The 279507-nt window shown below is 32.5% G+C and overlaps 2 protein-coding genes across 2 annotated transcripts; both read left to right on the top strand.

The window, feature by feature from the left end:
• The first annotated feature begins 154795 nt into the window (after positions 1–154795).
• LOC136974190 (TNF receptor-associated factor 4-like) lies at positions 154796–223476 on the top strand. The gene is made up of 7 exons (XM_067268993.1): positions 154796–155042; positions 217808–217859; positions 220099–220203; positions 221072–221233; positions 221677–221838; positions 221907–222062; positions 222141–223476. Exons 1-7 carry the CDS (start codon positions 154900–154902, stop codon positions 222753–222755), a joined length of 1395 nt encoding a protein of 464 aa, XP_067125094.1. The 5' UTR covers positions 154796–154899; the 3' UTR covers positions 222756–223476.
• Positions 223477–226117: 2641 nt separating this feature from the next.
• On the top strand, positions 226118–270870 carry LOC136974189 (peroxisomal acyl-coenzyme A oxidase 3-like). Its single transcript, XM_067268992.1, has 16 exons — positions 226118–226124; positions 232264–232405; positions 237085–237309; positions 237385–237459; positions 238214–238303; positions 238373–238605; positions 240411–240507; positions 252725–252901; positions 261915–262037; positions 262110–262230; positions 265623–265745; positions 269723–269833; positions 269904–270058; positions 270119–270251; positions 270402–270553; positions 270630–270870. Exons 2-16 carry the CDS (start codon positions 232289–232291, stop codon positions 270723–270725), a joined length of 2028 nt encoding a protein of 675 aa, XP_067125093.1. The 5' UTR covers positions 226118–226124; positions 232264–232288; the 3' UTR covers positions 270726–270870.
• Positions 270871–279507: the final 8637 nt, after the last annotated feature.

Genomic DNA, 279507 nt, shown 5'->3' with positions numbered 1-279507 from the left:
GTTTGCATCTCGTCGTCCTATTTATTAACAACTGAAGGCGTATTTGAATTTCTGTTACGTGAATTTAAAAATTTCAAAATTGAAATTAGTTCCAAGTTGTTACACGCCGTAGAGGTACGAATTCGAGAGAGAAGACAATCGGGATTGGTAACAATTCTCCTTTATTTTCAAAATCCGCAGAACGTTTGGACAAAGCCGTCTAGCGTATTTCTTCCACTAGCTGCAAAATCTGCTATTATTAAGTTTTCCGGACAAATATTATCGAGATTATATCCAAATTATTCCATAGAAGATGACTGCGATGGCCGAGACGAAAATTAACCCGAAGCTTTAAAAAATGCTATGGAAAAAGAACCCGAAGTGACTCGGTCTAGCCCTAAGACACTAAAACAGAAGTTTTTAGTATTAGAGGGTACAAACGGAAGAACGAAGAGTTTTGATTTATTATTTAATGCTTTAAAGACGATTAAACCCGGCTCGGCAGCGAGTGAAAGAGTTTCTTCTATTTCTGGCAATTTTGTGTGTAAAAAAAGGACACGGTTGAGCGATAGATTTATAGACGTTCTTTGCTTTCTAAAATCATATTTTCTTAGGAAAAATTAGAAATAAAATAATATTTCCCAGGCACTCGTTGTTATTCGTTTATCTTTATGGTTTTCTATGGAGTCAATTTTATAGTTTAGGTAGGCCCGGCGTTGCTCAGGCAAAAGTAACGATAGTGAAGATTAAAATTATTACGTTATAGTCACAAAAGAAAAAGAGTAATTTCATCAACGAACTAAGTATTTCTAAAGAAAGGTCGAATTTGAAAATCGAATGTTCTAATATTGTTCGATTTTTACGACGTCTTCTGGTTATATCCTTCGATTTTCATCGAATGTTTTAAGAAGAAAGGTCGAGAAAAACCGAACTAATCTGTTTAAATTTGAAAATCGAATATGTTCCAACATATTACTCTTTTTCTTTTTTCTTTTTTTCCCAGCGCCCGTAAATCTTGCACGTCGCTTTCTCCTGTTCTCCATTGTTACTTAACACTTCCATTGTTACTTAACACATTGGTACTTAAATCTGGTACCCTAACTGTGTACCAAATTTCAACTTTCAACTCCTAACCATTTGTGCTCTTAACATTTCCATTGTTGACTCTTCCATTCTTAACGCTTCCATTGTTGACTTAACACTTCCATTGTTACTTAACACTTACATTGTTACTTAACATTTTTATTGTTGATGGAAGTGTTAAGACTTAATCCCGTTCTTCCCCCCGTGGGGAGGAATTTCGAAAAATCCCTTCTTAGTGTTAGTTCTCGTGACGTACCCTAACTGTGTATCAAATTTCAACTTCCAACTCCTAACCGTTTGGGCTCTGCGCTGATTATTATTATGTTTGGGTTAAGTGAGATATACTCGGTTAACACCGGTGGCTGTGTACTATGCCGGACCAAAGTCAAGGCATAGTAACCAAAACAGAAATTAAAGAAGTGTATCAGTGTGTGTGTCTGTATTCAGGAATTTTCTCACAATATGACATGTATTCAATATAGTGGCCTTCTGTAGTGTGACGTATGTGTTTCTATTCAATTCTAATGTGCCCAGGCTTTTGTGTAGTGTGTGTGGTATGACACCTGTAGAGGAGAGAACGACAGGTACAATAAGCACCCTATCCATCTTCCACAGATGCCTTATTTCCTGGGCGAGTTCTGTGTACTTGCTAATTTTTTCAGTGCATGCGTTTTGTATATTGTGAGTGTTTGGAATGGATATGTCTATAACGTATGTGATTTTATTGTGTTTGTCAATGAGTGTGATGTCTGGTCTGTTGTGGTAAATTGTTTTATCTGTGATTATGGCTCTGTCGTAGTACATTTTGTGCGTGTTGTTTTCCAATACTGTCTGTGGAATGTATTTGTAGTATGGTTCGTGGATGTCTACTAATTTGTGTTTCTTTGCAAGCTCTTGGTGTATTATATTTGCTACTTGATTATGTCTGTGTAAATAATCTGTCTGTGCCAGAGAGCTTGCAACCAGAGGTGATGTGTTGTATAGTTTCTGGCATGATGTGACATTTTCTGCATGTGTCATTTGTGAGTGTTGCATCTTTGAGTATGTGTTTTCTGTAGTTTTTAGTATTTATGACCTGATCCTGTATGGCAATCATGAATCCTTCCGTCTCCCCAAAGAGGCATCCCCGAGCTAACCAGCTGTTTGACGCAGTTTTGTCAACAAAATCCTGGGCCAGATCGTAAGGATGCCTGCCATGGAGTGCCTTTCGAGCCCACGATTGCTTAATGGTGTCTATGCTTTTTATGTGTTGTGTTGTGTCCATATGATGTGAGTGTAAGTTTAATGGTGTGTTATTCGAGTCTGCTAGAGTTACTGCTTTATGTAATTGTGATGTTTCTTGTTTTTTGTAGAAAAAACTCTCGCAGTGACTGTATTTGTTTGTAGTGAAGGTTAACTATGTCAATCAGGCCACGTCCGCCATCTTTACGTGGAAGGGTTAATCTTTCTGTGGCGGATTTAGGATGATGTTGTTTATGCTTAGTAAGTGTGTTCTTGTTTTCCTTTGGAGTTGCTCAAGATCTGTGTGAGTCCAATGTATAACTCCAAAAGAATATGTGAGTACTGGGATGACATATGTGTTTATTGCTTTAACTGTGTGTTTTGCATTTAATTGTGTTCTGAGAATAGCATTTAACCTACTTTGGTATTCTTTAATTAATCTTTGCTTTATTTGTGTATGTTCTGTTAGTTTGGCCTGTTGGAATCCTAAATACTTGTAGAACTCGCCCTCTTCCATGGATTCAATAACGTCTCCATTTCCAAGTGCAAAATCTTCTTTCTTCAGGATTCCTTTTTCTATGTGAACTGTTTTGCATTTATCTAGGCCAAATTCCATTTGTATGTCCTTGGTGTATGAATGTGTGATTTGTAGGAGTTGATGAAGTTGTTTTTGTGTGGATGCATAAAGTTTTATGTCATCCATGTACATGAGATGTGACAGTGTAAACTGTGTTGTTTTTTCGTGTCTGATATTGTAACCATATTGCGTGTTGTTTAACATGTTGGATAATGGGTTCAGGGCTAAGCAGAACCAGAGAGGACTCAAGGAATCTCCTTGAAAAATTCCTCGCCTAATAAAAATTTGGTTTGTTTGTATGGAAGTGTTACTAACCCTGAGATGTAGTGTTGTTCTCCAGTGCTGCATAGTGTTTTGAAAGAATGCAATGAGTGATGGATGTATTTTGTACATGTGTAGAATATGTAGCAGCCAACTGTGTGGAACACTGTCGAATGCTTTTCTGTAGTCTATATATGCCATGTGTATGTTTCTGTGTTGTTTGTGTGCTTGCCGTAGAATGACTGAATCTATGAGTAACTGTTCTTTGCATCCCCTGTGGTTTCTACGACAACCTTTTTGTTGTTCTGTTAGAATGTCGTGTTCTTCAATATGTTTGTATATTTTGTTTGCAATACAGGATGTCAATAATTTGTAGAGTGTTGGAAGACATGTAATTGGTCTGTATTGTGTGGGGTCTGTGGTATTGTTGTTTTTAGGTTTCATGTAGGTGATGCCCTGAGTAAGAAAATTTGGCATGTCTTGTGGATTGATGATGATGTGTGTTAGGTGTTTAGCTAGTTCCTGGTGCAGTGATGTAAACTTTTTGTACCAGAAATTGTGAATGTTGTCTACACCAGGTGTCTTCCAGTTGTGTGTTCTGTTAACAGTGTATTGGAAATCATGTATGTTTATTTCAACACAGGGCATAGTTGGTATGTTGTGCAAGTTTCTGTTCTCCTCCTCGATCCAGCCTGCATCAGCATTGTGCGTGACAGCACTGGACCAAAGAGAAGACCAATATGTTGTGAGTTCTTCTTCTGTTGGTGTGCCACTGTGCTGTGTATCAGTGTTTGCTTTGTTATTAATTTGTCTGTAAAAGAGTTTTTCATTGTTTGTAAATAATTTATTTTGTTGTTTTCGTAGTGTACATGTTTTGTAACGTTTGAGTCTACGTGCTTTGGCAGCAAGTTTTTGTTTTAGTGTATCAATGTATTCTGTAATGTGTGTGTTGTGATGTTCATGTTTTGTATGTGTTTTTATTTTCTTGAAAATGTTGTTGAGCTGTTTCCTTAATTTGGGTGTTATGTTGCTTTTAGTGTATTGTGTCAGCCTGCCTAATTGCTGTCTAATGTCATTTATTTGTATTTCTATTCTTCTCTGCCAGGCAGGCTTGTGATAGAATTGTGTTTTCTGTGTATTTGTCTGTGATTGTACTTTCAGTCCATGGTGTGTCACTACTGTGACTGCCCCAGCATAAACTAATGTATGAATGTCTGCGAGTGTAGAAATTGAATGAATGTAGTGTGGTATTAAGTGAGTGTTTACATAATTTAGTGTTTTTCCTACTTCCTTTGACGTGTTGATTTTTGGTATTCGTGGTCGTTGTGTGGGATCTGTGCCTGTATATTTAGTGAGTGTTTCCTGAAATATAAGTGAGAGCGTATTAACTAAATCCATGTCTATGTTATCAGTGATGGACGAGGAAGTGTCTGTAGTATCATTAGTGGTAATTGTTGTATGTGTGTTATTATCAATGCTTGTTGCTGGATTATCCTGACAGGTTACGTGATCTTCATTAATGTTAGATGTTTCTGTCTGTTGATGTATTTGATCAGCAACCTGTTGTTTGATAAGTTCAAGTGTTGTTTGTGGAATAAGGTTGTTGTGTATAATTGTTCTTTTTTGATCAATAACCCTTTGTTCGGTAACAGTGAGGTGAGGATATTGTTGTGTGAATTTATGGTGTAGTTGTTGTCTGTATGCTGTCATGTTTGTTTCGAGTTTTGTGATCGTGTAATAAGTACGGATGATAAACTCGTTCATTTCTACTGTCCATTTCATCCGTTGGCGTGGTTTTCCAGCCTTTGTGGTCTGTGGATGCATTGCCACAGAAACACCAAGGCTGGGTTGGTTCCTCACATCTGTTGAGGGCATTTTATTATTATTATTATTATTATTATTATTATTATCATCAAACTCGTCTCGATTATATATATAGATGCGATAAACTAGCTTTTCCTTTTTTCTTTTTTGTTTTGTGTAGACGTTGGTCGATTTTTTCGGTTATATTTTTGAAATTTTATAAATATTAAATAAATGAAAAAGTTTTAAAATAAGCTGTAAACATTCCTTATTTTCGTTTGTTGGGTGAAAATTCGAAAGTCAGTTTTCGTATAAACCCTACTTTAAATCCTTTATGGAACATCTTTGGAAAGATTACATCCTTTTCAATTCTAAGGTATCACTTACAACTTTTATATAATTTGTCCAAGTTGATTCTGTAGGACTTTTAGCACGATTCTTACAGTTCTCTAGGGATTTTACTAGGACTCGTTACAGTTTTCCACGATTCCTACTAATACTCGTTAGTTTTCCAGAACTCCTGCTAGGACTTTCGTTAGAATTTACTGGCACGTGTTCTAGGCTTCGTGTTACAGTTCTCTGAGGCTCTTACTAGGAGCTTACTGTTACATTTCTCTAAAACTCGTTTTATGACTAATTACAGTTCTTTTGGGCTTATTCTAGGCCATTTGTACAGTTTTCTAGGAATGTTTCTAGGACTCGTTATAATTTTTCTTGTTATAGTTCACTAAGACCTGCTCTAAAACTCGTATTACATTCTCTAGGACTTTACAAATTTCTAGGATTAATACTAGGATTTTTTACATGCGAGGCCAGAACTTCACACCCCCCGTCGGGAAGCTGGCTGTCGAGTTACAGCCATTAAATCGGTGACTTATTCCGTAAACAGGACCGGTGTGGCCGAGGAACGGGTTGCGAGACGATTTAATTGTCGCATTCCCGACTTAATTGATAGATCCCAGATCGTACATCGTGAGAACGACTAAGGGATCGTCCGCCGGGGTAACTTTGGACGGTCACCTTACAGAGAGTTCAAAGTGGGACCTGATGACACTTCTGTGGAGGGGCGGCAACCTGGATAGCTGCATCTTCTCCGGGACAGGAAAATACACATTAAGGTAAAATTTACCGGACCGCCATCCGGGGAAGGGCTTGACCCGATTCCGGAGGGAAACGGCCCGACGGAAGAGTTCGGGGATGTTTGGCAACCCCGCGGCCCGAATCGCGTCCCTGGCAACAGGCCAGAGACCAATAGAATTACCGGGGACCATCTTTCGGACCAACCAAAACCTGGGGATTTCGGGTAAAAAGGATATAAAAGCCCGCGATCCCAGGACACGGGGAGGTGGTGATCGAGAGCGTCGACCCTTGCGCACGGACTGCGGATACTCGGACGACAGACAAAGGAGAAACCTAAAGGACTCCGACCAAGGACAGAGGAGAGATTCGAAAGACTCCGGGCGCAGGGACCATAAGAGACTCAACTTCCCGACGACGTTTTCTTCACCCCGGACCTCCCACACCCGATTCTGCGGAGAACATCTCCGGAAGGACAGACGGATACTTGCCAGTTGGTGCACACATCCAGGTTCGTCCGAGGTTACAGTACGGCTACAACACATCCTTTTGGCCTTATCCGTATGCACGATGTCTCTGTATGAATAAACGCGGTAAAATTTGTAAATACGGTCTGCGTGTGAGTCATCTTTGCGTCCAGCAAACCACTACCCCCATACGGTAAAAAGGCTTTCTCGTGTCATCCTGACAGATAGCGGGCAAAGCGAGGGTCGTCATCTTTTCATTTAAGGTCGACCCCTAAGCGAGTAGGGTCGGACGATATTACGCATCCTCTCATACGGTTCTCTATGATTTTGTCAGTAGGTTTTCATAGGAATCTTACAAGGATTTTTCTTACGGTTATAAGGAAAAAATCGTTTTCAAACTAGAGAAAATTATTTTCTTACATAATTTAGATCTGGAAAATATAGTAAACATGCATTAAAACAACACTATTATGCGAGGAAAAAATAATTTTCTTAAGTTGTAAAGGAAGTCAGACAAGACTTTAAGCATTTCTAAGTCGTTTAATTTAAAAAGAATTCTACTTAGAGCGATCCATCTTCATTGATCAAAGGATGCTGCAGATCTTTATCCTTTCATTAATCTGCATCCACGTGGAGCATAAGAAAGATAATTTGATAAGTTTCGAAGAAAAGAAATTTTTCTTAGATAAATCGAGTTATTGTTTGCAAAGTTTTAACATTCCACTTCTTTACTTTCCCTGGATGATGAATGTATCTTCTTACCAAAGATTTTAAATTCATTTATGATAATTTATGAAAAAGGATACATTTATACGTTTGTATTAATAACATATAAATACATTTGTAAAAGCAATTAGAACAGAGATAATTCTATATAACTTTACAATTTTTCAGCTTGATAATTTTATAAACTTGCTCGTTAGATGCTGGAGAGGAATCGTTATAGTTTTGTCCGAAGTTTCCTCTATTCTAGACGAGTTAAAGGCGATAGTAGCAGCAGAAGGATGCTGTAATTTCTTAATTAAGAGTGATTACGCAATTGGAGATTTGGCAGTGAAGAAATCAATTTTTAAATTGCGTGATAAATTAGTAACACAACTAAAGAACCTTTCAGCTTAATTTTCTGTTTTATTTTTTTCCTAATTTCTCTCCACTCTTGTTTTTTCGCGATTCTCTCTATTTAAATAAAATAATAATGAGTGTGTAGATCAGAAGTGAAGTTGGATACGCTTCCTAAAGATGAGAATTTCTTCTCCCTCTAAAATTTTGTCTCTAGAGATGCACATCATTTATCTTAGCACAAAATTACTTTTCTGCTCTTACTATAGACACATTCTATCTGGGATTTTTTCCAGCGTTTTTAGAATGTCGAACGTCGTCGATAGATCTAGACGGGCTTTCTCTCAATCTATATCTTCAAAATAAGTGAGATTTTTTACTTCACTGACATGGCATTTCCTCACTTGACAAATTCCTCTGCAGAGCACAATCTTTAGGTAATATATAGAATTGTTGAGAGGGAATCAATTGGTTTACACTGAATACACAGTTTATAATAATTTGGGTTAGAAAGAAGACGGATGTAAGATCACGTTTCACATCCTTCGTCAACTGTAAAATCCTACATTTAACTAACTTTTCCTAGTGTTTAGTTAAATAAAAACAGGAGTAAACTATTCAGAATCTATCGAAACAGAGAATAATCTACGTTATCGGATGATGTTTTTGAAGATATTTTTCTTATCGTGTGGATAAAATGGAAGGGGATGGCGTTGCTAAGTACAATGTGAGATGAATTTCGTTGAATTTTCGAAAGGATACACAAATATTCTAAACTTTTTATGTGCTGACGAAACTATTGTAGGATATTGAACACATTTTCGTAACTTTAACCTCTAAATAAACAGAATTGGAAATTTGATACTTTTTTACAAAAACAAATAATTTATTGAGTTTTCTGATGCTTTATATAGTGAAACTAATGTTTACGAATGCATTAAATAATGATACCTAACACTAGTAATTCTCTATCTAAAACACGATGCTTACTTCACTTCCAGTTTCCTTTTACACATTATTGTAAAAAAATATAAATTATCTGCACATACAGCTGACCCTTGATAATCCGACAAGTATGGGACCAAAGGGGTGTCGGATTACCAAAAGTGTCCGGACTACCGAAAGTGATTACATATTTGGCATTGTTTTGCTAGCAGTAGCCTACAATATTCCTACATTTTATGAGTATGTTACGGCTAACGGGAATCTTAGCCAAGTACAAGTTCAGAGTCGACGATACTCGAGAGTTCGTACCCCGAGGTTCGAATCTATTCTGGGGTATATGTTCGTTCTTGCTCCGCACTCATCAACGTCCTAACAACAAGGGACCGAGTCACAAAGTGTCTGAGCCTACGGTTCCTCTCGTACCGCGCAGGATTACTATCGCAACGACTTCCGTTGCCGCGGCTAGGGGTCTTCTGCCTTAGGGGTGTTTAGTCATAATCCCACGAACATTAGCTTCGCGCCACTAGCCACTCGAACGAGCGCATGTACCAAGTGTTCGTTACAGTACTCTCCCCTTTAGGACGAGACGTCTCGGCTCGTAACAATTTCTCTTAAGGATATAATAGTTATGATTTCGAGGACGAAGATAATATTTCTTCTCAGTTCCTGAGAGATCGTCGGTGCTATAATCTGCATCTCGGGGGTCATCTGGTTCTGGTTCTTCGTCGGAGTCACTGCTATTTTGTGTTGATTTTTTGTCCTCTGTTTGATCTAGGGATTTCATGATAAACTTCGGTGTGTAGAACGGTTTCGGGCGCTCTACATAGACCACATCGTGCCAAGGGCTACTACGAGGTTTAGAATCATAAGCCTCTATTTCATAGTTGTTATCGTTCAGCTTGCTTACAATTCTGAAGGCACCTCTTCTTTTTAAATGGAGCAGTCCATCCTTCCTGACAGTTCGTCAGGAGGTTGGTACTCCAACTTTATTAACGACCTCGCTTCGCATCTTGCTTTGCAAGGGTTTAAATACATACGTGCGGACGTACCCGCTATATTATCATCCCGACATTGTTATCTAATTTATAATTTATAATTTATTTGTATCCGGATAATGTTGATGAGTTCGAAAGTTCACTCGTGTTAGAATGTTCGTTAGGTTTTTTGAGTAGTGACAGTTTGTCTTTTCCTTGTCTAAGCTCCTACGAACTCCCCTAACACTTTGTGCACAATACTCACTTCGGTATTAAGAGGGTTCTTATGTCTTATTGTGTTGTTCTATGGTATTAATGTGTATTTCTTCTTCCTCCCCGTTGTGTTTTATCGCTGTTTTTCTGTCCTCCGTTTCGTTGTATTCTATCCTTTCTCATCGTACTATTCTGTCGTTCCCATTGACATATTCTGTCGCACGTTCCCGATACTTACTTTGGTGAGGAAAGGGATTTCCCGTCTTTATCGTTGTGCGCTATCATAGTATTCTGTGATTATTCCTCCTAGTTGTTGCGTAATATCTTTCTGCTGACATTGTATTCTATCATGGAGTTTTATTGGTATTTACCCTTCGTTGTTAATCTTGTAAATGTGTTTGCAGTTAGTGTTTCGTACGAAACCATTTCTTGTTTCGGCGCGTTTTCTCAGAACGCACTGGTTGAGTTCTTACATGTATTCCATTATATATTAGTTATCGGATATTATGGTTATAGAAACAATAATAATATTAATTGCTTTATAATACAGTGGAGGGTGTATCACTATAATCTATGGTCGGCTACGAAAGTTTATTTCACAAACTATTCCAATAGTTGATAGGAATACGTTAGATAAGGCACCTACGTGGTGCGGGTGGTTTTGATGATTTAATTTACTTAAGCGAGCAGTGCAGATTATATCACTATAGTCTAAAGTCTGCTACGAAACATATTAGCACCGTCTCATACTATTGATGTTGAAGAGGTGAACAATTTGGCATTTATGTCGTTCAAATGATTTAGTTATGTACATTTGCGGAAAGTATCCTAGGCAATTTGAATTAGTGTAGAAATCACCTACGTGTTACGGTAGAGAGGCGAAAGTCCCATTGCAGATATTATGTATTTCACCGAACTTTTGGATTTATTTTCTATAGAGAGTTCGGCAATCCCGAGGAAAGCACCGAGAATTAACTTATAAAGAGGATGGAAGTGAAATGGAATGTCCTAAACTCGGCATCGAATGCGAACACTAAAGACCCGTTACCAATTTGTATACCCTAACTGCTACAACAGAAACATTCACAGACTGTACTCATCCCTTAGGAAGAACTAGTTTTTATCGAGATAATTTCGATTATAGAGGTTTCCCAGCATAAATTAGCTAACTGTTATTTACTTACGTGAATATTTTTTTTCTATATTCTTTTCTATATTCTATTTTTATAGCTTATTTTAATAAATTTATTAAAATGATGGTAGATACGCTCATTATCGATCGAGATTCGTTTTCGTACTGGCCATCGATATCCTTCTTTATTGCGTATCGGCATTAGATTATGTCTTGGTAATTCGTATCTGATACAGTCCATTAGTGTGTGTGTTGGTTCCGCAGTTTTCGCACAGACCGTCACTCCCACGATTAAATCTTCTGTGGTAGTCTGCAAAATCTCCGTGTCCTGTCAGGAATCTTGTATTTTTATGGTGTATAATAAAGTAACTATTCGTAACTCTTTGGTTTATATCCGGTAGATATTCAAATAGTTCTCTGCCCGTTCTCGACTCTTCCCATCTTCTTTGCCGAATGATTAAATATTTATTTTTTATTTCTCTTTTTATATATTGCTCTGACAGCTTACTGTATATTCCTTTAGTGTTAAATCACTGGCCTCCTTTGCCAAGTTATCCGCCTTCTCGTTGCCAATGTTTCCCATATGGGCTTTAACCCAACTAAGTTGTATCTTATTTATTCCAATTATGATGTTTTGTCTAATACTGTTTATAAGTTCGTGCGTATTGTTTGGGTCATTAAGTGCCTTTAGTATCGATTCGCTATCCGTACATACTAGTATTTGTAGATGCTTTTTGTTTGTATCGATTCACTTTATTGCCTGGTGGATTGCAACCGACTCTGTTTGGTAATTATTACGTCTGTTATCTAGTTTAAATTTTTTGTGATATTGCTCACGTGTTCTTGTAAAATAGACGAAGGCGGCACCCACTCCCGTCGAACTTCTCGAACCGTCCGTATATACTCTGCGAGGGTGTGATTCGTTGTATTGCGTGATTTTGATACGTTTCCATTCGAATCTTTTCAGATGTTGATGCACTTTTAGTTTCTGTTCTATTATGTCTCCGTTTTTGAGGATATCGCGGAAATTTGTATTCTGTTTAATTATATTTCTGGTGTCTCTTCTTTTATTCACTTCCAGATCCAACGGTAGCAGTCCGGCCATTACACATAAAGCGTCGTTAGATGTAGCGCTATATGCACCCGTAATTCTTAGTAAAATTTTTCTTTGGAGACTAATTATTTTTCTTTTTGTGTGTATTAGATTTACTCTTTTCCCCCGTACTTGCGCACCATACGTGACAATTGGTACGATGACACCTTTATAAATTTGTATTAAGGCTTCCCCACTCCTGCCCCATTCTCTTTTCGCTACCTCGGCAATCTCTTGGAATAAGTTACCTACTTTATTCTTTATTTGTTCTATCTGTGGTGTCCAGAGGAGTTTATTATCTACCGTTATTCCAAGATACTTTATTTGAGTTGTGCATCCGATTACCTTTCCGTTCATTTTTATGGTTGGTTGTCTACGTTCAATTTGACATTTTGTAAAGGCAATGGCGTTTGTTTTGTCCGGGTTGAATTTTAATTTGTTCCTTTTCCCCCAATTAACTATTTTTTCTAAGGTCCTATTGCATTCCTCCTCTACTCATAATCCGCTACCTGCTGAACAAACTACCATTATATCGTCTGCGAAGGCTGTAATTTTGTTATCTTTCAGAGAATTATCATTTGAAGGCACCTTTATATTTTATAGGTTTGCCCTTCTGTAGTTGTTTGGGGATAGCCAGTAATACCAGCTGTCCTTTAAAGTATTCGCGAAATTGTCGGCCTTCATTGTATTTGTTCATACAAAGGTCTTTTGCGTTAGCAATATAACCTAACGCAATTTCACGAGCGGTCTCCGCGCGCCTAACCCAGACAGGAATATTTGTATCGGCCAATTCGTTGTTATCGACAAAATTGATTCTATTTAAATGTAGATCCGTGGGTAATAGAGGTTCTCTACCATATACCAAATAAAACGGAGTGAAGCCTCTAGGCTCACTGTACGTGGTATTATATGCGAAGGCTGCGTAATTTAACAATTCTGACCAATTCTTACGGTTTGCCTTATAAAAATGATTTAAAATATTTTAAATTGTTCTTATCGTTCTTTCTGCAAGACCGTTTCTTCGAGGACGACAAGCAGAAGTATGCTTCGAGCCTATGCTCCTAATTTTCAAAAATGTTTGTGTTATTTTAGAGATAAATTGCGAGCTTCGATCGGTTCTTACTTCTCTAGGACAACCGTGCCTTAAAACGATGAAGTTTTCTATAAAGTCAATTACCTCCTCGGAGCATTCGCTCCGGAGCGCACCTACTTCCACATTACCTGTGAAATCACAGACTGTAACTATTGCATGAGTACGTCCTAACTTATCTTTAGGCCATGGGCTAGCTAGATCTAGGGAAACTCTTTCGAAAGGCGCGTTGACTGGTACTGGCGTCAGCATTCCTGCTTTAGGACCATCAGGACCTAGCCTTAATTGACAGGATGGACACGCTTTTACGTAATCACGAATCATACGAAACATTTTCGGCCAAAAGTATCTTGAATGTATTTTTTCGTGTCCGCCAAATTTGCTAGAGTGAGCAGCTTGAAGAACCTCTAACTGCAGACTTTTAGGTAAAACTAGCACTTGTTTTATACCAGTTGGAAGATAAAGATGTTTATAAAGAATACCTTCATGTAGAAAGTAACGCTTAATAGTATGAACACGTTTCGAATTGTTAGCGATATTACTGCTCCCGGTGATAATACTTTTTATTTCCTGGCAAAATGCACCTTCTGTTTGTCTACGTTCTCCACAGAAATAGTGAATAGGGAAAAGTCGTCCTCTTTGCTTTCTAGGTCTATGTTATTTTCATTTGGAATTCGGCTGAGACAACCGGGACGTTTACGAGATGCACCTTGTTTGTACACTACATCAAAGTTGTAACACTGAAGGCTTAACGACCATCTACACAGACGACTATTCGCATCCTTTAAGCGCATTAGCCAACACAAACTGTGGTGATCAGTTACAACTATAAACTTTTGCCATAGATGTACGGACGTAGTTTCTCGATAGCCCATTTAATGGCTAAACATTCCTACTGTGTTGTCGGATAATTATACTCACTTTTACTAAGCGTTCGGCTGATGTAGCATACGGGATGCTCTCTTCCGTCGTCATCCTTTTGAAACAGAGTAGCTCCTAATCCTATATCGCATGCATCTGTGTGTATATAACACATTATTTCCGGGTCAAAATGACTTAAAACTGGTGAGTTACATAGACTTTCCTTTAATCGTTCTTGTTCGATATATCACTGTAAGAGCCGCCGCAAACTACAGGAAGCGAGAGCTAGCGTACGCTCGGTCGCGCTCCCAAGCCCCGCCTTTTTTCCCACGATGCTATGGGCCTTTTTTGCTAGGTAAGCTACTCGGGCACGAAGCAGCCTCAAACTACACAACGTTTGCTCGCGTAACTAGTCCACATGACGTGGAATCCACAGATGTGGATTGGCTATAGAAGAAAAATTTTATTATAGCCTATACTTGTCAGTTTTCGTTCCGAACTTTGAAACAGCATGGGAAAAATATGCCTACTACATAAGCCTAACTAGGCTTAAGCCTATTTATAAATAACTATTTACTATTTTAATACACAACGTTTACACCATTTTATTTTCAATACCGAATGTATTAATCATGTAATTTACGTACATCGATAAAATTCTATTATTTCCTTTTCGACGTGTGGCATGTTTATGTAATCATCCATTTTCCGCTGCTCTCTCTTGCTAGCGTAATGCTCTCGTTGTTGAATTCTGTGAACAGCGAGAGTACTCTCGTATCGCTGCTCTAGCAAAGAAAAAACCACGTGAGCAAGAAGAGAGGGGCGGAACCTTTGACGTCATCGGTTGTGCTAGGGCACGTTTGCTAGCATTTTGCTCTCGCAAAGTGCTAGTTTGCGGCGGCTCTAACGGACACTTGGTACATGCGCTCGTTCGAGTGGCTAGTGGCGCGAAGCTAATGTTCGTGGGATTATGACTAAACACCCCTAAGGCAGAAGACCTCTAGCCGCGGCAACGGAAGTCGTTGAGATAGTAATCCTGCGCGGTACGAGAGGAACCGTAGGCTCAGACACTTTGTGACTCTGTCCCTTGTTGTTAGGACGTTGATGAGTGCGGAGCAAGAACGAACATATAACCCAGAATAGATTCGAACCTCGGGGTACGGACTCTCGAGTATCGTCAACTCTGAACTTGTACTTGGCTAAGATTCCCGTTAGCCGTAACAGAGTAAAATGCTGCCTAGGTTAATATGGAAATGAAACACCTATTTCGGTTAACTAAAACATGTTTATTAAGAGAAATATGGAAGCCAATAAATGTACTGTACATACAGTATGTATAGGCATAAATAATACAGTACGTACAGAACTGCTCACGGAAAACGCAAGAAATGTGTGGGGAGATTCGTGTCGCGACATCCTTCTGTGCGAGCGGACACTTAACGGGACACGTAACGGGACGGGGACTACGGTGACCTTGACGGGAGGTGCGTCGGACTACTGAGCATGTCGGATTACAAAAGCGTCAGATTATTAAGGGTCAGCTGTATTTTATGATAATATATTATTTAAAATGCAATTAGTATGCCTTATTTTTTTCTTAAAATAATATTAAATTTATTGAGTAGATAGTACCGTACATCAGTAGCATCCCTCTCTTTCTCATCATTTCATTTGACAGAGATTATTAATCATTAATCTTTCTAATGAGAGGAAATTGGCTCTCAGTTAAAATAAATGAGCTTTATTTAATAAAAATTTATATCCTATTAAATTTTAAATTAATTAATTGATTTAATTAGAATTTGCATAAATCTGTGTAAATGGCAATTGAAAGTAAGGAGAGAAATGCTCGAAATTCGACACAAGAATTGCTCGTTTAGCTAATTACGTATCCATTTTTTAATGAAATAAAATTAAAATAGAAAAATAAAATTCTAGAAGATTTTAGAGTACTTCGCCCAAATATTTATCGATATAATTAAGATTTTAATGATTATTTTTTGCTCTCGTCCGCGAATTAGCCGATGCGCACTCCATCGTCGTCTCATCCCGAGATGAGAACGGAGCGATACACATTCCGATATTCGCTACTCTGTTTTTAATACGCTACTTAATTAATTTTAAATGTGTTTCGGCAAATAAAAAAATGGAATTAAAATTTGTAAATATAAAATAATAGAGGAAAAGGTGGTATTACGGAACCCCTCCGTTTCAGACTGATAATAGATGCTATAGCAAATCGTGGCCGAACTGCATTAGGCAAACATCCACACCAGGGGAGGACGCCCGCCGCTTCAGTTACGTGGTTTGCGCTCAGTGAAACAGTTCCAACTTTCGAATGGCCAGCGAATTTAATTACTTCTAAAATACGAATCACGTAGTTGTAGCTTCCCTGGTGCACGCGTGCCGTTCTTCGGGCCTAAGAGCGCGTGTAGGCTGTCTGATGTTCACATTTTTACAGTTTGGTGTCGACAAAATTAAGTTAACCCAAGATGGCGATGCGTGAAATACGGACCCCTTGGCGCTTAATAAGGAACCCGACTTCTCTGAGATTCCGTGTTACCCACAAACCCAAAGCATGAAATAATTTTTGTAAAAGTATGCGGTGGACGAATGAAAAAATTTGAAATAGATAGCCGAAACTGTAAATAAATAGATCTAGTTAAATTTTTTTTTCTTCATAAACTGTTCTGGATAGATAAGTGTTCTTTTAAACTGATTTTTTCGAATTGATTTTTTTTAAATTTTCAGATGCATAGAACCCACCTGAACGAGCCAAAAAAACCCGAAGAGACAAACATGGAGCCGGGAGAAAATGGCAGAGGCAGCGAGTATGGTAAGGGACAAGAAAATGGGGCCGAAGAAGCTGCAAAATTTTATGAGATGCCAAAACTATTTTTCCATCTCTCCTTTTGCAAGCAGACATTCGTCCGGAGCAATTTGTGGAAAACACACTAGTTAGAAAGCTAATTCTTTCCGAGAATATCGAAAAAGAGCTGGAGGAATATATACTGTTCGTGGGAGGTCATATTTTTTTCTATTATTAAAGCATTTTTTCGATTTTCGATAAAATACGTTGGAGTATATGATTTTATAATTAATTGACTTTTTTCTACTTTTCTATTTGTTTTTAAATACATTAAAGCGTTATTTGAAAACGTACAATGGGGTTCCGTATTAGCACCCGGCTTCCCAACAACTACTTTTTGACTTTTTTACAAAAGCATTCAAAAACAACACTTATATTTACGAGAGCGAAAAAACAATTAGAAACATTTAGTTTAACAGTTGCCAGTACTTTTGGCACAAAAAATGTGGGCGTAGTTACGATACCTTGTTTACAATTCACTATAATGAAAACGGGTTCCATAATATCACCTTCTCCTATATTACTTTTAATAGTATAATTTTACACGTAAATTGAATTCAAAACATAATGCAAAGAGTAACAATTAAAAGTCTCGTTCTTTGTGAATATAATGCAATTTGAGAAGACTTTTCTGTATTACATCTTGTAAAAATGAAGCCGAAATTACAAGAGTCGATAATAAATTATAAGATGTTGCTCTTCTGCCTCTTACCTGATCTGTATTGGTGTAAGTACCATATATACTGTTGAAGTATAAAATTAGTTGTAAACTGTAACATTTATGTAAATTTGAAAAAATACATACGTAATTTTATTACATAAATCTAAGTAAAGGGTTTATTAAGCAGAACTATCGATATTCGTATATGGAAGAGAAGTAAAATCACTTTTCTGAGCAAATCTCGGAACTTTCGAGTCAAATTTACAGGTTAATTTGCTTTTAACTATGTTCAATTCCCTCGTAACACTATATCTTGTAAATATAATGCATTGTAACGAGATTTTTCTCGCTACTCCTTCCATTAATTATTAATTATTCATTATTCATTGATGGAGAAGTAAGTTTCAGTCGCAAGTTTTTCGGTTATGACAGATTTTTGAAGCCAAACATGTAAATTAATTTGCTTAAAACTTATTTAAATTTAATTCTATATTATCAAACTTTAAAATGTAGTTTATTTACATGGGATATTTTAATATTATCTCTTTAAAATAAGTAAGAAATTACTAGAATTGGTTAAGAATCGTAAGCAGATGTCGATCTCCGTGTCTTACCTAACTGACAGGCTATAAATAGCTATAAAATAGAAAATTTTCAATCTACGACTACAAAATCGTTAAAACTTGATTAAAAATTTATTAGTTTAGTTAACTTTATCTTTGTTTTATCTCTCTTTTTTACATTCTCATTACTCTTCAATTGATATATAAGTTACGTTATAATTTACGTGCTAAATCTAGCTATAAATTGAATATATCCTAGGTAAAATGTGGAGTTACTGTTATGAAATTCAAGGTAATTTATCATTCTTTAAGACGATGATGACGAAGATTGATACTTTCTTTAAATTAGTCGTAGATAATGATGATGACTGATATACTTCAGATCAGTGGTTTTCAATCTAGGAAGGAAACGAGGCCTTACTGCTAGACAAAGGCCTCCCCGAGTGTTTCCACTTTTTATAGTTTTCTGTCTAGCTACTCCAAGTATTGTTATGGTAAAAGCGTCAAACGTGCTAATGCAACCGAGTACAGAACAATTTGAAGTTGAAGACAGCTTAACAGGAGATACGCAATTGACTACACGAAATTCTAGTAGAGAAAATTCAAAATTGAAATAACCAAATTTAGAAAATTATTGTCTAGTATCAATAACTAAAGTTCGGAGGAAATGATTTCTTGCTTATTGAAATATCCATTTGAGAATCATCTTTCTGTCATATCCACGATTTGAAATCTAGTAACTTGTAATGTGTCCAAGAAATCTGTAGGAAGTCTGCTGTTTCTCCAATTCTACGGATGCAATTTGAAGAATGCGGAAAGAAGGAATCGCATCGTATTGCGGCCCTACTTTCTCCACGCTTTTCATCGTAGGTCTTCCTCCAAGCTTCTACTTCATTATTTGAGATCAAATGAATGCACCAGTTTGCATTGCAAAACACGCCGTCAGCACCGAACTACGTGACGTAAATTTCAAACTCTCAGATTGGAACTCGTGTACGAACCTCGATAATCTTATGTCTTTTCGTTTAATGCCAAGGCAAGGTTTCCAAATTGCCTTGGCATAAAACTTTCTCTAAGTAGCAATTCTTTAAATTATTCCTGTGATGAGGATAACTGGAGCATTCTTTGGATTTTCTTACATATAAGTAATACAGTAATTGCTACATCTTTTAATTCATTTCCAGATAATTTAGCCTTTACGATGATTGAAATATTTTTGACTATTTGCAGATGATCAAAAAATATATTACAACTTTTAGATCATTCCTAATCGATGAGGACAACTGATACATCGTATAAAATCGAGTTTCGAAGAAGGATCCCCCTAAAATATGACATTTATTAGCAGATATCATCCAAAAATTGCATACTTTTGATGATATTAACTGCAATTTAATTACAAATAAAACAGCAAAATTATTAAAGCTCTGACAAAAGAGTAGATTTATAAACAACCAGCTATAAATATTTTAAAATTTTACCGTAAAATAACACCATAAAATTCAATTCAAATCGCTAGATATCACGAGTACCATTCTCGTGATATATAGCGTGTTACGTGTTACCAAAAATCACTTCTCTTTTATGGCCAAAAATAGCTGATTCTTTAAAGAAATCGATCTGTAGATATATCTAAATGGTGCAATTCCCGCAAATAGCGTAACAATGCTAACGAAACTCCATTAAACTCGTACAAAATACTACAATAATGTTTGGTTTTAACGCCGCATCATCTGGTTTTCTGTATATAAATCGGGATCTTTTTAAAAATCACGTTAAAAAATTACATTTTTATCGATTTAGCAAAAGAAATACCTTAAAGATTGAAAAAATCCAAGAAGAAAACAATAATATTTAAATGAGAAACAAAGATGGAAAGAGAAAATACATTATTAACATCAAAGAATATTCTATTTTTCCTCTTCAGTAGGATAAAAAATGTATTATTTAATGATTTAAAATAGAAGAAAACATCTGTTTTCTTTATACTTTCTTTTTAAAAAAGAATTTCTTGTTTTTTCTTCTACAAAAACAATTTTTTCTAACAAGAACTAATGAGATGTAAAGGGTTTTCTAAGAGACTTTAACGTTCGATTCTATTGTAAAAAACAAGAATATATTAATGTTTATTGTTGTATTTTTATAAAAGAATTGTAAGAAGTTGGAATCTAAATAGATTCCAACTTTTCTTTTGAGAATCTATTTAGATTTTTCCAACAAAAGAAGCAACTTTCCTAATCTTCTCAATGGTCTTACATCTACCGAGAAGTCATTGAAAGGAAATGAAAGAATCCATCCTCTTTTGTCTCCACGTCATCGGATTATATGATACATCTACGCTTCCTCATCAATATGATATCCTTACCGAGGCAATCTAAGATCGCCTTTTATCGTAAAGAATTTTACGAATACGAACTTGGAATTGGTGCTTCCGGAATATAGTTACTAATGTAAACTGCAATTAAAAAGTGCTCCTAAAATATAATTACTAATGTGCGATGCAATTCTGGTGCTCCTAAAATACAGTTACTTACTTGGACTGCATTTTCAGATGCTCCTAAGATAAAGTTATCAATGTGGAATGCAATGTCTTTTCTTCTTAAATTATTTTTGAGTAAATCCCAGAGTATTCCGAATTTCTAGAATAATTTGAAACTATTGCCGAATAAATTCTTAGAATAATCTAGGAATTCGGTGGTAAAATTCAATGTTAAAAACGTGTTTTTAATGAAAATAAATACTTGTACGAACACATAATAGATGATGCTGTAATTTTATATGAAATTTATACTTGGAAAACATGGATATTCTGAAGACGACGATGACGATGGTTACATGTTAAACCAGAAACTCATTAAACTGGCTGCTAAATTAGTCTCAAAATTACAACAAAATAGGTTTATACAGGTTAACCATTAATTTCTCATATAAAATATCTATGAAAATCAGAAATACTGTAAGGAAATTTCTGAAAATTCCTTGTTTTTTCGTAGATAACTCTTCGGCATCTCTCATCTCTCCATCATCTCTTCCAACTTCTTTCCAGCATCTCTCCATCAAGTTTTCATTACAACGTGTGATAAGGGAGATGAAAATATATTGTACAATGACCACGACTCTACTACAGATCACATCCTTTCTTTTCTCTAATTGAATTTTTCTATTGAATTTGTTGAAGTAAAACGAGATAAAATAAATTTCACTTCAATAATTTAATTATAAGATCAGTAGGAAATGGATAACTTTTCTTATTTGATAATTGCTGCTGTAGAAATTAGATTAAATGAAAGAAACGACGTAAAAAGAATTCATTTGTTTATTATTTAATTTTATTATTAAGAAAATAAATTATAAAAATATAAAATAATGAAAAGCGATGAAACTTCTCACATCTTAAAGTAGAGTTTTATGACGAGTGCAGCCGTCTAGCGCATTTTCCTAGCATAAAATTGAAATATTTTGTAACAAAATAATCGTGAATTTACGTAAATTCAATATTTTATGCATTTATATAGCATAATTTCGCATACTTTTTTAAAATAATATTATTTAATTAAGGATAAAACGATCTTTAATGTTAAGATGATGCGTTTTTTTTGTTCTGGATTACTTTAATTATGGAAATTACCGGTAATTCTTCTAAATTTTATAGTTTAAATTTAAATTAAATGTTGAATAATTGCATTTATTGTATTTTAAAACATAAAAGAATTAATGTTTAAGTTAATTTTTTACTTTAAACGCCATTAATCGAGTGTAAAAAATATCTCAACATTTAAAGATGATTTCAGGTTCGAGTTCCAGTTTTGCCACGGAATTGTGGGTATTTCAAATAGATTGCAGCTGGCTCGATAACCCTGATATTCTGTTTTCGGTTTTTATTTGCCGACACCAACAGCGGGTGGCAGAGTGGAAGCGTGTCCAACCTTCCGGTAGAAGGGTCCGGATTCGAGTTTCGTAGTAAAATTCTATTTTTCTATCTCTCGAAGAGACTTTTTATCATAAAGTCATCCGCGCCAGTGTAAAAAATCCTATATAAATAAGAAATTTAATTATTAATACAAAAATATCCATAATTTTATATAATTTGACACTCGTTGGCCCCAAGGATCAACTCGAATCATTCGCGAACCACTGCAAAATCCGCATTCAACGAACCGATTTTTTTAAAATAAATGAAAATATTTAATTTTAATTTATTATTTTAAGGAAGTTTAAATGTTTAACGACCGGAAAACGTTGGCTAACATCACTTAAGGAAAATCTCGGCCCGGCAAATGGATTGGCAGCGACGTAGATGCTACTTTAACGTTTTATTTTTATAATTTTAAGCGTATAAATTTTTAAATAAATTAAAATTTGAGCCGTGGAAACGAACTTAACTCGACGATTTTAGCGATATTTATTGTCATTCCCGCCGAGGTTTAAGCGTAAAGACGAGAGCGGCACACGAGCATGGAGGAAATTAATGACGAAGATGGGCCCGATTAATTTAAAAACGAATAAATCTACCAAGGCCATCGAAGATAACGACGATATTTTTATAATCTACGAGGTGTAAACACGCGGACGTCATCACCGTTAAGTGTAATAATGTGAGAAAAACTTGACGAGACGAGAGAAGAAAGGAGAGCATTTTCTTTTATTAAATCGCTGCCGTATTGTGTGAGAGGAGGGATTTCTTTCCGAATAATTGCGTCGTAATTCAAAATGAAAGTAAAATCTTGGCAGGTTTATTTTCGTTAAATGTAAAATATTATTTTTCGAATCATTTTTCTTAAAATTGCATTTAAGGAAAAAGCCAATTCTTCGCTAGGAACCGAGGAAATTATTGGAAAGAAACGTTTAAACGAGTAGCATGGCAATACGCCAATCCTTAATTAACTCTATTAACAAGTCGAAGTTCCTAAATCCTTAACTGAGACTTTAATACAAACCCTAAATTTTTAATTCAGACGATTATAATCCTTAAATACTTTAAAGAAATATTTCATTTTGAGCTTTTTATTAAAGAATTTAAGGATTTCTTTCTTCATAATTGTTTTAACCCTGGCAATGATAAAGAGAATGTAAAAAAGCTTTTAAGTTTACGTTGCCTGGTTCTAACGACACGTCGTACCACGACAATTTATACATATTTGCGGGGCCTAATTTGGCACGAGGCGGGCCAGGCACTCGCCCGGGGCCCGTAATTAATAGTTAAAAATGGCGTTGCCTCCCGACCCGACATCTAGCATCGTCACCGAGAATTAGATAAAGTTCGTACCGGTAAATGCGCGTCGGACGTGTTGGGCCAAGTTCGGAAGAAAGCGGCGTCGGCAGAGGAAAATATAATGTTTATCGCCGCGTAATCTTAATGCGGCTGCAAAAATTCAAATATAAAAATAGAAATAGGCGTTACAACTAAACGAGCATTTGCGTACAACCAATTATATCGTTACGTAGTTTTTCGTAATTGGGCCACGCCGTCGGTTTTTGTGTCCGGGTGGGTCGGATGTATTACAACCGACTTTTGCAGTTATAGTTTTTCTTTCTTCCCAGCACACGCTTCGCACCTTTCTATTTAACATATAAGTAAATAATTTGAATATTATCTTTACAGGCGCGTGTCCCGTGAAAACTGGTATAACTCGACTTATATCGCCTCGGCGTTTATCGTTGCACTTGGGTCGGTTTTCAAACGGTACGTTTCTGCGTTTACGTCGCCACGCCCGGTCGTTCTCGCGCCGGCGGTTACGTATTAAAGGCGGCGACGCCAGAGACGGCGCGGTTAAAGAAGCGCACCCGACTCCGATTAAACAATAACAACCATCCGTTTATTTAATTAATTATACAGACAGATGAATATTTTGTAGTAAAGGTTACGTCTACGTTCTAGGTCGAGACAGAGAGTTTACGTCTAGATAAGTCGTATCGATACCTTAAATGGCCGGCTCGACGCAATTCCCCTTTCACCTTTTTTTTCTCTTCCGCCAGTTGCTTTTGAGGATTTCTTTTTCGAAGGCGTCGCTTTAAACCAGTCCGCTTTTACCAGTAGTTTACTTTTTTGTACACGTTCACTCTAGACGGAGGGGCTTACCGAGGTATCCGAGCCAGGAGCGAGGCCGGGACGAACTTCTCGTAACCACCACCCTCCCTTTTATTGGGGGGTCTTTTTCGTGTTTCCTATTGTCCTTTTTTGGAAATGTTATAGATCGCGGCCAATTGACGAATTTCGGTCAAAGTTCCGGGTGACACGTGGGGAAGATGCGTCGCTTTCGGAAGCGATCGCGTCCTTCGTCTTTTATTAATCGTTGGGAAAAACGTTTTTATAATTTTCTTGGCGTTTGATATAACTTTTAAACGTTAAACGTTCTTCGTTTTTGTATTTATATAAGAGGTTATAATCGACAATAAAATCTGGGCTCCGGCAACTAATAGTTTCCGACATACGATACGGGTCGAGCGGGAAAAATGAGTAATTACGAGCGCGCGAACGAGGGGTCGTCGGAAAAGATTAAAAAAGAAAGTAAAAGACGAAGAAAACGAAAGGCGATATAACGCCTTAACGCCGTTTTCATTTAAAAAACAAAATCGAGGAACGGAAAAACCTCCGTCGAAGAACACGAAAACCCGAGACGATAACCGCGGCGGCCAACGACCGTCGCGCGAAACTTACCGGCGAATGGCCACGAGTTCCAACGCCGGAGACGAGAAATATTTATTTACGCACGGGGCAAAAAAGAATTTCGAGTACCGGGCAAGGACCCGGCGTAAAACGGCATTTACGAAAGGAAAGAGTAACGGAGAAATCGTTAATGGAGAATGGCTTATTTACGGCGCGAGAGATACGTCCGTATAGCGCTACGTACGCGAAAATACACAATTTTCACAAAAGCGGGGTTTCGACACGATAGAAAATCGCCAAGAATCGTATGATTTTTCCTACATTTTTATGCGGAAATCGTCGTTTTTGTATTATTATATCGATTATTTTGTGTTTGTAATTGTTTTGAAATAAATATTTGTAGTAATACAAAATTTGTCAAGGGGTCCGTAGATATTATTTTGTCCAGGGCCCGCCAGGGTCTAAATTAGACCCCGCATATTTGTTAACTCGTGGCACTCGTGAATCGTCTAGATCCACCCGTCGTGACCCTTTAAATTGGCAATTAACGTAATCCGTAAGAGCGAGTGCATATCGCCTCCGATAAAGGGTTCGGATTCGAATTTCGTGGGGTAAACTGTGTTTTCGTCTGGAATTACCTCTGTAATGTAGTAAGGGGAATTGCGGCAAACGCCACAAATAAGGTAAAAAAGTAAACAATTTATCACTAGATTACAAAGAAGGGATATAGAAAGAAAGAATGTACAATGAGGAGTTGCGCTACTTTGTGTACAACGAAGAGATGTGTTACTTGATGTACTAGGAAATGAGGTACAAGAAAGAATTGCGCTAGGAACAGATGTACCAGGAAAATATGTACAGTACAAGGAGGAGTTATACCATTTGACGTACTGTACTAGGAAGGGATGCGCAACGAGCAATTATTTATTGTGACATCGTCACAATGCCGAGCTGCAATTTTTAATCATATATTTAATGTATTTAACTTATAATATATGTTCTCCGCCTGATTAGTAGTGGCTTGCCCCTGTAAGTCATACTTTTCGGTCATCTAACTCCTTTCGGGGAAACATTTTGGATTAAACTAACGTGACTTCCGGTCTGCATCGGTAATTCGTATATAGTTAATCTTCTCGCTATGGTTTCCACATCCTTCATCTGTTTAACTCTGTTCTCGACACCGAGAAGAGACAGACGGACAGACGACAGAGAGAATTTATAAGTCTACAATTTTTTCAAAATTCGATTCAAATGAAGGGCTAAACGAGGAACAAGTGTGTTACTGGACGCACAAGGAAGGGATGTGTGAAGTGCTAATGCCACAATTTTAAATATAATAACAAAATATTTTGGAGACTTGGCCTCTCGAACTATTTCTCAAAGGAAAAAACCGAGGAGGATAATTTTTTATGTAAATTGAGTTGGTTTCTAACTGAAAGTCGTTTAAATTCTCGATTAAAAGACCTTCCTCTATGTAATATGAAGAAGTAGTCAATGCCCATGAATAATTTAACGCGCGAATCGATATATCAGATTTGCAATCTCGATAACAATGCAAGCAATCCGAGACACACCTTTCGCCAATGCAAAGAGAGGAAGAAGAGAAGAAAGAGTGGACGGAAAGGTTGACTTAATAAAAAAAATTCGTTCGAGATGCTGTCGCAGAGCAGCAAAGTTTACTCTTTCTTCTAGTAATTTTAAGGCTACAACGTTCAAATTTTAATCAATTCTCATGGGGGGAAGAAAATATGGCTTTATACTTTAACACTTTCCTGTTAATGGATGCTCCTTGGGTCCATTGGAACAGAAAGCAGAACCACATGTTGGAAGTTGATTTTGAGAGCCAATATGGGTTAATAGGGGCTCAAATATGAGATATTATTATGAGAAGTGCATTTATGAGGCTAATTCCTAGTTCTGACGTGTAAGAGAATGGTGCGAATTTGTAACAAGGTCGATTCTCTCACCCCTTGAACGACACGAAATAGGATCGTCGTTTGATCGTTATCGACCCCTTAAAAATTACCGTTTAATTTATTATTAAAGCCCCGAATTAAATCCTATGTATTCTATAATATATATTGACGTAATTAGGGCTCGAGAGGCGTGAGAAGAGACCTACAGGGAAAGCAAATGCAGGACCTCATCTCTCCTCTATAATCATAAAAACATATAAATGAAATTAATAAAACAAATAGAAAAATAGATTATACCTTCAGTTAAAATAAATTTTAATTTAGATTAGTTTTATGGTATGTTTATGTTAAATTTTGGGCCCCTCTGTGTTCAGGGCCCTTCATTCTGTCTCAAATATAATTATACAACGATAAATTCATATACTTATATCCGTAATGTAGATAGTATGCTTATGCCTAGGACCAGGTAGAAGGGGCCTGGGACCCTCAATCTAAGCCTGAACAAAATAATAATTATTCAGAAAATTTCTAGGAGCATTTTACTAAATTTCTTCAAAAATATAAACAATTTGATAACAGAAAAGTAAATTCTAGAGGGATTTTATATACATTTATGGAAATTATTTAGATTATAAGAAGTTTTACTCGTTCATATTGAATATTACGGGTTATATAGTTACTTATACAAACGCGTGTACAAGTGTTGTATATTTGTACAGTACGTATATACGCAGATATACATTAGAAATATTTACAAAAAGTTCTCGAGAAGAAAGTTAAGTACCTGTTTATAGAGAAAATTACGGTTTGTAGACTTGTAAAAATGCATAATTTGAGAAATATTGTAAAATTGTATACGTATATTTATGGTAAAAGTGTCAAGAAGGGTGTAAATTAATTATTTCTACTTATTTATAAAGAGAACATAAGCACATTTATATACGAATGTAGCACAGGATCTTCGTAAAATCTTTATAAATTAGATCAAGTACGTCCTGTATGTCGAGCTCATTTAAGAGAGAAGCATTCAAGAGAATAAATCTGAATTATTTCCTATTACATCTCTCAGTTCTCGGTTATCTCCCATCTTCAGGTATTTAAAATAGATTCTTTTAGAGAAGATAACCTTAATCTCTTACAACCGATGAAAAATATTGACTAGGAATTAAGTCCTTTGTCTAACTAATCACCATTCGGTGAGTAGAAACAATTTTTCAAGCTTTAAATCACCATTTCCATCTTTGAAATTCTGATGAAAAATCGACACCATTCTTACATTTGTAAGCATTTGTGGTGGGGTGAAAAAAATGTTATAATTGGGAAAGACACGACTCATTACTTAAGACTTTTTTTTTATTTTTTATTGAATATATTCGTAGATAATTAACGGGATAAAGTACAGTGCGGTGTATAATTTAGAGAGGGGGTGAAAACAAGGCTTGCCAGGGAGGGAGTGATGAGGAAATGACACTAATTATGCGTAAGTGATCCTTGAATATTCCTCTTTCCATAAGATTAACCCACCATGTCTAAAAGGAAGACGTTCTCATTTTGGAGGATACGTCCTCCTTTTAGGTATGGAGAACACTTTTTCATGTTTAGAAAATGCCCTCATTTCGTCTTTAAATAATGTCCTTCCTCTATTTAAATACACTCGCAACGTTCTCCTTTATAATGATAATTCCTCCTCCATTCGTAATTTTTCATGCGATAATCCGCTTTAAACAAAAAATTAAATTACTTAGATTTTCCAAAGCGTGATTCGAGTACAAATGCTATAATATTCAATCAGAAATAAATGACTATATACAGCGAGATTAACAATGTCAGTCAACAATGTAAAGTAAGATTTTATTGTAGTTTCTATTAATCAATTTAAGATCAGTTTTGCGTTATAAGAAACTTCCAGTTACACTTTTGGCTGCCGTGTTCTTGGTTAACTTATGAGCCACCCCGAATGCATTTGCATGTCTACGTTTTACTATTATATATATTATTTACATTTATTGTATAAAGTATGTATAGTATAATAGTGGAATATAGATAAATTGCTCTACGTTAATCACGTTTTGCATCATTTTCTGCCTTAGATAAAAGCATTTTAGTCACTATAAATATGATTAAAATTTAATATAATATTCTAAAACTTACATAGGGCCTGAGTAAATAAGAAGGGGCCCGACTAGCAAAGAATAGTAAAAAATATCGTGTTTATATTTTAAAAATTAAATTTCGGGAGTTCCTTCGCGTTCGAGGCCCTTTACAATTGTCCCTGATCACTCTCTAACATAAATATCAATAAAGTTCAAGACAGATAAATTAAAGAATTCTCATAAATACTTGTAATCTCTTCTCTTTCAGGTAAACTCGATTCAATCAATAAGAAGACACCCGAAAAGACAGAATTTTTTGTAATACTATTCAAATTTGATCTTTTATATTGTTTTAAACTGTAGATATTGCGACGCTAGCAATCAGTATCATTAATTTATGAAGAGCGAGCAAACATCAAACAGCATGCATGCTCCAGCATCACTTTCAAATGCTTTCTATTCTAGTCTCTAGTCTCGATGGATATGACTTAATAGATCAATGACAAAATCTTATAATATTTTGAGAAAATTTAGCAAAGACAAGATGAGAGAGATAAAGAAGAGATGGATGGAGTAGGTGAGAGAAGATGGATAGAAGATGAATATTAAATAATTAATCTAGAAATAAGCAAAAATAATGGCTTCAGAAGCAGTCTTCGTATCAATTTACGAAAAACGTGGCAACGTTGTTGACGGACATTTCCAGCATTTTATTTGTTTTCCGGATTGGTTCGAAAGATATTAAAGAGGGGGATCCATATCTCCCGAACCCACGGTCCGATTTTCCTGAAAATTTCTGAAATCAATTCGTCTTAATATATAAACCTCCGTGCAAAATTTCACAAAATTTTGACAAAAGACACGAGAGTTATTAAGTTTTAAGGTGAGTGAAAACAGTCGTGCTCTTCGTACACTAACATCCATACATATAAAAAAATCGAAATATTTTTGCATTTATCAATGTTTTAAGGTCTCCCGCCTCCAGAAATTTTCAGGGCCAATTTCTGGGGTCCGGAAAAAAGCAACAGACAGCAAATCTTGAAACTTATTTCCTGTTTTTTTTTGCTCAACATGAAACAATTTACGAGTATTTGGGTTTTGGGTTTTCTAGTTTTTGTAGTCTTAAAGTCTCGAAGACTTTAAGACTACGAAAACTAGAAAATAGTTCATACGAGATGAGGGATAAAGAAATAGTCTCAAAAGATAACTTTAAGTACATCAGAAGGAGTGCGAGAACTTGTACGTTAGTCGTTGGGTTATAAATGATGCAGTAAGAAGCGAAGTCTTGATAGATAACCCCCTCCCAAAATAGAAAATGTCTTCATGAAAACGTGTGTTGATGGTAAGGATTTTATCTAAATCCTTCTTTAAATATTCTTTTTTTTCTCTCTTGGGATTAATTTCCCACCAACCACCCTAAATGCCAATTAATGTTTTCTATTTTAGAACTAGACTGATAAATTAATGCCCACCGAAAGTATTTGAGAAAGCTTAAATATTTTCAATTTTCTTACAGTTTTTACTCCTAAATTAATAATTACTAAAAATTTAAGCTTTGTAAGAAAGAAAAAATTGCATTTCTGTGAAGAAAATTTTAAAAAAAATTAATTTTATTGAAGCTTACAAAGAATTCCTCTTCATGTATCGCGTAGCATTTGATAAATTTTAAGTGTCTTTGAAGATTACGAAGAGGAAATTTTTAAGAAAAGATGAGAAAATTCATCGTCTTCAATGGGAGAGCGTGAAACTTCTCTCGAAGATTCATAATCTTTCGAAAGAATTTTGCTCTTCATAATTCTGTTTTAAAGAAAAACAAAACGTAATCATCGGGATGATAAAGAGAAGATGATTAGGAGGAGAAAAGAAATAAGAGCAGGATTATGAAGGAATTCTCTCGATAAACCTGTTTTAAAAGAAAGAAAGGAAAATGATGAAGATAATGAAGAGGATTAAGAACAGAAAAGAGGAAAGAAGAGGAGGCTTATGGAGAATGTCTTTTTATAATCCCTTTTCTTTTGTCAATCCTCTTCTTTATCATCTTTTTTTCTCTTCGAACATATTTTTTAAAACAAAAATATATTTCCAAAGGTTTTACACAAAAAGTTCTCTTGTAAAATATTGTAAAAGATAAATTAATAAAATAAACGAGATTTGATGCAATGTTTTTAAAATTAAGGCTATATAAGCTATTGCAGTACATGGAAACTGCTGAAAAATAAAAATTACCGTAACGTCTTGATTTTTTCAGCTACAAAATTGAAGTTACAATTTATTAATTTTCTAAATTTGCAAGTAAAGTATCAGAAGTTTAGTCACAAAATAATAAACTTAAAACAAATATATATATTTTAAGTTTCAAATATCACAAAACGTTAGCTATATAATCACATAATTGAATTTTTAAATTCTTGTATAGTTTAATTGATCTCCATCCTTTTAGAGAGGTTAAAGAGAGAGCATCTTAGCTCCCTTTTCTCCTCATCCCTGCGCTACTCAACAATATAGAGAGTTAGATAGTGAATAACTTAAAATTTAAAATTAACTATTATGAAAGTGTATTGCTTATACTAAGTAAATACTGTTCTTTAACTTCTTGTATTCGCGCTGTGTATTCGTATACAGAAGATGAGGGGGAAGAAACTGAAGTTGGTTAAGGATTAGGACCTAGACCAGAGAGAGTAGTCGAACAAAGGTAAAGACTCCAGAAAACAAGAACAGAGGAGATTGAAGAAGGCGAACAGGAAGGTCATATTTATTTTACAAAAATCGCACCGTCCGACTGCGTAGCGTCATTTCTATTTTCAAAAATCCCACTGGTTCTTTAAAGAAATCTCGGTTTTCTCATCCACACGTAATTACTTTATCTACAAATATTTTGGGATGTCGACTGACCGGGAAAAATCCGTCATCGACATTTCTTTGTTAGGAAGCATCTGTTTCGCCTTCTGTAAATACGATAATAAAGTAATAACTGCCATCGTCAATATTGCGTATTGGTAAAAATCTGCGCTTTGTCTGGACCCAAGAAACCTTATCGCACGCGGTGTAACCTGTAAAAACGGCCACCTTTAAACGGCGGACGTGTTTTGGGAAAACTTCTCTTTGAAACCTCCAAAAATTCGCGCAACTTCCATCGAAGGACACGGACATTTTTGTTTTCCCGTCAGTGGTCGTCGTTCGAAGGTTTGGCTGTATTTGAAAGAACAGATAAGGATAAAATTTTTACGTTTTAATAATTTATATAAATGTAAGTGCAAACAATGTTTTTGAATATTTTAAAGAACGTCTGAATGTCTGTCTGTAAGATATATTTGCGTTATAAATCAGTTAATAATAATATAAATTATACATTAAACTTTAAAATATACATTTTTATACGCTTCCTTCTTACATTTCCATATATTTTTACTTTGATTTGCACTTTTTTAGCTAATTTTTTAAATAAAAATCAATTTTAACGAATTCTTTTATGAGAAATTAAATTTTTATTTATATATTTATTTGGAAAATACGGGTCGAACCTGTAAATAACGGGCATTGACCGGACGACAAAAATAGCCAGATTTTTTCGGAGGTGGCCGTTGTTTACAGGTTACTTTGTTCGAATTTTTGTTTAAAAAGTTCTTGAAAAAAATGGCCGCTGTTTGCAGGTGGCCATTATTAGAGGTTCGACTGTAATTTTTTGATATTTGTGGCAATTCACTTTATCTGGTTACTTTTTAATATATTTATCATAAATATTGGCAAAAATGTTGAGGAATATTCTTAAGAACGTCTGTTTGTCTGATCTACATTTGTTTAAATCACCGAAAAATCGTCAAAATTTAAATAATTTATGTAAAATTATAAATCTAGGGGTTAAAACTTGTAAAAAACGTAATTTTAAAACTTTTATTCCGAAATGTTATTATTTGTAAAACGATTTATGAAAAAGAAAAAACAAAAATTATCGATAAAGTGCAAAAAATTCTGTTTTAAAGCTTTAATCTAAAAAATTTCACTACTTTTAAATTAATTTACACAAATAGACACAAGGCCTTAACTAAAGCTGTTAACAACGTTTGTGTGTCTGTCTGTATATTTCATTTCTATAAATCATTTTTTAAAAAAACAGTAAATTTTTTAAATAAAACTTGGAAAAATATATTTTATACGCTTTTTCGATGTTTTTAAATTAATTTTTTTTATATAAATTTTCTTTTTAAAAAAATAAAGTCAGAAATTCTTATTCTCTGATTTATAAATTTCAAATTTAAATTCGTATTTATTTATCCTTCCGTGTCTATATATTTTCTACCAGAGACGAGAAAATGAGAAAATCAATAATATTTGTAACAAGTAAGAAGCGTTGTTTGGTTGTCGCACGATTTCTGGCGATAAATAAACAATCCGAACATTTTCCAAGTCGATTTCACCTGGAAAATTCACTAAAATATGCAAATTCTTTGAGCGGAGATCCTGTCCATAAATTACGTGAGGCGTATCCTGGATGGACCCCTTAATTTTTACTAAGGAATACGTTAAACACTTCCACCTCGGAACGCGTCGTAACGAGTATGTTCTGAATACCCACCCGCTCTTATCCGCGTTACGCGATTCGTAGAGTCCCTAAGTTGAATGTCTATACCAGATCATTTTGGATAGACTTCTCTATAAATTGCTGATTCTAGATGCAATTTTTCGTCCATTTGACTGTTCCGAGATCAAAATTTCATTTTATATAAGTTCGAGACATTTTTCTATACGTTCCAGACAATTCTAGATTTAATTTTTTGTATATTTCGGGCAATTTTTAAATTTAGTTTTTTGTCAATTCAAGAGTTAATTTTAGAGTTTTCTATAAAATTCGAAAGAATTCCAGATACAATTTTCTCTATACCTGACTCAATTCTCGGTTTAATTTTCTGTAAATTCCAGAAAATTCTGCAATTATCTGTGATAATATAGATAATTACGATTGAAATCTTGTACGGAACTCCATTATCAAGAATGCATTTGTAATTAACTTCAGTTTAATATTTATTTTCTATTCAAGATTCTTGAGTAATTGTGGTGCCGGAAATCAAAGAATACAATTAACACCGTGTGTTTATGATAGGCGTGTTGCGTGCACGTGCTCGTTTGTGTAGTGTATTCTGTATGCGTGAGCTCCCCCGAGTTAGAGAACCGGTCTTGGTATGGCGGGGGCCTAGCAATACAGGTGGGCGGGTTAGAGGATCCGAAGATCTTGCCTTGGCCTCGGCCGTTGATGGAGTATTAAGACTCGGGACTAAGATTCCAGAGGTATCAGAGTATCGTGGGTCTTGGTTCTGTGTTGTCCTCGCGTCGCGTCTCTATCCGTGGCCTCCGTCAGGGTTTCTAACATCTCCCTAAACTGAAACCTATCCCTGTTCGCACGGACGGCAGTGGCAGTTTAGTATAGTTGCGTGTGAACTCAGAGTATGTTTATTTTATGTTAAAATAAACGGTTTTCATCAGATACTTGTCGTCTTTGTCTTTTCCGCCACCACGCACGTACGAATGAACCCTACTAGACCATCACCGATGCGCAATTAACCGATTGCCCCTGGAAGTCGGCTTTTTACAGAAACACAGCTTTCCTACCATCAAATGTCCCGGCACGCCACTGATGCAGACTCACAACAAAAGGGAGAGGGGTAGGGTCGAAGCACGGCGACCGTTTTTGACCTCGCTGACGTGGAGGGCGGCCGAGGAATCGGTTTCTGTAACTGCTACGAACAGGATTCTTAGGGAGGTCTTCGAAGTCTGGATAAGTAGAGTGCAGTTGTTTGGGCTTGTCTGACGCAAGTTGGTAGCCCTACCGATAAGGAGTAAAAGCACCAGCGAATGCCTCTTGTGAGGTCTAACTTAATAGGGGTGCCGTTGAAATACGGTAGGGATCCCTGTCGCTCTGCGTCCCGGCCCGAATCCCCTGTCCTCGTTGGCAGCAAGATGACCCCCGCTTGACGTACTCGCGGGTGAAGTTCCCAGTGTCCTCTGTGGGCCTGGGGATGCTGGTACGCTGGATCTCCTAGATTCAAACATCGTCAAGGATCTGACAATCCTTATTCCTTGAAATGCAAGACACACTTTTATAAACTCCCCCATTCTCCTCGGTGGCGCGAGGTCGATGGATGGGCTGTCGAATGTAGTCGAACTTGCCCATGGCAGCCCGACCCACGCAAAACTCCTTCCACGTGATAAAGGAGAAGCAGTTTCCTAGGAGGAAAACCGGACTTTGCACACCCGGCGCTGGCTTGCATACCAATGACTGTAGGGCGAGGAGTCGTACTTCCGTTGCTGGTGGCCAGGGAATAGCACCTGTAATGGTTTACAGGATCCTGCTGACTGCTGTCTACTGTGACGTGTGGTTGGCAGAGCTTCTTTGTGGCATAAGGCCAACTTCCTTATGGTGCTTAATGGTCCATTATGCACTGGATGGACCGTAACCACCCCGGAGAACCAGAAATGGAAAGAGAGCATTCTAGTAGAAACGATGGAGCAACCCTTGCCAAGCAACCAGCCGGGCTGGGGTAACCTTGGGTAGGCGACCATTTAAAAAGGTAGCTGTCCCAGCAGCGGGCCTAACCAGACGTGAGGAGAGCCTTAAACGCATACCCCAACTTTCGAAAGAATGTGGGGGCGCACGTGGAAGGTTGGGAGATGCCTTGAACCCTTCTTTCTAATTTTACTTTATGATGGCTGAACAAAGAGAATTAGTGCACGCGATTCTATGATCTCAGAAGTGCAAAGTTGAGAATCCCGAACAGGTCGGGTAAAGAAGATGGCAAGTATAACAGAGTGAAAAAGTGGTGTATCCGGTTAAAGAAGCGCCGTCCGAGAGTTATAGTTTACGATATCCAAGAGGATATCAATAAAGACAAGCTGACAGAGGCAATGTCTACCAAAAACGACTTAGGTATGAAAACTGACAACCCGATGCTCACGTTTTCCTCAAAGGGACAGGGGCATCCTCAATTGGGTCTAACGGATGCGGTTATCTCTGAGGTCTTGGAGACCGTTCGTGGAATGCAGCAGGTTGTGCCGGCTTGAGGGCCAGTGGTGTCCAGGACACCCGGGCTTTATAATGACGCTGTTAAGCGTCCTGCTCTACCCTTGGATTCGGCTTCAATGCCTTCCAAGTCTTGTCACACTGTACTGGTGTATAGTAACCCTCAGTCTAACGACTCTGAGCTTACCAGAAAGGTCCTAACTTCTGGAATCAATCCGCATAGCTTAAAAATAGGTGTTCAGAGAATACGCCGTATTCAAAAAGGAGGGATTGCTGTTGATTTGGGGTGTAGAGCAGATGTGGGAATTTTATGTAATGCTGTTTCTGAGGTCTCTGGTTTACGTTCCGTTATCCCGAAAAAGAAGCGCCCACTGATCAAGATTATCTCGGTACCTAAATCTATTGAGAGGGACCAGCTCTTAGATGTCATTTATGAGCAGAACAGCCAGGTTGTCGTGTTATATTCTAAAGAAGCATTTCTGGAGAATATTAAGGTGCGTTTCCCAATTGGACAGCATGGTACCACTCTCATTTCTTGGGTTGCAGAGGTCTCACCGGACCTCAGGTGTTTCCTCATAAAAGAGGACAAGGTGAATTTGAAGTGGACTAGGTGTAGTGTCGTAGACTTTCTCCCATCAAATCAGTGTTTCAAATGCCTAAAATTTGGGCATTTCGCCAAGAATTGTGATGCAGAAGAACGTACATGCAGTCAGTGTGAAGGCAATCATGCCTTCAAAGATTGCAACAGGAAAACAAAAACTCCAAAATGCATGAACTGCATTAGAGAGAATAAGAAGAAAATAGACCATAATGCGCTCGATAAAGTCTGTCCTGCCTTTATTCGATCAAGAACACAGCTCCTTGCCAGAATAGACTATGGCGTCTAACAGAGATACGGATTTTTGCCATAGAAACTCTCAACTACGCATTGTACAGAGTAATCTGGAACGAGCGATCTCTGCAGGCTCTCAGAAACGCAAGCAATATCTAAGACAGACTATGGACTGTGATAGTCCTTGTGATGCTAGTTACCGTACCTCAAAACTAAAATTCGTGCAGATAAACTTAAAGAGAATGAATTCTGCCAATTCGCAGTTCTGCTATGAACTTAAAAGCTTTGATATAGTCCTAATGCAGGAGGCCTATTGTGTTAAAAATAGAGTGGCCTGCTTCCAAACTAGGGACAATATCATACAACATAATGAGGGGCAGCCTTGGGCAGCAAACATTGTGGCAAATCAGTATCTTGCCTTTATACCACATCCAAGATACTCTTCCAACAACTTGATTTGCATGGAGATTGCCCTGCCACAGCTTCAAGTTATTATCTTTAACGTGTACTCTTCAAGCGATACCAGTATCATCGATGTCCTTCCTCCTCTCTCAGAGGCAATGGGACGCTTCAGAAATGCACAATTCTTAATAGCTGGGGACTTCAATGTGCACTTCCCTACATGGGGCGGTGAGCGTAGTGACAGAAGAGGAGAGGCTCTGGAAGACTTTGTGGCAGTGCATGATTTACTAATCCTTAATGATCCTAGCTCGCAGCCCACCTTTACAAGTGATAATGGAGTTTCCTGGATTGACATTACTACCTGCTCAGGAGGACTTCATCCCTTCATAAAGGACTGGAAGGTTGGCACCATAGATAGTCTCTCGGATCACGAATATGTAACATTTGATCTCTTTTATACTGACCCTCGCTCAGAGCAGGAGCTGACCACTTCCCGCCCATTTAACACAAGGTCTGCGGATTGGAGTCTGTTCAGAGATATTTTCGAGGGATGTCATCTCTCTTCCAATCATGACTACACAAAGGAACGGGCAGAGTGGTACATCGAAGCCATTATTGAAAACATTGCTTACACATGCAATATAGCCATTCCCAGAAAGAAAACCAGGGCAAGAGCCAATCCCTGGTGGAATGTAAAACTGGCCACGATGCGCAGGACCAACAACCAACTGAGAAAGCAATACCAGCGTTGTCGTGGCATACAAAGGGAGGAACTCCGCAGGCGATGTCTTCAATTCCAGCAGGAATACAAGGAAGAGATTAAAAAAGCAAAAATAGAGTCCTGGCGTACCTTCTGTTCTGGGGCATGTGGCAACCCTTAGAGCTTTGCATACAAGCTCAGTGTCAACAAACTTAAGACATTGAATCCAATTAGCAGTGAAGACTCTGGGTCTGCTGCTGATGATCTCCAGGCCACTGTTGGCAGGCTCTTTGAAGCCTTTTGCCCCAGCGATCCCTGTGAAGAAGACACTCCAGAACAATCCAACATTAGGGATTACAACCATACCAAGAATCTCTCAGGTGATGATCCACCTTTTTCATTTCTAGAAGTGGATGACATCATTGCCAAGATGCCAAAGAAGAAGGCTGTTGGTATAGATCACTTAAGCGCTGATATTGTTCAAGAGATCTGGAAAGTACGACCAGATCTACTGTTGGAGATCTTCAATATCTGCTTGCAAAAGGGCATCTTTCCTCGTCCGTGGAAGTGCGCACGGGTTATCATCATTCCCAAAAAACGCGGGGAACCATTGACACTGAATAACATGCGCAACATTTCTTTGTTGTCCTCTTTGGGCAAAGTTCTTGATAAGCTCTTGTCTAACAGAATTTACTGGTTCTGGGAGTCAAGAAGGCTCTTTCACTATGCCCAGTACGGGTTCAGACGGCAGAGAGGAATCAACGATGCCATCATGGATTTAAAGAACCACATTAAACAACTACTTGCAGAGAATACTTATGTGTTTGAGATAAGTTTAGATCTGAAGAATGCTTTTAATTCAGCATGGTGGCCACAGATCTTACGCAGACTCAGCGATAATGGCTGTCCCAGAAATCTGTTTTACATAGTGAAAGATTACCTCAAAGACAGGCAGGCCACGATCACAATGGGTCAATACCTCTTTTCCAAAGATCTGCAACGAGGGTGCCCTCAGGGTTCTGTCTGTGGCCCCCTATTTTGGATAATTCTTTTTGACACTTTTCTCCGTTTGGACTTTGGGCATCAGTGTCGAGTTTTTGCTTATGCCGACGATGCTTTTCTCATTTTTCCGGCCAGATCCAGGCGCATAATTGAGACTATCGCCAATGACATTCTTATAAAAGTAAATGAGTGGGGAGTTAACAACAAACTAATCTTTAACACTGCCAAAACGAAGGGTATTGTTTTTTCAGCCCCTAGATCAACGAGTTTATACCGGCGGGTTCCCTGTGTTCACTTTGGAAACACCTCGATTAAGATAGTGGATCATCTTGCTTTTCTTGAAGTGGTCTTCGATAACAAGCTCACATGGAAACAGCACATTGCGTATATTACTAAGCGGACAAATCTTATCTTTAACAATCTTCGTGTCGCCAGAAATAGTTGAGGACTGGGATACGAGGCTGTCAATGCAATTTATGACTGTGTATTCGTTCCTACCATCTGCTATGCTTCGGCTGTCTAGGGCGAGGCGGCCTTTCATGCACACAACCACCGCCGACTCAGATCAGCTCAGCGCCTTGCGCTCTTTCGCTTGACACGGTGTTACTGTACAGTCTCCAATGTCGCCTTACCTATTCTTGCCGGAAAGCCACCTATCCTTCAACAAATCCAATACTGCACGGGAAGGTTTCTTCTCTCCCGTGGTAAGTGCATCAACATTTTAGATACCACATTGGATGCGTCCTGCTATGAGACAAACAGTTCTTTTGCGGACTTGTCCCATCCTGCTCTCAGAAGAGGCCTTCGATCCCGGGACTGTTCGACTACAATTGAAGGCTATACTGACGGGTCTAAGACCAATCAGAGTACCGCTTGTGCATTTGTGGTTTATGTATGTAACAATGAAATTCACCATGGCACCTTCCTCTTACACCCAGAGTGCTCAGTGTTCAAAGCCAAAATGTTTGCTGTTTACAAAGCCATCGAATTCTGTAACACAAAGTTTAATAATTGTAATATCTCTATTCTTTCGGATAGCAATGCTACTGTCCAAGTTCTAACCAATAAGGATACCACTCATCCCATTGCAAGAGAGACTTTGTCTTCTGTCAACCAGTCTAGTAACAAATTTTACATCAAATAAATTAAAGGTCACTGTGGCACTCCTGACAACAAACGTGTAGACATGCTTGCTCGTACAACAACCATGTCCACGGACATCATTCCGGCATACAATCAATTCCCGGTTTCAAGACTAAAAGAACTCCTGTGGCATCAGACTGTTGCCAGATGGCAAGAGGAATGGGAGCAAACTCCGGAATCGCATATCACTCGACAATTCTTCCCAGACGTCGAAAGACGGCTCAAGTGGAAGTGGCTTCACCCTGAACACCGCAGTTCGCAACTGCTTACAGAGCACGGAAAATTTAACGCCTACCTGTATAGGTTTCGGCATAGTGACGCTGACTGTTGCCCTATCTGTGGGATGCGTGGCGGGGTTAAACATTATCTGTTATCGTGCCCGATATTGAAAGATATAAGACGCTAACTCAAGATCTACATAAAAGAAGACAACCTGCCATGTAAGCCAGAACACCTTGTGTCAAGCAAAAAGTACTTTTTTCTTTTTCAAAGAATGGCTAAACTATATTTTATCAGAACATTAATACACTAATTATTGTTTTACTGTTTTAGCTTTATTGTATCGCCAAAGACCTTTCATAATCTTCTACTAGCCTACTATGTTCTTTTGTGTTGGTTGCTGCACAAATCTGCGCTGTGCCCTCATCCTGGCCTACGTTCTATGGGCGATTTCATCTGTTTTATCTGAGCTCTCTTGAGGAGCTCCTATGTACTTACTGTGTGTAAGTTGTTGCATGTGTTTGTAATGTATTGATCTGTTCAGTGTTTGTAACCTGGTCCTCTGTTTATACGCGGATTCTGTTTGAGCTGTTTTACGATCATTATAATTGTCAAAGACATTGACTCATTTTACTGACATGTTTTATAGTTAATGTATATTTTCGCTTTTTTTTTGAATTGTTTTTATTTTTTATTTTTATTTCATTATCATATACATTGTCGGTTCTATTGCTCAGAATGTAACACCACTGTACTCCATGTCTTTCTACCCCGACTGTGCCTAGCGGTGTCGGGAGAAATAAAGTTTATTTTGCCTGTCTGTCTGTCAATTGGGTCTGTGATGTCTTTCCTATTCAAGAGCTCCTTGAAAAGGGAAAAGTCCGTGTTGGGAGGACAAGGAACCGGGTGCGAGAACGTCTTGTTCCTCGGTGCTATAGGTGCTACGAGTTCGACAACGTCGCCCGCGATTGCAGGGCGGAGGCCCAGACTTGTAGCTGCTGTTCGAAGAGATTTTAAGCTGAGTTTTAGTAGATTTTTCTCATAAAATCTCGAAAAATTCTCGCTTCTTGGTAACAACTTGTATCTGTCTACTTGTGTTTTCTTGCTTCATCGAGTCGGATTTCATGCGATTTTTTTTATCTGTCTTTTTATCGATTAAATGTTAGAAAACTCATTAATTTTGATTGACTTATCATGAAAAATGTTCTTCTCTTGTCATTTCTCTTCCTTATCCACAAGAAGAAAGAAAAACTCTTGTTGCTCTCCTTTGTTTCCCGACATCACACTTGTGGCACTGTAACTCTTGACGTCATTTCTTACTTGAAAAAAAAAATACTTATGTAATTGTTCTTATTTCTTGTTCTGTTTCTGTTCTACTTAAAATGTTGGGAGCTCGACGCGTCGCTTCGCTTCCAGACTATGCGACGTCACGTCGATTCGCATGTAAAATTAATTGTAACAACTATAATTTTAATTAAAATATAATTAAAAGTGTTAATATAATAATATTATCGCCGAATTTTAACACTTGACAATAGAAATTTGGAAATTTTCTTAATATAATTTTATTAACTTTCAAAGTTAGCAATGCGAGGCGTCGTGTGCGCGCCGCATCCCCAGCTTAAATTTCTAAAACTTAAATTTAAATTGTATGTTAGTTGTAGCATATTTTTACTTTATAAATTCTTTATTTAGAAGTTTTTATTTGTTTTTATAAAGGAAAAATAAGTAAACTTAAGAAAATTTAGCTAACGCGTTTACGCGATGACATCTGTACTTTTACTCTAATCAAATTACATTCTTTTACAAATATAACTTCAGTTTTTATAATTTTGTAACAAATTTTCTTGTAAAATGTCTAAAAATCCGTCTAATTAAATAAATTCCGCCACAATTACACGAATAGAAGGATGGCCCAAAGTCAGTTAATCGATACGCATGTTTTAAGGACTACTAACCAGTCCAGAACAGCTCACCAATAATAAAATCTGCTTAACTTACTTTCACGCCACCCCACTTTACTTTTGCATAAAGAGTTACTTATTTCAAGATGGTAGTTCGTTTGTATGTTTATCTGTTTATGTAATTTTTAGTCTATAAATTCTTATGCTTTATAATAGGCAATAGACGGCCGGATGGCCGAGCGGTAAAGGTGGCAGCCTACCGCTCTGGGGGACCCGGGATCGAATCCGAACGGGTCGAATAATCCCCAGGAATTTTTCGGGGGGTGGTCCGTTCGGATATGTCGGGCCCCGTCCCTCACCACCCGGTCGCCCCATTGTGGGCCTGGCCGAACCTATAATGGGCCTACTAAAAAAGGCCCTCTTAGTGCCCACAGGGCGGAAAGAGTTAAAAAAAAAAAAAAAAAAAAAAAAAAAAATAGGCAAGCCAGTTGGGGAACGTTCCCCATGCTGAGTCGGGCCTATTCTTAATGGGCACAGCTGTAGCTTGATACATGCTTATGCCTCACGTTCATCGATTTAAAATCTGGTGTGAAGTTATCAAGTTTTAATATACAATAAAAACCCATCGAGTTGAAACCCTTCTAAATCGGACACGTTTTTCAGGCCTCAATAATGTTCCATTTAGGGAGGTTTATTTCATTTTAAACATTTTAAAATAAGAAAAGGTCTTTTGGTGCTTAATTTAAATGAAGAATAATCCTGGTTTGATAGTAAACAGGAGTGGAAAATTTCTAAAAAATATTCTTAGTCGGAAGACACACAAATAAATTGAAATCCTTGCAATTCGTCCTTTTTATAGGGTCATGCATATATCTAAGATGATTAAGCTTCAGTTTAAGGCCTCGTGTAACGAAGGGCCCTCGCTCTAGCTCGCTACCAATTATAATTTGATGGAGGAAAAAGAGCTTCTTGTGTGCTAGGATCACACAAAAACACGTCTTTTCATGCTCTTAAACGTATATATTTGTTTAAAGATCTCTCTGGTATCATTTCTTAAAATTAAATTCACGCGTTTAAGTAGATGTGGACTTAAAAAACGAAGCTCGTTCTTGCCTCTTGTACTGTACATTATAGCTTAGGACTGTCTGCAAGAACGAGCTTCGTTTTAAGACCCACATCTACTTAAACCTGTGAATTTAATTTTGTGTGGAGAATACAGGATATATTAATATTTGGAGGATGAAACGAGGATCCTAGTAGCACGAAGCTTAAAAATGTAGCTAGTCTTCATATGTGCAAATTTATTCCTATGAATTCCTCAAATTAAAATGAATTTTAACAATATTCTTTACTTTTAAATACAAAATTTCAATTTAAAAATCGTGTTTCTTGTAAAGAATTTAAAATCAATATTAAATTTACTCTCTGCGATCGATGCCGTTTGTCTTGACGGGAAGAAAAATCAAAACTAGTTAAACATAAATTAAAATTTATTACAAACTTATCTATTTCTAGAGTTTACTCCAATAAATTTATGATTTTAATTAAATAAATTCTCTTTAAAAAGAACAAATTTTCGTCTGGAATCCAATATTCTACAGTCGATTCTCATTTAAAATATCATTTATTCACTTGTAATCAGAAAGATCGTTAAAATTATAATAAATCATAAATCAAGAATAAGAACAAAATTTAATTGCATTTAAATTAGGCGTACTGCTCTCTTTATTGATTCAAGAGGGGTATCGTATTAAGTTACATACAGACATCAGAGTTTTAAATCACATCCCAAGTGTCCCATAAGTCATGTACTCTAAGCAAACTGTAATTTCGCTTACCTATTTGAAGGCCTTAAGGTATGCTATGCCGTGACCTCCGACCTCCTGGGAGGGTATAGGATAATTGAATCGTTAGTATGAATCTTTATGTGCAACGGGGTGGCAATCACATCGAACACATCTGCATATATTTTGTCTACGGTGCGTGACTTGTGGCACACCCTGTAAATTAAGTTTGGTTTTTATAATATGGATAAAATCCCCAAGAACAATATTTATATAAGAGCCTTTGAATAACAAAGTACCGAGAATACCACCCAAAGTACCAATCGTAATCAATTTTTGCAGGTGTTGCAGAATTTTTCACCATTTTACAATTGATCAAACCTGCTGTGTTATATTCTTTAAGGAAGCTTTTAAACACGGTAAAGGTTATTTATTAAACACAGAAAAAATCTGGTACGTCATCCGTTTCGAATCGTTCCTCTAGTTCTAGAAGACCCGAAGACGTAAAATATTTTTTTTAAAATCTTATATCCGATGGCGGTCTGCCTAATTCTATTTTCAATAAAGAACCAGCTACAGGGATCTAGACCCTAGTTTGTTTAAATACAATAATTGTATTTTTCAGACTTAAAAAATCTACTGCCTACAGCGGGATGAGATACGCCAAGTTAATTTTCAATAAAGAATCAAAACGTTTGAATGTATTAAAAGTATGCGACTTCATTTTTGCCCGCATCCAAATTATTTGGTTTGGTTTAATTGGATACGAAAACGCAAGACGTTGACAATCTGCCAAGAGGCAGTGTCTCTATGAGTAACTGGCCCTTATTTAGGTGTTAGATAGGTGAAGAAAATCCGGAAAATTCCAGGTGGCTAGGTGGTCAGACGCAAACCCTCGACCAGTTTCCAAAATCCTGTAGTTCAGACTTACGTAATGATTCAGGCGAATCGTTAATCGGTTATTTACAAACTTTCAATAATTTAGTTTACCTCTCGAGATTTCTGAGTATTGACTTCGTTTCTCTGGTTTCCAAATTCAATTTTTATTGAATTTTTGCTCCGTTCTTGTTTATTTTTCGCAGCAACAATCTCAGGGTCATTGCCAGTGGAAGCGACCATAGAAATCCCGCAGAATTTTACAAATTCGAACTTAATACTGACGGATCTACAACAGTTTCTCAATTTAGAAACAAATGAGAAATAGGAGTATGCAAATCTTGTAAGTTTGTTTTGGTATATTTTAAAGGTCAATTTTTTATCTTCCAGCCATGTTAGAGTCACTGCTTTTTCTAACATCTGTAAAAAGAATCGTCGACACCGGCAATCGTAGCGCCCCTCAAAATGGTAATTAATTATACTACTCCAGCATATTACAAATTCGACGTAAATATTAAATTCTATGAAACTTCATATGATATTTAGCAATTATAAACGAATACGAGAGATTAAAAAAGACCCGGCTCCATTGATGGAGAATTGAAGACGAGTGAAGAATGTTGAGTTAGTAAATCCCAGTTGCATCGAGGAACCGAATCGCCACACCTAAAGTGATATTTTATTCAACATAAAATAGTATATATAACATCTAACTTATGAATAAAACAAGACCCAAAGAAACTGATTGCAAATGAAACTTTTTTGAATAGTTTTCTCTAAGTGTTTCACTCAGAAAAAAAACCCATAAAACGAATATATAAAATTTCCCTAAGAAGTCTCTCGTGTAGATCTAATGCTTGCTTATGCCGCTCAGAAGAAAGTTTGGCGTTGCATTCACTACTTCCTTCCTCCTGATTAAGTTAAAGGAATATGTTTACCCGAATATTTTTAGAATTATTTCTTCGTAAGAATCAATATCTCTTCTACTTTATATTCCCTTCCATTTTGTTTTAAGCCCCTTCCCGTATGAACATTAAGAGAGACACCAGAGAGACTGAAGGGAATAAATCCGTAAACAAGGACCCTCGTGCTGGAAGCGCTCCTTCATTCCGTGTTGCCACTCTACGTAATTCATTTTAAACTATAATATAATTTAAAATAACTTATTTAAGCTGTTATAATTTATCTAATAAGATTTTTTTCTTAATGGTTTAAACTAGCATTTTCAATTATAAACAAGAAAAATGTGTTAATCTCTTGCGTCAAATTTTAAAGTATTTTACAAAATACTTCTGAAATTTATAAAATATATTGAATTATGAATAATAATTTTTAAATTACGCATTACGATACTAAAAATTTGCGTTTTAGAAACTGAATTTTATTTCTTCTTTCTCTGTGTCCGGTATCGCCATTTTAAACCTTCAAAAATATTCTTCATTTTTTAAGCTGAAATTTAAAAATTAAAGTTATGAAAATAGCATGTGTATAAAATTAGGCATGTAAATCATTATTACAATTGATTATTTACTTGATAAATGTTGGAAATAAATACATAAAATACTTAAAACGCAAGTAAAATGCATCTTATACCCGCCGCCATATTAAACTCTAACAATTTTCTTACCTAACTACTGTATACAATGTGTAATGATAAGTAAATTAGATTAATAATAATGAATTTCTTTTACTGAAATAAAATTTTAAAATTGTATAATCGTGAATAATCTCATAAATAATTAATAATTTAATAAATATTAAATTATTTCTATTAATTGTTTATACGTTGTTGCAACAATATGTATAATAATAATAATAAAATTCTCTTTAATTAGCGTGAAATTAGCTTTCTGTTATAGAATTTTCAAACATTTGTTTATTTTTTCTATTGTTTGCTTTAGACCACCTTCGAATGACGTATAAAAATTCAAAAATTAAATTAACATATTTCGATATGTGACGTCAATAAAATTATCACCATCTTCTCCCGCTTCACGATAACGATTCTCTACCAGAAAACAATATGTCTATTGATGAAAGAATATAAAAGTAAATAAGAGAAAGTTATTCGCACGTGCTCTTGGAAAAGTCACCCAATCGAAAGTTAATCTTCTCGTTAATCATACTTAAACTCGATACCTCCCTACTCGAGTAGCTATCGTTATGCCAGAGAAGATATTTACATTGTTAAGTGAACAAAGAGTAACTGATGATAAAGATGATGCTGTACATCGAGACGAAGGGATTATCTACAGATTAAGAACTTCTGTGAAGAGTTGTAGAAGAGCACCAAGAGAAAAAGGCAATTCTAATGCAATAAATGCTGTTAAACACTCCATTCTTCTTTCATCTTGTTTTGTTTTCGAAATTTACGTAATGCCTTAGAACCGAAGCCCCAATGGCGTAGCAATGCTGGAAGATATCTTCTGCACCTGGATAAGCGTGCCTTATATTTAAAATTGTCTTATAATTTTATAGACTTGTTAATCAGCATATTAAAAATAATTTTAGGTCTCAATTTACTAAAAATAATAAAAAATTCTTCCATTTTCAGAAGAATTGTTTTTAAAACAAGCAGTTAAAGTGTAAGAGAATTACTTTAAAATATGCAATTATACAACGTAATTCGGTCAGTAAATCGAGGAATTACACCTTCACTCATTTAAGATAAGTCACAATTTAAATATATCTTTAAATAACATCCAGATAAAGATGTTTATACGATTTAAATCTATGAAAACAATTTTAGCAAGAAGTTGCTTAACTTTTCCGGCAAAAAAATTTAAAATTGCTTGTGGCGCCATCTGTTACGAGATTGTTTTTTTGAAACTTTTTATACTATTATTATAAAATGGGAAAATTCTTAATTTTGAGGGCAGAGACGAGTATTATAAAATATTGCAAGTGCTACTAACGAGTAAAATTTTCATTAAGTTCAATTTCACTCGAGATACGGCATGTACGATACGACTCACTGTATCTTCGCACCTCCTCCACCTTTAACCATAAATATTTAATAACAAGAATCTCCCTAATAAACAAACATCCTCGCAAAATTTCAGAAATTTTCGAGGAAGGGCACAGGAGTTACTAAGATTCAAATTGGATGAATAAAATCGTGCCCTTCACACACTCACACATTCGTGCACATACTAATATCCATACATACAGAAAAATTACCCAATTTTTGGCATTTCTGGGAATTTCTGGGCGTTTCAAGGTCCCGAGTCTAAAATGTAAAAATTTTGGGGGTCATTTTTTGACAAATTGCTACACTTTCCCTCTCTTATACGCATACGCAACAGCCGGAAAAGTAAATAGGATTTGCGTTTATTTTGCTCAATTAATTTCAATTATCTAATTTAACTTTTATGTCATTTAATTTCAAAAGAGTTTAGTAAACTTTATATGAATAAATAATTTAACTGCTTTAATTATTTGCGAATTTTTTACTCAATTGATAAAATTAATTAATTTTATCAATTGAGGATGAGAGAGATGAGCATTGATCTCATCTCTCTCGTCCTGATCAACTTACTCAAAGTTTAAATGAGAAAAGAAGGAAACGAACTTATCGACATCTTCAAACTGTAAATTAACATCATTAAAAGATTCGTTTCTTTAACAATATTAATCAAATTCGATAACGAATGCCAAGAAGTTCTAGTGGAGAGAAGGAAGAAAAAAGATCCTTTTTTACTCGTTTTAATTAATGCTGGAGATATTTGGTTCTTTCGTGGATGCAAAATTTGCAAATGAAATTGCTAATTGGAATGATAATATAAAGATTTTAATTTCATATATTATACTTTCACTGTTTACAATTTCCCTTTTAATCAGTTCATATCTTTTATCGTAAACAGCATCCGAGTGAATGTATTTACACAATTAAAATGCATGAAAAATTAAGAATTGCTTCGTAAATAATGCAATTCATCTTTATATTATTAAAATTTTTAATATTTACCATTTATTTTGTATATTAAATTATATATAACCTATATAAATATTCCCCCTATGTGATACTTATGGAAGTTTATCTCTTCGTGATGCTTATACAGTTTCTCTTTATCGTGATATTTACGAAAGAATAATTATAAATGTCCAGTTTAATTTAGAATTTTCGTCTTAATATACACTTTATCTCATATAAATTCTCTGCTTTATACGTTTATAACTTCATACATCGAATCATTCTCACTCAGTACATCCTTCGTCACTTTGTTTACTAAAGAGCTTTAATTAAATAAATATTTTATATAAAATTAATTTTGAATAGACAAATTACACTAATTTGAATGGCAAACTTTATTATTTTATTTTTAAAAATTTCAGCATTCTTTTATTTATCTTCTTATTTATATTCTTTATTTATTCACTTACAGAAGTTGGTTTAATTATATTTACAAATAAAATCTCCGAAGTGTTTACTTGTATGTTTATATTCTTGATTAATGTTGATTATATCTTTCTGCTTCTCTGCATCAGTACTAAACAGATTCGATTGAGAGAAAGATTTTTTATTTCAGAAGATGCACACAACATCAGCTAGCAATCGATAGAAGAGGAAAGGAGAGATTCTGTAGCTCGTTTTGCACCTTTGCACCTTTACATCTGTAATAAAATATCCTTAAATGTATTTTTAACTACTAATCTTTTATTTTCAATAAGAAATTAAGGTAATTCGTCTTTATTTTTAAATATTTTTTGTGTAAATTCTTTACTTAAACGTGATAAAATAGTTTTATATTGGCAGCATCAGTTTCATTAATCACTCAGTTTTCGAAGAATCTGTGGGCAAACCCTCGACATACGTACGTACAAAGCGAATAAAAAAGTTGTCTTTTAATAAGAAAAATTCTTCTCGAACAAAATTAAATAATTTATTTTAAAAAATATAAATCTATTAAATATTTTTCGAGTTTATAAAGTTTGAAGTGCGCTTGTCTATTGATACAATTAAATTATTCTTTGCCTCGAAATGAAGTTAATTAGATAAAACTAATTATATAATACATCCGCTATATAATTTAAAGTTTATAATTTAATAATTTGTAAATATAAATTAGATATTTGTGATCAATAAATGATTTTTGTACATTTTTATTTTGAAACAGTGTACAGAATTAGAAAAATGGTTGAAAGATGTCTAAATATGCAATTATAGAGTTATCGGGAATAAATACGAAAATTTAAAGTAAAAAATATACTTTCTTTATTTAATATTTTTATTAAATAATTTGATTAAAACAAGAATAAATATTATCATGTATATATTTAAATTTTCTTAATTAATTGATACGTAGATAGCATTTAAAATAGAAAAAATGAAAATTATTTTTGAAAATTATTAAAACAAGAATAATAAATTTTAATTTTGCAAAATTTTTTCATTATAATTATAGAATTATTAGAAATTTAAATAATTTAATGTTGCGCAAATTATTGGATTTTCTCTTCCTTTTTCTCTCTTTTGCATCATTTTATAAATAATTTTAAATTAATTTTTCATAAAAATACAGAAGAACGATTACATTAATTTGAACGTATTATTTATATTATTCTATATACAAATCCCAGATTTTATGTAAAACTATAATTAGAAAATAATTTGAAAAGTCGTATCACGAGCATCAATACCAAAGCATCTTACTGCATCAATGATCAAAAGGGCATCACTTAACATTATAATTTTATCTCTCTATAAAAATGTCATAGCACATAAGAATATTTATTATTCTAATTTAATGCATTTTAATAGATTCATGCATATAACACAACCTGTACAGAATTTGAGTTGCGGTCATTTGACAGGAAGAGCAACGTTCAAGAAACTATGCAAAATTTCGTTCGATTCAAAAAAATCTGCGATTGATTTAAAGTTAAACGTGTGTGACGTTCGATAAAGCTATAACTTTATTTATTAAACTAACATCGTTAACTGTATCATAATTAATCATCTCGGTGATTATTCATTAACATTGTTGAAATTTTCAGTTATAAAACAGAATTTTGCAAGGATTTTAGTGTAATTTATCTTACGCGATTGATTAAACTAGTACTATATAAATAATCTGTTTGAAAATTCCTAATTAATAATTCGTAAGAAATGCATTCAAAGATCCACATCGAAGACAGTTTACGAAAGAGTCCACTAGAGCCTGTTAGTGTGGCACGAACCCGTGACCAACGAACAACTGATCACAGGTTCGCGCCACACTAACAGGCTGGTTACGTAAAGTTTTTCGGGTTTTTTCACGTGTCTACCACCTAAATAAGGGTCGTCTCCTGTAAATCACCCTCTAGGCTAATCAACCACGCGTTAAGTTGTCAAATTCCATTAAACCCTAATCCCAGTATGTAAAGGAGGTATAAGAGTAAACTATTGGTTTAGACTGCTCCTTTCTTATTCAAAATACTTTAAAAAATGCTGTTACCCCTTCCCTCTTTCTTGCTGCTAAAGTTAAATTCATTAATATAAGATCAATTTTTAGTAGAATATAAGCAGTTAAAAATGTTTCAAAAACTGGTAAAAACGTTCTCGTTCGGGTGTTGGAATACTGCCCATGCTTACGAAACAAACTTGTATCACTCGAGTAAAACATAAATCAAAAAGTAATTGGTTGTAATCATGAAAATAATTAGAAAAACGCTTTGTTAATCTGCCAATTTAAGAACCTCGAGGCAGCCAACCCTTCACCAATCATCAGTTAAAAACTTTTCTGTAACCAATTGTCATTAAGATATCATCATTTAATCAAAGAAATTACCAAGTAAGCATGGTGAAACAAGAAAACTGAAAACCAATCATCGTTGAGATAAGCAAACCGCTATCCAATCATTGTTAGTCAATTAGCATTCAGACAAACAAACTACAAACCAATTATCGTTGAGATAAACAAACTTTAAACCAATCATCGTTCAGAAACACATCTAAATAATTATTTGAAATTGTTTTATTCATTTAAAACACTCGTCATTTTCAAAAGGTTTTAAGATTAATATGCCATTAAATTTAAATTTAATTAATTGATTTAAATATTAATGATCAATTTATATAAAAATATAATCACAAAGATATATTTAGAACAAAGAAATTAAAGAAAACTTTAGAAGTTGAATCACGTGCAGAATGATTCATCAATGTCAAATATAAAGTTCAGTCCTCATATGAAAGATTCAAGAAAGATAAGAAAATTTTCCACATTTGAGATAAATTTTAACGAATAATTGATTGAATTAATCAGTTTTTGAAAGTTTTCTAAAAGTAATGAGGACGACTTCATATAAAAATCACCACTTTATTAAGTTCCTTGACAAAAAATGAACAAAGTGATGATTTTCTTTCTCTAGAGGCACATCGGCAAGTCAGCATTGCCAAACTTTGAAATTTTTTTACAAATTTTAAACGTTTTTTCATAATAAATTTGTCTCTAATAACGTTATTAAAATATTGTGCATTAATTAGTTTGGCATTTTCAATATTCACGAATTTACTAATAATTAAAACCTTTTTTAAAAATACTTTATATGAAGATTTTTGTATCTTGCCAGTTCAATATGAATTTTCTGTAAATTTCTAAGAGCACGGAACGTCACCAATGTAACAAAAATGATCTTTACTGAGGATATTTAACACAGTAAATTAAAATGATTTACAGCGCTCTAAATATAAAAAGCTGAATCATGTATAAGAAATAATTCAGAGTAGCGAAGACATCACTCAAAAGAAGTCTCCTTTAAAGTCTTTTAGTTGGTTTAGTACACTCTATCTTCGAGACATCTTCGTGAAAAGTAGGGTCAAGGATTCAGAATTGGACAATAGGCAGAACATCCAATTCCATATCATAGTGATTTCTGTAATGCAAAAGTCGTTGAACTTAGAGGACAAAATAAATACAGTGTACTTTAAATGGCTTCAAATGCGGATTTGAATGATATTTGAATAAGATTTGTATACATCGTCATTCAATTCTAAAACAGCGTTATTGTTTTGTACCATTGTATACATAGGGTGGAAGTGGGTGTGATATTTCTCTATATAGTGCACTATTTTTCAATTTTTCAATTCTTAGAAGTCGTAAATTAAATTTTAGATGCTATAAACTGAACTTAGTTTATTATTTAAACTATGTTTTATGAAAGGTTAGCGTGGTTTTAAACGAATTACTAAAGAAAACACAGTAATTTGGTTATAAAGAGCGTAAAATTATATTAACACCATTCCTTCGAAAGTCATTTTCACGAAATGCAGTTGTGAACTTTAAATCAGAGTACAGTAATACCTGTCTATGGCAACCACCCACGGTTACTTCAAAAAGCGGCCTTTTAGACGGATGGTCGTCAAATACAGGTGGTGCTCTAATACCGTATTTCCTCGAGTATTCTGCGCACTTTTTAGCCATTTCTACTAAGCAAAACTCGAGGTGAGCAAAATTAAGCGAATTTTTTCAACAATAGAGCTATATTGATATTGTATTTTATTCTTATGGGATAACTCGATTTACAAGAGTCGTGGTGATTTTATAAGACAGATTTAATACCAACATTTTACAGATTAATACAATACTCGCATTTTCTCGATTATAATGCACACTTTCTTTTTTCCGACTTAATTAATTCAACTTTATTTATCTAAAAATAAGGTCGGTTGATACGGTAACTATTTATCACACATGCACTGTATATGAACGTAAAAAATAAATAAATGAGTAAAATAAATTTTATCAAACGACGAGGTCAGCCGATTAATTGTATCGCGTACACTATTTTATAACCCCAAGGAAAATACTGTAGGCTCGTTTTCCCACGGTTAAACTTCGATGCTAATGGCCGTTGCGATAAACCATTTTAACTTTCTCCGATCACTCGAACGCGATCTTTTAACCACAGCGCTTCGCATTTCTTTCGTTTTCGGACAATTTCGAACAATCTGAAACGAATTTCCTTTGTCGCTAGATTAATTCATTAACGACTGCACCTAATTTCGAGGGTGGGAGAAGTGCCCGAGGTGGCTTCGAACAAGAGTTTAGACTAATTCATTTTATAAGGAAGAGGAAACGTTGTTGAGACGAGTCGAACAATAGTTTAGACCAGATATATTCGCCGAAGTGGTCGTTGTTTCGGACCAAAAATCGATGTCCGCGGTCGCGTTACACGGGTGGTCATTTAATACGGGTAACTTACGCCAGGACTCTATGTATAAACCATTCCGTGCCAGAAATTTTTGCCCGTGAAATGCAGGTGGTCGCCTAAGCGGTTTTCACTGTATTTGTTTTTCTTTAAGTGTTTTACACTTGATGAAGATTTAATAAACTTTAAAGAAATCACAGATTTTAAACTGATTTTTTTCTATAATCATGCTTGATATAGATTATTAATCAGTAGAAATTCTAAGTCAATTATTAATAAAAAGTTTCAAATGCTCAAGTATGAACGGAAATATTCGATAGAAAATTTTATAAGTTGAATATTTTTTTTAAGTTAAGATATTTTATGTAGCATTTTCGCAGTTTATAAATGTGGATATTGGATGCCGAATACTTCGTGTTGACGCTGGATGCCGGATCCTGGATTCTGGATATTGATACAGTTTACTTCGAAAACGAGCCGAAATACCAAAATCTATATACAAATTTTATTTTTTTTAAATAATACTTATATACTGTATATAATATTCGTACTAACCGGCAAAAATTTAATACAAAATCACTTACGTCCACATCTAAAACTGATATTTTTAACTTAAATTAATTAAAATAATCGAAATAAAAATTCGTAATCAAATTAAAAAAAATTGAAATTAGAAAAAAATACGTAACCAATTATATATATAATTTAAAGTTTACAAATTTTTATCATTGAAATGCCCGTTAGAAACATGGAAATGATACTCGATTAGAAGCATCGTTTCTCTTCTCGTCAGAAGAATGGGACGTAAGGAGAAAACCGAAGATTCTCTCGTGTTTTCTTCTGTTTTTTTCTCTTTTCTCTTCAGTGATTTACACTTACAATTTTATATTAAAATTACTGTAGAGTTTTCCTCTAAATAAAGAATTCGGCAAAAATTTAGATATACTGTATTAAGCATTCTACTAATAAATTCCAGTGCTAAAAATATCTTTTTTAACTTTTAAATTAAAAAATAATTGATTTTGTTATGCAAATTAACAGAAAAAAACTTACTTACATTTAATTTATATAACAATTTATTTTTCAGATAATTATAATATTAAATAATTGAAAATTTTTTATTTAAATACCGTTAATTAGGCAGATATTTATTAATATTTTTTGAATATTAAGTTTCTTAATTATAAATGAGTTTTAAGCCTCCTCTAATGGATAAATTAAATTTAAAATAGTAAAAAATAAATTACAAAATTTTATAGTTAGATTTTTGTAATTTTTAAAGCTTTTAATTTATTAAAAACATTAAATATTTAAATGATATGATAAATTAATAAATATTTTGAGTTTTATTTTCCTTCCATTACGTTATAATTTCTCCTACGTCTACAAAAAAGTATTTTTAAATTTAAACAATAAATATATATATATATATATATAGAAAGTCAATTATCTGTGTTTTAAGCTTACTTTATGATCGACACTCTTACGAACTCGGAACACGCGAGAGCGCGGTTAACTGACAATGACTTTCGGCATACTTTGCATAAATTAATAATGCCTTAAACCTAAACTAATTAATTAAACCTAATTATTACATTTTACACTTCCAGTTTAGTACATTCTTTTAAACCTAAGTCAAAACACTCCAAATAAAATCTTAAAACATTTTTGTTAAAAATTTATAATAATAATAATAATAATAATAATCAAATTTTTATTTATTAATGTTTCTTAATGTCAATTAACGAATATTTATTTAAATAAATAAGTTAATTAATTTTTTTTAATTTTTAATTATATATAAATATTTTATATCGGAGAAGACTAATTATAATATATTATATTATAGTATAACATAATATATTATGCATTTTTATTTATATATTTATAATTTATTATTTATATTATATTTTGCATTATAATTACCTAAATTATTCACGCTATTTGCATATACAAAGATCTAGTTTAAATAATATAAAGCATAAAATATTTTTTAGCCTGTTTCTATAATGGTAATTTTTATTGTTTACAGTAAAAATATTATAAAAGTTTATTATCTTTTTAATAGTATAAGATCTAATAATATCGTAATCCATTTAAGCTAAAGCCTTACGTAACTCGAGCCGTAGCTTTAATTGAAACATATAAACTCGAGCGAAAAGTATCTAAAAGATAAACACGTTTTAAAGATAATAATGCCAAGTAATTTAATTATCTTCGAAACAATTTCAATTTGATAAACGTTTTATGAATAATATTATCCTTAAATACTCAAAATTTTCATTCTGCAAAAAGTAAAAGGGAAAAAATCACTTTTCTAAATGAATTCCGCGGAATTCGGATGATAATGAATATCATTTTGATGAGAAATGCCATTTGAATCCTTCTGATTTAAGCTATAATGCCTTTAGAGAATTTTTTAAAAGTAATTTTTATCGATAATTAACTTATTTGTATGCAATTTTCTTATATTTAATTCCTGTTTATTCGTTTAGAAAATTTTTATTAAAAAATATAAAAGTTAAAATTTCTGCTAATATTTTAATACAGCTTTACGAAGAAAATTCTTAAATCTTTAATATTACAAATGCATAGGTAAAATTTGTATTGTCTGCTTTTAATTTCGCTATAATAATTCTAAATTTATGACTAATTAAGTCGTAAAATGTATCTTAAAATTATTATTTATGATCTAATAAAAAGAATAGACTGAAAGGAATTATCTAGAGTTAATTCATCAATAAAATAGACTTTTTCTCGTTAAAATTATTTCTACACACTAAAAATGATTATAAAAATTTATATCTGGTTTATGTTCTTATTATATTTAATTAAGATTTTAATAAAAATTTAAAATATTTCGAAGCAATAAAATCAAGAAAATATTGGCTAAGGCGTTTATCCCGCGAATCGAGTGTGCTACGCAGAGAAAACAACTTTACACCCTTTTAAAATTGTTTATTAAAAGTAAAAGTAATTGTTTTTAAATATAAAATTCCGTTTATGCTAAGAATTTTTGTAAATAAAGTATTTACTGTAACATTTTTTTTACTTTTTTCGCATTTTCTCACAAAACAAAGAGTTTTAAAGGTTCAACTGGCGGAAAAACGCAATCAATAGTACTAAATGTCGAAAATCGAAAATGGTACATTCCAGCGAGTCTCGTATATATAAAAGAAACACCTTCGGGTGATTGAATATCGTTTTATCTACAGATAACGTCCGAAAATACTCGACTGAAAAGAAATCATTTCCTTTGGTATCTGTAGCATTGATTATGTGTACCAAACGTTATTTCACTTTTTGTTCGAAAATTGTGATTCATTTTTTAATTTAATTTCAATAAAATCTTCTCTTAATACAACCCGAAAGACGTGTCGAATGAATTGCCAACAATAAAGCGAAATAAGTCATCTGTACATTTGATTTTTATATCCGCCGATAGATGGCGCTGACTACAATTTCACAAAATATCCTTCCCTATCATTTTATCATAAGTTAAAAAGATGCTACGCTTCTTAAGAATGAATTTTTTCAGCTTTACACAATTTCTTTTTTGTAAAATTAATTTATATTATTTTTTGTAAATTAATGGATATAATTTTATTATTTTTTCCCTACGAAATACATTTAACACTAGGCGGCACTATCGTCGATAAATGAGGAATCCTAATACAATACGAGACCTTTTTTCATAGTTTGTTACATTAAGGTTTAATTTAGATATTTTATTTCGTTTATTTAATTGTAATAAAACAAAACTTTTTAAAAAATAATAATTAAAATAGAAGCAAATAATTTTGAAAATTTATGGAAGAAGACTGTAAATATAGGCCCTACAGTATGGCTTAAAATTCAGTTAAGCCATACTGCGCTTTTGCAAGTAATTCACAACTATTTTCAGACACGCTGAAGCATTACAATTTTGATTTTAAACAATTTTTGTAAAGTTTGTAAATAGCAAAATACTCGAATAAGACAAAAAGGTAATATTTACGATACTTAACTGACTTTTAGGACCCTGTACATTTTGAATATAACCACAGTTTTGCTAAAAGTACTCGACGTAGAAAATAACATCGATTTGAACTGTTAGAATATTAAATGAAAAAATTTTTAATCAGTATTTATATCGAAAGAAAAGAAAGTTAAATATAGAATCGTAATGACAATATCCTGTTTTCAATTCTTCGGCATTATCTAAATCAATAAAAAGATATGTCCCTTCATCACACGCACTTGTTTTCTTATCTTAAATTTGTGATAACCTAATCGAGCAGTTAAAAGGTTATCGGGGATAAATTTTCTGGCTTAGAGAAGACAATGAGTTCAGACGAGCCATCAACACGAAACATAAGAACAAAATCCCTAATAACTCACATAAATCCTTTCTTCGTTTTCCCATCACTTATCTGGTAATGCTTGAATATGGGGTCAGTACCTGCTTGCTCGGGAAACAGTCAGTCGAGGAAGTTATTTTATGACCAAATGTCTTTCCTAACGTCAATCTTCTCTCGCTTATATGGATTTAGGAAAGACCAAAAAACTACAGACAAAGTACAACGTCCACTTCTCTCCATTGCGTATCTCCTTCTACAATACTAACCACGCCTACACTATACTCCTTAACTATTTTTAATCGGTATATTTAGTCTCGGCTAGTTATACCCAACATACGCAACTCTTTTAAAGAAAAATAAAGGAAATTTACCAAAATTCACATTAATTGTTAAATTTGTCTGTATTCTGTTTCGTGTAAATAATTAAGTGGACCGAAACACCTCCTAAAATTATAAAAAGAATTAAAGTAAAATAAAAATAAATATTCAAATTAAATTGATTAACTACCATAAATTTTCTCGAAAATATTTAACAATATCCATTCCAATATAAATCACAATAGAAATCAGATTATTAATAATTAATTAATCATTTAAAAGTGGTAAACGATGTTAGATGTAATATTACTATAAATATTGTCAATATAAATGGGTTGCAATTTGAAAAATTCTACGAGTAGTTCTACAAATTCTCACTGTCTGTCTGTCTGTCTGTCTTTCCTTACTTTCGAGGACGGAGTTAGATAGATGAAAGCCAAGACAAGAAATGGAAAGTTATACCCTATTAACTTTATATGAACCTCCGGTCTACATAGAAATTAACATTATTTCAATTCAAAAATTTTCCCCCGAAATGCGTTAGATAGACGACCGACACGACTCTATTGTTAATAGGAAAGTATGATGCACAGAGGCAAGGCACTACTAATTTGAGGTGGAGAACATATTTTAATGAAGCTAAATACATTAAATATATAATTAAAAATTGCAGCCAGGCATTGCGACCGTGTGACGACAAATAATTGCTGGTTGATATTTCATTATCATTATATATAACTTTAAATTACAGAAAATGTAGATTCTCTTAAGTGTTTACACGATATGTGACGTATGACAATATTAATAAAAATATTAAAATTTCGTTTAATTAAGTAAAGTTTTAATATTTTAAATAATTTTTCTGTAATTTATTGTGCAAATGTTAAATTTTATATAGAATAAATTGATTTAGCGGAATTTTTACCGACTCGCTGTGTTAATTAGTGAAAGTTATATATAGGAAAACAGAAAATCGATCGATCTTCAGTGAAAGTTAGTTTTTATTCCTTTCGGAGAGTCATAAATTTTGTAATTACAAAGTAGAAAAGCGAGAATGAGGCACGAAAAGTATGAACTAAAAATAAAAATTTTATGCCTGCGATTTTTATTTTACAACTTCATTCGAATATTTATTAATTCAGTTATTTTTTAATTGTGTTTAGAAATACTATTTACACAAAAACAAAGATACACTAGAAAAAGCTTTATTCTTAGCTCTGTACGAAATTATATTCTTTTATAAACACGTCTGCCTCTCCGACATTATTCTCGTTAAAATGTTATCCTATTGTTTCATAGCTTCGAGTGGTTCAATAACCCCTTCAGTATTTATAAAAATATAATGAAAATGGTTAAAAAATTTTAAAAAGATTTTTATTTCGCTCCTTTAAGAGAAAATTAGATTTCCCTACAGATAAGATGGATTACATAAGTGATAATTGAATATACGAGGTATACTCTTTCACTACTAGGAAATAGTTTATTCTATTTAATTATGAAATTGGAAAATGATTTTTTAAATTATTATAATCTTTACTAATTGGCTAGAATTTATAAAATACCTCCTCAAATTCCATTTGTTTTGTATACTAATTTATTTTTCTGTATATAGATTAAAGAATATTTAAAGAATAGTTTTATTCCTGAAACATAAACGATAAAATTCCTTTAATAAAAAGGTTTTGTTTTAAAATATCGAATAAGTAAAAACGTTTGCAATTATTTATCACAATAGTATATTTATATGTGAATACATTTCTCTACCACAGAAAAGTGTTGTTTTGTCTAAGCGTGCAAACTAGTTTATAAAGTTCTAAAATGTAATAAAATATGAATTAATCTGTTTCGAGGTTTCTCATAAAGAATATCCAACTTTTTATTACTTTGTTCAATTGTTCAAACCGTATCCAGCGCCATTATCGAGTAATTAAGTAAAATCCCCTATTATTTTCACGGTTATTATAGATACAAGAGAAAAAGTATGGCGGGCGATCAAAAATAAACACCCAAACGTTGAAATATCCAGAAATGCAAAAAAGTTGGGGATATTTTTACCGTATCTGTGTGTTTGGAATAAGATTTTGTTTACCCACTTTGAAGCTTTATAATCCCCGTGCCTCGGCCACAGGTCCTGACTCAATCGACTTAATAGCGCTTAGCTTTAATTACGTGTACGAAAATAATAAATATCCAGATTCGTGGCGTTCGGCACACTTTAGAATGATATATAAAAAAGAAGACGGCTCAGACCCAAGCAACTACAGACCCATTGCAATACTATCATCTTTAAGGAAGGTTTTTACAGCTATTCTCGCAAAAGATTTAATCAATGGCTAGAAGAAAAACAGTTGACGTCCGATACCCAATTTGCCTTCTCTAAAAACGGTGGTGCAGAAATAGCCATTTTTATATTGATTTCAATTATTCAAATACAGTTATCTAAGAAAAGGCATAAAGTTTACGCTGCTTTTTTAGATCTAGAGAAGGCTTTTGACTCAGTTTCAATAGAATTAATAAGTGAAAAACTAAGAAAAAATGGAGCAGATATCTTATTCATAAATGCCATAAAATTTTTATTTGGTCATTATCATGTTACTATAAAATCTGGCAAAACTGTCTTCTCCCCCATTGATATTTTTGGGGGTCTTTTACAAGGTGACCCATTATCGCCATTTTTGTTTAACTTTTTTATATTTGACATAAATAAACAATTTGATAAAGCAGAGGACGGAATAAGAATTGGAAATTGTGTAATTCACTCAATACAATATGCAGATGATATTGTTTTACTTTCAAATACAAAAATTGGTCTCCAGAGAAAAATTAATTTAATGCAGAAGTACTTTACACAACTTGGACTGAAAATTAACCCAAACAAAACCTATATTTAAATTTTCAGGAGAGGAGGAAGACTGGCGAAACACGACCATAATTTTACCTTTTAAATGAGAAATTGAAGCAAACAGAGGAGACCTCTTACTTGGAGCTTAACATAACTTCAACACTATCCTTCGAAGCCCACTTTAAAAATATGAGAAATAAAGCTAATAAACTAATCAACAACCCTATATATCTATTGGTCAAAATAAAAACTAATTCAATTCAAAAACAAATGCAAGTTTTTTCGGCAATAGTGATGAACTCGATATGTTATGCTTTCCCAATATGGGGAATTGAATGGATTACTCGTTTTGAAATAATACAATTACAATATATAAGGAAAATATATGGGTTAGACAGAGCGGTCCCTGGATACGCCATACGTCACGACACAAACCGACTACAACTGGAGCCCTATTTGGTATTAAGAATACAAAAATTTTATAAAAGACCGATTACCAGTGAAAACCCTCGGATTAAGACCATATTAAATAATCTGAAAAGTCTAACAGAAACAAAGAAAAATTATGTCAACAATTAGTTCACTAAATTTAGTCGACTGTTGGCTAAATACGGAATTTCTCTTATTTTATTTGGAAACACAGAAGACTGGCAATTTGGTAACTGTACATTAATAGAAAATTTGTTTAACAACTCTATCCATCAAGAAATAGTTAAATTACAGAGTTCAAAATTTCATCCCTGTTATATGGAGAACTTAAACTTTCCTCCTTCAAACGAATACATCAATTCTCACCTACCGTTTATGGTTAAAAAATTTTATATGCAGCTCCGACTAAACAGTTTTTATATATTAGTGGATCAGAATTATATAAAGATCAGGAGAGAAACACGCAAATTATGGCAGGCGCAAATTTCGATCTTCCATATAATATGTTCGTGTAGAGGCTGTACAGAGATTAGGCAAAAATACGGTATTTCCGCTTTATCCGAGAGTAAAGCAACTAATGAATTCTATAAAAAGTTGTTTCAAATGAGCCCGACTATAAAAACAAGATTGTACAATTTTTTCATTAAATACGTTAAATTGTCCGGGAAGGCCAGCAACAAATCTGGTAACGAGACTTAATCAAAATTATTTTTTGTAATTCAAGATAAATACTGTTATTAATGTAAATTATCAAATGTTTTAATTTATGCTCCCCCTTGTAACGGGACCATCCCGTATTACGAAAATAAATATTATTATTATTATATTATATTATATATTATAATCCCCGTGCCTTTTTCGAAAATTTCTGAAATTTAGGTGTGAAAAGCATCGATACTGTTAAATTTTGGTGGTTAAAGGTCGAAAGATGGGGAGATAAAGTCGTGTGTAATATCTCGAGAGGATCGGACTTAATGAAGATTTACTCGTTATTATGACTCGCATTTTTTTTCTTTTTGTAAAATTCGTCTTTACCCTGAAAATTAAGCGTTTTGCCATATTTTAATAATTAATAACAGATGGCGCCACAAACAATTTTTGATTTTTTTGCCGGGAAAGTTAGGCAACTCGTTGCTGGATTGTTTTCTGGTTAGATATTAAGGACAATTTTATATAAATATAACTGTAATAATGGATTTTAAAATATATACAATTGTAAATTTCATATTTAATAGTTTTATGAAATTATTTAATTACACCCAAGTAGAAATTTAATGGGATTACTTGGTTATATCTGTAGATAGATAAGTTAAGACGTATCGAAGACAGCTTATCGTAATTGGTTTAAATCACTCGAAATTTATGCTAACTTCTACTAATATACTTTATATTTGGGAATTAACTTTTCGTTTTATAATTAGATTAAGAGTTTTGTATAAATTGATCGTTTGAAGTCAATTATATTGTCTCATTTACTTAATTGATTTACAAGCAATGTAATTATGTATTAATCATAGACATTGTTTAGTTACTTAAGAAATAATTCTTTATATAACGAGAAAGATATTATTATATTTAGTGTCTGACAGAAGATTTACAAATCAAATAATTCAAAATTATAGTGTCGAAACACACGTGTGTAAGTTGTATCTTTCTAAGTGCTCATACTTTTAAGTTTTAAAGGAATATTTTAATTGAATAAAATTAATAAATGAACGACATCAGAAGCTTTAATAATATCGTTAAAAAGATCCTCTGATCTATCTGAGAATGTTATTATGAAACCACGAAAAGTAGAATTACATTTGCAAAATATTAAATTGAATTCGTCTCCTTGTTTATTTTCTTCGACCCTGTCGTGTTCCACTTGTCATCTTTCGGGTCAATTTTTAAGAAAATTAGTAGAACTTTAACGTTATTTTATAACTTATATTCTTCTCATGGTTTATCGTATGTCTTGAGGCAATATTTTGCCTGTAGAGAGGAAGAGTAGGGAATGCCAAGCGACTATTATACAGACTTTCATCTATTAGAATCATATCCGTCACTTATAAAACTTTAAAAAGAATTTTAAAATTAAATAAATACGTAATTTCCATCTGTAATAGTGTTGAAAGATCCCCTGTAAAGTTATCTTTCCCTTACGACTTTTGTCTCGAAAGGAAAGTAACCGCGCACAGTTTGAGCTCGTTATTTTCGATAAAATTGCGCTAATTTTTTAACTTTTATTTATTAATTACATGAAATTCATGTGTTATTATATTTTAATATTATATGTGTTTTAAAGATAATAATGCTCCCAAATGTTTATCTATATATATAAAAACGAATGTATGTCTGTGTGTGTGTGTGCGTGTGTGTGTTGTCCTTCATGCATTACCACACCATTTATCCGATTGCCATGAAACTTTGGGAAGTTGTTTAATACATTCCCGCAAAGGTTTGTGGCATATGTGAAGATCACCATTTCCCCCATTTCAAAAATATATTTATATATGGATTAAGGCTTTTATGTCCAACAGATGGCGCTAACTTCCGACGACCTAAGTTTGCTTTTCTGTAAGGCATTATGCTTTTCAGTGAGAATGGACCTAAGCAGATCATTTTCTACCTATCTATATAAATAAAATACAACGTTTGTTTGTTCCTACCGATTCCTTTGAAATTTTGACACAACGTTGCATTCGAATATGCACGTATTTTTATATAATATACATGTCGAAATTCCCCTACGGGGGGAGATAGACGGGATTAAAGCTTACCGTGAAGAACTCGGCTTCTATTTGTACTATTTTACATGCGGTTTTTTGCGTTTTTAATTGCGTTTTAATAGGTGAACGTCAACAGAATATACACTAAAAAGGGATTTTTCGATATTCCCCAGCGGGGAGAGAGACAGGATTAAGGCTTACCGTGAAGAAATCGGCTTCTATTTATACTATTTTACATGCGGTTTTTTGCGTTTTTAATTGCGTTTTAATAGGTGACGTCAACAGAATATACACAAAAAGGGATTTTTCGATATTCCCCAGCGGGGAGAGGGACAGGATTAAGGCTTACCGTGAAGAACTCGGCTTCTATTTGTACTATTTTACATGCGGTTTTTTGCGTTTTTAATTGCGTTTTAATAGGTGACGTCAACAGAATATACACTAAAAAGGAATTTTTCGATATTCCCCAGCGGGGAGAGGGACAGGATTAAGGCTTACCGTGAAGAACTCGGCTTCTATTTATACTATTTTACATGCGGTTTTTTGCGTTTTTAATTGCGTTTTAATAGGTGAAGTCAACAGAATATACACTAAAAAGGGATTTTTCGATATTCCCCAGCGGGGAGAGAGGACAGGATTAAGGCTTACCGTGAAGAACTCGGCTTCTATTTATACTATTTTACATGCGGTTTTTTGCGTTTTTAATTGCGTTTTAATAGGTGACGTCAACAGAATATACACTAAAAAGGGATTTTTCGATATTCCCCAGCGGGGAGAGGGACAGGATTAAGGCTTACCGTGAAGAACTCGGCTTCTATTTGTACTATTTTACATGCGGTTTTTTGCGTTTTTAATTGCGTTTTAATAGGTGACGTCAACAGAATATACACTAAAAAGGGATTTTTCGATATTCCCCAGCGGGAGAGAGACAGGATTAAGGCTTACCGTGAAGAACTCGGCTTCTATTTATACTATTTTACATGCGGTTTTTTGCGTTTTTAATTGCGTTTTAATAGGTGACGTCAACAGAATATACACTAAAAAGGGATTTTTCGATATTCCCCAGCGGGGAGAGGGACAGGATTAAGGCTTACCGTGAAGAACTCGGCTTCTATTTGTACTATTTTACATGCGGTTTTTTGCGTTTTTAATTGCGTTTTAATAGGTGACGTCAACAGAATATACACTAAAAAGGGATTTTTCGATATTCCCCAGCGGGGAGAGGGACAGGATTAAGGCTTACCGTGAAGAACTCGGCTTCTATTTATACTATTTTACATGCGGTTTTTTGCGTTTTTAATTGCGTTTTAATAGGTGAAGTCAACAGGATATACACTAAAAAGGGATTTTTCGATATTTCCCAGCGGGGAGAGGGACAGGATTAAGGCTTACCGTGAAGAACTCGGCTTCTATTTATACTATTTTACATGCGGTTTTTTGCGTTTTTAATTGCGTTTTAATAGGTGACGTCAACAGAATATACACTAAAAAGGGATTTTTCGATATTCCCCAGCGGGGAGAGGACAGGATTAAGGCTTACCGTGAAGAACTCGGCTTCTATTTATACTATTTTACATGCGGTTTTTTGCGTTTTTAATTGCGTTTTAATAGGTGACGTCAACAGAATATACACTAAAAAGGGATTTTTCGATATTCCCCAGCGGGAGAGGGACAGGATTAAGGCTTACCGTGAAGAACTCGGCTTCTATTTATACTATTTTACATGCGGTTTTTTGCGTTTTTAATTGCGTTTTAATAGGTGACGTCAACAGAATATACACTAAAAAGGGATTTTTCGATATTCCCCAGCGGGAGAGAGGGACAGGATTAAGGCTTACCGTGAAGAACTCGGCTTCTATTTATACTATTTTACATGCGGTTTTTTGCGTTTTTAATTGCGTTTTAATAGGTGACGTCAACAGAATATACACAAAAAGGGATTTTTCGATATTCCCCAGCGGGGAGAGGGACAGGATTAAGGCTTACCGTGAAGAACTCGGCTTCTATTTGTACTATTTTACATGCGGTTTTTTGCGTTTTTAATTGCGTTTTAATAGGTGACGTCAACAGAATATACACTAAAAAGGGATTTTTCGATATTCCCCAGCGGGGAGAGGGACAGGATTAAGGCTTACCGTGAAGAACTCGGCTTCTATTTATACTATTTTACATGCGGTTTTTTGCGTTTTTAATTGCGTTTTAATAGGTGACGTCAACAGAATATACACTAAAAAGGGATTTTTCGATATTCCCCAGCGGGGAAGAGGGACAGGATTAAGGCTTACCGTGAAGAACTCGGCTTCTATTTGTACTATTTTACATGCGGTTTTTTGCGTTTTTAATTGCGTTTTAATAGGTGACGTCAACAGAATATACACTAAAAAGGGATTTTTCGATATTCCCCAGCGGGGAGAGGGACAGGATTAAGGCTTACCGTGAAGAAATCGGCTTCTATTTATACTATTTTACATGCGGTTTTTTGCGTTTTTAATTGCGTTTTAATAGGTGACGTCAACAGAATATACACTAAAAAGGGATTTTTCGATATTCCCCAGCGGGGAGAGGGACAGGATTAAGGCTTACCGTGAAGAAATCGGCTTCTATTTATACTATTTTACATGCGGTTTTTTGCGTTTTTAATTGCGTTTTAATAGGTGACGTCAACAGAATATACACTAAAAAGGGATTTTTCGATATTCCCCAGCGGGGAGAGGGAAAGGATTAAGGCTTACCGTGAAGAACTCGGCTTCTATTTGTACTATTTTACATGCGGTTTTTTGCGTTTTTAATTGCGTTTTAATAGGTGACGTCAACAGAATATACACTAAAAAAAGATATTTCGATATTCCCCAGCGGGGAGAGGGACAGGATTAAGGCTTACAGTAAAGAACTCGGCTTCTTTTTATACTATTTTACATGCGGTTTTTTGCGTTTTTAATTGCGTTTTAATAGGTGACGTCAACAGAATATACACTAAAAAGGGATTTTTCGATATTCCCCAGCGGGGAGAGGGACAGGATTAAGGCTTACCGTGAAGAACTCGGCTTCTATTTATACTATTTTACATGCGGTTTTTTGCGTTTTTAATTGCGTTTTAATAGGTGACGTCAACAGAATAAACACTAAAAAGGGATTTTGTGAAATTTCCCCCATGGGGGAAGTGTTACACATTTATAATAGATACATTTTGAGCCACAACAACGCGTGGCCGGGTCAGCTAGTAAAATAATAAAAACCTTATAATAAATATTTTATTCGCAAATTATACAAGAGTAACACAAATTTATAAATGAATTCATATTTATAAAGATAAAAAATAGACTTTTTATAATTATTCATATGTTAATTTATACTACTGTGTTAATATGATAAAATAAAAATTGAATTTTTTTCTAACTTTAAACGATCGTTAAAATTTCAAAGATGTCCAAGAGCATTTGTGACATTTTTCTAAGATTTATATTCTGAAAGTTGAATAATTAGAGAAATTACGTAAACAGAATATATTTATATATTAATTTAGCAAAATTAAACGTCTTCATAAAGAGTAAAACAAAGTACAAATTGCTACAATTGAGTATAAACGTTCTCCTTTCTATCGCAGTTGTAGTTAGATAGAAAAAGCTACAACACGAAAGTTTTAACAGCTTTAATTAAGAATAATTATGTAATTAGAGCTACGATAAATTCTTCAATTATATTTGTAAATTAAAGAGTTTCTAAGAAAATGTTGAACGTCCTTTCATCTATAATCTCATCTTATCTTCATTTATGTATAATGTATAAAGGAATTTATAATTAGTACCAATTCTGGCCGTTATCTATATACTTTTTAAAGTTAATGCGCTTATTTTTCTGCTGTATTTTTCGATTTTCAGAATAAATGGAAGAATTTTTCTGTTTTAACAGTAGGCAAGTACAGAAGAACAACGAGATAATTTAATGAGAAATTTGTTTCATTGAATGAAACATTATTACTTAAATTCTGTATAAACTTCTAGTAAATGGAAAAATCTCAAAAATTTGGAATGGAAAATAACGTCAGATATCATATATCAGAAATTTATCACTTCTCTTACCATTTATTTTCACGCTTATCTGATTTCTTTTTCTTTTTTTTCCGCATTTCTTACATTTTTTCTGTACATTTTGTTCTACGAAAGGTAAAGAAGATTGAAATAAAATGCTCTAAAATACTTTAAACACAGAATTTTTCTGCAAAAATAATAATCTGGCAAAACTCCAGTCGGACGAAATGATAACATTGTATACAGCTTAAATGATAATGGATATATTTTGAGATAATGCGATTTTCCTTTCTTGCTTAGAAACTTTGAACCGTATAAATGTACTATTTATTTCGAGAAAACATTTATATTGATGTAAATAGATTAAATTTTAAATTTCACAATATCAAAATTCGACAACAGCTCTTTATGCAGTTCTTATTTCTTCCAAGTTTTCTGAAATTGGCTGAGATTTTCTTGCACTTCGACAAGATAAACTGCCGTTTGACAAATTTCTCTATCGAAGAAATGGTTAAAGTATTAATAAATGTGTTCCAGTGGATTTATAAGTACTATCTTGATTGGTTGTACGAGTTATAAATTTATAATTCCAGTATAAAAGCTTCACGTTAGTTTAATTGAAAAATTTTATTCTTTTCATCTTTATAAACTGAAAAACTCAAAAAATAACTATGATATGTTTTAGACATAATATTTCCTCTAGTATTTATAAACAACCATAGAGGGGGCCAAAAGTGAGTTAACTGCGTTAAGCTCTACCGGAAGCTACTGAGCTTCACTTTGTATTTTTTTCCTTCGTCCTCTCCTGCACTTGGCTTAACGTTAAATTTACTGAAAAATAACATTTTTTACAGCTTTCGGTTGATCCAAGACGGTTTCGGGTTCCATTTAAAAGCAACATTTAATCATTAAAGAAGAGGAAAGTTGAGTATTCAATGATTAACTGATGATTGGTATTGATAAAAACACAAAAAGTTTTTCCCCTCGTTCGTTATAAAATGGAAATACGAACTCTTTCTACATTCTTTTTCATTCAGTTCGATCAGAAAGACGAGAGGAATGAAGTTAGATCATTTTTCAGGCTCCGTTTCAAATGCAAAAGTCTGACAATTTACGTTACCTCGTGCCATCGTTTGCTTAATAAAAAACGACGAACTAGTCACATTCTATCCAAACCGAAAGGTATCGATGTTTGGATCGATGGCATTGCTAAAAGGCATCTGCTCGAGTCACGTGTCTAGAACGAAGGGAAAGGACGAGAGCTTCGTTGCTAAGCAACACTAAGTGGAGATCGAGTCGCTGAATGATATAAAAATACTTTGCTATCAATGTTAATTTGTTAGAAGACAAATAAAATTTTATCAATCTTTCTCTTCTGTTTTGTTGTGATAAAGTTGTGCAAAATTGGGTGATTAAAACATATTTATAAATTTCCTAGTTAAATTAATATAGAAATTTTAAAAAAATTAATAAATTAAACGTTTTATAATATTTACAATTTTTGTGAAATTAAATTGTGATAAATTTCAAAGGTCTTTAATTTTGTTCCATTGCTCGACACTCTTTTCAGCATTCCACAGCACAGTTCAGCACTGCCAACAAGTTTTTTCAACATTTCTCGGCACTGTTCGGCACTAGTTAACACGCTTTTCGGCAATCTTCGGTACTTTTCCTCTGTACAGTAGACTGTTCGACGATAGCTTAAAATTTATATGATTTACAAGTATCACGTACACAGTATCGCGTGTAGTACACCATATAAAAGGTGATAATTTATTTGTGGATAATGAAAACCGTATACGTTAGCTCTGAAATTAATTATGCCGGTGCTAAAGTATTAATGCTCAAAGAATAGTTTTAATCTAATTAACACAAGAAACTTTTCTATAATTAGGCACGCTAGTTAAACTCCAGTTGTCGAAGATAATTTTGAAGATACGTCTGCTTAAAGCATAATCATCAAATAACAATAATAACAGGGATTCCTCTAGAGATTTTCATTATCTTCCACGACAAATTACCATGAAAGAGATAGGAAGATCCTTAGAGGATGTAAAATCTGTAGAAGAATCAGTAAAGTTGCTATCGTCTTTTTTAAAAATTTAAAATCGCTGATTTCAAAAAAATCGATAAAGATGTAAATACTTTAAGTTATATTCATTAATCTTTAAAGCTCGATCTACATTGTAGGATGGCCCAAAAAATGAATTTTTGACTGTTCTCGAAAAGGGGTTTGTCACGGTTATCTGAATTTCGGGCCACCCCTGTATATATACATTGACGTGTGAAAAGGGAATTTCACTTCACTCGAGCGCATTTACAGAAAAAACACATTTAAGATGGAGAGTAGAAAATCAATTTTAAAATATTTTGACAGCAAAAATATATTTTTGGGTAGACTTTTTAATCAAAAGTTATTTTACCCATTAAAATTTCTTTCTATATAAACCTTTACAGCATCATAAAATAACTTGTTAACAAGAGAAAGTGATAAAATAAACACCTCCTTTTGAAGTTACATTTCCATTTCTAGGCTTTTCAATGATTCTTCTTTCGAAATTAATTAAAATTTTATACTAAAAAATAAAAAATGAAAGATTTTCTGAATAATTCTACCCTATAAAATAGTTAAATATACATAAAACATTATTTTAACATTATAATTCACAGCACAGATTTATAACCCAGCACAGATTTTGACCCACATATCATTTATATAAAATTTTATAATAATAATTCATTCTTTTCTTATATACAATTTCAAAAATAATGATTTTCGTAGTAAAAATAGCGCAATTGATGCTATATAGAGATTCGGCAACACTTAAAGCTTCGTCTCTAGGCTAGCGACAATAAAACTTTAGTTTCAAAAGTTGGCAACATGTACGTTGCCAATTAATTGAAACTTTTCTTCGATACTAGAGATGCATTCGTTTTGACAAAACAGCGTAAGAATTTCGTTAATTTGACGTCATTTCTACGGTTTGGTATTAAGAAATTGTAATAATAACGGGTATTGAGCATTACCGACACATTAATTATAACTGATAATTAACTGATAACTTAATTACGCAGATTAGTCCTTTTAATTGCACGCTATATAACGTTTGAAAACATTTAAGCTTGCCTTTAAAAGTTGGCAGCACTGCAAATATTGCAGCGACTTGTTTCGCTTTTTCGTTTTATCAGTCTACACTTTTACATCAGTTCGACGTCATTCCTATGTTTTTGTAACGAAAAAGTTTACGAACGATGTCAGTTTGACGCAAGAATGTACCGTACAGTACATTGCTCCAACGAAACGAACTCGTCTTAAATCCGAGAATCGTGCATAAATTAAATCGTTACAAAATATTTATTAAAATTTAATATATTCATCAATATTTTCGCACTGTAAAGATAATAAACTCTTGATATAGTGACCATCCGAGGGTATATTAAACCTCGGATACAGTGTTAATCTCGCTATTCTTGAATTGTAACTAAAATACAGTAAACGTTTGAGATAGTAAATTTCCTTCGAGAACCACTGTATTCAAATTAGCATGGGCTCTCGATACGGGTTCCACCCAATTTAGTGAATTTTTATGCTATAATTTTAATCCGTGCGAGGTAACCGTGAAACTGCCAGGATTGCGAGCGTTGGCTCTCGATGGGTCGTTTCACCTTCCTCCTTTTGTCTTGCGCCAGCGCGGTCTTTGATTTGCTGACAAGTAGAGTTACGTGATCACTCACCGTTTGTGTTATAATGTGTCTTCGAATCAGCTAAAACACCGCGCTCGCGCAAAACAAAGCGAGAGTGGAGGGGGCAAAACGACCAATCGGAAGCATCGACACTCACAATTTTCGGCAGTCGCACGGTCGGCGCATGCGGATTAAAGTTACGAGTTCGATTGCTACTATTAAGAACTAGTCGCTATCTTAACATTTTTCTGTTATTTATTACAGAACATTTTTAATTCCTGTAAATAAAATTTTATAACGTTATGTTTTATTTTATAAAATACTAAAGTTTAATATAAAAACAGTTCTTAGTATAAAAATTTTAAATCCAGATGAATTCATTTTTACACATTAGAGGGCTTGGAAAATTGACCGTAAGCCTTTTGGTAGGTAAAACTATTGTTTTTTTTTTATTTTAACCAAATTTATCTTTGTCTTTAGGTTTTAATACTTATTTTAAATTTTATTGACAGAATTAAATTAAAAAATCAGAATATGTACTTTTTAATTTTAAAAAATGTTTGAATGAGTAAACATAAAAACATTTCTGTCATGTTGGCCTATAATTATAAGGCTTCGGCCTAGTATTCTAGGAAACTCTGGATCGAATCCGGGCAATTTTATTGGCGATTTGTCGAGCCCTCGTATCTCATCGCCCTGCAAGAGTCATGAGAGACGGGCGAGGTAAAACTTAGTGACCCTCACAGATCCAGCGATGAGTATGATGTAAAAAGGCCTTTTTAGAGCCCACAGACCAGAAAAAGACCAAAAACACCAACTTATTCAAAATCTGGATCTTCTTTTTCCTTAATAACTCATGTACAATCTTCATTCTGACATGTTTTCCAAAAATTTTTACTGAATTCCCATATTTACTAAAAAAATATTCGTTTTTTCTGTTTTTTAACTTGATGTTTGTAAAAGATTTTGTTTCTTACACACATTTACGCACACCAAGAGAAAATTAAGAGTTTAGAGTCATAAAGAACGTATTGATCATCTTCCTCTTCTTCACACGCTACAAGTAATCAAGACGAGAAGCTATAAAATGTCTTTATCTTGAACATACGTCTGTCGGTTTGTAAACTGGCCGTCACTGAGGAGCTTAGCGCAGTCTTTGCTCTTCTTTTCACTTACAGCGCCTCTCATATTGAGAATTCAAGCTCCATATTTGCCCTTCTAGATGATAAAACTAAATATTAACTGATAAAATATGTTAAATACGCGTATATTTTATACTTTCAAAGCAAACGTAAGCAATAAAACCAGTTACGTGATTATACCTCAGCGATAAGTCTTGTTATCATTTCCGTGGCTGATTATGGAGCCAAAAGGAGCATCGAGATATTGGAAAAGTAGTTAAATGTAAAAAAGTGTTGTGAAGAAGTACTTTAATGGCCCATAACCCGCAAACAGAACACGATTCGACAAAGAAACACCATAAAATCATGTAGAATGTCCAGCGATAAGCTACTATCGACTAGACTGCGAGAGTCACCCCTGGAGATTGATTTTTTTATATATCTGTGTATTTTCTTAAATATCTTTCTTCGAGAAAGTCGACTATCGAAACTTCTGACTCTTTTAGAAAGAAGAAACACCAATATTTCTTAAAAATAATCGAAAAGTTACGTAAGAAAAAGGAATAAATTGCATTTTAAAGATTTATATAATTCATCCGTGCTTCTTACAAAAAACTAGTACAAATAGATTCGAAAAAACAACTCATTTTAGTGTTTTATCTACAAAATAAACACTAAAAATGCCTTTTACGAGTACTAAAGAAGGATAAAGTATAATTTCTGTAAAGGATATTTATTCGATTCTGCTAGAGAAAAGGAAGAAAATGTTTTAATACACCCTCCTACATTATTTATTCTGTATTTACTTAGAAGAATGAGAAAATGAAATAAATCTGTCTTGTGACAGAAAAAGAATCAAGTTCCTAATCTTGTCAGTGGTCTTTACTTAATCAGTCGGTCATTGAAAGCAAAAGAAAGATTACATCTTTTGCCTTTTACACGTGATCGGATTATAGGTACAGTACATTTGCTCCGTCTTATCAAAACGACCTTTATGCTTACGATAGGAGAAAACAGTTAAGTTTGATATTTAGAAAATGTAAACTATCGTTTTTTAATTAATATAAATTCATAAGGATATTCAAGTAGTATTTTATTGAGTTAGAACAATGTTGTATTCTCCATCTTTTTAACTGTGGCTAGAAGGACGTAGGAGCAAACGACAGGATCTTCACAGATTTATATTATAGTTATCTTTCTATATATTTCTCGAAGACTATCCTATTAAATATAGCTGCAGATTTGAAAATTAATTTTGACGTTTTAACAAAAAATCGATGCAGTTCCATTCGAAATTCCATTCTATCGAGGAGAAACCTTCCGATATTATTTGAAAAGAAAAAAGTTTTCTCAATTTACACCTCATTTTCTTCTTCGCTGGTTTATAATTACTCAACTGAAATTGAAGATTTTGATTTTCTCTTCATCTTTACATTCTTTTCTACTACGGAATCACGTGAAGAAGGATTTTTCTCATTTTCTCTTCATCACGACTTCTCTTTTCAATTAACAATATTTATAATTAATGCAATGAAAGGTAAACACTAATTTACTGTTAACTGTATTCTACCACGAATATTTTTATTTCATTAATCTTAATATATATGTATAGGCAACAAAAACTGTCGTTTGAGCTGGATCCTAATAAGATGAGTAGGATGGAAATGTCTTTCTTGGTGCGAAATATCGAAATGCTTTAATTTTCTTTAACGGAAAGGATGGAAAAAGCCGTTCAAAACACCAACAGGCAGAGAAATGATGCTAAATTTAACGATATTTTATATTAAATTAATACTTTTTTGCTTCGATGGATCGAGGAAACATACCAGTTTAAAAAGATCCTAGTATGATGCTGATTTCGTGGATTTTCACGAGAATTTTTCACCATAATTTTCATACTTTTTCCTGATTTATTTTCATTTTCCACCCACATTTTAACATCTCTTCCTACGGTATATGCCTATGGTGAAAACCTATACAAGAACTTGTACAGTAGGCTCTCATCATATGCCTATTGAGATCACGGACTTTCACAGATGCAGGAAGCCATGCTTATCACTCTAATTATCGTTGATTCATTTGGGTAGATCGTGTTTATATACCCACTCACTGCCACGTATTTCAATAATTCATCACACCACAGCTTCAAACTATAGTTTAAAGATCAAGAAAACTTTTTTAATCATCTCGAAACATATATTTTATCCTGATAAATTGTAATTCCAATTACAAACATTAGTACTTATGATCTGTAACTTTTTATGGTCCATCGTCAATCACCACTGTATATTATCGACTATAGATTAATCTGCTAATGGTCGATCTAATCAAACTTGTAGTGGGCCAGCATACGTGAGAAGAGATAGAAATATAAAGGCCCTAAGATGGCCTTTATTATGTCCACTATAGATTCTCCAGGCCCATTAAGGGATAGCCTAGTGTGAGGGACTTATTCTGATCAATCCACTCCTAAAAATGTTTGATCCGATATTTGTACGAACCCGGATCCTCCAAGATTGGATTGGACTGGATTGATGGAGTAAGGCAAAACAACAGCTGGGTGTGTCTCCGAGGGGCGAAATTTCAAAAAAAATTTAAAATTTTACAGGCGAATCGTGCTTTTTTTTACATCTTTCACTCTCTTACATTGCTGAAATAACAATTAAGATGTGGCTGTTCCACCTTTAAGGTGATCCAGAAGTCGGTTTGCTAATTTCTCGGTTAAGTAACTGACATACAAATATTTATAAAAGTTAATGTGAGATCTGGAAATCCTCCTGAACGTAAAATTATAATAATTGTTCCCTATTTTGAATTGAAAATTTTCCTATTATAAACATACTGCCTAAAAAAGGTCCCGGACGAGAAAATATGCGTCCCCGGCCGTATAACTGTCAACTATCCATTGTTCTTACGCTGAGTACAGATCATCTTGCAACTTAAGTTTATAGTTAGCGCCCGAATTCCCCGTATTGTTTCCAATCCCGGGAACACCTGTGACCTAATCACATTCACGTGACCAACTTTCCCAGCAGAAAGCTATATAAGATGCTTCCTTCCCCCCTCGGGGGAGTCAATCATCGATTTAGATCGAGTCGCGATCTTACCCTTTGTGCCTACGGAATATATTTGACTTTTGTGCCTCGAGTGCCACCGACCCTTCCCTAAAAAGGAATATTCGATCATCGTGACGAACAGCATATTTGAATTACTGATTGTTCAAGAGGTATGGAACCTATTTCTGTGAGCTCTCTCTCTCTCTCTCTCTCCTCGCGTGGTAGGGATATATAGCTTTTTATATATGTCACCCCTTTAATGTCACATTTGTAACGTATTTTTTTCGTTAAATCGTTGTTATCCTGTTACATGGTGTCTTGTTTGCTCGAATATTCGCTTATCGCCTTACCACGACTCCACCTTTCCTCCTACACTCGACTGAATGAAAAAGTAGTCCCGTCCCTACGGGATCCCTACCGACAAATAAGCCATCCCTGACTCGTGGGCAAGTCCCTCCGACTTGTTAGCCGAGATAGACAGAAATCTGACCTCATCGTCCCTCTTCGGTACCCACATTAAATTCATTTTTAGTAAATTATTCGTCCACTTTCTTTAACAATGATATTTAATTAGGTTTTAATGAGTAAAACCATAGTTAAAATACTCTCAATTTTATTTTAAATAGTTAAAAAAATATTAAAATATGAAAAAATTGATAAAAAGTTTTGTTTTATGTATTTAATTTATAATTTTTATATTGAGAAAGAGTTTCGTTTACCGCGTTGTCTCTGAGAAATTCCACTTACTATAATTGCTTCTTAATTACATTTAATAAAAATTTGTAAATTTGTAGAGTAATTAATTATGCTTAAGAGTTAACTTATTATTAAAAATTAAATGAGTAATTTAATTTGTCTCGATAAATTTCTTTGTTCCAAAATGCCAAAACGCGATGAAGAAAATTCAACATTATTCAACATTTTCTTCCTTTTAAATTAAATAAAATCTGCTAATTGGCAACGAATTAACGATTATTTTATGGAAAAAAATTAAAATTAATTTTAAATTTAATTGTTTTTTTAAAATTAAGGTAAAATTATCCCGAATACACCAGCGAGAACTAGATTTAATGCGAGGTTAGTTCGTAAATATCGGCATTAAAATCGCTTTACAAGCGTAGGAATTATTTTCTAGTAAAAATTAATAGAAAAATACAAAATTTTATTCCATTTTCTTGTCAATTTTTATCTATTTTTTCTAGGAATTTATTCAGAAAGCGCGATCGATATTTGTACATTTTGTAAAGGTGTTTCGATGGAGAAAAAAACGAGTTTATGATCTTACAGTTGATCTTACGAGGTGAAATTTTATGTTTTTCGTCATAAACAATCTGTAGAAGGCGAAAACAGTGATGGATTTATAGAGAAATGCTCGCTTCGAGATGATGCTAGATGAAGTATCACTAATGACGAGCATTATACTATTTTTTTAATTTTATCATTACGTAAATAATAAATTAAATCAATTTTTATTAAGAATACTTATCAATCTTTCGTGTATAATTTATGTTAATTTAATTCCTTTATCTAACATCGAATTCGGGATAAAGAAGATTCCTCACCAGATTCCATATTTATCGAATTAGCTGCTGACAATGAATAATTTAATTAAATTTTTCTGATTTTAAATAACAAAATTTCGTGAAAAATTAGTAAAATGTTTATTCGAAAAATATAAATTGAAATTTACAATAATATATGTTCAAAAATATGGTAGATGCAAATTTACAGCGAGTGCTTCTTGATCTGCATCCCTTTCTTAAATTAGATTTTACTATTAAAATTATTGAAAAACAAGAATATTTTTAAAATTTGCTGTTTTATTAAGATTAATATATGTATATATATATTATTAAATATATATGTTTATACAACGATCTTGTCTCATAATCCGCATCATGCAGACTCATTTTACTATCGAAACTACTGGAGAAAATGAAGAATATTTTGTAAAATAGCTATTTTTATACATAGAAAATAGAAATATTAACGAATAAATAAACTTATACACATAAAGATCTTACAGAATATATCAGAAGAATAAATATATTTTTTCTATCATAAGTAACTCGATAATCTTATAAGAAGTGTAACGTATACTCCCAGATACTAAGAATGAACAGGTGCATCTATAGAAGAAAAAATGAATTTCTCCAGTAGAAAAACTATTTTTTTCAAATATTATTCTTTTTCATTTACATAAAGATTATTCTTGCTCGTAATATACGGAGCATAATAATTTTCACGTGTATTTATGCTTAAAAAATCGAGTTTAAGAAGCATCAAGTTCTATCAGTTACTCCCCTTGACACGCACAAACAGGAAAGTTATAGCGTTATTTATGACGTCAGATGATAAAATTTGCATCTTAATGAAATATTTTAGTAATGTTTTACGTTAATGAAGACGTAAATTACAATTAAGAAATGGATCTTCAGTTTCTAGACTGGAATATAACAGTTAGAGCCGTTTGTATCAATTTTGTTGCTAGTTTAAGCTCGAAAACAGAATTAAATACGCACAGATTTATTCGATTTATTTTAATTTAAGTAAATAACTAGTTTGAAATCAGTTCTTTCCATAAAATATAACGTTATTTTCGATTGTTGTTATCTCATCCAGCTCCTCATCCATGGCTTATCTCTTTGGAATCAGTTTCCTCCGCATCATTCTAACTAAAATCATCTTCTAAACTGAATTTACTCATTAAAGACATGTTTAATTATAATTATAGAAAATTATATTTGGAAGACTATTACAGCTTTAAGAGGTTAATGAACTTTAAACCCGTTTGTTAACATAAACCGTAACTTACTGAAGGGATTCAAACAGTGCTTTAACCAAGTAAATTTTCTTTTATCATGACTTGAATCCTTTCACTACCAAATATAAATAATATTGTTCATATTTGTAAGCATATTTTCGTAATTATTCATTAAAATTAGGGAAAATTTACCAAGATGATCCACATAAAAGTGGATTCTTCTTTTCTCTTTATTTACTTAGAATTAATTCGTCCCTTAATTAACTAGTATTTAAGAAGTCTATTTTATAGTTTTAGCGGTTAATTATATTATAATTTCGAATTTATTATGGAGAATATAAGTGGATTATTTCATATCAAGCAGAGAAATTAAATGTTTTACTTAATAAATCCGACGTTGTTATAGATTTGTGTGTAAAATTGCCGGATACGCATAAGTGAACACCGTGTAACTTGGTTCAAATTGTAAACGTGATTAAACCCGCGTAACCAGGCTCAAATTACCGATACATGCGACCGACTCGTGTAACGAGGCTCAAATTATTGATACATGTGACTGAACTGTGTAATCAGGCTTAAATTGCCAGATACACGTGACTGAACCCATGTTACCAGATTCAAATTACCAGACACACGGTTCCAGAGACTTATCCATTCTTTATTCCTTAATTCTCACTTTGTATAGTTCTAATTCTGTATTTGTGCTTAAATTATCTTAATTTTCAGCCAAAGTATTTATAAATATATCACAAATTAAAAAATTATTTAATAAAATTTGAACAAGTAACTTCACTTTCCACGCAATCTTTGGAATTGAATCAGACGAGATACAGGGAGATCCAAAGTCAGTAAACTGAGCTAACAAATCTCTTATATCCGCGTTAAATAACTTTTGGGGCACTTTATATAATTATTTATTATCTTAAGGCATGTTTTTAGACAAATTAACCATTTAAAATAGATTTTTCATATAAAATGAGATTTGTCTTGTTACGTCTTGCGTTATTTCTAATAATAATGATGCAATTGGTTCTTAATAAATGTAATTCAGTAAGAGGTCAGATCATTTTATGGGACAGTCTATTAACTTTCATACTTTATGAAGTGTAAACATATGGTCGTCGTCATCATTAAATCTAATAATGCGAAGTGTTTTCACCCAGAAAAGTTCTTTATCTAAGGAAAAGACGTGGAAAAATCAATAAATAAAATCATTTAATTAAATAATTCTTATTATACTTAAAAAGAAACGATCCCCTTCAACGTAATTATATGACAATTTTTACATTATTGTATAAGCAATTTTATTCAGTTCTTCGTCGTAATAGAACTTAATCTTCGTCAATGTTTAATTGTATTCAAATGAATAAATTCTTTTTAAAAATGAAGGATTACCTTCATTAATCACCCAGGATGATAGACCGAATTATTTAAATTATATATAATTATTCTATATTTGGATAAACCATCAAAATCTTAGTAACTATAAGACGCTGAAGATCTCTTACCCATCAGCATCTTGGATGTTGGTAGATGAGATGTGCAGTTTATAAAAGTGTATCTACTCGTGAAACCCATTACAAATTGAGTATTTTTGCCCTCACATAAGCCAGTTTCAGTTCTACCTGGATTTTCAGCTCGTAAGCGCCGACATTGAAAGTCATAACCCGCTTCATATTGCTTCCCAGCAAGAGCGCAGATAATGGTCCAGTTTTCCTGCCATAACGTTAAGAAAGCAATGAACTTCTTTCTTGTCCAAAGCTATAAAATCATAAAATGAATTACTCTTTTAATTTCTAATATAATATAAACGTTTAACATGTTCTATATTTAGAAATCGTAGAAGATGCAACATAATTCGATTCTTACAGTTGTTTAGAATCTCAATTAATGAAGTTAAAAAGCAGAAAGCTCTTATTAATAATTTAATATGTGTAAATTTCTGTAATTTATGGAATAAGTTAGCAATTTCAGGCAAACTTTTGTAGGTTTAAAGTAAGGAAACTGAGGAAAAACATGAAGAGAGAGGCTCACATAATGAGGTTTAGTAAACCCTTAATAAGATAAATCGCTTATTTAAAGTGGTTTTAGTAAGCTTTAGACAATTTTAAACGGGGTGAGAGTTGGTAGTTGCGGGAGAAGCGTTCGAAAGATCCATTATAGTATACAGGAGTCGTCCGAGTGGATGCATACAAACGAATATGTTTCGAAGCATTAAGTGTAAGAGCATAGTTCGAAGCGAGTTATTTTCGATGTTTTCGCTCTGTCGAACAGGTGAAGCCTTTCGCACATAGAAAGGTGGGGTTGTTAGTAATCGATCGAAGAAAATCGCAGCTAAATCTGTCAGAATGCATATAAAATAAATGTGATTCAAGCACCTAATATCTTCACTCATATAAAGCCACATGCTATTAATTTCTCTTAATATTTTCTTTATATATAAAATTATATGTAGAGGTTTTATCTGTATCTATATGCTTGTGTATAGGTAAATCTTGTCGCTCTCAAATTTAAAGATCTATAAATAGATTTATAACTTTGGGAGCTACATGAATTATCTATCAGGATCTATCATCTACAAGAGCTCTATCAGGAAGTATATCTATAAGGTTGTATCATGTGTAGGAGCTGCAGGAGCTCTGGATTTATCTATTAACATCCACAGGATTTATCTATAGATCCTTTATACTTCTGTATAAAGTGATTACTACATATTGACTAAGTATAGAAGATTTTCATCTTCATTATTTATGCTCATTAAGATATTCTGTGATTAAATTATTAACTGAATATATAAAAATAAACAATATAATTGAAATCTATTTTTAAATAACTACAAAATTAAATGAGGTTTTCCTGTTTAGAATGAAGTAATTAATTAAATTTGAGAATTCGTCTTCAAAGCAAAGTCTGAAATTGAATGAAATGAATTTTCCAATTAAGACTATTTAAAGCGGATAAAACAGGATTATTTTCATTGTCACAATAAATTTAGTTGAAAAATAAAAATTATCTTTACATTTTCATAGAATAAGTGATGAATATTCACGAGAATTAGAAGAATTTTTTACACGTAATCTACGTTTTTAAATATAAAAGGTGATGTTTTAATTATATTTTCTGCTGTTTATGTCCGAATTCTCTTAAAAATATTAATATTTTTAAGTAAAAACCTGCCGAATTGTTAATTATTTTCATACAGTAAGTCATAAGATCAGTTAGAAATGCTCAGTTTACGTTATGATGACGTAATGAAGGATGCAGGAGAATGAAAGGATGCTGTAAAGGAGATCATGACATAGTGATAAAAACCGAACAAAGTATAAAAAGATATTTAAGCGTTACTTCAAAATTGAGGGGGGACAATTCATTACGTGGTCGAAATCTGGTTTTTACTACACAAGCTTCGCAAATATAATAACAGATAAATGATTTTCGCATAATTTAGAGAGGAGAAATGGCTCGTTGAATAAGTTTTGCGCACTAAAAAGTAAAATATAAAAAAATTGTAACCTATAAGAGAGATAAAATTAGTATTTTATAGTAGATAAAATCGATTTAAATTAATGCAAAGTCAAAAGAATAAACGAAAATTCACGTTATTATAGTACAAAAATTGATTATCACAAGTGTGATAAAATATGCAATTCCTTAGCTAAAAATACAAACTTTTGTACAAAATTAAGCTTAATCATCATTCTATTCAAGTAAAAATTATAAAAAATACAAAAACTAATTAAAATTACAATTATTTCTTATTTAAACTGGTCATCGTTTGTTGTTTCTTCGGATGACGAATGAACTATTAAACAACTTTAGAGCACCAGAAACACACGCTATTATTGGTTAGGAGAGGTCATGTGATAGAATTGGTCCCCACAGATGGTACTAAAGACATTGTGAGGAGTGCAAGGACTTGTCCTTTTGTCGTTGAGTTATTAATGGTACAGTTAGAATCGAATTCTTGATTGATAATCTCTCTGGAAATAGAAAATTCCTTGATAGAAACGTGTTGATGGGCCTGGTATAGGTAAATCCTACTAAAATAGTCTTTATTCTCTCGGGATTAATTCTTATAACCAACTAAAATTTAGTAGATTTTCTTTTTATTTTACTTTTTCTGTCTTTTCTGATAGATTAATGGCCACTTAAAATAGAAGAATCAGCTCGAATGTTTCTCACTTGATATATTTTCCTCTTTTCTAAACTGAAAATGGTTAGTTTGTGTAACGTTTTTCACTATAAAAAATCGACATATTTTATATCAAACATCTACAATTTCGAATTTTGGAAAAGGAATTCACAATTTCAATCTCATTAGACCTTTAAAAAGTGCAGAAATTCATCACTAAATAGCGATTCAACTCAATAAATCTCTGATAATTTTGCTCTAAAAACTGAAATTATTGAGAAATATTGCAAAATTTATTTTAATTATTTAATATCTAATCGTTATTTTTGTTTTTTTCGATTTCTAATAGTTTAAAATCGGTGTAATCTCTTCGTAATTTACTCCAGAAGCGACGTTGTAGCTTTGAATTCTTTATTTTTTAATGTAATTTGAGGTGAGTAAACAGCATAAAAGCAGCATTTTACGCGCATTTTAATCACTAAAATACATGGAAAACATTAATAAATATTTAGCATTTTAAATTGATTCAGTCACTGAGAGACAGGATGCAGTTGCTATGGAAACGTATCCAGAAGTCGAGTCGAGTAGATGAGAATTTAAATTCTTCTCTACTTATTGTTCAAACAGTAAAATCTGTATGTTTTATTACATGTTTAACAGCAGTACTTAAATATTTTATAGATTTTTTTCTTATTTTATTTATTAATGCAATTAAAAGCGATGAAAGACCAAAAACTTGTAGGAAAAATATGCATTTTAAAGCAAAAAGGAAGGGTTTTATTACTATTAAAGGTAAATTATAATTTAAACGTTTTTCATGAGGAAGAGGAAGAACTAATACTGTACTTTTCTAGGATTTCCTAAAAATCAAGAGTATAATTGCGAATTTTCTTTCGATTCTCGAGAAGAAATTATAATTTTGTAAATTAATTAAGGTAAAATGCTCTTATATTTTTATTTTAATTAGTTACTTTAACTTTTTAACCAGTAAAAAATGCTCAATTAATCTACTTCTCTGTGTATAAACCTCCACACTTATAAGGAAACACGTTACAGTCGTTTCGGGTGGGCCAAAAATCAATTAATCGAGATATACTGTATAACAACATTAGCAATACACATAATTAATCTACTTTAAAAAGGGGCAGACAAATTGGTTAATTGATGTTTGGACCACCTTGTATGCTATTTATGTATATTTTAAATAAAATTACATTAAAACTTCAATTATGTATCGATACTTTGAATACTTTAAGTTGATCTTCAAGGGTTTGTTTGCATTTATCTTAAAATTAAATTTCTACTTGAAAAATCCTGGAATATTGAATCGGAAATTAATTTCTTCACGGATTATTTAACTTGGAATCAAGAGATAAAATTCATTCGTTTCTTTGTTATTTTATAATTCTCGATATTAAATTTTTCTAGAATTTTCTCCTATTATTAATTTCTAATTAAAGCTTCTCAATTGTTTCATCTTCTCTTCTAAACTTTAACAACAAATACTTTGTATATAAAAAAAAATTAACTCTGTTTGAATTAATATTGAGAGAAAGTACTTACAATTTATAAAAATTAATAATTTTAGTTATAATTTTATATATTATAAATACTTTGCATAGATTATTCTACGTATCACTGCTGATGTGGAAGAGGAGATGCTTCCTCATCATCAAAGATGTGCATTTATATTAAGATATAATTCATTTGCATTTTTTTCCATAAAATAGTGACGACGAAAAAGAAGAAGCTTATCATCCTCGTCACTTTTTTAATGAGGACCTTTAATGATGAGGAGAAAAATTAATCTTCCTGGCCATAATTCAAGTGTATTTTTCTGCATAAGATGGAGACGGAAAAGAAGATCCTCATCAAAAAAATGATGAGTATCTTTACTAATGAGGAAAAAGCTGATCTTCCTCACCATTAAAGGTACGACTTTGTAATAAGTGATATTCTATTCGCTTGTTTTTCCTTAAGATAAACGTGGAAAATGAGAATATCATCTTCTGCACCATCTTCCTCGTCCTAATGAAATAGAAAATAAATTTTTACTTTTTTTATTAAAATTATTCAAATCTGTAGAATAGTAAATTCTTCTTACTCATCCTCCGAATCACTTACGATGCGAAAAATAAAGAAGAATTATAATTAGATAACTAATATCTAAATATAGAGTTTGATTTTAATTTCCTTTTCATGATTTAAGTTAAGATAGTTTAAATTAACGTCAATAAATTATCAAACAATAATTAGGAAATGATTAAGAGTAAGTTTATTAGAGTTGACATCTCATTAATTTGTTAGATTTGCATTAATTATCAAGAAACAATGATTCACTTTATCAACTTCTCTCTACAATATTTGTATAATTTTATATATTTAAGTTTAAATTTAACATTTAAAATTAGATTTAAGATTTTCTAGAATAGTTTTAAATAATCTTTCGGGGTGTTTTTTCTATTTTTAAAGGTGGAAGATGCTCTTCAACACGATATAGTAAAGTATATTAATGTGGATGCTGTGCTGATCCTAATTAATTTGCGAGAAATTTTTAAAATTTTTGCACTTTTACTTGTCAGAAAGCTTAAATATTAATAATTTAATTAAATTATAATTAACCAATTAAGATTTAGTAAATAATCCAGTGTATACTAGTCAACGATGCTGTTCCTGTCAGCATGACAGACTTTAAGAAGCCGACAAACTTTTTATATAATTGGAAGCTCTTAAAGTCATTTTTTATTAATAAAATGAAATCCAAAATCATTTCGACATCAGAAGAAAACAGGGTTTAATATCACTAATTCTATATAATCATCATAATTAAGAAAAACTATAAATTATCTCAACATCAAAAAAAATATATATATATATAAGATTTCTATATCTTAAATGAATCCAGGCGAATTAGTGATTTTTTACTACCTCTAAACCATTGTCTATCATCATATATTAATAAAGAATTATTAATTTTATCAAATTTAGTCGATAATAAACATTATTAAAGATTATCTGGTTTACCGAGTAAAGAAAATTTATCAATATTTCTTCGTGAACACACATAATTTATGTCTCTTGTGAACAAAATACTGTAATAAAGGTGATTACTGCAATTATCAATATTCTAGACTCAGATAGACTTATCCTCGTAAATAACTCTCTTTTATCACAGCATCCCTTATCATCTATATAAATATATACATTGTATATTACAATCCTCGCATCCTTTAACATCCTTTACAGCTTAACAAAACTTTCTTCCATAAATTCTTAATTTTTTATGTTTTTTATTAATTAAATCATAAATATTTTTAAAAGTATTAAATATATAATTGCTTAGAAAAAAATCATTTTTATTAAGCTCTATTTTCTATTTGACATAGGAGCAGAAATGATAAGAAGGGGTAAAGATGGATTATTTCAGAGATTTTCAACATCATTTCAGTTATGAATGATTAAATTTCTGTGAAATAATTCAATTTGAAATTATTTTATGTGAAATTTTGGGTTAGAAATTAAAATTAATGCTTGAAAGAATTTCTTCTTTTACTCTTTTCTATAAAAAAGATGTTAAAACAAAGTGAATGAGAATTTTGTAGATTTTCTCTAAGATAGAATGTCAGAAACCTCAAAAATTTTGTTATTTTTGATATTTTTCTATGAATTTTTGTGAGTTTTAAAATTATATAAATATTACATCAATAAGAATTTTCAGAAACTACCAATAAATATATTTTTAAGAGACGTTTACATAAGAAGAGAAGAAAAAATGACAATATTAAAAATATCAATCTTACAATCGAAATGTAGATATATTAAAATAAAAATAAGAATAAAGTTTTAAAAATTCAAAAAATTCATTTCCAAACAATATTTTCTTATAAAATTTCACGAAAAACTCACATTTTTTAAAGCTTCAGTTTAACTTTAATTTCAAATTTTTAATTAACAATTCAGTCTTTATAATTGAAAGTACACAATTAAAATTTTATTAAATCATTAAAAACTGAAAAATTGTAAATAAATAGTAAAGAAATGAGTAGAAAAGTCAGCTCATCACGAAAGAAGAAGGAAGAAGAAGAGCAAAGATTGAGAGAAGCAGGAATGTTTCATTATAGAGAAAGATAGATAAAATCAAGAATTCTCCACAGAAATGATGAACTGTTTGTTCTTTTCTTCTGCTTTTTCATTTTTTCTTTAATAATAATTTATACTTTTCATCCAAGGATTGTATTTCAAACAAAATTTTTCAAACTCTTCTCATCTCTTGTACAAAAAACTTTTTGCTACGTTTGTAGGTTTTAAACAAGGAACTTTTTTACTTTGATTTAATAAAACTAAAATTCTTTAGTATTTAAAATTTATAATTATTTATTAATTTAATAAAAATATATTTATTTTACAGTATTATAATGGTATACATAACTTATTTCTGTCATGAGGATGAGGAGGACAATGCTAATAAAAATGATGATGAGGATGCTGCAAAGATGATTTCTTAATAAAATTAAATTGTTTTAGTGTTTTTACGCTAAATTTTCTTCTAGTGTTATATATATATTCGTAATATTAGCCAAAATATTTATATAGAAGTCCAATAAGTGATTTAGCATCCTGTAGTTTTTCAATTTTCTATATTTATGAATATATTTTTTTAGATTTAAAACTTTGATTCTTAAATTTCGTTTTAAGGTGATATATAAAGATTTTCAATTAATTGTTGTGCATTAATTTATGTTTAATATTTTATTATTCGTGAAATTTTTGATGTAATGTCGCCGCGACGATACGCGTTGTCGCGCCGCGTGTCGTGCCTGTCGCAAAGTTCAGACCAATAAAATTAAGAAATTAAACATTAAAGAAAAAATAATTTTAACAATTTTCAATTAAAAACTTAAATAAAATTAATTTGTTAATTGTTTATTTTGTTTTCATTAATTTATACTTACGTGAGCGACGCGACGACGCGACAGAGCTTCTCGCATCGATCGTACAAAAAAATTAAGATTTATTTACACAGCTATTTTTTCTGTATATCTTTAATAAATGACGAAGATAAACATTATAAAATCTTCTATTAGTACTGATTAATTTTTGATTTATTAATTATTTTCTTAATAATCTTCACGAAACCGAAGGTGCTATCTCTTCGTCATCAGGAATAATGGAAAAAAATAATTTCAATATCTTTCTATTAAACATTTTAATTAGACCTTTATAATTAAGATGTGAATTTTATCTGATTACTTATTTATCAACCGTAATATTTAATCATCATTATTATCTTGATTATGATAATGATAATTCTGTTACTATGTCTTTTATCTATGCTCAGTGATGTTTGTTAAAACCATTTACATATGCGAACATCATGTTCTTCGATGAAGATATTAAAAAATATTTTACTTTTCTTCATTTCAAATTTTTTTATATTAAATATATTGAAAATTTATCATAAATGCACTAATTTGACATCATTATTAACAATAAAATTTTTAAATCATTAAACATTTGAATAAATCATCAATCCCACATCAGCAATTCAACGTCACGAATTGTACACCAGTAATTCGACGTCGCCAAATGTGCATCAGCAATTCGACGTCACGAATTGTACACCAGTAATTCGACGTCGCCAAATGTGCATCAGCAATTCAACGTCACGAATTGTACACCAGTAATTCGACGTCGCCAAACGTGCATCAGCAATTCAACGTCACGAATTGTACACCAGTAATTCGACGTCGCCAAACGTGCATCAGCAATTCGACGTCACGAATTGTACACCAGTAATTCGACGTCGCCAAACGTGCATCAGCAATTCGACGTCACGAATTGTACACCAGTAATTCGACGTCGCCAAACGTGCATCAGCAATTCGACGTCACGAATTGTACACCAGTAATTCGACGTCGCCAAACGTGCATCAGCAATTCGACGTCACGAATTGTACACCAGTAATTCGACGTCGCCAAATGTGCATCAGCAATTCGACGTCACGAATTGTACACCAGTAATTCGACGTCGCCAAATGTGCATCAGCAATTCGACGTCACGAATTGTACACCAGTAATTCGACGTCGCCAAATGTGCATCAGCAATTCGACGTCACGAATTGTACACCAGTAATTCGTCAACAATCGTCAATTCAACATCATTATCGCTTTTCATTTAATCTTCCTCTTAACCATTATGAATAAAAGTTTTAAAATCATTATAATGTGAGAAAACAACGTCATTTTTCCTGATCTTCATCGTTAGCACAAACTTCATCTTCTTTTACAATTATAGAAATTTAAGGTAAATATTTGTAATATTTAGATTGAGAAGTGATTTTAGGAAAAAGTTTTACATTAATGTATATTAAAAATAACTAAAATTTTGTATATTATTTTAATGTCTAAATTTTAATTATTTAATAAAATATTTAATTCCAATTAATTACTTTTCAATCGAATTATTTAACTGTAATAAAATAAATTTTAAAAAATTAAAGAAATCTTGATTTTTTTAGACATTTTTATATTAAAATTTAAAGAATATTCACAGAAGAGCATCAAAATGAAGCTCATCTCTTTCAGTTACTTGACTTGCACAGATGGGGTTAATGTCTTTGTCTTTAATTTTTTCGCTTTTTTATTGATTACATGTTACAAAGTCGTTAATTTTCATTGTCAAAAGTTGAAGGATATTTTTCTCTTGTTATTTCTCTTTCTTACTTCAAGAAGGAAGAACTCCTCTTGTTGCTCCTCTTGGTTTCTCTACATCACACTTGTAGCATCTTCTGATCATTTCTCATTTCTTTTGATTAAATTTAAAGAAAATCATTTATATAACTGTTTTCTTGCTTAAACTGTCAACAATTATGAATTAATAACGATATATTTCACTTTAATGCCTCTCTGAGTGAATTATTAAGTACTACATTATGCGAAAAATTATTAGATAAAACTAGGAGAAATTTATAAAATTATTTGAGAATGTCTAAACATAATTTTTAATGTTAAATTATAAAATTTCCTTTAAATTTTTAACTAAATTTAAGAATTATTTATGCAATTTCGTGAAAGATCTGCACTAAGAGTACAATGTTTCAAGCACCTTGTAATAAATTTTTAAGTAGAGATAAATAATCATGTTTTATTGTAAATAATTGCTTAAATTATAAGAAATTTATTTATATTTAAGGATTTTATAAGTTTTTAATGAATAATTATAGTATTTTTCCACGTTATCAGATTATGCTTAAAATATCATCCAAATAGAAATATCTTTCACTAATTTACCTAATTAAGATAAAAAAAATATTTTATCTTAATTAGGAAATATCTAATTAAATAGTCGTATACAACTGATTAAAAACTGTATATTATGGATAAATCTTTTATAAAACAGAGAACAATTTAATTCAACTTAAAACTACATTAATGATGATTTATCGTTTATACTACATTGAGACTATTGGGTTCTTTTCATAATTGTACATGATAATACATTAAACAAGTAATATAATACAGTAATTAATAAGAAAAATAGTAATAAGTTAAAAAACACAATAGAAAACTAAAATAAATTTAAAAATCCGTCATTTTTAATCTAAAAAGACGATTACTTCCATATTATTTATTTATTAGTTTTCAATGTTCTGTATTAAACATAATTATAAATTCTCAAATATATTATTTTTCTGTATAAAACTTAATAAATTATATAAATCATAATTTTTTAATCCAAAACGATACTTACATTTATTAGAATTTTTTATACTCTTATAAAGGGCGATTTATGAGAAATATTGTAAATATCAAGATTAAATTCGATAAAAGTTAATATTCTTTTTATTCGAACTTTTATAAGGTCAAAGTTTAAGAATTTTATTTTTTTTTCACGATTGAACACTTTTACAGATCAATGTCTGTTAACTGAAAGATCATAACAATTTGTTAGTTATCTCTTGAAGTTTTTTCCATTAATTTTTATTAAAGTTATAAACGGAATGGTATACATTGAGTCTGCTTAAAATGAAATTTCTGAATTCATACAGAAATTTAAAACATCTTATAGATTCTGACATTTGCTAAGAGATTCAGTTCGTTTTCCAAGAGGTTCGGGACATCTAAGTGATTCAGAACATCTAGAGATTTATAGAAACTTCTAAGATCTCCAGACCATTTTGTAAAAGAAGCAATTCACAGCACCCTCTGAGAGATCCAGATCAATTTCCGAAAGGTTCAAAGATCCAGAACACAGAAATTTAGAACAACTTATAAAAGATTCAGAACACCTTCTAATAGAGTCAGATTATTTTTTTAAAATAAGATTTTAAGTCCTTTCTAAAAGATTCAGAATATCTTCCTAGAGTTCCAGAAAATCTTTCCAGCGATTCAGAGAATAAGTCACCCCACAGTATCTGAGAACATGTTGATTCATGTTCTGTGTTTTGTTATTTATGTATGGATAGCATTACTATAAATTTACAGAACGTGTCCTAGAGATGCAAAGAATTTCCCTAGATCTAACTTAATAAAATGCATTATTTTAAATAATTGTTTAGTTTTCTATTTTATGTCTAAAAAATGTTTTTAAAACATAAATTAAGTAATTTCTCTGTTAAATTATCCATTAGAGCGGTAAATAAAATTTCTTCCATCCTTCATCTGGTATTTAGAAAGTGATGATTACATATGACTTTACATCTACGCTTCCATTTTTCTTCTTTAACTCTTCTGTTCTTACTTGGATCAACATAATTGCTTCTTTCTTCTCTTGCATCATAAAAACTATCTTCTAAACTACATTTCTGTCTCTACAATATGGAAGAGATCCTTGTAATCATACAATAAGACATTTTCCTCCCTGCCGCATACATGAGACAGAATACTTAATATACAATTAAACTATGTTCTTATTATAGAGTGTTTTTGTAATTAATAAATATTAACTCCAATTTTCTGTCTCTATTTCCTAATTATACACGAACCCAATTTGAATATTTGAATTTGAAATTTAACAACAACGTGGTTTGGATTTTCTGACAATTACGTCAGTCTTTACGTGTTTCGGCCTTTAGCCAATGAAAGAAATGGTTTTAAATAATTTGTAAAGAATCCTATTTTTGTTTTTTAGAATTCAAATTAAAGATTTATTTATAAACAAAAATTAAGAAAAATCGCTTAAATCTCATGATAAATTGTTTCTATCCTTCAGGGAATATGTCTTAGTCCTTCTATATATACAATAAGAAAAATTTTATATAAAAACTATCTGTAATTTAATATTTAATAAAATTTTAAAAATTTTTATCTTATATTTAATATTTTATTTTAAAAAAATAAGGAGAATATTACAATTTTAAAGTCTCTCTTATCCATGTTAAGCCATAAAAAAAATCGAATTTTTATGATAGAATTAAATTGTTTCTTACTTCTTAAACTTAAAACTATTTTTTTAAAAATAAAAAAGAAGTTTTAATAATGTTAAAGATTATAAGTTTTAGGAGAAAATGCAATAAATCATTTTTAAAAAAAATCAGTTTTCTGTAATAAGAAACGAAAGAAAAATATTGATTGCTTATGAAAAAATAACGAAAAGAAGGTGAAAAATTAAATCTTTAATAATAAAATAATGTTAAATACGTGTAAGAACATCAGTAGAATTTTATATTATTGCATTATTTACGATTAAAAAATATTTTGACAGATAAATTTGCAATTTTTTTATTCTTAAAAAATAAAAAACTTTAAATTAGAATTTAAAAAGTAATAAACATGTGAGTTATTTGGTAACTTTTCTTACAAAAACGCTTCAAAAGTCACTGATGACGATGATTCTGTCTCTAAAATCTTATAAAACTCTTGCTCTTCCAATCAGTTAATTGATGCATTTACTACTAAAATATGTTGGAATTTAACAAGAATATTTAAATATTATAATTAATTATATAATTAAATGTTTAAATTTCAAAAAAAACTTTTAATTTTATATTATAAGATATTTATATATTTTGATACTTCTTTCCATTGCTTTTCATTTGTATATAGTGAAACTCAAAGAATAACACGTAAAATCCTATTATTTTTATGTAAATTAATAATAAAAACTTGAATTTAATTTTAAATTAATATACATTTTAAAATATTTTAATATAAACTAAATATTTTTTGGAATTTTTTTCATAGTTAGTCTATTCCCACGAACACATCCATTGATATGACTTGCAAGATGATTGATATGATCATTTCTAAGCAATTTTTGCACATTAAATTACTTATATACCTTCGATAATTAATTTACAAACCAAACGGTACAATTATAATTATAATTTAAGCCACTAAAAATGAAGAATTTGTGCCTTCTGAATTTAAAATGCATACATTTCTGGGCACAGCATCGCCATCAATTTTGATATCAAATGTTAAAGAAAACTCAAAATGGCGTCTTATAAAATAAAAATAAATTAAACATAAAAATTTTAATTAAAAGAATTCCATATTTAACCGTTTATTAATTCAGATAGTATCTTGATTTATCTAGTAATGTCAATAAAATTAGCTTCTTACTCCCTGCTTTCGAGGTTAAAGATCAAGGTTGTTTGTGAGTCTTTGAAAGACTGAAAACAGTAGAGATAAAAAATCTCCTAAAGCTTATTAATGAGCAGTAATTACCTATGAATCATGGTACAAATCTTAAAGTAGATAAACCACAATTTACACTTAAACATAGAATTAAACGTAAAAAGTAAAGTTTTCTTTCGATTTTATTGCAGCCCTGTACAGTGTATCAGTAAGTTTTATATATATATATTTCCGATATTTGGACCCAGAAATAAGAAATTCTCGTTTCTATTGAAAGGAATTTCTCAGCAAAAGGAGATTCAGTAAAGTATAACGAGATAGTTACTTCAAAACATGCAATTACACAAGGAAATTGGGTCGATTAAAGAGAATTCAGTCGCTAGCTATTTTAGAAAATCCCTTCTTTCATCTTATTCACTTTCGCATCTAAATATAAAAAACAGTGAGCGAAAGTCACTGTTGCAAGTGATGAGTTTCAGAGAATTTTAAGCATTTTACTTAATTCTAATTAAATAAATCGCCTTCTATTATTGAAGGTATTTTAAAATTTTTAACTAATAACCCATACAAAATTTTATAATTTTTGGTAAATTTGCCAGGAATCTCGAAGTCATTCTTAATTATATTCTCACAAAAACAGAGAGAGAAAGAGAAGTAAATGCAAATTGTCATCCTTAATTGTTTATTTTGGAATAAAAAGTGTAAAGAAAAAGAGAAAACAAGTTTTCTCTTAAGTCTAATTGATGCTTCAAATCTTTTCTAAGCCATCGTGTTTCACACCAATTTCAACCTGTCCGAGTAACCTAGCCTAACCTAACCAACCTAACTAGAACGCGTCGTGATCAAATATCATGAAAGCCACGTGGCCGTTTTTTCGCTGGATGAGCGATTTCGGTTTTTGAGCCTAACATATATATAAAAGTATATACTTGAAAATTATTACTCTTGATTAATTAAACGCTGCTCCTCATTATCACCTCAGCTCCTGATACTGAAAAACAGGAGAAGGAGCTTAAATAATGGTGAGGAGATGCCGGATTAAACACAAACTCTAGAAAATCAGAAAAACTTTTTATTTCCCGCTGCTCCTCGGCATCTTTTTAGCTCCTGATACCAAGAAGAGGGATCAGAAGCTGAAGTAATGTTGACTAGAAGCTGGATTAAATACGGATTTGCAACATTAAGTGCACAATCTCTATCAAAACAAGCACTTTTAGGCAGGAACATCGTCAACTGCTCCTCGGCACCACATATTGTCAACTCTTGATGCTGAGGAGCGGCAGGATTAAAGACTTAAAGTACGAAATATAAATTCTTTATCATTATCATAAATTAACAAAACTGCCAATCTCATTATTTAAACCACTTAAAACTAAGATAAAACACGATATTTTTACGTAACTTGTACATTCATCACTGTCAAGCGATACGCCATATAAAAAATTGCTTTATTCCAGATCCGAATTTATCTCAAGAAAAAATTTAATCTTTTTATTTAAATATTTTTTTATTTAAATTTTAAGGAAAAAATGTTTATGAATAGAAATGTTACATTACTTTTATGATTCAGAAGAAATGGAAGCTACCACGTGACATTCTTCCATATTTTGTAATGGAAATGCACTACTTACTGAGATTGCTACATTAGATCATACGTGAAAAAATGGATAAATTCAATATTGTTGATTTAATGATCGAAACTACAAATTTCATGCCTTTGCCACAATAATTAATTATTTAAATTACAATTTTCTTAATTTTAGCAAAAAAGCAAGTTTAGAAAGTTAACAACTGCGAACCTGTTGTACGATTTTTACATAAAAGACATGTTTTAACCTGTAAATTTTAAATAAAATTAGAGATAAACTAATTAAATGTAAACTTAATTAAATTATCTTGACATTTTTTTAAATTATCGGTACAGATTTTCAGCTATGAATCATTAAAACATTAATGGATTAATTACGCGAAGTCTAAAACATGTTTAACATTGGAAAACTTAAGCACAAATTTAACAAATTTTTTTAGATTTAAATAAAGAATTTTGTGATATCTTCTGCTTAATGCACTTTTCACTTCAAAATTTAATTCCTCGGAAACAAAGTGTTATAAGATAGCATTAATAACCAGCTTTTATATATCAATTGATAAGTATATAAGTATATTTATAAGAATTTAGTATCAATTATTGATACTAAATTCTTATAAATAACGTTGCTCATTATTAATGAATAAATTAATTTTTACAGGTACGAAGAATAAAAGAAAAACATTAGAAAAATTGATATCAAGATCTATCAAAAATGCATATCCTGTTGGAAGGTAGTCGAAGTGATAAATTAAGATAAATTAAACTAAAATAGTAAATAAAGTAAATTTAAGTCTAATATTATAAATTTATAAGAAAATTTAGCAACGACACAATAATGAGAGTAAATTATTCATCTTAAACTTCTTTGTCAAAATACTTTCTCTTTGAGGAATTAAATTATGAAGTAGAAATACTATAAGTAGTAAAACGTTTAAGAGCGTTGCTAATGTCAATCCAAAAATTCTTATAAGATTTTGTTTAAACTATCAACTCTAACACGTTTATGGTTCACTCGATTTAGTGAAGGATTTTACTCAGTTTTTTGAAAGTTCCTTATATCCAGAGTCTTCCGTATAATAGTGAAAATTAGTATTAAGCATTGGAGAATAATTTTTCGAATTTATATAAGTAGAAGAAGAGATTGTTTTCTATTAATTAAGCTAAGAAGCGAGTTGAACGCAAACTTTACCATAAGAACACCAAGAGACTTTATGAAAATTCTCCAAAATATCCGATTATACCTCCTATTTATTGAAGAAAAAATTAATACTTTTCATTTTTCTCCAACTTATATGTTGTTTATTAAGTAATTCTTCATAAAAATCGCTGATAATGCTTCTTTGTTATGGTACAAAGCTTAAAATTTTGAGGTTAACTCCATAACAGGATTGAGAACCAATTATATTTAAGATACTTTCAGTTAGAGAACTTCTGAAACGTTAAATCCGATTGTCATCTCTTTCGAGAATCGAAAAAATTTAAGAAAATAAAGGAGAAAAAGAAAGAAAAAATTAAAAAAATCTTTTCTACCACTTGTCAAAGAGACAAATAGTGAAGTTACTACAGTCCTGTAATGGCAACTTTTGAAATTTTATGAGATCTTACACGAGATCGGTCAATGGACGTAAGAATTTTTTAAAAGATAAGATCCCATTTTATAGGATTTAGAAGATAGAATCCAATTTTTAACATCTAAAAACACGTTTCTCACAATACTCTGTATCGATCTGTATGGATGAAAGTCGCGCTTTCTACTCTCAAATTTTCGTTCATCCCTCGGATTTTTCTCTTCTTCGAAAGTCACGCAACTTTCTTAAGCGCAATTTTTCATTTATATATATTAAATTCATAATTAGAACGGATAGAAAATCGAAAAATGGGAATTTCGACCGTCGAAATTACGATAATTACCCAAAACTATGACAAATAATGGTTTCTGCGTTAAAAAAGCGTTAAATACGCAAAAAATCTAATACCTTCTTAAGTATACACGTACTTCGATATAGTCCTCCTGTATAGCGCCACTCTTGTTAGCGAGCCTTTCATAACATCCGTATAAGACACTTTAAAATAATTAATTAATATGTAAAAAATTAATATTTTCTTATGTATATACAGTCCAACCTGGAAACAGCGCCAATCTCGATTTTTCACTTTAAATGACTTTCAATCTCTTCGTAGACATACAATGGACTCTCGATATAGTGAATTCTCCAAGGAATGAGCTAAATCATTAACTTATATAGCAAGGATCAACAAAATTATTTATTACATCGTGCTATCACAAATTAAATTAAAAATCAAAGCGTAAGATCAAGTTTCGAGACGTTAAATTTTTTTTGAATTTAAAAACCGACTAATTATGATGATTGGTTAAAAATAGAAGTAGGAGGAGGTGATTTAATTTCGTCTATTATTACGTCATCATTAATATTAACCAATCTTCGTTAATAGCGGTTAAAGCGTTATCTTACATATTTTACAGTGTACGACCTATCATTTAAGCAATGTTTGATATTTCTAATTAAATTTCTTTATAAATTTTTGATTAATTAATTTCGTTCAAAATAATATTTATATTTACATGCATTTTTAAATTAATTATTTACAAGAGTAATTAATTAATCTTTAGATAATAATTTCATATATTTAAAAAATGATAATTTGTGTAGATAAATTAATAAAATTTGGTAAAAATTTCAATTTCAAACAATTTTTATGGAAAAAAGTTATCATTAGTTACGTATGAACTTTCAAATAACGATTTTTTCATAATTTTTCTTAATATTCTGGATTCAAAATTAAATTTTTAACTGAAAATATCATCATTATCATCTTTCATTTCTTTTTCTTGCCTTCCCTTTTCCCTTCTCCTCCTCTTAATTCTTCTTCTTCTCCTCATCCTTCTTCCTTTTTTATCTTGTTTTTTTTCTTCCTTCTCCTTCTTTTCCTTCCATCCCAAGGAAAGAATCTTAAAATCTAAATCAGGATTGTACAAGACGACTGCGACGATGATAAAGTAATAGTTATCTATTATCACCATTTTAAAATATGATATTAACTTTAATAAATATGTAGGATTTTCAAGTTCTAGAGCAAAAAAACTTACTCTCTAAATAAAATGAACACAAAATTGCTTTTTTTAAATGCATTCAAATATTCTAGAAAAAATATAAACAATATATTTAAGCATTTATTTACAACATGCATATTTTTCTATCGCCTACTCTAAATATTTAATGATGATGAATTACATACAATAGTACAAAAAATATTTCAATGACTATAGGCAGTCTTCTGAATAAAAAGACGGAGAAACTCCTGAAACCTGTTTAAAAAGCGTTAAAATTTGTGGTGTACTAACGATAATTGATTCACAAGTAAAAACAGAAGAAGATATGTTAATTTTGCGCTCTAATATTATTACGTCATCAACGTTTCTAACCAAACTTCGTTAATTTCAATTTACTTTATATCTCACATATTTCACGGCGTACTGCCTATTTTAAACTACGTTGTTCTTATTGTAAAATACACTCAAACCTCTGTACAACGGCTATACATGGGAGTGAAAAATTATTTTTATATATGAGTGATTACAAGGTAAGGAAGCATCGCTACTTCAATTAAATCATTCAAATTAAAACTGAAATTACATTTAAAAATTAATTATTATTAAAAATGCATCATGACGCAATTGTTTTTAAATATTACGCAATTATAAATTCAATTTTATTCACAGTAATATGTTTTTAAAAGTTATATATTTTAAATAAAATAATTTATATTTATATAATTTAACGAAATAAAATTAAATTTTTATCGTCATTTTTCCCCTAATTTACGAGCTAAATTTTAATTAAATACTTCTAATTATATTCTAATTTCGTAACAATTAAATTAAGTTTTAAATTATAATTATAATGTTCTAAATTGATTTTATATTAAAATAATGACAATAAATAACGGATAAATGTTTAATTTGATTACTTTGATATAGATAATTTGCTAATTAATTAAAGTTAAGCTTGTAGATTAGAAAAAAAAGCCAAAACACTGCACTGATTAAAAAACATTATCATCAATAAATTTGCCATAAAAATTTCATAAATTCAGTCTTAATTCTGAATGAAAAGAAGAGAAGAATGAGCAGTAGAAGGAGGAGAAGTAGAAAAAGGAGAAAAAGGAAAAATAGGAGAATAAGAAGAATAAGTAGAAGGAAGAGAAGGAGAATAAGTAGAAGATGGAGAAGAAGTAAATGGAGGAGGAGAAGTAGGAAACGAATGAATATAAAAATCGATTATTTATTTTTTTCTTCATTTTTAAAATATTTTATATCCAGAGAATTTCACGATGAATTAATGAGTTATCAATTGGATAATGATGATTATTATCGCCATTTAAAGAGACCATTTCTGTAACGATATCATTACTTCAATAATGGCACGAAATAAATGTGAATACTTGGCCTCTAAGTGCTCATTTATCAATGGAAGGGGAAGTCATAAAGTATCATAACACTAAGCTTCAAGGTAACTTTAATCTCCTTTTTGAAAATTTAATTAAATATTAATCATCATCATTATTATATTTCTTTAAAATAATCAAATAAATTCATGTATTCTACATTTAAAAGTCATTCTAAATTAACAATTATCGTCTAAAAAATCGTTTTGTTAAATATTTATATACAAATAAAATTTTTGCAGTTTTATTTAGTAAAATTAAGGAAATTTAATTATAACTTTTGAAAGTTATTCAAATTCAATATATTCTTCTTAATTAATATTTAAGTTTTAAATGTCTAAAAGTTGGTAAATTTAAGCATTTTTAAAGATATTTATTCGGTAAATAATTGAATTTATATTTAAAGTTATAAAATTTGTTTATAATCGAAATATTTATTATTTTTCCGAAATTTAAAGTTCTTATTACAGTGGATAGAGGTGATTACAGTGTTATCATGTATACAGTATACAATATTGTTTCAATTATTAATAGATCACTATAGCATCTATATATATATTACTACAGTATGTATATTATTTAGATAATATCATTGGACTACTCTATCATCTTATACATAATAAACATTTCCAATACCATTAGACCACTATACTATTTTGTACATTCAGTGTACGCACCACTTTAAATACTACTATACCGCTATACATACCACCTGAAATACAAGTATATATTCCACTTCAAACACTACTATACCATTCTGTATATCCTCTAAATAACAGTTTAAACACTACTATAGTACACTATATACACAGTATACCACATCACTATTAGAATACTACTTCAAATATTACTATATCACTGTATACTGTAAGAACTTATCCAAAACGATACCTTCCAAACTAGGGAAAAAATTTTCAGAAACAAATTGCTTAACTTTCCCGACAACATTTAAAACTTTACAGGCGCCATCTGTTATGATATTTTATTATTAAAAGCCTTACACATTTTTATTGTTATAAAATGGCAAAAAGCTTAATTTTGAGGGCAGTAAGGAGTTTTATAAAAAAATAGTAATGCTAGTAACGAGTAAAATCGTCGTTAAGTCAGATCCTACTGGAGATATCTATAAACCCCGTTATCTTCCCACCCATTCGACCTTTAACCACCAAAATTTAATAGCATCAATCGCCCTAACACACAAATCTCCCTGCAAAATTTCAAAAATTTCCGACAAAAAACACAGGCGTTATTACACTTCAAACAGGATGAACAAAATCTTGCTTCTCACAAACACTAAAATCCATACAAACAGAAAACTCCCGAATTAGTTTGCATTTCTCGACGTTTGAAAGTCCCGAGTCTAAAAATGTAAAAATTTGAGGGGACATTTTTTGACTCCCCGTTATATATAACAGAGGGAAAAAGTAATATTCTGTGTAGTGCGATTCTGTTTTACACACGTTATACTGTATATATAAGTTTATAGACTATTGTTTAATAATTAATTTATAAAACATGATTAAAAATTTAACTAAAATTCTTATTAGGAAATAGTTTTAATTGAATTAAAATATTTAAATGTTATATTTGTTCTGTGATTTGTAGACTCTAAGTTATCTGAAAGTCTCTTGAAAGTAGAATGTTGTAAGAGAAGATTACAAGATTAAAGATGCTCTTTGTCTTACTCACTTTGGAGGAAGAGGAAGAAAATCGTTTCCTTCTTCCATTTCTTAACTTTTGATAATCAGGATTTATATTAAACAGATAAAAAATATAATAAAAACTCAGTTAAACATAATAAATTCTATTTTAAGTGATTTAGACACGTTTTAAAGTAGAGAAGTCGAGAATAAGTTTGAAAGATGAATTGCTTTATTCAGTGTGAAATGAGTCATAAATGTCAAACAAGCAGTTCCACCCCTCATATGAAAGGTTTAGGAGGAGAGATAAGGAAAGTTTTCACGTTTAGGATAAGTTTTAATGGACGAATGGGGAGGATCATGATCACTCTTTCGAATTTTTAATAAACTCCCTCAAAATTGCATAATGGTTAAAGGCGCGTAAAGTTAGGAGTTTCACTTTCGTCAATAATTAAACATCGAATTCTTCTCTATTTATCTTGGATTTAGATAAATTACAAAATTTAATGGAGATTATTTCTAGGTAGAACAATAGTTACGCTATCTAAAATTAAATGTTGCACAGAAAAATATCAAAATATTGCCGTTTAAGACAGAGAAGCCATTAATTTATACGTCATCAATTTTCTCCGTGCTCTAAATTCCTCACTTTGGCATCACGTTCGTTTTAAAAATTAGCATCCAAGCAGATTTCTAGAAATTAAAAAATAAACTTACTGTTCAACGAAGCGATTTATACACCCAAAACTGTCGAAAATATAACAGATCAAGCTTACATTCCCTTAAAAAAGTTAAATTTTTTATTTATAATTCTAATCATTAAGCTAAAATCATCAAATCAATGAATAAAGATGCCTCAAAATTATGTTTTGTAGACAGAAAATAATCCGTATATTAATTTAACTTTTATAAATATAATTAATAAATTAGGGAGTCAAATTATCTATTTCTACAATAACATCTCCCATTGGATGTGATTCTAGGTTGAGAGAAACAAAGATAAAATGATCATTTCTAAAGTTTAAGCTATTAAATTAATCAGGATTTTTTCATATAAAATCAATATATTTTGAAAAATTTTAAACTTTTTTGAAAGAGTTTCTTACTATAAATCATTATAAATCCATTTGATGTTCACGTAATGGTTGAATGGATTTGATCTGATCACGTCTCTGCCATGGTTACATCTGTTCGAATTCCATAATCTATGGTTACTTGAATGAAACTTCAAGCAGAAATTCATGGTCTGCAGCTTTCTAAACATATTTTTCTTCTTAAATTTCTCGTATATGAGCACATAAAATCATATTTTTAACAAATTATATGCAATTTAAAGAGTATAAATTAGATTTTTAAACATTTTTTAAAACTTTACGTATCATAATTATTTCACAATCTCCTTTTACAGTAAATTACCATAACTCTTTGATCAAGTAAAATTGTGTAAAATATAAGTGTTATTAGATAAAGTTTAATTGTTTATATTAATTAATTAAAATAATTAGCGTAATAAAGATTTATATCCAAACAAAATAATGAAAATCCAATTTACAGCTTGTAGCTAGAATTTTAATTTTGTTTTGGAAACTATAATGGAAATTTAATTAAATTTTAAAAAATACAATTTAATTTGTTATTTTTTGTGCTGTATAAAATTAAATTATATTTTGAAACGTTGCTGTTGTATTCATTAAAGATAAATTGATGCTGTAAGTGATTAGCATCAGTAAGAGAATTTAGAATTAATATTTTAAAAAATTTAATGTGTAAATAAGAATATTTTTTAATTTTTAATTGTTTAAACTCTTTAAATGTATATTTTATTAGTAAAATTATACAGTTTCAATTAACCAAAAAGAATCAATAAAATCCCAAGGTGTAACTTGTAACTAAAATCATAAATTTTACTACTTCCAATGGCAAAATTATTAAATCTTACTTGAAAAGTCTATTTTAATTTGTTGTTTATTGTGTAATAAAATAATTAAAGTATATTTTCAAATATTTTTCAACAGAAAAATACATTTTATAAAGATGCTGCAAGAGTTTAGAAGAGAGATTGCAGCTCAGCAGTAATAAGACAATTTATAACTTAAAAATGATAAAATATGAGGCGTCCTAATTTTTAAATTTATAATTATTTAAGTTGTTCTAAAATTGCATTTTATTAGTAACACCATGTATTTAAATAAGGAACCATTTCTAATTAATATTCGTACTTAACTACTTTTTTCAATTAAAAACTTGAAAAAATAATTTATCGTCCTTTTAGTAAATTATTTCAAGTTACATTTGCCTAAAATTTCCATTTTTATGCCCACAAATTAATTTTTAAAGTTTGGATACATGGAATCATACGTGTGATTGACGAATGCCGATTAAAGACAGCTCCTTCATCATTTAAGAAATTAATTCTGTTTATAAGTACACAATTAATTATAATTCAATTTTATACAAAAATATAATCCCTCTACAAAGTCTTAAATGATAATTACTCGAAAATAATCAACATTAAACAGTAGAAAAATTTCAATTTTAATATTATCAATCATTCATGTATTTTTTCAACTTTATAACATAATTTTTTATTTTTTTTAAAGCATTTTACAATTTATATTTTATTTATCGTATAATAATCTTTCAAACTCCATTTAAAAACTTTAAATGAGATTCTACATTTAAAATTTTTTGAGTTATATTAATTTAAATAATTAATATTCTATAAAATTAACGAGTCAAATACTTGTTATACGATTAAATAAATATTATAATTAAGAAATAAAACATTTAGTTAATTTACTGTTTATAACTATTAAATTAATGTTTAAATAATATGATTTAAAATGCTACAACAAATAGAAGATGATGATAAAAAGGATGCCGATAAGAAGATGGAAATTAAATATAATCTCCAGCATCTTCTTCACTTGCAAAGGTAGAAATTTGCTGTATCTTAATAAATTAATAATTAATTTAATATGAAAAAATATTTTAAAATCTTAAAAATATATATATATATTTTACTTTTAAAATTTTTCTTTAAACGAAAAGGTGTACTTTAATTCCTGCATTTTTAAGAATTATTTTTATTATTTTTTAACACTTATATTATACAAACAATGAAAAAATTATTATAAAAAATAACTGATAAAATTAACAACGCATTTTAAAACTTTAAAAAGTAAAATAAAAAAAAGTAAATTTTTATATATTATAAATTAAATAATTTCAAGAAATTTTTTAAAAATATATTCAAATATTCGACAAAAATTTAGAAATATAAATTATTTCATTTATTTTATTTTAATTCATAAATAGAAATGTTTACATAGCTTTTAAATTTAAATAAATTTATGAAAAAATTCTATTTATAAAACTGCAAAAACAACGAATAATTTATTTAATATTTCATTCTCTCTAATAAGAAATTTTAACTGTTACAAAATTACACAATATAAAAGAAAATTCTCCGTGTTTTTTTAATCTAAAATTTATATTAAACACAAGAGTTTTTATTTAAAAAGAGAGAGAAAGAATTCTTTTGCAGATTTGTTTCTTATCAGATTGCCATTCAGAAAAACAATTACATTAAGATGTTGCCTGATATTTTCATTGATCATAAATGTTTTTCTTATGGATAAACAATTTATTTCATGTAATTTAAATACTTTATACTGGAAATATAATCCCTTTTTTGTATATTTGAAAATTTGAAATATAAAATGAATGTTTCTCCATTCATCTTCCATTCATTAATTCATTGCTTTCTTCCTATACAACGTTTTTATAATTAAATTCATACTTATTCATCTACAGAATTTATATTTTTAGGAAAATTTCTGATAGATTAGTTTACGAAAAATATTAAATTATTCTTATTATCATAAATTTAAAAATATACCTTAATCATAAGAAAGAGAAAAAATAATTGAAGTATTAAAATTTATGATAAATCTTTTAAATATATTTATTATATAATATAATAAAATTCTTTATAATTTATTACGTAATTATTCAAAAATTTAGTTAATTCATTTATTATTATGAAAATAAAATTGATTTTAATATACCAAGGAGAAGATAAATTGGAAAATACGCCTCCAATAAATCAATATTTTAATTTTAAATTTAAGAAATGTTCTTGATTTATACATCTAGAATTATATTATATCAAAATTAATAATATTTCAGGCAAATTGTACATAAATTCTCTTTATAAGTCAAAATTTCGCGTTAGTAAAATATTAGTAATGGTGGCTTTCCTGTCAAGCTTTGAGTTATGAGGAGAAGACAACTTTACAGAAGTTTCTATATAAATTTTATGGGGAATAAAATACATTTTATATGTTTTCTAAATTTGAAATTTTAGTCGTTTCTAGATTTTTCGATCAGAAAAAGTCTTTTCTCGTCAATTCTTCTATTTGTCGATTTTTACTATAAAATACAAGATGGCAATTGGTTCGATCTTACGAGAAAGCGCAGGCAATAACGTTAAATTTCATAAATAGAAAAAATGTGACATTCTCGTATGCTTCAGATGAAAAAGAAACAGCCCGGGATGATTGAATTTTTTATTTGAAGATCCTGGCATGAAAATACTCAATAATACTCAACCGAAACGAAATCGTTCTCTTTGATATCGCAGGAATGATTCAGTAAAGTGAGCATTTTATTTATATTTTTTCTCCGAGTGCATTTACGTAAAGGACCGTAGTTGGCCCGTATTTATTACATTCTGGACAAATGTTTGCTCAGTTGCGTCTACAAATAATGCGTGTTTATCGTTATTTAACGGCATTATTTAACGGCAATAAGAAGAATAAAACGTAGTACGTACCCGATAGCATTTGACTGTTTTAGTTAGTCTACCGACGGATAGATGGCGCTGATAGCAAACTTAGGAAAATCACCCCTTGTCCAGTTGAAGAGAATAAGCAAACAGAAAGAGAAGACGAAATGATTTACGTGACTGTTCCTATTGGTCTCGAACCTCTGTACCTGTGGGTTACTCTATCGATGAAGGAGTAGAAAGATCAGAACGTGGCATGAGGTGAATCGAGTAGGGAATGCCTGGCCACGCTATCGAGTTCCGTTCGGCATTGAAACGTCGTTACACCTGTCCTCTGTGTCGCCTTCCGATGAGAGAACCTGTCAGGATTACTACTTGCGGGCACAGGTTCTGTGACACCTGCCTTCAGGATTATCTCAGGTGAGAGATTAGTCAGATGAAGATTATTTCAGATCACGTAAACGAGTATCGGTTGAAAGCAGGTGACATTTTTTTTCCAATTGGCACTTCTAAATATGGATAAAACTTTAACGCTCTTGTCTAATGCCTGGCTAAATAATTTATCCTGAGAGGTAACTGAATGAAACTCTCGCAGCGAAACTGTTTATTACCATTTAAAGGTTAATTTTCATGCAAACACTTTAAACCTGTAGTTGTTGAAAATTTCACGCTATAACAGGTTATTTAAAGGGTCTTCATACCACGCTGACTATTTACATTTATACCTTTATACGAAGTATTCGGTTTCATTTTTAAATATTCGGTTTAACTATTGGTATTATTTATTTTTAAGTCTGTTACACAATAATAAAAATATTTAGGAGTCTTCTTACAAAAGATAAACTAATCCACGTGGTTGAAATATCTAAAAAGTTGAGCAGTATACAAATAACAGATGGCGCTGTTTATAAACAACATTTAAAACTTCTTTAGTACATTAATTTAAACTAAAAATTTTATTTATTTTGCGTATAATAAATATTTTTAAGCATTTAAAAAGTGTTTTAATGCCTTTATTAGATATTTAAATTTAATTATTTGCTACTGAATGGGTTTATAACCAAGAGGCGCTACAGTCGGCATTCGAGGAATCCAGAATCAACTCAAGACCTCATTATATACTGAAAAATTACTAAGACAGTTTTATTTAAAGATTTAACTTTAAATAATAATTTCATTTATATTTTATGTACAAAATATTTTTTTAACGTTTCAAAATTAATTAAATACTTGTTTATATTTTAAAATATAACGACTAATTTGAGTTTTTTGTTAGTAAATGTGTTTGTCACCGGGAGGAACAATAATCGGTAGCTGGATCCAGATTGGAGTCAGGACCAGTTTTGTATATCAAAATCTTACTAAATTAAGTTCTTTTTTAAAAATTAATTTTAATTAATAATTTTATTTTTATTTTATACATTTTAAAGTTACTTTAACAGCTTAATCCTCTTAAAACATGTCTCTTAGTTTACTTAATTTTATTTTTAAATGCCTTTGTCACCAGAGGGCCTATAATGGGTTGTTGGGGCATCCGGGATCAACTCAAGACCGCTTTTATGTATCAAAAAATTATTAATGCGAATTTTTAAAGAATTAATTGAAATTACAAATATTTATATTTTATGTATTATATAATTCGAAAATATTTTAGAAGCGTTTAAATATCTAAAATAAACACTCAATTTCTTATTTTTTATTATTAAATATATTTGGCACCGCGAGATATCCGGAATAGATTGATACTGAAAACAAAGCGTGAAATTTATAAATATTTTGCTTGGTTGATAACAGGTTAGAAAATATATAATTTCTAGTTAAAAATAACGGAAAAAATGTTTAAAAATTTGCCAGTAAGCTTTAAAATCACTGTCTTTACGCTTAATAATTTTCAAAATGAAAGTTTTCTGTAAAATATCGACAACATCGGTTTTCAATTTCTCCAACACTCTACTAATGCACGGTTAAGTGTGCTTATTGCAACAGAAACAAGAGAAGAAAAGTTATATCAAAGGATCCGTGAGCTGAGCTTGTCACCAAGGATGAATGATATTATTTTGTTAGCGTTTAGAAAAAAGAATTTAATTACTGAAATATAATGTTAACTGAAGAATAATGAAATGTATTATTCAAATAAGTGTCAGCAGTATCAGGTTTAATTTTTTTAAGTATTAAATTTTAATTAAATAAATTTTGAAGTTTAGTTGTAACATTTCCTATTATCATTTCTGCGTGAAGAGTTAAAGAATATTAATTCTCGTGTAAAAAATGGTGACTCAATGGTGGTGAAAATCGTTATTATTTGAAGTTTCAAAGGAGAAGAGTTCTATTATTTTGAAGAAATGACGATTTATTTATATTAACTTTCGAAAATGGAATATTCTTTTATAGAGGCTAATTATAATCTATTCTTTTAAATTCATGATATGTTTATTCGATAGAAATGAGATTGAATAACTTAATTTTTAGATTTATATAAATTATATGTACATGGAATTTTATATGACAATTTTGCAATGTTTAAAAATTGTGTAGTTTGTTAGAAAAAATTAAATAAAGAGTAAACTATGGACTTTTTTTCTTTTGGAGTGTAAATGAAGTGGCAATTAGAGAAAAATTTTCGCTTCGACTTAATGAGTCTTTGATAAGAAATAAACAATGTTTACGTATGATCTATAAATGTATTTACATTAAAATGTAAACTAAGAAGCATATAATATGACATCTTTGTAGATTTAGCTGTACAGAAACGCTGTTATAATGCAAAATTTGAAATTAACTATGCCCCAAGGAAATAAAAAATTACAAAATATTTTTAATTGACTCAAATTCTTATATCTGAAATTTGTTAATAAATTTTTCTTTACAAAATACGATGTCGGTAAACAAAATCTTTGCCATTTGAACCGCAAGCGACAGAAATATTTAACAAGAATAAAACAAACAAACGTGTTTAGGTTCAGAAAATATTAAATTGATTTTTGTCAACTAAATTGACAGTAAATTTAATTCTTTTACATTATATTTTATCGACTCTTTTACTTCGTTCTGCTATTTTTCTAGAAAACGTCATTCTATATAAAATATTAATAATCCAACACACGAAATACATAATCCATTTAAGAGAGAAATGAAACTAGAAAACATCTTCATTTCAATAATGGAGTGAGATTTTTAATATGTAGAAGCACTGGAGTGAAAAGTAATTTAGTTAGAATTTTCTTTCGTAATGTTAATGTATGCCTCGATTTTCTTGATAACTTTGTAGTTGTTTTGCTAAATATATGTAATTGTAATCATAATAACAAACCCATAATTCTAATAATATATATTAATAAAGTAAAAAACCAGTAAAAGTAATAAATTTAAAAAAGTAAAAAATATATATATTAGTAAAGTAAAAATAATAACAAAGCAATTAGCTAAATTGTAAGATAAACTTCGGCGAATACCTTTTTAATAGGTAGCTCGATGGAAATCGAAATATTATTTGGAAATGTTAATTACTATTTTATTATTTTTTAAATGTATGAATATGATAAATGTTTCATTGTTTTCTCTACCTTATTAATATAATCTTAATCGTAGGAAATAATTTTAAACACGCAACATATTAAGCTACAAAAGCAATCACGCACTTACTCTTTACAATTAACGTATCATTACAGGAGGAATTTTCTAGTTTAGCATCTCAATTATAGCAATTATAGATCCTACACAATCATAAATTCTTCTAACTTTTACATCATTTTTTTATGAAATAAAATGAAGAATTATCAGTGATGTGGGATTTTTCAATTTTATTAAAATATACAAGCGCAATATGGTCTTTTAATTAAAGATAGAATGTTTTAAAACTTATCAGTATTATCTGAGACGAAATCAGAAAGATGAGACTATTTATTTAAACTTTTACTTCAATGTCAATTATCCGTATGAATACAGAATTGAAGTCGAAATGAGGATTTATATAAGCTCATTCAAAATGAACATTCTGTTTTAATTGATGGGGATTATCCCAGCTGATGTTTAGATTGCTTTTATTGTTAGAATCGATTTAAATATTTATTACTTACAACACCTACATCATGAATCTCACCAACAGCAGAAACACAATATGTAAGAATTTTTTAAAAAATTATAAATCTAAGTTGGAAGAAAACAGATTATTTTAGAAATTTATGTATTTTTCAATGGTTTTGTATTTCATTTTTTATTCGGTTAAGAGAAACTTTATATTGTAAGAATGATAAAATGTAAAATTGCGTTTTTATAACAAGCGCAATCAAATTCGTATCTCTTATGTAATTTTTATCCATAATATCATTCTCACTCGCCATTTTTTGGAATAAATATTCGTGTTTTCGTGGTGGTTGGCAAGTAATTGCATGTTATTTGACATCTTGCATTATTTTCTCGACTCATCACATACCTTCGAGGCAATTTCTTTCCTCGCAAATAGGAAATGTGGACAATGCTTCGCGCTTTCTGACAGGAATTATCACACGAATATCTTTTAATATTACGGTCTCTTTTCGCTTTTATAAAACGCAATGAATATTTTAAACTGTATACGCGTAAAAACTGTAAGAAAATTAATATTAAATCGCTTAAAACTTCTATTAAACGTTGATATTTTCGTATCGATAAATAAAAACGTAGTCCTTGTAAATCGGTCATTTCCACATAGTGCCGGTGCTCAGCAGAGAAGAAAACACGCAAAATATTTTTATGACGTGCATTTAAATTATTTATAAGTTTTTTAAATTAAAAAAAATCAATAAAGAAGAAACTTAGCTTATTTTATTTTTTTATTATTAAAGATACTAATATAAAATACTAAAATAAATTAATTTTAAATAAAGATAATACCCATGCATCGAAATTGGTAAATAGAATAAACTATTAATTAGCGATAAAATAAAATTAAATTAGAGAGTATTCATAATATAAAGATATAAATACATGAACATAGCAATGTAATGTGTAATCTGATAATATTAAAATATAGAAAATTACATAATTTTTTGTATATTTTTAATTAGAAAAACCAATTTATTCTAATTTTGTTAAAATATTATATGTGATACTTTATATAAATTTTATTTTAGCCAAAAATAAAATTTTCCATATTATTTCTGGCACAAAAATCCATTATTTTTAAACCATAAAAATAGACTCTGGAGTTAAATATTTACGACAAATTTTATGACTAGAAGCAATATTATTAAAAACATTTTTTTCTGGAAATATCTTAAAAGATAAAAAATAAATTGATGTTGGAATAAAGTTTAAATTTATCGAAATTTTATTGATAATTCTAAAATACTAACAAATTTATCAAATAAATTTATTTTAGTTCGATAAAATATAATAATAAATTCTTTTTATTTTATTATATTTTCTCCTGCAGCAAAATTTTTATATTAAGTAAATTTAGTAAACTTTTCTATTCAGACTTTTTCGTAATTGTATCTTCGTTATTTTAAATTTAACAAATGTAAAGAATGGAAAAAAATAAATAACGTAAATAATATTTTATGTTAATAAAACAGAATAACTTCAGTTATTATGTCGATTTTATCAGTGGAACATTTTTAACTTGAAATAAAAATAAAAATATCTTTTCTTATCAAAAATTACTTTTTCTATCTTAGATAAAACTAAAATTCCTCTTCTTTTTGTTACTTTTTCTCTTCCAATCTTCTCCTCTCTCTCCTCCTTCTGCTTCTTTACCTTCTTCTATTACATGCATTAATCATTATTAATTTGTTATACATTATTAAAAATTGCAGCATCGTCTTTTGTCTTTTATTTGAGTATTCTTTATTACACCGTTTTTAATTATTATATACTTTTATGTAATTTTATTTGATAATTAATTCAAAATGTTTCTTCTTCTCCCTTTTCTTCAATTCCTCCAACCTCTTGAGTATCGTTGGAGCACTCGAATGTAATTGTTTTAACATATCTACGTGAGATTTTTCTGTTTCTGGAGCTAGCCAGCAGATAACCACGACTATTTTTTAGTGTTATTAATTCGGATTGTACTGTTTCTTCCTTTTAGATTTAAGTGTAAGAATCTTTAAGTGTAGTTTAGGGCTATACACACGTTTTTTTTATATATCTCAAACCATTTAAATCGACTTCTCGCTATTTTTTAAAGATGTTATCCCTTTTCCAATCTAAATTGGTGGATATAGTGGATATACAAATTGGCTTGAAAGTCAAGTAACTTATTTATATCTCAAGTAACTGACTTTCTATCCACTCTGTATACGAGTATTGTTTATTCGATGCTTCTTCGTGCAAATTTTATGCATCTAATTTTCAAGAGTCAATTCTAATTTAAAATAAAATTAAATGTGCAATTAATTACGTTTACATTAATTATTTTTAGTTCTATGTAAGTTGACTCGTTTGCTTAAACTTATAGAAAAATATTTATTGCAATGTTGTTTCCATACAAATATATGTTAAATATTTCTGAAAGATTTGAAAATTGTCTTTCGACAGAGAATAGAATTCATTTGATGAGGTTTTAAAGAGGTTATGATCGATTCTAGATAATGGAGATTTTCAGGAAACTTAAGCTACAAAAGACGACTCTAAAAGACAATTTCTACAAAGTAAAATTGATAAATTGTATATGATATATTAGTAATTAAACATAACATTTATTTATTAAAATTTATTAATTATATTTGTATTAACTTCGACTTGTATTGACTCTACGTCCATAAATCAGGTTTCAAATTTTCGTTTAAATCTTCGACTCAATGATTTTCAGTATAGAAATTTGTTTATGTTTTATCTTTCTGAGAGTGGATTTATTAAATTTATAGTTTGAATCCATCTTTGGTATAAAATCATAGATATACAATTAGTCTTTTCTTATCTGGTTAAAAAAGTTAAGCCATTATAAAATCGAGAAAAATAGAAAAAAATCATGTATAAACGTTAAAATGGCAAATTCTTTTACTCGAAAATACACAATATGCTTTGTAAATTAGTAAAACTGATCTTGAATGACAAATGGATGCATTCTCTTTGCATACTCTCGGCATCCTCATCGAAGATACTTAAGAGAATGAAAAGAAAGTAGCATCCTTTTATCATAAGCATCATTATTTGCATACTCTTGGTATCTTCACCAAAGATTCTAAGAGAGATGCTCTTTCTTCCATTAATCAGAATCCTCAGACCGAAAAATTAATAAAATTTAAATATAAAGTATGTTTTTTTACAAATCTAGTTACTATCCTCGAATTCTCGACAAGATGATGAATGCATCTTAGCTCGATCCTCTTATCTACATGGCATCTTAGGTCACGATGGCATCTTTATATTATATACAACTTCAAGTTGTTTTGTAGTAATTTTATCAACGATAAAATAAATATTTGGGATCTAGATCTAATTATAAGCTCGATATAAATATATATTTTTATTCTAAATACACGATATCACGAGTAAGATAAACATCTCCTGGCAAAATGCTAACCAAAATAAAGCATTAAAAGTAATTTATATGCTAATGAGTATGATTAAAATGTTTAAGAATTATCTCATGAGTGAGATAAATACTTTATATTTTTCTTAGATTTATCCTATTAATTTTTCCAAGTTATCTACCGTATATTATTATTTATTTTATAAAATTAAATTTAATAATTGCTCTGAAAGTTAGAAAATTAAAAATAAATATATAATTTTTATTTAATATTTATATATTTTAATTTTCTTCTCGGTCTATGATCATAAAAGGGGTGAGCATTTTACAACGGTTACATATCGAATTACTCTGAAGATGTACGAGATATCTTGATATTTTTCGTGAAAATAACTTGAATAAATCTAAAAAAGTGTTTTTTAAAAACGGTTTGTATAAGTGATGGAATTTTGTATTTGGAGTAGTGTTTAGAACTGTAGCTGCTTTCCTCCCCTTCTCTAAATTGTTCGAAGCTAGATTGATACCGACTGTAACAGGAGACCATTAAGAATAATTCAGTAAACTTCAACAATATTATGCAGATAAAGCTTATTCTATAAAAGGATATAAAGTCAAATTAAGTTTTCACTTTCTGTCTGTAACTACGGAATGAAACGAAATTTTCGACTGCATCTTTTTTATGATATGCTGTACGCGAGATACGGATTTTATACGGAAATTTTCATTGATAAAAAAGCAAAATCAGTAGTTTAAGTTTTTTGTAAGAATAAAAAACTATCAAGAACGTAAACTTGTAAATGATTCATATAAGAATAATTAATTCAATTAATATTGTATAAATTCTTTAATCCGTAGCTTAAAAGAAAAATTTGCTAAAGGTCTATCAAATCCCTACCGTAAGGCTGTATCTTTAATAAAGACTGTTCGTCTTAATAATCTAGTCTTAATTTAGCCTACATTAAGGCTATAGCCATAATATAAAATACGTAATGTAACTGTAGCCTTAACGAAAAAAGAAAACATTGCCATTGAAAATACTCATTTAATTTCAAGATGTTCTAATTTACTGACAATTTTAGATATAATTCATCGTACAGAATGGCCCAAAAGGCAGTTAGTGATTGTAATATACGCGTTCTGTTAACAAAGCCCTATTAACACGTTCGTAAGATTTCTCCTGTTTGGACTAATATACGCGGTTAACTAGCTTATATACCACCGTTTGTATTAATTAATGAATAAATTCCCAAAAAGTATAAATAAATAAAATATCCCTACAGAATTTCCCTGATTGCTTGTACTGGAAACATGACCGAAGAGTTGAAAAAATTGAAAAATTCCACCCCCTCATATCGAATTATTATTATAAATTTAGCAACACCTTTAAACTAAATCGAAATTTTAAGAGGAAATATTTGCGATATCAAATATCAAAGAATTTCTCACGAATCGATTTTCTCACTCCACAGATTTTATTCTTTTCAATTTCTCTCTTTATAAAAGAAGAAGGAGGACGAGCAGAAGAAGACGAATTTAAATAATATGTAATAGAACACTTTAAACAGATTTTTCTAGATAAATAATAATCTGGCATCTTTCCAGATTGATGAAATAATAAAGTGTTATATTGCTTCTTGAAATGATAATGGATACTCTCCTTGATGGTGCCATATTCATGTCTTGTTAAATCCTTGTCGTTGGAAAGAAGTTTGCTATTTATCTTGAAAGATATTGCTTTACTCGTGTTATTATAGACATTACATTTCTTATTTTTTTGCTTCTCGTAGCATCTAACTTGCTCTAAAGTTTCAGAAATAAGCTTTCTCTTCACCCATATTCAAGAAATTGCTTAGGATTTTTCGGTTGAAAAGTGTCGTTGAAATGTCTTGCAATGAATCGGCATTTATGAATGGCATTATCTGTATTGAGTCGTGAGGATTGTATGGCTGATTTCTGTGAAGAAATTGTGTTTTTCAATTATTTTTAATAGTTAAAGGTAAAAGTAATATAAATTTGTTGTTAAAATTCAGTGAAAATAAAATGTTCGTCTTTTTAGCCTTTGTACTTAAGAAAGTAGTTCCTAATACGGACACTAGGGGCGTGATATGCTAATAATTTAACAATGTTATATTAAACAAGAATTAAAGGAAACTTAACGAGTAGTAAATTATTATAAGCATTTGTTATAAATGAAATAATTGAAACTTCCGACTAAGATGAACCAAATTTATACTTAATATTTATGGCCATAGTCACTGACGATGTTTTAAGAAGCAGCCATTGACAAAAATTATTTGCCCAAAATTCGAAATATTTTTTAAAATATTATCAATAAGAAGTTTTGATTAATTTTTGCTCGGGATATTAATATAGGTGCCTATATAAATTTAAATAAAGAAATGTTTATTGCTGTATATATAAATTTTTGCTTAGCAAGTTTGGCGGCGGTAATTAATTAATGATGGAAGAGAAGCGTAGGTAAAAAATTAGTAGTTAGTTCATGATTTGTATTGACAATATAATAAGAAGTATTTTTCTTAGTCATTTGAAACTATCGTCTTATTTCTTTACTTGACACATCGATCTAAAAAAAAGAAAAGAGAGGAACCAGATCGTTTTATAGTCTCGGACTCACAATTTACGTACTCTCGTGTCATTATTTATTTAATAAAACAAGAAAAAAGACAAACGAACTAGTCAAAGTCTATCCAAACCAAGAAAAATCGATATGTTGGATCGATGGTATTGCTGAAGGCATGTGTCTAGTCACATGGTTGCACGGGGAGAATAAGAGAGAGTGTTGTTGCTTGGTAACGGTACATACGATTGAGTCTTTGAATGAAAGGAAAATCTCCTGGTATCCGAGATAATTTGTTTGAGAACCTGTCATTCATCGCATGAACGAAGTTACATCATGTGATGAAACTACAAACAATAAATCGATTCGTAAAAATGATTTCTGTAACTTCCTTTTCTTAAACTACGTATGACAATTTCTACAGTCTTTTAATTACTAATATTTAACTAGTTTTATCTCCGTTAATAAAAGTGCTTCTTGAAACTTCATCTTAAGTTCGTAGATATTCATTATATTAATTCATTAAAGAATAACAAGAAATTGTAATATCTCTATTATATTTTTTTAATCAAAAATATAAAAAGAAACATTCCAATTCAGCATCGATATGGCGCGACTTTCCATCATCTTGACTTTCACGAGTCTGCAATAATTAAGAGTGCGCTAAGAATTTTACCACGCGTGTTTCGCAATTTCCACGTTTCAGAGAAACATTTATAATTTAAAATCTAAATTATTAACATCTCTAGCGTGTTCTATAGGCCAATTAGATATACTCTTCATTTTACATTCAAGCATCTAAAGCTGTACTATTTCTACTGCCTCAGGCTTGCCACATTAAGGATAATGTTGATGGATGCATCCGATTACAGCACGATCATTATATAATGATGAGTAATGGGAATATTATTATATTCTAGATATAGTTCATTCTTTGTCTCCAGGGATTTTCTCGCTCTTGTATAATATGCCACCTACAGAACTAATAATGAAGTTATTTTGTATTCTATCTGATTTTATTACAGAATTCTCGAGTTTTTAAACGATAAAGTTTTAATCGTGTGTTTTGTCCTCTATTAAAGATATTTAAAGAAAAACACAAACGACGGATAGAACATCCTTTGAAGAAGCTAAAAAATTTATTTACCAAAAGTTTTCATTAATAATCACACAAAAATAGTGTTTTTTTTTATTGGAGGAAGAATATATTTTAGCTCAACTTACAACGTAAAAACAGTTTTTAATAAGAGAAAAAATACCAAAACATCAGGGTGTATGAAGCACTCTTCAATCATCTTTAGAAAGGAGGAGAGTAGACTATTTCTTTACTGCTTCTCTATGAAAAAAAACTATCAACAAACACTCAGAGGTTAATTAGGGAGACTTGTCCTTCTAATTAGATGCTAGAAGATATCATCCTCTTTACGTTGGCACCACTGTGCTGCATCGAAAGTACTGTACATTCAAGCCACTGAAGATACTGTATTGTTCCTCACTTTGATAAGTCGATCTTGATACAAGGCTGCAGGAAAAGTATACCGATGCGTAATAACAAACACTTATCTGAATATCTATAAGAAATGAATTATTATTAATTCATTTCTTATAGATAATTAAAGGAGGAAGAAGCGATAATTAAAATTAAATTATGATTAATAAATGCATGCAGAAGAGAACTTTCTATATCTATATTTTCAATATTTTATTTTAATTAAAGTTATTCTTAATTAAAAACACTCGTTTCAATTAGCGAAATGGCCATCGCTCACTTTTAACAACTGTAGAATTTTGATTATCTTTAAATGTGCATTTTAAAAGCTTCTAGAATAAATTTATCTTTTGTGATAAAAATTCAACCTTCGTTGGCAATTTAGCAGCTTCGTATTTTAGTTCAGTATATATATATATATTTAACTGAATTGAATAAAGTCACTACCTTACCCAGTATATATCGAGATCCCTACTTCACCATATAGGTGCCTCATTGTGGGCCTGGCCAAACTTACTGTGGGCTTCATAAAAAGGCCAACTTAGTGCCCACAAGAAAGAAACGGTAAAAGAAATATTACCGAGCAAAGTTGTACAATATTATAATATTTTTTAAAACTCTTTCCGACCTGTGGTCACTAACAGAGCCTCCATTAGCAAGCCCATTATGGGTTCGGCCAGGCCACAATGGGGCGACCGGGTGGTAAGGGACGGCGTCCGACATATCCAGACGGACCACCAACCGAAAAGTTCCTGAGGATTTTGGTTTTTCGACCCATCCGGATTCGATTCCGGATTTCCCAGAGCGGATTGTATTAATTCAAATACTTATTCATATTATTTGAATTAATACAATGTGTTTTTCATTTTTTTTGAAAGTTGAACGGATTGAAAAAATACCGTATTTGTTCGCATATAAGATGAGGTTTTTATTCATTTTTTACTGTTTCGAAAACCTAGGTCGTCCTATACGCGCCAGCGAAGGATTCTTTGCGTTTTTGCAATAATTTCTGCGAACCGTGTATACTTCACGCTGTCATTATTGGTCTACAGAGTTTTTAGCGTAAGTTGGCGCCTACTGTAAACAAATGAAGACACACTTTCCTTTGACTATTGGTTTAATCCTACTTCCATTAATTAAAAACCGCGTTGCATCTCATTCGTTGGCAGAAAATAGTTTCTAGTTATTTATAAAAGCATTCATGAAATACAGGTTACTTAGCAATAATTATAAATGTAGTTATTTTATATTAGTTAAATTGATTTTTAATGCATATTAGAATATTCTGAATCATTAAAAATAAACTTTTTCCGGTCGTGCGCGTTATAATGTTTTGGCTTTGTTTTCCGTTCACCACGTATTAATTAAGGCAAACGTGGTTGTTTGGTTAATACGTGCATTTGATAATATTTTATTTGTGATTAAACGAAATAAAATTCAAATTGTATTAATAAATCTAATTTTCTTTATTTTGATCTCTAAAGTCACACCTCGTCCTTTATGCGAGATCGTCTTATATCCGAGTAAATACTGTATGTTTTTTCTTAAATTGCTCACAAAAGAGATAAGGTTTCATACTTGGCACTGTTTTTTCCGAGAAAAATTTTAAAGTTATGATACTAATTGACAGAAAAGCAAGATTCAATTAGTCAAGTCTGAAGAAAAGTGATTTTTGAAGCAAATTAATGAAACCATTTATCAAGAATATTTAAAGTGTCGCTTCGTGTTAACGAAACTCTATCACATTTTAGAAAAAGAATTTTATACTCAATACTGTTTAATTTCGTTCTAAACAGAATTAAATGAATTATTAATTAATTTATCATCAGCACATTAAACTTTATATAGTGTATATGGCTACTGCCACGGGACGGTCCGACCCTCAATGGGGTCAAACTGCGGAAATGAAAGAGATAGAAAACAACGATGCGATCTGTGTAAAGAACAGAACTTTCCGATTAAAATAAATATAGTTGTATTATGATTCTTTGAGCGGATGATGTTTTTATTATCTACGCTTCTAAATAGAATTCAAAGTTATGAAGTTAGTTTACAGTCATAACAAACATATTGATCTTCTCTATCTTGTTTGACTGACAGAATATAAGTAGTTATGGAAGGAAGTTTTCCGAGCATAAAGCTATAAAATGCCTTTATCTTGAACAGACGTCTGGTAGTAAGTAAACTTGTCTCGAAGAACTTAACTTCGTTTTATGTCTTTCCTCGCCTTTTCACTTTCGCACCAGTTGTTACACTTAGATTGAGAGCTCAAGCTCTATACTTGATATTCTAACTGTTAAAACTATAACTGATATTAAATACAACTTTTTTTAAAACAAATGTCTTGACTTTAGCTTTGATATTTATTAATTATTTAACTTTAAACAATATGTAATAAATATTTTTATGAATTTTCACACCATTTTTTGAAGTTAGATTTTATGATTTATCGACAATTTTTGCCGAATTTCAAAATATTGGATAAAAATTATTTGTAGTTATTTTAAAAAATCTTTGAATTTTTCAATATTTTGCGCAATATTTATTTTAGATGTTTTTATTGTTTGTCTGCTTCAAATTTATTAAATTTTAGGAGTTCGCACGAGCGAGCTGCCAAGGAAAGGACTTTTGATGAGAAACTAGACTCTGTTTAGGAGTTAGACACATGAAGAACACCCAGAAAACGCCACGTGACTGGCTTACACTTTCTGTGAGAAACTGGACCCTTTTTTAGATGATAGACACGTGAAGAAAACCAGAAAAACTGCACGTGGCCAACTTTCTGCTCGGGCGCACCCACGACCAGTGTTCACTGGTTTTATCCACTCGGCCACTGATGAGCAAGGAATTTTAGAGAAAATCTTATTTATTTATTTTAAATTTAGGAAAAATAAATTTATAATATTTTAAATTAATTGCGAATATATAACTTATTTGCTTCACAGTTTAAATGGAAGAATTCATTATTAATTATGTTTATAAATAATTTAAAGGAAAATTTGTAAGTTTAATAACCAAATAAAGTTAAATTTTTTTTTTCATTTTATCAATAGAAGTAACCTCAATTAGACTGAGAGAAGACGAAACGAGGAGAATAAAACTTTATTTTCATTCGTAAATATCGCAGCTTTTCATTTATTAATGAGAAAAACTCGTAAATTTTTATATTTTTAATGCATTTTACATTAAATTATACATTTCCTAAGTTTTAAAAATGTAAAACAGTATCCAAGAAATGAAGATATTTAGGATGAACATGATTATGTGATGCAAAACAAGCCACCATTTCTAGTCAGAAATGATATCGTGTTATAGCGAAAATTGCTGATTCCAAAGAAAATTCAATCTATAGATGAAACTTAATGGGCCATTACTCGCAAATAAAGAATAATAACGTAGAAAAAACTCCATAAAATCATACAAAATGTCAAGCGATAAACCTCTATCGAAGCTGCTTTATCTATTATGAGAAATTTTATTATTTATTTTTCCTTTTGTACACTTTTCTTGAATATCTCTCTTTAAAATATTCCGCTGTGGGTTAGAAGAAACAATATGATAATTTCATTAATAAAAATTAATTTTACCTAAATTCCTATTAGTAAAATTGTGGGAAGCATTAGTATCGAACGGTAGATTTTAGAAGATGAAATTATTTCTTTATTATAATTGGAATTACATTCATTTTCTACATACTTCGTTGGAAAAATGCAAGATGATAGAGTAAATTTGCCTTCTTTTCAAGTAGATTTGGTAATATTATTAGCCTTACATTTATCATTCAATTATCCAACAGAAAAGGGAGATTGCATCCAGCATCCTCTCCAAGTGATCGGATTACATGTGTATGTACTTACTGAAGTCCATATTAACATGCAATTGTTATCTGGCCATGTCTAGCATCCAAAATATTTAATTTTATATAATTTTACTTATTTTAATTCCGATTTTATAGTTGCTTTTATATTAAAATTTAAAACTATTCCTCCTCATTTTTTCTTTCTCTTCTTGATGCTCCATTGAAAATATCTTTTACTAGAATGTTTTTCTTGTAAAATTAAAAAATATTTTATTATTCAGATACTTTCCAGAAACAAAAAAAAATGTAGCAGTAACTTTCGTTTCAGTACTTATTAATCTAAAGTGATGGATCGTATCATAAAGATGATTTGTAAGTAGGTGGATATAGTTATTAAAGTTATATCTTTATAATAGATTTTTTGGGCAAATTTTAACTCTAGATTATCTATTTGCACTTCATCATTCTGAGGATACTCTCATCAACATCACTCACGCTTTAAATGATATTCTGTTAAATATTTCGATATTTTACACTCGAGAAACGATAATATACTGAAAACGAACCCGATCATGCTTCGATTAATTTAAAAATTTTACAAATTTATCCAACAAATTTCCATATTTTAAGCATTAAACGCGAGATAACTTCATTCTTCTTTAATGATATCTTATTTTATTATTAAATAATGGAAAAACGTGGAAGAAAATGATTTTTGATTGACATTTTTAGATGAATGTTTCTGTAATTATAAATATAAATATACAGAAAATAATGATGAGAACTAAATTATTAACAATACTTTATATTTATTCCTATTTTAAGTTCTTTACAGGAAGGTTTAATAAACAAAAATAAAGGAAATCTGAATATAACACTCTTCCTATATGAAAGATTGATAAAAATTAGTTTAAGAACCTTTCATCAGGAGCAAAATAATGATGCTGATAACGATTAACTCTATTTTCTCTTCCAATTATAGCTTATCTGATATTAAAGAATGCAAAGTAAAAGATGCGGAAGATTCATTCTCCTCATTCCTTGCATCTCTCCCATCTATATTGAATGTTAAAATAAAATAAAATGTACTTTATTTATATCATAAAATATATATTTTATTGTGTTGAAATTATTTAAATTTTTGTACCAATTGATAAGTTTTAAAATGGTCCTTTTATCACTTTATATTATCGTAATTGGTTTTATTAAGCATCCTTAATAACTAATAAGATTAATTAATAAAGATATAAAATTAATTAATATTTATAAAAGTTAACGACTCAAAATGCAATTTCTAAAGAATATATTCGATGTGAAAAGTACAAAATATAATTTAATTTTCTATTGCTTCCAATAATAAAACACGTTAATCCGCAATCACTTTATTAGCATCTCATTAATTTCATTTAATTAAAATTAAGATGAAAAAATTAAATTAAATTACAAATTTAATCACTTTTCAATTATAAGAGAAGTTTATTTTTTAATGTTCAATAAATATTTTATTGTAATTCTTAGATTTTTATCAAAAGTAAAACCTTTTCTTCTCTTACTTTTAATTGTTTTGTTTTAATTAAAAAATTAGAAAAATTTTAAAAAGTATTTCAGACTAATATTTAGAGAAAATGAAATTTTATTTAATCTTCTTCAAGTTACTTTCTTATCAACTCTCGTCAGATTTTATCCAAAGAATCCATTCAGCAATGAAAATCGATCTTTGAGCATATTACAAAAAATGTAATATATTTTTTTTTATAGAAAAGTAATTCTAAAAACGTACGGATAATAATAAAAAATAAGACTTTACCTTTTTCTATCATAAACCACCTCTGGACACTAAAAGTGGCATTACATACAAGAAAAAAGGCTATTTATTTCTTCACTACGAAGAAGTAAGCAAGACATTGAAATTTGAGTTTAGCACGTAGAAAACTCAATTTTTTTTAACTTTAATTGGAATTTTTCACTGTTAAAGTAGAAAAAATAGTCAGAAAGCCACTAGAGGTGTTTACGTGGCAAAATATAATGTCCCTTTATCCAAAATCCAATGGAAAAGTATGATGAGCCGTAGTACAATCCGCATCCCTTCCAGTTTTCAATGGAATTTTATTATTGAAAGTGTCGAAGTGGAAAGAAAAGAAAAGAGTTTATCGCTCCAATAATTCGATTGTAAGAGAATTCTAAGATTAGTTTCAAAATATTTAACTTTCATTTGACTATTTTTTTGTGTTTAGAAGAGCAAAGCATCAGTTAGTGAATTGATTCGTGCAAGAAGTATCAAAAGGATCATAATGATAAAAAGAGAAATAAATCTCACACGAAGAGCGATGTAAAATAATATACAAAGAAGATAAATATTTATTATTTAATGTGAGAATCTCAACGGTTTTTACAAGGCGCCATCCTATCCTCTTGTGTTGAGAACGAACAGGTGAAACCATTGAGAATAATGAATTTCTTTTGTTGTAAATGATTCTTTCGATAGATTGCTATTCCTATGTTACTTCGAGGGTGTTTCTGGCTTGTTTCGTAAGAACAACAACGATCTTCTCTATTTTCTTCTTTGAAAAAATATAAACCAAGATTAAACTCTTCGTTTAAATACTCGATGTGTCCAGATTTTGCGAAATTTAATTATAGGTTATTATTGTGTTAAGAAGCACAATAAAAACGAAAAGTTGTATAAAATATAATGCTAGTAAATATTCAAGTAGAAATTTAGTAAAGTTTATATGGTTAGAATGTGTAAAAGATATAACTAGATACAGCCAGAATTCTATTAATAGATGGCTTCCTTCTAGAATTCTGAACTTTAATCTTCTTATATTGAAGGCTCAGTTATGTACAGGGTCGCTTAACACCTCTTCTACAGAATATAGAATGTACCCAAAATTAATTCACTCGCGTCAGGAACACATTAGACCAAGGGGAAACAGATTAATGTGTGTTACGCGCACGGCCACCATTAACATGGCGGCCATAATGAATGCAATTCCAAAACTGTAAATGAAAAGAGAGTCGTGTGACACATCAGTTAGAGTGAGAATTTTACAAGAAATTAATTGATGGAAGATTGTATTGACCTACCTCGAACGGTTACAAAGTTATGCACGTTAGGTGGTGAGCTCAATGTACATCACCTAACGTGGGTACATTCTATATTCTGTAGCAGGTGTGTTAAGTGACTTTCTTTTCCACCCTGTATATTATTCTGAAAAGAAACATTGAATTATAAACTTACAGAATATTTAGGATGGGACAAAGAGCTCCAACAATCTCGGAAACCTGCAAGAGCTTCTCATGAGTCTGTTGCAGTTGGTAGTTTGCGTGATCATAGGTTTTTTTAAATGTTATATACGCCCCAGTTTAAGTTCAAGAACGCTTTATGTTTTAATATTTTTCGAATAGTTTCATTCTTAAACTATACCACGAGTTCAAGGCATCGTTTTCCATACCTCATGTACGCTGCTCGACCACATTGAGGGTCAGACTCTCTCGTAATAAGCATAATTGTGACCAACCCCGCAGCCTTACAATGCCGTGTTGAGTTACCAACCAAGAAACTACTCTTGAAGTATAATATTTCGAAATTTAATTAAACAAAGTAACATTTTCGAATGAAAAATTAAATATTTACAAAGATTTTGTTCGTTTAATTTTAGTATTTTTAATGCCAGGTGAATAATTTTGTAAATTAATCCGGATAAATGTTGATGAAGTGATGGAGAAGTTTAAACATCCTCAGGGAATTAATAATACCAATTTTCAAACTTTGTGAAGAGTAACTTAAATATATCATACTCATCAACCTTCAGTTTAATAAATGTTGACTGAAGAAAAATCTTAAATCTTAATAATTAGAAAGAAGATGAAGAAGAATCGATAATGACAATTACATCGATTAAATTCTACATTAATTTTAACGCAAGATGAAATTTTAAATTCAGTTTATGACTACAATATTTTTAATGAAAGGTAGAATATGAGAAAAATTAATTATATTTAAGAGAAATAAATGTATTCCTAGAAAAGAGTACAAAATTCTGGATTATCTTCATTAATTGTCTAAAGTGAGGGATTTGTTTTATTAATGACTTCCTCAATTACGTTGTACGAGATAAGTAACAATCATCTGTGTGATAAGCCATTGGAGGCAGCATAGAAGATGCTGGTGATAAGTCATTACGGTGTATATCTTCCCGCACGTGTCACACACCAGCACGTCAGGATTTAAGTTAATATTTCTACTTTTTATTGTCGGTAAAAATATTTGGTGACCTTTGACAGATGAAAGGTCGTATCATTCACCCGCAGGGAAGAGTAAATAATTTCTATCACTCAAATTGATGGTGCCACACAAAGAGAAATCAGAAAAAGGAAAAGCTCATATTTAATTGTTCCTAATTTAAAATTTCTATTGAGTTTTCTGTATGATCCGAAGTGGACAATGTTCATGAATAATTTAAGACACGAATCGACGTATCCTATTAACTAATTTCGAAGACAAAAGAAATATCCGTGACATAATTTTTATGGATACAAAGAAAAGAAGAAGAGAAAAAGCACGGACAGAAAGGCTGACATAATGAAAGAAACTTGTTCGAGAATATTGACAAAGAACAGCAATCGCCCTTCTTCTACTCGACTTCTTTCTGATGTCTGTGGAATTTCAATTAATTCTTAAGGAGACAAAACTTTCTTCTTGTGTTTTCTAAAGTGTTCCTTTGTGATTCCGTGCCGCATATACACTCCCAGAAAGAGGTTTCACTCGTTAGAAACCGATCATTGTTTCGAGAGTTCACCATTATGAAGTTTGGAGTAACAATATGCGGGTAACCATTGGGCGAATGCATCAATAGACACGGTAACTGTTTATAAGCATTAAGAGGAAGGGAATGAACCCATAACAAGGTAGTTGTCGATGTTCTCACTCTGTTGCGCAGCCTGAAAACTTTCACACAAGCCAAGCTGGAAAGGTAGGATCTGTTAATAATTCTTCATTTAAAATCATTTTTCACCCAGATGGAACTGTACAACTGTTCTATAAATGTATGAGGTACACGGCTAAAAATACTTTACACATTTCTATAGTGTTAGTGCATTAAAGTTTTAATCCTATACGATTAGTACAATGTTGAAGGTGTAGCTGATATAGAGGGACAGAACGTATTAGGAGGGGCAGAATACGTTTAATGGTTAACTACAATTAATAAACATAGATAATTTGTTCAAGATAGATGTTTCTCTCGAATATTCTTTCTCACTTTTATAAATTTTGAACAGAACTCGAACCTTTGAAGGCAATTTTTATACGCACACCGGATCGTTTCTGTACGGTATACACTAAAAAGTATTCTGTAAATAAATAATCACTTGAAATAAAATTTATAAAAGATTATTTCAAAATTATTTAATTATTATTCTAATTAAAACAATTTTAAAATTATGTAATAACCAGTATATGAATTTTATCGCTTCATTTTTTTCTAATCAGTCAAAGGCATTCGACTTCTGAACTCTTAAAATTCTGACGAATTTAATTGAAAAATTGTTGAAATTAGAAGCTGTACAAAAAGCCCAGAGGCTAGAAAGTTGCCTTAATCGTCTCCTATTGCTATTATTGAGTATACGCGAGAGTGGGTAAATGTTGTTTTGATGGAGTCGTGCACTCGTCTATCCGAAACACAAATTATGTTTGACTTAAACGGTTTACATTCGATTTTCCAAAACGTGATGGGAGTGCAGATGTTTTGGCCTCGGGCTAACTTGCCTTTATCGATAGAAAAACCAAAATTATACGTGTAAATAAATAAATAAAATCGAAAGTCTGTTTGGTGTGTCCTATTTACACCGATTAACTAAGTTTTAATTAAGTTTTATATAGAGTAAAATCTGTCTAAGACGGATAATAATGGTTCCAGAAAAATATGTCCAATCTCCCGAAAGAGGAAAAGTTAAAACAGATAGAAGTTTGCCAAATTAATTAAAAGAAATCGATTTAGAAGGGTGAAATATGTCTTGAAATGTCTAATTATACTATTTTTTGGAAGCATTTCGTCTTTCGCTCACCACTAACGGAACCATTCAGATATAATTATCCATTTTTATAAAAATTTAAAACTTTTTGTCTAAAAAAATTTAATAATATTATTTATTAAGCTATAAGCCCCATAAAATTCATAAATTTTGATATAAAATAGAATAATTTGTCTAAATAAATGATAATCGATGCGAAACACAACCAAACAAGTGCCGAAATGTGTCAATTAATTATTACAATATAAATGTAAATTTTAATTTTTACACTAAAAACTAAATTATAAAATTATTTTTCTCATTTTTTATTTTAAGAAATTTTCTGGTAGACGTTCAAACAGAGTGGGATCGAGAATCAGGGTCTAGCTTAATGCATACTGGCAATTTACAACTCGGCCACATTGCCGAATTTTAAATAATTACTAAATTAAATTAAAGTTTTATTTTTTATTATTATATTGTACAGATTCAATTAATTTTTCGTAACAAAACGATCGAGTGCGCTTTGAATTTGGCAAAAAAAAAAAAAAAATTAAGTTTGGTTGAAAAATGACAGAAGGTAAATATTCATTTCAGTGTACACGCGTGTATGCAGTCACGATAATCGAATTGTTTCATCAAATAACGGAATTACGTCACGAAACTAAATCGTAGTAGCAACAAGTCTGCTGCAGCTGTCATTCGCAGTAACCTACTGAAAATTGTGCAGTTACCCCAGCATAGACGAACAGCTGTTGCTGATCGAATCCTTTCTTCCGATAGAAGACAGCCCAGTGTTATTAGTCTATTGTTGTTTATGAAATGTAATAAATACGTATTTATTCAGCTGTAAGACAAGCTTTGGAATTCGGTGCTGTTATTTTATTATCAGGAAAGTATCTGGAAGTCTTAAGGAAACAATTCGTCTATCCATGTTGTCGTTGCTGTTTCCAATGCTAAATGCAAACCCGTGTCAAACAGGTTTTCAATTTAGCATTGGAGCAGCAACAAGATGAATTGCATTTTATAATTACTCAACAAAACACGGAATTATAACCAGAAACTAATCTTTTTTATTAAAGAGAACGAAGTGTTGACACATGGAGCTTTAATTATAGTTATAAACGCGACCCTCTTCTTCTAAGCCACCAATGTGTGACATTAATACGTAGAGAAAGCATCAAACCACATTTCTGTGTCCTAACTTATTAATTTTAAGATTGTATATATCCCGTTATCTCCTGATTAGTTACGATGAGAGCTATTCTATAGAACCATCTAAGCAGGACCTGATAAAAGTTATAGCTTACAGGTTTACATAAAGCGAGGCCATGTTGCTTAATGTGGACACCGTAATTCATTTTATTCTAAACAATGATTTGAGAATACGAAAGTTTTTTTAAGTTTTACAACGTAGTTTCTCGTGTTATATAGGTAAGAATGCTAAAGAGATCGATATTTTAAGTGGTGAGGGAGGAAGATAAGTAAATGTATGGTGTTAATAGCTTTACATAGAAGCGATTTTCCACTCCACTAACAAATAATTAGCCTGGTAAATTCTCTTTCCTCACTGTTTCTAAATAAATTCTTGTTACTCATTACCGTTCTAATTACTTAGTTCTAAACATAACCATACAAGACTAGAGAAGATTAATGAATTTTAAAACTTATTCGGCGGACAATAGCGAAGTTGTGTATCCGTATCAACTTTAAATAACGGAAAGGGTCAGTAGAACATTATGTTATTGATCACACGAGCTATCTAGAAACAGTAACACAGTTTTTTTGTAGTATGATACTCAAGAGATGGCACTAAAGACATTATGAGGAGTGCAAGAACTTGTCCGTTTGTCATTGAGTTATTAATGGTGCAGTTGGAAGCGAATTCTTGATAAATAACCTTTCCAAAAATAGAAAATGCCTTTGTAGTAACGGTCCAAGTTTAGGTAAATCCTTTTTAAAATAATCCTTTTTTTTAAGGATTAATTCTCACAACTGTTTAAGTTCTAGTCGACTTTCTACTTTGAAGTTTGTCCATCCTTACTGACAGACTAATACCCACTTAAAACGGAAGGATCATGAAGAATCTTATATAAAATATTGAAGTTATTTATAAAGGTTTACAATCAATTTATATTGATTATATATATATATAATTTTTTATTCGCTATTAACGCATTTGTATTGTTTTGCTGATTTTCAGATGCTTTTTATTCCTCTGTTTGTTTATTTTGTATTTTCGAGGCACTTGAAAAAGGCCAAATGGCCAGAGTGTGTTTTCATTAAAGATTATAAATAACTTTAATATTTTTAAAACATTAGGACTTTGTAGAATTAATTCTAGAAAATAATCTAGTTTTACTGACCCGTTTGAAAGCATTTTTCATTGAGTTGTGAAGGAGAAAGTAGGGCGTTATTGTGACATGTGTCTATCCACGTTTTGGACAGCTGTCCGAAGCACAACTTCTCTTATAATCTTATTTTCAACATCCAGTTTCTGTAGCATTAATACGATTTTTACACCGCACTCCTCTAACATCAGTTCCTAATTAATTCAGCGATACCTTGGTAAGTAAAAGTATAACTTTCTTCTAAATCGTTTCATCTGTACAACGGTTAAATCGATAAATTAAATAATTGAATTTCTTTATCTTGCCATTATTTAATTAATCCTGTTTAAACAGAGCCAATTTTCCAGGTGGATCATTCGAGCGTGAAGTCTCTTATACACGCTCAAACAATGATTTGTTTTTTTAGAAAATACGTGATTTCTCTCCCTCCCTTAGGTAAAATTTTTTATAAAATTAATAAATAAGTGCATAATTATTGATATTTTTAAATAAAATTAGTAAAATTAAGGTTAAATTTACCATAAATCTGCAGCTTCACAGGATGCTGCGCGCATCTATCCATTTTTAATGCTGTCTAAATGCAGTTTAATTGATTAAATTTAAATATTTTTTACTTTGTAAACATAAAATATACATCTAGTTATAATTTTATCCTAATTTTGTTCTTTAGAATTAAGTTTTACGTTAATAATACGCTAATGATTATGCAGACGGAGTTTGGAGAAATGTGCTTGAATGGGATGCCAATTTAACGGGGTCAGAGCTATAAATTCGTAGTTAGAATTTCGTTTACATTTGTGTAATTTACAGCTGTGTAGCTTATCAATGCTATTATCAACTCGTTTCTCACAAGTAAACACACTCTGCTTGTCAAACACGTAAAGTGAAGCTTTTCGGAAGTGAATCATCAGCTTTTATATTGATTTTCTGACACGACATCCAATCAGAAAAGTTTCTCTCTAGAATTTTGAACTGTTTCTCCAGTAAATCTCTGTATAAACGGATCTTTGGTGTATTTCTTCGTATATATAAAGGAGTAGATCTTTATACAACTCTGAAGACGGTAAAATTTCAGGAAAATGTCGTCTAGAAGCGCGTAAAATTCTTGAATTTAGAGCTAGATTATCCTAAAGTTATTATTTAATTTTCTCCTTTTGTGATCGAGTCCAAGGTTAGGATGAACACCAGAATCTTGAATTTTCAACGATTCTTTCTCCTCTATAAATTCACAAATTTCATATGCTATTGAACTAATTGTTCACCTGTGATTAACGTGGAGTATGATATTTCCTATAGAAACAAGAGGAAAGTAAGGATAAATTGTAGATTTTTCTAAGTAGTAAAGAATGGAATGTAAAGTCAATTATTAATTCCCAATTTCTCATAATTTCTCTTCGTTCCACTTGCATAAATTCCTGTATAGATGTCTCAGAATTGGCCATTTTCCTATCTCAAATTCTTTAAATTCTAAATTCTAAAGCGAGTTTCATTCCAATTCTGTTTCTTATCGATGCAATTTATCATCTAGATTCGGAATTCCAGCTTCCAGCGTCATTATGGTTGCTGGAATTTCGCAAGAATAGAAAAATCCAAGTATAAAAGATAAACATTCAGTAAGGAAAAGAAATATGATGATAATAAAACCGGAAGATTTCATAAAGATTATTTCATCTGCAGAGACTTATTGTGGGTTCTAGCACCCCGAATTTCCATTATAGATGCTAAATTTTATGAAATTTGTAGAATTTAAACTATAAAAATGAAATTTATTTAAAATTGTCAGCAATAAAGAAAAAGATGCTTCGTATGAAGCTGCTGTATGTCTATACAATTAATTACCATTTTAAATAAATGTAATTACTGCTAATTACTTACTTAATTCGATTATTTATATCTTATTTACAACCTTTTACTCTAAAGAATACATTTAAAATAATTATGCCATAGCTTGAATTTGACAGATAAAATTGGCTTTGGCATTCAATTTATCAGTCTGTGTGTCTGTCCTCGAGAATTTATAGAAACTAGAAGAGCTGCAGTTGAAATTTTATTCCATTTCTATTGTCTATCACGTAATATTTCAAAAAGTTAACTCGCACGAAAGATATTTCTATACGTGATGAGGATGGTGGCTCTTGCTCTTGCTCTTGCTTTTCTTTAATTTCATCATTAGAATCTCTACTGTTCTAAAGAATATTGGAAATTTTGATAAGTAAAAAATATTAAATGATAAGGAACCGTCTCTGTCCTGTAGAATTCTTCCATTTTAATTAAAATAACAACAAAAATGTAAATAAAATCTATACCAAGTAAGAATTTTTGTAGTTTTCGAACTATTAAAATGACAGCGAAAATACCCGAATTTAATACACAGGGTAGCTCAAAATTCAGTTATCCCAGCCATATTCACGAGTTCATTTTAGGCTTAGTGCGTTAACTGACGTTTTAATTCTTCTTCAGAAAAATATTTTCCAAACGTTAAAATTATATTTTTGGAAAATTTTAACACAAAAAGTATCATTTAAATTCAATTTTTATCATTTTCTGTGAATTTTCCTGATTCGTTCGCAGAAAATTGTTAAGTATTTAACATTTTTTAAATTAAAAGTTATAATTATAAGAAAAATAATTAAATTTATATTGGAATGGGAAGAGAAAACTAAAAATGATAAAACTTGACTTTTATCACCGAATAAATCCTTATTTACACATATAATCGAGAAGAGTTGATGATAATAATAATCAGCGCAGAGCCCAAACGGTTAGGAGTTGAAAGTCGAAATTTGGTACGCAGTTAGGGTACGTCACGAAGACGCACACTAAGAAGGGATTTTTCGAAATTCCCCCCCCACGGGGGAGAGGGACGGGATTAAGGCTTAACACTCCCATCAACGATGGGAGTGTTAAGTAACAATGGAAGTGTTACGTACAGTAACAATAGAAGCGTTAAGAGAAAGCGACGTGCAAGACGCAGATGCAGTTTTTTTCGTTTTCGCGGGAAATCGAACATATTTTTAGACTCATCCGAAAATTCTGTAATTAGTCTGGAAACAGGGGGAGCCAATTCTCGCATTCTGTGAAAACGGTGAAAGGTCGACTATAACGTAATAATCTTAATCTTCGCTGTCGTAACTTTTGCCCGAGCAACGCCGGGCCTACCTGCTACTACTCAAATATAAATCCAGGAAGATCCATTGAAGTGATGAGATGTTTGCTCTTGCTCTTGCGCTTCTTTTATTCTAAATTTTCCATTTTCATCTTTAAAATGAATTTTTTTAATTTTTAAATTTTTCTATAATAAATTTAAAAAACTAGTCTTTTATACATATTTTATTAACTTTTTAATTAAATTAACAGTATTTAACCATTACTCTCGCTGCATCCTTTCAATGTCATTATCTTTACCGATGATGTAGTATCATGTAATTTTAAGGAAATTTAAAAAGCTCTTTTGAATTAAATTTTATTAATTTATTAAGAAACTAAAGATTAATTATGTAAATAAGTGGTGATTAAATCTAACGAAGCAAAATTATCAGATCTCGAGCAATGAATTTGCTTATATCCTGTGCTAAGTTGCAATATTTCTGTAAAAGCTGTATTTTCCCAAAAAATAAGGATTTTCAATCTTAAACCGAAATTTTTATAAAATTTTTTGTGTATAAAATCCTTATTTCTCAGTTTTAATGTTTTTTATCAGCAGATTTTTTGATAAATTTCATCTTCTCTCAATCTTCTGTAGTATCTCTAATGTCATGATTCGATTTTTTGTACGAAAATATGTAAAAAATCATAGTTTCTTTTATTTTATTTAAAAAAATAATTTTAAATATATTAAATAGATATGGAAATATTGTAAATCTAATAAGGAAATACTCAATAAACAGTGAATTTGCATCGTCGCTTTATCTCTACGTTTTTCTTCGGCATCTTTGAGCATCCTTAGCATTATCATTCTAATTTAGAAAAAATTGGGGCTGGATATCTAAGGAGATTTCTCGTAAAAACCTATTATCCTATATGATCAGATGGGATAAAGAAGAAGAGAAGATAAACAGGAGCAACAGCATCTCACTCATGTAAAGTCATCAATTCTTTAGTTGATAACGTGAATATGAACAGACTCGCGAGTTTCTAACGTGCTTTTTATCTTAAAATACAGAAAGTAGAGGTAGAGGAAACGTTTTTTTCTCACCTTTATACATTATATTTTAATTTCTTCTAAGAATTCGATATATTAGACAGCGTATTTCTTACAAATCGTTTTTTAATGCAAATCTCCCTTCAGCCGAAAGTGCCATTCCATTATCGTAAGTGATAATGGTAATGCGTGTGTGTGTTTTTGTAGTGAAAGTACCATTAAAAATCAACTTATCCATTTGTGAACACGAATTTCTTGTTGTGGATTATAATGTTTATCATCCATTTTATCAGTTGTATCCGACTTTATGGAACATTAGAGACTTGTTATCGACATTTTCCTGTTGTTTACATCCGTTTATACGCGTGATTCTCTCTATAAAAATCAATTTTGTTGTATTTATAAAAGAAATGTGCTATTTTCTATTGAATATTTCAAACTTTTTTATATATATTTACACAGCAGAGAAGAATCCCGTTGTGTGAGGCACTATACAAAACGTGGACTCGCGACTCTCCTTTCATATAAATTTACATAATATGAGGCTTGCATAAGACGACACTTGACGTCATTGAACGTCTAGAATCTGAGTTCTAGAATATTCAGATCCTAGATTTTCAGATCTGTTCTGAAAATCCTAGTTTAGAATCAGGGGCTGTGAATTAAGGTCTAGAAATCGAAGAATATTTATACGTTTTCAGAGGTCTGAATCACGAGGCCCTCGGAAAAAATTCCTCTTTTATAGGACGTCGAATCATCTTTTATTCTAATTTACAAAAATTCATCACAAAATTTGAAGAGTAATTCATTAATTTCATTTTTTGTTTAATTTCTCGTGTTCACATCCTCTCCGCTTTGTAATAATGGCTTATTTATTAAATTCTAAGCAATATTTTTATTCAATAATGTGAATAAAATTCAAATAATCATATTTTAATTAAAATTTTAATTTATTTTATATATCCCCCTTTAAAGTTGTTACAAAATCGATAAATCAACAGATGTATCAAGAGATTCTAATAATCTAGCAATTTCTGGCTCCGAATGAATAAAACAAGTGAGCAGTTTTTAAAAATTAGAGTTTATTTTATTAGAAATGATGTTAAACTTTCGTTTCATACACGCAATAAGATTGTTACTAACATCGTTACTCACAGCATCAAGAAGATTGTTAAATCAGGGATTTAAAGATGCTTCATTCTTAATTGAGAAGAAAATAATAATTAACATAAAATATAAAATAAGAGAAAAATAAGCAAAATATAAACCTTAATAAACACATTTAATTAAATAAAATTTATAAAAATTAGGAAAATAATTTCTTTAATCCAGATGCGGATTTATTAGTAACCCATTCAAGGGTACGGTCTCTCTTCTTAAATTACTTAATTATTTACAGATTAATGCTATTGTCATCATTCAAATTCGACAATTCTAATTTTTTACGTTAATAATAGTGATTTTAATTAAATTACTCTTATTGTAGTGTTTATGAAACCGTGCCGGTGCTTATTCTGCAACTTGAACACAAACTATATGGTGTATTTGCCATGTGTCCGAGAAAATACACCATATAGTTTGTGTTCAAGTTGTAAATTACTCTTATTAAACGCTGTCTAGAGAGGTATTTAACAGTCCAAATGCAATCACATCTTGTGTGGCGATATTTCGGAACGAACTAAAATTAGAACCAAAACTTACCGTGGGATTTTTGGCGTTGAGATCGGTGTCAAAGGTCAATATTGCAATTTCCTAAGACATTGAAACTCTCGTAGCCTTGCCATTTTTTCCATAAAACAGCTTAACAAGATAAGCGCTACCAGCACCCGTGCGGCTTATCTGCCGTAATACGAATTGACTTCCACACGCTGGAGACTATTTTAAACAAAAAATCTACCTTAGTCAGGTGTTTGATCACAGCTCCAAAAATGCCACAGCGGCGAGTTTTAGTACTAAATTTTGTTTATACGGAAATATCTTCTGCGTTTCCCGAAATGTCATTATGCCAGACTCGGGGGCATTTGGACTCCTAAATATCTCTCCAGGTAGCGTTAAATATGGGAACATTAATTAAAATCACCCTGCATAACAAACTTTACTTCAAAATTATAAAATTTAAGCGTATTTTCACATTATAGATGTTAAAATTACAGAATTTGAAGAGATGATAACAAAAAATTCGAAAAAAAATCAAATTTTAGAGGAAATTCTTAGAAATTTTCTAAAACATTCAAAAATATTCTTTATAAATTCGTATAAAAAATTATAGAATTTTTTACTCGTATTCTAACGGAAATATTCCATTAAAATGAATGGCTGCCTTTGGAAAAAAGCTCAAAGAAATTTAATTATTATGTTTATGTACGTAAAATATGCATCGAATTGTCTAGAAAACTTATGGAATGAATGCAGAATTAAATGAGATTAATGGCGAAATTTTTTGTAAGTAGAATTCTACTTGAGATTCTTAGAATACTTCTTTTCATCTTTTCCGTATCTCATCATAAAAAATGGATTTTATCGAAGGAATAATTACATGTTTCTGTCATCAAATGTCGAATAAATTATCGATTTGAATACTTTCCCCAATCTTTAACGCTTGATCTTATTAAATATTTAAAGAAATAACAATAAAATACACAATTTCCTTTAAGCATCTTACGCAGATAACCCTAGAAAACGAAAAATAAAATATTAAATTATATATTTTAAATATAAAAAATTCGGTTATTATAATAATTTATGATTAAATTTTCAAATATTTTGTGAATAATTTGACTTCTTTATCATTATCTTAAGGAACATGCTTTGATTCTCCAATTAGAGGATGCTGAGGATGCTGAGGAGCATCACTTGGTTGATGGTTTTACGGAAATTTGAACAGTTTTAGAGTATAAAGTTACTAAATATTAAATAAAAATAATGTCAAATATTTAAATAATATACATTTTTAGTTGCTGATGTCATTTATTTTATATTATATTTCACTTTTAATAGTCTACAGAGCCACAGGATGCAGATATTTAACAGTAATTTGTGAGGAAATTCTGATGTTTAGATTTTAATATCATTTACATAAACGTTTAAATCACTCGGATATAATTGTCAATAAATGAGATGATGATGATGATAAAGTTTAACGTATTTATGAATAAATTAGCATATTTTTCCTTAAAATGTAAACTTTTATTGAGTAAAACTTGGGAAATGTTTGTAAAAAATTTAATGAATTGCGTTGATAATAAAAAGTTTTATCTTTAGCATTTAACATTAGAGAATTTGGATATTGAAAATGAAAGTAAAAGTTTCATCTTCATCATTCAACTTTGAGAAACCTCTTCGTTTTCACCATCAAACACGAAGACATCTTTTTATCTTAATTATCCAACATTCTTCAGCATCCAAAACTGAAAAAGTCGTCTTTAGTGTCTAACAATGGAAAACATTGTTCATCTTTATCATCAAACATTAAAAGCCTCTTTCGTTTTCATTATCCAACTTTGGAAAACTATTTTCAGCTTCAGTGTCCAAATTATAAAACTTTCATCTTCAGCAGATTTTTAGATGCAGATTTTTGGATGCTGATGTATAAATATTTATCTAGTTTTGTATAAACATATTTAAAATTTCACCCGAAATTGGATAATTATTTATAAATCAGCATCCACATTTTTTATTTTAGACACTGAATATGCAAAAATATTATAGTTTATCTCTCAGAATATTTAACACTAGAGGATGATCTTGTCGATTTGCTTGACAATTGGAGCAATTTCTAGTGACATGAATGTAATTTATACAGCAAATATCTTCTTAAAGTTAATTAAACTCTTATTTAATTTAATATATATATATATGTTATAAAGGAAAATCATAAGTTTTTCCAATATTTAGTGTAGTCACTCTCGATATAGAATCATTATTGCTTAATTACTTTATCAACTAAATGATACTCTGTTAAGGAGCACGAAGAGCGAGTGATGAGGATGAAGAAAAATCACGTTTTACATCAGCTTATAAATATGATTTATATTATTTATATTTAAATATTAATTATAATTAAATTAAATATAATTTGATATATTTAATTTAATATAATTAAATATTAATATAAAAATATTTAAATATTTTTATTATAATATATTTTAAGTATAAATATTTATTACTTTTATTTAAAAAAATCAGTTTTAATGTCTAAAAAATTTATCAATCAAAGAACAAAGCGCTGAAAGATTTTTTGATGGAAATTTTATTCAACTGTAAAAAAATATTGAAGAATATATTAAATTTCGCAAGAATAAAGAATTTTATGAAATTTTATATTCTTTTATTCAAACTTTTACAAGTTTGGATACAAGAAACAAGAGTTTAAAGTTATTTTTCGTGTTGACTGAGAATTGAATATGAAATATTTTCTTGAGAATCGATGGCAATTTTCTTAAGTCTGCAAACAAGAAAATTTTGATGAATAAGGAAAAATGAATTACATAAATTTGTTATAAATTTACTGGCTTAACATTTTGTTGCAATGATAAATGAGTTGAGGCACTTTGCCAGTTCCTTCATCTTGCGATGTTACAGATTTTCCTGTTTCCTAAGCAGAAAGAATCATTTTCCTTCGTGGATAATTAATAATGACAAACGTTACTAAGATAAAACTCAGAAAAGACTCTTACTTTTATCTATATATAGATCATTGCCAAGATTCTCTTAAGGAAATGAGGTCATAACCGTAAGTTTTCGCAATTTCTGTATATTGCTAGTTAAGCTACCATATTGTTTATCTTCTGTAATTAAATAAATATTGCTCTTGATGGAGGATTATATTTCGTAAATCGATTTACCAACTTAAAAGTCCCGAAAATATATTTATTTACTTTTATTTTTTGTAATGGTTAGTTACATCTTGCTCGTATTAATTTACTTGAAGCATCCGCATTGCTCGCTTTATCTAACGGTTATTGCCGGGATGTTTCGGTGTAAATTGATAACTCTATCGTGTTCCCACTGTCTCCCGTTAGTCTTTTTCGAATTAGTTGGTCGTTAACACGTTGACAAACTCCCTCTCTCTTTCTCATCCGGCCAATGTATGGACATAGAAGATCACATCGATTTAACTCGAATATTTCTTCAATTAAACACCATTCTAAAGAATTTCTTTACTTTATTTCTCTTAAATAAGGTTTTATTATTAGTAATGAAAGTTACAGAGTGGCCCAAAAGCCGGTTTGATCGGTAAACCGACAAAAGTTTTCAAGATAAACCGTTTCTCGCGGAGGAATTTCCATTAAAATGAATAAATTAAAACCACGATTTATTACATTTCGTTTCGTGATAATGCTAATTAAATTCAGTAAAAAAGGCGGTTGTAGAGTTGAAACTTTTTCTATAATCAAATTGTTTACGTTAGATTTAAATCTAACGAACCTTTATTCGATATTTGACATTACCAAACGAATGTAGCAACATCAAACAAAACATAAAAAATGTCTTCGTTCTATTGGAGAAGATCCGTAGACGAGTAGAGAATGCAAAGTTGTCGAATGCCCAGTTTCAATGCTTAACTAAATCACAGTACAAAATCTTATTCAACATAAAATATATCACGTCGAATCCATGAATAAAACAACAACATTCGCAGAAACTGAATATAAATGATCCTTATACAACAGTTTCTTCTCCCGGCGATTGATGTTTACTCTGTGTTTCATGCTTAATTAATGTCTTAAATGACTTATAAATTAGTGTTTCTATTGTTAAAACACCCGTTCGAGCCACATATATGATTCTTTTCACAAATCCTTCATCTGGTATCCAGTAAATAATGCTTACTTCTACTCTCCCATTTTTCTTCTTTGTTATCTCTCCTGTCTTCATTTAGATCCGATAACTTGGATCTTATCCTCCTTCTCTCTTATTTCACTTCTTTCAAAAAATAATTCGTACAGTTTTTCATATTCTTCAGTCTATAATTAAGCCATTGATTTGAACTACTTAATTAAATTTTCGTATTTATAATATTTGCAAATTAACTTGTTAGTAGAAGCTTTTTTCAGGGAGGCCATATGTTTGCTTGGTATTTCTTTTTTTTTTTATTTTTTTCCTTCTTTATAATTATCTACACATACTGTTTTTCATTCTCTTTCTCTCTTTCTTCTTTGTTCTTCCTCTTCTTTCCTGTCTTCCTTTCTCTTCCTCTCTCTTTTTCTTCTTTTGTGTTTTCTTTCCTTCTTCTCGGGAACTTGCAAGTTATCCTCTTTTTCTCTCTCTTTGTCCATTCCGTCGTACCTTTTCTCTTCTGCTTCTTCATTTCCTCAGTTCAACTCTTCCTTTATCCGCTCTTTTCTTTTTCTTTTCGTAATAATTCAATCAGAAGAGGTCAGTAGATAAATGGCATACACCATTACTCCATTGGATTCTCATATTCCGCATCCGTTTCCTTCATATTTCTTCCTACTGATTCCTGGGCCATTGAATGCATCAAATTATAATATTTGATGCATTCATTCTTCAAGCAACTTCCTGACCAGCCCACATCACTTCAACCTCATTTACTTTATTATAATACAGGAAAAGAAGTTGAAGTGCAGTGTGGGCATATCGGAAGAATGCGCACGTTACGAGTACCTCAAACTACGATAGATTTATATTGCAATATATACATGTATAACTGTAACTCTACGTTATAGTATTAGTATATATGTGATTTATTTCATTTATTTTAAAAATAATTGATAATAAAACTTTCATAAAATGCATTTTTTACGCGAATATAAAAACGTATTTTTTAAAATTAAGTTTACAATATCATTAACCTTCCGCCATTTAATCATCACGCGCTTGTTACGATTTATTCCTAACACCTCTCATCGCTTCTATATTATATTTTAAAGAAGTATAAAGTTTAGAAAATGTCTCTTCTAGATTTTGCAGTTGAATATAATAATTTAGAATTGTAAACAGGAAGTTACGCTGGTTAATTAGAAGTTGAGCGTGGACTCAATATGGCGGAGACGTAAAGGCCAATACAACTCATTATAAAAGTTACTTTTCATTATACATATAAATTTCTTTCAAAGGCAGAGAAAGGGGGGGATAAATATGCTTTCCAAGTTGAATAATTTTAAAAACAACCAAAAAATATATTGTTCAAAGGCGTAAATTGTTTACAATTGACAGTTTTTGCAACTCGTCCTTGCATTCTACATTCTTCTAACTCAGTTTAGATGTGCGACGTAAGCGTGACTAATGATTTCGTTTGTGAAAAATGTGGGAAAATTTAACAAGAATGTTTAACTGGCAACACTCAACGACTCATATAATTATACTTTTTTTAAATAAATAAAAGTTAACAGTTTTCTATCCTTCTGCCATATTTTCTGAGCATAATAATCACCGAACCCCATAAAATACTCATTAACACCATTTTAACCCATAAATTTCGACTTTTAGCTCTTGAAATAGTAATAATTTGCTCATTAATCAGTACTTTCTAAACTCAAATCTTAAATCTTGTGGCTAGAAGGAGCTTTTTCCTTCATTAACTCTACATCTTTTGTCTTTTGAGTTCGTGAATCCCCTCACAATAAATACTTGAAAACAGCACATTTATTGAGGAAAAAAAGAGAGAAGTTAACTTAGGTTTTCAAGTATTTTTCTTCAAATAATCCCATTAAAAGTTAATCTAATTGATGATACCTTAATTAATCTGCGCAGCGATTAACACAGAAGATATTCGCGTTAAGATGATGGAAGATGACGAAGATGACGATCCGAAGGGGTTGATTACAGATTAAACTGTTCTGTGATGAAGTATAGATGACAAATATGGGTAAAGCATTATCCTCATCATTTCCTTAAGCTTAATTAACTCAAATTTTTCTGGGTGATTTATTAACATAAAAGAGATTTTTGTTCTATAAGTGCGATATAGCGCAATAACGATCACTTCTTTATTTCAACTTCGTTGATAAAAGAGATTTTCCAGAGGTTAAAATTTTCTATGATGAGAGATGAGCCATTGGAGTTAGTAGGATATCGGTAGGCATTCAGTTCTAATTTTTCCAATTTCTATAGATTATCTAAGGATTATCTTCTTCTAAAGAAATTATTTAGTGACGGGTGGAGCATCCACTCATCTTCAATTCTCTGTAAACTTAATTGTTCTAAGAATTAGATGATTTATGAAAACTTTTAAGTCTTCTAGTCAATTCTAATTAATCATTCTAGCTGATTTATTGTTATAATGGGTATATTTAAGGGTTATCTTCAGAAGTAGCTTTTAACAGGTATGCTGTAGCCTACCGGTTGAGAATTATTAGCATAGGAAATAAGATAGAGAAAGAGTTATCCATTCGCCTGTTTGTAAGGATAGACAATTTCAACTGAAGCTTATAATTATCGAATAATTTTACATTTTATCTTCTTCTGGAAGGTAGAAATAACAGAAATTGCAGCATCTTTCAGGAGGATTTCGCATTAAAAGGGAGAAGAATCATCGAAGCGTAGCATCAGAATTTTCGATTACTTGACATAATTGAATGTATAAAGTGAAGCAGAATTAAAATCTGCGATTAATTTTAGAATATTTTTATTTATTTTCACGAAAATAATTAACAGAACAAGCAAATTTACAACCTTTTAAACTGAATTAACAATCGAGAATTGCTCATCTCTCACTCGACTAATTCAAATTGTTCAACTTGCTTCTACATCTTTAATCTCTAGAAATGTTATTTACTTTAAAATCTATATTTTTTATATATATGTATATATTCAGGAATCACTTTATGAAGTTAATTTTATCGCAGAAAATTTAAATAATTTGTAGAGAAGGAACGAAAAAAATGATGTTGACGACCTCAAAATGTAAATGAACATCATTAAACAATTCGTTTTTGGCAGGAGAATATTAACGAAGTTCGATAAAGAATTCGAGAATGGAAGAAAAAAAAGAGATTTTAAGAGAGAAGAAGATGATGAATCTTTTTCTATTATTCTAATTAATGCAATCAGATTTATTTATATGCTTCTAAAGATGCTACGTTTGCAAATTTAAAGTGTTAATTGGATGGATAAGATAAAGATGCTCATTTTCTAAGATGGAGAAGAAGAAAATTAAGTAAACGGAAAGGGAATTAAGCTTTAAATCTGAGGAATTTGCATTAAAAATGAACATTTTAAAGCAATTTTTAATGACATGTTTAAAACGTGAATAAACGGAAAATAAGAGATTTAAATTAATCAGGAGGAAATTGAAGCAATAAATTTAAGAACATTTTATAAAAATTTGTGTTTTTTGGTTTTTTTAACAGAATTTTTAAGTAAAAAGATAGGAGATAAGCAAGGAGATAAACAAAGAATTTAAGCATAGGACTCAGCTACTCTTCATTAAATTGTGTATTTGTAAGCATTTTCTCATAAAATTTTTAACAAGAATAACGAAAAAATTTATATATAAACAAGCATTTTAAAGCATTTTAAAGCATTTTTCAACAAAATGTCGAACTTTTTAACAAGGACAACTTCGATTTTTGTTGTAGTTATTGAGTTAAGCATCGATTTTTTTCTGTAAATTTTTCTCCTCTAGAAAATAGAATTATTTTAATTCGACCCTTCGAAATAGTTTCAATATAACAAAAATAGCATAAAATATAGAGAATTTCAATTGTTATACACTTGGAATTTTATATTTTTCCTTTATATTATGCTAATAACTCGTTTGAAAACCATAAATTCCTGCATTATTTGATAAATTGTTTTAGAAAATTTGGAAATTTTTATACAAGAATTTCAATTTATCATTCGTGAAATTCTGGTAAGTAAACCTTTTTACACATATTTTTACTTTAAAATTTCTGTTTTTTAAATGTTTCTTTATGCATAAATTTATACAAATATACAAGATAACTTGGAATATATTTTGAAGTAATTATATATAGGCCCTACAACGAATTGAGAGATGAAAGAATAATTTAACATTCTTCTCTATCATCTCTTACAGCTACAGACTCCGTTCCAACTGTAAACTTCAGTCTTTTCTTCCCTCATCTCCTAGAAACATTCTACATTAAAACTGCTAAATAGCATTTTACTTACTTTAAAGCACATTTTAATGTGTTTAATGTGCTTTAAAGCCCATTAATTTAAAGCACATAATATTTACTCCAAAAGTGTTTTAAATGAATTCATTTGCAGTGCAGCATCACTGTTGCTCGATCCTCAGCATCCCGCTTTTAGAAAAATGATACGGATGACGTATTCTAAATATATGTTTCAGTTTTATGGAGGAAAAATTGGTAAAAAGTATTAAACAAAGCAATTTTAAAAAGAAAATTTAAAATTTTTTATTGTGAAAAATTACAAATTTAACGAAATATCTGGTTAGAAAAGTCTCGTTTCGCTTCTTAAAATGTACACTTTTTGTATTTTAAGACAAAATTAATGAAATTTTAAAATATTTTTATTAGTTTTCTCTTTTAAACAATTTACTTATGTATAATTAAGCATTTAAAGCAAATTTATATAAATATTTTAAATATTTGTAAGTGCTATTCAATATTTCCCTCGTCTTCGGATTCCTCGCTCAGCTTCCATGCTTAAAAAGTCATTTAAAAAACAAGTAATTTTTACAAAAATAATTTATTTGGTTGATTTTAAATTCAAATATTTAATAAAATAAAATTCGTTTTATTTTCTTTATTTTTCCAAAACCTTCAGTTTTTATTTTTCGGGAAAATTAAAAATTTCTGGATTTTTAATTTTATAAACTTATTTTGAAAAGAATTTAATTATATTTATAAACAAAATTCCCGAAATTTATTACTTGAAAATTTGTATCGTTACTTAATTATTTCCTGTTGTTTCTCGACATCAAGAGCTCTGAGGCGATGCTCAAGAGCAGAATCAGAAATTCAGATAAAGCTGAAGAGCAGAATAAAAAATTTAAATGATGCTGAAGAGAAGAATCAAGAATTGTAAAAACTATAAGTGGCAGAATTAGGAATCGAGATGATGTTTAGGATCAGAATTAGCGATAGTGATGCTGGAAGCGGCAGTATTAAACCTTAATTTATAGTCCTAATTCTTCATAGAAGCAGAATAACTCAATAAAATAGAGGCAACTTCATCTTCTGCTGCTCCTCAGCATCACAAAAAACTGTTATCGTGAGGAAGCAGAATGATTGACATCTTTATCAAAGCAATAAAATTTTCTGGGCCATTTACATCTTCACCTCCTGTTGCTTCTCAGCATTAGATGAACTATTGATGTTTAGGAGCAGCAGGATTAAACACTAACTCACAACACTAAGCTCAGATTTTCTATCAAAGCAGAAAACTTTCTCAAGCAGGTGCACATCTTCATGTATCAATCAATAGAAGATGAGAGTTTCTACCTTAATTATAATTTATTCATACGCAGATTGATACCGTGCATAGATAGAAAATTTACGCTATTTTATATACAGACGGTACGATATTTTTGTATAAAGTAATAAAGATTAAAGGTGTGAACCTCGTAAAACAAGATAAAAATCTGAATAACTTCCGTTTCCTGTTTTTGTACGAAGGCAAAAATTGATCGATATCTCTACATGTAAATTATAATTACAGCTTGTTTAACAGCACTTTCACAGGTTTTACTCGAAAATTTTTTCATTTATTTAACATATTTATAAATAGAAATTTTATAAATAAATCCCTGTTTAATTCTGTTGACTTCCAGGGACGGAATCTCGATTCATAACACTGCACCTTCGGGAAAGTAGAGTTCAATTTACGACGGCTCGCTTGACGACGTTTATCCAGAAGCATTATTTTAATTAAAATTGAATACAATACTTTTTAAATCGATTTTTATGGTGTTTAATGAGCATAGAGTTGGACTTTTCTACGAAGTTTTATGGGTTAGAGATGGAAAATGCTCTTTATATTGATACTATTAAATGACCGTATGATGTCACAGATCCGTGCAAAAACATTAATTTCTATGCATAAAATTCTAATATTTTTGAAGAAAGCTTCGCAAAAGATCTTCCCTAGTTTAATTACAAGAGATTTTGAGTAAGAAGTGGGCTGGTGAAGTGTAAGATGGCTCCGTAACAACAATTTGTAAGTTTATTTACGAACAGGACTTAAATTCTAAAAGGCAAGATCCTGTAAGATGAAATGCTATTTTATATGGATATTTTACAGACAAGATCCTATACGATCCTATCTTACAGGATTTAGAAGATCAAATTCAATTCTTAAATTGCGTTTTTCTCTGTTGAGATGCTTTAAAATCCCATTAAAACACGGGGGATCGAATTAATACGTGTAGCCTTCGTCTCCATTCATACAAAATGGAAAAACCTGTCGTGTGTGTTGGACTGTGTGACGTAAAAAAAAGATAGAAGAATACAAAAGGCAATAGAAGAGTCGCCTTTTTTAACCCACAAACGATTGACTTTCCCAAGACTAGACGAGCGCCTTGAGCAAAATATTTCTACTTCGCTAACAACTATAAGTAGTGAATGAGTCCCGAAAACCTAATTGAAGTGTAGAGGGAGGGAGGGCAGCGAACAAAGTAGTCGGACAGCGAGACAAACTAGATATCCAGTTCTTGATCGCTTCCTTCGCCGGAGGGCGATAGTTAGAACACGTGACGACGTGACGTTTTAGGTATTGTTGCTGTTTTGTGACGAGTTCGGAAAGTTAGATGTGACGAACGTTTACGTCAAAGTCCCTTTTGAAATTATGCATTCTGTCGGACAGATTTCGTGTGGGGATTCTAATTATCCATTCAAGATAGACGAGAGGTACGATATTTCTGTTGTTTCGACACACGTGAACTTCTAATTTTAAAGTTAATTGTGAATAACTTTAATGCAAATAATATATTTAGTTTAATTTTGTATCAGGGAGACTTATTTGCAAAATTAATTCTTAATAAATTCATTGATTTCTTTACTGTTTCCTGCAAAATCGTAATTATTACGTCGGCAGTTCTGAATTAAGTTATTTTAGATTGTTACGTAATTTTCGAATCGATTGTTGAGTCATATTAAAATCTATTATTACGTAACAAAAATTGCTGTCATTTTCGGATCGGTTGTTACATCTTTCAAATTTAAATGCCATACTCGAATCGATTATTTTGTTATATTAAGTGCTATTATTACGTCATACGCAAGCTGTTTATATCGTTTATTATACCATAATTAGATTTACTGGTCGTACTCCGATCGAGTGTTACGTCATATTAAAAAATCCAACAACGTGTTGCTTAACTTTCCCAGCAACATTTGGTGGCGACATCTGTCATGACGTTTTTTAACTATTATAAAATGGTAAAAAGCTTAAATTTGAGGGTAGGGATGAGATTTATAAAAAAAATGTAAATTCTAGTAAGGAGTAAAATAGTCATTAAGTCCGACCCTATTGGAGATATACACGACCCCTTTTATCTCTCCACCCCACGACCTTTAATCATCGAAATTTAATAGTATCGATTTTCCTAACAAACAAACCTCCCTGCAAAATTTCAGACATTTTCGAGGAGTTATTAAGCCTCAAACAGGGTAAACAAAATCGTGTCCCCCAGATACTAACATCCACACAATAAAAAACCTCGAATTTTTTGCATTTCTCGACATTTCAAGGTCCCACGCGTTCAAAAATGTAAAAATCTGTGGGTCATTTGTTGTTATTTTTTTGCCATACTTTCCTTCTGTTATGTATAACAGCTAGGAAAGTGAAAACATTACTACGTAATGATTACAGTAGATTCATTGTTACGTCTCTCGTAGATGGATTATTACATCATCTAACTGAAAGAAAATTGAAATTTATTTAAATTTGCTGAATTAAAAAATATTTAGCGAATTGTTAAAATAATTATTATTTTAAATGATTAAAAATTGATATATTTTTTTATTCTCGGATACAGATTCTATATTAAAAATGATTTCACTAATTATATACTTAATTATTTAATTCTTTTTATATTTATTTAAATTTTTTATTCAATTCTTTTTAAATTAATTAATATATTAATAAGAATTTCAAATTCACTTAATTGAAATATATTAAAAAATTAAATGGCTTTAGGATACATTTTTTAAAAATTAAAAACAATTTCTCAAGAATAATAAGTTTATTGGCCAAAAATGCAATTATTTATTGTATTTTTGTGAATTTTTTAATGTTATAATGTACAGTAAAACCTGTGTAAACCAGTATCGAATATTTTCCGCTTTGGTGCGTTTCCGTTTTAGACAAGTTTTATACAAAACTTATAATAAATGTTTATATTTTTGTAGTAAATTTTAAAATTTTCTTATTTGCCGCTTCTTATAATTACCTTTAAATATATAAATAAATTACATAATAATTTATTATATATAATTAAAGCAATAAATCCTGTCAGAAGGATTTATATATTTTTAATTGATTAAAATAATTTTAAATAATTAATGAATTTAGTAAAACTTTAGAATATTTTTATATAAATCTTTTGTTTATGGTCAGTCTGAAACCGATTGTTACGTCATATTCGAATATATAGTCATATTATGATCGATTGTTGTTTCAAACTCGGATCAATTATTACCTGACACGCATGCTAATTACGTATATTATTGTCATATTCGGATTTATGGTCATAATTCGTCAATTTTACGAAAAATGGACAAAATGTTTAATCTCGGCTCTCTCGAAAACTTCTAGAAACATATTTTTGCTCTCTGGTTATTTTGTATTAAATAATTTTCTTATTTGACTGCCGTCATCTCTCTGTTCAGATAGAAAGGAGCCTCAGAGAATGTTAATTCGACCAAAAGTAGTCGTTGACCTCCTCCTGGATGACAAAATGGTTCCTGAAAGGTATCATCGCATTTGCTCAAACCCTGTCGAAATGTATAAAGAACAAACTAGCAAACAAATTTTCTTTTTTACATATTACACGCATTATACCCCACTCTCTAAATATACTCATGTTTTATTTAAACACTTTACGACATTTAAGCTGTGCAACAGTTTCCGATTTCCTTGCAAAAATCGAGGGCCGCCCTGTTCTATAGAAATATGATTTTTTTAACAATTTTGATTTCTAATGATGATTTTAACATTTCAAAACAATAGTTTTTTAAAAATGGCCGCCTTATAGAGGTGGTGGTTATTGGAGGTTCGACGTATTAACAAATTTAACAAAAATAATTTTAAAATATTTATTTTTGAAACTGTATTAAAAATACATTAACAGATTAATTAACATAACTCCTCCCATTTCGATTACTCGACCAATCATCGTTAACAGAACGCATTTGAAACGAATATGTTTAAAGCTGCATATCTTTCTTACATCGCAGAAGCCCGCCTATATTTATTAAGTTAAATTTTTATCTGATTTTATATTCTGGACGCTTTTTAACATTCTAGAAATCGATATAGAAGTGCCAACGTAATTTAATAAAATTTAATATAAAATATAAAAAGTAATTTTATTATTTGCTATTTAAATTTTGAAATTATGTTAAAAACAAGTAATTTTGACAGAAATAAGTGATTTAAGCTGTAAAAATACAGTAAATGTATCAATCCGAAGAATCACTTCATCAAGGATCGAAAGGACGGCATCAGCTGTAACTAATGACAATTTTTTCTTGCTTTTAATATCATTTTAATGGAATTTTTTTCCAAATTTCAAGACTTTTTACATTAAATTTATCTTGATTTTTATTAAATTTATTTTTAAAATTAATGTAAGTAGATGAATTAGCAATTACTTTAGAATTTGACTATATATATTCGAAAATAATTTTATGCATAAATAATATTGCTTATATTTTTATTTAAATTATTTTTTAAAATAATTTAAACGTAATTAATTTTTTAATTTTTTATTATTCTATTAATCAATATTTATCCGTAAACATTTTATTAATATTCACATTATAATTTAATTTATATTCAACAAGTCTTTAATTAAATTTAACAATTCTGCAACTACTACAATAAATTTAACAATGTTTTATTATAAAATATTTAAAGTTTTTAAATAATAAATAAGAAGAATCTTTAAATATAAATATATTAATACTTTAACAGATTATTTAAAAGATCTAAATGTCTCCGAATAGAGTATAATAGAGTTAGAATAGAGGTAAAATAGAGTATAATAGAAGAGAAACAAGAATACAGTATTTGTGTTTTTTATATATACAGTAAAACCTTTCTAAAACGGAAACTCGCTTAAACAGGAAAAATTCTTCGGAACGGAGAGATTTTCCATGTTTATTAAAATTTGCCAAACCGGAAAACTTACTTAATACCGTGCAATTTCGGTTTACACGGGTTTTACTGTATATATAAACACGCAGGTGTTAATGGTAAACAAGTTATGGAGTTAAAGAGCAGACAGACAGATAAGCGGATTAAAAAAATAATAGATACACAAATCTTTGTGTTATTTTTCGAGCTGTCTGTCTGTCTGACGTCTCTTTAACTTCATAACTTGTTTATGCTGGTATTTTGGTTTCAAAATGGAGCCTATTTTGCAGAGACATCGTCAATAAATCAATTAAAAATAAGGAAATATTTGATTTAAGCGTGGAATTTCACTAAAATTGATAGAATTTTTAAATTATTTAAGGTTTAAATTTGACATTTTAGGCTTTAAAAATGTAAAATATGAAATTATCGAAGTCATAAAAATGCAACAATGAATTTTAATGGTTATCAATTAAAATAGGGTCATCATTATTGTCATTTTTAAGAGGAAATTTGTGAAGTGATCTCGACACTTTCATGATGCTATCAGATGGCTGTAAATACTTCTCCTCTAAGTGCTCATTTATCAATAGAAGGAAGTCGTGAAGCATCATAAACTCCACCCTGTAAGGCAAATCTCACAAGAAAAAAAACTTTATCATTTTATTCATTATCATTAAATTTTATAGAAATATGGATATAAAAATTATATTTTATTCGATTTTTAACAGTCTCCTACGGAATTTATGTGTAAATTCTAGTAAAGATGCCTGCTACAACGTCTCTAGAAGCATCCAATGCAGATGCTCTGCGAAGAAATTCCTGTTTTTTAGTAATTTCTAACGAAATTTTTTGATTAATTTTTGACGTTTCATTTTAAAATGTCTATAATTTTATATTAGAAAGTGATATAAATTGTAATTTTTTAAAATTACTATTTTATCATTAATAATATTGATAATGGATGTAGAATGTTAAGAAATACAGCATAACTTTGATAGAAATATTGCTTTATCCAATATAAAATGGCTCATAAATTCAGGAATGTGGTTCCACCCTCTTAAGAAACGTTCAAGGAAGAAATATATGACAATTTCTCGTATCGAATAGAAATTTTAATGGCTAAATAGACGGATGTGGCTCTGAAATTTTAATTTTTTAATAAATTTTCTTAGGGATATGTCACTGGAAGAATTTTTTTCAAAATTTATAATTACTACTTCATCAACGATTTTAATTTAAATTTATTTACATTTAACGAAAAGTTGCAAGAATTTTTAAAAGTAATTTAATAATTCTTTATATCTAACTTGATAATGATGCTGTGGGAAAATGAATTTGCAATTAAAATTCATTCCGGTTTTTGCATTGTCCCTACTTTGAACCCACCTTTATTCTGTATCCCTACTTTGAACCATCTCCACGCTGAATTAATCTCTACTCTGCATCATTACTTTAAACCCACTCTATTCTGCATCTCTACTTTGAGCTCACCTGCATTCTTCATCTTACTCTAAACCCATCTATATTCTACATTTTCAGTTTGAACCCTACTCTACATTCTTACTTCAAATCTATTTTTATTCTGCAACATTTTAGCAGAAGTAATCTCTTTAGATATGCACTAAAAATACGATAAAGAGGATAAAGTTTCACTATTTGAAAAAATTTACAAATAAATTGCTTTAAAAATGTTTACAATACGTGTGAAAATACTACCGAAAACCGTGTTAAATCTCTTTTCTCTTGTTATATAATGTTTGTAAGGCCGTGGGAGGACTATTTATCAATTATATTTGGTGTTCATCCGCTCCATCACTTGTAGTTAGTTGAAGATTCTCAAAATAGCTGCCTGAATTCAAACTTGGATATAGTTATAAAATCCTTAATCTTAGGGAAGTTAATCTTTAAACGTTTTTATATTAAACAGAACGTGAAATATTAGACTCAACTGTAATATAATTTTGTTTCCAACTTATAATTTTATATAAAATTTAATTAAAATTATAAAGAAATATCATCGCTTCTTCATTAAATATTCTCAAGTTTAGTGTCTAAAATCTTAATTTATATTATTATAAATTTAATTACATTAGATTCTTCTATCGAGTTAATTTAAATATATGATGATATTATCTTTGTGATCCTTCCACTGGATAACATTACAAGAAAATCTGGTAACATTGTTGGACTTTCCCGGAATCTATTATTTGTTTTTATCCTAATAATTGCTACCGTTATCCTTATAAGTCTTCATATCGGCTCGGGGGATATGGCCCCATCTCTTTAATATCTCTTGAAGTAATACACCGATTTTTCTGAAAATTTCTAGAATTATTCCTCCCCAATAAAAATCAATAAACCTCCTTGCAAAATTTTAGAAGTTTTTAACAAAATGCACATGAATTATTAAGCTTCAAAGTGGGTGAACAAAATCGTGCTTCCCACACACTAACATCCTTACATACGGAAAGTCTCCAATTTTTGCAGTTTTCGACGTTTCAATGTCTCCTGAGTCCAAAAATGTAAAAATTTGGGGAAGAGGTAATTTTTTGACCCATTGCCATATTTACTCTCTATTAATATTTTAATAAAAATTATATAAAAGATTCTCTGAAAATTTATGTATAAGTTTGTAGGAGTATGGATTGCAGAGGGTGAAGAAACATTAAAAATGTCTTTATTCTGCCGTGGATTGATGATGATGATGATGATGATGATGATGATCATTATGCTCATGAGTTTTGATAATATTTGATGATATCTGCTCTATGTTTATGATGATATCCGATTAACACATAATTGAGCTGCAATTTGAAAAAATTGTAGACCTAAAACTTCCCACTGTCGTCTGTCCGTCTGCCTTTCCTTAATCTCGAAAGTTATATATATGAAAATCGAGACCAGACATGAGACCTTAGGGGCAACAAATTAACTGTATATAAACTTCCGATACAAACCGGAAGTCATGTTATTTCAATTCAAACCTTACCCCGAAAGCAGTTAATATATAACCGGCACGACTCTATTGTTAAAAGGAACGTATGATGTACAGGGACAAGCCACTACTAACTTGAAAATGGAGAGCATATATTTTAAATTAAATAAATGAAAAAAATTGCAGCCCAACATTGTGATTATGTCACAATAAATAATTGTTCGTTTTATTCATAAAGTTTAATAAATGAAATTAATTTTTTACACTAAATTTTATACAGATTTAATACCATAACAAAAAGATATATGTTTTAGTATAAAATAACAAATTTTATTTTATTTTTTATTGCTCATAAATTTTAATTTCCGCATAAAAAATTTTCAAGTATAAAAATTTTATTTTTATCCAAATTGATATAAGGAAAGGAAAAAAATCTTTATAAACAAAAATAATTTTTCAGATAATTTCTTTTTTATCGTATAATCGAGGAAAACAATTATAATAAGATATTCTTTGACAGATTTTTGAAAGGAAATAAATAAAAATTTTCGAGAGGAAAAAAATGAATCTATTTAATTTCAGAACTGAAAAAATACATTTTTATCCTCCTTTATGAACTTCTTTATATTTAATATTGTATTAACAGAAATTTATAAGAACAGAAACTCGATTTATAAGAAAAGTTCTCAAATAGGCTTTAAATTTATAAAATTATATTAATATTCTTTGCCATAAGTTCCTTATTTTAATGTAATAATGCCAAATTTATGGCTAATTAAGATGTAAATATAATTTAAAACGTAAGAAAATTAATGAAGGAACTAATTACAAAAAAATAATGGAAAATATTTTAAATGAGCTTATAGGATTGATTAAATATAGAAATAAAAAATAATCATTTTTTATTTCTATATTTAATAAAAATTTAATGATGCGAGTATTTAAATGTAATAAAATATATATATTAAAAATATTTTACTTAATGAAAATTGTTATAATATATAAATTAATCTACATAAAAGTTTAAATCTATAAAAATTAATTATTGTTATTGAATTTTACAATAAAATAACAATTTATATCATCGATCAAAAAATCTGTAAGATTATGTTTCTCTGTAAAGCACCGCTATTGTACAGCGAAGACAACTTTACAGTAAAATTAAATTTTGATTTTCGTTACTTAAAAGCTGGAATTAATCTATTTTGAATTATTTTTATCCTGTTGCCTTTTTTACTTTATTTTTCTTCGTTTTCAAAAAGCTTTCTTTAACGTTAGAGGAAAAAAATTGATGCAGAAAAAACTGCAACTAATGATATTAAATAGAAAACGTGGCATCCCTGCAAGTCTTGTATAAAAAAGAAACGCCTATAAATGATTGAATAGCCTCCTATTTACAGATAGTGGCCTGCGAATAGTCAAGCGAACAGAAATCGTTCCCTTTGATATCGCAGCATCGATTCGACAAACGGAACAGTTTTATTTATTCTCTTTACTCTGCGAGAACGTTATCAATCCTAGTCCAGTATTTACTTTTATCTGTACTCCACATTCTTCAGGTGTATACTTATATAACTTATCTTCATGGTGAATAAACTGGCCGGCGGGGAAAAAACAAATTACTCAGGAACGATGAGTAGTTTCCCTACCCACAGATAGATGGCGCTAACTGTACGTTTCCAACTGTCCTTCAATTCAGTAGAAACCGGGATGCGAGTGTCAAGTGAAGACGAAATGATTTACGTGACTGCTCCTATTGGTTCTGGTCCCGCATACCTGTGGCTCCCTCTACTAATGACACATTAGAAAGATCGGAACATGGCTCGAGGAGATACTGAGTAGGGAATGCCTGGACACGATATCGAGTTCCGTTCCGTATTGAAACGCCGCTACACCTGTCCTTTGTGCCGTCTGCCGATGAGAGAACCTGTCAGAATAACTACCTGCGGACATAGATTCTGTGACACCTGCCTGCAAGATTATCTCAGGTGAGCGCTTCTGGGTCGACATTCTCCACTAGACACACGATTTACATCTTAGTTTTCTTCCGTAGCATTCTGACACTAATTTCACTTCCTCGAGTGACATAGATAAGAGAAAGTTTATTTTAAAAAAATACATAAAAATTTGAGAAGATAGCCAGTTTATTATTTTATGAGGCAGGATTTCCAACTTACTACTAAATTAAATAGCGGGCTTCAGATTCTAGAAATTCCGAGATACGTCGAAATTTTGATGAGTTTGCTAAACTCTCTCTCTCTCTTCCCCTTTTCATAAATCTTCACTTATAAATGATTACGTTACATTCTGTCTGTACGTTTATCAGATTGATTTAGTTCTTATTTACACATCTAATATATTATTGATGAGATTTTTATGCACGAAATTTACAAAGTAAAAATAAGCCACGTGATATAAAACTTTAGAAATTGATCTATATATAAATAACAGATGGCGCTGTGAGTTATGAAAACATTTTGTATCTAAAAATAACTTTATCTTGAATTTATTAAAATAAAACTTTTTCTATTTTTTAAATAAGAATTATATTTAAACATATTACTTTAAAAATAAAATTATGTTTTTAATTTAAGTATTTTTAATTTTAAAATAAGTTTAAATGCCATTTTTGTTCTTCCGTTAAACTTATATGAAAATACTTAACACTAGGTGGCGCTATCATCATCGGTTGATGTCGGCGCCACCTACAATCGAATTACGAACGTTTTCTGAAAGGTAGTGAAAATCTGATTATTATAAACATTCTTTTATGCTATGGAAAATTTAATTTTACTTTTAAAAATATTTTTAAAATTTATTTTCCAACTTTAATTTAACAATTCTTATAGTGAAATTTTTCCTTTAAAACGTCTCTAACATAAATTTTTTATAATTTATTCATCAATGTAGTTGAGATGCTTATTGCATTATGTTAGCGCAGAGAAGCTACATAAAAGCATTTAAAACATAGCTTTATCCATGAATATATATAAATGGCATATTTCATTTAGCATGAACCATTAGAAAAGAAAAAATATATATAAGGGTAATGTGAAAAGTTTTAAATTTCCAAGTTATATTTAAAATATAAATTTTAATTATTTCCTCAGATATTAAAACTTCTTTTATTTGTCTCTGGACATTATTCTTCTAACAATCTATGATATGAATGGTTTAAAAGAATGTTAACTCTTGTATGCAGTATGCAATTTTGAATACTATGAATATAGGGCCTTTATTGTTTGTAGTTTACAAGAAGAAAACTCTAAAAATCTAAAGATTTTTTCAATTTTGATAATAATTTATGAAAATGGAAATTTTTAAAAAGAATTTTACCTAAGAAGAGAACTCTTACATCAATTTTCTTCTTAGAATCTATAACTGAATGAGTAAATTTTAGAGAAGGTAGGCTATTAAATTATTTAACACTATATTCGCGAAATAGTATGAGACAATTTGATGAATATATGTAAGTTCTATCAGTTTAGAGGGCTTTATATTTTTAAATTGACAACTTCAAGAAGTTTGGTTTTTAGTTTTTTAAATTATAAAATACTTTGAGAAAGGAAAGATATGGTCTAATATATAATAAAACATTAATTTTTTCCTCACTTTTGACTGAAACTTATGTCTAAGTTTTCATGTTGAAGCATCAATTGTTACACGAACAAATTGCCATTGTCAAAAATTTGCTCCTATGATAAAAGTTATAAGTTTTAAGATTTATATTTGCTACTTTCTTTCTTAATCTGTTTAAAATTTATAAAATATCTTATTTTCTTTATCGATATTTTATATTTATTAATAAATCTCTCTTCATAAAATCAGAAATTATTCAAAGAGCATTTCTGTTATTTGAACCATAAATGACAGATTTCTCTCAAAGAAAGAAAAAACAGGGGAAGACAAACGAGTTTCTGGTTCAAAAATGTTGAATCGATTTTATTTTTAACAAATTCACACTAAATTTAATCCTTTTACTTTATATTTTATCAAAATATCTCTTCCGTTCCTTTTTTTTCCTCCTAAGAGACGCTGCTCCGCATAAAATATTAATAAACCTAAAGAGGAAATACATAATTCCTTAAATATAAAATAAGTTTATTGTCCTATAAATTTTAAAAATTTATAAAGGATTAATTTGTTCTAAAACCCCTCTAACATTATGTTATTACGCATCCCTACTCGTTGCAACAGATAATCTCACAGAGGATTGATAATTAAATGCAAACACTTACTATTAAACACATTATCTTGAATTAATTTTATGAAAATGGAAGGTAAAATCTCGACAAGATATTTAAAAAATATGGTTCGTGTCAAATATTTCTAAGGGAAATATCAATCTTTTCGTTGCTTCGTTATAAGACTTGGACTAAGCTAAGTACCTTTATTGAGTGATCAAGTGGAACCTCCTATTTCGTGTATAAGATGAAAGTAAACGCCCACGGATTTCTTTGTCCAACTTATAAGAAGTGATGGCAAGCACAATTATAAGAATTCTAGCATTCGCTCTAAATATGATAAAATTAACTTCAGATGATTTCCACTTATAAAATTCGCATGTTTTACTGAAAATTCATTTAGTCTATTATTAATATTTTGATGTGTATTATAATGAAATTACAGAATGCATCGTCAGTGATGCGATATAACTCAATTAATAGCGAGGAAAGCGATGATCTTCCATTGAAAGAAAATAATATTATTATTACTAATATTTTAAACGAGATTGAAAGGATGTCAACATTTATTTAAACTTTTGTAGAAATGACAATTATCTTCATTATTTTAAAATTAAAATCGAATAGAGAATTTAAATTTATAGTTAAGTTAAATATATAAACTTATCAAAACGAACCTTCTGTTTAAATTGATGGAGATTATCCCAGCTGACATTTAGATTACTATAGTCATTAGAACTGATGCAGACAGCCATTGATTATATACATCACTTCTCTATTTAGGAAACGTTTACTAATATAAGGAATAATGCATTATTGTCTTCAATTAATGCCATGAAATTTAAATATCCAATAATATAATTCAATATATTTTCTGAATTGAATAACTTTAATTTAGATAAATTATATTTGCAACTTGAAAATTGGAGGGAGAAAAAATATATTTTTTGCAAATACTTTTATATTTTATTTATTATTTATTTATGGCATATTTTATAAGATAGAAGGATTAAATATAAAATTGTATTTTTGTAAGAAAAAAAACAGAATTGGAATTTTTATGCAATTTTTTCGAACGTTATTCGATACTTTTTAGTATAAATATTCGTTTTATTTTGAAAGTTGGCAGTAATTTTCATGTTATTTGACATCTTTCATTATTCTCGTGAGTCGTGACTCATCGCATTCCTTCGAGGCAATTTCTTTCCTCGCAAATAGGAAATGTAGATAATGCTTAGTACTTTTTGACAGGACTTATCACGCGTACATCTTTTAATATTACAATCATTTCGCTTTCTTTTATAAAGTTATACAAAGATTTATATTTAAATAAATTAATATTTAAAAGTTAAAATTAGAATTTAAATATTTAAGTTGTTTATAAAAAGTTACCAGCTTTGCCCCTGTAAATCTTTCTTTTCCTTATGTCAGACGTGTTTCGAAGGAAAGTAAACAGAACGTGAAGTATTAACACTTATTTAAACTATTTTTTTAAACATATATATAAAAAGCGATTTAATCCTTAAATTCTTATAAATTTATTAACAAAATATTAAAAATATAATAAAATACGAATTTTTATGTAAATTTAAACAAAATAAGCATTAATGCATTGAGATAAGTATAAAATTTATCACTTTTTAAAGCTTTTTAACTTAATATAGTGTATAATAACAATAATTTATCTAAGTTATTACGTATTTTACAGTATTTTAATACTTTTATATAAAATTTTATCATTTTTAACTATTAATATAACCTAAATTGAAGCATTTGTGCTTAATTTTATACTAAAAAAAGGTAATATTAAAACGTGTATTTATATACAAAAAAATAAAAAGGAATTAATGTAAAAAATTAAATTATTGAATCTTAAAAAATAAAAAAAGCAAAGAGAATTATCAATTTAAAAAACATCATTTTAACAATTTAAATTTGGGTTTAAAAATACATATACAGTGTATACAGTATAGCCATTAATATCACATTAAATTATCAAGATATTAATTTCTTAAGCCATTTTATAATTTAAATTGGATAATGTAAAGCTTATCTAATATTAAAATTTTTATTAGATTACTTACAAAACTTGTCAATCAGCTATCTGTAGTATAGAAAAGGTTTTATTTTAAGAAAATTTAAGAAAATATATATTTATACTTTTCCTCAAGAAAAATTGTACATTAAGCAAATTTAGGAAATTTTCTACTTAATTCAAACTTTTCTACACTTTTTCTTATTTATTTTCTTGGCATTTAAGCTTTAAAAAATGCAAAAACGTGAGAACAAATGTAAATGATGATAAGAAAGGAGGATAGCTTCAGGAATTTCTGATATTATATCCATTACAATAGTATACTTTAAAAAATCTTGATTTTTAGAGCTTTTTTTCTACCTTAAAATCTATGATTTTTTTGTCTTTTTATTTATAAAATTAAGCTAAAATAATATATATCATTTAAAATATATTATACAATAATTTTATTAAATTTTAGAAGAATGAAATCAATTTAAGGATGATTAAAATCTTATTTTTTATCTTGAAAGGCAGGTTTTAAATGATCTTTTAACAGGAAATACCATTTATTGTATGTGTCTCTAACGATGTTAAAATCGACCCAAGATAAGAATGGCCTTCTCAGAATTTTAAGTTACATCCAAAGAAAGATGAGTTAAAGCAGTAACTACAAATTGAGTTTTCAAAGAAGGAATTATACATATGTATAAAAACTACTATAAATTATCTAATTCAAGAAGTTTAATTTCCTTTCTTATAATTCTATAAAATCTATATAAAGACAAGAATTTTTGTTTGATAAATTAAATTTTGAGTTTGATTTATAGCAGTAAAGTTTACTACATTTGAACTAGTTATTAGTTTGGATCTCATCCAGGATATCTTCCAAAATCGCCAGCCAAAATTCGATTTTATACCTTTATTTTTTTGACCCAAATTAATCTTTATCCTTATTATTCAACGTTTTTCTTACAGATGATTGCTTTTCCTATAGCTTGAATTTTATATTATCTTCTCCTAAACTCTAAATGTATACATAATTTTACAGACAATGACTCTGTAAACCTCAATGTACCTCTCCAACGATATATAATCTAACTATTATCTTGTAATACAAAGAAAATTAGCCTTTATCTTTCTTATCTACCATTTATTTTTATAGATATTCGAAAAATCCCTTCTCCTAAACTTTAAGTATGTATATATATTACTTTACAAAGAATAATTCTGTAAACCTCAAGCTACTTTTCCAACTTTGCCTTTTATCGTATAATATAATATAAATAGTATTATTATAAAATGAAGAATGACGAGTTTGTAACAGAACTTATCACGTGTAAACATTAATTTAAGGAAATCAGGCCATTTAAATATGAAAAATATTCTTTGTTTAGAATAATCCATCTTCATTGATGAAAGGATGCAATGGCACATGTCTATCCTCTCATTAATCTGCATTGATATGAAGGATAGAAGACCAATAATTCGATAAATTTCAATGTTATGATTTATGTATCTAGTTGAGTAAATGATAAACTCTTTTCCAGGGTTAACCTCTTGTTTATGCAGCAAAAATTGAATAAAATATTTATTTTATTTACTTATTACACTCATTTTGAATAATTTTACACAAAAATAAATGAAAATATTTACGTGTCGACTCGAGAAAAATCACCTTAGTTTTTGAAAATTGTGATATATATCGAGTGAAATAAGTAAATGCAAAATACTAAAGAGAATTAAGTTTTAAAAAGTAATTTATATGCTAATGAACATTATTAAAATGTTTTAAAACTTTTTCCCACTTTCACTCTTGCTTGTTTATAGATTCGAATAGATAATTAAGTTTTATTTAGAGTTTATCGTGTCTCCTATTTACTGTCTATGTCGTTTTTTAAATAAAATTAAACTTAAAAATTGATTATAATTTGCGAAACTGTAAAAATTATAATTATTTTATATACAAATGAGAAAATTATTTTGTAAATTACATGTTATATCTTTTATATATGATACTGTTGCTCACTTAAGTACATGAAGAACACATAATATCAAGTATATCTTCGATAATGATACCAGTATATATACTACACGTCATTCTAATGAAAATATATGCAGAGAATGAAAATATAGATATATACTTTCCATTTTTTTAAATTAGCAATTTATTAAAACATAGAGTGGTCCAAAAGTCAGTTAACTATCCTGTGAGGTTTTATAATTTATAAAATTGGTAGAAACGTGATAAAAATATGTTTAAATGTTAAGATATTTGAATAAGATATAAGAAAAACCTTTAACCTTCACACGGTTAATTTACTTTGGGCCTCTACTTATAAATACAATAACTGTTTTGTAACAATAACTGTAAAATAATGATAACAACATATATCTTAACACGCAAACGGGGCTAGAAAATTTCTGATGATAATCTGGAGTACGCATCACTCGAAATTAATCACGTTCAAAATCTTCCTCCTCAAAAATTTTGCTGAGCTTTTTAAAGTTACCTTTTCAATATAAAACCAAAAACCGTATGAATTTAAACCAGATAAACGGGAAACTTTTCGAAATTATTCAGTGGAAATAAGCATTTTTCCATGTTGGAGTTTATAATCACTTGTGATAAATTAAAGCAACTTGCTTCGACAAGTTTCACACGCGATATGTCATATTAACTTTGAAAAATTGTTTTTTTTTTTCAAAAAAGCAAAAGAAAAAAAGTAAAATTTTTTCTTCTGTCCGCGCCGTAATTCTTAAACAAGATATCTTTCATCTTTATTTTCTTTCTTGGTAAACAGAGCGTAATAGACAAACAGGCAACGTCGAAAATTATATATATAGAAATTATTATTATTTTTTATTTAAAACGTAAAATTTTCTATATAATAGAACAATATTTAAAAATTTGCAAAAGGATTCGAGTTTCCTCCATTAAATCATACTTTTGTTCAAAAGAAAAAGATGGCAACAACACGAAAGTTTCGGTAACCTTAATTAAGAGTGATTAGTACAATTAAGAGTGTGAGAGCAGAGAAGTAAATCCTTTAATTAAATCCGTAAATTGTGGAGGTAACTAGAAATACAGTAGAACCTTTCAACCTTAACCACAGCGCCGCATTTCTGAATATTGTACAAAGGTATTTTTAATTAATATCGATTTTTCTCTTCTCTTTAAACTATTTTTTTCATCAAGTTATTCCCAATGTAACTGGTCACAGTCTTCTATACATTAATTGATTGTAATATCCATTTTCTGGTCATACTTTCTTAAGAAATGGTTGAAGAGTTTCTGCGAGTATTGAGTTAATGGAGGAGAGTATAAGAAATAACTGACGTATCTCGAAACTTTCAGAATTTAATGATAGTTTCACTTCTTCAGATGGAGTCATTATTAATTCAATTCTGTTATATCTTCTAGTAAATCGAAATTTCGGAAAAAGGTAAAGGTGCTTTGAAATATCTGAAATTTATCACGGCGGCATCTCGAGGGTCTTCAGAGTTTTTTTTTTTTAATTTTAGTTGCTTTGTTCTATTTTCTAATCGTTGCAGCACATTTAAATTTGACTTATATTACTATAAAAATACTTTGAACAAATTTTTATAAAAGATAATAAGCGCTGGCAAAACTCCAGTTTGACGATATAATGATATTGATATAGGAATGATAATGGATACGCCTCAAGATGATGCAATATTCTTCAAATATTATAAACTTTCTAGCTGCAGAAGTAAGCAATTTATCTAAGAATAATCTACTTTATTGATTTTGCATATAACTATTTTGGATTTTTTTCTTTCGGAGTTTGCCATGTCAAATGTCTTCGGTAGATCTGGATGATGTTTTTTCCACGGATATTCACGAAATTGCTGAGATTTTCTCGTGCTACGGTAAGACATTTTCGCTTGACATATTTCTCCATCGGAGAAAATCGTTATTGTATTAGAAAGAGTTGTCGAGCGGAAATCAATTCGTATAAATGCATTATCTAGATTGAATATACGGTTGTAACTTATGATTAGTGATTCATACGACTGTAACTTTTCATTCTTCTGTCAAAAAATTTGTATTATTTTTATTTTTTCAATTTAGAAAATGTTTTAAGAACGTTACAACAATCATTGAACCCTTCAGTATTCGGTTAGGCCTACTTATAAAAATATGCCTTAATATTTATGATGCAAAAGATCATCGAGGCGCCTCTAATGACCAAAATTGAAATTATACTGCCAATTACCGATTATATGTAATAATAATGTTTACTAAGCTGTTTCTAATTTAGTCACTAGAGGCGCCCCGATGTTCGGTTGAATAAACCTAAATTTATTTATAATCACATATCATTCGAATTAGATAATGCTCATTTAATTATAAATGTTTAATAATTAAAAATAAGCCTATAAAATGAATTTTACTGTCTAAAACGTATGTCTGAGGGCAATTTTCTTTAAATATATTTGATTTATACGAAATTCCTGAATTTTGAAGATCGCTCGGTGATATTGCAGATGAAGAAAATTACAATAATTTTAAAATAAAAATTATTATGAATTATTTCTATGTATTAATCTACATTGAATCTCAAACAATGTCGACATTTTATACTTAAATCAAACATAAAAAATTTACTGAATAATTTCTGATTTTCCTTCAGCAATTCAATATTAATAAGGATTTATCAATGCCATTTGAGAGTATTTTTTTGTATTTTTTTTCTTGGCAATTCGATCTGGAAAGAAGAAAAGAAAATCGTTTTTTTCAGTTTCTACTTTGAATGCAAAGATTTACAATTTACCTAACTTCATGCCACAGTTTGTTTAATAATATAAGGAAAAAGCAGGATGAACTAGTCAGAGTCTATCCAAATTGAGAAGAATCGATGTTGTGGATCGATGGAATAGCTGGAGGTATCTGTCGAGTCACGTGGTTGTCACGAGTGGAATGGGAGAGTGTCGTTGCTTAGTAACGGGATATGGCGATTGAGTCTTTGAATGAAACAAAAATTTCTTGATATCCTAGAACAATTTGTTACAGAATAAACGAGACTCAACCTATCTCTCTATACCTGAATAACACCAGAATACGTGATAAAGAAAGTACAAAGGGTAAATCTTATAAAAAAATAATAAAGCAAGAATTACTCGATTTTGGTGAACTTTTTGCAATTTTTATATTGCCTTTTTCGCGATGATTTAATGAATTTTAATTTGATTTTTTCTATCATTTTCTCTACAGCATCAATTCTAGTCCTTCTTAGCGACTAAGATCCAATTCTTTTATCCGTTGCGGATACTTTTTTCTTCAAAACTGTATTATATTTGTGTTAATTTTCTGCGTTTTATTAAAATTTGTACGCGATGTTTCAAAAAAGTCATTTATAATATCAATATTTGTCAATGTAAAATCACCAATCTGACTTTTACATTAAACAGATAATCGCGCATCCGTGTCGCCTCCAAGAAACCTAATAATTTTACCAAACATCCATAAATATTTTACAACTTCCAAATTTCAGTATACGCACTTAATGTTATAACTAAATTATTAACACTCCAACAGTGTTCTATAAGTCGGTTAGATTGAAGCATCATTCTATATTCAGGCCTCTAGAGTTAAGCCATCTGCAAAGCTCGAAGCTGTTACTATTGAGGATAATGTTGATGGATGCATCTGATTACATCACATAATGACGAGTAATAGGAGTGATACTATACTCTAAATGCGGTGCATTCTTTCTCACTGGGGAATCTTTCTCTCTCGTATGACAATGTACCACCTACGGAGCAATTAATTTAATGATGTTATGCCATATTTTTTTTTTTTTTTTTTGCTTTAAAACTAGATGACTGATTTTATCGAGCTGCATTTCTACTTCTCTACCGCTTTGTTAAGTACTAAATCTTTAAATATTTGCTTTTCCCCCCTCTTTCCCTCTGCATAGACGATCCGTTTTAGTGATAAGATGCCGAAATGCTGTTCTTAACTCTGATAAGAAGCGACTTAATTAGTAAAAATATGTGCAATGTCGTTAACATGTAGAGAAAATTTTGCAAAATTTTATTACTTTTACCATTTTTTAATAAACTTTTATAAGATAGGGAATGAAGCAGAGTACAAGAGAGATGCTCTTCATCTCAATGTAAGAGATGTTCACTAGAACGAGTATCTTAAGTTAGAAATTTTATAATTTAAAATAAATTAAACTAAAATTTGTACAAGAAACATGGACTTTTATACTTTTTTAAAATTAATTTTACATAGCAACATTCTTATATATGCGTATAATTATTTATAGTGATACTAATCTTTGTTACTTTCACAGACAGTTAAATTCTCTCAACAGCACTTCTATAAGTTGTTTCAACTTTATCTTACATCAAAATAACTTTTTAAATAAGGAAAAGAGAACAGAAGGTTGTAAAATTCATCAACTATTGAATAAAAATACAGTAGCATATCTACCTTAAAATCAGAAAGATTATACGAATAATTATCTATTCACAGAAAGATACGATATCTGTATCTTAAAACCTCTACTTAGAAACAATTATTTTAAGGATAAAAAAAGAAAATATGTAATATCTTATAGATAAAAAGCTATATTTTCTATAATACTCTTCAATCATCATTCGAGAGGAGAAACGAGTTTACTCGCTTCATCTCCACGAAAAGAAGGAACTATCAACAAACACTCAGAGGTTAATTAGGGAGACTTGTCCTTCTAATTAGCTGCTAGAGGATATCGTCCTCAGATAGGTTGGCAACATTGCCGCTACGTCGAAATAACTTCACGCTACCGGACACTCTCTGTATTGTTCGTCAAATTGACAAGTCGACCTTGACACAAGGCTGTGGGAAAAATATATTGATCGTCGGTAGCAAAAAATTGCCATCTTCCCCCCTCCAAATCTTATCCTTCGAAACATCTAAGCGAATTAATTAATAATAGCGAGAAAGGAATGATAATTAAAATTTAATTATGATTAATAAATACAAGGAGAAAAAATGTTATTATTTGAATTTTTTCCAATATTTTTTGTAAGAAAACATTAAAATATTTTTCTTAAATTTAAATATTGTCTGTCTTAATTATGCAAGTGGCCATCATTATTCATTGTTAACAATTACGGAATTTTGATGATGTCTATTGATAATTTTGAATGCTTTTTAAACTGTTTTTGTAGATTTTTTTTTACTTATTTATAATTTAAATTATATTCTCAACGGAATTTAGCCTGTGTTTTCGCCTTAGGAATTCAAAGGTTGGCCTAAAAGTCAGTTAACAATTGTAACTCTGAATTGCTATTTACTTCAAATGCTTTAATTACATCTTTTCGCAAAATACGTTGATATGAATTCGGTTTACGATTCATACTCACGAGCGGGCCTGCAGCGCACAAAAACAAGGCACGGATAACTGACTTTGTGACCATACTGTATTTTTTTATAACCGGCCCACATCCGGTAAATGACGAGTATTCTTGATTTCTCTATTTATACTCGAAAAGTTTTAAATTCTCTATCAACATTTCGGTTTGTAAAGTTTCTCGTCGCTCTATTCTAGCTCCCATCGCCATTTTTTTATAATTTTTTAAAAATAATTTTAAAAATTACGCTTAAAATTTTGATTTAAGCTTAATATAATTAATTTTTTAATTATTTTTTAATACTTATTTCGTTCTAGAACTATAATTTATAATTTATAATTTTTAAGTGAAATATTTGAATAAATTTTAATTTATATTTTAAACACCAGAGGTCTCATAATTAATTGTATAACGGTTCGTTCGGTTTGAATTGCGCGCGCTTTTATGTCAAAATGACGTAAATATATATGTGAAACAAACCAAAGGAACGAAAATCTACAAATGAAGCCCTCTGGTGAGTAATTATTACAGAATATTTTTTAGGTATTATAAAAATTTTTTTAATTTAAACTACTATAGATAATTTTTAAAAAATAAAAATAATATTTTTCTGTATTTAAATATATTATATTCACAAGGATAATTATTAAAAATAAAGCTCATTAGTATCTCGACTTCTTATAAATGAAATCTTCATTAAATCTTTTACAAAAATGGTTCTTGATATTTAATAATATATAATAATAAATATAAAATTCTAGGTATATTATTTTATTCATTAACCTATGCTGAAACGAATTCAATCGGGATGTTGCAATAAGAACAGCCATTTGAACTGACTTAACAGATTAATGTATCCGAAATCAGAATAAGTGCAATTCCATGTTATTGGGGCATCATCCCATCTTCTCAAAGAAACAATTTCATTCGCTAATTAATTTTACACGAAACAATATCCTTTTCTATGTTATAGCATCAGTAAAATGGATGCGGTTTAATTATGATATGCCGAAAGTAATTCACGTTTATTTTTGAATCGTTCTTTTAAATACGAATTTTTATATTTATATTTATAAGTTACTTCATGAATGTTTTAAATAATGTAATAATATATTCGGTCAAATAATCAAGTCTTAACAGCAATTCTTCGATAATCTTAATGGGTTTTGCGCGTTGCCACGATGGCACACTTATGATTCCAGACAATTTACTTAAAATTTATAACTAAAGTTTAATTATATATATAGAATTTATTCATTCAACGAAACCCACTCAGCAAATAATAAACTACACCACAACACCTTAAGTTGCTGAGAAAAATTTATTAAAACGTAACAAACGTTTTCGGCAAAATCGGTTGGCCATCCTCGGGTTAATCGAGAAAAAAAATAACGATGTTCTAAAAATAGAATATATAAATTGGAATAGAAGATTAACGGAAGAATTATAACAATATATACATATCTATATATATAATCGAGACGAGTTGATAATAATAATAATAATAATAATCAGCGCAGAGCCCAAACGGTTAGGAGTTGAAAGTTGAAATTTGGTACACAGTTAGGGTACGTCACGAGGACGCACACTAAGAAGGGATTTTTTCGAAATTCTTCCCCACGGGGGAGAGGGACAGGATTAAGTATTAACACTTCCATCAACAATGGAAGTATTAAGTGACAATGGAAGTGTCAACATGGAAGTGTTAAGAGAAAGCGACGTGCAAGACGCAAATGCAGTTTTTTCGTTTTTGCGGGAAATCAAACATATTTTTAGATTCATCTAAAAATTCTCTAATTAATCTGCAAACAGGGAGACCCAATTCTTGCATTCTGTGAAAACGAGCAAGATAATAATCTTAATCTTCGGTATTGTTACTTTTGCCCGAGCAACGCCGGGCCCACCCGCTAGTATTGTTATAATTCTTGTGTAAAAATAAAATGTATAAAAATAAAATAAAACAACAAACAGGCGTAATATTATATAACATGTAATAATATCGTATATAATATACGAAGAAATGCAAAAATAAAATCAAGACATAAGTTATGAGCTCTGAAAGAACTTTTTAACTAAGCACTTGCACGCAGATGGCATCTCTTTCGCTCTCTTGCATTAATGCACGTATCCTGCAGCTTGCCCTTATAAATTACAATTTTTTCTGCGCCCATCGCCAAAGTCGGGGAGTGCACGGACTTAACAATATCCGCTTCCTCCCATTTTACTAGGGAGTTCTCAGCCTGCGCCATTTCAGATTATACTGTGGCGTTGGATCCCTTATTGACATTACATCTTTGTTCTCTCAGTCTGATTCCCAAATTTTTTGCAGTAACACCAATATAGTTTTTCTTGATTCCTAATTCCATGTTTTCGTAAGGAATCATGTACACTCTCGCTTTTCCTTCTTTATCAATGCTGTCTTTGTCATTCCTTAATTTCTTATATAAGTTCGGAGCTCTTTTCAAAATCAATTTGGACTGTTTGCGGTCCGAACTTTCTCTCATGATGGCTTTCTTACTTCTATTGTATGTGAACTTTCTAATTTTACGGATATCGCCGCTTGGAGCCTTTGCTGTGCCTATTTTGTAGCTTTCGATCACTCCCGTTATCGTATCCGCTCTGTATCCAAGAGTTCTGGTAACCTGTGATATTCTGTTGATCTCCTTCTATCTATCAGCTACACTACTACAATATAGAAAGGCCCTTGTAATGAGAGCTCGGAAGGCAGCTAGTTTATATCGGCAAGGATCATTCGAGTGTGATGGAATATAAAGCGGGCTATGCGTCGATTTGACGTATACACGGGTGACCAAATGCCCTTCCTTGAATTCAATATCTACGTCTAAAAAATGTATCCTCGAGGAACCTTTCTGTTCAATCTTCAACTTGAGGCCGTCATTATTGTTATTGACCTTACTAATAAACTCGTCGATTTTTGGTCATTTCTCCATAGTACAAAGACATCGTATATATATTTTTTAAAATACACTACATCCTTCTTGAAATCACAAAAAACACTTTTTTCTAGTGTTCTGACCAGCAGCTCACGTAATATTCCTGATACCGGACTTCCCATTGGGATTCTTGTTTTTTTTTGTATGGCTGGCCATTAAAGATGAAACATGATTCATAACATACGAGACTAGCCAGTTCTACAACCTCATTATTGTAACGTACCAAATCCGGGTTCTTGTTGAGCATGAATTCTAAAAGTGCTTCCATGCAGGATTCGATTTTAGTAGGAGGGTATAAGCTTTCATAGTCCAATACAGTTCTCACCTCATCGTCCATTAACAATAGATCTTGTATCTCTTTAACTACAACTCCGGGATCCTGTGCCACCAATATACTATTCTCGAGACGTGAGAAATTTATGTTACCGTTTTTCTAGGATAAAAGTTGGTCTCCTGCACCTTTCTACCTTACTATAGGCCTTACTTCTTTACCTTCCTAGTGGGTTTTGGCAAACGCAAATAACCACGGCATTCATGAGAGAAATTTCGGACCGCAAACAGTCTAAATTGATTTTGAAAAGAGCTCCGAACCTATATAAGATATTAAAGAATGACAAAGACAGCATTGATAAAGAAGGAAAAGCGGGAGTGTACATGATTCCTTACGAAAACATGGAATTAGGAATCAAGAAAAACTATATTGGTGTTACTTCACTTTGTATAAATCTTTACTTCCGAAGACGGCCTCGGCTCCGCGGAGCACCGCCGAGGTTGAGAGCAGAATGTTTACAAGCATAATACATGTAAAACAGGTTACATAACAAGAATATATTAGATTACAGCTATATAAGTTTTAGAATACAGTTAATGTACAGTACTTGGCAAATTATTGGCCGCAGAGTAGCCAAATACTTACATAACATAACTTGCACAGGAGTTGATTATATAAATACATGGTAACATACATCAGGTATTATTAACAAATTAACATAGGATAATATAATACAAATATTATATCAATAATAAACACATATGGACATTTTATAAATAATAAGATAACACAAATATAAAGGAATGAACACATATGAATTAATGTAATATAAGAACATAATAATAGCAAATAATATGTTATAAATACATAAACGAATGCATAGATGAGATTCTTGTTACGAGTCTCTAATACAGATGCGAATACACGATTACCGAGCATTGTATTATATCTCTCTTATATCAGTTTTCGCAATATTTCAGTCTATTGCGTTACATAACTTTAACAAGAAACAGTTAACAGTAGTACAGTACTCAAAAGAGTATGGATTAACATTATTACCATACAATTTGTTACCAACAATACCAGCGCATGATATTGTTAACAAACTAAGAAAACATGTAGTGTAATAGTACACTATGAAACCCAATGTGGTGCGAGAGACGTTAAAATGCAATGAACTACGTGGAAACGAGTTATTATAACACTGAAAATGCAGTTAACACATGTAATGTTCATGTTATTATGTGTACATTAAATAAACAAAGCAGTACAAAATTTCGTGCATGGTTCGAAAAAGCATCAGTCCATTGAGACAAAGTTACCTAATTAACGGTAGTTTTGTTGAAATAAGTATAAACTAGTTCTTTAAATGCTACAAAACAGTTTTTGTCCTTGACAAATATGTCGAGGCTGCAAGGCCAATTTTCCTCTCGCGGAAGTAGAGTGGTGATGGTAAAACGCTTATCCTCCAACATAGGGCATTTAAACATATAGTGTTTTACTCCATCTGTTTCGTTACAAATATCGCACAGTGAGTTTCCCGATTTGTCAAATCTGTGAAGTTATTGGTTAAACTTCCCATGTCCAATATAGAATTCGACCAATTTATGGTCAATGATTGGAAGAATAGAATCTGAAACCTTGGGGAAAAACTCCTTTGTAAGACATTCGCTATGCTTTTCCCATTGTCTTTGCTAAGTAGCGAAGGCATTTTCGCTTATTTGTCTTAAGATGTGACATTGGGGAGTGATATTATAGCTTGGTTCACTTCCTAGTTCAGAGGCCATGCGGGCAAATCGGTCAACCGGCTCGTTGCCAGAAACACCAGCATGACCCCTGACCCAAACGATGGCATACCTATTAATATCTTTGGCCAATTCCAGCAAGATATCGTGGACTATAGGTAAACGCCACTGGAGGTTGTGAATAGCTTGCGTAGATGAGTAGGAGTCTGTAAAAATAGTTATTTCTGTTCTATTATATATGGAATCGCACCATCCGAAAGAATAACCCAGTTCTGCTTGAAAAACAGAACAGTTTGCCCCAAGTCTAGTTGTATATGTAAATGTTTCTTCATTATTAGCGTATGCTACAAAGGCACATCCAACAGCCGTATTGCTCTTTGAGCCACCTGTAAATATGGTTAGATGTTGTATGGGCAAGGGTTGATCAGCATGTCAGGCCAGCAAGCTGAGTTAATGCTGGAGACACCCTTTTCAGTGCGTTTAATATTTTCATGAGATATTCCATTGACCGAGTTGATCTGATCGTCTCGGATGAGTCACCTTTGTGTGATTAAGCTGATGGTAAGCTGGATGGCCAGTTTTCTAGTCAGAAGTTGTAGTGCAGAGATGGGGGCTGTAGAGTAAGCCCTACAGATACGAATAAGTGCTCTGCGTTGTGCACTTTGTAGTTTTCTATCAATATGCGTCATTCCAAGGCAGTCAGACCACACTGGAGCAGCGTAAATAATCATAGGTATAAATACCGAATCATATATTATGCTCATTATTTTTGAGCAAAGCCCCCAGTTACTTTTTGCTACTCTTGACATGGTATTAAAAAGTAGGTTTGTCCTATCACAGTTGTACTGTATGTGAGGTATCCAGCTGAGCTTGTGATGTAGAATCAGGCCCAAATATTTTAGTAAAGGCATAATCTGTACACTAGTGTTTCCCATACGGATCGTAGGTGTCCTTCTGTATAGGTGTCCTTCTGTATAGGTGTGGAGCCCTTGGCTTTGTAAAGATAATACCTTTAGTCTTTTTGGAGTTAAAATCCAATTTGTTGTTTGTACCCCACTCAACTACCTTAGGTAGGATATTGGTTGCCTTTTTTCTGTTTCTGCCCTGGATCGAGCACATACTGGAATCATAGCGTCGTCAGCGTACGCTACAGCTCATTCACCACCTAGGTTTGTATTTAGGAAATCAGATTAAAATAAGATTCCAAAGAATGGGGCCGAAGACAGACCCCTGCGGGCAACCAAGGTGATTTGCCTGTTGAATGTGATCGAGCCAATGCTGAAAGTAGCTGTGCGTTCTTGTAAATATTCATTGATCATGTTATAAATGTAAGCAGAGCAATGGTTTTATTTAGGCAGGCTTTGCCTAAGCCTAAATAAAACCATTGGCCACCAAGACGAGTTGAAAGCACTAGCGATGTCCAAACTGAGTCCAAGAACGCAAGGATACGTTTCCTGAAGCTCTCTGATTTTATGTGTTAGAGAGAGGATGGCATCAATCGTACCCTTCCCTGGACGAAATCCAAATTGTTGCTGATGCAGGTAACTTTGGGTTTCCAAATGCCAGGTCAGTCTGTTTGTTAGAAGACGTTCAAGGACCTTGCCCATCATCGGTAGTAGAGAGATGTTCCTGTAATCATTTGGTGTGTGAATATTGGCTGACCCTGTTTTTGGGATCATGATTAGTCTTGCTTTCTTCCATGCTGTTGGAAAGACATTATAACATAGGAAGCAGTTATAAAGATTCAAAAGGATCTCAGGGCGATGTTCCTATATTATTTTGACTATATCAGTAGTGATCCCATCGGCACCTGGTGCCTTTCTGCGTGCCAGTCTTTTTATAGCCGCATTAACTTCTACTACCGTGAACTGAGGAGGAGGGTAAGAGACCAGCGGACGAGTAGCTGTTTGATTTCTTATATGTTGATGAAATTCAGAATCGTTTAGGGGAGTATCTTTCAGATATAAAACGTCCATCAAACGTTCAACCGTGTTTTCCATACCGCCGTCAACGCTTTCTGTGAATCCTGAAAGACAGGTGGGTGTTTTAAGTTTCGAAGCATAGTACTTGTAAACAAACCCCCAAGGATCAGACGTGGCAGATGAGCAGAATTCACGCCAGATCGAATCTTGGCTTCTCTGATGGCAGCCTTGTAATTTGCTTGATACTCAAGGTATTGAGTTTTTAGTAAAGTTCTCTCAGGAGTTTTGCAGCGTTGAAATCGTCTCCTATTTCTGTTGTTCTTTAATCTCATGTCTGCCAACTCATCATTCCACCAAGGAACTCCCTTTTTATTTGGCTTGCGAATAGAAAAGTTCAATCACAGGCGATACCGATGGAATGTATTTGCCGGTTGATAAAGTCCACTGCTGCATCCCTGTCCTGCAAGTCAGACTGTGGGATAATGTAATTATCCAGGTAGCAAAAAATTGTTACCAATTAGCGTTGTTAGTGTTATAAAATTTTTTGATGAACTTCAAAGGTGTTCCCATGTTCATTATATACCCTGAATGAGATATAATTATGGTCAGATAGACTATCATCTGTTAATACCCTCCAATTTTGAATTTCGTCAACCAAGTTAGACGAAACACAGGTGATATCAATTCGAGAAGACCCATTAGGTTTTTCAAAAGCTGGTGGAGAATCCGGATCATTAATAATATTGAGGTTGTTACGTGCCCTAAAGTCTTCAATGGCCTGCCCCCTTTCATCCAAAGTCTCGCTGCCCCAAGTTAGCAAAAAGGCATTAAAATCTCCCGCAATAATTATATGGTGTTCGTGAAAGAAATCTTGGATGTTCTTCAGAATCTGCAATTCCTGATGTATATTGGTGTTACTGCAAAAAATTTGGGAATCAGACTGAGAGAACAAAGATGTAATGTCAATAAGGGATCCAACGCCACAGTATAATCTGAAATGGCGCAGGCTGAGAACTCCCTAGTAAAATGGGAGGAAGCGGATATTGTTAAGTCCGTGCACTCCCCGACTTTGGCGATGGGCGCAGAAAAAATTGTAATTTATAAGGGCAAGCTGCAGGATACGTGCATTAATGCAAGAGAGCGAAAGAGATGCCATCTGCGTGCAAGTGCTTAGTTAAAAAGTTCTTTCAGAGCTCATAACTTATGTCTTGATTTTATTTTTGCATTTCTTCGTATATTATATACGATATTATTACATGTTATATAATATTACGCCTGTTTGTTGTTTTATTTTATTTTTATACATTTTATTTTTACACAAGAATTATAACAATACTAGCGGGTGGGCCCGGCGTTGCTCGGGCAAAAGTAACAATACCGAAGATTAAGATTATTATCTTGCTCGTTTTCACAGAATGCAAGAATTGGGTCTCCCTGTTTGCAGATTAATTAGAGAATTTTTAGATGAATCTAAAAATATGTTTGATTTCCCGCAAAAACGAAAAAACTGCATTTGCGTCTTGCACGTCGCTTTCTCTTAACACTTCCATGTTGACACTTCCATTGTCACTTAATACTTCCATTGTTGATGGAAGTGTTAATACTTAATCCTGTCCCTCTCCCCCGTGGGGAAGAATTTCGAAAAAATCCCTTCTTAGTGTGCGTCCTCGTGACGTACCCTAACTGTGTACCAAATTTCAACTTTCAACTCCTAACCGTTTGGGCTCTGCGCTGATTATTATTATTATTATTATTATCAACTCGTCTCGATTATATATATAGATATGTATATATTGTTATAATTCTTCCGTTAATCTTCTATTCCAATTTATATATTCTATTTTTAGAACATCGTTATTTTTTTTCTCGATTAACCCGAGGATGGCCAACCGATTTTGCCGAAAACGTTTGTTACGTTTTAATAAATTTTTCTCAGCAACTTAAGGTGTTGTGGTGTAGTTTATTATTTATTTTGATACATTTCATAGATTTATATGAAATTTATCAAATAAAACCCATTAATTAAACGTTATTTTAATAGTCAAAAGATGGATGCCGTTAATTACTACGATGTTCTTACGTGGACTTCAGATTTGTTTTTGAAGTGTTTTCCTATTCATGAATTTTTATATGTGTATTTACAGTTTAAGCTGTTCTATGTAATTAAGTTTTACGCATTATTTAAGCGATTCTTCTGTAATCTTCATGAATTGAGATGATGGCACATTTACTATTCATAACGATTTTCTTAATATTTATAATTAAATTATAAACTTTTTAATGAAGTATTTTGAATTTACTTGACCATATACCATAGATGTATGCGAAATTTAGCAGATAAAACCCATTTCTAATGGCAAAATTCCTCAATTCGATGCTTTTTCAACAGTCAAAACGAGTTAGCAATTCCATAGATGTCTGTATCTGACCACAAACGACTTCGTTTTATATTCGCCAAAAAAACAGCTGATTCCGAAAATTGCAATCTGTAGATGGACCTTGATGTTTCCAAAATACCAAAGAGTACATCTTAGTGTAGGAGAAACTCCATAAAATCATGCAAAGTGCCGAGTGATAAGCCACTATCGACGCCATATTATCTATTAGGAGAGTCACTATCTGGATATTTGAATTTTTTTTTCCTCCTTGGATTTTCAAATCTCTCTTTAAATAACTTTACTTTTAGTTAGTAGTGAAAGAATGTAGGGAGTTTTTGAGAAGAGAAAAATCAATATTACTGGAAATCTCGAGTAAGGAAAAAAGCAGCAAAAATCAAAACAGAGAGTTGCATCCTGAAAGTTGAGATAATTATATTCATTCCTACTTCATTAGCATCAGAATTGCATAATTTAAAGACTTTAAGAAGAAAAACGGCTCCCATTTCTTCTTTTTTCCCATCTTCCCATTTCTTACTCTTCCAGTTAACGTTTCTTTTTCCTTTGAGAAAAACAGATTTTTCCAGTGAAACGAAGCCAGCATATAGAAGAAAAGTTTTTAAAAGTGTAATGCCATTCGATTCTATTGTATGTAATGAGTAGGAATATGTTAATTTTCTATGTATACTTTGTTAAGGAAATGTAAGAAGATAAAGTCTATTTGCTGTCTTTCAATAGAAGAAGTAACTTTTCTAATCTTGTCAACGGGCTTACCTTTATCATTCAGTCGTCCAACAGAAAAGGGAGATTACATCCTGTGCTGTCTACACGTGATCGGATTACGTGGTACACGTGCTCTTCCTCATCAGAATGACGTTCTTGCTTAAGATGCCACGTGATCATCATCGTTATCCGGTTATATATAACACACAAGATTTTGTATTTCAAGTTTTATTAATAAAAAACGAGAAATATCGATAATAAAATTTGAAATATTAAAATCTCTCCACCATCTTCGCTCATCCTCTTTTCTCAATGATATTTTATGTATATATAATTTTTTAAAATTATATTTTATTCGAAATAATGTTAGAAAGCGAAAATTGAGCCTGTTTTTAAATATAAATTTTAAATTTCAATTATGTTTTTTATATTTAGAAACCTCTGCAAGCATCACATTCGCTACATCTCAAACTCGTTTTTTAAATTTATTATTATTAAAAAATTTATCACATTTTAATTAATTTTAGTAAAATATTGTAATTTCTTACTAGAGATGAACAATTTTATAACGGCAGCGAGCGTTGATACAAGCTGCTACCTTCATTTCTCTCGAACTCTACGAAGCTTTCAGCGGGAACAGGAAATCTCTTGCTGGATGCTCGATAGAGATCTGTCTTGCAGTTATCTCCTTACGATGACGTGAAGTTAATACCAGATAGCAATCATCACAACCCTGATCTTGGACGACCCGCAACTGACTCCTGACTTATGCTTCCAGTTTCCTGGAAATGTTTCTAAATTCTTGAGCAACAGTTAAATGATTTAGGATAAACTTCCTTTCAACCTATTAGAGTTATTTAAATGGTTTCTACCCACCATAATAGAAAAATTAATAATAGATATCAATTTACTCATCTATAACCCAAGATGGGATATCGACTTTAATTTTGATGCAAATTGTATTAATTATACCACAAAAGTAATTTATAATTAAATTAACCAGAGAAAATGTAAATTATTAAATAAATTTTTATGTAAATATTTTTGGAAATTTTAGTCCTTCGATGTCATTAAGCGCTTCGTCATTCTGAAGGAATAGTGCCACGACAACTCGTGACATCACTCGTGCTTCGAGTGGTTCTCTTCCTTTAACTGCTTCAATATTATGGAGATTTTAGGAAGCTGTACATCCACAAGAGCCGAATTATCGGGCTAGAGTTGGCTATAATAAATAAATAATTAATAAGACAATTTGGCACTAGAGCTTGGCGTTAGGCACCATCTCTTAGTAAACTTAATAAGTATAGTTAAATTAAATAAATAATTTTAATAATTTGGAACTGGAGGAAAATTTGGATTTTAGGAAGAGTAATAATGTTTCAGATGCTGGAGTCATTTCATTAATTTTAAAATATTTTAAAGAAGATTAAAGAATAATTTTCTCGAAATACTTCCTGTTTCGTGTAACTTGCTTCTGGCTTATTTCTCTATTTTATTGCATATCTCGATAATGATTCACAACATCAAAATGATGCTGTTATAATATTATTTTTCCTTTATCTGTGAATAACCGGAATGGTAAATTACTTGCCATTTTCAAATATTTTGGCCATATTTTAAACGAATTAATGAGCCAATGACGCGTAGAGGATTCGCTTTGCATACGAAATCCATTAAAATATATTGATTTAGAATATTTTAGATATTGAGAGGAAGCTATTTTCTGTAAAAAATTCAAGGAATTTTGAAAATTAGAACAATAATATTGTTTTTATATATGATCTTATATGTTATTACCATGAGTTTGCTCTCGCAACGATGCCTCAGGAGGGATATCTTAAAAAATTGTTTTATTATTAAAAATTGCCATAATATTTGTGAAATAAAAATATAATTTTATTATTGTTATTTTATAAAAATATTATATTGTTCAAAAATTGAAAGAAGATGCATGAAAGCATCACAAATAACTCGTTACGTTTTTCCATAATAAGAGGTTTGATACAAGAAAAAATTGAATTAATTAAAAACATAAATTATTAGAATTTTATTTAAAAAATAATCGATTCTCATCTATAAACATCCAAATCGAATTGAAAAACCTTTGGGTTTTACCTAAAAAAGAAGAAAGTTTCTCAATTTTCAACGCATTTTCCTCTTCACCGATTTATAATTAGACGAACGTAGAGAAGATTCTGACTTTCTATTCTTGTTTACATCCTTTTTTCTGAGGAAAATCACTTTTAAAAGAAATACCTTTCGCATTTTCTTGTCCATCGACGTTTTTGATATTCATTAAAAATCATAACTTCTTCATTACTCGTCACTTCTCATTCTAAATCATTAAATATAATTAAATTTTAAATCATGAATAAATCTACAATAAATACGATTTTTAAGAAAAATAAAATTAACAATTTGATTTATAGTTTTAAGTAAATAAATGTATACAATTGTTAGAATTGTTGAGAGAGTTCAGTATTTATTACTATCATTCCTTAAGAGTTGTGTGCTTCGTCTCTAATCGAAAAACTTGATTGAAATTTTCAAAAAAATAGATATCTTAGTTTCTATAGTATCTATTTACTGCCAGGATATTTATGTATAATAAATAGCCTATTTATCAAATAAAGTCGTGTTTATTGGGTAGAAATATGAGAAAATCGAAGCATGTTTAGTGATCCGTTTATAGAAAATCAGTTTATAAAATTGCATTAGATGTAAGAATTGTATTGTATATAATGCCACAACAACTTATTTTTATTTTTCTATACAAATGGCTAAAAATTTGTGGAAATTTAGGGAAAAAAAGGTTTATTAAGCGATTTGACACGAAGTTTAGAGATCCTCCCTTCTTCCAGATAATTTATATCATATGGAAGAGGTAGGATCTCTTTGTAAATTGCATTTAAAAAAACCACAAAATTTCCTTGTTGTCACTTTTTAAATAGAAAAATCTCTAGTCTTTTTTAAAATTAAGATGCAAAACATTTTGACTCTGTAAATGCAAAACTTCAATATTTAACTTGCTTCTTCAATCCCTCATCTCATAATTATATAACTTTGTCTTCAAATTACAATATTAGATAATTAATTTAATCGATTCAATCAATTTTTAAGAACTTACTTCAAATTAACCAAGTTTTCCGACGATTTAATGAGTCGTCGTCCCTAATTTTTATCAGTTATAATATGACTTGAGGTTAATGATGTGAGGAACCTTCTAGCATTTTGAACCGAATTCGGTCCCGAATGCCTTAAAATCCTTAAAATATGCACAAAAAACTTTCCTAAAGGAGGTTAAAGGCACTTTAATTAAAGATAGTTTTAAATTTATTAAGCATTAAATATTTTAATATCATGTAGATGAAGCTAATACATTCGAAAATTTATTGTTTAATAATAAAATTACAATAAAATTGAATGAATTTAAATGATAAAAGATGTATAATACTTAATTTATACATTTACACATTCGCAATAATTTGACATGTATTTCCCTCCTCCCTCCTCTTTTGATCCAATCCGTCTCGTCTAGGATTGAAGAATATTAAGTAAGTGATGCGGAAGATGAATGCATTTAACCTATATTTAAAATGTAAATAAAGCAAACGCCTCGTTATAATGATAAATTTACGTTGCCGCGTGTTTGATAAATGAATAAAAAATCTTATTTATTTTAATGCTTTTCAACGAAACTCGAACTCGATCAATCGTTGTTATATTTAGAGATCGATAGCAAGCATCGAAATTCTTGGAATTATAACGCTTTGAACTAAGTTTATAACACTGTTGTAATGCTAATTTGACGAAACAATACATAATTAAGCTGTCGGTACGATGCCCATCCTTTCTGTAACTTAGTTTAACGACTTTTCTCCTTTCTAAACTCGAAGAGCAGGCATCTACTATTGACGAGTGATAGATAAACAATGGATTTTCTCAAATTCCATTTTCAGCTCTTAGATAAATATTAATAATAATTAATATTGTATTTCGTATAGATTCTATAAATCAATTTTTAAAGCTATAAATATAAATGTCTTATTTATAAATACACGTCAAATTAACGTCGTTAACGTAAGGTGTACGTACAAATGGCAATTTAAACAATTAAATTTTTGAAAGATTTTAAAATTTAGTATGTTATTCGACAACGTATCACGTGCTTCGATTAATTACTGAGAAAAATTAGTTTATATTTTATAAATTTCGAGAAATAAGGCTTAATTTCATTTTTAGTAAATATTGCTCTTGACGGAAAGGAACCTTCATAAAACTGCAAATTACTGCTGAATTAAGTTTCAAACACGTTAAGTGACAACAATCTTTCAAAGAATTCTTTTACTTAATATATTTTTATTGTTATTTTCAAATTACTCGTATTTGTTATCTTTTTTTGGGGGAAAAAAGAGAGATGCTTTCAAAGTGCTCTTCCCGTAGATTTCCCTTATCTCAATTAGCTTCGCGAACCATCTTTAAATCGAAATTTAGTAAACTAATTACTGAAGATAAACCAATAATTTACTATTTATAGGAATAAATGAAATAATAAAAATTTTTATAAATATTTTTTTACATTAAAACTGTTCAAAATTATTTTAAAAATTTTCTGTTCTTTTTAATTTTAATTGTAATAAAATGTACAAATTTGTAATTACTTAATTAAAATCCGATTAATAAAATTCTTTTAAAAAATCAAATATTTCAAATTTAATTAATTTTCAATGAAGGAAAAAATATTTTTCATTCCCCTTTTCACCAAATTCTCCGTGTAAATTTGAAGTTAATTTGTGTTAAATAAATATTTTTATATGCAATTATTGATTACGAAAATTTAACTTTAATTAAAATTTAATATTTTTTAAGCATTGTAAATATAAAAATTCGGATAAAAATAATTTTATTTAATCTGCTTCGAGCCATTCTCTTGTCAAATCTTATCAAATTCCATTCAAAGAATTCATTCAGCAATGAAAATCGATATTTGAAATATTACAATGGATGGCATTTTCATGTTTTATGGAAAGATAATTGTAAAAAACGTGTAGATAATAATAATAATGGATAAGACTTTGTATTTTCTATCAGAAACCACCTATGGACATCGATAGTGAGAGTTAGAAAAGGCTATTCACGTCCCCTACAAAAGGTTGCTTCGGAGCATTGAAAATTTAAGAAGAAGAAAATGAGTTCTAAAGCAGATAAATGCGTTTATTTGTATAAAATATTAACAACTATCGATTAAATTCATAAATTTACCTTAAAATTTTATCAATTTTGAGTAAAGTTGCTCAGAATTTTGCGTCGAGTCGATGGCGAAATTTAATAGAGTTTAATTGGAAGTTTTCTTGTTGCCGAAGAATGCAATTGGAAGAAAAGAATACTTAAGACTCCCCTAGATGTGTTTTTACTGTAAAATATAATGGCATATTGTCCAAAATCCAATGACAAAAGTACAATGATGATGAGTCATAGTACAGTCCGCATCCCTTCAAGTTTTCAATGGAATTTTATTATTGAAAGTGTCGAAGTGGAAAGAAGGGAAAAGAGTTTATCGCTCCAATAACTCAATTGCAAGATTAGTTTCAAAATATTTAACTTTTATTCGATTATTTTCTTTGGTGTTTGAAGAGCAAAGCATCAGTTAATAAATTGATTTGTAGGAAAAACGTATCAAAAGGAGCATAATTTTTAATAAAGTATAAAAGAGAGGAATAAATCTCCCACGAAGAGCGATGTAAAATAATATACAAAGAAGATAAATATATATTATCTAACGTGAGAATCTCGAAGGTTTTTACGAGGCGCCATCCAATCCCCAAATGTTGAGAACGAACAGGTGCAACCATTGAGAAGAATGAATTTCTTTTGTTTGTAGACCGTTCTTTCCATTGTCATTTTGATGCTATTCGAAGGTTGTTTTTCTCCAATACTTGTTTACTCGCGCTCAATAAAGATTTTCTCTTTACTCACCCTTTGAAAAGTGGAATTTAAGGTTGAAAGTCTTACTTTTCTGGAAAAGTGGACTCGTTTATTCATCACAAAACGTGAATTTTCTTATTAAAGATAGATAAATTTACGTTAAAATTAAATTAGAACCACACGAAAATATGATATAATTAAATACACGAGGAGGAAGCCACGGATTCGATTCCCATATGGAATTGGTTTTCCGTTTTCCGGTGGCATCATTCATTAAAATAACAGCGAGATGGCTATAACAGTAAAAGATGGGCAAGTTTATTAAAATTGAATAATAAAATTCTACCTTTCTGTCTATTATTTCACGTTGTTTAAGATTTATTTATCGCGTATGAAGAAGACGAGCGGCTCACGTGTACGAGTTTGAATATTAAATGAATTTTTCAGATTTTCTTTAATATTTTAGTTTGATTAAGCTGAATAAAACAAATTTGCTGTTTAATTTAAATAATAATGCGAAAGTTTAAATATCCTGCAAGGCTGTGTAATACTGTTTTCATACTTTATGAAGTGTAAACATATGGTTGTCATCATCGTTAAGTCTAATAATGTGAAGTGCATTCACACAGAAAAAACCTTTACTTAGATAACAAGAAAGAGGGAAAATCGATAAATTTCGTCTTTGATTAAATTATTCTTATTTTATTTACACAGGCGAGATTTTCTTTGTAATTACTCCACTCTTCGAAATGAAAATATTTTTGAATTTTTTCTTGTTTTAATTAATATAAATAATTTTTTGCGCTATTCGTTAGTGATTTAAATGTTTTTCTTTAATTTCAATCGAATTTAAGAGAGCTGAAGTTGAAGGAAGAAAGATTTCTGGATTATCTTCTTTAACTCTTCTAAAAATGAAGATTTCTTTCATTAACGACTTCTTTAATTAAAGTTCTAGAAAGATAAGAAAGAATCACTCGCTGCAGATGTTTTAATAAGTAGTTTTCGAACTGTTTATCTCTTCGTGCCATTCTTCCACGTGCCGCGCACGAGTCACCAGTCGAGAGGATTTCCGGCCCGGGTGGGGTACTTCCGGTTGGGCTTCCAACTAGCAGGCATGCGCATTGATGGCCAGTTTACCTTCTTATCTTGTTTCGTGACCCTTGACAGACGAAAGGTCATATAATGGTTGAAAGAATTTTTTCCTGTCGTAACTGCAGGGAGGATAACGAATTTCTTTGTCACCCGAAGGAACGGCCCTATAAAATAGGAGTAATGCCACGATAATAAAAATATTTAACATTTCCTACCATGCGAATCGATTGGTTTTTAATTAAGAATTGATTAAAAATTCGATTAAAGATTAAAGGACGATTTGAAGAAGTAATCAATGTCCATGAATAATTGAATGCACGAATCGACGTATGAGATTTGCTAATGTAGAGAACAATGCAGAATTCCGAGACATACTTTTCGTGGGTACGAAGAAAAGAAGAAGAGAAAAAGCGTGGACAGTAAGGCTGACATAATGAAAGAAACTTGTTCGAGATATTGACAAAGAGCAGCAATCGTTCCTCGAGTAATAAACTTTTCTCTTCTACTCGACTTCTTTCTGATGTCCGAGGAATTTCAATTAATTCTTAAGGAGACGAAACTTTCTTCTTGTGTTTTTTAAAGTGTTCCTTTGTGATTCCGTGCCGCGTATGCGCTTCCAGAAACGAGATTGAAAGAGTTATCTCTCGTTAGGAACCGATCATTGTTTCGCGAGTGTCCCATTATGAAGTGTGGAGTAACAATATGCGGGTAGCCATTGGGCGGATGCATCAATAGACACGGTAACTGTTTTTAAGCGTTAAGAGGAAGGGCAGGGACCCAAGACAAGGCAGTTGTCCGTGTCCTCGGTCTGTTGCACAACCTGAAAACTTTCACATACGCCAAGCTGGAAAGGTAGGATTTGTAAATAATCATTCCTCTAAAAGCGCTTTTCGATCCATCATTATCTAAAGTTAAATACATTTAATTTTAGGTCAGTCTTATATTTCTTTATATAATATTTAAGTTCGACATTTATGACCGATACCGAGCCTTATCTCGGTTTATATTCTATACGACTAATGTTATCTTTTCAATAGCGCGCTCCATTATTTATCCTTAAAAACTAGTTATCGACGTTTGAATGCGACAGGAACATAGTATAAGTTACGTAACCAGTTATAGGATTACGCCGTTATCAATTATATCATCATTAAGATTAACTTAATTTCAACACGTCTAGGATGTTAAAGCGTGTGTTGGAAATTTGGCACGCTACGCTTTAGGTCGATACTATCGTCCATAATCGTAACTAAATTTATGTAGAGAAGAAACGAATAGGCACGAAGGAGGGAAATCGCCGTCTAGAAACGTATCGTGCGCAGCTTAAGTATAGAAATTGCAAAATTTTTTCGGGCGGTTTATCTTCGTCTCGAGTCAAAAACAGGAACTGCAAATTACGGCCGACTTCTTCATACAGCCGGGAAAAAATATCCTTCTACCTATTTGCCAGGAATTTTAATGAGCTCGGTTTTGGTAGGAAAATATAAAAATTTGCTTTTCGAGTTTAATGAGACGAATAATTTTACTGTAAGTATTTATAGTTTTTTTTTACCCTTTTAACGTTTTGCACAAGTTTTTATAAAGTTTCGACAAACAACGTGACCTTTGAAAATAATTGTTACGAATATGCCGGATGTAGGCACGGCAGTGCGGTCGTAGGTGTAGTAAAACTTGAATAAATAATAATATAAGTTAATTTCCAAGTAGTAGTTCGATCGGCAAAACACATAAAAATTACTTAGTAATATCGAAGCGGAATTTTCGTCGAAACAAAAAGAAAACTTTGATTTTACTCGATTCGCTCGTCTCGAATTAGGTGAAAACAAATTTAAAATTGCAATTAATTGTAAATTCGGTATTTGCGAAGATCTCCTTAAACATCGAGTCATTCAAAAGGAATATACGCGGATTATTCGATGGCCGCATCGCCATTCGATTAAGTGGGATTACGAAACGTCTCGGTTATCTGGTATAATTTCAAATATTTTAAAACAGAATCTTTCCTAGAATAGATCCCCTTAATCGCTTTTACAATTGGTGATAAATATTCTCGAGGATTAAGAGACTTCCCTCTATCTAATCAACATTTTAAGTAGTAACGCGGTTCATCGGGACTTTAATCGCATTTTACGTCTCATCTACGAAATTCTGTGAAAACTCTGATGATTATGATTGAAGAATAATTGGTTTTGCTTCTTATCTACCGATTGTTTTCGACTTAAAGGTCGGCTAGATGCTTAATTATATCGTGTCACTCTTTTATAGAAAATGCCCGAAAGTATAGTAGATAAAAATGTTACGATGGAGGTCGAACACGCCACTATCGAAAGCATTGATTATGTTCGACTCGTGTCCTATTTGCAAAACGTGATTACAAACGTGCAAATGTCGCCATTTCCTGCTATTTTTCAATCTGGATACCTTAAATATACAGTATATAGGCTATATATTACGCAATAGTTCGTAGATAATTTTCATATATAGATTTATTTTTCAGTTTTGTGTTTATAATTAAGGTTTTTTCTATATACTTTTAACGTGTTTTTTCGAGTTTTATCACACAAAAAGCTGAAAACAAGTCTTTTCGGCGCTAAACTATTGATTTTCTTCCTAAATATTCTAGTAGCTCTTACAGAAAAAACAGCATTAAGTATTTTCAAATACGAATATCATTTAAATACAAAAACTGCAGTTCCGTCTGTAGAATTTTTTGAAAAATCTTTAAAAAACAATGATACAACTAATGCAAATAGTTAAACGATAAATGTCGAACATTCACTTGGTGTGCCTGAAATTCGATTATTCGATTATAGAACTATTTTTAGTTTTTCCCAGTTTAATTTGCAATTTTTATAATCGTTTCTTGGAATATTTAATTACTCGTTTTAATATTAACGGCCAACCACAAACCGATCGGCCAGCTCGCTATTCGTTTTAACCTAAATAGAATTTTTAATGATGGTATTTTAATCCCGAAAATGTGATTACTTTTTAAATAATGTGCGAGTGAATTTGTCCAGTTATTGGTTTTGATCGAAAAGCCGCGGCAGTCGATACTCGTTCCAATGTACTCGTACGCTGTATCCAACACGCGCCGTTTCACGGTCACGATAATCAACGCGGCATTGTTTTATCAAACAACAGAATTTCGTCACGAAACCAACAGCGTAGCAACAAGTCGGCTGCAGCTGTCGTTCGTAGTAGCCTACTGAAAATCGTCCCAACACGAAACCAGTTATTTCGATATGGACGAACAGCTGCCGTTGATCGAATCCTTTCTTTCGATAGCAGACAGTTCTGTGTTATTAGGCTATTGTTGTTTATGAAACACAGAATAGATAACTGCTTATCCAGCTGCGAGACAAGCTTCGGAATTCGGTGCTGTGCTCTATTATCAGAAACGGAACTGGAAAACTTGGTCGAAAGTATCGATGTCGTTCCAGCTGTTTCCTGTGTTAGACAGGTTTCGCATTTGGCATTTCGCTGGGCGATGTAACAAGGTGAGTGCGGAGTGTTATTGTTATTACCTAATAAACACAAAATGGTAACCGGAACGTGTTAAAGTAGAAACTATAAATGGGACTTTTTCATTAAGGAAAAGGAAGAGGGTGACGAATGAAAATTTAATTATAGTAATAAACTTGACCCCATCGTTCTTTTGAATCGCCAAGGCGTGACTTTATAATACGAAGAGCGACCGGGAACTGCGTGCCTGTTGTTCTAACTTGATTAATTCTACAGCTGTGTATGTCCTGTTGTCGCGACTAGTTTGTCAGAGCATCTAGTTAACGTTATGAAGGAAGTTATTCAATAGATTCAACTGAGCAGAACCCGATCAAAGTTTTACTCATGTGGCCTTACATTGTAAGCTAGGTTATTGTTGTGACTTCGTAGACAACGTAACTCATTTTATTCTAAACAATAACTTTTATTTGGGCAGAGCAGATGTATGCATTTTGGTTGTATCCACACGTTAATGAGTGTTTACCACCGAAGGAGTTAAAGGATAAAATGACGATAAATTTTCCTTTATTCCCGTTTATTATTATTATCATTATGACGAAAGCATCTATTTATTTTTGTTTTCGATCCGTTATACATTATTTACAACGTAGAATCTACTCATCTATGACCTTGGTCGTGCAGACAACGAGTTTCGAAGGACTAGGTGGCACAGTTAATTGTTTATAGTCACGTTAACATGGTCGAAAGATGATTCATTAATTCGATTCATAGTTTAGGAGGCTGCGTATGGGTTTTTCGGAAGATAATTAAGGTATCGAGGACGGTTTTTGAAGGACTGGCTCGCATACGCGACCCTGTAAGTAGAGATAAAACTTGTGTATAAAATGGGATTTAAGTTATCGAAGGAATTTTAAAAGACCGCTATCCTAAGGCGTGAGAAAGGAAGACAGGTAAATTCTGTAGTGTCAACAGCCTTACATCTAAGTGATTTTCCACTCCACTAACGAATAATTAGTCCGGTAAATGCGCGCTAAGATATGCAATGCTGCTCACCATAGACGTTGTTTCTAAATGAATTCCTGTTACGCACTAAAATTTAATTATCTCGCACTTTAACCATTATAAAAATTTACAATAGTTACAATTCTTCCTCTCGCGAATTTACTTAACCTCTAAGCTATAAAACAGAAAAGTCGTTTTGTACTTTGTTAATAACCCCGTTGGGCATTTCTTTAGGTCACCAAAAATACGGTGTTATTGGTAGATAGGGGCGATGTGGCCGCCATAATGAGAAATGGTCCCAGCAGATGGCACTAAGGACATCGTAAGGAGTGCAAGAACTCGTCCGTTTGTCGTCGAGTTATTAATGGTGCAGTTAGAAGCGAATTCTCGATAAATAACCGGTCACAAAATAGAAACGCCTGTTTACAATCCGACTTTAGGTAAATCCTTCTCAAACAGTCTTCTCCCTCCGGGGTCAATTCCCATAAGAAGCTAACTATCGATAGATGTTTTCAATTAAGATTTTTTTCTATATTTTCTGGCAGGCTAATGGCCACTTAAAGTAGATGGATTTAGATATTTCCTTGCACTTCACATCAAGTTTATTTTCTTTTTGTCTCTTATCTAAACGCTACAATATTATTTAGTCACCTCTTCGGTTAGAATCGATACACGTAATATTTTGTTAGTGGCGTGTTATAGTGACATATAAATGAAAAATTGAATATTTTTATCGAATTATTTCTAAAAAGTGTAAGTTTGAGGCCATTGCATTGCGAGTAAGAATTCATAATCAGTCGAAAGCTCTTTTCTTAGAAGTAAACTCGGTACAATCGGATGACAGCATCCTGACATCTGCCTTTCCACACTCCGGACAGCTGTCGGAGTAAACTTTTTCTTCTAATTTACTTTTCTACAGCCATTTCTTTTTTAAAAGGTCTGGATAACTTTAGTACGATTCTCGCTTTGCTAGTAACGAGCATCAAAAGCCAATTTGTTTCTTAACCAACTCGGGAAGAGGAAGATAAAAACTGGAGTTACGCTTTAAAATATTAAATAATATATAATTTAATCAGTAAATTAGATAAATCGCGTTATTTATGTACAGCCTTTTATTTAATTGATTTCATTTAATGTACCGCTTCTTCTTAGCCAAGTGAGTAAGGTGAGCGGTCGAGCATTTCGACTCGAAAATAAGCGCGCCAACCTCCTTTTTCATCTCGAAACTTTCTCGATAGTTTATAAAGAAATACAGAGTGATGGATGTCTTATATAAATAAGGAAGAATAACCATACTTTTTACTTTAATCTGCAATTCCGTGCAATTCAACAACGTCTTCTACTACTATTCAGTTTTATTTATTTATTATTGTTTTTTAAAAAGTTAATATTGCCTGCTAGATTTGGCTATCGGATTAATTAATTTTAAGTAATAGTTAATGATTATCACAGCAGCTCCCCGGTGTTACTTGGGAACTACATTTACGGATTGCGAAGAAAGGTGGAAAATGAAAAAAAAAAAACTAAAATTTAGGCGAGAAGGGGACAAAATATATGCATTCGGGTCACGCTATACACGGCTCTTTTTTCTACAACGGTTAATCGCGAGATTGTTCTTATTTATCGTTCGATTCTTTTTCGATAGGGGTTCAAGGTCAGCCATTGGTTCCGCTCAGTCGAGTCAAACACAGAAATTACCATTTGAATTTTAAATATGGTCCTCTTCTCCCCTTCAGATTTACAATGAAAATCACTTAACTCGCAATCTAAAGTTGTTTGACTTACACAAAATACAAGTTTAGAATCATTTTTACAAAGACAGTAACAAAATTCCTAAAACTTGACTGTTAATGATAGAGTTTTGGGCACTTGGCTCTCCCTAAACCAGTGAATTAAGGCAAATGTACGATATAAACGTTTAAAAGTGAGAATTGGCTCCTGGTCTTAAACTCCTTTTTAATGTAATTACCTCGGACTGTTAAGGCGTTAACTTTTCGCTCCGGAGTCCCAGAGCGAATCCGAGCCAGCGGATCCTCGTGAATATATTATGGGCGGTTTGGTTCGGATACGTTGCGCTCCTCTCTAACTGCTCTGCCGCCTCCATTGCGGACCTGGCCCAAGCCCCGACGGGTATAGGGAAAAAGGCCTTCTTAGTGCCCACCGGGCGGAAAGACTTTATAAAAATGAAAAATAATGTAATTATGTGTATTTTTCAATCGTAACGGTCGATTTCTTTGTTTCCGTTAAAAAATCGCAGTGTTTTTGTATTTTAATGAAAAACATTCGATTTTAGAGACGAAGAAGCGCAGTTAACCACACATTTTTAACTTAAATTTTCTTCTGTTTAACTAACAATACATGAAATTGATAGTGTTTATGGAAAATTTCTGGCATGTTTAATGAAATATTCGGAGATTTCGACAGATGTTTATTAAAAGTCCATAAAAATTCACAAATTTCCATTAATTTTGAATGGATGTCTTCCTTCCTCATCAGTAAGAATTCAAGAATTTTTGATATAACCCGAGATGAGTGAAGGATTGTATATATTAAATATGCGAATGATTGAAGTCCTGGAAGAGTTAAGTTGTTAGAAACAATCTATTATTATGCAAGTGGGAAAAGATTTCGTCATTAAGCCGAGTTAATTTGTCGACAAGAAGGAAGCAAAATAATTGGTTGCAAATTGCAACTTGGGTTTTCTAATCAGGAAAAGGAGGAGTACAAGTTGCATTGTTAATCATCGCTTGTAAATGATCTTGGATAAAGTCACTTCTCGAGTGCAAATTTCTTAATGGATCTTACAATTAAGATTCTTTCTTCTTTACAATTATAGTAAAATTGGCACCTTTCCTTTAAGTTTTTGGAAAAATTTTAAAGGTTTAATGATCCTTCTCGTCATTTTAATTTGATTTTTTTTAAATAAAACTCGCGGCTTCTCATTCGCATCTCTCAATTTTTTCCTCGTGTTTTAATTTATTTTAATTCTTTCTTTTTGTGTGTTACTTCAGAAAATTAAACAAATATCGATTCGTAAGTGTGTAAATTAGAATTTCGAGAATCCAAATGAATAATTTTGAATGTTGTTTGATTTAATAATGCCAATTGAATCCATTAAAATCAGATTTATTTTGAAATTTCTATCAATAATTCGAGGGATGCTCGTAACTCGGCCGTTGTTTCACTTTATGATGTCATTCGGTTATTCAAATTGCAATTTTCTATCAGTTTAATCATCGATAATCACTTATACGAATCGATTATTTATAATTTACTGCATCAAGTATTACATTTTAAACGAGGGGGTCTTTGCGTGCGTACTGTAAATGCGCTTTGCAAACGTGTTCGCTCTCGAAAATCTTAATTAAAACTGATGTTATTTAATTAATTACCGTGAAAATTAACTGTTTCTTCAGAAATTTTCACTACTTTGCTTGTAAACATTTTATTTTTTTACTTTTATTTTGGGCACGAATATCTCACTTTAGAGGAACTACGGTTGATGTCTTCGTGGTTATTAATATTCAAATCACCAATTGAATTTTAATTTAACTATAATATTTTATCATTTTTATAATGTTTAATATTAAATTTATGAAAATAATTATTTTGTATCGAGTTTTGTTAATGATTGGTATTTTTGCGTTTTCTCCTTTTTTCTTAAACAGTTTTATTGTGTTTTGTAATTTATTTGACACTTTTCTTTCGTTTCTTAGAATTTTTGAAAAGATTTTTAAAATAAATGACAAAAATTCGGTGGTTATTACGTATTATTACAGTTAGCTTCAAAGAAAATTATTTTTTAAAGATTTTTTCTTTTATATAAAGGAAAGAAATGTAAATTTCTGTTGTTTCGACGCCATTTTATCCTCAATATCTTCGATGATAATGCTGAAAAACGCGTAAAATTACATCATTCCCGTGGCCGAATGTTAGTGGAACATGCTTAACGCTAATCGTGGGTTTGCACCTGATCAACAGGCCGGTCGCGTGGGGTTTTCCAGATATTTTCACGCCTCTGACACCAGTTTTCTATGGAAGGCCTACGAGGAGGCACCCCGTCTGGACAGATGTTGCATTGCCTTATCCTATCAATTTAATCCATCATCCTTGCCAACAAAGGATCTTAAAGTTGAGGATAATAAAGATGATGGTCCTCATCTTCGTAGATGACGATCCTCATCACCTCAGGGACACGAATATCCTCAGATAATGAAGGAGTCGAGTATACGACATGCTGATCATCTTCGTAGGCTTCTCTATCATCTTTGTAGAGATTTTTTCAACCTAATGATGATGCGTATTAAATGATAATGCATAAAATCTAATAAATTGCTAAAAAAAGAAAGAAAATTATGAAAAAATCGGAGAGAATAGAGAAAGATTCGTGATACAAAATTACGTCTCGTCACGAAGTCGATGGTTCAGAGCCACAAATGTAAATGGAACCCACGAGAATATGGAGGAATATTTTTCCGCATTTAATATTAATTCCAGAAAATTATTCTTATATTCTTCTATTACTTAATGCCAAGACCCTTGACCTTTGACCTTTCGCATTTAACCTTCAAAAAAGTTCATTCATTTAGCTGTTTAATGTGATTAAAGTTTTGTTTATTTATACGTAAATATGAGTGTTATTCCATATATTAATATCTAAACTTTAATTTTATATTGCTGTTAGTTTAATATATGCCAATATATCATCAAACAATAATTAGCAAATGATTAAGAGGAAATTATTGGAGTTGACAACTCATTAATTTGGCAGAATCACATTAATTATCAAGGAATAATGATTCGGGTGATCGACTTTCCTCTTCGACATTGCGTTAAAACGTTATAAAATTCAACTTAAATGTAAGAATTGAAATAGATTTTCGATGCATAATTCCGCATTTAATGCCCTTTTACAAATATTTTAATCATTTCTTTATCGTATTTTTGCGTTGTTTTAGTGCTAAGATCAGTCGGAAATTGCGCTTTTTCACCTGAAAATATTTCGTTATTTATTTACTTTATATTAATATAAATTAAATATGAATTGACTTTCGATATAGCGAACTCTTCACTACATCAAGAGATCAAGAGTTCACAAAATTAACATCATCAATAAAATTGTTTACTATATCGGGAGTCCATTATAATTAGAGCGCGTCGTGCTCTCGATATAGGGAACTGCCAAAAAACAGAAATAAAGAACAGCAAAAGCTGGCAAAATTATTTACTATAGCGGGTGCTCACTACATGAAGAGTCCATTGTAATTAGAATACAATCTCGATATAGAGAACTTTAAAGAAAACATAAAGAATGGAAAAACTGGCAATATGTCGGGTTTTCGCTATATCGAATTCAATTTTAGACGTGTAAAAGCCGAAAAATTCGCCAATTTTTTCTATAACGTTCTCTCCCTACATCCTCATCCGTTCTCATTCGCTGTTCCACTTCCATCGTAGTTTGTTACAGAAAACAAAGGAAAAATAATGATCACCGAAATTTGTTTCACTGCGAACACCTGTTTTGTCTCCTAAGGACAAGACAATAAAGGCAAAAGATGCAATTATCAATATTATAGGTTCAGGTAGAGCAATTGCACTAAAGGCATTCTCCATTATCCACATCGCGGCATCTCTTATCATCTCTATAAATATAAGAGCATCCCTCATCATTTCTTATTACGCTCTTCGATACACAACACTCATTGGAGCTTAACACAATCCCCTCCTCTGTCCTTTCTTACGTAGAAATGTCCAATAAAATCCTTCGTTTCATCAATCGTTAACCGACTTTTGGGCCGCCCAAATATTTTCTTTTCTTTATCTTTCGGAGTTTTAATGATAATAGAAGTCAAGATTTTTCCAATTGTTTGTTAACTACCTTTCAAGCTAGCCTGAAATTAGTGTAAAACTCTTTCTCATCTTCATCACTCCACTCTTCGTGTTGTAAGTTAATATAATCTTCATCATCTTTGCCCCTGCATCTTGCAGGGGCAAAGATGATGAAGATCAAGAAAATGCACTTGAACTGGTGAACTGTCTTTCTTTTTATTTTCTTCCGTTGCTAAATATATACTGTATACATATTCAAACCTCTGTACAACGGCCACTGAGAAAAACATGAAAATTTGACCGCCGTTGTTTGGAGGTTACTTTAATGCGCATTTGAAAAGAATCGTCCTAAAAACTGTCCGCCGTCGGAGGTGGCTGTTTTTTCGGGTTCGACTGCATATTGATCCGCAGATTAAATTTTAGACAACATTTTTTAAAGATTTTTTCCAAAATCTAAGAAAGCAACTTTTTCCCTTAATTTTCGCTCCTCTTGAGGTTCAAGAAGGTACTTTTTTTTCTTGCAAAATTTAGCGATTATTTTCGATAAATTAACAAAAGAATCAATGTTTCGTATCTAACAACAAGTCTAAATTTAGAATTTAATTAGAATTGTTAGTTTTTTATTATATTATTACTCTTTAATCTAAATATTTGTACAGAAAGTGATGAATAATTTTATGACCGTCTGACTTATTCAACTCGTTTATTTATGGAGTGAGTTAAGTTTACGTTGCCCTATATCTTATATTTTGTTAAAATATAATTTAAAAGGGGAAGAAATAAGTTCTTTGTACGTTAAAATTGTCTTAAGTAGCTTTTATCTTCAGTTATTTACTTTAAAAAATGATTTAAAAAAAATCTTGCAAATTGATGCACTGATAATTTCGAGAAAGAGAAAGAGGAGGAAAGGAAAAAGGGAGAGGAAGAAAAGAAGGAGCAGAAGGAACAACTTGGAGGAAGAGGAAAAGGAGAAAAAAGGAAAAAAAAGAGAAAGAAGAAAAAAAGCAGAAGGAAAAACAGGAGAAAGGGAGTAGAAAGAGGAAGAGGAGGAAGAAAAAAGCAGAAGGAGGAAGAAGAGGAAGAGGAGCGAATCGATATAAGATTCATTTGTTACTTTATCACCGACCTGAGTGGCGAGAATAGGATTCCTCCAATTCGGATCTTCGACCTCGTCTTTGATCTCGAGTTTCCCGTATCAAATGATCTTTTCTTCAATATTGAGGATAACCATTGAAGTGTGTTGTGAAGTACAATTTATCAGGCGAAAGGTGACAAGTATCATAATTTAGGTCACAACAACATCTTAATCGATAACCTCTCTATTGATTTGCCACCATCCATCGCCCATAAATCTCAAAATTTTGTAAAATATTCGAGAGAAATTCCGTCCTCCCCATCGTGTTTATCCACTTCTGTGTAAATCGATATCAGATATCAAGAGTGTATTTTATACTAATCGTTTTTTAATGCAAATCCTCCTTCAGACGAAAGTGCCGCTCCATTATCATAAGTGATAATGGTAATGTGTGTGTGTTTTCTGGTGAAGTACCATTAAAAATCAACTTCGCTAGTGGATTATAATGCTTATCATACAACTTTATGGACACATTACAGGGCATTTTTCTGATGTTTGCACTGGTGTTACACCCCTCAAACCAAATTTTAACGCCTTTATGGGGTCAGTTGTTGACTTTACACGGCTCTACACCTTATAATTTCGTGGAATATAATTAAAATAATTTCTCCTACGGGTAAGTTGACTTTAAATCCATAATTTTGTCTTAATCTTTGAGTGGAAATGATAACAATTCGGCAAATCGTGGAGCATTCGCGCGGTTTCTTCAGCATCCCACTGCATCTTCTACATTTTATTTCATTTTTAAAGCGAAAAAATGAAGAAATTCTTTGCAAAAATATAATTCAAATTGATAATTTATTAAGTAATTTCCTGAAATTTCCTTATTTCCTTGGAAAAAAAGACATTTTCTCGACAAATTCGACTTCGTTTCCTCGAGGAAAATTGAAAAACTCACTTCTAATTACGAATAAATAATGTCAAATTTTCAAAATAGTTTAGTTAATTTTACAAGAATGAGTGGTGTGACGAGCGTGGGTTCGGTTCCAATTCGAGAAACCTTCTCTCTGGAATCTCCTTCTTCATATGAACATAGTATCGTAAATAATACCGTAATGTCACGCATCTTCATCTTACAAATGGAGTAGGAACCGAACCCGTGAGTTTTAATGAATGTGTTCGCTCCCTATTCGAAAATAAACTTTCCTTCTTGTTTCATGAAGATCGTTCTCCATATAAATGCACCTATTATAAATCATAGTTTTTAAATCGAGTAAGAATCTGAACCTATATCTTTTGATGAACGTGGGTTCGGTTCCCATTTCGTCAGTAAACCTTCCCGTTTATATCTCAAATATCTTTATATCAACGTTTATAACATACATAATAATTTTTCGATGGTACAGTAAGTAAACCCACGTGTTTTGATAAACGTAAGTTCGGTTCCAGCTTAAAAATTCTCCCAAAAAATCCATACAACTGATGTATGAATGTTCAAAGACGTAGTTCAGCTTCAAATTCTAAATGTAGAACTGCATAATGGAATATTTTTCGATTTTTTAATATAGATATTTCTAATGTGAGGTGAAAGATATTGAATTCCTCCTTTTGGGGGTAGAATTTAGAGTTTATAACGTATCAAAGTAGATACAGAAAATCACTTTCCAGAGAAATACTCAAAATATAGATTTGTATGAAGATAGAATATTTTATACAGGCTGACTGACAGCCAGACAGAACTGTTCACATTTGTATATTATTTATACTACATACGATTAACCTATACAAATAGAATAGTTTATTCTTAAATTAGGTCCGAACCTGTGAATGTTTAGATAAACACTTGAGGCTTGGGTTACAGTCTTATCGAGTAGGGACCGAACCCACGTCCATTAAAACAGATTCCAGATACCATTTAGGGAGTAAATTTGCTTCCTACTGCTTCTATTGTAACTTCGTATTGTAACTACATACGTTCGCATCACGAATTGCAGTTTTGAGTCGAGTAGGAAGCGAACCCGTGTTTTAATAAGCGTGGGTTCGGTCCTAGTTTGGAAATCAACATTTTTTCTATTTTTATCTCGAGTATCTTTATTCATATAAAGTTGAAGACTTCGGTAATAGGAATAGGAGCCGAGTCCACATTCACCGAAAGACACAGTTCGGTTCCAATTTGGAGAATGGATCTCCACATAAAGATGTAGGTATTGTAAATCATAAAACAGAGTAGGAAATGAACACGCACTTATCATAAACTCACGGGTTCGGTTCCAGTTCGAGAATCTCCTCCGACCTTTCTTCATTTTGTATCTCGAATAAATTTCTTCGTATGAATATAGATATTGTAAATAGTCGTTTTTAAATCGAGTTCTTCGACGAGTATGGGTTCGTTCCAATTCCTCTTTTCTCCAATATCTTTTCTCATACAAACATCAATACTGTAAAATAGTTTTTAAACTCGCGAGTAGGACCCGAATCTACGTTCATTTAAAATTATGCAAATTCCTCTTCATTGTAATTAAAAAATGACTTAATTAAGTTTTCTTTCTACAGAATTTAATATAAATTCTAAAATAATTTTATCTTCCTGCGTGCGAAGGATGCGATTGATAGTCGATTCTTAGAACACTTTCCATCTCTTTCTTTAATGATGATGATGAGGAGGAGGATTTAGCAAGATTTTTAGATGATGTAGAAAAGTTGGCTTTACTTCATTGAGTACAAATAGTTCTGTAAAAAAAGGTGTGTATGATAAATTTTACTTATTTAGCTTGTAAATTTTGGTTAAAATACATTTTTTCAGAGGGTTTTTTGAACGGACGGGCTTATCTTAGCAAATACAGTATTTTTAGAGGAGGAGGATGTAGGAATATTGACTATACTGCATCGAATAAAAAGAACAGTTCTAAAAAATCAAGATTTTTACGTAAACCTACGCTTATTTTCACAAAAATTTGTGATTTTTTGACGATTGATTAAAATTCATTTTTTGGGTTTTTCTGGGGAAAAAAATGATGCAACGATAACCACTCTTCTCCATTATCGGGTACACTTCCGTAAAGAATAAAGGCCTTTATATAAACGTATTTATCCTTTACAGAAGTACACGTGAAAAAATATAAATATTTTTTGAAAAATTATCTTGTAAATCTTGATTAAAAACCCAATTTTTATGTCGGTCCTCCACTGAAAAACTGCTTATTTTCCAGCCTTTGTTTGAAGATTAACACCAAAAGAAAAAAAGAAAGGATGAAATTTCTCAATCTGTCACCCTGCTAGAAACTCCTTTCCCCTTTTTTAAATTATAAATTAAAAAACATATAAAAGAAAGAAATAAAAAAGTTCTTCTCGTCAACTTGAATTTCTTTAGAAATAAATTCCAAGGGATTAAAGTCAATTTTTCGAGGAAACAAGCTTCAAAAATCTACAATTTAATCATAAAAAATTCTTTTAATGATGTTTAAACGAGGATAATCGTAATTAAAAACAATTAATTAATCATAAACTGTTTAAAATTAATTATAATCCTGATTAATTCTTACAAAAATGGTTTTTAACACTTTTTCTTCCGCTTATAATCTGATTTTATACGTTATAAAATATTAATTTTTAATTATTTAAGTGTTAATGTGTATTCATTTCTTCTTAACAAATTACGGGTTAATTAAGTTTATTTTTAATTATTTTAGCAATTAATTACAGTAAAACTTGTATACAACGTCCACTGCGGGCAAAATGGCGTTATACGGAGGTGGTGGACGTCGTTTAGACTTTAGAGGTTATTTTGCGCGCATTTTAAAAAGAAATATGTCCGATGTCCGGGAAAAATGGCCGCCGTCTATACAAGTTCGATTGTATATTTTTTATTAGATTATAAATGAAAAGAATTCAATTGGAGGCATTAGACGGATGATTATATTTGACTTAGCAACGTCTGGAAATTTTAAAAAAAGGCTGTCGCTGTGTCCAAATTTTTTATATATTTCTCTTTTTATCCATTAAATGTTATAAAAAACGTTCATTTTGATTGGTTACGTCTCGATTTACGTGTTCATTTTTTATTCGATAAAGGAAAATTCTTGTTGCACTTCCTTTGTTTCATTACGTCACGCGTGTAATATCGAAATCCGTGACTTCATTCGTCACACCACTTTACTGCATTAAAAAAATAATAAATAAATCGTTTATATTAATTACTGAATTTTTTAAAATATTAAATTCTATATTTGCGGATGAAGATGCTGAAAGTCCCATTTAACTGCCGCAATCTCTCAATATACTTTCTTTTATTTGGCTTAATACAATTAATAGTAATTAAAATATTAAAATAAAATTAACTTTATAACGTGCATAAATGATTTTTCTTGTGATTTACAAAGAAAGATTTAAAAATTCGAAAAAATAGTAACAAAATTCAATTTTTAAACGGGCATTTTTTTAAAACATTAATTTTCATTAACCTACATTTTTCGTAAGTGCAGCGGAATCTTCATAAAGGAAACGCTCGATATAGTGAATAACGTTTTTTTTAAGTATATTGAACTTGATATAGCGAGCTTTTGTTTATGCCTTTGAAAGTTCACTATATCGAGGCGATACCGATATAGCGAGCTTTGATATAATAAACAGTTTAGTTGGCTCTTACTGTTCTTCGTTTGCATAGTGAACGATTTTGAGAGTTCACTGCATCGAGGGCCCAGTATAATTGAAAATGTGAAACAAACTTCCATTTTTAAAAAAATGTATTAATGATAAAAAGAGGGTTTTTGAGCTTTAAAAATCCAAAAATTGCTTTTTGAGCTAAAAAAGCCAATAAGTGAACGTTCAAAAAACTAGCTTTTAAGGAAAAATATGGAGAACGATGACTGATAAGGGGAGAAGATGATAAGATTTTGCATGTATTCAGCGATTAATTTTTTATATATTTTATCTCCTACTTCGATTGTTAAGAGTTATTTATACTACGTAAACACCCCCAGCGATGCTATGACACCGAGAGAAAAAAAAAGTCGCCGAGTCAGTCGGGCTATCTGCCCGTTGTACTCTATGTACAGTACTTGTTATCTGAACGAAATAAAATAGAGAATTTTTATGCAAATGAGAATGATTTGCAAATCACGAGTTGTATATCCATATATTATCTCGGATATACCCGTACATTATGTTTGCAGGGCTTTGAGAACCCCTTACAAATAAGTATGGGATACTCACGCGCATACCCCATACATTACTATAGTTATACATCTATTCCATAATACACTCGCACATGCCGATATACCCATGAAATTTGTCCACTCGCAGCTATAAACCCACACAGTTCTTACACGCATCTACATATACCATTAACCATACACCCATAACATTTATCGGGACGAACCCTATAACGGTATACGTTGGTACAAATGAGTAAACGGTACAATTTTCCTTATTGTATATTTTGTCAACGTGACATTGATTATTACTAGGACAATTATACTGGTTTATGTTTTACGCAAGAATTGAGGAAAACCTTCTTAAAGAAAACAGACTTTCTTTATTAAGATAGCAGGTAGCTTAATAAAGAAAGACTGTTTTCTTTAAGAACTTTTTCCTCGATTCTTGCGTAAAAGATAAAACCAGTATAATTGTCCTAGTAATAATTAATGCCCACGTTGACAAAATATACAACAAGGAAATAAAGGACAGTAAGGCGACAATAATTATGGTACAATTTTCCCACTCTATGGGCACATCTTAAAGAAATTTAAAGTTTATAGTTGCAAAGAAGTTCGTTTCCAGCCAATAGTTTAAGAGAAACGATATTGAAACAGTTTTTGCGGATCGATGCCGTTTGTCTGGTTGTCTGGACGAAGAAACAAGAAGAATTAGATAAATGTACAAAAAGTACATTATAAAAATTTATTACAAATTTACTTGCTTCCAGAGTTTTCTCGGTTAACTGTATTACGAGTGTGGAGGAGGAGGAAGAGGCACTTTGCCAGTTCTCCTTCTGTCTTTCTGTCTTACAATAGAAGAATTTTTCCTGTTTCTTAAGCAGAAACAATCATTTTTCTTCAAGGATAATTAACAAGGGAGATAAAACTTAGAAAAGATTTTTACTTTTATCTATTTATAGATAGATCCACGCGAGATTCCCTTACGGAAATGAGGTCATAACCATAAGTTTTTTGGCACTCCTGTACGTTGACACTGGTGCCATATTGTTTATCTCCCGTAATTAAAACCAATATATTGCTTTTTTAGGGGTTCTAAAAAACTGTTTACCGACTTACGGACGCCTGGACATATTTTTTATTTTATTTTTTTGGTAGTGGTTCATTACATCTTGTTCGTGTCATATTTACTCGAGGCGTCGAGATAGCGCGCTCTATCTAACAGTTATTGCGGGGGGGATTTTCGGTGTAAGTTGATAACCCGTCGTGTTCCTACCGCTCCCTGTTGGCCTTTTACGGAACTAGGAGGTCGTTAAGAGGTTGACAAACTTCCCACCAACTGGAGCATATGAATGTATGGACACGAGAAGATCTCATCGATTGGCACATCTCTTCTTAGAATTTCTCTAACTCCATTTTTTTAATACTGGAATTTAATATTATTTCAAAGGATTTAGGTACTTTATCTTCGTTTAAGTTAGTTTTTTGTAGTGTTGATTATCGTAACCCGCTCTAAAGAGTTGTGTACAGTTGAGGAGTATAATTGAAAACGGCCTTTTAAGTGGAGGATTCTTAGTAAAAATGATCCTGTAAAGCGAGGATTCTAGTTGAAGGAAGGCGTTAAATTGAAGGATTCTGATTGAAAGTATCTAGTTAAGGCGGAGGGTTCTTAGTGAAAGGATCCTTTAAAATGCCGATTGTAACTGAAGATAGCTTTTAAAGTGGAGGATTCTAATTAAAGATACGTTTTTAAAGAGATGTAGACGATACATAAAAATACAACAGAAACGAAGTTTTTACATTAATTTCTTTTATAATTAATCAATTATTTAAAAATATACATAAAGTAAATTAGACTCGAAAGCGATAGAAGCATTGACGAAATCAATGGAGGATCTTGTTATTCAGGACCTCCAAATCTCTCATGCGAAAACTTTTCTATATAATCAGATTGTTGGCGATAAATTTAAATCCCACGAAATTTCATTTGACATTTGGCATTTTCGAACGAATGTGGCAGAGAAAAGCCTCGCTTCATTGACAAAGAATCGAGGACGAGGGAAGAATGCAGAGTTGGCAAATCCCAGTTGTATCGAGTAACTAAATCACGGCACCAAAATGCGGTCCCGCTTACTCTACATAAAATACAACATATCACATCCAATACACATGAATAAAACAAGACCCTAAGAAACTTGAATGCAAATGAATGCGTTTCAATTGTTTTCTTCCCAAAAGGGGGTGGCCAGTAATAGAAACTAAGCCGTCTACTTTCTACTTTATGTCTAAATAATATCTATAATTCCTCCTGCGAAGACACAGATAAGTAGTTTTAAGTTATAACTCTCGTCTTAAACGAAATTACAAGAGAAATAATTCACAGCATCCTCGGTTCGATGGGGTGGAGAGGAGTAGCTCGAGTTTTTATTTTCTCTTAATGAATATTTAAGGTTAAAATTACATTTTTAGTGGGTATAAATATTAATTTCTATTAAGCAACTGTGTTTTGGGAGGATTTTTTGGAATAGGCGAAGCAACGCGACGGAGATCTGCCAAAAGGTTTCCACTCTGGAGGATTTTCTACGGGAACTGCCCGTATTTAGATGTGAAAGGTTCCTCTCTGGAGGATTTCCTACGTGTTCCTGTTTAGACCCGTTAGACCCGTGAAGAAAACCTAGAAACTGCACGCAACCGGCCCGTTATCGGGCGCAAACCCACGATCATCAACTAGTGTTCAGTGGTTTTATCCACTCGATCACTGGCGAGTGTAGTTTACTTTCTGTATGCATACGTTAATATATTTTGTGTGTACAGTAATAAATTTAAATAACGCTCAAATTCTTTTACAAAATTTAAATGGTTTACTCGAAAGCAATAATATGAAAACATATTTTAAAAAAGCAGTATTAAGAAGAGTCGTTTAAATCTACGACTGCCGCCATGTTGGTCAAACTCGCAACGCCTATAGAAACACACTTGTATCTATAAAACTTTTTATAACGTGTTGTAATAGTAATGTTAATAAGACGTGTAGCGTTACATCATTTAAAAACGATAACTCAAACGTAATTATATTAGATCTAATATACACATTTTTTTAATATTTTTTTGAAAGTATTCGTGCAGATCAAATGTTTGTATCGTGTTCCCGCCGCCATCTTTCTTTCGCAAGCGACATTCAGAGTTTCGCAACAGGAAATTTTTTCAGTTATTAATAACCTTGTATTAAAGTAATTTGTGAGTTAATAACAAGATTTGTAATGTGTTATTAAGCCAGATACGAGGAATTATTAATTTTTAGAAGGTGTGGAGCCGTGTAACGAGCCGACTTCCTCTTACTTCTGTTCAATGTCATTGGAGTGTAAATGCACTTTCAAGAAGCGATTTTTACGTTTTATCGTTTAAAGGAAGACGTTTTTGTTGTTTAAATAAATCTTTAAATTAAAAAATGATCCCAAAAATATGTTCTTCGACTTTGTTTTAAGGTACAGTAGACTCGTGATATGACGAGTGGTTTAGCTGGTTTCTTCAAAAATTCGCTGTATCGATTAAATTGGATTCTTCATACAGAGATTACTCGATGTAGCGAAATTTTCATCTATTGATTCTCGCTACTCTCTCTGCTCTCGATATAGTGAACGATTTCGAAAATTCACTATAACGAGAATTAACTGGGTCCAATCACAATGAATTTCTGATAAAGTAATCACTCGATGTAGTGAAATTTCGATGCAGTAAACGATTTAGATCGGTTCTACGGGAGTTCACTATATCGAGGAACCTCAGTATAACGTTTTATTACTTGGAATATTCCGCATCTTTTTAAATTAATTTTATTTAACGAATTTTTAGGATTTTTTAATGAATTCTGGTTTTAATTTAGAAAATTTTTGGTTTTTTCAGGTCTTTTTAGATATTAAACGAATGCCAAATTTCCAAAATATCTCAAATTTCTGTTTAACTCGTTTTAAACGTTGGAAATTAAGGATTTCACTAATACTTTTGTAGGAAATTAAAATATTTTAATATGGGAATTCAGATTTTTGCATTGAAAAAGCTCAAAAATTAGTCGAAATGTTTAATAAAAATGTTTAAAAAGTTGATAAAAATGAAAATAATTTATTTTAATCAATTTAAGCCACTTAAAATAAGATTTTTACCGAATTTTTGGGTTTTTTTTCTTTTAAAAAATGCTCAAAACTGTCAAACTTCTTACTTAAAAGTTTAAAAAATCAATAAAAATAACACATAATTTAATTTAATTAATTTAAAACCCTTTAAAATAATAATTTTAGCGAATTTTTAGGATATTTTCCCTTTAAAAATCTTCCAACACTATCAAAATCTGTTTAAAAATTGTTTTAAAATATATCTTTGTATATTTTTTGAAATAAAATTGAAATGAAGTTCGATACATTCTTCTATTAACTTGTAACGAGCAGAGGAAAGACATTTTGATTTACTAAAAGGAAAACAATGTATAGATGTGTGTAAGGTTCGAATTGAATAAAAATTCGAGTTGCCCCCAAAAAACAATTCTTTAGAATTTACGTGACAAGTTCAAAAGATAAATCAACAACGTTTCATTCTTGGCAAGGAAAAAGTAAAGAAAACGGGCAAAAAACAAGAACATTTTCGCCATTTATTGGCAAAGTTTACTTACTCAAAAGTCAAAGGTTACTAACCAGCTGACTTTTCGTATATATTCGAATAAAATCCCTATTAATTTAATTATTTTTTCATTGGATCGAGCGGGATGCTCCCGGTGTTCCTTTGTTCTTTTACGCAGTTCTAATGCTATTTTCTGTAAGAAAACGCATAAAAATACAAGTAATCAAAGTATATTAATTTTATGTGTTTATCTTTAAAATAAAAATATTTTGCGCTTCATAATCGATAGGGAAATGCATTTTCTAGAGAATCAAAGGCACTTCTAAAAGGATAAACGATTAAAGACATTTTAAAAAGGCATAAAGTGTTAAAGGCACTTTCCGAAGGCCCTTTGTAAAGGCGTAAATTGTCACAATGAATGTTTTTGCTCGTCCTTGTATTTGCCATTTTCTGTATTTAGAATTGGACGTAAGCGTGACTAATGGTTTCATTTGTGAGGAGTGTGGGAAACTTAACAAGGATGTTTAACCGACATCAAATAACCACTGGCTATGACTCATCGTAAGTAAATTTTCCAACTCGTATTGTCTTTCATTTTTCATAAACTTAACTCGCAAACTCATTTTAATGCTTTAATTAGCTGCATTATGTAAAAATTATAATAAACGAAGCATATTTTTATATCGTAAATAACCGTTTTTTGTGTTGAAACCTCGTAATTTTCGCCTACCGGCGTGCTACAATTATAATACAATTTACTTGAAATAGCTTTAAAACAGAAAATTTGCTAGAAAATAATAACAAATAATATTTGTGTGTGTAAAATAGCTTAGAAATGGCCAAGATTTTCTTGAAAAGAACGAAAATATCTGATTTTTTAAATATAAAATAGGTTTAAAATAGCAAAAATTCGATATAAAATAATAAAATATGGCATTTTTTTAATAGAAAAGCGTGTTTTTCCTCCTAAAAATAGAAGAGCTTGACGAAAAAATAAGTGTAAATACTTTATTTATCCAGAAAACTTTTATATACATAGATTTTTTAAGTCAGAAAACGTAAATAAAATGAATTTCGTAATTTAAACCGTGATCCTTGCTGGCTATTACGGTTATTTGTGAGGTGGATTACACAACCCCAACTTAAAAAAAAGAGAGAGTGGAAGAGGGTGGGAGAGGTTCCTGTATCGCAGCTTACATCCATCGAAGTTGTAAATGGTTGCCATATGTTTTTATTTGGAGGGAAACTAATACAAGAACTGTGTGTTTCGACCGCAGTTTCTTGCCCAACCCCATAAAGTATCAATAACTAGTTTCCGGTGTCATCAACGCCCTAAATTTTGCTCCCACAGATGTTAAAAACGAAAAGAAAAATGTGCAAAAAACGCAATTAACCGAACGCAGTTAACTTAAATGACCGTCGTGTTAATTACATTCCCGCTAACGATGTTTCAGTAACGGGAATTAACCATATCGAGCGAGTTTACGCGGCGGGGGAGCGAAAATGGGGGTTTGGAGGTTTCTTAATTTAGATACGACCTCGACTTATCTAGTGACGTCAATAAAACTAGCACCCAATCGCTTCTTATTAAGTTTCCTACCCCTCGACCTCGAGGTCGCGCGTGTCCCTCCCCGCCACAAAAACTTACTACCAGAAAACAGTAGGGTCATTGACGAAAGGAAGAGACGAGGAATAAATAGAAGGAAGCTGTGTCACACACAAACGATCTTTTGTTACACTGTCCAACGTTGGAATATCGGATGACCCGCGAAGAATCTCGTTAACGTGCAAACGTAACTCGGTTACGTTTTGCCACAAAGATGCTCGTCTTTGTTACGCCAGAAAAACAAAACAGATGGCGGGAATTATTCTGTACATCAATCTAAAGGGATTATCTACAGATTAAGAGATTCTATGACGAGTTGCAGGGTGTAGATATGGGTGTAACTTTCCCAATTTTCGATGCCGTAATCACTCTTGGTGCTGCTATTGATTGGATTCGAACGACTGACTCTATCGATAATCTTGATGGGTTTGGGTGGTTTCTGGTGGTTTTTATCGACGTAAAAACATCTTGGGAACTTTAGTAAACCCTTATTTAAGTGAATAAAAGGGCCACGCTTTCCTTAAATAATGGGTAATGATTACTCTTAATGTTGCAATTGATTAGATGCGAGCAACTACACCACCTCTATCGTTAATCTTAGTAGTTTTTGGTGGTTTTTGGAGGTTTTATCAACGTAAAAACAGCTTCGGTGCTTCAGAAAACCGTTGTTTAAGTGAATAAAAGGAGTTAAAATAGACAGAAATAAGGTTTCATCTATCAAAGATCTATTAACTCAGCGTGTATCTTTAATTAACACAGCTCAATATCGATTATTACACAGTTCCGAACAAGCGAGTTTCCCGTAGATTTATCTAAGAATTCCTTATTCTTGCCCATTATTTGTGTCCAGAGATAATAGAAATTGTTCCATTCTTTGCGGAGAATTTCTCAGGAAAGAGGAGAATCGTTGGAGTGTAACGAGATAGTTACTTCAACGAAAATCCCCCAGAACCTGCAATTACACAACGTAATTGGGTCGATGAAGAGAGGAATTCAGTCTGCACTTATTTAAGAAAAAGCCTCGTTTAAACGTATCCGGATAAGCGAATTCGTGTAGGCCAAATCGGGAGAATTCGGCTAATTTTCGTAACTCAAATTGCTAATCTTTGAGGCGATTTTCCTTCCTAAACTAACTTTCGGGAGGATTTTTAGTAGCACGTGGCTCGTGGGTTTAGGTCCCGTCTTTGAAGCAGGGGAGGAGAAAAAAGAGCCCACAATTGACAACCTGGACTGTAAATTAACGTCGTTAAAAGGTTTGCACTCATCAAGAATATTAATGAAGCACGATAACGAATGTGAGAAAGGAGTAACGTTATAAGAGGGGAAAGAATCTGCTATGTTTTTTTTTATTTAAGTCTAATTAATGTTCTAGATATTTGGAGCTTTCGAAGATGGCCAATTTGCAATTGTAACTGATAATTGGAAGGAGAAGATGAAGGTTTTAAATGGTTCATTTATCAGGAAGTAAGAGAAAAAATACTAAAGTCCCAGTTTTCTCTACAACTTTCTTAGAATAGAATATAATAAATCGCATTCAAGATAAGAACAATTTATAAATTAAACTGGACTCTCGATATAGTGAACTCTCAAAGAACTGAGTTAAAATCATATCAAGAATCCACTCTAGTGAGAATATAGCCTACTAGAGTCTCAATATAGTGAATTACTGTGAAGATTTTTTGTAATTAAAGCATAGTAGACCCTCGACATAGTAAACTGTCAAACGATTGGATTAAATCATTCACTATATCGAGAGTCTATTCCAAGTATAACACACTAAACCTTCGATGTAGTGAATTTAGGTTGTCATGTATTAAGAATTCATTGTAATTAAAGAGCACTAGACCCTCGATATAGTGAACTCTCAAAGGACTGAGCTAAATCATTCGCTATATCAAGACTCCATTGTGTATTAATGGGTCTAGCTTAAATATTGATTTTTTAACGTCGAAAGTTATGTTTAGTCCATTTCTTTGACTTCAATTCGTTTTATTACTACAGTTAAATGTTTTGTAAAATTTCTTGAAATTTTCTAATCTGTTCACTTCTAGAAAAAATCGAATTTCTTTAATGCGCCTTCCTCCAGATAACGTTAGTCCCGTGATGCTGTTTTATCGTTTTATCTTTAGAAACTAAAAGTATGAAGATTTTAATGCACTACAAATGGAAAAAAAATCTAAATTATTTACTTTATTCTTAGAAAATCAGTAAAACCCGCTTATAGCGCTGAAAAAGAAAGGGATAAAGAGGGGTAAGTACGTGTTCGAGTGTCAATAGAAATTCCTCCGAGTTAAAAAAAATGTTGTTGCTCGTCAAAGACTATACAAAATGTAGTAAAGTTTTATTGGTTCCCCACCTATGACCTATAACCTCGTGGGAAAAGTAACGTAGAACCTACATTGCCTCCAATTAAGTTTAATTACTTGTTTTTTACTGTCATCTACAGTGAATCTATAAGCTAAAATATTATTATTAATTATTCTAAAAGTTGTGTATTTAATAATTAGATTACGATAGTACCTCGATATTGCGATCTCTTAAAGCACTGATCCAAATCAAGAGTTCATTATATCAAGCAAGAAGTCATTATATATATATATATATAATAGCAAGAACAAAGAAAATTGTACAATATATCGGGGGTTACTATATCAAGAATTCACAGTATATACGATGGGTTTCTAATATAGCGAATTTTATTAGCGCTTACTGTATATGTAATGATTTAATTCAGCCTTTCGGAGTTCACTGTAATCCTAATAAATTAAACTACTCGATACAGTGAACAAATTTATTGGTGTTTGCTATATCGAGAGAGTTCACTGTATTGCAACTACACAACACTCCCAATAAACTAACAACTCGATATAGCCAACTTTCGAGTGAACAACGTATTGGCGCTTGCTGTTCTTTATGTATAAAGTGAATGAATTTAGTTCGGTCCTTCGAGAGTTCGCTATATCGAAAGAGTTCACTAGTGTTTTGTTTCTGCGAAGGGAGGAGGAAAAAATAAAGGAGAATTTCTTTATTTACCTCCATCTTGGAAGGGATTTAATTATATTTACAAATAAAATCCCCAAAGTGTTTACCCGAATGTTTGTATTCTTGATTAATCACATCCCGCTGCTCCTGAGCATCGGCACTAAACCCGAAATCTCTATCCAAGCAGAAAAACTTTGCAAGGCAGGTGCACATCTTCATCTGTCAATCGATAGAGGAAGAGTTTCTATATAATCATCAACATCCATATTTATAAACAACCCCGGGATATAATTATAATTAGTAAGATTCTATTGATAACCATTAATTAACATTACTAAGAGATAAAAGAAAATTAAATATTTGTACACCTGTATGTACAGTACATATGTACACTTTATACGATAGACATGCACGAAAAAATCGCTCGATGACTAAATTATCATCTGCATACCTTCGAGAGAACACAATTAATTTTGTTTTTTTTTTGTTTGTTTAATTACGTTTTACTAAACGTTATTAAAATTAATTCGGAAGCTGAAAACTTATGACAATTAGAGATCTTCCTCCTCCTTTTCTTCTAGATGCTCCGAGAGATGTTTAGAGCAAGAAAATAAAATATCGTAAGATAACTATGAATACATAATGAGTTACGGACGGACGAATAGACAAACTGCTCGTTCGTATTTGAATTTGAAACTAAGCTTAAATCGATTCTCGATCGATCTAGAGAGCAAAATGTCTTCGATCTTCAGATAATTGAGATTATATCGAGTGTTACAGACAGGCAGACAAACTAAGCATATCTGTATATAATATGAAAGTGTAAAAACTTTCTTCCTTCTAAACAAATTTTATTATCTGTAATTGTAGTTCATCATCACCGTGTTATAAATATTTTATACTTAACGTAGTAAGTGATCGTGATGATGATCAAATTTCTTGCTGAGTATACAAAAGAATCTTTCTTCCTCCCATCTTCTTCTACAGTTTTCTCTTTATCAATATTATAAGCATAATATAGTAAGTGATTTTTATCGTCATCATCGTTCTCCTTTATAACTACGCTTAGAAAGCCTTGCCCCCACCAGTGACTGCATGGATAACACCACCTAACACTTATCGTGGTTCACCTGACCGACAGGATTTCCACGTGGAATTTTTCGGGTTTTGTTCGCGTGCCCAACACCTAAATAGGGGTCCTCCAGTGGCTTGTGTTGCATTGTCTTATTTTATTAATCCAATTCTTAAGAAATTCTCTTCTTCCTTTCTTATCTTCATACTCTTCATCATACGTTCTCTTCACACCCTTCTTCATACGCTTCATACGTTCTCTTCATACTGCAAATCAACACCAATACAATACGCATAACAGAAAAAGTTATTTTCATGATGATCTCCGTGTTCTTTGATGAACATGCTTAAGAAGTTTTCTTCCTCCTACTCTTCTGCAGAAGTAGAATAGAAAGATATTAATAGGAGGAAGATTCTTGGTGATAATGAACGATGACGATGAAGAGCCGGACATTCTGTATTTAATATAGAAGTGGATCGTGTCTCCGATGCTGATGCGCGTGGATCCAAACTGTATTGCAGATTATATCTAGAATAAATTTTAAAAAGTTGTTTCTATAATACATTTATGTCGAACGATGCAATTCGAATTCGAATCTGGATGACATCGAAATGACGCGATTAATTCGTCACGCAGACGGTTACATTCGGTTAAGCGGGTAACGGTCACGAAATCAATTTTACTCAAACAACTTATTAGGTCAAATTTTTACTGTAAATTTGCCTTATAAATTACTAAATTATTCTATTTATTATTTATTTATCTGACGTTATATCGAGTTAGGCGTATTTCGTATTAAATTCTCCATAGTTAATAAATTCTCGACGATATCGATGATCGGATAGAGTAATGGCGAACGGATTTCGGATCCCCTGAAAATTCCAAAATTCAAATTTAATTAGATTTAAATAAAAAATCTTAAAAGTAATTAAAAATTTAGGTAATTGACGAAATCTTCTGTAACGGTAATTACAATTTTTGTAAACAAATATATAATCTTACGGAATTTTTCTCAGGTTTTTCTATAAGCCCATACAGCAGAGAAACTTTCAAGTTTATCCAACTTTTCTGGATTAATTCGAAATGTTTACTTATAAAAGTTAATATCAGATATTGGAGAAGGTTTTGAGGAATGTTTTCCAATAAACATTCGATTATTTACTTTGATACTCTCTCGCTTAGTTGTGTCACGAGAAAAATCCGTAACGAAATTACTGATAATGTATTTTTGTGTTCCCGCAGAGTTTAAACCTTGAGGCTAACTTCATAACAGGATACAAGAGCCAATTATATTTAATATATTTTCGGAAAACTTCTGTAACTATATATATAAAGGGGGTAGAGACACTGCATAATTAAAAAAATAGTTCTGTGATAGTTTGAAGAAAGTCTGTCAAGACGCCGATAAGTATGGCTCCGTAACAGCAACTTTTAAGTTTGTATAAGGAACAAGACTTACGTTCTAGAAGATAAAATCCCATTTTATAGGATTTAGAAGATAGAATCCAATTTTTAACAACTGAAAACACGAGTCTGGCGATACCCCGTATCGATCTGTACGGAGGAAAGTCGCTATTTCTACTCCCAAATTTTCGTTCATTCTCCGGATTTTTCCTCTTGTTCGAAAGTCACGCAACCTTCTCGGAACGTAATTTTTCATTTTAAATATATTAAATGGATAATTAGAACGGATAGAAAATCGAAAAAGAGGGGGATTTCCGAGTGTCGTTCGGCCTTCGAAATTAATTACTCGAAGCGAAATAATGGGTTTCTACGTTACGAAATTCGAAAATATAATTATTATAAACCGTCCGAGAGAATTAATTACGTTTTTCTCAGTCGAGATGCTTTAAAATGTCCCTAAAACAAACACGGGGGGGTCGAGTTAATACGTGTAGCCTTCGTCTCCATTCATACAAAATGGAAAACCTGTCGTGTGTGTTGGACTGTGTGATGTAAAAAAGCGATTAAAAAATATACAAAAGGCAATAGAAGAGTCGCCTTTTTTAACCCACAAACGATTGACTTTCCCAAGACTAGACGAGTGCCTTGAGCAAAATATTTCTACTTCGCTAACAACTATAAGTAGTGAATGAGTCCCGAAAACCTAATTGAAGTGTAGAGGGGGACGGAGGAGGGAGGGCAACGAAAACTAGTCGGACAGCCAGACCAACTGGATATCCAGTTCTCGATCACTTCCTTTGCTCGGGGGCAAAGCCGACGTCCGCTGCGGTGTCTACAATAAGCACGTGACGGTGTGACGTCGTAGGTGTTGTTATTGTGGCGCTACCATCGTGCCAGATTAGAAAAGTTCGGAGTGTCGAACGTTTACGACGTTCCCTTTGTTGACATTGTTATGTTTTCTATGGGACAGACATTATGCGGTAACCCTAACTTCCCCTCCAAGATTGCCGAGAGGTAGGATGTTTTTCTTTTGTCGTCCACCTATCAAAGCTGGTGTGTGAACGGGTTAGACCTGTTAAGAAATGTACAGAGATGTACGCGCGAAATATACACCAAATTATGTCCGTTTCGTAGTGTATAAATCTACTCGGCCTGCAAAACTTAGCTGAGTCGTCGAGGGGGTCGATGTGTTGTAGACAAGTCGAAACAGGACCTCCTTCGTCGTGGTTTTTCCCACTGTTCTCCTAAATAGGACATACACGCTTTGCATGAGTTGCATTTTATATTTTCTGAAAACCTTCTTTTGTTTCTTTACAGGAAAATACATTTGTTACGCTTTAAAATTAGTTTAATGATCGAATACTTATCTTTTAAAAAATGCTATTATAGTAAGTATTTTTATAGCTTTTATTGTAGTGTTAACCTTCTTAAAGTAACGTGACTTTTTATTTTTATAATGTACATAAAGTGATAATGACTAATATGGCAGCGTGTATATCTTGCTTTTTTTTATTAAAAAGAAACTAGAAAAATTTATGTTGTAGATTAGATTATATTCTTTAGAATAAAAATGTCAACAAACCAATCGAATTGTTGACATTTTTCTTCAGTGTTGTGCTGTTTTCTAGTATCTTTCGCGTTGCTCTACTTCGTGAGGTGTACAAACCCTTACCTTTGTAGGGTATATAACTCCCGTTTTCAAGGTATATAAACCTTTTCGGGGCATATAAACCCCCATCTCTTCAGGGTATGCGAATCCCCATCTTTGCAGGGTATGTAACTTCTGTTAAATTTGCTTAATAACACGCATTGCACAGCAGAATTTCTGCAATAATTTAGATCTTAAAAGTGCCATTTGCTATGCCCTTTCTGGTCTTGTTTGAACAGTGGGGAGGATGTTTGACGCTCGTTATCTACAAATTTCACAGCTTACTACGTTATCTTAGTAATTTTTATTGCAAATCTTGCAAAATTTGGATTAAATATTAATTTGTGTCAGTTTGAATGAATGTAAGGACGTCAAGAGAAAGAAATTGGGGGTTTCGTATTTGCTTCGTACAGTCGAGTCATTATGATAGATTTTTCTTTTTTTTTTTCTTTTAAAGAAATCGCCGAAATGTTTTAATTATTTGACAAAGCCAGCTTGTAGCAATTTGAAACGTACTTAATTACCATTGCAACAACATTCTGAGAATTTTGCCGTTAGTTATTTTGTTGGCTTGAATCTACCTTACATTGTACTGTACATCTGCGAACAGCTGGTTGCCAACATCTGGTATCTTATTGACTGCACTTGATGAGAATTGCACTTTTCTTTATTGCACTGTGCTAGCTTGCATTCTTGCTTTATTTACCTTTCTCGATATAAAGAAATCTTTAATTTTCTTATATTTACTTTTCCTCCGGTCATCGATACGTTCCTCATTGTGTTTTGAAACTTTCTGTTGATTGCCGACCCGACGTTTCGCATCTGTCGCTCGCGTGCGCCACGTTTATGACACTTTTTGTTTTTGTCTGTAGAATCTCGTTTCTACAGTCGTTTTCTCTTTAAATTTACGGTAGATAAACGTTATGACCCTGTTCTGTGCTTTAAACTATTCAGTTTATAACAGGAAAAGTACTGTACACAATGTACATATATTGTACAGATGATTATCATTGAAGTCAAGGATGCGTAGGGATTTTTGTCCAGGTGTTTTTGTCGCCGGATGTCACATAAAATGCCATCTTTTCTGTTAAAAACTATTTTTCTGTACAAAAATGTATTTTTAAACGTTGTTTTAATGTTGACTTGTGTGTTGTTTACTTGTAACTCGAAGTCGTTGAAATTAAAAAAATTCGCAACACAACAAGCAGCATCTATACTTTTTTATTTTCAGAAAATATTCATAAATTACAAAAATATGCCGAATTTGCACGATTAATTGCATAATTGAACACAGAATTTTGTACTTAATTCCTTATTTAATTGTGTAATTAAATCAATTGAGAATATGTTTTAATTTAAAGCAAATTGCCCGTAGAATTATACTGTACACTCAAAGTACACAATTAAGTAATTAAGTACAAAATGCAGTACATACTTATACAGTTAAAGTGTACAAATCTGTATTTATGTCGAATTTATTCTAACTTAATTCCTTAAACTAAGTTAGAAGTATAACTTAAAGCAAATTAAGTAGAAAACTGTACATCTTAATGTATAATGGCAAACTGAATTTTCTACTTAATTCCTTACTAAATTCTGTACTTTAAACTAGAGCAGAATAAGTCCAATTTTGCTCGTAATTCTCCTTAAAAATAATTGATTCTGCTTTAACTCACTCAAAATGAATTAAACGCGTGTTTAATTTTATTTTTAAAGGCTGTCTCCCGGTTAATCGAGAGTTACGGATAAAATACATAAATAAATAAGTGGTAGAAAAATGCAGTTAGTCGGCCTCGTGAGCGCACGACGTTAATCGCGATAGTCCGCGACGCGATACGCCAGCCGTCGCGTCGCGGGTACTGTATTCCCGTTGCCAATGTACAGATATATTAAATTGATTATTGTGTATCTCGGTAGAATTTATTGTGCACAATAAATTTTAACCAGAGAAAAGCTTGACGCGATATTAAAATTGTACGGTGTACATTGAACGATAATCGAGCCACTCTCCTCAATATATATATAACACGATTTATTTTTCGTGCTCTGAATGTTATAAAGAATAATAGCTTAGTGAATTTGAACCCATAATTAATTTCGTTTCATTTTCCACCAGCAGTTTGCGACCGGCGCTCTAATTCGCCACGCGAATTACACCAGTCATTTGAAACCTTGTAATACGAGTTTGTAGTAGAAAAACCTAATACCAGCGCACCGCGATCAACGCCTGATAAAATCGTTTGTTTAACGAAAGCGACAGCGAGATTTTGGTCAGAGCCAACCTAACTAAGGCTTTTAAATAACCGAAAAGACTTCTGTTTCAATCGTTATCTCGCTTTATGACGTCACAAATGCTCACACGGTAACCGGAAAGGCATATTCTGTACAGCCCCCGGGGAAAGAATTTAATAACGTCCATTCCTACCGTTTGCCATTCGTAATCGTCTTCTTAAAAGAAATTCGACAGATTCGATACCCGAAAAAAGGAAAGTACTTCACCACCCGGTTACGACTGCCCACCAACAGGGTGGACTGCCAGTCAACCATTATCCCTCCCACAAAAACAAACCCGCGCTTTAGTCCATTTTAAGATATAGAAGAACGCCCGAATAATCGGAAACAATAGCGATACGACATTTTTACCTTCCCGTGTTAAAGGTCACGCTCTGGGTGTCGCGTTGTGTCCTTTTTGGCAACTTGCCCCCTTGCGTCGATGAAGGAGAACATAAAAATTAACTACTGTTTTCTTTTTCATAACGGCTCCACAGCTTAATGAATAAAGTAGTCTGCCAACTTTTATCATCTATCAATCAATCATCCTCATCGTCTGCGAACTCTGACCGGATATCGATAAATGTTTATAAGGACTTATCATCACTTTGCATCTTTATCAATCAACCCGACCTTACTCTTAGATTTATTTTTGACCGAATTTATCTTAAAATGGACACTAAACCCTGGCAAATTTTAAAGGAATATTTATATTTATTCTTCGAGAAAATACAGAATTTTCTAGAAAATATAATATATGTTTTTATCTATTTATTACCGTGTTTACGGAAAACGTTTTAAAGCAATGTCAACATTGACTCGGCGCGATGACAGTTGCATTTTATCTCCTCCTCGCTTAGTCTGTACGGATGAATCTTCAAATTTTGTATAAATTTTGCTTCGTAATCTTCGTGTTTTTCTTTCCTTTAATATCGAGATGACACATATTTGAGGCGTCGAAGAAACAAATAGACAAACGGAAATGCTCGGCAAGTTGCTAATTTTGATCCGCGGATCAACGTTACAAAGTCGAGGAACTCGACGGATTTACGAAGATTAATAAACAAAATTCGTGTTATACGTTTTTTAATATTGCAAAATCTATAAAGAAGTATGAAAATATAGTACTTTTACTTGTCAAATTTTATAAATTGCCATAAATTATGGACTTTCTACTAATTATATTTAAAGCGGCAGGATTTGAGTTCGGATACTGACGCATTCCGGTTGCTTTAGAGACGATTTGTCTGCCAATAAAAAAACGCTTGCGCTTTCATTTACGTGTTTATTCGTGCGTCTCGTTTGCTTTTCCTGTATTTTAACATCTGACAGTTCACAAAGAGGCCATAGCCCAAGCTGGATGCGATCGTCCAGCCATCTAGACGACAGTAGACAGTTGGCGAAACAACTGCTCTTTATGACAAGACGTCTGGTCTACGGAGACTAACGATTTTTGTTTTTCTTTCTCGTACCCCTCAGACTAAGTTGTTACGCTGCCAGTCTGGATACATATCTCGTCTCGTTTCATCGCCTCTCTACTTTCTAAACACGGTTCGAACGTACTTCATTACTCGCTCTTTTCGCGCGATACAGGTTTTTCTCCTCGTAAGTTATGAAATGCTCTCCGTCTTTTTCCGTGTTCAATGACGGTTTTTTGTACTTCTACACGTTCGTTCCCAGTTATTTCGTGCTGTTCGAGGATCATTTCGTGTGTGTATCGTGCTCGAGCGTAGTTCTTTCACGCTTTCCTCTATTTTTTTAAAAATGTTCTACGCTCGGTTCGCAATTTATTTATATTCTTCTTTGCTCTTTCGTGCTTTACACGTTCAACCCCGTGTTTCTCCACTTTTTAACGTTCTTTCGCAATCAGTTCGCAGTTTATCACGTTTATTCCACCTCCAATCCTTTCCCGATGCACCCGATGCTAAGTTCCCGCTCTACAGACATTAATGAGTTGTGCGGTGCATAATTTGGCACGAGCGCGGTTCGTACGAAATATTCCAACCGATCTTTTATCTTTATCCTCTTTATGCACAACCCTTTCCTTTTTTTCTTGCAGCGAAGGAGTGTTCACCTGTCCGGAAGATCGGTTGCCTCTAGATTACGCTAAGGTAAGTGCTTCGACCATTATTCGTTAGCTACCGATTCGATTTTAAATTGAAAAAAATAAAGTCCGGCAACTTTTTTCTTCTTATTTTTTAAATCTAATTACGAAATGAAATTTTATAAAAATAAAGAGTAAAAGCTTTCAAAAATGCCGGCTTTAATTATGTAGAAAGTAATTGGTGTTAGTCATCCGTCGATAGATTAGAGCGATAAGTAACCATTTTTTTCGGCTTCGGTCCGTGTGTTACTGCTTCTTTTTAACTTAAACCCGGATTTTTCGTTACGTTAAACGAGTTACTTTGACCCTACGAGCGGGAAAAAATGGGTTTAAGCTGCCACAAACAACATCTGTAAGTTATCAATAACCGTGTTGCAACGGCACATCTTTATGCAATATAAAAGCTTCTTCCTCACGGCCGGGCGTGGGTTCGGTTCTCGATTACTCACCGAGGCTGCAACAGAAATGTCAGACTACACGACTGGACGGGGGCCGAACCGGCGACGTCCACATTGGCGACTCTTAATTATTGGCATCGATCGGGAGGGGGTGTTTCTGCAGCTTCCTTTCTTAATTATAAAGCCGTTATTTGGGTAGATATAAGAGTTTATAATAGAATTAATTAGTTTATTGGCCTATTTATGTAACGGTTTCGGGAAATGAGGCAGCGCGGTTTATGATTCATCCGAGGAAATCTCCGATCTCAGCAGAGATAAAATAAAAGATATTCGATCTCGTATATTCTGTTCCATTTCTAAAACTAATAGCATCTTTTTCCCCTTTTTTCGTCCCCCGAAATTTTTTCTTGATTTTTTAAAGGAGAATTCGATTTGTCATTCCGATCAAACTCCTTACTGCGGCGAGTCACAGCTGCGGGTTCCGTCCCCTCTCGTGCGGAGTACAAATCTGTGACAACGCCACCTGCACATTATTGGAACGGTGCCATAAAAATCAAGATAAAAATAATTATAAAAAATCGTCTATTCGTCACCCCCTTTTGGAAATTTAGTCTTCGTTCCTACGAGAAGTCGTCTTGAAATCATTCGTAACACGGCGATCGCCGTCGCTGCGTAATTAAAAGCACTACAAACGGTCGAGTTTGTAGTTTTTTCAGAGGTGTTTAACCGCCGAAAACCTCTAAAAATCCCCTAAAAACGTCGCGAGAAGCCTTCTGTAGCTGCTACTATATTGACTCTCTTTGGCTCCACTTTGACCCCTATCGTTGCGACTACTCCGTTGGGAGGCGCTGCGATCAAGTTTGTCTCCTCTCCTCTCTCCTCTCTCCAACTTCCTCCCTCGCAGACAGTTCGTCAGTCGTCATGGAGACGGAAGCTGACTGGAACGTCCCTTCCCTCTCGAGATGGGTGGCAGGAGCCAGGAGAGTCGACAGAAAGGTAGGATTTAAATGGGAGTTTCTTAAACTGAGTCATTTAAGTGTCGCTTGATGGGTGATGAAAGTGAACATTGTATCGACCCGCACTCGCTTAACTTTATGAGCTTTTTACGCCACCCTTTTTGGCGTGTCGGATCGTTCCAGACGCGACGGCGCTGACGGCGACGCCGCGCCGCGCGAAGCGCCCGCGCGCTTATCGTAAATATGGCCAGATTTACGATAACGACGAGGTGGAGTAGTCGCTCCACTTCACGCTATACTATTGTTAACGACCTTGAAGAGGAAGTCCTGTGTTAGTAGCTCGGTGGAGAAAGAGCTCTTGTTTTAAAAATTAGAGAGTTTCTAATCTTTCTGCACCGGGAGTGATAAATTACTCTCCTCCGTTACACGCAGCACGCGACAGAAGCGCACAGACATAGAGGAAGACGACTTAACGTTCGGGGTCAAAGTTCGGTCGAAGGGAAACACTGGTCTAGTGAGAAGAGATGACGTGGCGCGACAGATGTGAGACTTCAGAGCCTGGTTCCGCGTACAATTTGAGGGGAGGAAAGAACACAGTTGCGGCTACCGAAATTTAAAAAAAAAGTAGTTTATTAGCAGGGATTGTTTGTATCATCTTTCCACCTCCCTGGATTCTTTTCGAGTGTTTTCTGTATAAAAGAAACGGCTTGCCTCGTGGGAAATCATGGCTATGGCATCAACTAATCATTATATGTATCGGAGCAAAGGGTGTGTCTCGTCCAGTTATGTACCGAAGTTTTGCTGCTCCAATTGTTTCAAGTGATAATCGATGTTCCACTTTCCAATTTTGAATTCATTTTATTTTTTCATTTATTTATTCCTTTTTTTCTAGGTTTACCCCGATCCAGATGCCGAAGCTACTATTATGGGATCTATGGTGTATTGTATCCATTACAAGGAAGGGTGCAAATGGACCGATGAGTTGAGGAAACTTCAGGTTAGTTTTAAACTAGAATTTAAGTAAACTTCTTTTATTGTGTAGAAAAAACGGCAGCCATTTTGTTTGTTTTATAACTTTGTTTCCTCCAAAAGGAAAGATTTTTGGAGAAAATAGGAGTTTTTCTTGAAGGAAACAAAATATAACAATTTTGAGGAGTTTTGCATGAATATACTTAATTAATTTCGATAAGTGTAATTTGAAACAGCCGCCATTTTGTTTCATTTTGAGATGAAACAAAGTATTGCATGGGACTAGTTTGATTGAATCAGCCAGAATTTTCATCATTATCACGTGTTTCGGTTCATCCGAATGGATCAAAACATCTTACAACGTGTTGATTTTCATTCACATCTAAAATTTAATTTAAAATGATGAGATTTATGTAAATACAATCCGCCATTTAACAAACGTGGCGAACGTTTCACTTCTTTTATGAAACCAGAAACGGAACAGAAGTACGCGTAAATAATCAGATCTTAGAGAAATTTAAATGTTTCATCTGTAAAAAGCGAAGATAAATTCGACCGAGATAGCAGCTGACTGAGGGAAAGAGAGTAACAACAAGCGATTTTCCCCCTGACGTTGAGAAAATGAAATATTTCAATGCCATATTTTTATTTCGTATGAAAATATGAGGTCATTCTCCGCGGCAATTCTCCTCCCATATTTTTTTTAACTTCATTTTATGGCGTCGTTAATGTCTAAATGACCTTTATTACATAAATAAACGAGTTTGATCTTGAGGGAAATCAGGGATGATCGAGGTTCGTGAATCAAACAATTGGATAATTGTAATTGTTGTCGGGGCGTTAATAAAATTTACCAAAGGGTTGGCACGTGCTTAATTGTTGTTTACTCTCCGCAGGCCCATCTAAACACTTGTAAATATGACACCACCCCCTGCACTAATCAATGCGGTGCTATGATACCTCGCCTGCTGATGGAGGATCATCTGCTCTTCACGTGCCCCAAACGTCGTACCAGATGTGACTTCTGCGGCAGAGACTTTTCGGGAGAATCCCTACAGGTAAATTTTATACATAATTAAAACGGCGCGGATCATTTCGTTCTTTCAAGTTTCGCAGAAACTTGAAGCACGAGATGATCCGCGCCGTTTTATGTATTATATTATATTTTAATGCGTGTGTGGATGGAATCGTGGATGCTCCTGCACTTAAAAATGGCACACGTTACCTTCTAAATTTAATATTCCTAGTTTTTAAAAGTTAAAATTACACGTTGTAAGGCTGCAGACTTTCCGTTTCTTAAATCCCAGCGGGTGTGGAAATGTCCAGTTGACATCTGCAGATGGAACCATTTACCGAGACACCTAAACACACTCGATCTGTGAATTGCTTCAGGGGATTCTTTTTAAAAAGTGCTTTTTATAGTTTTCTTCTATTCTATAAAAATTTCGTGACCCGCCTTTTGATTTTTATTGTAAAAATTTACTGTTATTTTTTTTTACAGAATCACGTGGGTTGTTGCCAGTACGAGCCCGTTTATTGCGAAAATAAATGCGGTACTAAAGTGCAGAGGAGATTTATGAATAACCATAGGTTGAATGATTGTACTAAACGCCTAGTACCCTGTCGATATTGTCAGAAAGAGTTCGTTTTCGACACATTACAGGTAAGTTTTGGTTAAAAATCGCTTTAAATCCGATATAAGGGCGCTATAACGAGGTATTTAACTTGCAGAATCACACTGCCAAATGCCCAAGATATCCTTTGCCATGCCCCAATCGTTGCGAGGTAGTTAAAGTACCCAGAGAAGAGTTAGAAACACACATGAACGACCATTGTTCAGCTGTAGTTATGCACTGCGCCTTTAAAGACATGGGATGTAAATTTAAGGTAAAATTACAGTTTATTATTATATCGTTAATGAGGTTAAAAAGGGGAATTTGTTTAATTAATTAACCGATCTTACAGGGTCCTTGGTTTGCTTTGGATCAGCATAACGAAGAAAGTGTCAAGTCTCATTTAGTTTTAATGTGCGGTCTAGTTTCTAGACAGCAGCATCAAATCAGCGCCTTGAGATCAGCATTGCACAACATGACTCTAAACACATCGGGTGTACTTTTATGGAAAATAAACGACTACAACCAAAAACTAACAGAGGCAAAGAGCAAAGAGGGATTCGAATTGTGTAGCATACCCTTCTATAGTAGTCAACACGGGTATAAATTAATGGCCACTGTATTTTTAAATGGTAACGGAGCCGGAGAGGGTACCCACCTTTCCATCTACATCAAACTCTTGCCCGGTGATTACGACTCCCTCCTCCCTTGGCCATTCTCTCATACTGTTTCTTTCACACTATACGATCAATCGTCCACCCCCGATAAAGCGTGCAACATTGTCGAGAGTTTTGTGCCAGATCCAACGTGGAAGAATTTCCAAAGACCTAGCAGAGAACCGGATGCACTAGGATTCGGTTTTCCACGTTTTGTTTCTCAAGAAACTCTTAGGAAACGCAATTACATACGAGACGACACACTGTTCATTAAGGTCAAAGTTGACGCCAGTAAAATTATAGCCGTTTGAGGGGAGAGATCAGCCATTTTGTTTCAAAATTCAGTCAGCCGAAACAAATTGAAAAACACCAGAAATCCTCGTCTGAGGAATTAACCACGATGCACTGTTATGCACCACGAGTTTAGATAAACTGAAGAATTTATTATTATAATTTCCTCTTCCCCTCCCCTCCTTCTTTTCTGTTTAAGGAAAGCTTTAACTGTCGGATTTCCGTACCCAATTATGTATAAACTCGTTAAGTTTTTTTAATGGCCATTCCGTTAATTACTGTTTAATTTAGATCGTAGCGTTTGGACGTGCAATATTTGTTACACTTATAAATGGACTTTGCGGGTGTTTAAAATATGAGGAAATTCATCTGTGCAACAATTCTCCAAAGTAAAACGATTGTTAAGCAAGAAGAAAGAGCAATTTACAAATGTAGCATACGATAACCTACGTGTACATAAGTATGTCTCGACTAAAGTAGGCCTGTCACTCCTAGTCAACTACAACTTTCGTCTTCCATATATGACTTTCTCCTCCCCGTTTTTGTGTTTTATTTTGTTTATTATTATTATTTTTATTTTTTCTTGATGGAAAATAACAAGATGACAAATTGGAACGACCAAATTTGACAGGGTATTCCTGTATGTTTATATTGGATTTTTTCATTTCTGTGTATCGTTGCTATTGTTCTTTTTATGTACTGTAACTGTCTGATAGTTACATTTGATAATGCACAATAAAACGAGTTATTTCATGTATAAAAAAGTATTGTTTTCGATCGTGGTCACTTTGTTGATGGAACTTTTTAACGCTACAAGTTATTTTTTACGCGTTACATTTACTGTTTTAACACGCCGCACCCTCAGAAAACAGATCCAAATCATCGCCATGTACATAAAAAACAGTAAACATTAATAAATTTGTTGGCCATATCGGGTGGTTAATCTATAAACAGTCAAATGTAATTAGAATACAGCTAACCCTATCGATATAGTGAACTCTCAAAGGACTGAAATAATGTATCAATATATAAAAAAACAGTAAGAGCCAACAACATCGTTTATTATATCAAAGGCTTGCCATATCGGTTGATTATTTTACGAAGAGTCAAATATAATTAGAATACAGAGACCTTTCCAAGGACCCTAAACAAATTTTTACTATTATTTTACGCGCTGCATTTGGTGTTTTATACGCTGCACCCTCAGAACAGACTTAATCATTCACTACGTACGTAAAGAACAATAAATACCAACAAAGTTGTTCACTATATCAACGGTTCGCTATATCGGGTGGTTGTTTTATAGAGTCAAATATAATTAGGACAGAGCTAACTCTCGAAGGACTAAACTAGATCATTCACCAGATACATAAAAAATGTTGCGTAGTTGTTCACTATATCGAGTGATTACTTTATTAAAACGCCAATGTAATTTGAATACATCCAACTCTCTCGATATAGTGAACTCTCGTGTCTACCAAGAATTATCCGTAAAATTTATTCAATATAACCTAAAAATAAATATTTATTCTACGTTTTAAATATCGTTCGCCAGATGGCGCGATGCACTAGCAGCTTAGCGACTGACTGTTTACGATGTTAAATTCTTTAATACTAAAAACTAAAATTAATTGTATAATATAAACGTTTTATATTTAATAATTTGATTTATAAGTATCACGTTTAATTTAAATTAATAAAAAAAGAATTTATTTGTAATTGTTTTATTCACTCATAGATGGCGGTACGACACGTAGGTCAATAGCGTCGTGTCAGGCCACTAGGGAACTGCGGCGCCATTTTGTTTCTCTACGATCATTAAATTTGAATTAAGTAAGATTACGGTTCTATCGTAAGCGGCTTAAGTCCAAAAATAAGATTTTTCTTTCATTTTTGTTTTCCTACGAAAAGAAGTGAAAGAAATTTAATTATTCTCAGTATTTGAATATGCGGTAGTTACATTTTTATAATTATTCTTACATTAAATGTACGAGTTAAACCTACTTAAAAATATAAAAATCGAAAAATAAATTAATTTTAACAAAAGGATTCCGTTAAATTACCTAATTAACAGGAAAGGATCACTGGCAAATAAATGGAAATTGTACAGGATTATTTTTCAATAATTAACATTGAAAATATGTGTTTTCCTTTCACCGGGAAAAGAAATAAAATGAAATTAATCGATGTTAATTAAGACAGAATTCAATTAAAATAATTTTGCAAATTTTTTAGATTTAATTTATGAATTTTACTTTTCTGGTTGTTATAGGATATAGAAAAAGTAGGGGATGATCGGTCAAATTATGACCCTCCCTAGGTCTCAATGATTTGGCTTTCCAGGAGGCCAAAAATGTAAAAAAAAAAACACTTACACAGAGTGCGCGCTCATTACGGGTGCATTCGTTAATAGCGGTCGCTCCGCGTCTCCGCTACTACGGGAGTGCGCTGCTGTTTGTACGTGTGAGAATCACCTCCTTTCACTTTATTCTAAATCGACGTTCGAATATAATATTTTATTACGTTAAATTTTCTAACAATATTTTATAATATTTGACGACGATTCCAAGGATGTTTCCGTCGAAAACTTCCCGGTGGGCGAAACCCGAGATACTTTAAACCAGCGTTTCTCAAAGTGGGCGATAACGCCCCCTTGTGGGAGGTGAGTAAATCTAGGGGCCGCTGGAGGCAGGGTACTGAATGGTGATCAAAGGTAAAAGTTCCCTTTCCTCTGTCAAACGGATAAGAGGAAACATTGCATTTATTGGTTTCCGGATGTCGAGAACAATGTACGGTAAGGGCACAAAGTGCGAGATTCATAGAAAAGTTTTCCCAAGAATATTTCCAGTCCTTTCTCACACGGAGGGCGTTGGGTATAACTTTATGGAACAAAGGGGGCGGTGGATCGAAAAAGTTTGAGAATCACTGCTCTAAACTATCGTTTTCATCTGTTCGGGTAAAAACCGTTATATTAGAGAATAAGGAGGATACATCTATAATCAACATTTGGCGTATAATATTGTTTAACTGGAAATTATGTTAAATAGAAAATGGATAAAATCTCCATTTTCCGAAATTGTAAAACGAAAGAAGTTTTGAATTCAACGACCGATTGGAGACGAATCGGTCGGCGGCAGTAGGCCGTTAGTCTCTATAAAAGAAAGGATTTTCCCGCCTAAAATGCGCAGTTCCCGGAAGATGGAGTCGACACCGGAATGAGCCATAGTAGTTAGCGCGGTTCGACGGAGGTTCGTCTAGACCCGAATTCGCCATACTCTCCCTCGGTCCACGTAGAAGTTGGATACAATTTGTGCTCACACGGAAGGTTTAACTCTCCGAGATTCTCTCTCAACACGAAGAATACGTAACCAACTAGATCAACTACTAAGGTAGTATATTTGGATAATTTGATGTAATACCCTATTCGCACTGTACATTTTAAGCGGGATTAAGTTAAGTGGCATCGTCGAAAACGAGATTAACTACTCGTTCGCACTAGGTAATTAAAGCGAATTATTCGCTTAGCCCTCGAGCGGGCGTACTCGATATTACATTTTAAATAAAATCAAAGTTTTGCTTATTTTTCGTAAATCGTTATAAATTAATTTATATTTAGTAATTTAAAATATAAATAACTTATTTAAAGAGCGTAAGACGTTAGTTGGGAATTATTAACATTTATTATCGGCGATGTCGTCGTGGTTGGCAGCACGATTCTCTCGGCGTTTATATCACTTTAGCGATAGAACTGCGATAAGAGTGGATTTTTACAGAAATTTATATTATCGTTTAAACTTGTACCGAAGCGGCTGTGTACAGTACACGCGAACAGAGAAGAGTATCGTTTGTTCGAACATTCGTACCCGTACATCCGCTTCCGCCATTATTTTTGAACTCGTGGCGGACCCCGGGGAAAGCTCGAAGCGACTTAGCTCCTTTGAGAAAGCGATTTAAGCCCAGCCGGTGGTTGGTAGTTAAACCGCTTCCGTTCCTATTTCGTACCTTAAACTGGCTTAAAATGTACAGCGTGAATAGGGTATAACCCTCTCTTACGCCAGATAGGCTTAGTTTGTAAGGTAGATAGTATATCCACGGGGTTAGGCTTAGATATATCAATAGAAATTTCGTGTATCGCATTCTTACGCTAACTGCGCTTTATTTGATCATTTGTATTATTGTAATTCCCATTTATATCGATTATATTAAATTTGTTGTTAATTGTTTAGAAAAACCATCTCGTGTTTTATTACTCCTACTCGCACCCGCTCGACGTAAATCCCTCCTATGATAAATAGACGTTACCACTCGAACGACGAGTTGAAATTGGACGCGTGGTTATCCGCGTACTCCAAATTTGATAACCCGGTGTCGGTCCTGACGGGAGAGAAGTGATCTTCCAATCGTCTATCTCCGCGCACTCATTTTTATTTAAAGCCGTCCTTTTTGACCACCGAGGGCCGGTCGCACCGACTACGCTACCGATTAAGCGGTAGGAAGTATTTTGCCAACTTCCTACCCCCGGCTGAGTACCCTGGCAGTAGGCATTTACGAACGACGGCGAAAGAGAGAAAGCGGCGCCCGCACTACCGACAGTATCGTGATGGAGGAATCTATAATTCTAAGATACGAGCTTTTAAAGGCGAAAGAAGGGTCCCAACTGTAAAATTTAACCGTAAAATAGATCATTTGTTGAAAGAGCATTCAAAATAGCCTCGAAAAAAATTAGAATGCCGGCTACCATTCGACAAAAACTCGAAAAGACACTTACGTCACCGCGTGCGCTAACTCGCGCTTTTACGTCTAAATTTTCATTCGTAAAACCGAATAATGGACCCCGAAACGAAACTATCCGAGCCACGGAGGACGCCGCGTTGCTTTCCACCGTAAACTACCGCTACCGGCGGCCGTTTTTGCCGTTCGACGGCGCGCACTCCCGCCGGAATTTAGGAACGCGTTCCGCGGGAATTTTTAAACGGATGTCGCTGGCGCAAAGTTACGCGGAGGAATAAAAGAACGCACCCTATATCTCGACATCGGATGAATCGGAATCCACCAGTTACTAAGTGGGTTAAAACCACACGAGTCGTTGGTTCGCGCCCGGCCGACGTAAAGTTTTCCGGGTTTTCTTCACGTTTTTAACAACCTAAATAGTGCCGGTTTTCCCATATTGCCTAAAGACCTTCCCCGTAATCTCGTAACACCTAAATTGGGGCCAGTTTCTCTCCTCTCGGCAGGTCGCCCGCTTACGGCTTCGCTGTAACTGAATAAACCCAAACCCGGATGGGCCAAAAGTTTTGAAACTTGGAAGGTTAATACGGCGCATTGACGCTATTAAATTTTAGTAATTAAATATCGAGGAGGTGAGGAGATATAGAAGACGTATGTCGTATCTCGAATGGAATCGGATGTAATGAAAGTTTTATTCGTTATCGGCATTTATAATGTCTTTAAAAACCCATTCCTACCCAAAGCGAGCCTTGTTTTTTTTATAATAATTAATAATATAAAAGTTATTTTTAAATAAAATTTAGTAACAGATGGCGCTACATTTAACTTTGTACATATGAGCGCCGCGGTAAAATCGCCCGGGACCCCCTGGCAGCTTTTTACAGAGATCGAATTCGGAGAGGACAACGCTCTGGCCTATTCCATCGGCAGTAAGTCCATCCGGTTGTCTCCATTGTGGGCTTAGCTTAATCCGTAACGAGTGCGAGAAAACAGGTCCCTCTTAGTGCCCACGGGACACTAAAACTCTGAATTACCAAGAAAAAGACTAAAATTGTGACACGTATTTTTAATGTGAAAGCATTTCGCAAAAACTATTCATTTAGTTTCAACATAACAATTACATATACAGTTTTAAATGATTTGTTACATAAATGTAAGGAAGGACGTAAAAACAAAATTTTTGTATTTAGAATAATGGGTTCCTTGTAACAAAAAATCAATGTTTTACGAGTGTAAACCTAATTTGTATGGGGTTTTTTTTAAAAAAAACAAGAATACATTTATCCTGTAAAATCTTTCATAAAATTGAACTTTTAGATATTTTGGACAGGTCATTACCAACAAGTTGCATAAAAATCACAATGTAACCTGACGATGACTCGCTCAAAATGAAGTTGCATTGCACGATTATTTGTAATTAATTATCCGTATAAAACGAAACGAAGAATGCTTATTTCATTAAAGATTCGTTGCTGGATAAAGGTATTATTTCTTTACTTTATAGATTTTATAAATATAAAATGCTACTTCAGATTTATACGAACTAAACGAGCGAGGTTCCCGCTTAGGACCTTACTCTGTACCAGACCTTGCTGCGTCTTCGAAAAAATTGCGGATTATAGTTTATTACTTAGTAGGAAAGAAAGGGCCCTTTGTTTGTTAAAACTTCGGGAAAAAATATCTTACGGTAGAAAGGCCTTTTTACGAATCCGCGCAGGAATATTTCGGAATATTCCAAATATGTAGGAAACTCCTAACCACCCGGTTGCCCCGTTGTGAGCCTGGCCGAACCACGATTGGCCGATAAACGGCCCTTTTGGGGCTAACAAGGAGGAAATTTTACCAGTGGATGGGAACAGCGCGTTAACACGTTTAACCGAAATTTCTAATAAAATAACCAGATTACAGTACTGTATTTATTGTAATTGTTTTTATTTTCACTGCTGTTATACCTAACAGTGAGAAAGTAAGGCGATCGGGCAAAAACTGACCCTTCGAGATTTTTACATTTTTGGTCTTAGGACACCTTTAAACGTCGATAAATACAAAAAATGAAGAGGGTTATTTCTGTACGTATGGGTGTTAGTGTGTGTGGGGATCGGGATCTTGTTTACCCTGTTTAAAGCTCAATTAATGACTCTTGTGCTTTTTATCGAAAATTTTTGAAATTTTACAGGGCGGTTTGAGTATTAGGGGGATCGGCGCTATTGAATTTTGGTGGTTAAAGGTCAAGGGAGTGGGGAGATAACGGGAGTCGTGTGTATCTCCAGCAGGGTCGGACTTACTGACAATTTTACTCGTTACGGGCCGTTCATAAATTACTTAAAATATTTTGGGGTGGATGGGGGTCAAGAATTTCTTACGATTTCTTACTTAGGGGTAGGGGCTAATAGATCTCGTCTGACGTAATATTCCTATTTTTATTTTTTGATCTCGTCGAGTGATGAAGTTTTGAATTTGGCTTCAATTTGGCGGTTTCTATTAAGAACGCTGGTTGTACTAACGCCATCTCGGGTGAAGTGATAGAATAATAACACTGGCAGCCTCGCGCTCTACACATTTTTTATCGTGGTAGAAAGGCCGTGTGGTGGTTTCTCTCTCTTTTTGTTATTAGAATAAGTGTACCACTCCCACCGGTGTATAACATTAAGAATACATAAACCAAAATACACGATACGAAGTAAACATAAAATGAGTATTCGGCTTTTAGTGGAAACTAAAATGTTAAGAATACATTTAGAGAAGTCTACAGTTTTTACTGGCTTATCGAACAAATGAATACCAATGGATCCTAGACCCGGGATGGGAACCTTTGTCTATGTAAGGGCCGCATTTTAAGACTTTTGAACCGATGCGGGCCGCATACAAAGGAAAGAGAGAGAAAAAAAGATGGTAAATCAGAATTATTTATTCGTATATAATTATAAATTAGCATAGGTATACTTAATTTAGCTTCTGGAACCGATGTAAACGTAATATATCGGAAATATTTGATTAAATATTCGTCACTGCTAGTTTTAAAGTAGTTTCGACGTGTCTGTTAGCCGGCTTCTCGTTTTAATTTTTACTAAATTCATTGCGGGGGAAAAACTATTCGCATACATAAGTTGTAAAAATAACGTTTGAATTTTTGCCGCACACTTCCTTAAGCTGGGAAATTGACATATTTATTCACATTTTATGCGTCGCGGGACGCAAAATATATGAATGCGGGCCGCGGGTTGCCCATCCCTGCCCTAGACCATCACTGACGCGCAATTAACCGATTGCCCCTGGAAGTCGGCTTCTTACAGAAACACGGCTTCCGTGTCATCAAATGTCACGGCATGCCGCTGCTGGGCTGGGGTCGGACTTAACGAAGATTTTACTCGTTATAAGCATTTACAGTTTTCTATTTTAGCTACTCTCAAAATTAAGCCTCTCGCCATTTTATAATAATTAAAAATGTAAACAGTTGTTTAAAAATGAAATATCGTAACAGATAGCGCCACCAGAATTTTAAACGTTGCCGAGGAAGTTAAGCGATTCGTTGCTAGATTTTTTACATTTAAATGGAGCCACATTACATTTCTGGATTTCTCGTCTCAATTAATGGAAAATGGCCAAGTTTTTTCAAAATATTGAACGGATTTTGAGATGAACTCTTAAAACTAGGGCCGTCGATCGCTTGTACGGGGCCCGCGGTTGGAGCAGATCCCTGTTTTGTCCTTAATTTGCCCCCTTTAGTTTCTTTTTTATGTTAGCATTAATTTTGTAGGGGTGGAACCCTAGACTATAGGAATTGGACGGATGACGTCAGTCGTGAGAAACTCTTGACCAATCACGGTACGAGCTGAGGGTGTTACGCTTATCCTTTCGTAAAGAAACTGATCCTAATCTAATCTTAACTTCGTGTCATTCCGAATACCCGTCATTTACAATTTTATCCTTTAAAAATGATGGATTATCGAAATATTTATTTTACTAACGTATCATTATTTAAGAACTTTTAAAATATTTGTAAATTATTTATTATGACAATTATTATTTTACAAATAATTTAATTACTGGAATGAGTGTATTTAATAATAATTACGTTATTATGTTGAAATGCAATTAACTTTTTCCTGTAGCAATTAACTTTTTTAAGCAGTAAAACATTCGATGCAATAATAAAAATTGCTGGTAATTTAAAATAAATATATTTTAATCCTTTCCTGAAACCGAAACGGTAGATCGGGCCCTTTCCTGTACCTTTTCCTAATCAAGCCCCAAAAAGCCGAAAATTCGTGACTTCTATCCTATCCTGTAAATATAAAAGAAACTAATGAACGATATTTGTCCATTGACCCAGGCAACTTCGTGGTATGACGACCAAAACCCCATTCCTTGTTTTCCAGGCCAAGTTAGCCCCGAGTGCAACAGGTGCCACATTGTGGGAGCGCTGATTCCAGCGTGATTGCACCGACGTTCCAAACGCCATTGTCAAATTTGCCACATTGTGGGAACGATTTCCGTTGTAGATTCTGCTAAAAAATGGGAAAAATGTACAAAATCGTTTAAATTATATCGTCCAGTGTACAAATAAATACACGGGCAAGAAATAAGAGTATATTTAGTGAATTTCTTTGGTCTTTTTAAAAAAAATATACATTTGTAAGATGATTTGCAAATGTACTGTAGTACATGCGTAGAACTCACACATGCATGAGATATTCAAGTTGGACTTTGGTCGAGATTTCAGATTACAAACAATAAATATTTCCTAATCGTCGTAGAGGAAAGTCGTAACGGAACTAAAAGAAATCTCATTGCTTTCAGGTTTCTTCCTTCACTCGACTCTAAAATGGAGTGTTTGAAACAATTTCCACCCGGTCCTTTGGACGAGTATCGAAAAAAAGCTACATTCGATTGGAGAAAAATGAGAATATTAATGGAAGGAGAAGACTGTATTCGAGTACAAGTAAGATATTTAATGATTATTTTATCAGATTAAATTTTTGATAATTCTAGGAATACGTAATTGTATCTTTTCCTTATATATTTAATAAATAGGACATTTTAAAAATTTATATCGTTGTAACAATAACTTAATATACAGTGGTTTGGTTTGGTTTTATTTGTATATGGTAATGCTATGCGTGAGCAATCTGTTGAAGGGGGACACCCCGAGAGGACTTTCGAAGGGAAACCGGCCCTTATTTAGGTGTTACGAACGTGGTGAAATCCCGGAAAATTCTACGTGGCAGGCTCGTTGGCCGGGTGCAAACTCGATCGAAAGTTCGAAGCGAAAGGTAATCGTGCAGAGTATAACATACGAGACACGGACTTTATTTTCGCGTACGAACGAGGTATTTACGTGGCGTTGATCTTACACGAGTCCTAGGTTTTCCTTCTACAAACTGGTACGTACGATAAATCCTCCGTGTGAGGAATATCGTCGTAATTTCTATTTTCTGTTGGTTATAAAACGTGACGGTGCAGAGACTTTACAATCACGGACTACGTTCTTAGCCTAGTTCTTAACCTGCTTATAACTAAATTAAGAGAATAAACGTGCAGATAGAAGAAAGGAAAGAAGGATTTATAGGAAGGGTACCCGAATCTCGACTAATCTTTCGACGTGTCGGTCCGGATCCGATTCCGACGTCCTGGCCGTTCTCCTTCTCCGAACCGTTCTTTTGGTGTTCGCGACGAGGGACGTTCTCCGAGAAGTCCTCGCTATAACGCTTACTGACAAAAAAAAGCTTCTTATCTGTCTATATCTGACACCTCTCTCCCAAACTCTTGTCGATGCCGACGCGACCCGGATACCTCGTCTTACCGGTGTCCGTCCAAAAAGTGGTCTTCTAAAACGAGCGTCTACCCTCTATTGTCTTCTCCTCCACACCCTGGTTAGGAAGAGTCGGGTACTAAAATTCTCGGAATGCAGAAAACAAAAGATACGCAAGAAGAAAGGAATAGTAGAAGATTAAAAATAAGATATAAACTTAATACTATACAAAATATGGCGTATTGCCACACCCGCGACCGACTGCCGCACCGCCGGCGTTCGGCGGTTTTATCGACTCGGTAGTCGGTGGACTCGTATATAGTGAACTTTTAGGTAACGACCGCCGGTTATAGGGAACGTTAAGCTAATACTTCTCGTCGTTTACATTATAGTGAACGCTCGATACGGCGAATCCTCTCGGATCTTCGCAGTTTACTAAATCGAGAGCCTACTATATATTTGGATTATATATAAGGTTGCTTTTAACTTTCTCGGCTCTGTTATATATAACGGAGGGAAAGTATGGCGATCGGACAAAAAATAACACCCTCCCGTTACGTGCTACGACTCGTGTCATTAATCCACTTAAAGAAGATTGACTCGGTTGCAGAAGGGCGTTAAAGTAACCCGGTTAGAATATTGATTGGGATCAGCTAATTCTTTTTTGTACAAATGGAAAATTTAATCGGGTTCAAAGTCTTTATTGGGATTGATTCTCTTCGCATTAATGTAGTATTAAAGATCAGGCAGAATTAAAGACGGAAATTTTCTAAACAAAGAAATCAAAAGGCAATGTAGTAATTTAGAATATACCTGCGAATTTTCAACTTTTTGCAAGAACTGAAAATCATCATAAAAGTTAAATATGTCCATGTTGTTTTACAAATAATTTAATTAAATAGTTAACTTGTAATTCAAGAAATCGCAATTTAGATTTAAGAGTTAATCTAGAATTGAGGCAGGTTAAATACCAATTTTAATGAAATTTTCAATTTAAATCTTACTCTAGGTTTATCTCAAGATGGTGAACACAGCAGAGTGACAAGCTGGTGTTGTATGGTCATCTAGCAAACATAATACTATGTTGTTCTTGTCCAGAAATCTTTTCTTTCTCTTTTCTGTACTGATGTTACAAGTTTTGTGTTTGTAAACTTGGTAAAGAACCTTGTTTAATATGTAATGACCTTGGAATTATAGTAGATTCCAAAGTTCCTTTCATTTTTCTAATTGATTATTTTATTAGCTCATAAGACCTGACAGTTGTTATGCACAGATGTTATTGTTCTTATTTAGGCTTTTATAAATTTATAATATATAAATTTGGTCTTTCTGTTTGGCCTATGCTATTTCCTATTATCTTATTAATTATATAGTCTATTTGTGATATAATAAGTTATTATGCCTTTGTTTCACTAACTCTAATTGAATAACAAGGCAAAGACCGATTTTTCTTTCATTTTATGATCGTATAATGTACAATATTTCACTGCTTTTATACACTAATTGGTTTGTGGAAAATAGTTATTAAGTGAGAAGTTTATTTCTATACCTTCCATTAATTGAAAGGGAAAACTTCCTGTGCAATGATGGTACATTTGAAAGACCCTCGAGCCCTCATAAATAAAAATGAGTACAGAATATATAAAAATATATCCACATTTTAATAAAGTATACATGTGGACATATAGGGTCATCTAGAGCAGGGGTGGCCAACTTTTGTGTACACAAGATCTACTTTTTATCTTAAAAATGTGTCGCGATCGACTTGTGGTAGGCATAGTCTAAGTGGCGAGGGGGGGTGTGAAATACATACTATGTTTATACACTGTGCTTCGGTACGAGGTGCACTCCCGCGAGCACTCCATAAAGAAAATAAATTTCCAGACCCAACTTTTGATATTTGCAGTTACGAGTTCATTCCATACAGGCGGCACCTAAAAAAATCGATTTTTTGACACTTTCGAGATAGATTTTTATTAACTTAAAATATAATTTAATTTTTTTTTATCAATTACAATGTATAAATTGTGGTACTATTGGTTCGTAAACTCGAAAAACTTGTTATAAAACTGCGCAGTACGGCCGATAATTTGATTATAAAATTTTACTTTCGCGATTTTTTTTGCGCGAGGAAAGTTTATCGTGGAAGAATGATATGAGATTTTTAGTCTTATTTTTTGCTAATCTATCAAAAGCTCGCGGGAGTGCTCTTTGTACCGAAACACCCCGTATATCTACCTACGTAAAAAACAACGTAATTATTTAACGGGCCAAAAAACTCACGTCCGGGGGAATTAAAACAACACGCGTAATTATTAACAATATTTATTAATTCAAATTAGCTACTGACGAAGACAGATTTAGAATTTATTTTATTCCGTTACATTAATGGGAGGACTGAGTTTGCGCGTCTCTTACCAAGGAAACATAATTAGGTGTATATCCTGACAAAGATGATAATAATGATTCTTCGGTATGGGACTCAGTCGGGACAGAATGTTTAGTCTTCGTTAACTTTAAGTATGAAAATGCCAATTCACACTGGTATGTAGTTCCGAAACGGGAATAAATGTATTTGCTACATTTGGTGATACTGGGATATTTTTCTGAATTGACGTATTTCCAAAAATCCAAAAATATAGAGGTCTGTTGCCAAAAACGCTCACTTATCGAGTAAATAGATAGGTAAGAAAAGCCATAATTTAATTTAAAACATAAAGAACGGGTACTTACATTTTAAACAAATGAAAAATTGAAACTCGACGTTGTCACCGTGGATAAATAATATTGATTAATAATAATAATATTGTTAATACTAAAGAAAAGAAGCTACCGCGTGACAGTATCAAATATTCGAGCTAAATGGCTGTGTTTTCTACGAGTCCAGTCGTAACTGCGTGCATATTGTTGCTTTTGTGCGTTACGTTTACGAGTTGCGTTCAGTTACGAGTGTAAAACATTAAGTCAAAGACATCGCGAGCGATCGACCAAAATTGGCATCGCGATCGACCGGTCGATCGCGATGCCAATTTTGGTCGATCGCTTGGTCGTCGACTTGTTGGCCACCCCTGATCTAGAGGGAAGGGAGCTGGGGAAACGTGTTTGGAGATTTTTTAAGGAATATTTCCAAGGTGATGGATAAGTCAAAGATTAAAATTAATGTTAATACATGTAAGTTTTTTCAATACTGTATTTGAAGAATGTGCACCAACAGACAATCCGATGGCTATAGAAAACAATTAAAATCTTTTGTGGTCAGCCAATGAATAGGTTCTTTTTGTGTTTCTTCAATTATTTTTGGGAAATTTCTAAAATTTAATGCTTCTATTTTTTAAATTTTGTTTATTATTTAGAAATTAAAAATATAGGTTTTATCGTATGTTCCTTTTCTTCTCAAAGACCATTAAGTAAGACTCAAATCCATTAAGTATGTTTACGGTTTTTAATCCACTTTAGACCCCTTTTCCTTGTTGTGTACAATGATGTATTTTTGGCCGATTCTCTCGTCTTTAATTACACGTACAATAATTCACAGATCCCCTATATTGAAGTACCACGAACTTTAAAAAAGTTCTGCAAATATTTTCTGATAGTTTACTGACACGACTGGTAAGTAGGTTTATAAGAACAAATTCGTATACCATTAATACCACTAGAAAAGTCCACGTAAACATCTCTTGACCTCTCCTTTTCCATCATGTACAGTACAATAATATACTTTTCACATCCCCTTCTCTTAAACTGTACACATAATTAATGAATGGGCCCTTATATGAGTGTTTTTTTAATAAATATTATAGTTGATTTATAATAATAATAATAATGTATTAAAAAAATAAATTTATTTACTCGTAATTATTTTCTTTCAGTACAAAGTTTGCAACTTAATGGAAAACAATCCGTTATTTTCGCAGAGGCACGAAGAAGATTCTTTGCAAAATTATAGACAAATTACTCTTCGAAGATGTCAACACATTTTGAAAAATGGTTTTTTCGACGAGTACAAAAATAATCCATTTATAAATATGTATCTAGATATGTTGCTTATAATGTACGACAGTTCCTTAAGTATAAAATTAGGAGTGGGATATTCGGTAACTAAAATTTATATTTAATGAAATAAATACAGTTTATTAAATTATGTAACTTGATCTTTTCTGCTTGTTTAGTTATTTTCGGCTATTATTATGTCGATGGGAACGGAAAGGCATCAATATCTGATCGATCAGATAGAAAACCACCAGGTAAATATGAATTCTAACAATATTTGATAACAATATAGTAAAAATTTGATCTCGTAAATTACAAAAATTTCTATGTTATGCGTAATAAATTCTGAAGATTGGGAGATGATACAATGAACTTAATGACAATTAGAGAGTGGAAAAAACTAGAATTATATGCCCATTTCTCTAATTAGGCATTAAAAATTGCCAACGTTTTGGATTGTCCTAGGATCTCCAAAAAGCTGGCTGTCAGTGTAAAAAGATGATGGTTATTAGCTCGGACATTTTTCAGATCACATTAAGGCTAGCTTAAGTAAATAATTATTGAAATCTGGCTTTAAAATAAGTGTTTATGCTACCATCTTATAAAAGATTCTAAATTAAAAATTAATTTTCGGGGATTTAAACTTACAACTCCTCTGCATACTACGGAAACCAAAATTTCAATAACAATTAATTAAAATTAGCCTTAATAAAGCCTGAAAATAATCTTACAGTTTAGCCTAAACATGAGCCTTACTTAAATAATTTGATTTTGGTTTTTCCATATTGCCACAGTGGCCAAGTTGCAGCTTTCTAGACCCTCATTACAGCTCCTGTATATTGAATCCTTACCCCTAAAGTTGGACATCTAACCATTATTACTTATTTGCATACTTTATTAACTTTATGATAAAACTTACAGTAGAATTTACATGTAATTTTAAAATCCAATTTATGCTACTGTTATAACATCTTTTTAATTATTGTTTTTTTTCATTACTTTTTTTAGATTTCGGGATGCTTTGCATTAACTGAAATAAGCCACGGATCCGATAGTAAAAGGATGGAAACTACAGCTACGTACGATCCTAAAACCCAGGTTGAATATCTAATTACTTTCCGTAGTTAAAAGTAACTTAATGATAAATTCTGATAATTAATACTTTAGGAATTCATTCTGCATTCTCCAAGAATTGAAAGTACTAAAATTTGGATAGGAAATTTAGGTCAGACAGCTACACATGCTTTAGTCTATGCTCAGCTTTATACGCCAGATAATGTATGCCACGGTCTTCAGGTGTTTGTGGTTCCTGTGAGAGATCCAAAAACTCATCTACCGTATCCGGGTGTAAGTGTTGGTGATTTGGGCCTTAAAGTTGGACTAAATGGACTTGATAATGGGTAATTGATATTTAATTCAAGCAATTTTATCTGATATGTAAGGAAATAAAAAGCACAGAGTGGTCAAAAAGTCCTTATGTATATCAGAAATTATCTGTGTTTGCTTTTCTTTTCCTCTTTTACTATGCCTTAAACTGAATTGTCACGTGTTAAATCTGGACTCCAAAGTTGTCATTGTGAGACGTATGATAGGCATTGGTGAATCCAGGATTTTTAGGGCCTAGGGCTTATTAAAGTCTAATGGGGCCCCATTTTTTACCCAATCTAACCTAACTTATTAACTATTTTTTACTGTACAAGTGCTCATTGTTAATGAAAAAGAATTAGAAGTTTATGATGATAATTCAATTTTGTGGCCCCTTGATACTTGGTAGCTGAGGGCTTAAGCCCTATTAGTCCCTATGGAGATCTGCGCCTGATAATAGGGTTTACATGAACCCACTAAGGCAAACACCTAACAACTAAATATGCAGTAAATGTTAGAAATCTATTTTATTTACAGGTGATATAATTATTTACAGGTTCAGTCAAAGATGTCAGCTCCAGGATGGTTTCTCCAGCAGAAACTCTAAACCCAATTGTTGGCAAAAATTACAAAACTAATAAATGACCACAACACACTGAATCGAGATAATATTAATCTAATACAGTAAACCAGAATAATTATTACAATGATAATTTTTCTAAAACTAATTCCTAATACTAAACTTAGACTACTATGGAAAATTGAAGATAGGGAAAGAAAAGTAGTAAAGTAGAAGGTGAATAGAACAGAACAAAGGGACTTGAGTCCTGTGAATGGCTTTCAGTTCTTGTCATGAGGGGCCCATGAAACTTCTTGCACTTCCATCTTCTCCTCGGTTCTTGAGGATTTTTATTTATATCCAAATTGTCGGTTGCTTGTTCGGAACTTGCAAGTGGTCGAGTTGAATGCCGACTCCAACACATTAACTTCGGCCCAGGAATTTCAAGGATTCCCACTTAAATTTATGACTTCACCCATCTACTCGGGTACTGGATAATATCGTGTCTCTGCTTTTATCTTTCTTTCTCTTTGAACACCAGCTTAAAAGTGACCCTTCTTCCCCACGTATGCCTTCAGGTAACTTTGTACTCGTTGTACCGATTATTCCAGGAAGTGGGCCCCAGTGGCGTAGTGTGGGTATCGGCCGCCCGGGGCAGAAGAAAATTTTGCCGCCCCCTTATTTAGGTATCTCAATTTAAAAGACTAAAATATACAGTAATTCTAAAGAACTTTTCAGCAAGAACAATCATCATTATTGTGTATTGTACAGGTTCAAATTTTTACGAGATATTATTATTATTTATTGTGAAATTTTGCCGCCCGGGGCGGGCCGCCCCTGCCGCCCCCACTACGCTACGCCACTGGTGGGCCCTCACTTCCAAGAAGAAAGAATTAAGAATAAATATGCCGTATTGTCTTTTTGTTTTTCTTACATTTTTCCCCTGCTCTTTGTTTTTTCTCAACCTATCTCGCTAAAACTCTCTAATCTTAAGGAGATTAGAGAGTTTTAGAAGGGAGAAAAAACAAAGAGCAGGGGGAAAAATGTAAGAAAAACAAAAAGACAATATGGCATATTGTCACACCATATCCATTCCCTCATTTGCCAAATCTGTCATTAAGTTAGTTTCTAATTGGAGCACCAGGACATGACCTTATGCATAGAGACAATGTACCTACTCTGTACAAAAATTACTTTTAACTACTAAATGAATAATGATAAGTTAAATATTTATAATTTGTTTCAACTATTCCAAATTTATAAATATTTGTTCAATTATAGGTTTGTTTCATTTAATCAGTACAGAATACCACGTGAAAATCTACTAAATAAACATGTAGACGTTAGCCCCGAGGGAAAACACACATCTGCAATTAAGGCAAGTTTGTCTTTGATTACTAATTTTTAAATATTTAAATGGAGTTTATCTAGTAAATATGCAATGTTTAGTATTTTAATTTTGCTTTATGTTTAATAACATAAATATATTAGTACTTACAAATACACTCACAACCTTTCAAGCAGCAAAACTATTTAATAACAAATGTTTTTGGTCTTATTAAAAGATCATCTTCAGATTAAGAAGAGTTCTATCAAATGTTACAAATTCAATGGTTAAGAATGTGTAGCACTATGCGACTGTGTGTTATTATTATTCATATTTTTTTTTGTCTCGGTTTCCTTTTTGTATATATTGGGCTTTCTTGTATTGTATGGTGTTGCATAGGGTTTTTCAAACGGGATCTTGGCTGCTTTTTTAACCTGGAAAATTCTTCTCATTCCGGGAAATCCTGCAAATTTCTTAAAAGTTCACTTGTTTCTTTTTTGTGTTAAGATTGAGGAAATTTTTCAAATAGAAAGTATAATTAACTCATAAATTGTCATAATACATTTGTATTTATTAATTTAAAGCCTGCTTATTCATTTGTTTAAATTTTGCATGTTATGTCATCTCACAGATTGTCAATAATCAATGTGTATTTGTGGCAGGACTCTGAAAATTCTTTACTTGTCAGAACCTGTAATATCTTGAATAATTGCACTGATGCTGTCTTAATTGTCAGAACGAAGTGACGACTAATACTCGACTTCGTGCATTTTTTGTCAACATTATAACTGTGGAATGAGTTGTCTGATCTTGATAAAATTTTCTAGGATGACTCATCATCACTTAAGGACAAACTGATTAAAATTTCAACTCTCAAAAATGATCCATTTTTGTAGGACTGGAGATAGGGGTCGAAACAAAGATCGCGTTTTTCTTCGGTATGGATCGTTTTTGAGAGTTGAAATTTTAATTGGTTCATCCTTGAGTGATGGTGAGTCGTCTCAGAAAATTTCATCAAAATCGGACGACTCATTCTAGAGTTATAATGTTGACAAAGAATGCATGAAGTCAAGTGTTAGTCGCTTCCTGCACGTACGTGTAGAAGCGTATATTGCTAACTAGATAAACAAAAAGTTTTCTTTTTAAAACATGGAGCAGCAGCGATCAATACTGATGGCTTTACGATCCATTCTCTCCTTTGTCTTCCTATCGTTAGTACAAAATTTTGATCTCTAAATGGAGAAGCTGCACAGAGATTCCAGATTGAGATGAAGTTGCTCAAATTCATCATCATCGATGACATGTCGATGATTTTGTGGTGCAAGAATGATTTACGTGATCGAGAGAAGATTGAAGGAGATAAACCCCGAGAAAGATGAGCCGTTTGGTGGATTCTTTACCTATTTGTTTGGTGATTTTTGTCAGCTTCCTCTTGTTAAAGATAGTCCTCTCTACTCGAGTGTTTTTTACAAAGTAATGTCCCAACAAGGTAGGGACTGTGGCTGTACGCCATGTGTTTGTATATAGTTTATATTTTATTATTATTTTTAATTTCACTTTCTCACACTTTTATCCCCTTTTCTTTTCTTTACCTATTGTTTTTCCTCTTTGGAATGTCTGTCCGAAATTCCTTTTTTTATATGGTCATCGTATATCCCCTAAAACAAAGAAAGGGTGCGCGACCCCTGAGGGGTCAAGTACGAAACTAGAGGGCAGGAGGGTCGTGAAGGAGAGAACAAAAAGGGATTCTGACTCAAGAAAGAGGGAGTGAGACGAGCTTCTGGTGCGTTCTGGCAGCGTGCAGAAGAGAAAGAGTAGCGTTTCATAGACGGACTAAAGAATTCGTTGTGATCGATCCATTTTGTTTGTGATCGACTCATGAGAATTAACTGTGAATTTTGGCATCTGAACGGTCGACAAGCGAATGAACTAAAAGGAAGAAGAGAACCCTCTCTACATATTTTGTGTAAGACCCTTGCCAAGGACGTTATAAAAGAGACCGATTCTTCGAAGACCTCAAAGACCAACGCTGGGTACCCCCTTTCCTAACTTCTTACATTTTCTTACCTGTCCTTTATTCTCCTCCTTTAGTTTAATATTAGTTTTAATTTTCATTTTTTATTCATGTTTGTAATAGTATAACATTAGCATAAGATTAGTTTTAATTATTTTCCCTTTGTTGCAAGCAATATATGAGTCGGGGAATTTTTGTACAACGTTGTTCGCTCATACGATTATTTCCATCTGTCGGGACAGAAAATATACTGGCATCCTAAAAGAACCTGTAGCTAATAACTTTTACCTAGATTAAAATTTACTTTTTTCATTTTTATTTTGGTTTCACGTGTATTTCTTTTAACAAAGAAAATAACTCATTTTCACAGGACCTTGTTTGGACATTACATTACATTCCCATTTGATTCTTTCCTTATGAGAACTTAGTAATTCTCATAGACAAAACAGCACAGATAGTTCCTTCGCAGATGTCTTACAACATCTAGCTTCGGGTGATTTCTCTGATACAGATCCGAACATTCCGACGACAAGAAATGGAGCCTACTTGTCCAGAGACAAACTCGATCGGTTCCAAACGGCAGTAGAGCTATATCCGACAAACGAGCGAGTTAAACAAAGCAACGAAGACTACTCGCGGTCGACTGGATGCCCTCTCGCTATATAGCATCCGAAAACATTCCAGATGTTGCCCCGCCTTCGTCCAAAGACGACTTGGCTCTCGGTCTATCCGAGTATTTGAATCTCTCGGTTAATGCCGGAATCGTGCCGAGAGTCGACTTATGGGTGCGAGAAGGTCTCGTCAATGGTTCGCTAGGAACTATACGCTACATTATATACGCTCCTAATGCTCGCCTTCCAGCTCTTCCTCTGTTTATTTTAGTGGAATTCGATAGCTATCGGGGACCTTTCGTCTATGGTAATCTGTTTCCAATAATCCCCATAACTTGTTCTTTGAACGATGGCAGTATATTGCGATCTCATCTGCATACTCAATGACTATACATAAATCACAGGAATTAACTCTTCCAAAAATCAAAATAGATATAGGTAAAAAAAGAGACAGCTATCGGTCTTACCTATGTTACATTGAGTCGAGTGAAAAAAATAACTGACTCAGTATTTTTAAAGAGTTACAATAAAGATGGCTACGAGTCAATCCGTAAGTCCAAGGCCCATAGTGATAGACAGAATTTCACGAGATGTTGGCATAGCAATTAATTAATGGTTTATTCCGACCTTATATCTGTACCTTTAAATGATCCAATAGAAATCAAATATATTGTTGAGAACGAATGATTCTTTCTCTCTTTTTTTCCTCATAATCTAGAAAATAAAGGTGTGAGCAGCTTTGTTCTGACTACACGCCGATACAGCGTTACTTAACTAGTTTTAACTAAGCACAGTAGCTTCAATAACTGCATTATGCCAGGTTGTGCAAATTGGGCAAGGATAAAAACAAGTACAAAGTCTGCAAGTATGAAGTTTTTCTTCATAAACCTGATTATTAAAGCCAAAGGAATTGCCAAATTATTGAGCTATAAGCTTGATGCTGCTATTAAAGTAGCCAAGGCAGACAAATCAAGAATACTAGAGAGCGAAAGAAGTACTACAATCTCGAAAACAAACTAAAAATCTTCCAAGCTACAAGTGAAAAAACACATAACATCTGTCTTCTCTTAAATGCATTAAATATGATTCCACTCACATCAATTTAATCGGAAAGGGCATTCTCGTTAGCAGGACTTTTCATCACTCAAATAAGAATCAACTTGAATGATTGGAGTATTGACCATCTTTGCTTTTTAAAATCTTACAAAATATTATTGTAAATTTTTATAATATGTTTTATTTATAAAATGAAAATTACTTTTTAAGTTAGAAGTTTGATTTAAGTTCATTTTTTTTTAAATTTTCAGCTCATTTCAACTCATTTTTGTTGTTGTTGTATGCAGTTTCTTAACAATTTATAAATTTTTTCTCTTTGTGAAAATTTCTACGTAATTCAAAGATAATTTTTAACATATATCTTGCACAGCATTATTAATATGATTTTGGAGATTGCAGAACGTATTAAATTACTTTTAAAAACAAAAAATAATGATATCATTCGATTCCAAGCTGTTTTTTATATTTTAAAAATAATTAATTATATCCCGGGAAACAGTTCAGTTTTTTCCAGGAATCCCAGGACAAGCAAAAGACCGGGAAATGAGAAACCCTAGTGTGGCGTGTACTTCTTTTTTGTTATGATGTCACCTCTTCTCAGGTGCCGTGTGAAAAGCCTTCTGATTGGTCCAGGGTGGGACACATGAGTGAAGCGACTTCTGGAGAGCAGGGAGTATAAATTAGTGAACTCTCACAATTGAGGATATATTGTTTTTGGATTCTTCGTGAATAGTACCCAGATAAGAGGTCAGCAAGAACATCCGAGTTAGGCCGGGAGATCAGGAAATAAGAAAGGGAGACCATCTTCAGTCTTAGAATACAATCCATTTCCATTGAAGCGAAATTGAGGAATAGCAACGTGGGATGTACTGTACGTCTTGTAATATGAATTACATCCCGGTTTCGAATAGAACTATTAGTTTTGAGGTTTGGTGTTTTAAAACGCTCGTGAGCTCGAGGCCGTATCGCATTCACTTCCGACCTACTGTCGTGATTCATTAAGGGCTACTGTATGCATTGATTGTGTATGAGGAAAGTGTGTATGTATATGTATATATAGAGTGAAGATCTACCAAGCTGCTCCAGTTGACTACAGCATCGGTGAAGATCTTTACGATAATCTGTCTCGAGTTGGTTCTTAAGACTCGAGAATGTTGTTACGTTGTTTTGTAGAAAAGCATACCTCCACACTCAAATTATATACTATTTACAGCTTATTTACAATAGGTAGAAAATACAAGTTTGAAAACAGTATTTACGAGATAACAGGTGGTGTCTTACATAACAGATTAGTTATCTGGAACTACACGACTTTAGAGAGGCCTAGTCACTTGGGTTGGCTCAACTGCGTGGCCGTCCAGTCTCCACACTAACCCTTCCCAGAGGAATTTCTAAGAGGAGAACACTCTCTCTACACCCTGTGGGCTTCCAAAGTGTCAGAGAGCGCCCCTTTCCCTTTCTCTCACGCTTGTCTTACTATTTAAAGAGTTTTTGGACAACTTCCGACCAATCACGATCCTTCCTTTTGTCGGAAGCTTCCCAAAATGTTGGCTCTTCTCCTGACAAAACAAGCTCACCATAACGTCCGTCACTTGTTTACATTTTTTTTAGCAAGCTAACATGTGGCAAACACATTGCCCGACCTCGTGCAAGTCCAATAAACAAAGACAATGCTCCCTTTGTTTCCCCTCCTGTTTACAAATACAACTCCAGTTGGGACCAATTCACAAGGTTGTGTCACTATTAAAAGCAATCCTTTACATATAGTATTGTAAATTTTGTTACTTTTAGGTTGATAATTCCTATATCCTGTAAACTTAATTCATACATTGTGTAAACTTGAGAATTATCTCACTGTAATCATAATATTAAAATAAATCTTTTGTTGTCATTTATGTGCACATGTGATTGGTCAATGATTGAGTCCTTGGCAAATATATATATATATATATATATATATAATTATTGTCTCTGTGAATTTCGATATACCGGAAATACTACCAATGTAAGAAAAAGAATATAATTAGAGAATGCTGAACATTTCAAATTTAAATAGTTTTTCAGCCAAAAAGGTTGTGAGTGTACTTGTTTGTTGCTTTATATGAAGTCATATGTTTGTTATATTTGTACTTAAACATTTAGAAAACAAAATACATTCCTTTTTCTCACTTGCCTGTGTATATGGAGGGTCCTTGATATATATCATTTTATGTACTGTGCATGTCATTGATTAAGTAGGGATGGTAATTTTGACATACTTTCAATATACAGTAAGACCCCACTTAACATGGGGGATGCATTCCTATACGACAAAGTGCTAAATGAAACAGCGTTAAACGTGGTCATTTTAACATAGAGTAAATAGGGAACACATGACCAAAAATAAACAGATTTTACTTTAATTTTAAGTTATTTTTATATTAATTTGCATAATAATATAGGTTAAATAACACACAAACATATGCACACAGAAGTGTAAAGTTCATTATTTGTGAAGAAGGTTTTGGCTCTTCTGAAATTCTTGTTTTTTGCGATAAAGTCATGTAGTTTCATTTGTGGCTGTTTTTTCTTTTCTGTAAGGAAATGTCGGTAGCAGAAGATAGCATCCAAAATACCTCGTTTTGCTTTTGCACTTCTTTCAAAATCTGGATCATTTGCTACAATTTGATCAAGGAAATACTTTTACTAAGGAAATCTGTAGCAAGTTCTTTGGGTTTTTTGTTTTAAAAATTCTCTATTTTTCAGTTCTACATGAATTCCTTGTTCTGCAAGTTCTTGAAGGTCGTTGTTGGTAAGGCTCTCATCAGACACCTGCAGTAACTCCTCAATATCCTGCTTGTCTACATCTCCTAGTCCTGCTGTATCGATTAGGTTGACCAAACTGTCAACCTAATGGTATAGTGATAGGCTCTTCAATGAAAATTCTTGGATACCTCCAGCCATGACTTCTTACCCACTTTATTCATGCATTTATCAGTTAATTCTTGCCAAGCAAAGTTGATATTGCCTATGCATCCATGATGTTATATTTTTTCCAAAACTGTACCAAACAAACATAGATTTAAGGGAAGTACAGTGCTATGACGAATTGCCACCTTTTGCTGATTGGCTCGTGTTCGTGAATAATCGTATTATATTTGAATCAACGAAATGCCACAATAATTTGAATAAGCATAAATTTTTAGCATTTTTTAAGCTTCAAGACCATGTCATATTGAATCGGCGTTAATTGAGGCAGCATTAAGCGGGATCTTACTATATTTGTACCGATATCATTTCCATAGTAACATACACGTATATGTGTACGTTATTATTGGCAATATACATGGCAAGTTCCATGGCAAACAGTCAGATATCACCAGCTGTTTGCCATGGAAGACAAGTTAAATGGATGCCGAAAGCATCCCCAGTCAGCAATATGAGTAACCAGTATGGTTATATTCAGACTTTTCAGTTCTGGACGTGAAGATTGGACTGAAGTTCATGTAGCATAACTGGCAATGCATCTGCATGGTAAACATATATGTATACTTTCCTTAGATGTTTTATTTTATTTCATTTTTTTAATTTAATTTTTACATTTTCTTAATACTTTCATGGGGTATTTTGCAATTATTTAGAAATTAGTAAATTATATTGTATACCAATGTACAGATTAGTATACAATAAAATAAATATTTCCTATTGATATGTGTATACATTTTCAGGGGCAGATTCACACTATAAATCATAGAGAGCAATCTCATCTTAAAACATACAATATAATCAAGGAAATTATATTAAATTAAGTTTTGTTGTATCAAATTAGTAATAATAACAACTACTTTATTAATTGATATAACAATAGCTTTTACAAAGAGGTTAATGAAAACTTACAAAAATTTTAGTATTTGAACAAAAAAGTTATACAGTTTATACACAGTTGTCATACTGAGCATGTCATCCGGTAAATTAATATAGTTGAAATCATGCCCGACAACAGAAGATTTTATTTCAGAAAGTTCTTTGCACGAGAGAAACAAATGATTTATCATATTCGTTACAAAAAGAATATTCAACATTATTTAGTATATTATTGTAATCAAATTATAAAAACTTGAAAGAAGCAGCAATACACACACTTCATCTTTTACTTTTTACACAATCTTCAAGATGTTCTTTATTTGTACACTCATTAATTAGTTTGGAGAAAATGACAAAAACACTTGTGACTCTAGTGATACTTGGTATGTTTTAGCACTTATTAAATTAATGAAATGCACACTTATGTAAAAGGTGGCACTACAAATGTTTAGTGTATAAAATTATGCATTGACATATTTGCATCATACAATAAAATTTACATCTTTTCAAGCATAGAGATATAAACAAGAAGGATATTGATACACAATTCACAAAAAGCAGTATTAAAATCGTTTTTATACACATAAACAATTCAATAATGACAGGATGTTTGTTCATGACCCGAATCTTTACAATTAGGGTCATGAACGAAAATGTGTCCACTGCAAACACTCATTTTAATACTTAAAAGGACTACTTGAAGTATATAGTTATAACTAGTGTTTGCAACGGTTACGTTATATACTTCAGATAAATTTCAAACAACATTTAATCCAGCAATACAATTATAAAGTAAACATTTTTAGCTGTAAAGTGGGGAAAGGACTAATTTATTATAATATCCCTAAAATAAAGGATTATCCTTTGAAATAAAAGACATCTAGCAATTATATATTGCACTTTTTATAAGTTGTTGTACTTTTGTGGGATCACGGTTGAGGGCTAAACCCTCTGGTCGTTGGGACATTAAGGAGTCATTGGATGGCAGTTAGGAGGCTATTATTAGAGTGGGGAGGAGTTGCGGGTAAGTTCGAACGTAGCGGGGTGAGTGTCCTTACCTGATTAACTGAGAGGATTAACCAATAACGATAACAATAAAATGGGGTTTAATGAATAAAAATAGAACATGAAGATACATGCTTCGAAATACATAATACAATTTACATAAATCTAGTCCATCTAATATACATCTAAATAAACCTCGAGAGAGAGAGTTTACAAGTTAAGCATACTACCGTGATTGTAGCTCTTGATTGTAGCCGGAACTTTAGTCTTCTTATTCTATGTTGAAGATAGCAAACTGTACGGTGAAGTGTCGAGCAGGACAAGGACCACAGAGGATGTGAGTGAGGAGACTCTTGCTAATATGGCACCTTTGAAGTACTGGAGGGCTGTCTCTCTTATGGCATGTTCAAATTTCTGTGGACTGCTGACTTCTTATGGCAAAGTTGGATTTCTATTGACTGCCCTCGTTTTTGTAGCCAATTTGTTCTTCTGTGACTGCATGTCTCTTATTGCACTTTCCTAATTCTCGTGGACTGCCCCGAATGGCGGGAAATTACCCCTTTTTATTGTAATTTCTGATCAATAGCGTTGAAGGATTTTCGTTCGTAAATGGGATGTACAGGGGATAGATATCCAGATGGTTTGTTCAGTTTGGAGATAAGGTCCTGTGAAAGGAAGTTAATTTCTCTTTTCATCACAAAAGTGACAGCTTTGTCTTCCTTTTTTGTAAACAACATGAAAAACTAGATATATTTCTCACGCTAATATATATGTGGCGGTCTAGTATCACCGCAAATGTTCATTAAGATTTGAATTATCCAAAGCCGGGTTTCTTTCCAAAAGGGATTTATTTACAGTAATCTACAATACTCGTTACACTTGTTGAGTAAAGAGATCTCGGCTACAAGATTTAGGATAGAGCAGTACAAGTCATCCGCGGAGAAGCGAATAAGCCAGAAAAGAGTGGGAAAAAGCTGTGGCGAGTGGCCAGCACGAGTTTTTATATTGTCAATAAAGTGCCGCCTGGATTTTCGTATGTAGCACTGGGTTACAATTATTCGGCCACCATATATATATAAATGGACATGTTTGTGCCTATATGTCACTGCAGCCAAAACTAATCGCACATGAATGGTGTTTGTGTATGGTAGTAGCCCCAAGTCTCCCATCGTGCACTTTAGTGGTTGCGTCTCGATAGCTATAACGGTGTGAGAGATATGGGGTTTGAAAGTGGTTGACTTCGAAAATGTATGACACTTCAATGAGAGTGTTCCGGTTTTTTCTAGAAAGTTCCAGAACCTAGAGGTAAAATTTGGTATATAGTTAGGGTATTTTTTGTTTTTAATTATGTTTAGTCTTCATTGAGTACTTTGGGGTATTAAATTGATAACATTTCAGACATTGTTATAAATCTTTTTTATATATTTCAATTTTTTAACCAAATGTTCAAACCGTTTTAAATTCGAATTTCTTTTTGCATATTGGTTCGATTATAGAATGATTGTAAACATTCCAGAAAATTTATCAAATTAAAAACAGTTTGTTTGATTCTCAGCAATTCTCATCATTCTCAGTGGTAGGTGTTAAATAACAATTACTATGGTTGCCGAAATATTGAATGTAAATAGAGTTTGCTTGCAAAATCTGCGCAAGCGAAGCCGCGGGTAACGGCTAGTTAAGTAATAAAATTCTGATTTTCATACTTTTTAGGAATCTAACTATAATATATAGTATATTAAAGGAGGATACCCGTTCTTATATTTTTACATTTAAATCAAAATGCTTTTGATATCAGTGTGAGAATATGTGTGAAGGTAGAACCCTCTAGTCGTCGACAAGTTAAGACCCGCTCGTGGTGTCACTGGATGGCTTTAAAATATAGGAGGGTCTTAATTGCGAGTGAGGAGGGAAGTTGGGGGTAAGTTTGATCGGGGTCCGAATAAATTGAACAAGTAGACAGGAGCATTTACAAAACACAGAATTTAATATACGGACTGTTTATTTTGAAAGTGGTTAAGGCTATTTATTGTTGTTTTGAGAAAATTAAAGGTTAGCATATTAGTCAATTCAAAAATATAAATTAATTATGTCAAGTCTGGCAATGTTTCTACTAAGTTATCAGTATGTAATTTGATTATATAAATTTCTGTTAGGCAAATTTAACTAAAATAATATATATTTATGGGCTGCAAATGGACTTACCCCATTTTCATAATTAGTCAATTGTAAAAATTATTTAATTTCAATTATGAAAACTTACATATCACTTAAAATATATTTTAAAAATAGTAGTAGTATTTTTTATTTTGAATGTTAATTATATTTATATATTGTTAAACTTAACATAAGATATTGCTATTATTTATTTATGCTCTTTATGTGACAGTGTTTTGAAATATTCATGATGCACAGGAGGTATATAAGGTAATAACTGCGTCATATCCTTATTTTTTTGTATGTAATAGGTCTGGCATTGTTATACAAAAGCGCCAGGGCGATTCTTTCAAATTTTGGCGGTCTTCCCCGACATGTAGGTGATAAACCTAACGTCTTAAATTCTGTGTCCTTCGTCAGTGTTTTATGTAAAATAGTATACGGTGCACTTTTGCAAAACCTCATCCAACAATATGGACTGTTTATTTTGAAAGTGGTATAAGTCCATTTTTTTTCTTTCAAAATATTTAAAGGCTGCAATTTAAAAATACAAATAAAGTCTACTAAATTTGGCAATGTTTTCTAAGATTTTAGAAATATGTAAGTTGATTACATAAAGACTTATCTGAATTTAACTAAATGAAAATATATTCTTTTTGGGTTGTAAATGGACTTGCACCACTTTCATAATCAATGGTTATGCAATGTCATTTACTGACAAATTTTTAATTGATCAAAGTATATGGTTATTATAAAATACTAAGTGTGAATTGTTTACCCTAAATTATATGTAAATTATGCAATTTCTCAATTTTTTCAAAAATGGACTTACACCACTTTCAAAATAAATGGTCCATATATATATATATATGAAGTACAAAGAAAATAAGCTAACAACTAAATGAACTAACTACACCTCTAAATATGAGAAAGTTTACATGTGAGTTAATAACAATATCTCTGATCTGGTTGATTCAGTCTTTGGATATGGAGACAGGGATGGCTTGGAGGAGGAGAGGACGGAGCTGTATTATGCCAGAGCTATGCCTTCTATACTTCTGTTGCCATCTCTTGGATATAGAGTTATCTCTCTTCTAGGGTTGTCTTTCTTATATCATGAATTTGACCCCTTTTTATCTTAGATTCCCTCCAATTGGGTTTCTGGATTTACAACACCTGACAAGATATTCTATTGCCTAACAAGATATTTGTCCTGACTGAGATGGACAGATGTTTGTGGAGATGTGTGATAACATCTGTTTAAAAGGAAGTTTTACTTCCCTTTTTCCACAAAAGGTGACAAATGTGTCACTTTTAACGTTAAAATATTACTTTGATTAATTTACTAAATTCGTAACTTATAAAATAGCTCTCAATCCTCACATCCGTATGTAAATATGTAAATCTAAAAACTTATATAAAGTGTTTTTCAAGATATGTTAAAATTTCAAAATTAAATGAATTTTAAAATATAAAGGTATTTTTAATACATTCAGGAATGGTAAAAAGGATGATGTCTTCAGATGTATTTTATATTTATGAATAATTTTATGCTTAATAAAATTGAATGTAATTGATCTTTCAGGACACGAAAACAAGTATGCGTACCCTTTTTGGTTCTCTTTCCTATGGTAGAGTCTTTATTTCCAACATATGTGCAAGAAATATGCAGAAATGTATGGCCATTTCAATTAGATACTCAGCTGTCAGAAAACAATTTGGTCCTTCTCATGAAATGCCTGTTTTAGAATATCAAACTCAGGTTAGTATTTATATTTGATAATTGAACACGTGCTACTTTCTCTTCTTGAATTATTATTTTGATCATTTAATTTCAACATTAGGTGAATGCTTTCACTTTAGTTAAAACAAAGAGTAATTCTAAAAAAGGATACAATAAGGAAGATTTATTATATACATAAAGATTGCTTTATAATTAAAAAAAAGATTTCTAGGCTGAGGAACTCTTTCTTATTATGGCTGCTAGAAAGAAGCTCGAGGAACATGATAGAAAAGAAATATAGTATTGTATATCTTCCGTTCCAAACCTAATAACCGGTGCAAAACAATTATATTCTGGCTAACGTTTTCGGTCCCTCCACTGAGACCTTCCTCAAGCCTATATTTCTTCTTAAACGATCTTTTTCGAAACGATTTTCGAACAACCTTAAAATTTTCCGTTATGCACGTGCCACCCGATTTAATCGAAAAAAATCAAACAATTCTGATTCAAAGCGTTGAAAAACTTCCGTAAATCTTCCAAATCCTAACGCTTTAATCGTATAGCCAATCCTATGCTAATTAAGACCGCTCCATCATTCCTCTAAACGTTAGCCAGAATATAATTGTTTTGCACCGGTTATTAGGTTTGGAATGGAAGATATGCTTATAGTCCGGTGTTTTTAGAGGAGTTTTATTATATAGTATTGTAGTTCCCCATATGAATGAAATGGAGGAGACACGAATAATTAGTTGATATATGATTCTATTATACTTAAATATAGGTAGATATTGTAGGATATGCATGTGGTGAGTTATTCAAGAAGAGAATATAACACACACAAATGTTCTCGTCACCCGTGTTTATTTACTTTACAGGATTCTTTTACAATTCCGACACTCCTCGTTTTTTCACTACTAACCTTTTCTACATGTAATTCCTGCAGATACTCGGGTAGAATCGTTAAGCAACCTCGCGACAAAGGAATATTCACCGCGTTACAAAAATAAGGAACTAAGACTAAATACTTAAAACTACTTATACAAATAAAAAAGAGAGAGAAGAGAAGATAGACAATGGGATAGTTGGATATATGATGATAGAAAAGAATGGGTACCCAAAGTGTCGACGGTCTTGGGGTAATGGTGGCGAATGCTAGATTATTAACTTTCTGCGTTGTTGATTGTGGACGTCTCTCCGATCCTCTCAATAAGCTTCTCGAGGTTCCTATATCGGGATATATTTCGGATTCCTCTCGAACGCTAGCTTAGGCTTATCGTCTCCTTTGTCCTCCGGTCGATGCCAGAACGACCTGGAGGTTTTCACAATACGTCCTATCTCTTCAACGTCCCAGTCGAAAAGTGACCTCTTGTCCTCCACTTAGCCCTCAGGCTACCACCTTTTTTTTGTCTTTTAATTAGGTCACCACCATTTGAACAGGGAAGGGTTAGGGAAGACAGAAGTTTCTAGGAAAAGATAGACAAAATAACTAACGAAGAGGAAGAAAATGGAATAAATACTAAGAATAATATATACTACAATATACAAAATAAGGTGCACGACCACAATATATAACAAAAAAATATACATATACAGGGTGAGGCAGAAAGGACAGCTCACCATCAGGTAATGTAAAAGTAGTGAGGTCTTAGCATTGTCTTTTCAGTTGAAGGCATGGAACCACGAAGGATAGAATACTGTGTGTTTGCATATAATTGAAGAAACAGTCGTACGCAAAAGGGATCGCTCAGTCATACACATCTGATGGGAATACATTTTTGCATCCTTGCGTACAATGGAAATGTATTCCCATGAGACGTGTTTGGTTTTAACAGGATGGGGCGACGGCCCACACAGCTAGAGCATCAATCGATGTTATTCGTCGTCTCTTCCCCGATTGCCTCGTATCCAGGTTTGCCCGACCTATCCGCGTGCAATTATTTCTTGTGGGGACACCTTGAGGCACGTGGATACGAGCATAAGCCCGTTCTTTGCAAGAACCGAAGGAAGCTATTTGGGTGGAAGTCTCCAAAATTTCCTCCAGAAATGCATCACCGATAACAGACACCATACGGGAGATGTTGTTTTCCACACTCGATTCTGTAAAATGCTATTTCAAATACGAACTCGCATCTTCCAACAAATATCTTTTGTAGTAACAATTACAGATGCGAGTTTTTAAAGAACGTCCGTCCTTTTTGCCCCACCCCGTATATACGTACGACTGCACATAGAAGTCTAAATGCATAAGACTATTGGTGTCTCAACATAATGTCGAGTAAAAAATTCCACCAAGTATAATTATAAAACCGATCGAGATACGTAACCTTACACTCTCGATCACGGGACTCTTTATGATTTCGTATCGATGCTTTTCGTAACTAATGGACACATTCCAAATTACAGAGTTAAACTTGAACAAATAAAATAAATGTATAATAAACTAAATGCAATAAGAAAAAAATAAAATTAAGAAATATTAAATAAAACTTCTAAGTAAAATAATTTAAAAATTAAAAGTAAAAAACAAAATTGATTATTTTGGTGTTATGCAAAGAAACCTCACGATAATTATTATTACCCTACTGTCCTTATTCAATTTATTATATATTTGTCAACATGGACATTAAACATTAACAGGACAATTTTACTGGTATTAAGCATTTACACAAGTGTGAGATCGTGGATTTTAGTGGGAAAATTTGTGTAAACGAAAGAAAACTTTCATTTTTTTTGTTCAAGAATTTTGTAAACAATCACCAATAGAAAAAACTCCTCGCGGAGAAACGGAGCAGAGGTCTCCAGTAACTATCAACAGTTAGGTGGGAAAGTTGACACTTAGCTGTCAGGAATTCGCAAGTCATCATCAACAACCGACCGCTTCCCACACTAACACTATAAAAGCTCGCGCCACCGGAAACTTAGGACGCTCGCATAGGAAGTTATTATTGTACTTGTGTCCGTCTCCATGCCCAGGAACGAAGTCCCATCGGAGAAGACCTACAGCAACTATTCCACATCGTCGGCGACCGCCATACATCGAATTATATCGTCCAATCTCACACCAAAATATATTTTGTAAGGATCTTTGTAAACTCTCTCTCCCGCAACGGCAATAGGCTTTTGGCAACAAGTTCTAAGCAAACGTTTGTTTGTTTAGAACTTGTTGAGCTTTATATGTACTTGCATATAACCGCATAGTACCGTAGAATAGTTTGTAATCGCCTTGTATGTTATTCTAGTTATTCAATAAAAGTTTTATTTGTTAACCTGTCTCCTGTCAATCCAAGACGCCTATCGACTTACTGACGCACATCCCCACTCCCCTTTTTGCCCTCCTAGCCATCCGAAACGACAACGAGATCGGGTTTTGCCAATTTGTGCAGTGTAAATGTTCAGCGAGGATAAACCCCCGACCCTCTGCTTATCTCACACAAGAATGAGGAAATGTTTTCAAAGAAAACAGACTCTCTTTATTAAACTTAATAAAATACACTAATGCTTAACACCGGTAAAATTGTCCCGATAATGTTTAATGTCTACGTTGACAAATATATAATAAACCTCTCGATACATCTCAAAGAATATAAATATAATGTTGAAAAATGAAATACTAACAAATATTAGCAACAATGTCATAAATAAAAGGCTCAAATATAAAATTGGAGGAAGCAAACTTATACTCCCATTTCTTGAAACGAACACGGAAAAAATAGAAATATATGAGTAAAATTAATGAACAATGCCCGAATGCCAGGGATGCAAATGCATTGCTCTCACATAATAGAAAAGAAATTAGGGGAAAAAAGAACCTTTAAGTCCTATATGGTTCCGCAATCAATTTTGTTTTTTACTTTTAATTTTTATGTTATATTTACTTATAAGTTTTATTTAATATTTCTTAATTTTATTTTTTCTTATCACATTTTGTTTATTATACATTTATTTCATTTGTTCAAGTTTAAATCTGTAATTTGCAATTTTATAGTATAAACTAGCTGACCCGGCCACGCGTTGTTGTGGCTCAAAATGTATCTATTATAAATGTATAACACTTCCCTCGTGGGGGGAATTTCAAAAAATCCCTTCTTAGTGTACATTCTCTTGACGTACCCTATTAAAACGCAATCAAAAACGCATCTAAAATAGTATAATAAAAGCCGAGTTCTTCACAGTAAGCCTTAATCCCGTCACTTTTCCCGCTGGGGAATATCGAAAAATCCCTTTTTAGTGTATATTCTGTTGACGTAACCTATTAAAACGCAATTAAAAACGCAAAAAACCGCACGTAAAATAGTATAATAGAAGCCGAGTTCTTCACGGTAAGCCTTAATCCCGTCCATCTCCCCCACTGGGGGGAATTTCGACATGTATATTATATAAAAACACGTGCGTATTCGAATGCAACGTTGTGTCAAAATTTCAAAGGAATCGGTAGGAACAAACGAACGTTATATTTTATTTATATAGATAGATAGAAAATGATCCGCTTCAGTCCATTCTCACAGAAAAGCATAATGCCTCACAGAAAAGCAAACTTAGGTCGTCGGAAGTTAGCGCCATCTGTTGGACATAAAAGCCTTAATCCATATATAAATATATTTTTGAAAGGGGGAAATGGTGTAGGGGTATGAAAAATAGATAATAGCCGATTCTCAGACCTATTGAATATGCATATAAAATTTGGTAAAAATCGGTAAAGCCGTTTCGGAGGAGTAAGGTAACTAACATTGTGACACGAGAATTTTATATATAAGATATAAATTAGAATATGAAATCATTACAGACATGGAATATTCAATTATCAAGTTTAAAAAACCCGAATATGGCCTATAATAATCGGTTGGAAATGTTTGTTTAATAAACGGTTTTTCTGAGCAGGAATAGGTGGTGAAGTAAGATTGTCGTATCTCTACCGAGTGCACTTGGGGTTGCCACCTCGTAACTTAGTCCGGTCCGGAGACGACGATTTAAGAAACCATAAAAAAACAACCCATACGCATACATATACAATTTGTTTATTTATATAAATTAACAAATTCAAAACTCAAGTTTTTACAAAATTAACACAGTTCTAATAATCACAAAGTAGTTTCTATGCATATAACTAATAAAAAACAAATCTAACAATTCACGTATAAAACGAATACAGGAAAATAAATATAAAAATATGCAATATACAAAATGGTATACGTGTAATTAATTGTTTATTTATGTAGATTTTTCCACGTATATTTACCGTTTGACTTCGCAGCCTTTACGAGATCCGCATTTTCTGGCTTTCCTACGAATTCATAAAATTCTCGACGGCTCGTGTCAAAATTAAGCTTTACGCATAATTCTGCCTTTACTAGCACGACCCTCGTCCTGTTACGGTTGTTCGCCCAGGTATTTCCCATAATCGAAAAAATTAGTTCCACGTATGCATTACTTATAGGTATCGATAGAATCACACCAACAAGTTTGGGTAGTTCGGTGAAAACATTAGAGGAAAATATTTTTATCCATTTTTTATCAGTTGGCAAATCCAGCGATTTGGTGGAAGGAATGATCTTTTTAAGAAGACAGATGTCCTCATATAATTTATCGGCGTCTAATTTTACATTTACGTGTTCTGCAGCATTTAAAAAATCTCGATATTTAAAATTTTCATACTTAAGATTAATTACTGAAAAATATTTGAATGGGCTGTTTTCGAAATTATAAAATCTTACCAAGTAATTAATAGCCTTTATATACACCTTTCTTGCTTCAGTCACAAATTTTTGTTTTTCGTAGGTAGTTAGGAATCTGAACTTGTATACACTTTACTACTGAAAAATTGATCTTCTGATCTATTCTCCGGTTTGTTTTCGAGAGATAGCATTATGTTGTGAGATCGGGATCGATAGTCTGTGAAATTATTTAAATTTATAATTTAATGTCGAATTATAAAATAATGTTTTATAATATTTGGCAATGATTCAAAAGAGGTTTCCATTGAAAAACTTCTGGTCGATGACATCGAGATACATCAGAACTTTTGATTTCGACTGTATGGGTTAAAATCTCTAATGTTGGAATCTAAGAAAGGTACAACTTTAAGTAACATTCGATGTGGAATATTATACGATAAAAATTATGTCGATAAGAATTAAGATATTGAAGAAAATCCACAATATTTTAAGTTGTAAAAACGAAAGTTCTATCGAAATCCACGGAAATTCCTTTCGTCGACAGAGTTGAGATGAATCGTTAAGCCGCCGTGGGCCGTTCGGCTCTATAAAAAGGGACATTTTCCTGCCAAAATTGCGCAGTCCCGAGGATAGAAGCCGTACGTATGTGTAAATAGGGCAGTAACCCGTACTAGTTAGGCAGTTCGACGAAGAGTAATCCGTGATCCGAACTGACCACGTAGAACAGTCGTAGAAGATACGACTGTTCTACGTGGTCGTAGATACAATAAAACAATAAAACCGAATAACTGGTGTCCGGAACCCGACGTGTTAGGAAACTGTTGATCTTATACTTTTTAATGAGGCTGGTGTTATCGAAGTCTGCTCTTACATTGGGATCTGTGATGTACGTTGACGGGGCGGTGGTGTGTCTTTTTTGTTAACATCGTACTCGTGCTCAGAAATCCTTTTTTGAACGGACCTCTTGGTGGATCCAAACAGACCTGGTATATATTTGATCCACCAAGTTCAAAAAAGGATTTCTAAGCATAAGTATGATGTTGACAAAAAAGACACATCACCGCTCTGTCAACGTACATCACAGACCCCAATGTAAGAGCACCAGCCTCATTAAAAAGTCATTCAAAACGGACCACATCGGAGGCCTTGGAGACCCTCGAGATTTACAAGGCAACCAAATCGGGGAAATGTATTAATTTCAAGGACAGTAACGTATTATCGTATGCGTTGCACTATACCTCTGAGAGGCATCCACATTGGTAGTTATGTATTATTCCCGAGAAGAGAGATTACGCCATTATTATGATAGACTCCTATCTAGTAAATTTATTTTAAAATCTTTGATCGTTACTACACGCTGAAGATATTTAATTTTTTCCATTCCATTGTACTCGTCGCATTCCATTGTGCAAGCGTCAATGAACCCGATGAAGATCTCGGTGGAAAATCGAAAACGTTAGTTCGTTAACTTTCGTCGTTTTGTACCGGAAATCTGAAAGTTGAAGAGGTTGTATTTGAACTACGAGGAACTTGCCCTGAGGGCCTCCTGCTCTCTATTGTTTCATTCCCCACAGCTGTGGAAGTTGGAGGTGGGTAAAAGGTTTTCAAAGTCGGTTATTCCACAGAAGGGAAAAGTGTTATAGAAATTATTAGAAAGGAAAGTTTTGGAAGGAGGAAGAAATGAAGAAGAAAAAGAAATAAAACTGTACTTAAATTACTATATACATATATACAGTCAAACCTGTTTTTATGTGCGATTTTTTTAATGCGAATTTTTAATTTGTGCGGTATAGTTGGCGACTAGTCTCGTGCGATTCGTCATGTCTCACGTTGACTTATTATAGCTAAATAAACTTATTATAGCATAAATGCACTTATTATAGTAATATTATTGCATGAATATGCGAAAAATGAAATAATTTATTTTTTAAGTCAACAAAACACCACCTAGACAAAAATATGTAAAACAGACGATCGACGAGACGATGCAGTCAAGTGCTGACATCTGTTGTCAATAAATTCTATTTCGTACGGTTTTGAGTTATTTTCTGTGAGACTTTTTTTATGCGGTCCCTGTTGACCGCATAAAAAAAATATTTTTTAATTGTGTCGCGAAAACTATTATTTACAGCCATTCGTGAAGTTTCGTGCGATTTTTTTTTAATGCGATCCCTATTCCCTGCATAAAAACAGGTTTGACTGTACATTAATATGGTGTACAGCCACATTATTCACATTCTTTATTTTTTCTATTTATAATGTACTAGTTACTATAATCAATAGAATAGAATTTCTATTACTTATTACTTGCACAACCCGGAGAAATATTAATTAACCCCGGAGTCCGGAGATCGCTCGCCGAATCCCGGAGTTTCCGAGTCAAGCCCGGATAGGTGGCAACCCTAAGTGCACCTTCTGTGTAACAATTTTGGTGCTACAAAGTAATAGAAAATCAAACACAACTTCTTACACAAAAATTCATACAGGTTTAAAAAGACACAACTTTATTCCGTTCGGTACGGATCCTAACTTCTCTCCCTACTCCGATCATCACATCCAATCAACTTCCAATCCAATTTCTTTCCTTGCCACCTTGTCCATTATATTTGGTCACCACAACAATATTGGAAAAATGAAAATGTAAATTTTGTGACCACCCATCCATTCCCCAATCTAAGAATGAAAACATCAACATAGAATATACTTAATTTTAGCATAATTATAATTCATCATTAAAATTTTAATGTAATGCATTATTATTGATTTTTTTTCCAATTTTATGCTATACAGACAGGATGTGTTACATAAATAATTTATTATTATTATGTTGGGTTATGTGAGATATACTCGGTTAACACCGGTGGCTGCGTACTATGCCGGACCAAAGTCAAGGCATAGCAACCAAAACAAAACTAAAATTAAATAAGTGTGTCAGGAATTTCCTAACAGTGTGGCATGTATTCAATATAGTGGCCTTCTGTTTTGAAATGTATGTATTTCTATTCAATTGTAATGTTCCCAGGCTTTTGTGTAGTGTGTGGTGGTATGACATCTGTGGAGGAGAGAACAACAGGTACAATAAGCACCCTATTCATCCTCCACAGATGCCTTATTTCCTGGACTGCGTACTTGTGACTTTTTCAGTGCATGTGTTTTGTACATTGTGAGTGTTTGAAATGGATATGTCTATAATGTATGTGATTTTATTGTGTTTGTCAACGAGTGTGATGTCTGGTCTGTAGTGGTAAATTGTTTTATCTGTGATTATGGCTCTGTCGTAGTACATTTTGTGCGTGTTGTTTTCCAATACTGTTTGTGGAATGTATTTGTAGTATGGTTCGTGGATGTCTAATAATTTGTGTTTCTTATTATTATTATAGCAGTGGCGATTAATCCCTTATTTGGCTGCAGCATATGTTCTTACACATTTCACAAAGTTATTTTGGCAAAACTTTTACGAATTCAGTATTTCATTTGCATTTAGCAAGAAAACTTCAGAAATGGTAAGAGCGGCAATGCAACAGTTTAACTTTAATTTTGAATAAGTTTTTGACATATTCTGTATAAAACTATAGATTAATCGGGCAATGGAATTCCACGCATTATCGTGCGGAATCAAATCTGTCTCGAGCTGGTTGGCAAGAGATGCTATTCAAGAAAGCAGAGAAGCTTGCGGAGGTCACGGATATCTGAAAGGTACTCTAACACCGTAGTTTGATCATTAGGACCGTTGAATAACGGTTTTATTCAATAGTTTATTCTAGAAAATCTGCTTCAGAGATCAGTAATAATAATATAACAGAATTATGAAAATTACATTATTATTATTTTAAGCCATTAAACAGAAATTGCTGTTTCTTTTCATTAATGATAAATAATTTTTATAAAAATGTAATATATATTTTAAATATTCTATATTAACTTATTATCTATGTAACTTTCATAAATAATTAATCATTCTTCAATTTTAATTAGTAACAGAAGGCAAAAAAACTGCTTAACTGAACAAATTTTGGACCATTACACAAAAGTCCAAAAGATCTGTCATTATTTTAATAGAAAGAAATCCTTAATGCTACTATTTCAATTCAGCAAAATGACTAAATTTTTGAATATGTGATAATGAAATTTTTCTTAATCTTTTCTGCCTTCTCTCACAATAATTCTAATTTCAGAAGTTTTACAATTTAAGTAACATCTGATAAAATAACAGTTTCTTTTTGTTAATGCTCTTATAAAAATTTAGAAGTTAATATTAATTGTTAAAGGACTTGATGCAAACTTTACGGGAAGTGGGTTCCGATAGATTTGGATGAACCTTTGATATTTTATAGTTCTAGTGATCCACATAAAAAGTAACCATAGACACAAAGTCAAAAAATGGACAAATTTTAAGTTATAGGGCATCAAAAATGCAAAAACAACATAATTTATACACATGTTGTCAAGCCCTAAATATTTTTCATTTCAAAATATAAAATGATATGTTTCGTGGAATTTGTTTTTGACTGTTATCAAGTCTTGGTGCAATGGTGGACTGACCCAATGGGAAATTCCCGATTAGTCGTTTACTCGGTGATTTTTCTTATTTTAATTACTGTTATATTTTGCTCAAGAAAACAGATAGACGGCACTTATTTATTAATTTGTCTGTTGTATTAAATTTTAAAAAAGTCTTATTCTAATTCGGGTCGTAAGTGGCCGTAGTATGCCCGTACGAACAAACATCCCATTGCAAATGCAGTCTATTACTTAGAATTTCGAAATCACTGTCCCTGATTCAGAAGTGGGCTGCCCTTGTAAATTGACATTTGTTTTTGTGACTTCTAATTTGAAAATAACTGATTGCAACTTGAACTGCCATGTTTGGATCCCTATTGAACTAATGTTTGACATTTCCCGAATTCTACACTCGATGTCCTAGAGTGGTAAGCTTACACAATGTGGCCATTCGGTAAGAAATATAGATAGGCTATGTATACAAGAGGTGCCGAAGAGCTCCTCTGATTATACCTAGATGCAAAAGGGCAAAAGACATGCTATGAAAATAATAGAGGTCATTACTAGAGTGTATTCACTATAAAGTCACCATTACTTTGCCTTCTTTGACAATTTAAATTTGTGATTGCTTCACCACATGATGCACCACTACTGAAGTGTTAAACTACAGTAGAGAGTCGAAAATCGGAATCAATTGGGGACTGGGGTGGTTCAGATTAGTCATTTGTTCCGATTACCAATTATGTACGAAAAAACATATTAATCTGTCCGATGTTCAAATTTTTCTCCGTCGCGTGTCGCTTCGTGTTGAATTTTCGTCGATTTTAAGCCTAACGAAAATTTTTATAATAATAATCGAGGCTATCGAATTGTTAAAAATTATTTCAGCATTTTGTACAAACAAAATAAATATATTGAAGAATTCAATTTCAATTCAATTATTTATTTTAAGGTGCAAACGCACATACCCTGGCCCCGCTTTATAGCATTAGCAGGGATGATATTGAAGAATATAAAAGCATGAAAATTATACTTTAGAAGTAAATTTAGTATCAAAAACGTTCGATTCGGTACGACACAGTCCGACTGAAAATCGTGCCGATTACCGGCGATTCCGATTACCAGCGTTCTGATTACCGACTCTCTACTGTATTGTAAATATTGTGAGATATGTTAGGGTGGACAAAGAAATCCAGCCAAGTTACTACATAAATATAAAAGTTTAATTCTGTGGCTTTCTTTAATTTAAGGAAGGATTTCACTACAATATTTTGTTCAACAATAGACAGTTTTATATTTGTTTAGTACCTTCATATACACAAATTTACAACCGATTCCAGTTTGGTAAATATTCATGCGCTCCTTATGCTTTGAACTCAATGTGTACATCTGAGGGTTCTGTCCAACAACCCATGCTAATCAAGAACCAGTCTCTGTTTTTTTCTCTATGTTGCCAACCTTGACACCTCTTTGGTGGTGGTGCCACTTGCCACCACAGTTTGTGATTCCTGTTACAATTGTAAATAATTGCAACTAAAGTTAAGCCTGCAGTTCTTTAACCTATATTAAAACTACAAAAGACTGGAATAAGAAAGGGAAGAGAAATGACAAGGATTATGTGGGAGAGGTACCTCAAAGCCAAAAGTAGTGGATTGTGGTGATGGTCATGTTCTTTTGATATCACAAAACAAGAATGACACAATGTCAGGTGATTCTTTGTATGATCCTCAGGATCACTACAACCTGGTGATCTTCCTATCTCTTTTACAGTACAGTAGAGCATCGATTATCCGACCCCCGATTAACCGACCGCGTTCTAGTCGGCAAATTCAAATGTCCGCTAGTGACGTGGCGCTACAACATTTGGTTACGTCTTGGCTACTTTAATATTATTTTTGTTAAATTTTTGCATGTTTTAGCTGGCAGCACTGGCTCGACCAGGAAAGGGAGGCTAGTATTTAAACCAGGCCTAATACACTATACCAATAATGTATTTTTTCATACTTTTCGGTTATCCGACTTTTCAGTTATCCGACCAACTCCGGTCCCCAATTAAGTCGGATAATCAATGCTCTACTGTAACTTCTTTGAGTGTCCTACACATGCAAAAATGTGTCCATTTTCATCTGTCCATCAGTTATATACGCTTCTCCTCCATTCATGCTGAGTTTATTGCCCTTCTATGCCATAAAGCAAATAGCAACTGGTAAAGCCTGTTCATTGAGAAAAGCCTGTCTATCATTTTTGGTTGCAAATACTGTTGTCAGCAGGCCATTAGGTTGGAGGTTAGAAGACCCACTTAGGAGTGAAGGGGTCCACTCTATTCCCGGGCTCCATACGAGCACTTTGTTTGCTTATGATTGTAAAGGTTATAAGCAGAAACATAGAGTTAAGAGATATTGACAGTATGCAGCTACAGAAAAATCATGGAGAATTCCATGTAGGCTAGCAGCCTCAATTTGCCCATGCTTGATTTACAAATATGCCTACTGGTACTAATTTAATCACTTTCGGTTACTTATTACATAATTTTTAACACATTTATAAATCAATATTTTGTGTAAATATTTATTAATTTCTTTATCTAGCTTCCGGTTTGGAAAAATTACGAAATGATAACGATGCCAACTGTACTTACGAAGGAGATAACAATGTCATTATACAACAAGTTAGTAACTATTTACTCAATGCTAAGAAAAACAAAGATGCAGGTTAGTTTATTTTATTATTTAAATGTATTTAATCAAGATAATATAAATAATATTTTTAATGAATGCTATTTTACTAGATTTATCATTAATTAATACTAATGTTGCAAAAAATTGTGAAAAGGCAGTGTGGGTTATGGTATCCTTATAATCCAAAATGGCTACAACTGCCCATTTTAACTGAATTTTTATTTTTTCAAGACAGCATCAGTCCATATTAGCTTTGATAATCGGGGTTCTATTGTGTAACTATGGTAAATAAGACAATTTGCTTCCTTCAACAGTCATAAATCTAGCATCTGGAAGGAAGCATCTTTCAATGTTTTTATTTTATAATTTACATTTATTGACAAGACTGTCTCGTTTATAAAATCGCGGTGCCGTCCCGGCTTACCAACTTAGAGGTACGAAGAGGTACACATCGGAAGTTGCAATTTGGCACAGAGCATTAGGTGCCCAAATCACGCGCACACAAAAACCAGATTGCAGGTACTCGGGGACCGAGAACAGAGTCAAAATAAAATACAAAACGGCGACACTCTTTCTCCAAACAGGCACTAGCGTGGAAGTCAGAAATGCAAACGTTGCGAAATCGAATTTCGACAAACGAATCTTTGAAAAAACCCATTTTCCCGTCCCGTCTTATTCCCGACATATCTCCAGTCGCTCGACCGGCGGACCCGAGATATCTGGGTCGCGTTCGGTAACGTAGAACCAGAGCCGTAACTAGGGTACGGCCAACGTGGCTCTCGCCACGGGCGCCGATTTAATAAAGGCACCAACGAGAAGGTTTCAGAAATTAATAACACAAAAAAAACTTTTATATTAATATTTATGTAGTAATTATTATCTGTAATTTCTACGAACACCTATTTCAGAAATAAACCACCATTTTTATTTTTATTTAATAACAAAGATTAAAAAGGCGCCATTTTTATTCTTGGCCATAGGCATACAAAATCCTAGTTACGGCACTGCGTAGAACATCTAAGTTAGAATTCCGAACGGCTTAGCGAGCGCAGCTAAGAATATTCCGAGCATCACCGAACATTATTCTTAGTTAGACAACCGGGCAAAATGGCGGACGAAGTTAAAATTACGGTCGTAACAATCGTGGCAAACGAACCGGTCGAAAAGGACGATGTAACCGATACAATTATTCAAACGGAAGCGTCGGATCGTGACGAAATTAACGAAGCAATTATTAATTGTAATCAACTAAACGGACCGTCGTCTTCCGTTAAAATGTATTCGGAATCTGTTATACCGACGTACGATAATTTTACGTTTCAAAGTCATCTTAGAATGATTTAATGATTTGAACGAGAGAATAACATTGCGATGGTTATAAAAAATACCAAGCAGACGTCTTGTAAATCGTACGTCCAGACAAAAACAACGACGTCACTAGTAGAAGTTAGCATAAATGAAAGCTGACCGAACTAGCTAGAATTCTAGTGGTGGGAGGAGTTAAGCAGTAGCTAGAAACGAGTTCAACATCGCGGCATAACTAGACTTAGCCAGAATTTTGCGTTATCGAACACGGCTCGGGTTTCAGCATTGGAACGTTTTTTGAAACTAAATGGCGCTAGTCGTTATCTTTTCTTTTTAGAGGTATTCAGCGGACGGACGAGCGCCGCCATCTGGCAATTCTATACGGTCGACAATGGCGTTCGCTACGGCCACGTTTCTTTACGCAGCGCTCGAGAAGCGCTTTACAGCGAACACTACGAAACCCGTTTCTAAATGCAGCGCTGCAATGTAGCGAACCGTTTCTAAACGTTTGCTGCGAGAGGTCGCTGCAGCAAAGATAAAGCAACTTTTACGTCCGCTACACGCGTAAAGCGAAATGGACGCTCGTGCGTATAGTACGATATTATGCTGCGAAAATAAAAAAGTCGAAGTGACTGTTGATAAAAATATTCTGGAAACATTAAGAAGGATTAAATTTTATAAAATGACTCCGACAGCCGATTGCAGAGACAGAGTTTACGTTAAACGACGTTTTACGACAGAACGGCCTGTAGACGTTGGCTGGCCGAACCGCGGTTTAAAATGCGTTGCAAAGACGACGAGCGTCTATTTCTAAACGCCCTCTACACGAACTTGGGCAAAACATTGGCTTTTACTTTCTTGGCCATTACTCCCCCGTTTTAGGAGTCGTTCGGCCAATCGGGTTGTTTGTTTGTGACGTCGGAAAAGGTGGCCAGCTGTATTCCGAAAGCTTCCGAAAATAAAATCTTAAGGCCGACAACAATCGTCGTTCGGCAGCTAATGACGACCGTTTTCCATTTCGGTACGTAATTTCGTCGCCAATACGGTTTGAAATACGAACAAATCCATATTTAGAAAATTTATACCGAATTCGAAATTCGTTTTCGGAATAGATTTTTAACGAATTATTTCTCGTATTACTGTCACCCTTCGTAACTGTAGAAATAAATAATTTTAAATATTTTATTATTACTATTATATATATATTTTTTTTATTTCTATAAAAAGATTTCGGTAATTATTAAAATTGTCTCGTTTGTCTAAACAGGACGCTCTGTAACTACGACTGCGAAATGCATTAACGTTTTATAACCGACACGATACTCGAATTGTAAATAAATGCATCAAGTTTAAATTAATTGTAGTTTTAAGTCTTCTCCCATTTGAATATCGAAATTTGAACACAAAACAAATTTAAAGTTATTTTTGCTCCAAGCAATTAATTAATGAATAATATTGTCGATTCGTACCGTTTACAACATTTATCAAAAGAACGATATCCATTTTTTATCTAAACTCATCCACCACGAAACTACAAAAAGCCCTCTAAAGCCGCTGTCCAGCGAGTCTAGAAAGTAGGTCAAATAACTAGTCTCTAATCGCCGTTTAAACTGTGGCAAGCGAGAAACGCCGTCTCTGCAACGGAATTTTTCCGAACCGCCGTTGTCTCCGCAATCGGCTGTGGGAGTTCGGTCGTGGGTTCGCGCCGAGCTCGGACGGACTGGCAGCGTGGAGTTTTTCCGGGTTTTTCCGCGTTCGTAATCGTCCGAATAGGGGCCAGCTTCCCGTAAAAGTCCTCTCGGAAAGGCATTCTATCTTCCCGCGCGTACGTTTAGGCCGGATCTTCGGTCGTCTCTCCGAGTATAGGGCTAACAGCCAATAAACTCGGTACGAACCTCTTCGCGAGAAAGAAAGGTCACGTAGAAGAAATTAATTAGTGTCCGGGAATAGGACGACGAGGCGCCACCTTTGGCGGACCTCGGTAAACCGACGTCTCCGACACGAAGACTCGCCAGTCGTCGACCTCCCATAGAGCAACGTCGTATCCTCGAATGACGAATATCGAGGTGTAAGTAGATTATCGTAAACTCTCTCTCCGCCAGCAAAGCGTCGGAACTAGGGCAATAGGCCAAGCACGCGCTTGGCGAGCTAAGTAGAACCGTTTCTCACTCCACTCGACACAAGTACGCGTAACCGTATTAAACCGCGTATCGATGCGTATATTCTAGATTTAGTTATAGAATAAACTTTTATTTTGTTACGTTAATACCCGTCAACCCGTCTCGTTCGACGAGCGACACCTATCGGCTTACCCAACGCGCTCCCACTCGACAATTTGCCCCGCTATCAAATTTTAGCCATCCGACGACTCCGAGCGCGGGTTTCGACAACCCGCGCAGTGTAAGCGGTCGGAAGGGATTAAGGCATCGAATTTTGCTCCGACGAATCCAAACAGTTGAAAAAATTCGGAAATTTTTCATTCTGCCCCGGCCAAACCCGCGACGAGACACGAAATACACAAATAAAAAGTCGTTTGAGAAAATATACTGGCGTGAAATGAGTAAATTTTAGTCGGTCGCCATTAAAAATAACATAAATGATCTTTGTGCAAAGTTACGGAGGATATACTCGTATCGAGTAAATTTAAACTATTTATACTTTATATTTTTTAGTTTTAAAATATGTAAATGAAATTTCGTTGTTAGGAGATTTTCGACCGTCGGAAACCAGCAGCGTGGACTTCTTAAATCGTTACGACGACATTTTAAGAGAAAAACTCGCCGTCGGTCGAGTGGACGAGTTGATAAATATGGAAGGTAATCGTTGCGGAGCCGTTCGATTTTACAAAGAAATACGATTCGATCGCTTAATCGTTTTGTTTTATAGTTATATTGCAAATATACTCGTGGTTGGTATGCGGACTGTTGCGGAGAAGCTGGCAAAAGTATAATTCTTATTTATCCCGAGGAAAATCTTCGTTTTACTCTCGTAATAACTCTCAAATATATTATTGCCATTCGTTATCTAAAGCGTACATAGAGGTAAAATCGATTAATTACTTTTCGTATTTATCCGGGCATCTAATTATATTTTATTTCTAGCGTACTATGTTGATATCGTTTTGGAGATTTATACAAAGCGTACGAGACGTCGGTATGTCTCGAGTTCTGCAGAAACTGGCTTGTCTGTACGGTCTGTGGAGATTGCAGAATTATTTGGGACAGTTATACGAAGGTAAAGAAGAAACAATTTTACAACGGGGCTTCTTACAAATCAATTTATGTAAATAAATGCGAATTTATGTCTAGTGTCTGTCCGAACTGATTTCTATGAAAATTTGTTATGTCGAGTGCATTTTAGCAATGATCTTATTTGAAAATCTAGGAGAATATTGCCGTAAAACTTTTTCGTCGCTACTAGAAGAAGCCGTTCTGAAATTGTGTGCGGATTTAAAGGACGATTCCGTCGCCTTGGCCGATGCCATCGCACCCGCCGACTTCCTTCTCGATTCCGTTTTGGGAAAATCGGACGGACAAGTAATTTCTTACACTATTGTTTAAAATATTTTGTCATAAATTCACCAATGATGTATTTAAAATTCCCTCTATTTAGGCTTATAAGAATATTTACAACGAACTTATGAGAGTGCAAAAGAATCCAGATTTTTTCTTGAAACCCGAATCTGTTCTTATACAGAGCAAGATTTAAATATAATTCAATTTTGTGTATTTGCAATTTATAAAACTGAATACTTATCCCAAATAGCAAAATTAATTATCAAAAACTTCCTTTAGATGATGATGATGATTTAATATTTACATGTAAACAAATGAAATAAATTTTATAATATAAACTGTTTTTATTTTATAACTTCGCGAAGAAGCGTCATAATTCGTTAACTGTTCTCGAAGATTTGACTTCAATTTGGCGGATTCTATTAAAAACGCTGGTTGTACTAACGCCATCTCGGGTGACGAGATAGAATAATAACACTGGCAGCCTCGCGCTCTACACATTTTTTTATCGTGGTAGAAAGGCCGTGTGGTGGTTTCTCTCTCTCTTTTTGTTATTAGAATAAGTGTACCACTCCCACGGGTGTATAACACTAAGAATACATAAACCAAAATACACCATACGAAGTAAACATAAAATTAGTCTTCGGCTTTTAGTGGAAACTAAAATGTTAAACTAGAAATTAGAAATTACAGTCTTTTCTTCCATATTTTTTGAACATAATTGTAAAAAGCATCAAACAGCGGCTTCCGAATAAACTTATCGAGTGGACACGTCCACCCGAAACCGAGCGTAAATATTTTTAATTTCGGAATAAGTCTAGTTCGATCGTAAATTGGACAACGATAGATCGTACGGTCGACGTGTCTAGGTTTTTTGTACCGTAGAGCAAAAGCGAGAGGCAGTTTCTGCCCGCTTATATCGATACATCGCCAGGTAGCTTCTAAAATTATCACGCTCGGTAACTGGTTGAGCAGTAGCAAACGTTAAAGCTCTAAGGCCGCGACTCCACTAGCCGTAAAAGGGCCGTAAAACCCCTCACCGTAAAAGATTTTACGCCCGGAGCAGGTCGTAAAACCAACGTAAAAGCGAGTCGAGCAGTGTTCAACTCGCTTTTACGTTGGTTTTACGACCTGCTCGGGCGTAAAATATCATGGTCACGTGATTAAAATCTTTTACGGTGAGGGGTTTTACGGCCCTTTTACGGCTAGTGGAGTCGCGGCTAACTGGTGACGAGAACCAGCATTCGACACTAGGAAAAAAGTCTCGTTACTCTACCAGTTTTACTGCTCGACCATTGTTGATTCCGGTTTTGAATATAATTTTTAAGGTTGCTGCGTGAGAGGGATGCGAGTGTAGTCCGAGTCGGTGTCCTTTGCGGCCGACTTAGCTCCAAAGTCGGCTTTTTCATTTCTTAGTATGCCATTATGGCCAGGAACAAATATAAAAGTTATCTTACTTACAAGATTTTTAATATCGCGTGATTTTATTGCTATCGCAATTGGGATTTAATAGAGCTTTTAAGACAGACTGAGAATCGCTGTAAATGTCGATAGCGAAGTGGCCCACCGAACAGCTCGGTAGACGGCATCACCTTCGGCTCGATAGATGGAAGTATGTGGGATATCTGTACCTTCTAACATATTTTAAGCAAAATATGTCAGTTTGGAGGAAGATACAGATACTCGAGTCGACACGAAGGGGGCTTTTCGACCCATCTAGGTAGATATTAATGTCTGCGCGGTTATTCACGGAGGAAGCGGATGACACCAAATGCACCCTGGGGATAACGTTGTTTACGGGGTGACGATCGGAGACGGTAGGGTAATTGCAATGTGGTAGCGTACGAACAGCCGTAGATAGAAGTAGAGACCGTTATTGAGCCTCGATGTTTGTAATTCTGATGTAGTAGTTTAAAACCTGTGTGAGGTTAGCCGATTGGAGGGAAAGAATTTTACGGCGGTCGAACGGTCAAACGGTCTTGTGGGAGTGGACAGACTCACTAAGACAGGTTACCATCAAAACCGCTTAATAAAAATAGGAGTTTCTTACAACTTTCTTCTTAACTTGGACAAAACCCAACTCTGGTAGCGAATAAAAAGTTTTTTTCTCTTCTTTTCGTCGAGTGTTCAACGTTCGATCTGAAGTTCTCGCGGTCCCTCGACGTACGTTTCGGTAGACGGCCCCGGGGCGTGCGGCGCAGTTTCGAATCGAAGGTTCGGGAGAAGGGTGATTCTGGTAGAAACACGATGTCTCCGGGAGCGATGGTTAGTTCGGGCGTCGACTAGTTGGTCGTTGTTGGCCCACACGGTGGCGAATTCCGAAGACTCGTAATCGCAACAAAACAGCCGAGCCCGAACCGAGAACCAATAACTCGTAACAACCGAGAACCCGGGTTTCCTCGAACGCGAGGTTTAAGCGTTTTGCCACAAAAATCGCCTCTCCATTGGTCTCTCCTCGTCACCCGGTGACAATTCGAAACCCGATGGAGAGCGCGGGAGGGGTCAACGTCGCGACCGAACACGATTCCTCTCCCGTCGCGTTTTCTTCGACTTTATTACTTTCCATTGTTTAGAATAATTTACACAAAAATCTATTGTTCGATCGAGACATCCGATCTCTTCCGTTCGTGTCGGGAAAGGAGCTCTTTAAATTCTCGATTGATATCCCCCTTTCGGTCCTCCCAGTCGACCCCCGTTCGGGTCCTCACACCTTTTCTACAATACCGTATTTTACGGACTATAAGACGCACCTTAATTTTTAAGCAATTTTTTTAAAAATACCTATAAGATGCTACGGAGTATAAGACGCACCTGAATTTTGGAGGCAATTTTTCGAAGAAAAAAATGCGTCTTATAGTCCGTAAAATAAGGTATATAGTGGCAAAGGAGCTCCGCTAGTATCGGAGAAGCATTAGTAGGCATACAAACAGTTCTGCAGCGCTTTGAAATTCTGATGGCAAACTGTCTTTGAAGAGAAAGTAATTTACCGGCTACTGAATTTTTACTAGTTACGCGACCCCAGCCAGAGACCGCGTAAAGTAGCATCGGTCGTATTGCCCTATTATATATAGTTTTACACGCTTTACGATTTAGTCCCCGGGTGCACCTCGCACATTTTAGCTGCGCGTAGTTTATTTTCTTGGCCTTAGCCAAGATGTAATCAATATGGCAACGGGATGTGTTTTCTCTGTATTGTCTCTTGTTTTATTTTGTATGACGTTTCTGTTTACACGTGCACTAGCTAGTCGGTCTCCAAAGTCTTTTGCGTTCTTTTGTGAAAATAAATATAAGAATGAATATTATGACGTCGGTTAATAATGATGATAATAATAAAAAGATTAAGAACTTTATTTTTTAATTATTAACAAACAAACTGTTTATTCGAATTCATTAAATTTTTATACTTTTAAATTTGTTCACATAAAGTCTTTTATAAATAATAGTCCGTATTAATTAACTAATTAATAATTATATATTTTGGACCTAAAGTTTTTAGGGTTTCGTATAAAATTTTTTTTGTTAAGAACTTTTTATAAAATTATGGCTAAATATTACGTAAGATAGGGAAGGAGAGAGGGGATGAAAGAAATTATTACGGTTTCTTACACGGGTGGGGGGGGGTCTGGAATGGCCGAAATCGCCCTGAAAGCTGCAGACCGGTAGCGAGAAGATTTTCATACGATGAACTGGAAGATAAGAAAGTTTACGACTTCATAAAAGATCGAGCGAGGACGAATACTCGGATGACGAGTCAGTGAGAAGAAAATTTAAAAAGAAGACAGGTACTGTATAAGGCAGTGTATATGAGCCGAAGAAGAACATCAGACTCGAGAAAATAATGATCGTAACGTTGCGTAAAATCCCCTACACGAGTGTTGCACGCGTGACAGCCACACCCTTTTCGGCTTGGATTTTCACGGCGCAATATAACGTTGCACGAAGCCGATGCCACGAAACCCGAGCCGAAAAGATGTCAGAATTTTTACTCGTTGTCGTTGTTTTATACGTAATATTCTTAATAGCGAGTGATTCGCTTCTTCTCCAAAGGACTTATTAAAACACAAACCCTTTAATTTGAAAGTTGAATAACTTACGAGATTTCTTTACGAAACTAATTTGTACCGTGCATCTGGTGTTCGTCGATATCCTTCACCAGTCGGTTTGTTCTTCTCATACATTTGCGCTTTTAAAATTGTATTTTTATAGAATTTTAATAAAATACAACTTTAATTGAAGAATTGTGGTTCGATAAGTCCTTTGGAATAGCATTATTAGCGTACTAGTACAGTACCTATTAAGAATATTAGTTACGTTTAATGTTTTAAAGGTCTCTTTGACGGAATTATTATAAAGTTATTCGAAGAAAATCAATACAAAACAGTGGAAAGTGTCGAATAATTATGGACCGGATGTCCATTACTGCAGCCCATTTCTGCTTTTTCACGAAAAATATTTCTAAATATTGCGATTGAACCGTAACGAACTGCAATCAAACTATCGAAAGATTCTTTTTTCGTGTGTAGTCCCACATTTACTTTATAAAAACTCGCGTACGATCTCAATTATTCACCCATTTCGAGTACATTGACAAGATGTAGAGTTAATGAAAGAAATTATGACAATTATTATCATTATAAATTAATTAATTGCATTACAGTAGAGACTCGTAAATCGGAATCGCCGGTAATCGGCACGATTTTCAGTCGGACTGCGTCGTGCCGAATCGAACGTTTCTGATACTAGATTTACTTATAAAGTATAATTTTCGTGTTTTTATATTCTTCAATATATTTATTTTGTTTGTTCAAAATGCAGAAATAATTTTTAACGATACGATAGCCTCGATTATTATTATAAAAATTTTCGTTGGGCTTAAAATCGACGAAAATTCGACGCGAAGCGACACGCGACGGAGAAAAATTTGAACATCGGTCAGATTAACATATTTATTCGTACATAAACCGTAATCGGAACAAATCCGTAATCTGAACAACCCCAGTCCCCAATTGATTCCGATTTTCGGTTCACTACTGTATTTGATTAAAAGTTTTGTTCTAACTAGATACATCCAATACACCTTATTGCTGAGAACATATATTTATTCTTATAACAAACGTTTTCGGCCCAATTTATGGGCCATCTTCAGGTTACAGTCGTTCGACTCTAATATTGTTGACTCGTTTTGTTCTAAATTAATCCAGAATAAAAAAATAATGGAAAATGCGGCGAAAAGTTATTAAATTCGCGAGTCGGACAGCGTAAATAATAGAGATTTTCGTCTTTTTTCGTTACAAAATATACTTAAAATGTATAATCTTCATTGATACAAAATTAAATTGGACTTCGTTATTTTACACTTCGTGTAGATCAGGGACCATCAAACACGCATTTACCAATAAAAACGAATTTAATTTTCGCGATATATGCAGATGTATATATATATATATATATACAGATTCTTTTTGGATTCCCGCTGTTCTTTTACTCGTTTACAATTATCTTCGGTGACGGTTTCGGCGTTACAGGCAATCCAGGAAGTTGGTCTTATCCCAAATCCAAACCGACAATCATTCGTATCTAATAGTCTCTCGCGCGATTCTTAATCTGGTAAGAGTAAGGGGTTGTCTGAAGGGGGCGGGAACCCCCCAAATTGTAGACCCCCCTGTGCGATCAAATAATGTCTACTGACCACACCCCTACGGGCGACCCTTCGCGAGATATAGCCCCCCAAAATCGGGCCGCGCGATGATCGCGGCGCGCGTCGCTCTGCTAACTCGCGGCGAAGACTCGCTTTTAAGTATGTAGCACACGCGACTAGCGTACGTCATTTCCGGTCACGTGATTCCGCTTTCGTACCTATGGTGTCTCCTACGAGGTACCGGTGACGTGACTGCTATGTAACTTTTTAAAATATACGTGTTTACGTAAAATGGAATATACAAAATTGTTTATTTATAGTATAATTAACTTTTATGTAATAATTTAATAAATAGTAAAAAGTAATGATTAATTTTAATTAAATAGTAATATTTTTCATGTAAGAAATGTTAATACTATTTATTTCCACTTCAGAATCTATCCCGATATGTCATCTATGTTAGTAACGAAAACTTCGCTACCGACAGTAAATTAAAGAAATGTGATGGCAACGACCGAGACGATCTCCTCGAAATAGTCGTCGAACTATATATCAATAAGAGAAAAAACCATCATTTGTTTGACGATAGACGATAGAGTTTACAAGACGGGAAAAGACGATGTTTCTCGTCCCCCTTTGGCTTACACGTGACACGTGGCCGCAACAAGTGTATATTAAAACCTAAACAAAAGTACAATAAATTGCCTCGATCGTCGTCGAGCGCGACGTTTGATATAAACAATATCGAGACTGTCGACTATTTTGTAGAAATTATTGTCAGTTAGATGCTAATTGATGGGTGAGAGCTGTCAAACCTAGAGAAATTAATATCCTAAAAACACATCTTCCGAACACAGAATTAATACGTCGGACAAACTTCCCGATTGCACGTGGTCCGTACTAGCTAGATCTAGACACGAGCGCGACTAACAGGTGCGCGTACAAATCATCGACAGTACGACAGTTCTCACCCCTCAAAAATGGTATAAAAGGGGCTCGCACCCAATTGTCGGGGCGGCGTCCGAACAAGCCGACAACGGCCGGTCAACACCATCGACTCCGTTCACTCTACGCATCTAGGCGAGGCAAACTTAGATTTATTTACTTAAAACCTCTCTCTCTCCCCCCCCCAATTGACCGCGAGTTAGTTATATCTAATTCGGAAATTAAAAAGGGTTTAGTTCCCTTAAATGCCTCGAATACCGACATCTCTCCTCCAACGTCCTATTTTATATTTCTCTTTGTACGTTACCAACGTTAAATTTATTTGATAAATTAAGCGAGTGATTACTCGTATATCGCCGACACCTTATCCACTTATCCGCCACCTCCCACTCGATTTTTGCCCTCCTAAATCGTCATCCTCCGACCCCGTGAGCGGGACCCACCTTCCCATCGTCGAAGGGGTTAAGCGTCAAAGCTTAACCTCGATTCTCGCAGAAAGAAAGAATCGTTTATTAAAAAGAAATCGAATAAAACTTTACAATATATGAAAATCGTATTTTAAAAATTGTAATAACAATAGAATATTTTAAAAAGTGTGTATGTACACGGTTTCTTTTAAATCTGTTTTTATGTAAAACTTAATTTGTATGTATCGATATTAAAAATCCTTATTTTTGGATTAAAAGAAAGTGGTTTCGTGGTTAGTGGATTTTTCTTATTTATTTGTCAATCTATCACAAAGAATTAGCCGAAAAGAAAGGTGAGGAGCCGCATTTTAAGATACTGTATATAGAATTAATGTGGGTACGCGTTAGATAAAAAGAGTATAGATTACGTTTATTACCGATCACTGATCGCCGCGTGTGATTTTGTTTGAGAGAACTAATCGTGCGTTCATTAAATTAATACTTTATTTTGATCGAAAGTTACTGGCGGGACACGACCGTATATACATAGGTAAATTCGAACTATCCGATCAATTTTCTCTCTGGCGCCAAAGAGAGTTATTTTTACGCGGATTAAGCGATCATTCATAATTCTTTCGTTTTCACTCGTATTTAAAGAGTGATGTATAGTCCTATTAATATTTGTAATTGCGAAATAATTTTGGTAGCTTTTTTGCAACGCGAAGGATTGATTTCAGATATAGAAAAACGTGCGCGATGCAAAAACGAGTATAAGTTTGTGAAAAATAGACAAAATTAATATTTTCCGTGTACAATTTGCATTAAATTTTAAGGAAATAAAGCCCAATATTTCTATCTAACTAACCTTACCTAACCTTACCTAACCTTACCTATTCGATGGTCGTATGGCCGAGCGGTCGAGGAGTGCATTTTTTTATTCCTCCGCGCCAGCGGCGTATGTTTAAGTTTAAACATTCTTGCGGAACGCGTTCCTAAATTCCTGTCGGAGTGCGTGCCGACTACCGTAGCGGTAGTTTATGGTGGAAAGCAACGCGGAGTCCTCCTTGCGCGGACAGTTTCGTTTCGGGGTCCGTTACGAGGTTTTATGAATGAAAATTTACAAGTTGCGAATGCGCGAGTTAGTAAACGCCTGGATGTAAGTATCTTCTCGAATTTTTTCGAATGGTCCCGAAAATCTCCACGAATTATTCGGGAGGTGGCTCTTCGGGATATGTCGGGTCCCGTTCCTCGTCAACCCGGTCGCCCCGTCGTGGGCGCGGTCAAACTTATAATGGGCTTGCTAAAAGAGGCCCTCTTAGCGCCCACGGGGCGGAAATAGTTAGAAAAAACCCTTATCCTTACCTAACGCAACTTACTAAGTCTCTTAAGTTCAAAATGAAGACTCTGAAAGTGGTTTCGTGGTTAAAAATGAGTTAAAAATGAGTCACCCAGCCCACAAATGACTCTCTTTGACAAGATAAAATTAACATCGATCGGAAATACATCTTAAAAAGTTTCAGATATATTTTTTCCTAATGGTAACTCTAAGAATTTCATTAGTAACTTATTTCATTAGCAAAAGTGCATAGATGCAAAATAATTCATATTTATGTTTGGGCTACAAATTGTTCAATTCGGCTATTTTTAAAGCGCAACTGTTACTTTATAATCCAGACCTGGTAACATTGTATGTCGGCCCTTATCATTTCGAACATGCCTTTGAACGTGATGCCGCAAGAAATTCCGGAGACTCCCGTCGTGGATACCGAAGAAATTTTTGATAGATTAACGTGTTTTAATTTTGCAGCTTACTTCCCCAACGAACTGGCCGCCGAGAAATTTTGCCACACGGTGGGACTCGTGCCCCGTCCGGACCTGACCGGCTTTGTACCGTCGTGTCCTAAGTGTGGAGGTAAAATTTCCTTGATTTCCTCCCGTGCACAAGTGCCGTACGCAGATATCTGTTAGCTGATTCAATTTGTCGT

The sequence above is a fragment of the Centruroides vittatus genome, unplaced genomic scaffold (assembly GCF_030686945.1).
Source record: "Centruroides vittatus isolate TY-2023 unplaced genomic scaffold, ASM3068694v2 contig_345, whole genome shotgun sequence".
Lineage (NCBI taxonomy): Eukaryota > Metazoa > Arthropoda > Arachnida > Scorpiones > Buthidae > Centruroides > Centruroides vittatus.
The sequence above is the reverse complement of the archived record's forward strand: the minus strand, read 5'-3'. Positions and strand labels throughout refer to the sequence as shown.

Coding starts and splice junctions, on each gene's coding strand:
- LOC136974190 (XM_067268993.1), top strand. CDS start 154,900: ATGCCTGGACACGATATCGAGTTCCGTTCCGTATTGAAACGCCGCTAC. Junction 217,860..220,098: donor TGCCTCTAGATTACGCTAAG/GTAAGTGCTTCG, acceptor CTTTTTTTCTAG/GTTTACCCCGATCCAGATGC. Junction 221,839..221,906: donor TCGTTTTCGACACATTACAG/GTAAGTTTTGGT, acceptor TTTAACTTGCAG/AATCACACTGCCAAATGCCC.
- LOC136974189 (XM_067268992.1), top strand. CDS start 232,289: ATGGAGTGTTTGAAACAATTTCCACCCGGTCCTTTGGACGAGTATCGA. Junction 252,902..261,914: donor TTTTAGAATATCAAACTCAG/GTTAGTATTTAT, acceptor TTATTATTATAG/CAGTGGCGATTAATCCCTTA. Junction 262,038..262,109: donor GCAAGAAAACTTCAGAAATG/GTAAGAGCGGCA, acceptor ATAAAACTATAG/ATTAATCGGGCAATGGAATT.